Source organism: Homarus americanus, unplaced genomic scaffold (genome assembly GCF_018991925.1).
Source record: "Homarus americanus isolate GMGI-L3 unplaced genomic scaffold, GMGI_Hamer_2.0 scaffold39675, whole genome shotgun sequence".
In the NCBI taxonomy this organism is placed as follows: Eukaryota; Metazoa; Arthropoda; class Malacostraca; order Decapoda; family Nephropidae; genus Homarus; species Homarus americanus.
Genome location: NW_024736071.1, coordinates 13,138,928 through 13,427,285, shown reverse-complemented (window position 1 = coordinate 13,427,285; position 288,358 = coordinate 13,138,928). Strand labels below are relative to the sequence as shown.

The window sequence follows — 288,358 nt, the reverse complement described above, 5'->3', positions numbered from 1 at the left end:
TCAGAACAGCAAAAATGTCAATAAATATCGTCTTGAATGTTCTGAATGCTGTGACCAACAATCACCCAATTTCACCTATTAATGGAACCATTACTAAGACACTAGAATTTCCTACCCAACACAACCTATAATAGTTACACTATAACAGCAAAGGTAGTTCTGATCGCAACACATAGTGGAGAGGGGGGGGGGGTTAAGGTAAAGAATGTTAATACTAAATATAAGAACACAATATGTGCCTTGTGAAACCGTTAAAACGTTAGATTCTGATTCTTTCATGGCTTGAGACTCACTCTCTCTGTGTGTGTGTATATATATATATATATATATATATATATATATATATATATATATATATATATATATATATATATATATATATATATATATATATATATATATATATATATATATATATATATATATATATATATATATATATATATATATATATATATATATATATATATATATATATATATATATATATATATATATATATATATATATATATATATATATATATATGCTGATAACCACATAAGAAAAAACACGAAGTTCCCAAGCGCTTTCGTGTAATTCACATCTTCAGGGGTGAGTACAGACTGAGTAGTTACTAATAAATAATAATTTACAGTAAAGGACTTGATCTACCTCTCCTTTACGGTATATTTTAGCCTTGTTGGTAAATCTGGAGGTTATCCACACCATTTTGCTTTACTGACCTTAACCTCACCTGAAGAATCGTCTCCCCATAGTTAGACAGGGAGATAAATCTTCAGTTGGGACAACCTGGGGTGACGATTCTCCAAGTGAGGTTCAGGTCAGTAAAGCAAAATGGTGTGGATAACCTTCAGGTGAGATCATTTTAAATGGGCAAAAAGGTGTGAATAATCTTCAAGGTTTGTGTAGCTTAGTTTAGCTTATATTCATTATAGAGTGGGATGATGCTTCTTCTGGTGGAGCTGGCTTGGGTGATGATTCTTCCGGTGGGACAACCTGGGGTGACGATTCTTCAGGTGGACACTCGGGGTAGATGATTCTTCAGGTGATATATATATATATATATATATATATATATATATATATATATATATATATATATATATATATATATATATATATATATATATATATATATATATATATATATATATATATATATATATATGTGTGTGTGTGTGTGTGTGTGTGTGTGTGTGTGTGGTTTGTTATCCAAATCGCTTCCAATATTGGACGAACTGATTAATAGGTTGGGATAGGCTTGTAGTGGAATTTTCCACTACAACTGCGTAGCAGCCCACCCCCAAGCGTATCCGCATTCCAATGTGCCGCCTCCCCTAGCAACCAGGCGAGAGCTGTCCCCAGATGTTACCGTATCTTAGCAACGAAACTATTCACCTGCTACTTCTCGGGTTTTCCCACCATGACTCATAGCGGCTGCTGCGGGGTATATAAGCTCTGTCTCTCCCTTGAGATTCATTCTGACCATATTTCTTGAACAAGCAACATCTCCTCCAGCAAGCTCCACGCTGTTAACAATTCATTCAACCAGGAGGCCAGCAACAGGCAACACCTTCTCTAACGAAGCTCCTGCACATCTACCTCCTTCAACACGATACTCCCGAACGTCTTCTACTGAGCTGCTCCCCACCACACGGCATCTCCAGCACCAGACTGTCTATCATATAACTTATATATATATTATACAAGAAAACCACATTAGAGTTTCCTTCCATCCTGAGTGCTAGACAACTTTAATATCTCGATACCCCTACAATGGTGACTCCCGGAGATAAGCACTCACACGGGATGGAGGACGAACGGATCTCTCTGCCGATTTTCAACCACAACGTCGAGGACTGGCTCGACCATGTGGAAGCAGCCCTCGCCGGTTCACGAGCTACCGACGGACAAAAGTATTGCGCCCTGCTTTGTGCCTTACCCACGGAAGTGGCCACGCGGGTCTCACAAACCATTTCCAACCCTCCAGATCACAACAAATTCGCTACCCTGCGGGCTGCCTTGAAGACGTGTTATCAACAGACCAGCCCCAATCTCCTGCAAGATCTATCCTCTACCTCCCTCGGGAACTCAACCCCGGGACGTCTATGGGAGGAGATGTGTCGGCTGAACTCCCGTCACACGGACAGACTCCCCGACTCTATCCTGCGCCAGCTTCACGCACAAAAACTACCCACAGAAGTACGCAACATCCTGTCCGCAGTAGATTACTCTACGACACCGGAACTATATGCAACCGCGGCAGATAGAATTTTTAACGAATGCGCTGCTGCACCCCTTGCCGCCACGGTCACACCAGTACCTACCATCGAACTTGTAAGCCGGGTCAACACCCCTCAGCCGAGCAATACCTCACAAGACATCAAGGACCTGTTGCAAATTTTGAACCGCAGGATGGACACCATTGAGCAGTTCTGCTCCTCCATACCCGCTGCTGCGCCGGTTCCTGACTCACACACTACGCCCTACAAGTTCCGACACACAGCAGCCAACCCCCAGCACAACAAATTTACCCTCTGCTGGTATCACCAGACTTTCGGCCGCTATGCTCGAAACTGTGAGCCCTATTGCACCTATTCGGGAAACGGCAACACCGGAGGCTGGTAGACGCCTCGGCCTCCGTCCCTCCAGGCGTCTCATTACTGCGCGTCACCGACCGCACCTCCGGCAAGACGTTCCTCATTGACACCGGTTCATCTGTCAGCCTCATCCCTCCCTCACTTCGAGACAAGTCAAAGCAACCCTCGTATGACCTGTTCGCTGCCAACGGTACCTCCATCGCCTCCTACGGCGTACGCACCCTCGCCTTAGACCTCAGTCTGCCCAAGGCTCTGCGTTGGTTATTCGTGATAGCAGACGTGTCTCAACCCATCCTTGGTTTCGACTTCCTCACCTTCCACAAGCTCGGCGTCAAACCAAGTCATCTATGCCTCATTCATGAGCCTACAGCACGCAAGATCCAGGGTTCTCGTGCCAGACACATGGACGCTATCACCTGTCTTGCGCCTTCCAACGAGTTCTTCTCCCTGCTCGACGAATTCAAGGAGCTTTTCTCACCCCGAGTCTCCCTACCCCCACCACCTACGTCGGGAATTTTCCACCACATCGAAACCAAAGGACCACCAGTCTTTTCACGCCCTCGCCGCCTGCGCCCTGAGCTCCTGTACACAGCCAAAGCAGAATTCAACAAACTACTGCAAGACGGCATCATTCGCCCTTCAAGGAGTCCCTGGGCATCGCCTCTTCACATGGTTCCTAAGCGAACACCCGGCGAGTGGAGGGTGTGTGGCGACTACAGAGCCCTGAATCTCGTCACCAAACCTGACAGGTACCCTATTCCGCATGTCCAGGACTTTCACCACAAACTTCATGGCAAGACTATCTTCTCGAAGATCGACTTGGAGCGTGCCTTCCACCAGATCCCAGTAGCGCCGGCAGATACCCAGAAGACAGCCATCACCACTCCGTTCGGACTCTTCGAGTACACTTTCATGAGTTTTGGCTTACGCAATGCAGCACAGACTTTCCAGAGGTTCATGGACCATATGCTTCGCGACCTCGATTTTGTCACCGTCTACATTGACGACATCCTCGTCGCATCTTCGACGCCTGCCGAGCACCACCACCACCTACAACTCCTTCTCCAACGCCTGCAGAACAACAACATGAAAGTTCATCCTGCTAAGTGCGTCTTTGGAACCTCGGCTATCGATTTCCTCGGTCACAGAGCCTCGCCCAGTGGCATACAACCCCTACCACAGAAAATAACCGCGATTAGGGAGTTCCCCAAACCTGAAACGGCGAAGAAACTCCGGGAGTTCCTGGGTTTAGTCAACTACTACCACCGCTTCATTGACAAAGCTGCCACCGTCCTAGCCCCCCTACACGACCTTCTCAAGGGACGCCCAAAGAAGTCTCACAAGTCTCTCATGTGGACTCAAGAGGCTACTACGGCATTCACCACTATCAAACAGCACATCACACGCCTCACCCTCCTGGCCCACCCCGCACCTAACGCCCGGACCACTCTCACAACAGACGCTTCTTCTACTGCAGTGGGCGCCGTCTTACAGCAGGAGATCAACGGAACTTTCATGCCCGTTGCTTTCTTCTCACAACGGCTTCAACCACCACACCTCAAGTACAGCGCTTTTGATCGAGAACTCCTGGCCATATACTTGGCTGTCAGACATTTCCAACACTTCCTCGAGGCCCGTCAGTTCACCATCTTCACTGATCACAAGCCCCTCGTCCACGCCTTCGCTTCAGCTTCCCAGTCACATACACCTCGTGTCCTGCGCCACTTGGCTTACATCTCGGAGTTCTCCAGCGACGTCCAACACATTAAAGGCAGCCACAACGAGATCGCCGACGCCCTCTCTCGTTGTATATCCACCATTCTTCCCTCATCTCCACCCATTGATTATGGGCAGCTAGCCGCGGCTCAAGAGAAAGACGAAGACCTGGCAGCATACAAGACATCCCCCTCAGGCCTCATACTCCAAGAACTCCCTGTTCCTGACAATTATCCGGAATGGCAGACATGACACCGTCAGCATAGACAGAGTCAAACCGGCCGCCTTACCCGTCGGGCCCCCAGCCCAGCAGCACCATCAACAAACTACGCCTGCACCAGTCCACCCGCAGTTACCACCGGCAGCAACACCACACCCACGACATTTCTGGGCACCCTCTTTTCACCCTCATGTACAACCTGCTCCTGTCATAGAACCTGAACCTGTAATAAACCTCCCTCCTATCATAGAACCTGCTCCTGTCATAGACCCTCCTCCTGTCATAGAATCTGAACCTGCTCCTGCCATGGACCCTCCTCCTGACGCAGCCCCTGCAGCAGCAGGAGCACAACAACCATTGCTTGTACAACCTCCTCTAATCCCAAACCCTCTTTCTCCTCCTCATTCTCCCACAAGTTTTGTGTCACTGGACGGAGTTGTTACACGTAGCGGTCGAGTCGTACATACACCTGCCCGGTATGTGTTATGTGTGGGACACAACCCTGACAACATCCAGCATCCCGCCGCGCCTGGAGGGGAGGGGGAGTATTGTAGTGGAATTTTCCACTACAACTGCGTAGCAGCCCACCACCAAGCGTATCCGCATTCCAATGTGCCGCCTCCCCTAGCAACCAGGCGAGAGCTGTCCCCAGATGTTACCGTATCTTAGCAACGAAACTATTCACCGGCTACTTCTCGGGTTTTCCCACCATGACTCATAGCGGCTGCTGCGGGGTATATAAGCTCTGTCTCTCCCTTGAGATTCATTCTGACCATATTTCTTGAACAAGCAACATCTCCAGCAAGCTCCACGCTGTTAACAATTCATTCAACCAGGAGGCCAGCAACAGGCAACACCTTCTCTAACGAAGCTCCTGCACATCTACCTCCTTCAACACGATACTCCCGAACGTCTTCTACTGAGCTGCTCCCCACCACACGGCATCTCCAGCACCAGACTGTCTATCATATAACTTATATATATATTATACAAGAAAACCACATTAGAGTTTCCTTCCATCCTGAGTGCTAGACAACTTTAATATCTCGATACCCCTACAGGCTAGTTACAGATTCAAGAATTTTTATGTTACGTTTTTTTGCGAAACCGGTTATTTTGTAAAAATACCAGCATGCATATTGGTAATTTTGCAAAATAACTTATAAACAGACAACCTAACCTGGTTAGGTTAAGTGAGAGGTTAGGTTAGGTTAGCATGGCTCGTGTAGATAGTAAATACACAGTTAAGTGGTCCTGTTCTTTTTTAACTTTGGTTAGCCTGTTTGTAAGTTATTTTGCAAAATTACCAATATGCATGCCGTTAATTTTGCAAAATAACCGATTTCGTAAAAAAATCTAACATCTATAAAATGTGTAATAATAATAATAATAATAATAATAATAAATGACGGTTTATTCAAAAAGTTCTGCAGCCCGAAGGCTGAAAATATACATTGGACATAAATGACTTATTACATACATTGGTGGTTTAACAAAAGCCTTCATTAGAGAAAGGTAAAGGAACATACAGTGAACATACAGATTATTGTAGGTGTTGAACAGCAAACACGTAGTGTAGTAACTCCCTCCCAGATGGTGTTAGGAGGGACCTCACGTGGTGTAGTAATTCCCTCACAGATGGTGTTATGAGGGGCCTCACGTGGTGTAGTAATTCCCTCACAGATGGTGTTATGAGGGGCCTCACGTGGTGTAGTAATTCCCTCACAGATGGTGTTATGAGGGGCCTCACGTGGTGTAGTAGTTCCCTCACAGATGGTGTTATGAGGGGCCTCACGTGGTGTAGTAACTCCTTCACATATGGTGTTATGAGGGACCTGACGTGGTGTAGTAATTCCCTCACAGATGGTGTTATATGAGTGAGGTGTGGTCCCAGGCCTTCCTATCGTAGACGGATTAACACATCGCTTGTTGTGTGTGTGTGCGCGCATTTCACAATTTGTGAAATATCTGTGATAAAATTCTGTCATTAAATGGCATGTAAATGTGGAGTGTAGGAAAAAATGGCACAGAAAAAATGGCAATAGGAAAATATGGCACCGGAAAAAAGGCATAATCATCAGACTAGGAAAAAATGGCATTCATTTTTTTTACATGTTTTCACTAGCGTAGCTGGGGGGGGCGGTCCGCCCCGGGCGGCACTTTTGGGTCTGCTCATCACCCATATCTGCAGCTACTGGAGACGTTAATCCATCCCTTTGTATCGGCGGCAAGTTAATCCTTGTCGTGTCTGACCTAACACCTGACCCACATCATCACGGCCACGTCATGAGCTACACCCTTGCTATGCGCCCCCCCCCGCCACACACACAACCTGTAACCTGTTGAGGATTAAGGAAACAACTTCAAACAAGTACGCCAGTGAGCTCATGTGGTGTGGGTCAGGTGTTAGGTCAGACACGACGAGGATTAACTTGCCGCCGATACAAAGGGAAGGATTAACGTCTCCAGTAGCTGCAAAACCATGCAGTCTCGGGTCATATCAGTTCATGTACAGCCGACCAATCCACCAGTTACAAGCAATTCACTTCAGTTCTGCACAAGTCTCCATCGTGACAAGACGAGGGGAGGCTAGACGACTTTTAAGTTCTCTTGTGTTTTCGATCCAGTTATTTACTTCGTTGGAAGACATAATACTATAAGGTAAGAAATATTAAAGTATTGGTTAAAAAATATTGATGTGACTTTTGCTGCGGTACTGAGATTAAATATTAAGATTTTGTTTCACAGCATTGCGATTTTATACTAAGACACTATCCTCACTGGGGTACAGACAAAAGCCCCCCCGACAAAAGCCACCCAGACAAAAGCCCCCTACTTTGATTGGGGTGGCTTTTGTCTGACAAGAGTAAGGGCTTTCAAAAGTTACGGACATAATTAAATAGTTGAGGGTAAAATATACTGTTCTTCTCTGTGGTTAATTATTGGTTAGGTTAGGGTTAGGTTAAGTTAGGTTAGGTTGGGTTAGGTTAGGTTAGGTTAGGGTTAGAAAGTTGTAGTTTTCATTTCAGAAATAAAGATGGTCCTAATTTTTTACACTTTTTTACTTTTTTCCCTATCCTATATGTCGTTTTTGCTTTTTGTTTAACTGTTACTTATAAAGTTTAAGTATGTTTGGTGTGTATTTAAAGCATACTATATTTGAGTATGTGAAAGTACAGTAATATTATAATGGTACACAAACTATTTAATATATATATATATATATATATATATATATATATATATATATATATATATATATATATATATATATATATAAGAGTGAGTCACTGTGCAATATGTATTTTTTGTGGGGGCACGGGGGGGGGGGCGGCAAACTCAAGGGCCGCCCCGGGCGGCACACATTCTAGCTACGCCACTGCATGTTTTCGCTAAAATTTTAAAACGTTTGTTACTGAAACCTACTTGAGAGTTATATCAACGTCATAACATAAAACATTATTACCTATAACTAAAACATTCTACTTATGAACAATTTATTGCAACAATCCATAATGCTCAAAATAAACATCCCTAAAAGAAAATTCAGATCGATACGGAACCAACCAAAATGGATGAATAATAGACTCTTAGATCTTCTTGGGAAAAAGAAAGGAGTATATAGAAAAGTTAAGAAAGGCGAAAATCATTTACTTGGTTACTATCAGAACCTAACAAGACAGGTAAAAACAGAAATTAGGAAAGCAAAGAGAAATTATGAAATCAAGGTAGCAAACGAATCGAAAAATAACCCCAAAGCTTTTTATCAACTGTATAAATCAAAGGTTAGAGATACAATAGGTCCCCTTAAAACTACGACAGGAGAAATGACTGATGATGAGTTAGAAATGTGTAGTATGTTAAATAGTCATTTTCGCTCCGTATTCACAAATGAAAACCTAGCACAGTTTCCAGAAGTTCATAAGGTATATAGACAGTATAGAAAATATGTTGATGAATATCAATATTACTAGTAACGATGTGCTTAAAGAAATTAACAAACTGAAGCCTCATAAATCGCCTGGTCCAGACGAGGTATATGCTAGAATATTAAAAGAATGTAGAGATGAGTTGAGTAATCCATTAGCAGTTTTATTTAATAAGTCATTAAAATCGGGCCTAGTGCCAGAAGTTTGGAAACTTGCAAATGTAGTTCCGATTTTCAAAAAAGGTGATAAATCAATTGCATCAAATTACCGTCCCATTAGTCTCACGTCAATCATAGGCAAGTTGCTAGAGTCAATTATTGCTACGAAAATCAGAAGCCACCTTGAAACATTCAACTTAATTCATTCTTCTCAGCACGGGTTCACCCAGGGACGTTCTTGTCTCACAAATTTGCTTAGCTTTTTCTCAGAAGTATATGAAGCGGTAGATAATGATAAGTCATATGATATAATTTATTTAGATTTCAGTAAAGCATTCGATAGAGTCCCTCATGAGAGATTGATAAGGAAGGTAGAAGCACATGGAATAGGTGGATCATTATTAAAATGGATTAGGTCATGGTTAACTGGTAGGAAACAAAGAGTCAGCATAAATGGATTTAAGTCAGACGGGTGCGGTCAAAAGCGGAGTTCCCCAGGGATCTGTATTAGGCCCTCTGCTGTTTGTTATATTCATTAATGATCTTGATTTAGGTATAACTAGTAGGATTAGTTAATTTGCAGATGATACCAAAATGGGGAGAGTGATAAATTCAGACAGTGACATTGAACACCTTCAAAGAGATCTAGATACCTTACATGAGTGGTCAGTAGACTGGCAAATGAATTTTAATACTGATAAATGCAAGGTACTACAGATAGGGAAGACGAATACAAACGTTAAGTATAAACTAGGTAACACGGAAATAGAAAACTCAGATTGTGAAAAAGATCTAGGTGTATTTGTTAGCAACGACTTGAAACCTAGAAAACAATGTATTAGCGTTCGCAACAAGGCAAACAGGATTCTTGGGTTCATATCTAGGAGTGTGAGTAACAGAACTGCTGACGTTATCTTGAAACTTTACCAAGCATTAGTGAGGCCACACATGGATTATGCGGTTCAATTCTGGTGTCCTTATTATAGAATGGACATAGATTCTTTGGAGAGAGTACAAAGAAGAATGACAAAAATGATCCATAATATTAGAAACCTTCCATATGAAGAAAGACTGAAAAGCTTAGGCTTGCATTCATTAGAGAGGCGTAGAGTTAGGGGAGATATGATAGAGATGTTCAAGTGGGTAAGTGGGATTAACAAGGGTAAAATGGAAGATGTTCTGAAGCTCAGTAATAACGAAATAACTAGAACAAACGCCTTTAAATTAGATAAATTCCGATTCAGAAAGGATATAGGCAAGCACTGGTTTGGTAATAGAGTTGTGGATATGTGTAATAGGCTACCAAGTGCTATATTAGGATCGGGGACGCTAGGGAGCTTCAAGACGAAGTTGGATAGGCACATGGAAGTGCTGGGATGGGTGTGAAAGGGATCTGCCCTGTATGAGCCAGTCGGCCTCCTGCAGTATCCCACTTTCTTATGCATATTATTGTTTAAGATTTCCAACGAGTGTTGTAGCAAAACTATAGGAAGATCTAAATAATTTTTTCGAATTGTCTAAAAAATGGCAGATGAAATTTAATGTGGACAAATGTAAAGTACTTAGTCTAGGAGATGCAAATAGAGAAACCAGATATCAGATGAACAACGATGTTATAGAGAAATCCGACTGTGAGAAAGATACAGGAGTAATGATAAGTAGGGATCTTAAACCTAATAAACAATGTGTATTTGCTCGAAACAAGGCTAATAAAGTACTTGGGTTCGTACAAAGGAGTGTTAGTTACAAGACTAGAGAGGTCATCTTAAAACTATATCTCGTGCTTGTGAAACCGCACTTGGATTACGCAGTTCAGTTCTGGTCACCGTACTACAGAATGGATATAGAATCCTTGGAAAGAATTCAGAGAAGACAAGACTAATCCCGGGCATTAGGAACCTTGAGTACAAAGACATGTTAAAGCATCTTAATCTGCACTCCCTTGAGAGACGTAGTGTGAGGGGTGATATGATCGAAGTGTTTAAATGGCAGTCAAGGCTAAACAAAGGTGATATAACAAGTTATCAAACATCATCCTTAACTCGAATACGCTGGATAGCTTCAAACATAGGCTCGTTAGCTCATTTGTGGTTCGTGAGCTCGAAGTGTAATTTGTACCATTTTTTCCTGGTATGAAAATTGTGCCATTTTTTCCTGTGCCATTTTTCCCAGTACCGTAAATGTGGTGTTATCCAAATCTCTTCCAAATATCTTCTAATATTAGGCCAACTCATTAATGGATTGGAATAGGATAGTTACAGTTTCAAGATTAATGAAATTTTCCCAGATGTAGCTGAATAATCTAATCAAACGTAACCTATCATACAAATTACCACAACATACTGTACTGTATACATGTGAAATGAAAAAAATATCCCCCAAAGGAATTACATCAAATCACACATTATCCACCTTTTCTCTATATTCCCCCTCACCCATTTACCTTGCGTGACTGTCAGCTGACCTAAATCTGTCTAAGGTTTGGCGCCATAACCTATACCGCTGTGTTTACACTCAGAATGTTCACACTAGGTGTATACTCTTAATTCTAAACATTTCAGAAATTATACGCTATTGTTTGTTATCACTGTACTGTAGTACGTAAAGTTGTAAGTAAGCAGTGTGGTGATGTAGCAGTAGTACACACCACCATGTGTGTGCGAGTACGACTACGTTCTAGCCTCGCACCGTCCACCAATTCACCCTGCCACTCCGTAGTATTCGTTCCAATCATTTGCTTGTCCCAGACTTTGGCTTACATCTTAATGGAGGAACAACGTAATGTTAAAAAGTGTAATTTGCAATGCAAGTATCTTGCGCGATGTTAAGACGATAAAATAATTTGGCGATTGTGAGAGTTTAAGGGAAAACTGTTGTTTGGAAAGTTTGTGCGGCCACACCTGCAGTACGGAAGGTCAACCGTGTGAGTCATAACTGTGCTGCGCTGTACTGTACCACGTGATGCTCTATACTGACGTCACCTCATCAACGTGACGTTACGACATAAATTGTTTACATTTACAATATTTTGATTTTTAGTAGTTAGGCACCATAAGTTCAACAATTTCTTATAAATTATATTTCACTTATTGTATACAGTATTATACTATATATAAATTCAGAACTTCGTAAATATTTTGAGATTTTTTTGCGTGTTCACCTAGAGTTCATTTCCATTAGCAATGTTGAGCATATTATATCTATTGCAACAGTAAGCCGAGAGAGAAGACTCCTATAATACGAGCAGCATTTCAGTTTGCACTTCTTCATGTGCAAACTGGACGTCATGAAAACACCTAAACGATATAACATCCCCGTGTGATCCACAATAGTTGAACCCAAATATAAATAATTATAATTCGCTGACGTCAGCATGAGTTATCACCCGCCGTCATATGGCGAACCACGTTCATCACGTCACAGGTAATATGATGACAAAAGAATAGCATTAATGCAATCCCTTGAACAAGTGGTGAACAACATATGGTGTTACAACTAAACTTAACGTAAATGTCACTACCAGGACACAAAATGTAATGGCATTGCATGACGAGATAGGCTCACAACAACAGGCATCACGTAATATTTGAACATGAAGAAGCATGTGAAAATATTGAGAACATAAGAACATAAGACTGGAGGAAACTGCAGCGGGCCTATTGACCCATACTGGGCAGTCCCGTTTATACCCAACCCCTATTGCTCATATAAGCATCCAACCTATGTTTGAAGCTATTCAGCGTATTCGAGTTAATGATGATATTTGATAACTGTTCCACTCATCCACTACTCTGTTTCCAAACCAGTGTTTACCTATTTCACACCGAAATCTAAATTTGTCTAATTTAAAACCATTCTTACTGGTTCGCTCCTGGTTGGATAGTTTGAATACCTTCGTAATGTCCCCTTTGTTAAACCCTGACTTCCATTTATACACCTCTATCATGTCGCCCCTCACTCTACGTCTCTCGAGGGAGTGCAAATTAAGATGCTTTAACCTGTCTCTGTATTCAAGGTTCCTAATGCCCGGGATTAGTCTTGTCATTCTCCTCTGGATTCTTTCCAATGATTCTATATCCATTCTGTAATACGGTGACCAGAACTGAACTGCGTAATCCAGCTCGTAATCCAGAGCTAGATATAATATTAAGATGACCTCGCTAGTCTTGTAACTAACACTCCTTTGTATGAACCCAAATACTTTATTAGCCTTGTTACGAGCATAAAGGTCCCTTCTGCCGTAGAAGTTGTCCCAGTTATTACTTGAAACATCACGCAATGTTTATATATAAAAGGACGTGTAACACTACTACATCAGGATAGGTTAAAGAAACTTAACTTGCATTCCCTAGAAAGACAAAGAGTGCTGGGAGATATGATAGAAGTATTTAAGTGGGTGAAAGGAATCAATAAAGGGGATATAGATAAAGTTCTTATAATATCCGAGCAGGATAGGTCTCGGAGCAACGGATTTAAGTTGGATATGTTTAGGTTTAGGAGGGAGATAGGAAGAAACTGGTTCACAAATAGGGTGGTGGACGAGTGGAACAAGCTTAGCAACTTTGTAGTAAGTGCGGGAACTCTGGAAAGTTTCAAAAGGAGGCTAGATAGATTCATGGATGATAGAGTGGTAGTAATTCTCGACAGGAGTTGCCATGCAGAGGCCAACCGGCCTATTGCAGACTCCTTATTTTCTTATGTTCTTACATGTAGCAACATATGATACTACTACACGAAGCAATATAATTATGATGTTAATAAATTATACAATATGAGACGCTGCTGTTTCACCCAACGTGTGGTAGATTATGTCAGGATAATACCACATGACCACTTCATGACAACAGTGATGTCACATGACTCAGCACGTTAGATGGGACACGTGATGACTAGATGTGAAGTCATTAAGAGAAATCATGATTGGATGGGGCCGTCTTAGTAATGATGCCTTGTGTGGACGTGTTACCGTTACTTGAATCTGTGTGAATCTGTTTCTCTCACTCAGTTATCCTTTTATTCCTTCCAAATACTTTTACCTTCTTCCTCCCGCAATTGCTTATAATTTTGACTTCCTTGTATAAGTTGTATTCCTTCTAGATGCTTTACCTTCTTCACACATGTTCTCTCTTCCTCCCGTAATCCCTTATACTTTTAACTTCCTTCCACTTACTGTCTTCGTCCCTAAACGAAACTTCCCTTTCCTTGCACATACCACTTACCGTATACCCTTCCCTTAGTTAAAATTCTCCAACATGTTGGATTTTCTTCCCACGTTTCCTTCACCTAGGTGTGGTGGGTTAATGTTTATAAATTTCACCGCTGTACCACCAACCCTGTTACTTGACCGTCATGTTTCAGTAAGAACGAAAATTGTGTGTAGCCTATGTGTGTATGTGTGGGTGAGTGCGTTTGTGCATGTTATCGGTGCTCATGTGCTTTAAGATCCTCTATGTACATGCGTGTGAATGAGTTCTCAATGTGCTTAAATGTACGGAATGTATGTGTGTGAATTATTTGAATGTTATTGACTGGACAGTTAATATATGATATCCATCATTATCTCGAACTCGCTGAGAAGCTTCAAATATAGGTTTGGGTATAGGTGAGTGCACAAAAGAGAGTTGTACGGACAATGACCTACAGTACTTGTAAAAAAAATCACTCAAACAAAAAATTTGCTAAATTGAAAATTTTTAGATTCGAAGATATTAACACCTACTGCTGTGCCCTCTTTGTTTACAAATCTATCAATCACTTGCTTGACAATAATTATTTCCAGTTCCGGAATAATCAGATATACAACTTAGGCACCCAGAGCTACTAAGACCACCCCTTGCGCTCCGCTCAGTCTCAGACTTCCATAAAATATGGTGTGAAGGTGTGAAACAACTTACCCCCACCCATCCGAACAAAGACTACGCTCCCTTCCTTTAAATCATCTCTTAAAAAATATCTATTGTCTAAGTAAGTATTAATAGTTCTTGTAATACCTACTATATATATAATACCTGCTTTTATTGTACCATCAAAGCCGTTTCATTGGAAATTATCATGTAAATAGATAAGAAATTACCATTGCAATAAATATATTTGCCAACTAGACATAATCCTGACAGCTCTGTCCTCTTGTTCAACCTTAATACTGCACAACCCATGTTGTACGGCTTCCTCGTTATATTTATGTTTTTCAATTCCACTGTAATTTATGCATATACTTATAATAGAAAAATAAAATAAATAAATATTGAACTGATAACCGTGGTAACATTATGAGACGTTCTTATTACCACCATGCTATTGTACTATTCCAGACGTTACTAAATATTACATGACTCAGCCATGTTAATATTGTTATTATTATCCACTCTGTATCTGTGTTTTTTGTAAATAAACTGTTTCAAGTCAATTCAATTCAATTCAAAAGGCATTAGGTGTAAACAGGGCTGCTTAGGGCCATAAGGGCTGCTAGTTTCCTTCACTAATATGGTCTTATAGTATTAATTTTGAAACATATATCTACTGGTACACGATGTATCCTGTGTTTGCGAGAACTTCGTGCCGTATTCATATCGTGTTCAAATCTGCAATACCGCCGAATCGTGAACCTAATTTTCTTAAGTCTCAACCGGTGTACTTTATTACTCTTTCATAAATTAATTTGCTCTATTTAAACCTCATTCAGTTAAGATGGTGAATGGGATTAATCATGCAAGTCGCACTTTTATTGGTATTTAACTTTACTACTTGTATAGCCTCCTAGACAGATGACCGAATCGAACAATGGTGACGTCATAATGGGACACACGGTGGGTGCCTGGTGCGAGGCTAGGATGAGTAACTTCCTGACGCACTTCTGGCAATATTCACATCACACTTTAATGCCACTTAATTTTAATAACTAACACTGTAGATCCATTCGTACACTGGTAGATAGACATACTATATATATCTACATACTTGGCATATGCACCAATTAACATAAACATGTATATACGCAGATGACGAAATCCTAGTATTATTTGGAAAACCTCATCAGAGGCAACTCTTTAGCAAGTACGGTCGAAAACTGCTTCTCCGTCACCAAGTCGTCGCCTCTGTGCAGTGAATGAATCCCGAGGTCGCGTCAGGCAACTTTGATCTCTAACGGGACCCAATTCACGGCCACGCGGGATTATGAGCGCATGCGCAGTACTGTCGGCGCTAAAATTCAAACCATCACACCGAGTGCGCTGATTGGTCCAGATCTGTGGCGTGACGTCACAATCCCGAAGGTATATATAAGCCTACTTTCACCGGGGACACGAGACGCAGCCCAGATACACTACTGAGAACAGCATTGAACCAGAGAGCATTCACATAAGACTTTTCGTTTCTCTTGGATTATATATATATATATAGTTCAGTGGTGTTAGTTGGCAGCAAATATGGCTTGTGATTCACGTGCCGGCTTGGAGGCCCAAAAGCTAATCAGCATCTCCCTAGGGAAGATGGCGGCTTCTCGTGTAGGACGGACTGGTGCATCTCTGCACAAGTCGTTGTTGGTGGCTTCAGTGTTGCACCGCGCCCGGCATGTGTTCCTAGAGGAGAGTTACCACGTACACCGCGCTGCTCATCCCGAGGCCTACACCCAGGCACCCACAGACCCAACATCATCACCTGTGGTGACTGTATACGCACCATTAATCCCGCCAGCACCACCAGCGACGCCTTCAACGCCCGCCCTACTCAATGAGGATAACAGCGACGGCGAAGACAAGGAGAATCGTGTGTGTGAGAAACCGCAACATGCAGGGGAAGGAGGAAGAGTTCCACTTAGTGATAACAACAGTAGCAACAGTCGTGTGGCAGCCTTGAAGAGACGACGGTGTGTGAGCCAGCAGGAAACTCAGGAGGCTGTGTGGTCTATTCTGCCAAAGCGGCCCCGGACCACCACCTCCCCAGAGCCACGCTCTTGCCCAACCCCAGACCCCGCCCCGGACCATCACGACAGTGACACTTGTGGCAACAGTATGGAGGTGGAGCATATAACATCACTTGTTTCGATCTTCAGCTTCGGTGGTCAGCGTGTGGACCTGTGCGGGGCCCAAGCGGCCAGGGAGGACCTGGCCCAGTATCAGCCCGTGGCCCTGGCCGTGTGAGGCGTTTATCCTCCCACCCCGTGTTACTTGCTGTACCTGACGAGGCGCTGGCCCACGCCTGCTAGTCAATCTACCCAGGCAATCTAACCTCCTCCCTCCACGCCCCTCATGGATTATACACGCCCGTAATGGAATACTAGCATCTGTCAAGGACAACTTCGCGCCAGCTGTGGACGTCTACTTGGAGGCAAGACCCGCGCAAACTTAAGAAATCAACATTGGCCGTGAAGTTTACATTTTGGTGGAACCAAAGTTGTGACGTAGTGTGGTGAGAAGAGTCCTTAGGAGGCTGGGTATTGTTGGTGTGAAGTGCTAGTGACGGGAGGTGATAAAGGATGGAGTCCTGAAGAGTGAAGTGTTGGTGAAATCCATAAGCGCGGCGAAGTGTTGGAGGGTGTGCTGGTTAAGTGTTGGAGGAGGTGCCAGGGACAATTTTATGCGGTTCACCATGACGGTGGCCGCGTGTGTGTGTGTAATTGTGCGCACCCACACGCCCATGTGATATTGTACATATAGTGTACAAAATAGAAGAATTTATTTATCGCTGGCTTTTTGCGTCAGTGTATATATATTATATATATATATATTTTATATACTCATGTTGAAAACTACAAAAAAATAAAAGTACTAAAGGTTATTTATTTTTTTACTTAACCTGAAAAATTACTCTGAACTAGGATGCAGCCACAGTGATCATTTTGAAGTAATTTTATGAAATAGAAGTGATTATTCATGTACAATTGGGAAGTGGAAGCATCCTAGTTTGGGGAGTCAAACTGATGGCAAGTAGTTTAGTGAGGGTTTTTACCCAAGAACAGGTGTGATGGCAAAGTACTATTAATGACAAGTTGAACTCTCCCAGGCAGTCTACAGGATTACACAAATTGTATGAGTAAGCCAATAATATACAGTACATTATAGCAATACAGTTAATCAAATGAAACAAGCTGATCAATATTGCATGCTAAATCATTAGAACAGTTGGTTCAAATAATAGCAAAACAGTTTTCGTTGGTAATTAAGAGAGCGTGGTCTGAAACAGGATGAAGTTTGGGGTGTCACTTATTTTAACTAGAAAGCGAAGAGACATTTGGAAATACTAGTTACATACAAATTTGGTTGACATTATATTCAGTTCCTTAAACGGTCCAGTGTATTTGTTCTGGATCTAGACATAAAACACATGTACCTTTATAGTCATCGTAATTAGCAACTCCTACACTAGTGAAAACAAAAGGCATTATGTTGACCAAAAAAGAAATTATAGACAAAATTACAATACGTATACACTTATTATATGGGAAGTTTGCTCAAATACAATTTAGGAATGAACCGGGGGGGGGGGGCATTAATAATATGAAGTACGTTTATACAGGGCGATGAACTACATATAAGCAATGATGGAGCTGCAGAAACATATAACTGACGGAGCACAGGAACGCAACCGTGGCGGAGCACATGATTACAACAGTTCGGTATAGTGATTAATATTATTGACAAGAATGTGCCATTAAACACGAAAGTGTAACGGTATATTCATATATAAAAGTACTAACAATGACTCGCACATGTGACTATACACAGTAATACAAGAATATGACTACAGTGACAAATAACTAGTGATACACAACATGGATGGTACAATAATACATAACAATGAAGGGACTATAAAAGTAAAGTGATGTACAAGAGGGCCAGGATACATGGGACAAGTTGTACACGACAAAAGTACAATATTATGCACGGCTGGCAGTACAAAAGAGTAATAGAACGTACGACAGTAGTAACGTAAGAATGAAGGAAAATGCAGCGGGCCTATTGGCCCATACTGGGAAGTCCCATTTACACCCAACCCCTATTGTTCATAATATATCCATCCAACCTATGTTTGAGGCAATCCAGCGTATTCGAGTTAATCATGATGTTTGGTAACTTGTTCCACTCATCCACTATATTTCCAAACCAATGTTTACCTATTTCGCGCCTAAATCAAAATTTTTCTAATCTAAAATCATTGTTACGAGTTCGCTCACAGCACAGCAATTGTGTTGTATGTGACAGTATAAATCAACTGTGAATTTAGTAGAAAGCAACGAAGAACAATGTAGTAAACTGACCATCGCAGAGAAGTTGTTTTAGCTACAAGTTGACACACGGAACGCACTCACGAATTTAATGAGTACAGCTTGTCCATTTTTGTTGTTGTTTACCGATTGACTTGTTGAAACCTCTCCAGACTTTGGAAAGCTGTATAACTCCAAAGGGAATATACTGTACACCCCACCTCAATCTCTAGATACGCCCCTGAACAAACAATCTTTCCGTGTCAGTTGAAGGATTACTGTCTAGTGAACTCAAGGTACTACAGTATATAACGAATTTTTTTTTACTTCTTTATATTAGGGGTAAATATAGACTAAAGGAATGGAGGTTTTACTGTCTTTTAAGAAATAACAGTGAGCTATTTGTGATAGGTAATTCAAATTATTATTATATAATACTGTATTAGTCTGAAGAGCATTACAATGTGTATTAGAAACATGCCTTTGTTTTTTAAATGGTCACAATAAAAATTGGCAGGTGAGGGCGACTCCCTATGCGGGTGTTTATGACCTACAGTAACAGGACTTAAAATGGATTAGGGATAAATGTCTTATTTGGGCTATACATTGAAAGTACTGATATCTTAGTTGAGATTAAATTGAAAGTACCGTTATCTAAGTTGAGATTAATATTGCCATATACATCGTGGTTACTAATAACAAGCTCTAGGAAAGTCCCGTTTTGGCTATTAGTATTTTTTTTAGGTTTTGTTAATATGTATAGTTGTATTAACAGCGTCGAAACTATCGGGTTTTCTTTCTCGGAACTATTATCTAATCAGTGGTAATGAGCGTTCAAAGCCCATCTTTACCTTTTTTCATTATTACATAAATATTTGTTATAATAAGAGGAGTTAAATTGATTCAGAATGGGTTGTGTATAGCAAGAATAGTAATCTAACTTCAGTAATTGGCTTAATACTGTAAAGGTTGCCAGATTGAGCAACAGGAACACCTTGACCACAGCGGTGTAGCAAGTCTGTCCTATCATTTGACGCAATTTTCTTTGTGTTAAATCTGTGGTATGACTACACTTTCATGTGAACGTAAGAATACATCTTCACTTACAAGTAAATATATTAATTCTTACATCAGTTGTGACCTCACTCGATTGGGAACATTCAAGATATAGAAAGGTAGCATTCATTACGCCGCGGTGAAGCAGTTTTCTTATTCAATAACTGCCATCCCCACATTTTCTTACTATAATTGTATATATAAAAGTAACATTACTTAAATGTAGAGTACTGTGTAAATATTTGGTTATTATGTGTGTTTATTGGTTTGATAGTCTTTTATCGTGTACGCACAAATGCAGTATATTTAATGTAGGCTGGTGAGGGAAATAATACTAAATTTAAAACGGCTTTGATATCGTGATTTATTCTTATATGTCTATTAGATACCATTATAGGTCTACGAATAAAATGTGTTAAACTTTGTCATCGATGACGACTAGTTTGTCGAGAAATCTGGGACATCAACAACACGACACCCGAGTCAACCAAACCTTTTCCAGTTTATGTATGACTGACTGTGTGTAGGGTGTTACTCTTATGATCTCAAAAACACCTGTAGCAGGGAATGTTTAAGAACGTTGTGGTTGTAATTATTGTGTTGTTAAACCCGATGCTACACTTGAGGAAGAACAGTTGATATCATTGCCAGGAAGCGCAAAATGAAAAACTGAAATTGGACAACAATTGTGGAGACTGTTGTTTCTCGTCCCCTACATATTAAATTTAAGGTGAGTAATTATTACCATGCTGCATCATAAACAACATTACTATACTTGATCCTTGGATAATGTTTAGAACTCGGGGGAAATTGGTTTGGTTAACGTGTTTAGGGAAGTTCAGGGACTTCATCTTGTTAATGGTGTTCGTTGCTTCCATTTGAAAAATACAAATCAACTCTTCGTCGGTTAAAAGCGACATTTGTTTGTGCTGAAACCACACCTGACATTGGATAGATGTTGTTCAATACAATTTGTTGAAATATTCATTTTCAGTCTCAAGGTATGAAGTAGCTTAACACCTAATTACTTGTAATGAATTTTAGTTTTTTTTCCTTGAAATTTATTTCACTGTAGTTATAAGTACAGTCACGGGTCGTACTGTCTAGTAGATTCTAGCTAATATCCAGTTTTGTCTAATATGAAATTGTGGCTCACTACTTGTTTATGTAAGATGTTTTAATCACGAATGATGAGAACAGTTTAAGACTGGAAATACTTCTATCATGGCAAGTGGTAGGGCCATACACCTATCAGTATATCCGTTTTCCCTGAAACTCACTCAACAACAATTTGCTACATAACTCTTCTCTGATGTGGGCGTAAAGATATAACGAAATTTGTATATACTGTGTAAAATAATTTCCAACAAAAATAAAGTGTCGACACTAGCGCGAGAGATTATTTTTAATTTTGATATGAAATTATTGACAAGCAGTAATTATAGTTAGTTGTAATTTGTCTTCTTAATTAGAAGACAAGTATCAATTTTGGTCCAAAAAGACTACCAGACGTTTATACGGCGTCGAGACCTGATAAACTCAAGGTCAATAATATTGACCTTGGATAAACTATACTCTTTCCACGCTAACCTGGCCCATAAGCTACGCCCCTTCTCTAAAGCTACAAATAGCTGATTGGTTCCCCTGAGCTTTTTACCTCCCCCCGGACTGCACGTATTGATATCGACCTTTTATGATAAATATTTAAAATTTTCTAACATCCTCTCTGAATTATATTGATGTTTATAATTGATAATTTTTGTTTTATTGGCCTTTTTGCGGTCTTTTCTGGCTGTGGTATGTTCACAGTAGTACTTTAAGTCATAACTACGTGAATGTAATACTAAGTTCAAATTTGTATGGAACTAGGTACAAATAACCTGCTTGCTACAGATATTGTGCTGATTTTAGGAATCACTACTGCGTACCGATAATTCCCTCTTTTTTTCGTAAATTCAAGCTGGTGTGTATATGGGAACAATTACGAAGATAACAATAATAAAAACTGTAACTGAATAGCATTGCTATCCTAACTGTGAAAAATTTAGTGTTAAGATATCAAACAAATTCTCATGAAACCACAGTATACAGTATAAGACTTATCAATTTCTAATTATTAGTGACTAGGGAATTTATAAACCTAAAACACGTACTTAAAGACCTTAGATCCTGAGGTACAACATCAATTCTACTACTATAAAATGCAGTTTCCGCGTAATTACAACAATAAAAAGGAAACGAAAAGTTATCCCAACGGTTTTTAGAGTTGCGTTTATACCTTCCAAGTCGGAAGTTGTGTTAATAACTTCCAGGAGGGACTGAGTGTTCATGGTTAGTGCGTGTAAGCATCAGTCTGTGAACTTATGAACTATAAATTGTCCCTTATAAACTTGGATAGTTTTCCTTAGAGGAGTCTATTGTTTTCTTCTTAAACGCTTTATATGGTTTATAAAAAAAAATTGTAGAATCTATTGGTAATGGATGTTTTTCTTCAGGCATGTTATTGTGCAAGAGATTATTCTTATTACAACTAGTAATTATCTCGTAATAATAAAATTGTTCTTGCGCTCCCCTTCTCTTTCACTGTCTTAATAGTGGCCAGTGTTTACATTTAACATCATCAATAATTTCATACTAATCTGTTTTGGGCATATCCCTATTAAAAAACAAATCTTCAAATATATTTGTTTACTATACTTAGCAGTAATATTTCCTTTAGTTATACTAATATTAATTGGTAGTACAATTTGAAGAATAATTTACGCGTTCATATCTAAAGATGCCAAAGATTAACTATTCTAAATAGTATACGCAAAATAAATATAATTGTATCAATCTTGCATTTATTCAGAATTTTTAGTTTGAGTTTGTAGGTTTCTATATTTTAAATATTCGTTAAAAATCCCACCTGCCTTTAAATTTCATGGTTGAATCATTTGAATGTAGTACATAATTGTGTAAAGGAAGAATGAAAAACTTTCTCAACACACCCCACAAAAAATATTGGTCCACATAACAAAGCCTAGCAAATAGCCTACTATTGTGTGATATGAAATCGTAGACAAAATTGCAGCGTCAGAAAATTCAGCATAAAAATTGAAATGACAGACAGGGAAGTGAATTTTCATATAAATCGTCCAGTTTTTTGCCAACAAAATATCACGTGGAGCTTGAGAAACATCGTTGCTTGAACGAAGTTGCAGAAGTTTGGACATCTTTCTCAGTGAGGACCTTATATCAAAACGTGTACGTTTCCGTTTATCAATATTCAGCCTTTTCAATCTTTGTACAAATTAACATACTTTCATGAAATGAGAATGAAATATTTCATCTAAGGATTGACATTCTGTATGTGTATATGGCTCGTCAACCATCCAGAAAAAGTGAACCAGTGATCCCTACACTTGAAGTGACGGATCGTAATGGACACCCCCACCCTGTCTTGTGAGTTTGTAAGATGTCAATATATTATTATCTACTACCTAATTTTCCCGTATTAGCCCGGGTGGAGGGACAGGAGATAGTGAATCACCATCACCGAAGGCACCGCACCACCCTACCAAATTTCAGGGGTCTAATAGTTTTATTTCATAATTTTTAACTGTTGATGGAATAGTGTAAATACTAATATTGTTACGCGCTTAAAGACCTTGGTTGGTGAAGCGCAGTAATAACATTATAATAACAACAGCTGTCTATCATCACATACACATCACAGAATTTAACTGATTTCAAATTCTTCAGATCAGAATACTTTTCAGAGCATTATATATATATATATATATATATATATATATATATATATATATATATATATATATATATATATATATATATATATATATACAGTATATGGTAATTAATCTTACTGCCAGGGTCAGTTGCATCGATGATAAAGGTGTGTGTGCTGTTGTTGAGCAAAAGGTTTCAATTTTATCGTAATATATTACTTTACTTACTTAATTATTCTGTGGAATTTCGTCAATTGTGTTAAAACATTGATTGTGTTTGTTAAATTGGCTATTTATCCTTGTATGTGTGTGTGTGTGTGTGTGTGTGTAATAACAAAAATAATAATTAACGGTTTTATTGAAAAAGTTCTGCAGTCTGAAGGCTGAAAATATACATTGAATGTCACATAAATGTCTTATTACATACATTGACATGGAGGGGAAACAAAACCTTTCATTAGAGAAAGGTAGGGCACGTGTGCTGAGGTGTTGAACAGCAAACACGTAGTGTAGTAACTCCCCCACATACGGTGTTATGAAGGGCCTTACGTGGTGTAGTAATTCCCTCACAGATGGTGATATGAGGGACCTCACGCAGTGTAGTAAATTCCTCACAGATGGTGTTATGAAAGGCCTTACGTGGTGTAGTAATTCCCTAACAGATGGTGTTATGAAGGACCTCACGCGGTGTAGTAATTCCCTCACAGATGGTGTTATGAAGGGCCTCACGTGGTGTAGTGTGTGTGTGTGTGTGTCTATCAGAGTTGACGGTTGTTAAAAGGTTTTGCTTTATACCATGAAATACATTGCTTTTGGTTGTGATTGACTAAATCATACATTTAAAGTTGCACACAGTATGAAAAGTTTTTTCTTTATTCGTCTTGAAAACAAAGTGACCCCACGAACTGAAGTTTATGCCAAAATGTATTTTCTTGTAAAAATTGATAAAGGTCACTGGAGCGACCATTTTCAGGCCTACCGTAACTATTACCTTTAAATTGTTGTACTGAAGAATTTTTAGTAAATGTCGATTTCCTAAAACATTGTCCTTGAAAACCATGTTAGTAATTGTAAGGTGTTTCTTTTTACTTGATACACAAGTTTATTAATGAAACATAATTTTGAACCTGATAACATCAACCTAAGTTGTCTGATATAGGTTACTTCCACCCGCACGATCTCTATTTACATACAGTATTACAGTATTTCGAATTCCAACAATCTATACCGAAACACCCTGTACAGGTGGTGGCTCCCACGAGGACACCACGTCCGAAGGGAAGGTTTTTGATAAAGGCCCATGAGGCATACGGTTATTCACTAATCATATTGTAACGAGCTAATTTTACATTTTTAATGAAATAACTAAATTAGACAAACCATAAAAGGTAGGAAATGTCTCACAATCACGCCTGCCAACCCCAGCGAGACAACACGACTGTTCAGTTCAAAATTTATCTGACCCCTCCTGAAAGATACCTTTTGTTTTACTGAATGTACAGTCTCGTTCAAGATTCTTTGAACACTGATGGAGACAGCTGGCAACTCAAGGCTGTTTGTTTACTATAGTACGTAGTAAAAATTATGAATGAATGTAAAGGTTATCGGTGATTGGTTACTTAGTTCCCCGTTGCTTAATTAATGGTTGGGCTTTGTTGTTTCCTATTATATTACACTACGTACTATAGTAAACAAACGGCCCTGAGTTGCCAGCTGTTTCCCGCAGTGTTCGAAGAATCTTGAACGAGACTACATAGACATTACATGTATGTAAACACTGTGCATATACAGTACAGGTATATAAACAATGTACATGGGTAGTGTAAATATAAAAAAATACATAGATAATTCAGGTCAATGTGACCAATAATATATACAAAATAATTCAAATTTTATTTCATTTTTTGACCAATCTATTTCTGTATGCATGTTTTTGAAGCCATGGGTTCTAGTTCTATGAGTCAACCCTGGATAGCTCGAAACGCCTTCTTCGCCCTTGACCTTGACCTAATCTAACCACAACTTAACATCTAACCTACCTTAACCTAACCATAGCCAACCTAATCATACCATAAGTTAGGTTACATAACTTAACCTAATCTAAGAAGCCTTACCCTGAACATCTCTCACTCTTGCGCTCACATACTCCTGCGTCATGAATCACAATTTTACTCTGCTCAATTTTTCAAAAAGTGTCTCGGTGGTATTAGCAATGGTAGAAGCGAAGTGGTGTTGGTAGTTTTAGTAGCTGTTGTTGTATCTTTTGTAGTAATAGTAGAAGAGGTATTAGTAGCTGCATGATAAGGGTCAATAAAAAAAGTACATTAGTGTTAATATTACGGTATACGTACGCGTAGATTAGTAACGCGATCAGTAGTATTGGTAGTAGATAGTATTAGGATTATTTGTAGAAAAACTGTATTAGTAACAGCAGCTGCTATGTAGTACAAAAATTACTATTAGTAGTTCTGTAGTAGTGGTAGTAGTAGTAGTTATGAAACTAGACAGAAGTGGTTAGTAACGTGTGGAGGTCACTCCCGGTGTGTGTGTGTGTGTGTGTGTGAGGCATGGTGGTAGAGGAGGTAGGGGTTGGAGTGAGATTTCTGAGCTGTTTCACTACCGGGCGTCAAAACCGGTACTCACCAGTTAATGGACTTGAGCACCATCTCCACCCTCACCCCCCTGCCCCCTCACTCCATCACTGGATGTTTGCAGCGGTCGTGGTAGCAGGAATAATAGTGGTGGTGTTGTACGATGTGATGATGGGGAAGTATTTGTAGCTGAAACAGTAGTAGTAGCGAAGGCTGGGGACCATGTTTAAAAAAAGTAGTTGTAGTAGGCGCGAAAACAGTAGTAGCAACAATAGTAGTAATAAAAGTAGTAGTAGATTTGCATTACCAACATTTCTAGTAGTAGCAACTGTTGTAATTATAGTAGCAGTAGTTCAGAAAGTAGGGATCACTGAAAATTGAAACGGTAAAATGAATCTCAATAATAATTATATTAATAATAATAATAATTACATTGTTTCTTATGTAAGCATTGCAACATATCGCAATGGTAATGACAAAGGTTAAACTGATGGTGCCCTGATATCATCTGTCTTGCGTCACTGCCCTCTCCAACAGTTGTATGTTGCAGCGTTACCCTCTGCTGAGGTTGTACCTTGAAGCACTATCCCTTCCAAAAGTTGTATCTTACCTCACAACCCTCTTACACCGTTGTGTCCATACCAAGGTGGAACTGAAAGTGTGCGAATTCTGCGACTATATTTAGGCAATGGCTTGTAAACAATGATGCGTGTGACATTGTGACAGACATATACAATAGATAGAAAGAGAACAAGAGAGAGAAATCGACATAAGATATATCGACCTGTAAAGAGAGACAAGAAAACTGATGTGGAAAGCGAAAGAGAACTCAATATGTAGAGAAAAAGTTCAATATATATAGCGGAGGAAACTCGGCATGGGAGGAGAGGGAGAGAGACTTATACATATATATTGGTGAGTTATAACCTTGAATATTTGTCTGTAAATGCGCGAGTCTACATAGATATGATTGTGAGCGTGTGTTTGTGTATAAAATTATGTGCGTGTGCGTGCAGGCCTGGTGTGGCGGGATGGCCGCACAGGTCGGGTAATTTATCTTCATGAGACGCCCTACATGCCTCGGTGTGCGTTTGTATGTATGAAGTGTGTGTGTGTGTGTGTGCGTTTGTATGTATGAAGTGTATGTGTGTGCGTTTGTATGTATGAAGTGTGTGTGTGTGTTTGCGTATTTACATAAATGGGTGTTTATGGGTTACTGTAGATGCGTGTTGTAAAGTGTATAAGTAACTAAGATAAAAATGACCATACTATACCTGCCCTAAAAATTTCATCTGATTATCAGTTTCATAAACCATTTGAATCACAGATCCTAGTGTGAACTCTTACATCACAACACTCGACACAACACAAGCGGGGGTGGAGGTCCCTGGTGCAGTTAACGGTGGTCAAGTAAAAACTTCAATGGAATAATCACAGTACATGAGAGACGAACACAATGAAGATTAAGTGTGTGTGTGTGCTGGAGGGTAAATGTGTGTGTGTTGGTGGATGTGTAGGTGTTGGTGAATTGATTTGTATCTGAGTTTCATTTCAAGTGCGTTAAGTGTGTTGGTTTGGTATCTTATATGACTGTTTGCTTGTGAATGCATCATGTGTGCATGTGTATGTAACGATTATAAACTTATTTCCCTCAATTTTGGTACATTAAGAAATACATAATTGGTGGGGACAGGCAGGAAGCACAAGGTCAGACACGAGCGGTACAAAATCTGAATGGGAAACCCGACTATGGGCTCAGTCCAACCTTCGCTATTATGTACTGTATATACCAGAGTGTCTATAAACTCCGCATGGAGTTTAAAATGTTACTAACTTCAGCTCTACAGGAGATAAAAACAATCTGTAAAATGTATTAGAGGCAATTTATTAAAGTTTTAACACGACCAAAGAAATTTATTTATTCTATTTTTTTTCTAGATAATCATCCCTACACTATACGAAATGGCTTCAAAATCGTATCATGCTTTGTATTCGTAATGATGGTGGATATGTTGAAAATTAAAATTCTATGATTAAAGTTGTTAAAACTTGAATACATTGCCTCTATTGCATTTTGCAGTTTGTTTTTATCTCCTATAGAACTGAAGTTAGGAACATTTTAAACTGCACACGGACTTTATAGACACCCTATACAGTACATGTCATCAATGTTTCTGTAGACACCGACATATATAAAGTTGGTGATTGCACGATTATGCTCTTCAGTTCTGGTGCCCTTATTATAAAATGGATATCAATACACTGGAGTCGGTGCAGCGAAGAATAACGAAAATGATTCCCCGGACTTAGAAACCTTCATATCAAGATAGATTAAAGAAACTAAACTTGCATTCCCTAGAAAGACGAAGAGTGCCGGGAGATATGATAGAAGTATTTAAGTGGGTGAAAGAAATCAATAAAGGAGATATAGATAAAGTCCTTATATTATCCGAGCAGGATAGGACTCGTAGCAACGGATTTAAGTTGGTTAAGTTTAGGTTTAGGAGGAAGATAGGAAGAAACTGGTTCACAAATAGGATGGTAGACGAGTGGAACAAGCTTATCAACTTTGTAGTAAGTGCTGCGACACTGGGAAGTTTTAAAAGGAGGCTAGATAGATTCATGGACGATAGGGAGTGGTTGTAACTCTCGACAGCTCCTGTCATGCACAGGCCAACCGACCTATTGCAGACTCCTTATTTATTTATGTTCTTATGATTTATACAGATGAAGCCTCAATAAAACTGAAGGGGTATTTAATTACTCTTAATATGGACTAAAAAATAGCAAATGCAATTGACAGAAGAGAAACATATGAAGCCTCAATAAAACTGAAGGGGTAATTAGACTCTTAATATGGACTAAAAATTAACAAATGCAATTGACATCAACGACGTAAAGTATCAGAATGTAAAAGACTTCGAAGTAATAATAAAAAAACAGACCTAAAACTAAGGCGGCACTGCATTCATGTATGTAGAACGCTGTTGGGCTTTATAACAGGCAAAATCGTAACAAGTGAAATTATTTTATTACTCTGAAATATGGTGTTCAATTTTAATCACCACAACGTAAAATTAATAGAAATTATCTTGTAAACATACATCGGAGGTTGACATTAGGAACCTTCCATAAAGATAGATTAAGAAAAATTAGTGCCATTTCTTGAGAGACGAAGAGTGAGGGGCGATATGATCCAAGTGCGTTATATAAACCTAACTCATGACAATGTAGGAAAGGAACAGATGAAATCGGTTTGGAAATTCAGTTGTAGATGCTAAACACACATAAGATATACCCAACTATGATGTAAGTATTCAAAATTAGTCTGAAGAGAGATATGTGGTCATAAATATAAAGCTGCCTGATATGGGCTCACTGCATTTTTCTTTTATTCTTATGTTTACAAAAGTGCGCTCGCGTGCGCTTTTGTATTTATGTGTGTAAGGTGTTTGTGACCATGTGCCCGGGAATGGGTGTTTGAAGTATGTGTACCTCTGTATTTACGAATCTCTTTAATTGTCTGTGCATGTGTATTGGGAGGTATATATATATATATATATATATATATATATATATATATATATATATATATATATATATATATATATATATATATATATATATATATATATATATATATATATATATATATATATATATATAGTAGCAAACCTGGCTGGGGCTCTAGAGGGGGCAGTTCAAAAGATATCGAAGTCTTTAAACTGCTAGGAGAACAAATGAGCACGGGGGTGGAGGAGACTGCAGTGGGAGCGGGTAAACAAAGTGAAAGATTACAGGGAAATAGTGTTAGGAATGATGACAAAACTAAATTAGACAGGGAGTTTAAAACTAAACGCGGTAAGGGGAGGACTCAGAACACGACTAACTTAAATGTATACTACGCGAACAGTCGAAGTATGAGAAACAAAATGGATGATATTAGGGCCTTGGCATGTACCGAAAAAATCGATATAATAGCATTCACTGAAACATGGATGAACCTAGACACACGTGAGTTACCGGTCGAATACCAAATTGCGGGTTACAAACTGTTCCATACTGATAGGCAAACCAGGAAAGGAGGCGGAGTAGCAATCTAGGTTAGGGATAATCTGAAGTGTGAAATAAATAAGGAAATAAAAACTGAGCGTAATACAGAAACAATTTGGATAGAATTAATCGACGGTAGGGAAAAATTAATCACAGGAGTAATATATAGACCTCCCAATCTTGATAGAGTTAATGAACGACTTATCTGGGATGAAATGCGCAGGGCTTCTATACACAACAAAGTCTGTATAGTAGGCGACTTTAACCTTGGCCAAATAGATTGGACTGACCTTACAGGTAACTCAGAATCAGAGGATTTTCTCGAGACGATCCAGGACTGTTTTCTAAGTCAACATATAACCGATCCCACATGGGGTAATAATATACTCGATTTAGTTCTGTCAAACAGAGAAAACCTCATTAGCAATGTCGAGGTAGGGAACGAACTTGCAAACAGCGATCACAAAGAAATTAGATTCCAGTTAGATTTTCAGGGCAGACGTAAGGAAAATTCCACTAAAGTACCAGATTTCAGAAGGGCAAACTTTGACAGTTTAAAGAGGCAGCTGAGAGAGGGGGTGTCGCGCTTGGCCGTGAACCTGACAGATGACACCGACCTGATAACGAGATATGAGATTGCCGAGTTCCACGACAATTTAAATAGTGAGTTACTTAATGCACAAAGGCAGAACATACCATACAAAAAACTCAGATCAGACAACAATGACCCTAAATGGATAATTAATTATTTAAAGAACATCATTGGCCAAAGGAAGGCTATAGGTAGAAGGATAAATTGTGGCGAAATTCACCTCCGGGATTATTATAGGGTATTGGCGAGTAGGGTTAAAACCGAGATAAGGAAAGCCAAGAGGAATAATGAGGTAAGGATAGCAAGGGAGGCGAAGAAAATCCCCAAAGGATTCTACCAAATGTATCAAACTAAAACACGGGAAAAGATTGGACCAACACGGTCAGACACCGGCGAGCTCACTGATAACGACAGAGAAATGAGCAATAATTTGAATAAATATTTTTCATCAGTTTTCACCACCGAAAATTTAAACATGATACCCGGGGCACCGACTTTATTCAGAGATAGTGAAGAAAACAAATTAAGCGAGATAGTAGTGACTAGTAACGATGTTAGTAAGCAAATAGACAAGCTAAAGCCTGATAAGTCACCTGGTCCCGATGAGATATTTGCCAGAGTATTAAAGGAATGTAAGGAAGAGCTTAGTATGCCCTTAGCAAAGTTGTTGAACATGTCCTTAAAAACAGGTGTAGTACCAGAATCCTGGGGGATAGCGAATGTAATACCGATTTTCAAGAAGGGGGATAGATCACTATCCTCTAACTACCGCCCAATCAGTCTAACATCAATAGTAGGCAAATTACTGGAATCAATCATTTCAAACTCTATTCGAAATCACCTGGAGAAACACCGATTGATCAATGATTCCCAGCATGGCTTCACAAGCGGACGTTCATGTCTAACCAATCTATTAACATTATTTTCATCAGTTTTCGAATCGATGGACGAGGGGCACAATTATGATGTGGTATATCTCGACTTTAGCAAAGCCTTCGACAGAGTCCCCCACGAAAGACTAATTAGAAAGGTAGAAGCACATGGCATCAAAGGTAATATCCTTAAATGGATTAGGGCGTGGTTACAGGACAGGAAACAGCGAGTGAGCATTAATGGCACTGAGTCCCAGTGGAGCAACGTCACAAGTGGAGTTCCCCAAGGCTCAGTACTTGGACCATTCTTATTTATTATATACATAAACGACATAGATATCCGCATAGACAGCAACATAAGCAAATTTGCTGATGACACTAAAATAGGACGTGTTATTAAATCTGACGAGGACTCCACAAAACTACAGGAAGATCTAAACAAATTTTTCGAATGGTCTGAAAAATGGCAGATGAAATTCAACGTGGACAAATGTAAAGTACTCAGTATAGGCGATGTAAACAGGGAAACCAGATACCAGATGAACAACGATGCCATAGAGAAATCCGACTGCGAGAGAGATTTAGGAGTAATGATAAGTAGGAACCTTAAGCCAAGTAAACAATGTGTTTTTGCTCGTAACAAGGCTAATAAAGTACTTGGGTTCATACAAAGGAGTGTTAGTTACAAGACTAGCGAGGTCATCCTAAAACTGTATCTTGCTCTTGTAAGACCACACCTGGATTACGCAGTTCAGTTCTGGTCACCGTATTACAGAATGGATATAGAATCCTTGGAAAGAATTCAGAGGAGAATGACAAGACTAATCCCGGGCATTAGGAACCTTGAGTATAGAGACAGGTTAAAGCATCTTAATTTGCACTCCCTCGAGAGACGTAGAGCGAGGGGCGACCTGATAGAGGTGTATAAGTGGAAGGCAGGGCTAAACAAAGGGGACATTATAAAGGTACTCAAATTATTCAACCAGGAGCAAACTCGTAACAATGGTTTTAAATTAGACAAATTTAGATTTAGGCGTGAAATAGGTAAACACTGGTTTGGAAACAGAGTAGTGGATGAATGGAACAAGTTACCAAATATCATCATTAACTCGAATACGCTGAATAGCTTCAAACATAGGTTGGATGCTTATATGAGCAATAGGGGTTGGGTGTAAACGGGACTGCCCAGTAGGGCCAATAGGCCCGCTGCAGTTTCCTCCATTCTTTGTTCTTATATATATATATATATATATATATATATATATATATATATATATATATATATATATATATATATATATATATATATATATATATATATATATATATATATATATATATATATGTGTGTGTGTGCGTGTGTGTAATAATAATAATAGTAATAATAAACGGATTATTAATTGAGTAGCTGCCGGTGGCTGAAAATATACAAACTTACATGTGATTTAGACATAAAGATATGCGTTCAATACATTTACAAGGCTGTGTGTGTGTGTGTGTGTGTTTAAATGTCTACGCGTGTATTGTGTAGAAGTGTGTGTATCGTTTTTGCAAGTACAGTACTCTTTATATATTTATGCGATGTTGTTTATCACTGGGGCCAAGATTTTTTGTGTTACTGTGAATTTGTTTGTGTGTGTATATTTATAATTTTGCATTTTATTTATGTGGCCATGAATGCACATGTTTACAGTATGGGTGTTCTGGTTACCATACCGGTGCAGAGTGAACAACTCAAAGAAGCAAACGTGACGCGTGTTGGGGGACCAGTAGGTGTGACGCTGCGTATGGCAACACTGCCTCCTCCTCCCCCTTCCCCAGCAACCACCACACACCCAGAAGACCCAAATACCCCCGGGGAGACCAGCCTCTCCATCTTACCCCTCCCTCCTCTCTACCTCCCGACTCTCTCTCTCTCTCTCTCTCTCCAGCGCGGCCAACCCATTACCCCCGCTTGCCTCCCTCCTCACCTCGTCCTCGGAGCGGCTAACTTCCCCGCCCCCTCAGTCCCCCCACTGCGTCACGTCAACCCCTGTTCTGCTACTCTCTCCTCCCCCTCTCTTTCTCAGGTCATTCATACATACACACACACGTGTATTGTGTGTATACATGCATGTGCAGCATAGCACAAAGAGTTGAGAGTGGTGTTTCTTTTAGGTGTATAATCTACACATTCTACACATTCTACCAAATGTATCAAACTAAAACACGAGAAAAGATTGGACCAATACGGTCAGACACCGGCGAGCTCACTGATAACGATAGAGAAATGAGCAATAATTTGAATAAATATTTATCAACAGTTTTCACCACCGAAAATTTAAACATGATACCCGGGGCACCGACTTTATTCAGAGATAGTGAAGAAAACAAATTAAGCGAGATAGTAGTGACTAGTAACGATGTTAGTAAGCAAATAGACAAAATAAAGCCTAACAAGTCACCTGGTCCCGATGAGATATTTGCCAGAGTATTAAAGGAATGTAAGGAAGAGCTTAGTATGCTCTTAGCAAAGCTGTTTAACATGTCCTTAAAAACAGGTGTAGTACCAGAATCCTGGAGGATAGCGAATGTAATACCGATTTTCAAGAAGGGAGATAGATCACTATCCTCTAATTACCGTCCAATCAGTCTAACATCAATTGTAGGCAAATTACTGGACGCAATCATTTCAAACTCTTTTCGAAATCACTGGAGAAGCCTAATTAGAAAGGTAGAAGCACATGGCATCAAAGGTAATATCCTTAAATGGATTAGGGCGTGGCTACAGGACAGGAAACAGCGAGTGATCATTAATGGCACTAAGTCCCATTGGAGCAACGTCACAAGTGGTGTTCCCCAAGGCTCAGTACTTGGACCATTATTATTTATTATATACATAAACGACATAGATATCCGCATAGACAGCAACATAAGCAAATTTGCTGATGACACTAAAATAGGAAGTGTTATTAAATCTGACGAGGACTCCACAAAACTACAGGAAGATCTAAACAAATTTTTCGAATGGTCTGAAAAATGGCAGATGAAATTCAACGTGGACAAATGTAAAGTACTCAGTATAGGAGATGTAAACAGGGAAACCAGATACCAGATGAACAACGATGCCATAGAGAAATCCGACTGCGAGAGAGATTTAGGAGTAATGATAAGTAGGAACCTTAAGCCAAGTAAACAATGTGTTTTTGCTCGTAACAAGGCTAATAAAGTACTTGGGTTCATACAAAGGAGTGTTAGTTACAAGACTAGCGAGGTCATCCTAAAACTGTATCTTGCTCTTGTGAGACCACACCTGGATTACGCAGTTCAGTTCTGGTCACCGTATTACAGAATGGATATAGAATCCTTGGAAAGAATTCAGAGGAGAATGACAAGACTAATCCCGGGCATTAGGAACCTTGAGTATAGAGACAGGTTAAAGCATCTTAATTTGCACTCCCTCGAGAGACGTAGAGCGAGGGGCGACCTGATAGAGGTGTATAAGAACATAAGAACATAAGAATGGAGGAAACTGCAGCGGGCCTATTGGCCCATACTGGGCAGTCCCGTTTACACCCAACCCCTATTGCTCATATAAGCATCCAACCTATGTTTGAAGCTATTCAGCGTATTCGAGTGGAAGGCAAGGCTAAACAAAGGGGACAGTACAAAGGTACTCGAACTATCCAACCAGGAGCGAACTCGTAACAATGGTTTTAAATTAGACAAATTTAGATTTAGGCGTGAAATAGGTAAACACTGGTTTGGAAACAGAGTAGTGGATGAATGGAACAAGTTACCAAATATCATCTTTAACTCGAATACGCTGAATTGCTTCAAACATAGGTTGGATGCTTATATGAGCAATAGGGGTTGGGTGTAAACGGGACTGCCCAGTATGGGCCAATAGGCCCGCTGCAGTTTCCTCCATTCTTATGTTCTTACGTTCTCATGTATGGGCCAATAGGCCCGCTGCAGTTTCCTCCATTCTTATGTTCTTACCCTCACACACGTTAAAAACAAACTTGTAGATATGCACACAAACTTATACATGTGCACGCACAATCATTCATTTATATAAATACAAGCAGGTACACAGCTGCATGTATACAAGCACATCTACACATCCCTAGACACACTACAGAGACGCATACATTTCCACGAACTGCTACACATGTACTACATGTAAAAAAAAAACGAACACAGAAACCAAATTCTGTACAACCTCTCTCTCCAAGTCTAACCTAATGCCATACTACACATACATACACATCATTGCCACGCATGCAATTATACAACGCTTCTTGTTCCTCATAAATACACAGCTGTACACAAACTCACCATACACATATACTGTAAATACAAAAATATAGAGTTGCGTACAAAACAAACAGGACACGATCAAACACACTGATATATAGATGCAGTTAAAAACATACACACAAGCAGATAAACAAAGCTCACACTCAAACAAATGAAAAACAATAGCCATTAAAACTATACACATACGCAGACTTGCACAATCGTAAACACGGGCACAAGTTACTGGAATGCAATATGTATTGTCTGAGCGATGATGCGCAGCTTGTGTTCCATATTTGTAATGTTTGTATTATTATTATTGTTGTTCTTTTATTATTAGTATTCGTATTATTTAGTTTAGTAATTGTATTACTATTACTTAAGTAAACACCACCCTCTTTAAAATATTGAATAAGCACCTGTACTATATAATAACAGATGAGGGAGCAAACAGTTGAAGTTGTTTATGTGTCTGGAAATAAGCAAATAGACTAAGGTGCACGTCTGTCATGGCTTAATTATTTCTCTACAAATGTATTTAGTGCTATTTAATTATGTAGTTCACTAAAAAATTATTTTAAATAGGAAAAGTTAATCGGGGCGAGGATAAAGAGAAAGGCGAGTTGGAAAGGAAAAGAGTAATAGTCCCCCCCCCCAAAAAAAAAATGAGAGAAGAGAGCTAGTGAGACAACAAGGCCGACTGACTGGAGAGTAGGGAGGGAGGGTGGAAGATATGCCATGTCACCCCTGATTGAATATAATTGTAACTCTAGATAAAGCCAATTACGCATAAAGGTTACAATACTAACACAAATAAACTTCAAATTTAATTTTCTCAAATGTATAACCAAATTAATACGTGAGAATGTATTACGCGTAAGAGGAATGTGTAATGGAGACTTGGCAACGTGGCACTCACCCCACACCTCATGGCGCCACAATGAGACGACCGACAATATTTTCCCGCTACAGGTTTAAGCCCCGCCCCTCTCTTCTCGTACTCGTGAGTCTTGTACCATATCTTTTTATTCCTTTACTTTATACTTATTTGTTTAAGTTTTCGAACTTAATTGAAACGCTAATAAGTTCAAGCGCGTAGGTTAGGCTACTTTGGTTAGACTATTTTAGACATGTTTAAGGCATGTTTGGTGAGGATATTTTAGGTTACATAAGTTATAGTTAGATTACGTTAGTTTAACCTAAATTTAGGTAGATTGTGGAGAAAAAAGCAAATCCCGCTAGCTTCACCTCTTGATAATCAGGAAAGGACGGGTCTGTCTGAGTCAGCGGTACCTCACTCTTGTCACTTCCCTGACACCAGTTTCAACATGCCTGATTCACTTCATCACTAATGGACTCATGTATTACCTGAATCCATGACTCACTCACTCATCATGCCTGACTCGCTGATTCACCCTCACGGTTACTTGACTCATCTAACACCTGAATCCATCTGCCTCATAAACATAGTGAAACCATCTAACGCATTTCAATCTAACGGTATAATTCCGTTAGATGGAGGTTTCACATCAAACGGATTACCATCTTCCATATATTCCGTTAGAAGGAGGTTTCACTTTATCCAACTCATCTAACTTCTAACACCAACTTCCTCTCACACACACAGACTGACCTGACTCACAGATTCATCCTCACTGCTGACGCATCTCCTAATTCCCTCTGAGTCACCCACTCACTATACTACCAGGGTGACTCACTGTCAAACGCCATATGACTCACTCACTCACTCACTGTGTCTTTGAAACTGACAATATCAGTAGAATATATTTAAAAGTTTCCACTGATGATCATCGTTGTCTATGCCTTAAGTAATATTGAAAACAGGAACTGTACTATGATATCCGAGGATAGAGAGATGAGGGGAAGGGGCTTGCGATCTGCGAGTGGCTAGTTATTACATGAGAGAGAGAGAGTGGCTGGGTTACGTACATATAAGTGGGAGAGGGAGGGAGGGAGAGTGGTGTGTGGGTTTCTGCGGAGTCTTGGAGGGGGTTCCCGGTAGGCGCGTGAGAAGGGGGAGGGACGGTGGGGGTGGGGGGGCAGGGATGGGGAGTGGTGACGGGAGAAGGGGCGGGGAGGGAACCGAGAAGGGAGGGAGGGTGAAATGGGAGGGGGTAGGTAAAGCGGTTCAAGCAGGTAACGGTGCAGTGCGGGAGAGGCCGGCTGCTGCTGCTGCTGTTTGTGTGTGTGTTATGTACGTGTGTTTATCTGTGCTTTTTGTTGTGCGTCGTCTAAGTGTGTGTGTTTATATGTGCTTTTTGTTGTGTTTATGTGTATGCATTTGTGAGTGGATGTATGTACAGTATAAATCAGCATTTATGTAAAGAATTAAGATTTGTTTTAAGAGCAAAAAACTGTCACATCCTTGAATTTAAGTGAAGACAGCGTTGTGTCTGTGCATGTATTTTTGTGTATAACTGTATGGAAATAATGGATGTATAACAATGTGTGTGTGTGTGTGTGTGTGTGTGTGTGTGTGTGTGTGTGTGTGTTTATTTACTTACTTTTGCGCATTTGTATTAAAACCAACACACGTGCGTTTGTGCGCGTACGTGTTCGTGTGTGGGAACAGAGGGTAAGGGGTGAGAGCAGATGGCTCACCACACCGTTACAACATGTACGCGCTTGCTTGCACCATATAACTGTTTACACGGCTTACTGCTGCCCCGAAAACCAATTGAGGACCAATGCAACACAGTCTCCTCCTCTGGCGAAAAATATTCCTCGCCAAAACTTAAATTGTCAAAAATCAGGCGGGAAAACTGAGCGTGACCACCCGTCGCGGGGCCCCTTAGGGAATTTTATTCCTAAGACAATTGTCGGTGTCGCTATTCAGAGCCGACTGAACATCTCCACGGATTGAATATCAGACTATTTAATTAGAATCGAATAATAAAATGTGAGTCTGAAATGCGAAGGTGGTTTTATTGTAGAAATTTGGGATCACCTGAAGAATCGTCACCCCAGAATGTCCACCTGAAGAATCGTCACCCCAGCCCACAGTGAATATAATTTGTATAATTAGGATAACAGAAATATATTCCTTTGTGTTATGCATCTTTATTGTGAAAAAGTTTAAAGGAAACAAAATAAGAATATACACTTAACCTAACCTAACCTAACCATGGAAGGTCCTGACCCCACCTGAAGAATTGTCACCCCAGGTGTTGCCACCTGAAGAATCGTCACCCCAGGATATCCCACCTGAAGAATTCTCACCCTGCCAAACTCTGGGGTGACAATTCTTCAGGTGATCCGAAATTTGTTTTTATGTGTATACGTACATACTATAAAGGTTACCTTTGAAAATTCTTCGTTACAGGCGGCTAAGGTTCACTCATATGAGGAGCCGAGGTTTAATCCTTAGAAAAAAAGATGGGTTGGCTCCTTCATTTCCTGCGAGGGCGTTACTCTGATGTTTTCTACTCGCAGCTTATGAAGGTCACCACACCTTGTTTTGAATCTTGTATTCTGTAACCAGAGAACAAAAATGAAACGTAAAGAGATCTGTACTGTACTGGGAAACGTAGTCGGGAGTTGTATCTACTGTAACCTTGGTCGTGGTAAAGTATTGCAGTGGTTACAGAGCAGAATTCCGCTCCACACACCGTCAAATGATTACATCCATACATGACAAAGACCGGACACCTGTCCTAAAAACTGTGTGTGTGTGTGTGTGTGTGGATTAAAAAAAATATGCAGGGAATTTAGATTGGGATCAAATTAGTGAACAAACTATAAAATTATTCAGTATCACTGAGAATGGCGTTAAGAACAACAATAATATAAACAACAGCAGCACCAGGAGCAGCAACAACAACAGCTATAGCAAGTAGCAAAAACTACAACAACAGTAACAACAGGATCAGTAACTGCAACAGTATTAACAATATCTTTAATAACAACCACAGCAGCAGCAGTAGTAGCAGTAACAAGATCAATGGCAACAACAAGATGGTGGAAACAGCAAGAACAAACACAACAAAAGTGACAACAACGACAAGAAAAACAGCATTAAGATTAATGGCAACAACAATACAAAAAAAAGATGATTGACAACGGCAAGAACAACCATAAGAACAACAAAAACATGATCAGTGGCAACAGCAAGAAAAACAGCAGCAGTAGCAACTACAGTAACAATAGAAACAGCAAAAACAGCAGTGGCAAAGACAGCAGCAGCAGGGAAGGAGGAGCAGAAGCAGCAGGGAGGAGGCGCAGCAGCAGCAACAGCAGAGGAGGGTGTTGACCCCACAAGGCTTTACGTGTTATTAATGTGAAAGTTGGTCCAGGAGTCACGAGCTGCGTACTGTCTCCATCCCTCCCTCAGCCCAACACTCTCTCCCTCAGCTCAACACTCCCGCCTTCCCGTCTTGACAGATATTGCAAGTCAATATCTGTCCCATTCATTGACAACTGGAACAACTTCTACTGCAGAAGGGACCTTTATGCTAGGGATGGGGTGCACCTGTCTCGGATGGGGTGGCAACCCTGGCTGGGTCTCTAGAGGGGGCAGTTCAAAGGATATCGAAGTCTTTAAACTGCTAGGGGAACATATGGGCACGGGGGTGGGGGAAACTGCAGTGGGAGCGGGTAAACAAAGTAAAAGATTACAGGGAAATAGTGTTAGGAATGATGACAAAACTATGTACCGAAAAAATCGATATAATAGCATTCACTGAAACATGGATCAACCTAGACTCACGTGAGTTGCCGGTCGAATACCAAATTGCGGGTTACAAACTGTTCCATACCGATAGGCAGACCAGGAAAGGAGGCGCAGTAGCAATCTATGTTAGGGATAATCTGAAGTGTGAAATAAATAAGGAAATAAAAACTGAGCGTAATACAGAAACAATTTGGATAGAATTAAGCGACGGTAGGGAAAAATTAATCACAGGAGTAATATATAGACCTCCCAATCTTGATAGAGTCAATGAGCGACTTATCTGGGATGAAATGGTCCAAGTACTGAGCCTTGGGGAACTCCACTTGTGACGTTGCTCCAATGGGACTTAGTGCGGTTAATGCTCACTCACTGTTTCCTGTCCTGTAACCACGCCCTAATCCATTTAAGGATGTTACCTTTGATGCCATGAGCTTCTACCTTTCTAATTAGTCTTTCGTGGGGGACTCTGTCGAAGGCTTTGCTAAAGTCGAGATATACCACATCATAATTGTGCCCCTCGTCCACCGATTCGAAAACTGATGAAAAGAATGTTAATAGATTAGTTAGACAAGAACGTCCGCTTGTGAAGCCATGCTGGGAATCATTGATCAATCTGTGCTTCTCCAGGTGATTTCGAGTAGAGTTTGAAATGATTGTTTCCAGTAATTTGCCTACTATTGATGTTAGACTGATTGGGCGGTAGTTAGAGGATAGTGATCTATCCCCCTTCTTGAAAATCGGTATTACATTCGCTATCCTCCAGGATTCTGGTACTACACCTGTTTTTAAGGACATGTTAAACAACTTTGCTAAGGGCATACTATGCTCTTCCTTACGTTCCTTTAATACTCTGGCAAATATCTCATTGGGGCAAGGTGACTTATTAGGCTTTAGTTTGTCTATTTGCTTACTAACATCGTTACTAGTCACTACTATCTCGCTTAATTTGTTTTCTTCACTATCTCTGAATAGAGTCGACGCCTCGGGTATCATGTTTAAATTTTCTGTGGTGAAAACTGTTGAAAAATATTTATTCAAATTATTGCTCATTTCTCTGTCGTTATCAGTGAGCTCGCCCGTGTCTGACCGTGTTGGTCCAATCTTTTCTCGTGTTTTAGTTTGATACATTTGGTAGAATCCTTTGGGGTTTGTCTTTGCCTCCCTTGCTATCCTTACCTCATTATTCCTCTTTGCTTTCCTTATCTCGGTTTTAACCCTACTCGCCAATACCCTATAATAGTCCCGGAGGTAAATTTCGCCACGATTTATCCTTCTACCTATAGCCTTCCTTTGGCCAATGATGTTCTTTAAATAATTATTTATCCATTTAGGGTCATTGTTGTCTGATCTGAGTTTTTTGTATGGTATGTTCTGCCTTTGTGCATCTGTCTGTCTGTTTACCGAACTGTATATTCTTTTGCAACAAATTATCTGATACCGTTATGGGTTCTCATAGTTTGGACATAATAGCCAAACATTTCCACTTGTAATAAAGTTATCTTCTGGTCCCAATAGTGTACAGTACTGACAACTGTTGACATTTTAAGTGATGACGTGTTGTAGATGTTGTAGTACCTGTTCTTGTAAGTTGTAGACCTGGGGTTAATGTCTTATCTTGAGCAACTGTTGTACAGGATGTAAGGGGGTGCCCAATAAACTGACACAAGGGTTAAGGGGTGTGGGAGTTGGGGAGGCTGAAGACGGGGATGGGGGGGAGCCGAGGGACGGAGGAAGGGGAAGGCTGGGTGAGAGGAGGGTTACACAAAGTTTAAGGGAGCAGGTAAGGGAGGGTATCTAAAGAGGATGAAGAGGGAGGGATCGTGGGGAGGGAGAGTCAGGGAGGGGAAGGACGGAACAAGGAGGATGTGAGAGACGGAAGAGGTCATTATGGGAGGAAGATGGGAGGGGGGTATTTGGGGGGTAACAGAAGGAAGAGGACAATAGGTAGGAGGAAACAGGGATAGGGGGAAAGGAAGGGGAATAGAAGATAGAGAAATAAACAAAAAGACTGACAAGACAGATGGAGAGGAGAATGAGAGGGACACAGAAATAAGAAAGAGGGAATGAAGGATGGATCAAGTGTAAATGAAGGGAAGAAGGGAAGGTGAGAGTGGAACCAAAGAGAGAGAGAGAGGCATTTCCACGTGACCTTGTGAGAGGGTAGTGATACGTGTCTCTATAGCATTGATAACATGCCAGCTGCGGCCCCACGACTAACGCCGTGCAGGAGAGAGAGAGAGAGAGAGAGAGAGAGAGAGAGAGAGAGAGAGAGATATCTAAATGTCACAACACACACACACACATAATGTCATCATCACAACCTTTCCTAGTGTCGAGAAGATTGCGACATACAGCTGTAATTTAGTGTCGCGTCAGCAAACAACAACTACAACAATAACAGCAACTGCAACAACAACTACAACAGTATCTAACTTGACAACAACAGCCACCAGTCTCTAGTAACACTGGTGACAACAATAGTAGTAGTAGTAGTAGAGACAGCACCTCCAAAGAGTTCTATAACATCAGTGGCGACCACAATCACACCAACTACCACTATAACTACTATTAATAGTCCTTACACTAGAGCAACAACAGTTACTAGCCCTCATAACTACAGCAGATACTGATATTACTAATAGCATTCATACTGCAATGACAATTACTTGTAGCTGTTACTCCAGTCAACAACTAACGTTCACAAATACTATCATTACTGCAATAGTAACAACTACTACCACTACAATTAGCATTTACACCTCAACAACAATAAATAGCAGCTACTTCAACAATAACACCAACTACGAACACTCACAACTACAACGATAACAACCACTACTAGCATTCACTACAACAAAGACAATAGCTGCAACTACTCTACTGTTGCTATTAACACTATTGCTAAAACAAAAACAAATCACGAATTACTACTATTATTACTAGTAGATCAACCCCAACTACCACTACTAGAAAGAACACCAAAGCTTAGAGTCGTAGATTATCATCACCAATCCGCTGATATTATAACTAAAAACATCATCTTTTCTCGCTTATAGTGATATAGGTAGTGTTATACGGTCACTACAGACAGCGTGTGTACATCCTACCCTCAGGTCGTTCAGTAAACGACAACAACACACACACTCCACTGTTAAATGCGTCCGCCATTTTGTGTGGTAAATATCACGTGCACCGGATGCGGGGAGGAGGGAGGGAGTCGGTGGAGGGTGGAGGAGGAGGAGGAAGGGGGATGAAGGAGGACGGAGGCGAGAGGGAGTGGGAGGGGGAGTAACAGAGGAAGTTAGGGAGGGAAGGGGGAAAATCCTGTGAGTCATATGTGTGTGTTGTGACACACACACACACACACACTTCTGTCCACATGATCACTTGATCACGCACACATGTCTAGCGTCCATGGTCTTATAAACATACAGTGCTTACGCACCTACAAGTTTATGAATGCAATTGTTTACGTACACACATCTGCATACATACATTCTCTTGTACACTATTATTCACGGTACACATGTGTACGTAAATACATTGCTTGCGTACACACATTTTATAGACATTTACGTACACAATGGACAAATGCGTACATGCTAATAGGCACAATTGTGTTGTAGATATGATGCTTACTTACGTACAGTACATGCATGCCTATTTGCTCTCATGTTTACACACACGTACGTACACAAAATGTAAACATATTTTAGTATATACAGATTATTTATACACATCGCCTGAATATATACTATATATGCACACACTTATATACGTATGAAGTTAAATTCCTACACATGCTTGGGTATACATGTGCACATACATGCATTATACAGGACAGCTTTCTGTACAAACATGTTCATATACACTCATTTTGTTTACATATATGATACAATTCATACAAATAAATACTGACAAATAACATAAAATATACGCATGATATGAAATACACCATGCTGTAAAATACGGTGAGTTTTTTTGCATTTGTGACCCTCTGTCTGTCTTTATACGGTATATACTGTGAGAGAGAGAGAGAGAGAGAGAGAGAGAGAGAGAGAGCAGGGGTGGGGGTGTGTGTGTGGCAGGAACGTGTATATTTACGTCACTGTGAGGGGTGAGGTTCGTGGTACTCCGGGAGGGAGGTAGGGAAGACACGAGGGGGGAGGGGGGTGTTGGAATCCGACAATATAGAAAATCTGGCAACTGTTTGACGTAGTCTGGCGTGTGATGACGTCATTCAACTGCTTAGGTACCCGTACTCGCGGATTTAGAACAGCTAACCTCTGCCCTTTCACAGAATGCATATATTATTATTCGCAAAATAAAGTAATTTATTGTACGTAAGTGAGTGTTGCATCAATACGAAAAGAACAATATTGCATAATGAAAAATTCCCAAGTGGCATCTTTCGGGAAACCCGCCATGACCGCCTGTCTGTGAGTCTGGTGTAGACGTTTGTTTTATCACTATTTTTCCCGTAACTCAAGGAACACAATGTTGGATTTCCTGGCTCTGTTTCGCAACCTTGAAACGGTCAGCTATACACAGAGGAAGGGATATTGTTGCGTGTTATATGGGTGGTGATGAGCTGGCGTGGGAGGGTGATGGGTGAGGCTCCACTAATGCCGTCATGGGGAAGTGAGACAAGGAGGGCCTGGCCGACGCCGAACCCCGTACTGCGTCCTCATGCGCTCTGCCTCGCTACTGACGCTGTGCTGCCGTGAGGGCTATAGTGGTGAGGCGAGGGCTGTGGCAGTGTAAAGCCTGTGGTGGTGTAAGGGCTGTGGTTGTGATGGTGTGAGGGCTATGGTGGTGGTGTGAGGGCTGTGGAGGTTATGGTGTTATGATAGTGGTGTGAGGGCTGTGGTGATGGTGGTGGTATGAGGGCCGTGGAGATTATGGTGGTATGGGGGCTATGGTGGTGATAGTGGCGTGAGAACTGTGATGGTGGTTGTATGGGGGCTGTGGTAGTGGTGTTAGAGCTGTGGTGGTGTGAGGGCTGTGGTTGTTACAGTGGCATGAGGGCTGTGGTGGTGATGGTAGAGGTAGTGTCAGGGTTAGGTTAGTGAAGTGACCGCATAGTGAGAGAGATTGATATGATAACTGGGGAAAGGAGAGAATACGTAATATGGTTTAAGTAATTAGCCGTAAGATATATCGTAGCATCAAGACCATCGTATTTGTATCCTACGTTCTCATATCTTTCCTTGGGTCTCCTGAAGATTAGTCACCCTAGCTTATTTAACCGGATGATCATACATCCAAATGCTAACCTGAACTAATCTAATTTAACGCTAACCTAACCCAACCCAACCCAACCTAATTTAACGATAACCTAACTTAAACCTAACACGAACCTACTCTAACTTAACGCTAATCTAAACTAACCTAATCCCCCAGGTAACGATAGGTATTTTATTCATCAGGTGAAATAAGTAGGGGTGTCTAATCTTCAGGTAGATCACAAGATTAATTAATGGTGTACTGCATTTAGGAGCAAGTAAAATTATTTTGCATTTAACTCAACAATGAAACTATTTAAAACATGACATTTTACTGTTTACCATTGTGAACCCATATTATATACTGTCTATGTACAGCACAGTACATTGTATACCTGGACTGTCTATGTACACTGTATACATGTACTACCTATGTACAGTAATATGTTTGTATATCTGCACTGCCTATGTATATTGTTTATACTGTATATCTGTTTATCCATGAATATTATTTATATATTTACACCCTCTAAGTTCAATGTTTGTAAATCTGCATTATGTACATTGTTTGTTTGGTGCGATTGGGATATTCCCACTGTAGTATGCAGTCTACCGAGCAGGAGTTGGTCTACCTGGATATTTACGCTGTAACCTAAGCTAACCTAGGCTACTGGCCGCTAGTGTAAATATCCTGGTAGATCAATCCCAGCTCGGTAGCCCACATACTATAGAAGTACCCTAGTATATCTAAATCAATATCCATAGATCTATAAATAGCCCATCTCGCTGAACGAGCGTCCACACACACACACACCCCGCAAAACCCACGTAAAACCCTGGGTCGTTTTTAATGCTATAATCTAGTTCCTGTTGTGTGCAGGCCGTAATCTAAGGTTATATACAGTACCACTATCCAATTACCAGTCACAACCTAAGACCTAGGCTGTGGTGTCAGGGTAAGGGCTGTGATGTCAGCGTAAGGGTTGTGGTGCCAGACTTAGGGTTGTGGTGGCAGAGTAAGGGTTGTAGTGGCAGAGTAAGGGTTGTGGTGGCTTAGTAAGGGCTGTGGTGGTAGAGTAAGGGTTATGGTGGTAGAGTAAGGAAGGGTTGTGGTGGCAGAATAAGGGCTGTTGTGGTAGAGTAAGGGTTGTGTTGGTAGAATAAGGGTTGTGGTGGTAGAGTAAGGGCTTCCTGTAATGTTCACATGTAGAACAACATCCGCAGCAGTATTTCATGTCCAACGGCTAAACACCAACGCAGGACGAGTGTTTCCGAAGTGTGTGACAGATAAACTTAAATGTTTCAGGATAACTGGAGAGGTCAGGACAAACTCCGATACTACCACACCAATATGGTGGTCAAATTGGGAATAGAATTGGTCAGAGACTCGACCGTAAAAGCTAGGTATAGTCACTTATTTCCAGATAGGAAGAACAAAACAACAACTCTCAATGTACGATCCTTGATAAATCAGCACCACTCATCTCTGGGGTCCTCCCGCCTTATGTCCGGTACCACAGTCACTACAACACCACACTTGATATCCACTTATACAGTTAGCGGTGTGATGCAAGCACGTTATCATTTATGATATCAGAGGATGGGGGGGTCGAGATATTCTACACCCTCATACCCCCCATCCGCTCTCCCCACCCGTTTCCCCTGCTGCAGGCCGGACATAACATCCTGGTGCGAAGGTCCACTCACTCAACCAACGTGTCTTAATGTTTTTCTTTTTCTCGTGCTTGAGAGTTGTGCCTTACGTAACACAGTATTATTAGTGTGTGTGTGTGTGTGTGTGTGTGTGTGTGATCTAAGCTACGATGTGTTACTGTTAAGAACTAAGAACGGGGAAACTGCAACGGGCCTATTGGCCATACTGGGCAGTCCCGCTTACACCCAACTCCTATTGATATTGGCATTGAAACAGTTTATTAAACCAGAAAAACACAGATACAGAGTCGATAATAATAACAATATTAACATGGCTGAGCCAGTTGAGAGTCTGAGTTCTCTTGAAGGCACCTGATATACTGTATAATGTACATTTATCTCAAGGAAGCATTATATAACATTTAGTATTATCTGGAATAGTACACTTAACATGGTTGTAATAAGAACTTAGCAGAATGTTACCACAGTTACCGCTTCGTTATTTATTTGTTTTATTTATTTTATTTATATTTTTTACATTTATATTAGAATATATACATTTTACAGAGGAGTTGATATCAGAGTTGTATTAAGGTGGAACAAGAGGACAGAAGCTGTCAGTATCAGGTCTTGTCGGCAAATATGATAATTGCAACGGTAACTTTTCTCTATCTACATGACAATTTCTGATAGAATGGCTTTGGTGGTACAATAAAGGTAGGGATATAAAGTAGGTATTACAAAAATATTAATACTTAGACAATACATATTTTTTTAGAGATGATTTAAAGGAAATGAGCGTGGACTTTGCTTGGATGATTGGGTAAGTCGTTCCACACCTTCACATCATGGTAATTTATGGAAGTCTAGGATTGAGAGGAGAGCACGGGGATGATCTTAGTAGCTCTGGGTGTCTTAAGTTGTATCTGATTATTCCGGAACTGGAAATAATTATTGTCAATCAAGTGATTGACAGATTTGTAAACTAATCGGGCACAGCAGTAGGTGTTAACATCCTTTAATTTTATATTTTCAATTTAGCAAATTGGTCGTTAGTGTGATCAGTTTATTCAAGTAGGTCATTGTCCGCACAACTCTCTTCTGTGCAGTGATCAGGGGTAGTGTTTTTGTAGAGCCAGAGGCCCCCCATAGTGTGTGAAAGTGTATCAAGTGTTGGTAATCAAGATCTTAATATATTTCTTTCATTGTTGCAAGAGTGAGTGATTGGCGGGTATGATACAGGATACAGCACTGTTTATTGACTTTACTGTGAATGGTTTGCATGTGGTTTCTCATCAACAATAACCCCAAGGAATTTAGTATTTTTCTCACATTTGAGGATTGTATTACCAAGGTACAGGGGGGGGGGGGGCAAATCTGGGGTAGGGTTTTCCTTCTGTGAAAGATTGTGTAGTTTTTTTTTTTTAATTTAAGTTCAGTTTATTACGTGCTACCCAAGTCCTGACTTTAGTCAATTCAGTGTTCATAGTTCTCAACAGGAATGGAGATCTCAATTGCTGACATAGAGATTATTATCGTCTGCAAAAAAGTTGCATTTTATGAATGTGCTGGAGTGGATTATATCATTTATGTACAACAAGAACAGTACAGGACCGAGAATGGAACCTTCAGGAACGCCATGCAAAATTTGGTGAAAAGTCAGATTGATGATTATTATAGCAGACATACTGCTTCCTTTTAGACAAACATGGAGTAAACCAATTGTGGGATAAGCCCCTAACGCCATAATGTTCCAGCTTTGCCAGGAGGATGGTATGGTCGACAGTATCAAAGGCTTTAGAGATGTTCAGGAATATTCCTACTGTGAACTCGCTATCATCAAAGGAGTTTAAGATGTCATCAGTAAAGGATAACAGAGCACTCTCGGTTTACCTTCTAGCTTTAAATCCAAACTGAGAGTCTGTAAGGATGTTATTGACACTGCAGAAGGAATTTAGTCGACTACATGCTAGCTTCTCCAGTATCATACTTAGGTTGGGAGGCGGTAATTCTTGAGACTTTTATCCCCAGATTTTTATATGCTGGGTGAACTTAGGCAATTTTCAATTTATCCGGAAAGACACCACTAGTGAAGGAGTTACAAATGTGTAGGACAACAGGTAGTAACAAGTGGGCTACTTTCTTAATGATGCTCATTGGTATATTGTCTTCGCCTGCTGCTGCATCTGTTGACATTTTTATGATGGTCAGTAATTCATCTGCCTTGATAGGGAATAAAAACAGCTCATTTTGCTGTCTGTTTTGCAGGTAGACTCTAAATTCCCGATGGTGATTATAGATTCTCTCTGCAAGATTTTTGCTAACATTGATAAAATAATCATTGAAGTGGTTGGTAATGAGGGAGGGTTCCGTTACAACTGTATCATTTATCATAAAAGCTGAGTGTGGGCCGTGGGTTGAGTGTTCCTGTTCTGAATAGAATTGATCAGTCTAACCTATATTTGAAGCTACCCAGCGTGTTCCAGTTAATGGTGATGTTTGGTAGCTTGTTTTTACCTCATTTACACACAATTGCAGGTCTCATTTGTCTCTCTTACTATTGACAACACAACATATGCTGTTTCTCACTCTTGATCTTTTTTCTTCATTTTGTCTTTATTATTATTATTATTATTATTATTATTATTATTATTATTATTATTATTATTATTATTATTATTATTATTACTATTATTATTATTATTATTATTATTATTATTATTATTATTATTATTATCATTATTATTATTATTGTTATTATTATTATTATTATTATTATTATTATTATTATTATTAGTAGTAGTAGTAGTAGTAGTATTTTTTTTTTATTGGGCACCCCCCTACATCCTGTGTAAGGTGAAGCGCAGAAGCGTTTACAGCGCCAAACAGGGAAGCATGCTAAGTTCATGCTTGCCTTTATGTCTCGTGAGTTAAGGACGTAGAACCTGAAGGGTCAAGGGCGTAGAAGCCTGAAGAGTCAATCGTTTTTGTAATCAAGTTATTGGAAGCTCCAACAACTTTCCCTCAATTACATTTTCGCCCCCCAGCCCCCGAAGTGGGTCAGTGACCTGTGTCCGGGTGGGCTAATCCCAGTAAAAAAAACCTTGGATAGATTCAAACAAGGCTGGATGCATACATGAGCGATAAGGGTTGTACTGTATGTACGTAAACTGGATTGTTCAGTATGGGCCAAAAGGTCCGCTGCAGTTTCCTCCATTCTTATGTTATGGGTGTTTGCATACCAATTCTGTAAACACTCTTTGCAACATTTTAAAGGAAAAATATCCTAACACCACTGTAAAATCCCAGCAACGCTCTAATAATGCCCTAGTAACGTTGTAAATACCTTAGCAACGATTTAACCCTTTGATGATGATTTAGCCCCTTAACGAAGATAATTTAACCCTTAACGAAGATAATTTAACCCTTTAACGACAATGATTTAACCCTAGTAACGCTCTAAAGATGCTTCTTAAGTTGTCTCTACAGCGACAACTTATTTGTCGTCGAAAGTGGGACGATACAGTGTCTGAAAATCCACGGTACGGTGGGTTGAAATTTGCTTCAGGGAGTCTATTGTATTAATCAAGTTTACACCGTTCTTATTTTTCTTTTTAATTCTAAAATGTACCAAAAATGTATTTCAATAACAAAACACGAGCAAAAATGTTATAGTAAAAAAAAATAATACATCACTACTGGAATTTCATTTAACACTAGAGTACTTGCTTCACTATTGTAAACAAACGTCGCCTGGACGCTACAATCGTTTATTTTTCATCTTGGTCTCTTTTAACAGGACCACACATCTCACTAAAGCTGTTAATGCTGCCATAGAAATATACAGTGAAGCCATCCTGCTCTCCAACTGAGCTCAAACTAGCCGTGCGAGCTGGGCGCCGGCCAACAGTTCGTTTCGCCAGTGTGACCAGTGTCAGGATCGTACCGTTGACTTGCTGCCTGTGGATGAAATGCTATCGTGCATTTATTGCACGGAAAACTCTAGCGTGGCAGTAGCTTAAATGCCCCTGCACCAATGTAAGTAATCGATGTACTACGACTTGGCAACGGTATAGACTGAACTGGCAATGAATAGACTGGCCTAATACCGTTATTGAGTGTTTGTGGCAACGGTATGGAATACTTTTAGATGGATGCAGTTAATATATGTACTGTACTCTTAAAGAAGTTGTAGTCTGTCCTAGGAGGGTTGCAAATCATCCTAGGAGAATTTGAGAGACGTAGAGTGAGGGGCGATATGATCGAAGTGTATAAATGGAAGATGGAGTTAATTAAAGGTACAGTAATTAAACTATCGCCTAGCTACTTAACAATGGTTTTTAAAATTGAAAAATTTAAGGATCACCGGAAGAATCTCTCCCCCCCCCCCCCCACAACCCAGGCAATGCTGTGGGGAGGGTGGATTCAGGCGAGGTCAGGACAAATGGATGTGGGCTGTGTGACCTTGACCTGTATAGCTGACGAACGCACTTCTGGTAAACGTTGGTTGGGGAACAGAGTTGTGGACGAGTGAAACAAATTACTAAACACCATCTCGAACTCGCTGGAAAGCTTAAATATAAGATGGGCAGATAACATGAACGATGAGGTTGGGTGTAAACAGGGCAGCCTATTATGTGTCAATAGGCCTACTGCAGTTTTCTTCATTCTTAGGTCAATAACTGTAGACCAGCCTAGGAAAAACGTTGACTGTCCCTTGAGTATTGTAACTATCCTATGAGAATTGTAGACTATCCTATGAGAATTGTAGACTCGTAGAAGACAGACACAAACATCTCTGGGTACAGTGGTGCCATATAGTTTTTTCTCAATTTAAATTGTTGGTGTAATATTGTAATTACTAACCTCGTTACGTGCTTAAATACCTTAGTTGTTGAAGCGCAGCAATACGTTCTAATAAGTGTTGTCGTCTTGGTGATTACTCTTTAAGTTCTTTATGTTGTTCTAATGTCCTGTGTGTGTGGACAAATACAATTTATTTCCGATGTTTGTGTGGATATTATTGTCAGCACAAACATTCTTTTATTGGATTTATTTATAAGCATATCTGAATGACGGATTATATCAACTGTGCAGTATATCCTTAAATGGATTAGGGCATGGTTACAGGACAGGAAACAGCGAGTGAGCATTAACGGCACTAAGTCCCATTGGAGCAACGTCACTTGTGGAGTTCCCCAGGGCTCAGTACTTGGACCATTATTATTTATTATATACGTAAACGACATAGATATCGGCATAGACAGCAACATAAGTAAATTTGCTGATGACACTAAAATAGGATGTTATTAAATCTGACGAGGACTCCGCAAAACTACAGGAAGATCTAAACAAATTTTTCGAATGGTCTGAAAAATGGCAGATGAAATTCAACGTGGACAAATGTAACGTACTCAGTATAGGAGATTAGGGTTGCCATATCTGAACATTAAAAAAAGAGGACGTTCCCGAAGACATCATGCCCCCCCCGCCTGGCACACACTTTGGCGCTATGTAACCTTGATGCAGCCGTGACCGTTTTATGCTCTGGAAAAGTACAACAAATCGTAAGCACTAGCTGTGGCACCAAGCGACAAACCCACAACAAAGACTAAGATCAAACATTGTCACTGCAGGTTAAAGACTGGCCAACCACCGGTCACCGTCACAGTTGTCGACACACGTAAATAATATTGCGAAAGTGGCTAGATTATGGTTGAAAATTGCTAAACTGCCTTAAATGCAGGACAAGAAAAACAAATGCTACAGTGTAAAAAAAAGCCATAAGAAAAAAATGGTATACTTTCAACATTTCATTTATGGCTGTAATAGCACTAAATAGGAGAAAAAAAATTATAATAATGCGCGCGGCTGAAGAACAAGGAAAAGCAGTACATGGCACTACAGGTTACCCCAAAAACTGCTAGCAGCTAAGTTGACAACACCGTACAGGCGAAAACTGAACAAGATCTCTACTGTTTCCACCTCCTCTCTCTCTCTCTCGTCATTACAGTCTCATGTTTCTTTTCATGGAGAAAACGATGGAAGCTGAAATTCCGGACTTTTGAAGAATTTTAAAAATTTCTTCCGGATGAAGATTTCGAGACCTAAATGGAGGACATGTCCGGGAAAATACGGACGTATGGCAATCCTATAGGAGATGTAAACGGAAACCAGATACCAGATGAACAACGATGCCATAGAGAAATCCGACTGCGAGAGAGATTTAGGAGTAATGATAAGCAGGAACCTTAAGCCAAGTAAACAATGTGTTTTTGCTCGTAACAAGGCTAATAAAGTACTTGGGTTCATACAAAGGAGTGTTAGTTACAAGACTAGCGAGGTCATCCTAAAACTGTATCTTGCGCTTGTGAGACCACACCTGGATTACGCAGTTCAATTCTGGTCACCGTATTACAGAATGGATATAGAATCCTTGGAAAGAATTCAGAGGAGAATGACAAGACTAATCCCGGGCATTAGGAACCTTGAGTACAGAGACAGGTTAAAGCATCTTAATTTGCACTCCCTCGAGAGACGTAGAGCGAGGGGCGACCTGATAGAGGTGTATAAGTGGAAGTCAGGGCTAAACAAAGGGGACATTACAAAGGTACTCAAACTATCCAACCAGGCGCGAACTCGTAACAATGGTTTTAAATTAGACAAATTTAGATTTAGGCGCGAAATAGGTAAACACTGGTTTGGAAACAGAGTAGTGGATGAATGGAACAAGTTACCAAATAACATCATTAACTCGAATACACTGAATAGCTTCAAACATAGGTTGGATGCTTATATGAGCAATAGGGGTTGGGTGTAAACGGGACTGCCCAGTATGGGCCAATAGGCCCGCTGCAGTTTCCTCCATTCTTATGTTCTTATATACCACAAATGAACTTTAGTGGGTACTTAAGTGAATATAATTTGTGTATGAATTCATATATAAACGGCTAATTACCTGTCATAAATACCGCTTACTGTAAGTGTTTGTGTCAAGTTGTACGGGAGATCCAATAGGTGTGTCTATGTTTAATTATATCATGTATAATTATGGAAATTAGCGTATTGTATTTTTGTTGGCAATTGTGAATGTGGAGGCGTTAAATAGTCGCGGGAGGCGAGCGGAGCAGGGAGGGAGGACAGGGTGTTGTCTGTGGACGGGATCGACATGGTGACGGGCCGGCCCTCCTCCGTCACCTGCCCACGCATTCACACAGTCTCTCTAAAAAAATTGAGCTTCTAAATACGCGATATTCAATAGGAAAAAAATCTTATAAAAATGATGGTATTTATTTCTGGAAAATTAAAAAAAATATTTACCAGTTAATGTAATTGCTTAATGGCCCATTTTTCAAGAACTTGGGAATAACCCTAAACAGGAAGATACTTTTTCGAATGCGCCAAGTGAAGGTCGCCCCAGCCCATGAATGTTGCCACATCCGCTTGTATTAGTCACTTTCTCATACTTGTTGCGTCAGATTGTTCCCATGCACGTCATATATTTGTATTCCTATATATATTTTAAATATTCAATATACATGAAGATAGGTAATAGTATAAAATATAAGCAATTGAATCATACAGCATCTGTGTTGAGTTACTACAAACAACATAAATGTGAGAATTGGCATCGCAAGACGTTAAGGACCCCGCCAGAAGTTGCCACCTCGTACAATAATTATTTTTTCTTTATTTTTGTTTTGTTTTAGTAAAGATACAATATTACACACCACTTGGTACTAAATCCCACACCTGATAAAATATTTGTCACTTTTTATAATGTCACTATGCTGCTATTAACAAGTGCGCTGGTAATCTATCACACAAGAGCTATATTTCTTATCGGGGTTTAAAGTGCCCCCATTATCAGTTACCGTGTCGCCCTATCAGTCCACCACTGAGTGAACCACCACAAACACATCAATACTTTAGTGACTCACGCGATGAAATTATGCGAAGTATGGTAACTGAGGAGAGTTCACCTCTGTTACACCCTACGCCTACACCTACGCCACGTACCTATATCACATTTACAACTACAACACCCACCTACTCCTACACCGCACACCTACACCACATCTACACCTACAACACACAACTACTCCTACACCGCACACCAACACCCCGCATCTACTCTTACATCACACACCTGCACCTATAACACACTCCTACCCCACACACATATACCACAGACCTACACTACACACACGTGAAGATTAGGCACCTTAGCTTATTTCTTATGACGATTAAACACCACAGCCTAACCTACCCTCCCCCAGGTAGTGTTAGTGTTTAATTACCAGGTGAAATAAGCAAATCTTAAAAAAAAATTCAGCTGAATAAAACCAACTCATAATTAAGCTTCACCTGAACTAAACCCAATTTTAATTAAGGTTTAGATGAACAAAACCAATTTATAATTAAGCTTCACCTGAACAATGCCCACTGTCGGAAAATTCCGACACATAAGAGCTATGTCGACACTACAAGATTCTCAGTATCTCCTAAATTGGAATTTTCCTCATACAGTATATTGTGACTACATAATACAACAATAGGGCGATGATGACATACATGCCGTCACTCTTGAGCTGTATAGGCTCTCTCACTACCGGTTAGATGTGACAAACTTTAGACATTTTGAGAAATTACTGCTCAAGGAACACATTCGCAATCGCTCTTAGGATGAATTTCTCCCGAAGTAAGATGTAATAATGCAAGTGACTGGTAGATAATTTTATTATAATATTTTTGTCATATAACTGGTGTTACTGAACGTATCTGGTCAATGAAGTCTACAGAAATTTGATGCTATTTTTTCAGGATATTTTTGTTTGAAGTGATCCAGTTAGGTGCATTCTTACTTCTTCAGTTACTAGAATTTATCGCATGGTCAACCCATGAAAACCTGGCCCTACCACAACCATCCTACCTTCTGTGTACCGGGTAACTTACTGTACACTGGCTACACACTCACACTCCAACGCTACGTCTTAGACTGAAAAAAAAACAGAACCTTATATAGATAGATAGATCCAAGCACATTGTGTATGAATGCACAACACTTTATCTCTGATGACAATTGGATTGAATTGAAACAGTTTATTTAGCCAGAAGAACACAGATACAGAGTGGGTAATAATAACAACATTAACATGGCTGAGCCAGTTGAGAACCGGAGCTCTCTTTCAGGCACCTACTATACATTTATCTCAAGGAAGTATTATGTAACATTTAGTATCATCTGGAATAGTACAATAGCATGATAGCAATAAGAACATCCCATAATGTTACCACGGGTATCACTTCAATATTTATTTATTTTATTTATTTATTATTATTCGTATAGACATTATAGATATATACATAAATTACAGTGGAATTGAAAAACATAAGTATAATGGGGAAGCAGTACAACATGGGTTGTACAGTATTAAGGTTGAACAAGAGGACAGAGCTGTCATGATTATGTCTAGTTGGCAAATATGTTTATTGCAATGGTAATTTCTTATCTATTTACATGATAATTTCCGATAAAACGGTTTTGATGGTACAATAATAGCAGGTACTGTAAATATAGTAGGTATAATAAGAAATATTAATACTTAGACAATATATATTTTTTAAGAGATGATGTAAAGGAAGGGAGCGTAGTCTTTGCTTGGATGGCTGGGGGTAAGTTGTTCCACACCTCCACACCATGATAGCTGATATACTAAGGCTGATCAAAATTCTATGTACCGACTTAAACAAACAATGTGCAGGAAATACTCTGTAACATTCATTGCCATAATATCAAAATCACTGGGGTCCGATGAACTCCCTTTGTGGCTTCTACTCTGTAATCCCTTTTGCGCTACCGCTCAGTGTGAGTATGGGGTGCACAATAAAATAGCTGCTGTCCGCGGCAAAATTAATTAATAGTTCAAATTAACGTATGGGCTACTTCGTGTTGTCCACCACACAGCCAAACAGTGTGTGCCTCGTGTTGTCCACCAACAGTAACCACGACCCAGAAGTGAGTCAGTCAACACAGTCCACAGACAACATCCACCACACAAGTTCCCACTGTGCAGTTCACAATCACTGATATAATTTAATCAACGAAATCTAACCCACCTTAAGCTTAAGCACCCACATACTACCCGGGTGCCTAATCTTCATGCGATTCTCTGTCTTAAACGTTGTAAGTGTGTTGGATCACTGTCGGTCAACTTCACGCATTATTTCAATATTTATGTTGAAAAATGCGTTTTTTTCTACTTGTTTTTGAGTTATGAGTTCATATACTTATTTCTTGACAACTTCATCATAAATCATAATTTTTCTACAAGGAGCCTGAATGTTCGGCACCCCCAACTTAACCCACCTAACTTTTATGTACTACCCCAGCGGTACTCGGGGTGCTTAATCTTCACGAATCCGGAAGATGGAGGGTTAGGTAGATAGAATAGCTGGATCACCTGAAGATTATATAGCCCATGTTTAATCATCAGGTGAAATAAGTTGGGGCTAATCTTTAGGTGATTCAAATTACTTAGGTAGACTGGGTGAGAATAGATTGGATAAGGTTAGTTTAGGTTACATTAGTTTCGGTTAACGTCAGTGTTGTGTTACAGTATACAGTATTAGGTTAGATAAAGTGAGTTTACTCTTACACTAGTTGGGTTATTTTGGTAAGGTGAAAGGTTACTTGACAACTACAAGGGCTCAACAGGTCAGGACGTGTAACGACCTGCATGGATCCCTCGATCTGTACGCCCGCACCACCCACACACAAAATGAAAATGTATGTGTGTGTCTGTGTGTAAAGAGTGTGTTTGTAAACTCAGAAATCACTGTTAACATAATGAAACTCTGATCCATTGAACTTGCCCTTAAACATGTGCAAAAATTGAGATGGTCTGAACACACACACACACACACACACGGAGTCCAAATCCCCTTGACATGACAGCTTCTTACACACACACACACACATATATATATATATATATATATATATATATATATATATATATATATATATATATATATAATAGCCTTACTGTGTTAGATGAACTGTGACAGGCGTGCCGAGACGGGCGTGTGTGGCCGCTCGTGTACACCCCACACAAGGTCACGTGGTCATTTCCCAGCTTTCCACGACCTCGCCTACGCCCCCCACTATGCACAGCCTCACCCAAGCCCACCACCATGCACAGCCTCGCTTAAGTCCATCACCATGCACACTTCACTCGAGTCCATCACTATGCACAACGTCACTCAACCCCATCACCATGCACAGCCTCACCCAAGCCCATCACCATGCACAGCCTCACCCAAGCCCACCACCATGCACACTTCACCTAAGCCCACTACCATGCACAACGTCACTGAAGCCCATCACCATGCAGCCTCACTGAAGCCCATTACCATGCACAGCCTCACTGAAGCCCATCATCGTGCACAGCCTCACTGAAGTCCATCACCATGCACACGTCACTGAAGCCCATCACCGTGCACAGCCTCACTGAAGCCCATCACCATGCACAGCCTCACTGAAGCCCATTACCATGTACAGCCTCACTGAAGCCCATCACCATGCACAGCCTCACTGAAGGCCATCACCGTGCACAGCCTCACTGAAGCCCATCACATGCACCATGCACTCACTGAACAACAAGCCCATCACCATGCACAGCCTCACTGAAGTACCATGTACAGCCTCACTGAAGCCCATCACCATGCACAGCCTCACTGAAGGCCATCACCGTGCACAGCCTCACTGAAGCCCATCACCATGCACAGCCTCACTGAAGCCCATTACCATGTACAGCCTCACTGAAGCCCACTACCATGCACAGCCTCACTGAAGCCCATCACCATGCACAGCCTCACTGAAGCCCATCACCATACACAGTCTCACGAATGCTGGACGTTTGGGCCATGGACGCTTGGGCCATATGCCACGACCCTCGGACGCTTGGGCCATGGGCCAAAGTAGTACGTATAAATAACACCATAATAACCTTACCTAACCTAACGTAATTTGAAGGCTCCTGAGTGAAAGGCTTTCAGGGGTATTAAGAAGATTGTAATTAACAATCAGGAAATTTTTGGTCCATGGTCCAAAAGTCGACGCTACATGCAGCTCGTGGTCCAAACGTCCGTCCACCCAGCGGCACTCCGACCCATCACCATGTTTTTGTTACAGTGTCACTCTACCTTTCGACCGTGAATATAATGTAAGCTAACCTAACCCAACCCTCTACATTGACCTTAATCTAACTGAATCTAACTTAACCGAATCTAACCCATCCCAACCCACTCCAACCTAACCTAATCTACCTTAACCTAAAGGAACATAACCTAATATACCTCAACATTACTGATCTTAACCTCAACTGACCTTTCTTAATCTAACATAACTTAGTGTACCTTAACCTAATTTACGTGAATCTAACTTAACTTACCTTAACCCTGATCAACCGAATCCTAACTTATGTGAAGCAAATCATACATACTTAATCGGATCACCTGTAGAGTAACCCCCACAGCTTTAGCACCTCAAGAATAACCTAACCTAACCTAACCTAACCTACATTAGCTGAACCTAATTTAATCCCCGGGTGTTTAATCACTAGGTGAAACAAGATGGAGGGGTTAAGCTTGAGGTGATCCCCATAATGTATCAGAAGTTAAGAGTTATAGGAACTTAAACTGCTTATCAAAGAATAATAAATGACTATACATCACAAGAGAAATATATTTGTTTGAAAGTAGCAGCGGTGGTGGTGGTCAGCTATTTCCTACCCACTACCTCACTGTGCACTACCCTCACCTCCTCTCACCCTCATATTGACATTTCATTGTACCAAATCTTCCCCTTTCTATGTTTAAATTAAGGACACCATTTCAATCAGTCGACTTTTAATTATAAATTAAGGCTGTCTATCAAGTTAGTATCAAAATGTGTACTAAAATAAACAAAGGGACCATTTTGGCTTACTCATTTTCACCCTGTCGATGTCTGCGTCACACCTCCCACACACAGTACGACACCTCCCACACACTGTACGACACCTCCCACACACAGTACGACACCTCCCACACACTGTACATCTCACACACACTGTACGACATCCCTCACACACTACGACACCTCCCACACACTATACGGCACCTCCCACACACTGTACTACACCCCCCACACAATACGGCACCCCCACACACTGTACAAGACTTCCCACACACTGTATGACACCTCCCACAAACTACGGCACCTCCCACAGGTGTTGGTGGAGGAGGAAGGGGAGGTAGGTGGGGGTGTTGGTGGAGGAGAAGGGGGAGGTGGGCGGGGGGTGTTGGTGGAGAAGGAGGGGGAGGTAGGTGCGGGTGCTGGTGGAGGAGGAGGTAGGTGGGGGTGTTGATGGAGGAGGAGGGGAAGGTGGGTAGGGGTGTTGGTGGAGGAGGAGGAGGAGGAGGTGGAGGAGGAAGTGGTGGTGTTGGTGGGGGAGGATGATTTGAGATTGCCGTTTACAGCGGCTAGTTTATTGTGCACCCCACACTCATCCTGTGAGCGGTGGCGCAAAAGGATTACAGAGTAGAGTTTACAACAGGTCATAATAATTAACCCCCGTGGTCAGGATATTATGGCACTGAATGTTACACAGTATTTCAATTACATTATTTGTTTAGTTCTATACATAAAGGGTAACTCATTCACAAATGCGTGAGTACAGACGTGTGAGGTAATATGTCTGGCCGCACACTTTGTTATTGAGATTTGCGTGAGAAGTATTCAAGCACATTGTGTATTTGGTTCTTTTACATAAGAACTGATATAGTTACTAAGTGCAAAAAAAGTGGATACAATCTTAATATCTCTGCTATCTTGCCATTCGAGATGAAGTGTTGTGCCATTTCACACACAGTGTGCTTGGACCTGTCCCTAATAGGTTTTATCTTCACACAGTCGAGGACGAAAAGTGTGTGGCCACATGTCTGGCCACACACTTTACATTTAGTCTTGTTTACATCTGCTTGATGAACATACTGCCAGAGGTATTTATATTCTAACCTTAATCTAGCTGTTACATCATCTTGTAATCTAGTGATCTTGTTACTTGCTCCATATACATGTTTCACTTGATACATCTCATCATGGTAAACTATGGATCGACTAGTGCCTGTTTGCACTTGTCTACTTGCGTCAAATTCACCAATAAGTTCTTTCCTTATTACAGTTTTAAGGGTTCTTTTTGACAGACCCAAATTATATTCAACAGTGTCTTTGTAAGACGCGAGTTTGGCGCTGGCATCAACTCTATCATGTTTTATGAGGCCTATGTGAGAGTTAATCCAGAACAGTTTGACCTTAATACCCCAGTCAACAAGGTACGCATATTTGTGTCTGGCTTCAGAGACAAGCACGTGACAACTTGAGTTGAGGGTGTCAAGGGCAAGTAGTGAGGATAGAAAGTCAGTGATGATGAGACTGTCAGTGACAGTGGTTTCAATGAATTAAATAGCTGTGGGTATGGCAACTAATTCATTTTGTAGAGTGGATGCCCAGTTGTTAATTCTAACTCCTTTCTCAATTATATTACCGTCAGATTGAGTCACAACAAAAGCACTTCCAGCCCTCCCACAGGCGGTGTTAAGAGATCCATCAGTGTAGAACTGTAGATGGTGTGTGTGATATCATCAGTCTGTAGAGTGTGTACTGTATGTGTTCAAGGATTCCATGACTAAAACCCAGTGGACAAAATTCCAGTGGACAAAATCCCAGCGGACAAAATCCCAGCGGACAAAATCCCAGCTTCTTATCCCAAAAGTGGACAAAAACCCAGTCTCATATAAGATTAATTAATAAGATTAGGTGTAAAGACCATTCGCCTGTTATCATATTAATAATATGATATTATATTATATTGTATTAAGGTATCGTATACAATTTTTATGTGTGGCAAAAAAAAAAAAAACACGACACAATAATAACACCTATGATTGTTGTTCCATAACAGCATAAGAACGTAAGTTGCTTAATCCTACTGTTATTTTATTTTATTTATTTTATTTTATTTATGAGACTCGAATTTTGAATGTTAAATTTGTTTTTTTTTAAATATGAAACTTTTATTTACAAGACTGGGTTTTGTCCACTTTTGGGATAAGAGGCTGGGATTTTGTCCGCTGGGATTTTGTCCACTGGGATTTTGTCCACTGGGATTTTGTCCTGTAACCGTGCTGAAGAGCTCTCACTTTGGCAGTGTGTTGGAGATAAATACTTTGTATAATTATTTTTTTGGCGGATATGTTGGTATTGTGATATCGAAGGGAACTGTCCGTCAGGGTGGCAGGAAGCGCTGTTGTGTCTAAACTTTGTACAGATGATCTAGTCTAAACATCTTCATATGTGTAGCTGTAGTTTGGATCCATTTTGATTCACCAGTCCCATGGTTCACACATTCTAGCAATTTTAAGGAAACAATATTATCAGGATCACCACGCAGAAGCTTCAGGGCTATCATGAGGTTGACTTCAATTATTCTATCTTTGACAATGGGTATACCTAGTTCTTTCCTCATATTAAGTACTTTAATGCTCATGGGACATCCTAGGGTAATTCTGGGGGCTTTATTTTGCATTTTCTTGAGCTTGTCAACACCTTTCCTGTCACGAAGGACCAGGGTTGGTGCGTGGTTTTCTATCAGAGATCTCATATAGCCTAGGTACATTGTTTTAACAATTCTTATATTAGCACCATAAGGTGGGCTGTACCCCGCTACACTTCTAAGAGGTTTCAGTCTGTCAGTACATTGGCGGGTTAGCTATTGTATGGCAGGTAAGGTACAAGGGACGGAGACACCAAGATATTTAAAAGAAAAAACATAGTCAATTGTGTTGTTACCTATCTTGAACTTGGCGGGGCCGCGTTTGCGGTTACCAGCTTGTTTGTTGAACACCTTAGTTTTCTGTGGAGATAATAATACCGAGGTTCTCACAGGCTGCGTACACATGGTTCAGGGTGGTTTGCATTTCACGATGAGTTTTAGTATGTATAAGAATATCATCAGCATAGGTGGTGGTGGTGGTGGTGGTGGTGGAGGAGGTGGGTGGTGGTGGCAGGAAAGTGGGAGTTGTGCTTGCCAGATGTCACCTGGAGGGAAGGGGAGGAGCTGACTGAGGCTAGATTTCACCCACATATATCAAGGTCCTTATTGCCTTTCTCTCTGCCACACACACACACACACAGTACAAGAATACTCGCGTGCGAACATACATGCAGGCATACACATCCACAAACACAAATAACACAACCTCGTGATCTGCGAACAAGTGATCTATATTACCAAATTTCTGAGGAGCGTTGTTTATTATTATTATTATTATTATTATTATTATTATTATTATTATTATTATTATTATTATTATTATTATTAAAAAACCTAGATACTGTCAAACGTCGGCACTGCAAACACACTCGCGTGCTAAGTACTATATATAGATACATAAATACGATAAATACGAGTACATACAAACATATATACTGTACATTCATGCCAGCAAGGCCTGCAACCGCACCTGACTGTACACCACTTGAGTGAGCGAGGTCCTGTGACAGTGACAGCAGGCCATGTGGTAAGTCCTCATAACTCTACGACACTACGTAGTGAATGAGTTACTACAGCATCATGTGAGGTCCCTCATAACACCATCTGTGAGGGAATCACTACACCACGTGAGGCCCTTCATAACACCATTTTTTTTATTGGGCAACCCCCTACATCCTTGTGTAAGGTGAAGCGCAGAAGCGTTTACAGCGCCCAAAATGGAAGCATGCTAAGTTCATGCTTGCCTTATGTCTCATGAGTTAAGGGCGTAGAAGCTTGAAGAGTGAAGGGCGTAGAAGCCTGAAGAGTCAAGGGCGTAGAAGCTTGAAGAGTCAATGGTTTATGTCTAAGCTAGGTGAGCAGGGACCAAGGAGACTAGGAAGAGTGTCCAAACAACCAACTTCCGTAAGCCCGGGAATCGAACCCTCCTTGACATATTGCTTGCGTGGCAAGAGCGGTACCGCTCTCCCATTAACACCCCTTATAACACCATCTGTGAGGGAGTTACTAGACGTCACCTTCGCTGTAAACATTAATTTTTCACTGTATGTTTCTTTACCTTTCTCTAATAAAAGCTCTTGTCCCTCCCCCCATTGTCAATGTATGTAATAAGTCATTTATGCGACGTTCAATGCATATTTTCAGTCTTCGGGCTGCAGAACTTTTTCAATAAACCGTTAATTATTATTATTATTATTATTATTATTATTATTATTATTATTATTATTATTATTATTATTATTATTATTATTACGAGTAAAATAAAGAGATCATAAAGTAAAGCGAAAATAATGACGGAGGACGTCACACACACACACACACACACGTGAAAGAGAGCTGGGACGCTGCGGGGAACAACAAACAAACAAACATGGCGGAGCTTGTATTAAAGTATATCACCGACGCAGCCATTAAAGCTGATGTACTGGCGCCACCCAGCCGCCCACCCTGCCGCCCTGCCCACTACTTAGCCTGTTACCTTGCCACCCAACCTGCCACCTACTCTCCTTTCTGTCCTGCCACCCAACCTGTCACCCACCCTGCCACCCGGCCTGTCACCCAACATGCCACCCGGCCTGTCACCCACCATGCCACCCGGCCTGTCACTAGGCTTACCCTTCAATTGCTTAAGTTGCAGTCAAGCTACCCACACCCACCCACTCACATTGTCCCAAGATTATTCTCTCCCCTTCCTACTCCACATATCAAGAAGCGCTCAACACACTGACCCTTTCGACTCTCACTGACCATCACCACGACCTCATCCGCAAATTTGGTAAGAAGCTTCTACACCATCCCCGACACCGGCTCCTACTACCACCTGAGATCCCTTGTCCGAGAATTGCTGTTCGACACCACAACCGCATCCAGCCCATACGTGCACGAACTGATCGCTATAAGAACAGCCCAGTCCCAACCATTGTGAAAATTATCAATAACTTGTAATAAATCAGTGTATTCACTCCCAGTAAACACTGCTCCTTACACTGTCACTATGTTGAAATGTACTGTAGTTTGAGCTTTTCCCCATCTAGTTATTATATGTCTTATTTGTGTCACTTATGTTACTTGTATATTATTTGTAATTCGTAACCCATTCCCCAAATATGTAACTGTATATTTTCAGCCTTCTGGCTGCCAAGCTCTTTCAATAAACCGTTAATTATTATTATTATTATTATTATTATTATAGTCTCCAAGCCACCCACACCCACACAGTCTCTCAGCCATCTACACAGTCTCCCAACCACCCAGACCCACATAGTCTCCCAGTCACACAGACAGTTTCCCAGTCACCCACACAGTCTCCCAGTCACCCAGACAGTCTCCCAGCCACCCACACAGTCTCCCAGTCACCCACACAGTCTTCCAGTCACCCACACAGTCTCCCAGTCACCCACACAGTTTCCCAGTCACCCACACAGTCTTCCAGTCACCCACACAGTCTCCCAGCCACCCACACAGTCTCCCAGTCACACAGTCTCCAGTCACCCACACAGTTTCCCAGTCACCCACACAGTCTCCCAGTCACCCACACAGTCTCCCAGTCACCCACACAGTCTCCCAGTCACCCACACAGTCTCCCAGTCACCCACACAGTCCCAGTCACCCACACAGTTTCACCCACACAGTCTCCCAGTCACCCACACAGTTCCCAGTCACCCACACAGTTTCCCAGTCACCCAGACAGTCTCCCAGTCACCCAGACAGTCTCCCAGTCACCCAGACAGTCTCCCAGCCACCCACACAGTTTCCCAGCCACCCACAGTCTCCCAGTCACCCACACAGTCTCCCAGTTACCCACACAGTCTCCCAGTCACCCACACAGTCTCCCAGTCACCCAGACAGTCTCCCAGCCACCCACACAGTCTCCCAGTCACCCACACAGTCTCCCAGTCACCCAGACAGTCTCCCAGCCACCCACACAGTCTCCCAGTCACCCACACAGTCTCCCAGTCACCCATCTACAAACACAGTCCTTCACCGGCTCACGCACCTGCTAGCCACCGACGCACTCTCCCAACCATCCCCTATCCACTCACACAGTCACCCCACTCACCCACACAGCCACCTCCAACCCACCCACATAGACTCCCAGCTACCCACAGCCATCCAAACACCCACCACCTACACCTACCCACAAGGTCTGCCATCCATCCACACATTTTCTCAGTTATCCATGCAGCTACTGATCGATTCCTACACCCATCTATACTTATATCTAGCTTCCCACCGCCGCCCACACAACCTTCCTACTACCCACACCTACCCACACAGTCTCCCTTCTACGCAAACTCATCCACATATCTTCCCTAACACAAACTCACCCACACAGCCTCCCTACTACTCACACCCAGCAGTGGACTTCCCTCACTGTTGAGAAATTATCCCAGCTGTTAAACATGACTCGGATTGGTGTAATGACCACCGCATGACGTCACTGTCTGCGCGCATTTCAACAGTAAGAGGAAGCAGAAATAAACAGTAACACTCAATACGGCAGTAGGAACTTGACAAGTGCCGAAGAGGGTCAGTAATTACGCGGATAATGAGATAAATGCCACATAACCTAAACAAGAATATATTGGTGGTTTAATTAGTTTTTTGTTCATAAAGACTAAAAGATGGGCTGAGTTTAGTGGTGAAGACCAGCCAAGGTCAAGGTAACAAAGTGTTAAGCTATATACGTCATAAGGTCGACCATGCCAATAGATATAATGGCATTTCAACCTCTAGGATATCATAATTTAACGCCTTTAAAGGTGATGGTGTCTAGACTGGCGAGCTGTTCGCCACAAACCACCCTGGCGTGTTGTACTGTATACACGAGCAATTCCTGACTTAACCCAACCTTCCTCACTTAACCTAGCCTGAATAGTTTAACTTAGTTTAGTTAACCTCTCTGCCTTACCTAATCTAACTAGCTTACTGTAATTTACCAGGGTATTAAACGTAATGTGACCTAACGCAACGTAACCTAACCTGTTACCGTCCTGCACTGGGCGAGCAGTAATTGTGGAATTTGTGATAACATATGTGGGTCTTATGATAACGGTAATATGGAAAAATAGTTTATATGAACACGGAGTTAACTAATTAAGTTGAAGGAGTGATTGATTTTGCCGCTTACAGCGGCTACTTTATTGTGCACCCCACACTCATCCCGTGAGCGGTAGCGCAAAAGGATTACAGAGTAGAGTTTACAACAGGTCATAATAATTAACCCCCGTGGTCAGGATATTATGGCACTGAATGTTACACAGTATTTCAATTACATTATTTGTTTAGTTCTATACATAAAGGGTAACTCATTCACAAATGCGTGAGTACAGGCGTGTGAGGTAGTATGTCTGGCCGCACACTTTGTTATTCACATTTGCGTGAGAAGTATTCAAGCACATTGTGTATTTGGTTCTGTACATGAGAACTGATATAGTTACTAAGTGCAAAAAAGTGGATACAATATTAATATGTCGGCTATCTTGCCATTAGAGATGAAGTGTTGTGCCATTTCACACACAGTGTGCTTGGACCTGTCCCTAAAAGGTTCTATCTTCACACAGTCGAGGACGAAAAGTGTGTGGCCACATGTCTGGCCACACACTTTACATTTAGTCTTGTATACTTCTGCTTGAGGAACATACTGCCAGAGGTACTTATATCCTAAACTTAATCTAGCGGTTACAACATCTTGTAATCTAGTGAGCTTGTTACTCGCTCCATATACATGTTTCACTTGATACGTCTCATCATGGTAAACTATGGATCGACTAGTGCCTGTTTGCACTTGTCTATTTGCGTCAAATTCATCAATAAGTTCTTTCCTAATTACAGTTTTAAGGGTTCTTTTTGACAGACCCAAATTGTATTCAACGGTGTCTTTGATAGACGCGAGTTTGGCGAGGGCATCAACCCTGTCACGTTTCATGAGGCCTATGTGAGAGCGGATCCACAACAGTTTGACCTTGACACCCTGGTCAACAAGGCACGCATATTTGTGTCTGGCTTCAGAGACAAGAGCGTGACAACTTGAGTTGAGGGTGTCAAGGGCAAGTAGTGAGGATAGAGAGTCAGTGATGATGAGACTGTCAGTGACAGTGGTTTCAATGAATTTAATAGCTGTGAGTATGGTAACTAATTCAGTTTGTAGAGTGGATGCCCAGTTGTTAATTCTAATTCCTTTCTCAATTATATTACCGTCAGATTGAGTCACAACAATAGCACTTCCAGCCCTCCCACAGAAGTGAGGGGAGGCTAGCAGTGTTGATGGTGGCAGTTCTCTGAAAGTGGACGATGGCGCCGCGCTTTATTTTTTGTCTGTTTTTTATTTGCCCCCGAGGGGGCTAGTTTATTGGGCACCCCCATACATCCTGTGCAAGGTGAAGCGCAAAAGCGTTTACAGTGCCCAAGGGAGAAGCATGCGTAGTTCATGCTTGCCTTTATGACTCATGTATTAAGGGCGTAAAAGCCTGAAGCGTCATGGGTTTTTTCAGCAAGTTACATAAAGTGACAGAATGACAATTTATCTGTTTATGGCAAAGCGTGGCAGGTCCCTAATAATGTCAAGTGCCAGGCCTGTCTCGAGGAGGAAGGATATCTGGTCAGGGAGGGAAGAGGTGTTGGTAACAGGGTCATCAGTGGTTTGTAGGTAAGAAAGTAAGGAGTTACCCCGGGAGTTTGGGTAGGGCCCCTGGGAGCAGAGACTGGGGTGTCGGGCATTGAGGTCCCCCACAAGGAGGGTGTGGGTGGAGATGATATGTTGTGGTAGGACAGGTACACTAGAGGTGGAGGGAGACACATAGGCATTTACAATATTGAGGGACATCCCTTTTAGTGTGATTGTGATGGCGTGTACGTCGGTAGTGTCAGCTTCAAGGGGGACGTCGAGAGGTTGGTAGGGGACATCCTTCTTGGTGTAGATACGTCGTCCACGTGCGTGTCCTCATGGTGGTCCATTGATGCATCAGTCTGTACTCCATCTGTCCTGGCCGGGTTATGGGGTCATTTCAGGACACACTGTCGAGCTGTGAGCACGGTTACCTACAGACTAGTTACAAGTAAGTCTGTGGTCTACGAGGCCTTATTGTTCTAAGATGTTATGTATCGGGAGATACTAGGTATACGCCTTTGTCATATTCAGATAAGTGTGTAGTAAATGCTGTTGCCATTGTTTACAATACGAAGTTGTAATTGTCACCTAACTTGTAATCCACAAATCATGAGAAATGTCCTAACACTGACATTGTATTGACAGGTTTTCACCATTAAACACCATTGAGTCCAGGTGCACAGGTCTTCTTATCCAGACGTCGCATACTTACCTCTTCAATGGCGATAACATTAACCTAACCTAACCTAACCTAACCTAACCTAACCTAACCTAACCTTACCTAACCTAACTTTTATCACTTACCTAATCCTTCCTAGCTTACTGTAACTTACCAGTGCACTAATCCTAATACAAATAACGAAATATAACATATCTAAGGTAAATTAATCTATTTAAGTCTTAACTAATCTACCTAACTTACCCTGTCTTTAAATGCCTTCCCCTGACCTAATCTGTCTTACCTACTTTCCTTAAATTGTTCAGACCACAGCTAATTTACTCAACCTAACGAAATTACCTAACTTAACCTAACCTAGCCTAACCTAACCTAACCTAACCTAACCTAACCTAACCTACTAAAATTCTTGTTACTATAAAGATTTAGCTGATGGGATTTTGTCAACCTTCTGATTCTGGCATTGAGACACACACACACACACACACACACACACACACACACACACACACACACACACACTCACCAAACAATTAATGCCATCTATAAATATAAATAAATATAATATATTACCTGAAGATTAGATACCTTAGTTTATTTTGCCCTAAGATTAACCACCTGAACGCTAACCTAACTTTACCTAACCTATAACCGAACCCCTACAGGTAACATTATTGTGTTTAATCATCGTAAGAAATAAGCTTTCAAGAGATGTGTACGATTAACCCCATTGACTTCTGGAGGTTCCCTAAGCTGAATAAAATCGTCAGGCGTTAAGCAGAATAAACTCTAAAGTGCGATCATTGGTGAGGAAAGGTTGGATAACAGAGTCATAGACAGTGTGGATGCACGAACAATCTACACAGAGACACGGTAGGTATATAAAAATGAATATAGTGTAGTGTTGTAGTGTATAATATAATTAGAGATTGTAGGCATAGAAACAGAATACATAGAGAGTATAGGCATGCAAACAATGTATTCAAAGATATATTAGTTTTACGCTCATTTCTTATCTCGCAGTGGGCCATCAACAGGCAAAACAACATCAGCTGTACACAATGTAAACATACCGACTGGGGATCGACAAGATGAAGGTAAGATATTCTATATGCGTACTTGATATTTTTGTTGTTATTTTATTTTATAGCAATTTTTTTAATGTGTTCCAGCAGCTATACGTGGCATTCATAGTCTCTGTCTCTCGCTCTCTTACTCAGGCGGTGCAGTATACTGTAACACCTATCTGTTTATTTACACTTAAAAATAAATGGGGAGAAAAACAGAAGAACAGACACTCGAACAGAGAGAGAGAAAGTAATGAGGGAGAACCAGGAGCATGAATCATATCTCCTTCCCCCTCGCTATATCGTGGGGGAAGGTGAGGGGGAGCATGAATCACCCCCTGCGACTTAGCCTGAGGGGGGATTGGGGTAGGGAGGGGGGAAGAGGGAGGGAAGGAGGTAGAGGAAGGAGGTGTAGGAGGGGAGGGAGGAACAGGGAGGGGAAGGGGTAGAGGGAGGGGACGGGATTGGACTCGGTAACACGTACGGTCGTGAAAGTAAACCAGTGAAAGTGTCCGGGGTCATTGTGCTCCACACACATACACACAAATTCACGTACGTACATAGAATTACACTTTCACACAAAATTCTCGTACTCACAGAAACACACACACCTACAGACTTAAACATAGAGAGACATAAACACATACATTGTCCCTTCATTCGCTGTCATGCACTTAGTCTTCCTGCTGTTAAATATGTGTTCAGCTGAGGTACTCCCCCTTCCGCGCCTCTCACCTGGTTTGCTCTTGTCGCTTCACACACATTTCAGCACCACTTTCCCAACTATAAAGTTAGGGAACCATTTACAGTTGGGTGGACTGGGAGTGTAAGTAATGAACGTGATGGAAAAATATTAACAGACACAAATAGATCACATGTGTTGGTTTACACAGTACAATTTGTAAACCAGTCCAGGTGTTTGTAAAGTAAGTTCATTCCTTTAAACAGTGCAGGTAATCCCGGCAGCTGGGATGACCTGTTAAAATTTGTCATCCATCTAAAGATGGAATGTCTTTCTTGAGTGTTGAAGTTGTGTCGTCTGCTGTAGATCCAAGTGTTGGTGATCATAACCTGATATCTCTCGATGGTGAAGGTGTTGGTGGTACTGCGGGAACGTACAGTATGTATCTCTCACCAATATGACAAGGGTTCGAATCCTGCTTGGCCTATGGTTTCCCGGAGTCCGGTTTCTTCCTGTACTACCACTGGATAGACCAAACGACCGAACGGCCGATAAGTGGTGAAAATGTCCAAAAAATAACTTTTGCAGTATATAATTTAGTGAAAAATAATTATATTATTTTCACAAAGAAACTCAGATACAGGTGTTCCACTGATAAAAATGTGTTATTATTTTTTATCAAAGGAAGAACTAAGTGCAGTATGGCTGAGATCAGAAAGTGAATGATATACATGAAACTTTATTTATACTTAAACTGCGCTTGAGTGTTTGATCCACGTGAAGTATTACTAATGTATACAGGTTAATTCAGCAAAGAGTACATTAAATTGGAAAATTCAATCCTTGGATAATTCTAAACCACAATGTCTCTGGTAAAATGTCAGATTCTGCATATTTCCCATGTTACAATACATTTAAGATGTTGTATTAATGAGAGTGAATTTGATGTGAAACCTCATTAGGTTTTTGTAATCATTTATTCACAGATGTCTTATGTACAGCAGTACAACGTGACACAGATGGCTGACACTGGTGCAATGAAACAGGGACAGTGCACGACCGAATGAGATAAAGGCAGTTACAGGGGGAGGGAGTTTCACTTAAAATTCACTCTCATTAGTACAACATCTTAAATGTATTGCTACATGAAATCTATGTTGAATCTGACATTTTACCATGGAGACATTGTGGTTTAGAATTATCCAAGGATATCATCCTTCAATTTAATGTACACTTTGCTGAATCACCCTGTATATACAAGTAGGTGCGACATGTTGTATATATACTGTGCTGTACGTGTCAGATGACTTAAATACAACTTTTAGCAGCAAAGTCAATTTTCCAGCTAAGCCTCCTGTGTTAGCTGGTAAAAAGCCTCTCTTGTTCACTTTTATTCAGTGGATCCTCAGAGCTGCCTTCGTTAACCCAGACATCAGATCTCGAGGTTCTGCCAGGACGCTTCTAGGCAGGTTTCATGGCTACTGTGTGTTGAGTTTTATCCACAATAATTTGCTTAAGGTTTCAATTCTTGCAGTATGATGGTGTTATGTTGCTCTCGTTAAAACACTCCACGTTAAGTTACAACAAAATTACTCACCAGAATTTTTTTTTTCTGTTGATGTGAAATCTCGCTGGGACGGAGAGTTGAATCTTCTGCTCACGGAGATGATGTGTAACTGGAAGACCGTCAGCTAATATACTATGGTAGTTTCACACACACACACACACACACACACACACACACACACACACTCTCCGGTGACTCAAAAAATTATTAATTTATGCTACTTTATGGTGTTTCTCAAGAATGAAGGACCATCAATAGACATTAAAGTTGTTCGTGTAGTGTGTACCGTTTATGGTGGGGAGTATCATGGCGGCCACCAACAACCATAGTGGACCATGTGAGGGTGTACCTGTATCCCAGAGTATACAACTATACATGTTTCCTAGAGTGAACAGCAGCTAAAACAACTATCTGTGCATACTTTGTGGGAAACAATATGAAACCATGGACGATAAATATTGGGCTGTCACTAGTCACATGCAAAATTTCGGAGCATATTGACCCTCACCTGCACAGATAATTGTTTTAGCTACTGTACATGTGCCCGTCGAATGTACCTGTACCCCAGAGTGTACATGTGCCCTAGAGTGTACCTGTACCCCGGAGTGTATATGGATCGTATTGTATATCTGTACTAGGTGTACCTGTACTTCAGATTATTCTTGTACCCTAGGGTGTAAATGTACCCCAGAGTGTATCTGTATCCCAGAATGTACCGGTACCTCAGAAAATATTTGAGCCCCAGGTTGTATCTGTACCATTGGCTGTACACAGTGTCAAAATTAAAAAATAAAATAAAATTACCTCAGTGTACTACCTGTACCCCGGACTATACCTGTACTCCTGGGTGTAGCTGCACCTCAGAGTGTACCTGCTCTCCAGGGTGCACCTGTACCCCAGGGTGTATTTGTACTCCTGGGTATAATTGCACCTAAGGGTGTACCTGTACCCCTGGATGTACATTTATCGCGGAGTGTATCTGTACCCAAGGGTAGTGGTAAACTGGTGCTCCACCGGTATGGTCACAGTAAAGGCCAAATAAGATCTTTGGTGGTAGACTGTTACACCAATCTATTGTGAGGTGCTAAAGGAAAATTGTCCATTAAAAATATAAATTTATTTATAATAATATACACAAACAAAAGTAATATAATAAGTAAGTTTACTAGGGTAATATCATGATCAGGTACAACACAACAGCTCTGCCGACGAGTTGTCAGTAGTGGTGTATGGAAGCGAGAGGTCGACCTGAGTACAGAGGAGTTCCAGCTTTCCCGAACAGCATACTCAAGGGATGGGGTTAGACCGTTAGACCGAAGTCGCCGCTGAACTGGGATCCGGTAAATTTTGGTCTGCTGGCCTCCGTGAGTCCCCCACGACTGGACAAGTCAGGTTATATACTGTATGTCCCCTTGGCCTAGAGGACAGGGACTGTCGAACACGGATGATGACGCTTCTCACGCCCGGCCCTTGACGTGGGTAGAGTCCTCCTAACTGTTAGGACCTAACAACATATCAACATATTCATAATATTTCGCTAAAATTCATACAGTATTAACAACACCCGATATATTGAATATAACACCTCGACAATCAACATAGAAAGGTACCATAAACCAACAAAACATAAGCAAATCACAAAAGAACATAACCTAGACAAATCAATAATGTAAGTGAAGGGTTATCTTACCGATGCGCTCTGGATGAGGGAAGGAAATCCTGTGACCAACCCACTCATCCTTCTAACGCACGTCACTTGTGTTCCGGGTTCATAATACCACGAACGAATCTCAGTGAACGAAGAACCCACTGCTTTGAATAGGCACAAGTAAGCAACCCAAATCACACCATCACCAATTTTCCCCACAGTTTACTACTTTGGAGGGACGACATCGACTCACTGGCCCCTGATTGGCTGAACAATCCCGCTTTGCTCTGCGATTGGCCGACTGACTGACTAGTTTGTGTTTTAGTCAATAGATGAAGTGGTGTATCTATGTCTCGCGAATATTTGACACTATTATTAATTATATTTTGTTTGTTTGTTAATTATTACTATTATTTATTATTATTAATCTTACTATTCTCTCGCAGTCACGTTCACTGTTGTGGCGGAAGACCGGAAGTTGATTGTGCCAATTATGCTGGGTGTTGACCGCAAGTTTAGGGTGAAAGGAAGTTATTGGTGAATGGTAGCTGGTAGTGAACACAAGTTGATGGTGAACGGTAGTTGATGGTTAACGGGAGTTGACGGTTAACGGAAGTGGATGGTTAACGGAAGTTGACGGTTAACGGAAGTTGATGGTAAACAGAAGTTGATGGTGAACGGTAGTTGAAAGTTAACGGGAGTTGATGGGTAACGGAAGTGGATGGTTAACGGAAGTTGATGGGTAACGGAACTTGACGGTGAACAGTAGATGATAGTGAACAGAAGTTGATGGTTAACGGTAGTTGATGGTTAATGGAAGTTGATGGGTAGCGGGAGTTGATGGTAAACGAAAGTTGATGGTTTACGGAAATTGACGGTTAATGGAAGTTGACGGCTAACAGAAGTTGAGGGTGAACGGGAGTTGATGGTAAACGTAAGTTGATGGTTTACGGAAGTTGATGGTGAACAGAACTTGATAATTAACAGAAGTTGATGATTAACGGAAGTTGATAGTGAACGGAAGTCGATGGTAAAAGGAAGTTGATGGTGAATGGTAGATGGTAGTGAACACAAGTTGATGGCGAACGGAAGTTGGTGGTTAATGGAAGTTGATGGTGAACGAAAGTTGATGGTGACCTCTAAACTAGTGAGCGGAAGGTTTCGGCGTCGCGTCAGGATATAAACTAAGAATCTTGCGAACTTGGTCTGTGCTTCATTTGGTGGTGTTCAAGGCAGTTTTTGTGACATGGAGACTTGATCATGTTGCGGTGTTTTTGCAAGTTAAAATAAAAATCGTCTGTTGGTCACGGAGTGTGTGGTGGCATGGTACAGTGTCCATCCAGTTGGGTATTCATCCTTGAGCTTGACTCAAGAAGTGATGGTCCGTGTCATTACAACTTATTCGCTTCTGGAAAAGTTGATCTTCATGACTGAATCTTTACCTTTTGTGTGTGTGTCTATATAAGCTTTGAATGTTTCTGTGGACACAGCTAGTTTATCAGCACCCCATACCCATCCTTTGAGCGGTAGCGTAAAAGGATTATAGAGCAAAAGCCACAAAGGGTCTTTGTAACAATCTGGTGTTTGGGTCATTGTGGCAGTCGATATTTCAAAATATTTTCAAAATAATATAAAGTGTTAAGATCTTCACATCGTGGTTGATTTAACTACTTGGTACAAGATGTACGAGTAGATGCAGTCTCAAGCATCAGCTATTTGACCACCAGCATTAAAATGCTGTGTCATTGCACGCAGGGTATAGTTGGACCTGTCCTTAAAAGGATCTATTTTCTCACAGTCTAAGACGTAATATTCGAGCGTGCGGACACATGTCTAGCCACACACTTCATATTTGGCGTTGTTCATAATCATCTGTCTGAGGGACATACTGCCGGAATACTTATATACAGTCCAAAAAGTAATATCTTGTGGTCTACTGACCTTGTTACTTGTTCCCTACACAAGCTTGACGCGATACATGTGGATAATGGGTCAGCTAGAGCCTGTCTGCACTTGTTTGCAACTTAGAATTCATCTACAAGTTCTCTTCTGGTTCTTCAAGACGTGCAGGAGGAGTACTGATTGTTACTGGTGTTGAGACGAATGTTGGCCAGTGTTGTTTTGTTGTTGGTGTTGATGATAGTGTTGCAGACACTGGTGGTGTTGATGGCAGTTGTAGACACACTGGTGGTGTTGATGGCAGTGTTGTAGACACACTGGTGGTGTTGATGGCAGTGTTGTAGACACATTGGTGGTGTTGATGGCAGTGTTGTAGACACACTGGTGGTGTTGATGGCAGTGTTGTAGACACACTGGTGGTGTTGATGGCAGTGCTGTAGACACTGGTGGTGTTGATGACAGTTGTAGACACAGTGGTGGTGTTGATGATAGTGTTGCAGACACACTGGTGGTGTTGATGACAGTGTTGTTGACACACTGGTGGTGTTGATGGCAGTGCTGTAGACACACTGGTGGTGTTGATGACAGTGTTGTAGACACACTGGTGGTGTTGACAGTGTTGTAGATACACTGGTGGTGTTGACAGTGTTGTAAACACATTGATGGTGTTGACAGTGTTGTAGATACACTGGTGGTGTTGACAATGTTGTAGACACACTGGTGGTGTTGACAGTGTTGCTGACTCACTGGTGGTGTTGACAGTGTTGTAGACACACTGGTGGTGTTGACAGTGTTGCTGACTCACTGGTGGTGTTGACAGTGTTGTAGACACACTGATGGTGTTGACAGTGTTGTAGATACACCACAGGTACAGTGAGGGAGGTTAAACTACTGCGTCCTCTTGGCATCTGCGTTTACACATAAACGAGTGTGTGTCGTCTTGTGGTAGACGCTGTGTGGTCACCAGTATTTGGTTACCCGTACAAGTCTAGTAAGAGGATGTCAATATATAATTCTTACGTAAACTTCCATGCCGGTGCGGCGTGCTGAGATTATACCAAGCTGAAAATGTTCTGGACATGCGCAGTTCGACCAAAGTTCTTTTCTGATTACAGTTTTTAAGGTTCTGTTTGGCAGTCCTAGATTGTACTCAACATTGTCATTGTCGGACGCAAGTTTAGTTAAGGCATTAACTCAATCATGTTCACTAATGCCTACAGTATGTGAGAGGAGGTCCACAGCATCTTGATCCTGATACCCCCGCCAACAAGACACCATATATGCTTGTGTCTGGCTTCAGACACAAGCGAGTGACAATTTGAGTTTAAGGTATCGAGAGCAAGTAGTGAGGATAAGTGATATGAGGCTGTCAGCGTCTTCAATAAGTTTCAGTGCTGTGAGTATGGCAAATAGTTCAGTTTGGAGAGTGGATGCCCAGTTACTAATTTTAACTCCCTTTTCTATTACATTACCGTTAGGCTGGGTCACATTGACAACACTTCAAACCCTCCCACAGACAGTGTTAAGAGAGCCGTCAGTGTAGCTGGTCTGTATGATGTTATTTTCAGTCTGTAGGTTATGTATGTAGTCAAGAGCACAACACTCTCACAAAGAGGAGTACACGGTTGGGATAGTGACAGCAGAAGGTGGTGGTTGTGGAGCACCAAGTCTCCCTCCCACTAGTTTAGAAACTGGTGAATATTAAAATGGCGACGAAGGTGTGGCTATTGGGGGGGGCTGGAGGCCACGTTTATTAAAAAAAATAATAATAAAATAAATAAAATAAAATATATGGCGTGAGGGGTGAGGGCTGGAGGGAGGGGGCAGTGCCACGCCCTCACCCTCATAAAACAGTGTTGCCAACCAGTGGGGCAGTAGGGGTGGTAAAGGGCCACAGGAGGCCCTCACGACCTTTTTGGTGGTAGAGTTGACTTCTGTACTTTGTTGATGATCATCTTCACAGCGGGTCCAGTAAACAGATACCGTCTTCAGGCGTTAATATCTGCCATGGACTCGTTCTGTGAGGAATATTAATAGCTCATCGCTGTAGCGAATTGAATATTGATGTAACTTGGGTTGTTGGTGATACTACTGTGACCAGAGTTCGATACCCGCAAGGGCCTTATAATGATAATAATTAGCAGTTTATTGAAAAAAAATAAGGTAGCTAAAAGGCTGAAAATATACAGTTACATAATTGGGGAATGGGTCACTTGATTGACAAATAATATACAAGTAACATAAGTGGCACAAATATATAATAACAAGGGGGGGGGGGTGAGGTCATACTACTGGGAATTTCAGCATAGTGACTCGTAGTTAACCAGTGCAAAAGTAAGATGGATAGGGAGTGAACACGCTGGTTAACGAAGAGTAGTTGATAATTTTGGCAATGGCTGGGACTGGGCTGTTCTTGTAGCGATCAATACGTGCTAGTATGGACTGGATGCGTTTGTAGTGTCGAACAGTAATTCGCGGACGAGGGATCTCGGGTGGAAGTAAGAGCCGATGTCGAGGATGGTGCAGAAGCTTCTCACGAAATTTGCAGATGAGGTCATGGGGGAGAGAATAATCTTGCTCGCCCTCTTCTGCATTTTACGTAGATATTTCCGTTGTGTGGCATTGAGGGAAGATGACCAAGCAGGGGAAGCATAGGTGAGTTTGGGAAGTATGAATGTTGAGTAAGCACTGAGGAGCTCGGATGCGGGAACTCCGAGGGATTTGAGATGTCGGAGGAGGTGGAGACGAAAACTGGAAGATTTGACAATTGCATTGATGTGTAAGAAGGGTGTTGTCCATTTTAACCCTACTGAATTAGGCAGGTTTTTCTAGATGCTCGGTTTCCTTCTATGTCATCACGGGCCGTCTCTAGGCCTCTGGGGAGGCCAGTTAGTTATAAAATGATAAAGTTCTCCAGTATAAGATATAGATATAGAGATGTTTCTTCAGTAAAATTGTCCTTAAAATTCACATTGATTTGCATGTACTGTACGAGTACATACACAGTGCAGGTATACAAATAATGTACAAAATGCAGGAATACAAACGTTGTACAAAAACAGTGTAGGTCTACAAACATCGGTAAACAGTAAGCCGATTTGACTAAGGATAATCCAAAAGTTATTATAAATTTATTTATCTTATACCCAATGGCCACCTACTAGAGGTGGCCATGCTGAGGGAATTAGGCCAGTGGCCTTCGTAGGATCCCTCCATTGTTCTTGATCATTTTGTCAAGGACTATTTTGGAGCCCAGTACTGTTCTTGATCCCACAGCTTGAGCTGGTAGACCTCACCATAGATCTGCCAGCCTCTTTGTGAAGAAGTATTTTCTTATGTTTGTTCTGCATGTTAACTTGGCGAGTTTGTAGTTATGTTTTCTCGTGTTGGTTGTGCTTGACACCAGAAAGAAATAACCGGGATTCATGTTTTTCATCCCTTTCAGCATTTTGAATGTTTCAGTGAGGTCTACCCTATTGTGTCTTGTCTGAAGGGTTGTGAGTCCTAAGGTCCTCAGTCTACTTCGATAAGTGAGATGGCACAGTTCAGGAATCATCTTAGTTGCTCTTTGCTGTACCTTTTCTGGGGATGTTCGGTCTTTATGGCGGTAGGGTCTTCTGTGGAAACTAATTAGTAATAACAAATATATAAAAATAAACATATAAAATAATGGGTAAGTGTAACAAGAACTACTGTACATTGCACTTAGACTACCCGAGACTATATTTCCACCAACAATGCAGAAAATCACTATTTTCTCTTACTCCAACGTTTTCACTTTTTTTTTTATTGTTTGACACCATTGCTGGATTGAAAATAGTTTGATAAATGATAAGTCAATCGATGTTGCGACATTTTGAGTGAGAAGGTAAGGAGAGATGATGTTACTTATGTTGTATATGTCCATTGCGTGACACAACTGTAGCCATCCCTTGAAGGTCATTACGTTGGACAAGTGATCACCTGCTCCGGTAAGCCGTTCCACATGTACACAATGTTACACAGCTTGATGTGTGGATTCTTTACTCCTGTGATCCCGTGGACTACCGTCACGTAGTGTCACTCTCAGCCATGTTTCTTCATAGTTAATAATACCTTTGAAACAGTTTATTTTGCCAGAATAAAACAGATACAAACTGAGCAACAACAACAACAACAACATTAACATGGCCGATCATTTTGAGCGTTGCAGCTCTCTTGAAGACATCTGATAAATATTGTACATTTATTTGAAGAATATAATTAAATAACATACACTACCATCTCCATTACAAGCTGTTACATGGTGTTCATAAATACTGATTGAACTGTTCCCAAATTTTTGCATATTTTTAGTTTGGGGCCAGAACAATGGTGATGGGAAGTTTTTGGGGGCAGAACAATGGTGATGGGAAGTTTTTGGGGCAGAACAATGGTGATAGGAAGTTTTTTGGGGCAGAACAATGGTGATGGGAAGTTTTTTGGGGCAGAACAATGGTGATGGGAAGTTTTTGGGGCAGAACAATGGTGATAGGAAGTTTTTTGGGGCAGAACAATGGTGATGGGAAGTGGGAAGTGTTTGGGGCCAGAACAATGATGTTGGGAAGTGTTTGGGGCCAGGACAGTGATGATGGGAATTGTTTGGGGCCAGGACAGTGGTGATGGGAAGTGTTTGGGGCCAGAACAATGATGATTGTAAGTGTTTGGGGCCAGGAAAGTGATGATGGGAAGTGTTTGGGGCCAGGACAGTGGTGATGGGAAGTGCTTGGGGCCAGAACAATGATGATTGGAAGTGTTTGGGGCCAGGAAAGTGATGATGGGAAGTGTTTGGGGCCAGGACAGTGGTGATGGGAAGTGCTTGGGGCCAGGACAGTGATGATGGGAAGTGTTTGTGGCCAGGACAGTGGTGATGGGAAGTGCTTGGGGCCAGGACAGTAATGATGAGTAGTGTTTGGGGCCAGGACAGTAATGATGAGTAGTGTTTGGTGCCAGGACAGTAATGATGAGTAATGTTTGGGGCCAGGACAGTAATGTTGAGTAGTGTTTGGGGCCAGGACACTAATGATGAGTAATGTTTGGGGCCAGGACAGTAATGATGAGTAGTGTTTGGGGTCCAGGACAGTAATGATGAGTAGTGTTTGGGGCCAGGACAGTAATGATGAGCAGTGTTTGGGGCCAGGACTGTAATGATGAGTAATGTTTGGGGCCAGGACAGTAATGATGAGTAATGTTTGGGGCCAGAACAGTAATGATGAGTAATGTTTGGGGCCAGGACAGTAATGATGAGAAGTTTGGACTCTGGACAATGTTGGAAAGTGTATGTGTGTGGTAAGGGTAGGATCGGCCAGTCATCAGGAAGTAGTAGTCAGGAGCGGCGCTGCAGGATTGGCCTTACTGACCTAGTTGAGGATTTGCGTGGCGCCGCGAGGTCGTGGATTGAACCTAAAGTGTCACAGAACTGACTGGAGCCCGTATAGTGTAGGTGTGATGTACTGAGAGCCACACTGTGTTAGCTTCGTGGGCGGTTGTACATGGGATCGACGTACAGTAGGTGTAGGTGTATGTGTGTGTGTGTGTGTGTGTGTGTGTGTGTGTGTGCGTCGTAGGAGACACGCTCTGTACTTTCACCCCGCAGCTGTTGTGAAGGTCTGGACTGAAGGTGACCTTATCTTGCTTGGTGGGTGCTGCTGCTGCCCCAAGTTCCTCCTTCTTCTGGAATATCTCTCATCACACGCATCTTTTACTCATTAGTTGTCTTTTACTGTTTAGTCTCGTATCATTCTATAATTTAGATATTAATTTTTATTCAATTAATTTTCACTTTACCTGTAATTTATGGTTTCAGGACATGTATAATAAACTGTTCCGTTCGTGTATTTCCTCTCGTTCACATGGCTGTTCTTGCGGCTACTGACTTTAAGTATCCCTCAAAACTAATTTATTATTATTTATATCTCAACAAAGTTAGCAAATATTGAATCGATAAAATATAGAAAAATCTTAACAAGCTGAAAAACATGAGAAAAAATAAACAAAAACTAATCACTTGGGGATCGACGGTTGTGTGCACAGACTGTTCACTCTTTTAAGTTTCAGGAGAGCAACAGAAATCTGAATTCTCAAAGATTCGTATGCTCAGTTTGAGACTGAACCTGACCAACCTGACTTGTTCAGGACAACAACAGATTCAGATTTCAGATTTGCCCCCGAGGGGGCTAGTTTAATGGGCACCCCCTTACATCCTGTGCAAGGTGAAGAGCAGAAGCGTTTACAGCGCCCAACAGGGAAGTATGAAAAGTTCATACTTGCCTTTATGACTCGTACATTAAGGGCGTAAAAGCCTGAAGGGTCATAGGTTTTGTCAAGTTACATAAAGTGAGAGAATGATGAGTGTGTGGGGGGAAAGTTCCCGGTACATTTTATCTGTTTATGGCAAAGAGTGGCAGGTCCCTAATAATGTCAAATGCCAGGCCTGTGACTAGGAGGAGGGATATCTGGTCTGGGAGGGAAGAGGTGTTGGTAACGGCTGGGGACCTATAGGAGGAGGTCATAGGGCAAGTGAGGATGTAGTGAGAGAGGGTGTGAGAGTCGGGTTGGCCACAAAGTTTACAAACAGTGCGGTGAGGCTCAGGGTTGCCAATGTACTCCCATAGGTACCTGTACCCTAGGCGCAGTCTCATGTATATAAGCTGTTGAGATCGAGTCAGGGATTGATATTCTTTGTAGTGGCGGTTGTCGTCACCGGTTACAGCGTCATAGTGGCATAGTGTGATGCTACCCCGTTGTTTCAGGTGTATCCAATTTTCGTTGAATGCCTCTCGTTGTGTGGCGTGTATGCGAGATTTGAGATGATTCAGGGAGAGGGCGAGAGTGGCTTCAATATCTTCTTCTTGTGTAGCTTCTTTGGCAAGTCGATCAACAGTGTCACAGGCAGTTATTCCTATATGTGACGGGATCCAAAGAAACTTGACACGGATGTCATCAGGGGCAGGACAACAACGATGTAACAAAGGTACTACTGTACTGTAGTGGTCAAAATGCCTCGAAATTGCACCCATACTCTACCTTATTATTAATACTTGTATATTATATGAGTTTTCTCGTCTCTTATTACGGATAAACTTTAATGCAAAGTACAGTCTCGTTCAAGATTCTTCGAACACTGCTGGAGACAGCTGGCAACTTAAGGCCGTTTGTTTACTATAGTACGTAGTATAATAGAATGCAAAACAACAAAGCCCTACCATTAAATTAAGAAACGGGGAACTAAGTAACAAATTGCCGATCACTTTTGCATTTATTCATAATTTTTACTACTTACTATAGGAAACAAACTGCCTAGAGTTTCCAGCTGTCTCCACCATTGCTCGAAGAATCTTGAACGAGACTGTACGTGTTGTTCCGAGTCCAGGTTCTCCCGATTAAGGTTTCTCGTAAATAAAGATATAAGAATGCATCTTACTCTCTGACTTTAGAAAAACACAAAAAAAGGTTAAGTAATAGTATCAAATTTGTATACTGAGACTCTTCCGTAAATATCCTTTCTTAACCCCAGTTAGAAGGCAATTAATAAAATGCAATTTGTTTAACAAACGATTATCTAATTTAAGTTTGTCTGGTGTTAAGAGAAAGTATCTAGTTTAGGAAATATCTCAGTCCCTTATTATTTTGATACTCTTTCTTAACGTCATGTCTTTTATGTTTTATCATAAGACAAACAGCGAGATACATTCTTACAGGTTTATTCACGATTAATATTTGTCTGAAGAACATACGAGAATTTGGACCCATGTAAGTGTCGAAAGTACAGGTAGTAAGTATAAGGTGGTGTTGATGGTCGTATTGTGTGATTGTGGTGGTGTTGATGGTCGTATTGTGTGATGATGGTGGTGTTGATGGTCGTATTGTATGATGGTGGTGGTGTTGATGGTCGTATTGTGTCATGGTGGTGGTGTTGATGGTCGTATTGTATGATGGTGGTGGTGGTGTTTATGGCCATAGACGATGATGATGAATGATGGTGGTGGTGTTGATGGTCGTATTGTGTGATTGTGGTGGTGTTGATGGTCGTATTGTATGATGGTGGTGGTGTTGATGGTCGTATTGTGTGATGGTGGTGGTGTTAATGTCGTATTGTATGATGGTGGTGATGTTAATGTCGTATTGTGTGATGGTGGTGGTGTTGGTGGTCGTATTGTATGATGATGGTAGTGTTTATGGTCGTACACGGTGATGATGATGGTGGTGGTGTTGATGGTCGTACACGGTGATGATGATGGTGATAGTGTTGATGGTCGTCCACGGTAATGATGATGGTGGTGGTGTTGATGGTCGTACACGGTGATGATGATGGTGATAGTGTTGATGGTAGTACACGGTGTTGATGATGGTGGTGGTGTTGCTGGTCGTACACGGTGATGATGATGGTGGTGGTGTTGATGGTAGTACACGGTGTTGATGATGGTGGTGGTGTTGCTGGTCGTACACGGTGATGATGATGATGGTGGTGTGTTCTTTGGTCATGATCCTAAGATGATAATAATTAAGATGCTGTTGCTAATGTTTGTTGTTCTGTAGAAGTTCAGTAGATCGAATTCGGCTTTGATTTTTGAAGAAAAACTGAAAGCTTATTTCGTCAGACTAACTCGTTTTGTTCATTGATAAATTAACGCATCTCTTCAATGTAATAGTGACTTGAGAATATTGACATTTCCATCACACACAAACTAATGAAAGTTTGAATTTAAATGACTTTTTTCATTACTGAAGGCAAGGTAAGAGACATGGGTAACTACTTTACGACGCATGCTCACCTAAATCAGCTCCTTTCGACAAATAATTAATGTACTATAGATAAATTATTTCCCATGTCGAAAAATTGCAAATAATGACGGAGAATTAGAATTGCTTTTTTGTTTCAAAGCACTACATTCGCCCCACTCCATTTTTGACACTTGATTTGGTGTTTACTGTACAAACAAATTCTTCTCAGCGACCGTTCTATATACTTGAACACTTTCAACGACTGTTACATTATTTGAGTATCTGAGTTATAAGAGAAAAAAGATGAGCCAACGTAACATACTTAACCTAACCGGATGATGATGTAATATATTTAATTTAGAATAGGATACGAAAGTTAGGTTGAGTCAACTTATGGCGTATAAATCGTATAATGGGGGGAACATATGAGCACGGGGGTGGAGGAGACTGCAGTGGGAGCGGGTAAACAAAGTGAAAGGTTACAGGGAAATAGTGTTAGGAATGATGACAAAACTAAATTAGACAGGGAGTTAAAACCTAAACGCGACAAAGAGAGGACTCAGAACACGACTAACTTAAATGTCTACTACGCAAACAGCAGAAGTATGAGAAACAAAATGGATGATATTAGGGCCTTGGTATGTACAGAAAAAATCGATATAATAGCATTCACTGAAACATGGATAAACCTAGACTCACGTGAGTTACCTGTCGAATACCAAATTGCAGGTTACAAATTATTCCATACCGATAGCCAGATTAGGAAAGGAGGCCGAGTAGCAATCAATGTCAGGGATAATCTGAAGTGTGAAATAAATAAGGAAATAAAAACTGAGCGGAATACAGAAACAATTTGGATAGAATTAATCGACGGTAGGGAAAAATTAATCACAGGAGTAATATATAGACCTCCCAATCTTGATAGAGTTAATGAGCGACTTATTTGGGATGAAATGCGCAGGGCTTCCATACACAGCAAAGTCTGTATAGTAGGCGACTTTAACTTTAGCCAAACAGATTGGATTGACCTTAGTGGGTATCTCAGAATCAGAGGATTTTCTTGAAACGATCCAGGACTGTTTCCTAAGTCAACAAATAACCGAACCCACCCGGGGTAATAATATACTAGATTTAGTTCTGTCGAACAGAGAAAACCTCATTATTAATGTCGAGGTAGGGAACGAACTTGCAAACAGAGATCACAAAGAAATTAGATTCCAGTCCGATTTTCAGGGCAGCCGTAAGGAAAATTCCACGAAAGGCCCAGATTTCAGAAGGGCAAGCTTTGATAGTTTGAAGAGGCAGTTGAGAGAAGGGGTATCACGCTTGGGGGTGAACTCCATGACCTCACATGATGTGACCTACAATGTACCCACAGCGGGCGACATCACCCTACCCAGAGACCTGACGGTTGAGACTGACCTGATAACGAGATCTGAGGTTGCTGAGTTCCATGACAATTTAAATAATGAGTTACTTAATGCACAAAGGCAGAACATACCATACAAAAAACTCAGATCAAGCAACAATGACCCTAAATGGATAAATAATTCTTTAAAGAACATTATTGGTCAAAGGAAGGCTATAGGTAGGAGGATAAATCGTGGCGAAGTTTACCTCCGAGAATATTATAAGGTATTGGCCGGTAGGGTTAAGACCGAGATAAGAAAAGCAAAGAGGAATAATGAGCTGAGGATAGCAAGGGAGGCGAAGTCAAACCCCAAGGGATTCTATCAAATGTATCAAACTAAAACACGAGAAAAGATTGGACCAATACAGTCGGATACCAGCGAGCTAACTGATAACGGCGGAGAAATGAGGAATAATCTGGATAAAAATTTTTCAACAGTTTTCACCACCGAAAATTTAAACATGATACCCGAGGCACCGACTCTATACAGAGATAGTGAAGAAAACAAATTAAGCGAGATAGTAGTGACTAGTAACGATGTTAGTAAGCAAATAAACAAACCAAAGCCTAATAAGTCACCTGGTTCCGATGAGATATTTGCCAGAGTATTAAAGGAATGTAAGGAAGAGCTTTGTATGCTCTTAGCAAAGCTGTTTAACATGTCCTTAAAAACAGGTGTAGTACCAGAATCCTGGAGGATAGCGAATGTAATACCGATTTTCAAGAAGGGAGATAGATCACTATCCTCTAATTACCGTCCAATCAGTCTAACATCAATTGTAGGCAAATTACTGGACGCAATCATTTCAAACTCTATTCGAAATCACCTGGAGAAGCACCGATTGATCAATGATTCCCAGCATGGCTTCACAAGCGGACGTTCATGTCTAACTAATCTATTAACATTCTATTCACCAGTTTTCAAATGAGTGGACGAGGGGCACAATTATGATGTGGTATATCTCGACTTTAGCAAAGCCTTCGACAGCGTCCCCCACGAAACACTAATAAGAAAAGTAGAGGCGCATGGCATTAAAGGTGATATTCTAAAATGGATTAGGGCATGGTTACAGGACAGGAAACCGTGAGTGAGCATTATCGGCACTAATTCCCTTTGGAGCAACGCCACTAGTGGAGTTCCCCAAGGCTCGGTACTTGGACCATTATTATTTATTATATACATAAACGACATAGATATCGGCATAGACAGCAACATAAGTAAATTTGCTGATGACACTAAAACAGTACGTGTAATTAAACCTGACGAGGACTCTGCAAAACGACAGGAAGATCTAAACAAATTTTTCGAATGGTCTGAAAAATGGCAGATGAAATTCAACGTCGACAAATGTAACGTACTCAGTATAGGAGATGTAAACAGGGAAACCAGATACCAGATGAAAAATGCTGTTATTGAGAAATCTGACTGCGAGAGAGATTTAGGAGTAATGATAAGTAGGAATCTTAAGCCAAGTAAACAATGTATATTTGCTCGAAACTAGGCTAATAAAGTACTTGGGTTCATACAATTGAGTGTTAGTTACAAGACTAGTGAGGTCATCTCAACACTATATCTTGCGCTTGTGAGACCTCACTTGGATTACGCCAGTGGTTCTCAACCTTTTTCACTCCATTCCCCCTTTGAGGAGTTTTCAACATCCTCGTGGCCTCCACTGTTTTCGTGATGGTATCCCAGGCCAGACTGAGATTATTCGGTCCTATCACCACTTGCAAAGGGATGACACACGGACACGTACTGAACAAGTCAGTTCAGCAGGTTGGTCCAGCGCCTGTCACACAGACAGGGACTGGACCTGTGAAATCTTAAATAATCCGTAAAAATATAAAAATAATTAGCACCAGAGTATAAGAACATAAGAACATAAGAACATAAGAATGGAGGAAACTGCAGCGGGCCTATTGGCCCATACTGGGCAGTCCCGTTTACACCCAACCCCTATTGCTCATATAAGCATCCAACCTATGTTTGAAGCAATTCAGCGTATTCGAGTTAATGATGATATTTGGTAACTTATTCCATTCATCCACTACTCTGTTTCCAAACCAGTGTTTACCTATTTCACTCCTAAATCTAAATTTGTCTAATTTAAAACCATTGTTACGAGTTCGCTCCTGGTTGGATAGTTTGAGTACCTTTGTAATGTCCCCTTTGTTTAGCCCTGCCTTCCACTTATACACCTCTATCAGGTCGCCCCTCGCTCTACGTCTCTCAAGGGAGTGCAAATTAAGATGCTTTAACCTGTCTCTATACTCAAGGTTCCTAATGCCCGGGATTAGTCATGTCATTCTCCTCTGAATTCTTTCCAAGGATTCTATATCCATTCTGTAATACTGTGACCAGAACTGAACTGCGAAATCCAGGTGTGGTCTCACAAGAGCAAGATACAGTTTTAGGATGACCTCGCTAGTCTTGTAACTAACACTCCTTTGTATGAACCCAAGTACTTTATTAGCCTTGTTACGAGCAAAAACACATTGTTTACTTGACTTAAGGTTCCTACTTATCATTACTCCTAAATCTCTCTCGCAGTCGGATTTCTCTATGGCATCTTTGTTCATCTGGTATCTGGTTTCCCTGTTTACATCTCCTATACTGAGTACTTTACATTTTTCGACATTGAATTTCATCTGTATTGTCGTTATGATTAAAGAAAATTACAAAAAAGAATGAAAATTCTCTTCTGCCAAGTCAAAATAAGTAATACAAGTTTTGTTTAATTCAGATTCCCAACACTATTTGGAAACGTACAATTCATAACAGCTCGCCGTGGCTCCCTTGGGGGCCATGGCCCCCTGGTTGAGAACCACTGGATTACGCAGTTCAATTCTGGTCACCGTATTACAGAATGGATATAGAATCCTTGGAAAGAATTCCGAGGAGAATGACAAGACTAATCCCGGGCATTAGGAACCTTGAGTACAGAGACAGGTTAAAGCATCTTAATTTGCACTTCCTCGAGAGACGTAGAGCGAGGGGCGACATGATAGAGGTGTATAAATGGAAGTCAGGGCTAAACAAAGGGGTCATTACAAAGGTACTCAAACTATCCAACCAGGAGCGAACTCGTAACAATGGTTTTAAATTAGACAAATTTAGATTTAGGGGCGAAATAGGTAAACATTGGTTTGGAAATGGAGTAGTGGATGAGTGGAACAAGTTACCAAATATCATCATTAACTCGAATACGCTGGATAGCTTCAAACATAGGCTGGATGCTTATATGAGCAATAGGGGTTAGGTGTAAATGGGACTGCCCAGTATGGGCCAATAGGCCCGCTGCAGTTTCCTCCATTCTTATGTTCTTATGTTCTTATGTAGCATTCATTGGAAGCATCCTTGTGTGAAATGGTTGCTGGAAACGTTTTATGTAGACAAGCAAAATGGCGTTGGCCGGATGTTCTGCGTGGAAGTACGGTAGATTAATCTTTAGGACCAACGAACGTTGGAAAAAAAAAACATCAAACTAATTCGTCGTCCTTATTCCCAACAATCTCGAAGTAAGGAATAAGTTGTCTTGAATACAATATTTGTCTCGGGTATTTGGCTTTGGTGCACAAGAGTCATAGAATATTACATACATAGACCCAAATTACCTTTCAGTAGTTTTACTAAAATGAGGAGACGAATGACTGTACAGTATGTGTTCTGACCTCACTAGGGGAAAAGTCGTGGCAGGGTTAGCTCCTGAGGGATAATTATCAGATATGGCCAGTGCTATGTGCGGTCTTGGGTATGAGAGTTTGTTGACCAAACTGGAGTGGTCCATGGAAAAATTGGCCAAGGCCAATGAAGAAATTGAGAGGGCCACGTTGGAGAACCTAAAATTAAAAGAAGAGCTGGCGAAGTTAAAAGGGGAGGCTGGACGAGTAAAGCCAGTGTCTGACGAAAACTCAAGCGAGTGGAAAGTTGTGAGTAGTGGGAGGACCAAGCTGGTGGTGAAGAAGTACACCAAGGATACGTCAACAACGACAACAACAGCTAAGTGTACCAACTCGTTCAGTCCCTTGGTAGACGAATTGGACGTTAGTACAGTCAGGGGCAGGGATGACAAGGAAGGTATAAAAACTTTAATTGTTGGTGACTCACAGGTAAGGTACATGGACAGGGCCTTTTGTGGTAAAAACAAAAATAGGATGAGGGTGTGTTTGCCAGGAGCTGGGGTGGGGGATATAGTTGACAGGATGGACAATATCTTGTCTGGTAATGGGAACAAACCCATTATCTGCCTCAGTGCAGGAGGCAATGATATTGGCCGGTGTAGGAGCGAGGAACTTCTTGATAAGTTCAAGGCAGCCATAGATCGTATTAGGTACTAAGGGAGGGATCCCTATCATATGAGGTGTCCTGCCCAGAAGGAGAGTTGGCAGTGAATGGTTGTCAAGGGCAGTTGGTGTCAACGACCGTCTTGACACATATTGCAAGTCAATATCAGTCCCATTCATTGACAACTGGGACAACTTCTATGGCAGAAAGGACCTTTATGCTAGGGATGGGGTGCACCTGTCTAGGGATGGAGTAGCAACCCTGTCTGGGGCTCTAGAGGGGGCAGTTCAAAAGATATCGAAGTCTTTAAACTGCTAGGAGAACATATGAGCACGGGGGTGGAGGAGACTGCAGTGGGACCGGGTAAACAAAGTGAAAGATTACAGGGAAATAGTGTTAGGAATGATGACAAAACTGAATTAGACAGGGAGTTTAAAACTAAACGCGATAAGGGGAGGACCCAGAACACGACTAACTTAAATGTATACTGCGCAAACAGTAGAAGTATGAGAAACAAAATGGATGATATTAGGGCCTTGGTATGTACCGAAAAAATCGATATAATTGCATTCACTGAAACATGGATCAACCTAGACACACGTGAGTTACCAGTCGAATATCAAATTGCGGGTTACAAACTGTTCCATACCGATAGGCAGACCAGGAAAGGAGGCGGAGTAGCAATCTATGTTAGGGATAATCTGAAGTGTGAAATAAATAAGGAAATAAAAACTGAGCGAATACAGAAACAATTTGGATAGAATTAATCGACGGTAGAGAAAAATTAATCACAGGAGTAATATATAGACCTCCCAATCTTGATAGAGTCAATGAGCGACTTATCTGGGATGAAATGCGCAGGGCTTCCATACACAACAAAGTCTGTATAGTAGGCGACTTTAACCTTGGCCAAATAGATTGGACTGACCTTAGGGTAACTCAGAATCAGAGGATTTTCTCGAGACTATCCAGGACTGTTTTCTAAGTCAACATATAACTGAACCCACACGGGGTAATAATATACTCGATTTAGTTTTGTCAAACAGAGAAAACCTCATTAGCAGGGTCGAGGTAGGGAACGAATTTGCAAACAGCGATCACAAAGAAATTCGATTCCAGTTAGATTTTCAGGGCAGACGTAAGGAAAATTCCACTAACGTACCAGATTTCAGAAGGGCGAACTTTGACAGTTTAAAGAGGCAGCTGAGAGAGGGGGTGTCGCGCTTGGCCGTGAACCTGTCAGATGACACCGACCTGATAACGAGATCTGAGATTGCCGAGTTCCACGACAATTTAAATAGTGAGTTACTTAATGCACAAAGGCAGAACATACCATACAAAAAACTCAGATCAGACAACAATGACCCTAAATGGATTAATAATTATTTAAGGAACATCATTGGCCAAAGGAAGGCTATAGGTAGAAGGATAAATCGTGGCGAAATTCACCTCCGGGACTATTATAGGGTATTGGCGAGTAGGGTTAAAACCGAGATAAGGAAAGCAAAGAGGAATAATGAGGTAAGGATAGCAAGGGAGGCGAAGACAAACCCCAAAGGATTCTACCAAATGTATCAAACTAAAACACGAGAAAAGATTGGACCAATACGGTCAGACACCGGCGAGCTCACTGATAACGACAGAGAAATGAGCAATAATTTGAATAAATATTTTTCAACAGTTTTCACCACCGAAAATTTAAGCATGATACCTGAGGCACCGACTCTATTCAGAGATAGTGAAGAAAACAAATTAAGTGAGATAGTAGTGACTAGTAACGATGTTAGTAAGCAAATAGACAAACTAAAGCCTAATAAGTCACCTGGTCCCGATGAGATATTTGCCAGAGTATTAAAGGAATGTAAGGAAGAGCTTAGTATGCCCTTAGCAAAGTTGTTTAACATGTCCTTAAAAACAGGTGTAGTACCAGAATCCTGGAGGATAGCGAATGTAATACCGATTTTCAAGAAGGGCGATAGATCACTATCCTCTAACTACCGCCCAATCAGTCTAACATCAATAGTAGGCAAATTAATAGAATCAATCATTTCAAACTCTATTCGAAACCACCTAGAGAAGCACAAGTTGATCAATGATTCCCAGCATGGCTTCACAAGAGGACGTTCTTGCCTAACTAATCTATTAACATTCTTTTCATCAGTTTTCGAATCGGTGGACGAGGGGCACAATTATGATGTGGTATATCTCGACTTTAGCAAAGCCTTCGACAGAGTCCCCCACGAAAGACTAATTAGAAAGGTAGAAGCACATGGCATCAAAGGTGACATCCTTAAATGGATTAGGGCGTGGTTACAGGACAGGAAACAGCTAGTGAGCATTAACGGCACTAAGTCCCATTGGAGCAACGTCACAAGTGGAGTTCCCCAAGGCTCAGTACTTGGACCATTATTATTTATTATATACATAAACGACATAGATATCGGCATAGACAGCAACATAAGTAAATTTGCTGATGACACTAAAATATGATGTGTTATTAAATCTGACGAGGACTCGGCAAAACTACAGGAAGATCTAAAAATTTTTTTCGAATGGTCTGAAAAATGGTAGATGAAATTCAACGTCGACAAATGTAAAGTACTCAGTATAGGAGATGTAAACAGGGAAACCAGATACCAGATGAACAACGATGCCATAGAAAATTCCGACTGCGAGAGAGATTTAGGAGTAATGATAAGTAGGAACCTTAAACCAAGTAAACAATGTGTTTTTGCTCGTAACAAGGCTAATAAAGTACTTGAGTTCATACAAAGGAGTGTTAGTTACAAGACTAGCGAGGTCATCCTAAAACTGTATCTTGCTCTTGTGAGACCACACCTGGACTACGCAGTTCAGTTCTGGTCACCATATTACAGAATGGATATAGAATCCTTGGAAAGAATTCAGAGGAGAATGACAAGACTAATCCCGGGCATTAGGAACCTTGAGTATAGAGACAGGCTAAAGCATCTTAATTTGCACTCCCTTGAGAGACGTAGAGGGAGGGGGACCTGATAGAGGTGTATAAGTGGAAGGCAGGGCTAAACAAAGGGGACATTACAAAGGTACTCAAACTATCCAACCAGGAGCGAACTCGTAACAATGGTTTTAAATTAGATAAATTTAGATTTAGGCGTGAAGTCGTTAAACACTGGTTTGGAAACAGAGTAGTGGATGAATGAAACAAGTTACCAAATATCATCATTAACTCGAATATGCTGAATAGCTTCAAACATAGGTTGGATGCTTATATGAGCAATAGGGGTTGGGTGTAAACGGGACTGCCCAGTATGGGCCAATAGGCCCGCTGCAGTTTCCTCCATTCTTATGTTCTTATGTTCTTATTCCACGGACTGGTAGGCCTAGTGACGTCATGAGTGAGGCGGAGTGTGAGGAAATTTAAGGGTGAAGTGTGAGGGACTGTGAGAGTGGAGTGTGAGAGACAGAGTGGAGTGTGAGGGGCTGTGGGGGTGGAGTGTGAGAGACTGAGAGTGGAGTGTGAGCCGTGAGGGGCTGTGAGGGTGGAAAGTGAGGGACTGTGATGGCAGTGTAAAGGGTTAGGAGGGATTAATGGTAGGTGGAAGGGGTGTGAAGGCAGCGGGGGAGGGGTGTGAGAGTGGGGTCTGAGAGAGGGGTGTGGAGGAGGGATATGGGAGACGGGTGTGGGGGAGGGATGTAAAGGGTGTGGCGGAGGGGTGTGGGTGAGTGGAATGAAGGGTGTGGAGGTGGGTGTGGGGAGTGTTGCGAAGGGTGGAGGGTGTAGGGGAGGGTGTGGGGGGAGGGTGGGGGAGGGGTGAGGGTGTGTGGGGAGAGGGTGAAGGGGGAGGAGGGTGTGGGAGAGGGGAATGAAGGGTGTGGGGAGGGTGGGGGAGGGGAGTGGAAGGAGTGTGGAGGTGGGGGGAGGGTGGGGTGGGGGGAGGGTGTGGGGAATGGTGCGAAGGGGTGTGGAGGGTGGTGGGGAAGGGGTCTGGGGAGGGGTGTGAAGGAGGGTGTGGGGGAGGGGTTTGGGGAGGGTCTGGGGAAGGGTGTGGAGGTGTGGGGAGGGCGGGCGAAGTGTGTGGAATAGGGTGTGGAGGAGGGTGTGGGGAATGGGTCTGGGGGAGGTGTGAAGGAGGGTGTGAGGGGAGGGTTTGGGGGTGGGGGTTCTGGGGGAAGGGTGTGGAGGAGGGTGCGGGGTAGGGTGTGAAGGAGGGTGTGGGGGAGGGGTGCGAGAACCAACATCGGGGTCAACTTTCACCTAAGGTCCCTCACCCGAGCCCCTCGTCTCAACCTTCCCAGCGGCTCTGGCTTCACCCACACGAGTCACTGACACCACCTACGCCACTAACACCACCTACATCACTAACACCATCTGCACCACTAATATCACCTGTCCCACTAACACCACCTGTACCACTAACACCACCTGCACCACTAACACCTTATGCACCACTAACACCACCTGTACCACCAACACCACCTGTACCACCTGCACCACTAACACCACCTGTACCACTAACACCACCTACACCACTAACACCACCTGCACCACCTATACCACCAACACCACTAACACCACCCGCACTACTACAACACTAACAACACCTGCACCACTAACACCACTAACACCACACCCACACTGTACCACTAACACCACCTACACCACTAACACCACCTATACCACCAACACCACTAACACCACCCGCACTACTAACACCACCTGCAACACTAACAACACCTGCACCACTAACACCACTAACACCACCTGCACCACTAACACTACCCGCACCACTAACACCACTAACACCACCTGCATGTGATCCTTTAAGTCTTAGAACTGTACGCTGTTGTATGGGACAGGTTTGTTTTGGCTGTGTGTGTGTGTGTGTGTGTGTCATGTTGTTTTTTATCTCGCACAATAACTCTGATACAATATACTGTACCTTTAATACCTCGTTAATTTTAGGCAATTCAGTAAATTAAGGTTGTCACACTAGCGAACACATCACTTAGATATAAACAAAAAAATTATTCAGTGGTGAAAGTTAATATATCATTTACATACTTGAGGACATCCAGGATTTTCAAGGGATCCTCGGCACCCCCTGGACCTCTGGTGAACGGAAATAAAGTCCCACAAAAAAAAGTCATATGACTTGTACACATTGACAACACAATATATATAAATATATATATATATATATATATATATATATATATATATATATATATATATATATATATATATATATATATATATATATATATATATATATATATATATATTAAAGGAATGTAATGAAGAGCTTAGTATGCCCTTAGCAAAGTTGTTTAACATGTCCTTAAAATCGGGTGTAGTACCAGAATCTTGGAGGATAGCGAATGTAATACCGATTTTCAAGAAGGGAGATAGATCACTATCCTCTAACTACCGTCCAATCAGTCTAACATCAATAGTAGGCAAATTACTGGAAGCAATCATTTCAAACTCTATTCGAAATCACCTTGAGAAGCACCAATTGATCAATGATTCCCAGCATGGCTTCACAAGCGGGCGTTCATGTCTAACTAATCTATTAACATTCTTTTCATCAGTTTTCGAAACAGTGGACGAGGGGCACAATTATGATGTGGTATATCTCGACTTTAGCAAAGCCTTCGAGAGAGTCCCCCACGAAAGACTAATTAGAACATAAGAACATAAGAATGGAGGAAACTGCATCGGGCCTATTGGTCCATACTGGGCAGTCCCGTTTACACCCAACCCCTATTGCTCATATAAGCATCCAACTTATGTTTAAAGCTATTCAGCGTATTCGAGTTAATGATGATATTTGGTAACTTGTTCCATTCATCCACTACTCTGTTTCCAAACCAGTGTTTACCTATTTCATGCCTAAATCTAAATTTATCTAATTTAAAACCATTGTTACGAGTTCGCTCCTGGTTGGATAGTTTGAGTACCTTTGTAATGTCCCCTTTGTTTAGTCCTGCCTTCCACTTATACACCTCTATCAGGTCGCCACTCGCTCTACGTCTCTCGAGGGAGTGCAAATTAAGATGCTTTAACTTGTCTCTATACTCAAGGTTCCTAATGCCCGGGATTAGTCTTGTCGTTCTCCTCTGAATTCTTTCCAAGGATTCTATATCCATTCTGTAATACGGTGACCAGAACTGAACTGCGTAGTCCAGGTGTGGTGTCACAAGAGCAAGATACAGTTTTAGGATGACCTCGCTAGTCTTGTAACTAACACTCCTTTGTATGAACCCAAGTACTTTATCAGCCTTGTTACGAGCAAAAACACATTGTTTACTCCTAAATCTCTCTCGCAGTCGGATTTCTCTATGGCATCGTTGTTCATCTGGTATCTGGTTTCCCTGTTTACATCGCCTATACTGAGTACTTTACATTTGCCCACGTTGAATTTCATCTGCCATTTCTCAGACCATTCGAAAAATTTGTTTAGATCTTCCTGTAGTTTTGCCCAGTCCTCGTCAGATTTAATAACACTTCCAATTTTAGTGTCATCAGCAAATTTACTTATGTTGCTGTCTATGCCGATATCTATGTCGTTTATGCATATAATAAATAATAATGGTCCAAGTACTGAGCCTTGGGGAACTCCACTTGTGACGTTGCTCCAATGGGACTTAGTGCCGTTAATGCTCACTCGCTGTTTCCTGTCCTGTAACCACGCCCTAATCCATTTAAGGATGTCTCCTTTGATGTCATGTGCTTCTACCTCTCTAATTAGTCTTTCTTGGGGGACTCTGTCGAAGGCTTTGCTTAAGTCGAGATATACCACATCATAATTGTGCCCCTCGTCCACCTATTGGAAAACTGATGAAAAGAATGTTAATAGATTAGTTAGGCAAGAACGTCCGCTTGTGAAGCCATGCTGGGAATCATTGATCAATCCGTGCTTCTCCAGGTGATTTCGAATAGAGTTTGAGATGATTGCTTCCAGTAATTTGCCTACTATTGATGTTAGACTGATTGGGCGGTAGTTAGAGGATAGTGATCTGTCCCCCTTCTTGAAAATCGGTATTACATTCGCTATCCTCCAGGATTCTGGTACTACACCTGTTTTTAAGGGCATGTTAAACAACTTTGCTAAGGGCAAACTAAGCTCTTCCTTACATTCCTTTAATACTCTGGCAAATATCTCATCGGGACCAGGTGACTTATTAGGCTTTAGTTTGTCTATTTGCTTACTAACATCGTTACTAGTCACTACTATCTCACTTAATTTGTTTTCTTCACTATAATTAGAAAGGTAGAAGCACATGGCATCAAAGGTGATATCCTTAAATGGATTTGGGCGTGGTTACAGGACAGGAAACAGCGAGTGAGCATTAACGGCACTAAATCCCAGTGGAGCAACGTCACTAGTGGAGTTCCCCAAGGCTCAGTACTTGGACCATAAACGACATAGATATCGGCATAGACAGCTACATAAGTAAATTTGCTGATGACACTAAAATAGGACGTGTTATTAAATCTGACGAGGACTCCACAAAACTACAGGAGCATCTAAACAAATTTTTCGAATGGTCTGAAAAATGACAGATGAAATTCAATGCGTACAAATGTAAAGTACTCAGTATAGGAGATGTAAACAGGGAAACCAGTTACCGGATGAACAACGATGCCATTGAGAAATGCGACTGCGAGAGAGATTTAGGAGTAAATAATAAGTAGGAACCTTAAGCCAAGTAAACAATGTGTATTTGCTTGAAACAAGGCTGATAAAGTACTTAGGTTCATACAAAGGAGTGTTAGTTACAAGACTAGCGAGGTCATCTTACGATTATATCTTGAGGTTGTGAGACCTCACCTGGATTACGCAGTTCAATTCTGGTCACCGTATTACAGAATGGATATAGAATCCTTGGAAAGAATTCAGAGGAGAATGACAAGACTAATCCCGGGCATTAGGAACCTTGAGTATAGAGACAAGTTCAAGCATCTTAATTTGCACTCTCTCGAGAGACGTAGAGCGAGAGGCGACCTGATAGAGGTGTATAAGTGGAAATCAGGGCTAAACAAAGGGGATATTACAAAGGTACTCAAACTATCCAACCAGGAGCGAACTCGTAACAATGGTTTTAAATTAGACAAATCTAGATTTAGGCGCGAAATGGGTAAACATTGGTTTGGAAATAGAGTAGTGGATGAGTGGAACAAGTTACCAAATATCATCATTAACTCGAGTACGCTGGATAGCTTCAAACATAGGTTGGATGGATATACGAGCAATAGGGGCTGGGTGTAAATGGGACTGCCCAGTATGGGCCAATAGGCCCGCTGCAGTTTCCTCCATTCTTATGTTCTTATGTTGTTATAATTATACTGTAAGTGTGTAACACTAGGAGAGGGGAGGCTGGTTGTTCAACACGGAGGGAGGAAAAAAGGAGGAGGAGGAGGAAGAGGAAGAGGAAGAAGAGGAAGGGACCCCTCTTAAAATTTGTAGAGTAAGCGCTGGATTTGTTGGGTTAATATAATACACATTCCTGCAGCAACGGGAGAGTCCCGGTGCCATTTCGACGTCATTGTGGTCTCCATTATTGAGTTGTTGCTTAATTGAGCCAAATGGGGTTAAGTCTGGTTCTGGCATCATCAGTTACGAGATGTTAAACACGACCCTCTGAGGACCTTGAGCCTGGCCTAGGAAGGGGGGTGAGGAGGTGGCCAGTGGTTGGTAAATCCCACCTGATAACCCCCGGAAATGTTTGTCAAGTTTGAGCAAGCAATGTAAGACGCCACCAACTCCTAGTTTTCCTGTTGGTAATTTTATGTAGCACACCAAACGTCAGTGTCCGACGGATGTCCGAACTACACGAAGTTGTGTAACCCTCGTTATTTTTTCTTCGTAGAGAAAGAGGTTGTGAAAGAAGATTAGTCGAAGAAGAGGTTAATAGTTCGGAAATTAAAGAAATGTACAGTAGATGGAGGTAGCTTTAGCTAAGCTAATACTGTGGTGAAGTTGTGCACTAGGCTAGCTATTGTGGTTAATTTTAGAGCTGTTTGTTTCGTTAGTTGCCAGTTTTGTCGGCACTGATACTAGACAGCTTGCACTATCCCATATAGTAATGGTTGTCCCTCGTGTAACGAGGATGGCCGGCTCTAGGGCCACCTAGGCGTGAATTTGTTTAGAGTGTAGAAGCTGTCGCCGACACAATAACCACACCCTAAGTTAACGAGCTGCATGACCCAGTGTCCAGGAATGGTCCGAGAAAACTGGACAACTCGCCAACTGCACAACTCGCCAACTACACTGATAACCATTACCCCAGAATACGATCCGCACATCGATTAACATCCAGGTCCCGAATTACTACTGGGTAGACAGAGGCAAATGGCATAAAGAAACTTGCCCATAGTTTCACCCTGCCCGGTGATCGAACCCGGGTCCGCTAGCTTGCGAGGCGAGCATGCTGACCATTATATCACAGGTTCTGAAGGCCGTAAATCATATTCCACCGATCTTACCTGCTGATTTTGGTCTGAGGAGGTTGTCTTGCCTCGCCGTAAAGATCGGGAGTGATGATTGACTCCTTGAGGTAATAAGTAACTTTTTGGGAACCATCAGTGGTTGTTGTCATTGTGTGGTGGAAGTCATTGTAGGAGTTCTTACTCACATCGTTCTTTTTTTGCTAGATCCCTCTTGCAACTGTCGATAAGATATACATATAAGAGATATAGACAAGTATTAGAATACCCTTGTATGATCATCCTGTGAGTGATACGTCGCATCAGGTCCACGAGGCTGACGCCTTGGGTTGAATTCTGAATATATTACTCCTAACCCTTTTATAGGACAAACTCGTTGGTTGTAGCTCTTGACTTTTATGTAAAATGAGTAGGAAAATAAACAAAAAGCGAAGGAAAGTTAACAGGAGATACATGGTAAGAAAAAGCAATAATGAGTGAAGGAATTACGCCGCGGAGACAAAGTAAACAGAGGAGTGAGTATACGAGGCAAGAATATGCAAAAATAATCTGAAAATGGGAGGAACTGAGATAATCAATATGTGTTTACACTGAGATATAAAGTAAAGGGGGAGAGAAAGTGACAAATGAGAAATAATGAAGCGCAAGATAGAATAACGAAATGGTAAAGTACGTGAGAAATAACAGTAGGTGTCTAGTGATGTGCAAGAGACATCAGTGGCGACAATACAAGGCATACGGGAAAACAATGCTAAAAAAACACATCAATCGTACAATGAATAGTAAAGGGTACCGGATATGAAATGATCTCTGCAACACAGGAAAAAGTCCAGTGATTTTGAAACTGCAATTACCATAGAATTTTGACTGGAACAATAGTACGGGAAATGACAGACGTGAGGCTATCATTGACAAGGTATCAATCCTGATCCTTTTATTAAGGAGAGAGACAATATGAAACCAGCCTGATGAAACTGAACCCGGCCGTGTGGTTTCATCTGCGGTCAGGTCTAAAACCCACCTCTGAAGCCCCAAACCCCCTAGGAGAGATAAAAGCGAAGCCATATTTTTTTGGAACAATTAAACTATTTTTCTCGTCGCTTAAGGTTCTGATGTTTTCTCTTTTTAACTATTATGGATCGTCTCAAGATTCGCTCCCCAGCATATTTCATCTGAGGATTAAATACCCTAACGCTTCTTGTGGGGGTTAGGTTAGGTTAAGATAAGTTAGGTTAAGATAGGTTAGGCTAGGTTATGTTAGGTAAGGTACTGTTAGATTAGGTAATGTTAGATTAGGTTATGTTAGGTTAGGTTAGGTTAGGTTAGGTAACAATTATGTATATGTGAATTATTAGCTTTTTTACCTTTTTGTTTATTTACGTAATAACTTATTTACGGTATGTACCTATTTTTGCCACATTTTTTTCTATTCCTGTTTCTGTCCTGTTTCTGTCCTGTTTCTGTCCTGTTTCTGTTTATTTGTGTTGAAATATTTCTCCCTAGTGTTACGTTTTCTCAGGAACAAAAGGAACAATAATTACCCATGTTGAGGAGAGGCTGACCGACCACGCTAACACATGTGTTATTGTTATCTGTTGATGTTAATAATAGCTTAGACCAGGAACCTTTCACCAGGCACCTCATATCAGGTACCTTACACCAAGTACTGTACCTTATGTCAGATACCTTACACCAGGTACTGTACCTTATATCAGATACCTTACAACAGTACTGTACCTTAGATCAGGCACCTTACACCAGGTACTGTACCTTACAACAGACGCCTTACACCGGGTACTATGCCTTATATCAGGCACCTTACATAAGGTGCCTTGTATTAGGTACCTTACATCAGGAATCTCATATCAGGCACGTTTTATCAGAAACCTTACACCACACGCCTTATATCAGGCACCATACACCAGGTACCTTATACCAGGCACCTTACACCATGTACCTTATATCAGGTACTTAACACCAGACACTTTATATCAGGCACCTTACACCAGACACCATATATCAGGTACTTTACACCAGGTACCTTACATCATGCACTACATATCAGGTGCCTTATGTCAGGCACCTTACAACAGGAACCTTGCGCCAGGCACCATATATCAGCAATTTTATATCAGGTACCTTATACCAGGCACCTTACACCAGGTACCTTATACTAGGCACCTTATACCAGGAACCTTATATCAGGTACCTTACACTAGGCACCTTACTTCAGCAACTTTATGTTAGGTACCTTACACCAGGCACCTTATATCAGGCACCTTACACCAGCCACCACACATCAGCAACTTTATATCAGGCACCTTATACCAGGCACCATACACCAGGAACCTAACATCAGGCACCTTATACCAGACACCTTACACCAGTTACCTTATATCAGGAACCGTACACCAGGTACAACCTCATACCAGGTACCTTACACCAGGCACCTTATATCAGGCACCTTACACCAGCCACCTTACACCAGTTACCTTATATCAGGAACCGTACACCAGGTACAACCTCATACCAGGTACCTTACACCAGGCACCTTATATCAGGCACCTTACACCAGCCACCTTATATCAGGCACCTTACACCAGCCACCACACATCAGCAACTTTATATCAGGCACCTTATACCAGGCACCATACACCAGGAACCTAACATCAGGCACCTTATACCAGACACCTTACACCAGGTACCTTATATTAGGCACCTTACTGTATATAGGCACTTTACACCAGGTACCTTATATCAGGTTGTATTAAAGGGAAGCCTACGCACGCCTACTTGTACGCCCACGCACGCCCACGATAGCCAACCGATTTTTTTTTACACTTTGCCCCGGAGGGGGTTAGTTTATTGGGCACCCCCTTACATCCTGTGCAAGGTGAGGCGCAAAAGCGTTTACAGCGCCCAAGACGGAAGCATGCGTAGTACATGCTTGCCTTCACAAGGAAAACTTGAAAGTTAACCTGTGGGGTCCTGTGTGCCTACAGTGCCTGCCAAGCGATAATTACCCAAGTCGTCATCATTCGTTACCCTCTCAAGGGTGACCAGATGCCTATACCAAGTGCCATGAAGACACAGTAGCTCCGCCCATAGAACTGACTCGACTGCGCTCATATTGTGAATTAGCCAATCAGTGAAAAAGTGTCTGAAGAATCTTTGAAAGGAAGAGTTTGATTGGACACTCATACTATACTCCCTAGAGTTAAGATATAAGGTTAGCGACGTACAGTGTACAGTCAGTTTAGCATTGGGTGTGGTGTGGTCGGGTATATAGCGTGAGCCGGCGACGGTTAGACGGATGTTTCTCTGTAATTGTATGGGTGTAAAAGTGAATATCCTCCCACGGTATATCAAGATAGAAATAGAGATAAAACCTATTACTTCAGATGACGGCTTTTGTTTTAATAAATTGATAAGTCAGATATCTCTTTACATTTCCCCTGTCTAATGTAATAACAATAATGAGTCCCCAATAATATATGGCTGAGTACAAGTAAGTAAATAATATTAAGATAATGAAAGACACAAGTGAACCCCTTTTTAATTGAACTAAATTGCCCGGGCAAGAGTAAATAGAGTAAGGTACCAACCACCTTTTATTAGACACCTTACACCAGGCATCTTACACCAGGCACCTTATATTAGGCAGCCCATATCAGGCACCTTAAACCAGGCACCTTACACCAGGCACCTTATATCAGGAACATTACACCAGGAACCTTATACCAGGTACCTTACACCAACCACCTTTTATTAGACACCTTACACCAGGAAACTTATACCAGGTACCTTATATCAGGTACCTTGCACCAAATACGTTACACCAGGCATCTTACACCAGGCACCTTATATTAGGCACCTTATATCAGGCACCTTAAAACAGGCACCTTAGACCAGGCACCTTATATCAGTAATATTACACCAGGAACCTTATACCAGGAACCTTACACTGGACACCTTTCACTAGATTCCATATATTAGGCACCTTACACCAAGGTACCTTACACCAGGCACCTTACATACGGCACCTTATATCAGGTACCTTATACCAGTCATCTTACACCAAGCACCTCATCTCAGGCACCATACACCAACACCTTACCTGAGGCCTCTCATATTAGGCACCTTACACCAACACCTTACCTGAGGCCTCTCATATTAGGCACCTTACACCAACACCTTACACCAGGCACCTCATCTCAGGCACCTTACACCAACACCTTACCTGAGGCCTCTCATATTAGGCACCTTACACCAACACCTTACCTGAGGCCTCTCATATTAGGCACCTTACACCAACACCTTACACCAAGCACCTCATCTCAGGCACCTTACACCAACACCTACACCAGGCACCTCATCTGAGGCACCCACACCAACACCTTACCTGAGGCCTCTCATATTAGGGCACCCACACCACACCTTTGCACCTCATCTCAGGCACCTTACACCAACACCTTACACCAAGCACCTCATCTCAGGCACTTACACCAACACCTTACAACAGGCACCTCATCTCAGGCACCTTACACCAACACCTTACCCACACCCACCTTACATACCTTACACCAACACCTTACACCAGGCACCTCATCTCAGGCACCTTACACCAACACCTTACCTGAGGCCCTCATATTAGGCACCTTACACCAACACACTCAAGGCACCACACCAACACCTTACACCAAGCACCTCATCTCAGGCACCTTACACCAACACCTTACACCAGGCACCTCATCTGAGGCACCTTACACCAACACCTTACCTGAGGCCTCTCATATTAGGCACCTTACACCAACACCTTACACCAGGCACCTCATCTCAGGCACCTTACACCAACACCTTACACCAGGCACCTCATCTCAGGCACCTTACACCAACACCTTACCTGAGGCCTCTCATATTAGGCACCTTACACCAACACCTTACACCAGGCACCTCATCTCAGGCACCTTACTCCAACACCTTACACCAGGCACCTCATCTCAGGCACCTTACTTCAACACCTTACACGAGGCACTTCTTATCAGGCACCATATACCATATACTGTATACATCTATTAAAATGTGTGTTACCATCTTCTTGATATTTATTGTATTATTCGTAGCGTTTTTGCACACACACACACACACACACACATATATGTGTATATATATATATATATATATATATATATATATATATATATATATATATATATATATATATATATATATATATATATATATATATATATATATATATATATATATATATATATATATATATATATATATATATATATATATATATATATATATATATATATATATACCTGTGTATGTGAATGAACCGGAATACACACACACACACACACACACAGGGGTACAGAATTAGGCGTGTACTAAGTCGTAGTCAGACTCTGGATTCGGAAAGCAGAGGGAGGGAGGTCCCACGCAAGTGGTTCGTCCGGGGGTGAGTTGTGCAAGGCCAGCCTCACCCACACCTGCCTCCACCACCTCCCACACCTGCTGTATCTCTTCCACACACCTGCTATAGGTCTCCCCCACCTGCTGTATCTCTCCCACACACGTGCCGTATCTCCCTCACACCTGCTGCATCTCTCCCACACCTATGTCTCTCCCACTCCTGCTGTATCCCTCCCACACCTGCTGTACTTCACCCACACCTATTGTATATCTTCTAAGCCTGGTTTAACTCTTCCACACTTGTTATATGTTTCCCACACTTGCCGTAAGATAGTACTGTACAATTCTCACTTATGATGAAATTCTTTCCTGCAATAGCTGGTGTGTCTCCCGGATGGTGCAGTTCACCGTATTACAAAATGGATATAGAATCATTGGAAAGAATTCAGAGGAGAATGACAAGACTAATCCCGGGCATTAGGAACCTTGAGTATAGAGACAGGTTAAAGCATCTTAATTTGCACTCCCTCGAGAGACGTAGAGCGAGGGGCGACCTGATAGAGGTGTATAAGTGGAAGTCAGGGCTAAACAAAGGGGACATTACAAAGGTACTCAAACTATCCAACCAGGAGCGAACTCGTAACAATGGTTTTAAATTAGATAAATTTAGATTTAGGCGTGAAATAGGTAAACACTGGTTTGGAAATAGAGTAGTGGATGAATGGAACAAGTTACCAAATATCATCATTAACTCGAATACGCTGAATAGCTCCAAACATAGGTTGGATGCTTATATGAGCAACAGGGGTTGGGTGTAAGCGGGACTGCCCAGTATGGGCCAATTGGCCCGCTGTAGTTTCCTCCATCCTTATGTTCTTATGTTCTCTCCTGGATGGCACAGTCCTCCTAGGGTAAATAATCATGTAAGCAGAGCCGTCCCTAGGGTGGGTTCGGGGCCCGGGGCAAGTCATCATTGCGGGGCCCCCTTTAGGCCCCTTGTTTTATATACGTATATATATATATATATATATATATATATATATATATATATATATATATATATATATATATATATATATATATATATATATATATTTATATATATTATATATATATAATATATATATATATATATATATATATATATTTATATTATACGTATCATGATGCATACATACAAAAACAATAGCATGCAGTCGTGAAAGACTTCAAGTGCATTTTTTGTTTCTATGGGAATAAGTTCTTGGAGTACTCGAAGCTCAGAAACAACTCGGTTTGGTCAATATCGTGAAAATTTCCAACACCCAATGACTTGTCCAAAGCAGAGTTGTGCTCAGCTAGTACTGCACAGCTGCTATAATATGTATTACAACTGATCACCAATGTTCCTTTTTTTTTTATTCAAGTCTTGTAACATGCTTGTATTGTATCTATGGCATTCATTGAACACAACCTTCTTTTCTCTTCCATCTATTAGGTTAAGTTGAATAAGTGTTCATTTGATGACTCATGGGATTTTATTCTTTCACTAAAATTCTTCCAATCAACACAGTTTTCTTTTATTAATTTATGTGTTGGGTTTGAACTGTATAATTACTAACCAGGAGAGCGCGAGGCCCCAGCTTATTTCACCTTAGGATTAAGTACCCTAACCCCCCCCAACGCAAACCTAACCAAGCTTAAGGTAACCTAATCTAACGTAAGCTAATCTACCCTGATCAAACCTAACTTAATATAAGCTAACCCAATCAAACCTAAACTAACCTACCTTAGCCTACGTTAATGTATTCTAAAACAACCTAACCGCCCAGGTAACATTTGGGTGGTTAATCATCAGGTGAAATAAACTAGGGGTGAGAGGTAATCCGTTATGGGTGATGAATAACAGCGATCACAAAGAAATTAGATAACTTTAGATTTTCAGGTCAGAAGTAAGGAGAATCCCATTAAAGTCCCAGATTTCAGAAGGGCAAACTTTGATTGTTTAAAGAGGCAGCAGAGAGAGGGGGTGTCGCCCTTGGGTGTGAACCTGACAGATGACACAGACCTGATAACGAGATCTGACATTGCCGAGTTCCACGACAATTTAAATAATGAGTTACTTAATGCACAAAGGCAGAACATACCATACAAAAAACTCAGATCAGACAACAATGACCCTAAATGGATAAATAATTATTTAAAGACCATTATTGGTCAAAGGAAGGCTGTAGGTAGAAGGATAAATCGTGGCGAAATTTACCTCCGGGGTTATTATAAGGTATTGGCCGGTAGGGTTAAGACCGAGATAAGAAAAGCAAAGAGGAATTATGAACTGAAGATAGCAGGGGAGGCGAAGACAAACCCCAAAGGATTCTACCAAATGTATCAAACTAAAACACGAGAGAAGATTGGACCAATTCTTTCAGACACCGGCGAGCTAACTGATAACAACGGAGAAATGAGCAATAATCTGAATAAATATTTTTCAACAGTTTTCACCACCGAAAATTTAAACATGATACCCGAGGCACCGACTCTATTCAGAGATAGTGAAGAAAACAAATTAAGCGATATAGTGGTGACTAGTAGCGATGTTATAAGCAAATAGACAAACTGAAGCCTAATAAGTCACCTGGTCCCGATGAGATATTTGTCAGAGTATTAAAGGAATGTAAGGAAGAGCTTAGTATGCCCTTAGCACAGTTGTTTAACATGTCATTAAAAACAGGTGTAGTACCAGAATCCTGGAGGATAGCGAATGTAATACCGATTTTCAAGAATGGAGATAGATCACTATCCTCTAACTACCGCCCAATCAGTCTAACATCAATAGTAGGCAAATTAATAGAATCAATCATTTCAAACTCTATTCGAAACCACCTGGAGAAGCACAAGTTGATCAATGATTCCCAACATGGCTTCACAAGCTGGCGTTCATGTCTAAGTAATCTATTAACATTCTTTTCATCAGTTTTCGAATCGGTGGACGAGGGGCACAATTATGATGTGGTATATTTCGACTTTAGCAAAGCCTTCGACAGAGTCCCCCACGAAAGACTAATTAGAAAGGTAGAAGCTCATGGCATCAAAGGTAATATCCTTAAATGGATTAGGGCGTGGTTACAGGACAGGAAACAGCCAGTGAGCATAAGCGGCACTAAATCTCATTGGAGCAACGTCACTAGTGGAGTTCCCCAAGGCTCAGTACTTGGACCATTATTATTTATTATATACATAAACGACATAGATATCGGCATAGACAGCAACATAAGTAAATTTGCTGATGACACTAAAATAGGACGTGTAATTAAATCTGACGAGGACTCTGCAAAACTACAGGAAGATCTAAACAAATTTTTCGAATGGTCGGAAAAATGGCATACGAAATTCAATGTGGACAAATATAAAGTACTCAGTATAGGAGATGTAAACAGGGAAACCAGTTCCCAGATGAACAATAATGCCATTGTGGAATCCGACTGCGAGAGAGATTTAGGAGTAATGATAAGTAGGAATCTTAAGCCAAGTAAACAATGTGTTTTTGCTCGTAACAAGGCTAATAAAGTACTTGGGTTCATACAAAGGAGTGTTAGTTACAAGACTAGCGAGGTCATCTTAAAATTATATCTAGCTCTTGCGAGACCTCACCTGGATTGCGCAGTTCATTTCTGGTCACCGTATTACAGAATGGATATAGAATCCTTGGAAAGACTCCAGAGGAGAATGACAAGACTAATCCCGGGCATCAGGAACCTTGAGTACAGAGACAGGTTAAAGCATCTTAATTTGCACTCCCTCGAGAGACGTAGAGTGAGGGGCGACATGATAGAGGTGTATAAATGGAAGTCAGGGTTAAACAAAGGGGACATTACAAAGGTACTTAAACTATCCAACCAGGAGCGAACTCGTAACAATGGTTTTAAATTAGACAAATTTAGATTTCGGCGTGAAATAGGTAAACACTAGTTTGGAAACAGAGTAGTGGATGAATGGAACAAGTTACCAAATATCATCATTTACTCGAATACGCTGGATAGCTTCAAACATAGGTTGGGTGCTTATATGAGCAATAGGGGTTGGGTATAAACGGGACTGTCCAGTATGGGTTAATAGGTCCGCTGCAGTTTCCACCATTCTTATGTTCTTATGTTCTTATGTAACTGAGACAAGCGGCAGTGTATGATGAACTGTGTCACAAGTATCAAAGATTGGAATGTGTTGAGAAATAGTTCACCAGGTATTACTGCATAGTATGAATATGATCATCGGGCTGATTACTAAATAAAAAAGAAATATAAGTGAAGTAAGTGGTGCGTTTGAGAGAAGTATGTGGGGACCGTAAGATACAGGCAATACGAAACGTGGAAATATGGAGAAATAGAGTTGAAAGGAGGATCTGGCACAGAACCGATAAGAGTGTGATGGGATGGTATTAATATAGTGGATGGGAAGTGAAAGACAGAAGTGGATGGTGGGGGGCCAGGAGGAAACCGAGAAGGATGGGACCGTGTGAGGTGCTGGACAGGTAGGAGTGGGGCGGGCGTTGCATCCAGGAAGTAGGTACAGTATAGGTGAGTGTGTTTCGTCGAGTGATTTACAGGGCTGAACACTGCCAGTAGGTGATGGAACTCCCGGGACTGGAGTGTGGAAAGGGAACACTATAGTAGAACACATCTGGTACAGCAGTTACAGAGAATGAATGTCAGTAAATATTTGGAGAGTCCTTTTTGCTCTTAAGTCTGGCAACACTGTGCCATGTGGGAAACGGCTTATAGCAGTAAAAAATAAATAAATAAATAAAATAAAATAGACAGGTGTTTTTTTTAATCATCTATAATTAACAATGTGTGTGTGTGTGTGTGTGTGTGTGTGTGTTAAAAAAACCGTAATTGTTTACACGTGTGGCTGGTTCATCACACCACCGCTTCTCTCATCTTGTTGCTTGGGACTCACTCAACTCCACCCACACACTCATTTTTCTTTGTTTTTAGTGTTGTTTCTTTAGCAGTATTACAAGCCAACTGGAATATGCACACAGCCAATGAAAACAAACACGGAGCCAAAAACAATATATGAGTAGCCAATTAGAACATGAGGATGACCTAACGTGGTGTGTGGAGCGACGATATGACATTTGTTTACCAACACACACACACACACACACACACAGTCGCCTCATGGTATGAATAGTGCTGTGGCTGTTGAGGAGGAGACTAGTGGCTGCTGACCTACTCTGCTGAGCCTTGAAATAAGCTTAAAACGCTTTCTTGAGCTATCCATTAGGTTCTTGCTCACATTACCTTCTGATTAACACTGTGTACTTGCTTTGTCTGTGCCCATTGTTTACTTGTATTATCAATGTACGTTGTATACTGTACCAGCTTGGAAGACGATTTCACCGACAAATTATCGTATATATTAAGTAGTTATTGATGTTACTTAATATATATATTATATTAAGTAGTTATTGATGTTACTTAATATATATATATATATATATATATATATATATATATATATATATATATATATATATATATATTTATTTATTTATTTATTTATACTTACATGAGCCAGAAGAAAAGTAAGTTTCCCTATTATATAAAGTATATTTGTATGTTTATGTCACATTTTTATAAATATAGTGGGCGCGGGTGTGTACTTGCCAGCAGAATAGGAATGCGTCGCGGAAGGTTGACACAGAGCCAAAAGCCACAGTGAACCAGTTTAAGTTTGTGCCGCCAGTGTTAGCCTTGATGACGTCACCCGTTCGTGCCTGACGTCACGCTGTCTGTGTTTACTATTATACGCAGGAATCCATACCAGTTGTAACAGTGGAAACAAGACGTGCGTGCAACTTTAACCTTCCACGTTCTACAAACGACTCGTGGAATATTTTAAATTAAAGATTGCAGTCGAGCAAAATGTCGACTAATGCTACATCCTGTCGTTTTCTAAGCTGTGACCTTGAACTTTGACATGATGGACATGTGTGACAAGTATGAACGCTGCAACCATTTCCGCCCTCAAGAGGAAAACAAGAAAGGGATTAAGCTTTTGCTTACAATAGACTGATAAGAGGGTAATAAGCTTTTGTTTACAATAGACTGATAACAGAGTATTGCATCAAAGATTTGTTTGATTTTAAGTGTTTAGATTATACAGGACATCATACCAGGACAGGTAGTACCAGGACATGTAGTATCAGGACAAGTAGTACCAGGACAAGTAGTACCAGGACAGGTAATACCAAGACAAGTAGTACCAGGACAAGTAGTACCAAGACAGGTAATACCAGGATCAGTGTAGTAGATGATCACTGAAGTGACGGGGGGCTTGGGTGATCTTGGGGTGATGACGTCACACCCATAATCTTAATCTGTTCACGGACGCAGATGTCACACACACACACACACACACACACACACACACACACACACACAAGAACATAAGAATGGAGGAAACTGCAGCGGGAAGCGAGTGGGAGGAGAGAGAAGGAAGGAGACGAGTGGGAAGAGAGGAGTTGGGGGACAGATGGTGATATTGTGGGGAGGAGACAAGGGGGTGAGTGGGAAGCCAGACAACCCTCGCTGAGTCATGGACGTGTTGCCACCACCAGGGCATCTCTTTTACTGAACATTTTACTTGAAATCCCCTAGTTAACCCTACTTAACATAAATCATCCTCTCATCATACTAACCGGATTTCGGTTTTATAGTTAATGCATGTGAGTGTAATTAATGCAATGTGTATTGATAAAACGAAATAAGTTTTTGATAGCTGATTGGCAACTGTTTAGTGTAGGTGACGTCAGATGATGACGTCACACATACAGGGACATAGCTAGACGCCTAATATAGTAACATGATATAGTGCTAATGTATGGTGACGCAATATGATGACGCACAAGTTAACAGGTAGGATAGTAGTAAAGACAAAATGGTAACATGAAGAAGAAGAACAACAACAACGATAACGATAACGATAATATAAATAATGACATTTACAATCATTATATCAAAGTAAATTATAACAAAATTGCTCTTATATTAACTACAATTATATCAGTATAAATGCTCTATAGATCACAGGATGGGGTCAGTAAAGTGGTACAACTAAGAGTATGGTAGAATGATACAATAGTCATATTTTACTACAGTACTACAGTGAAAGCATTATTTATGTTTAGGGGTTTTAGTTTCGCCATTGCTCGGATGATTGATTATGCACATCATCTATATGTACAATAATCGATAACACAACAGATTACAAGTAGACAACTGCCCCACTACCTAACTGGGCGTTAGTGAGAGGTGAACAATGTACACTGCGAGTTTTGTACAGTATGCAAAACACTGACACACTCCCAGAACTGAAGGTGAGATGTCATTAACAGTAACACACAAGGTAAACAGTGTTTTGTACCTTCTCTGTGAATTTTTCCATATTTGGTCACTTTATTATACATATAATCAACGACCTCACCAGCCAGGATTCGAACCATGGCTGGTGAGGTCGTTGATTATATGTTCAAAGTTTGTGTATTATATGGACTAAAAATGAAGTATATATGGTACCTTGTGTTTCATACCAGCTGGATTCGGTAAAATGCTACTGGCATCCACATAAGCGGCAGGGGCAGTCCCCAATGGGAGGTTCACGGCGCCATCAGCTCGATGAACAGGCTTTGTGTGAAATATAACATAGTCTAGAATTGCTTTTAGTGTCCTTGTGGCATGGTCGGTAACGTTCCCTGGTCCCACGCAGTAGGTCGAAGGTTCAAGTCCTGGCTGGTGAGGTCGTTGATTATATGTTCAAAGTCCGCATATTATATGAACTAAAAATGAAGTTTAATATACGTGTTGGAGGTGTATTGTACACTGCACTGGCACAGGGTACTGCCACAGGTAGTTAAAACTCACCTGGCTGTGTAGTGAGACACCTTGGAAAGGGTAGCACAACATCACAGCAGAGTAAAGACCAAATTGAAATTATACAGGACTACCACAGTGCGGTAGGGGGGAGCAGGGTGTGGTAGGAGGGTGCAGGGTGTGGTAGAAGGTTGCACCGTGCTGCAGGAGGGTGCACGGTGCGGTGGAGGGTACGGTAGGAGGATGCAAAGAGTAGCAGAAAGGTGCAGGATGTGGCAGAAGTGTGCAGGGTGCGGTACGTGAGTGCAACAGGAGGATGAAGTGCGTGAGTGCGACAGGAGTGTGTGGGTGCGGCAAGTGAGAGCGACATGAGGATACAGGGTGCGGGATGTGAGTGTGTTAGAAGGATGCAGAGTGCGAAAGAAGAGTGAGGTGAGTGCGACAAGATAGTGCAGTATTTGAGTGAAACAGGAGGGTGCGGTGTGCGGCAGGTGAGTGCAACAGAAGGGGGCAGGGTGTGAGGGGCTTGAGAGGAAGGCAGGAAGGTGTGAGAGGCAGAAAGGAGGGTGCGGCAGGCACTTTGGGGTCCACTAAAGGTGGCAGGTCACGTGGATGCCGTGATGTGGGTCATGGGCGATGACGTCACGCTGCTGCCGTTGCCGTTGCCATGGCGACCAGAGGACGCGGGGGCGGCAACATGGCGTTTACTGTGTTTACTTTACTCGCTTAGTTTGATAGAGGGGTAGGTATGGCAGCACACACTATCACCCAACCAGAACAAAGTCAGATGTTTGTTTCGGAAGATAAGTAAACACGGAAACACAGCAGGGCTACACATTCATACATTCACACACACACACACATACACACGTCAACACGAGGGTGTGAACGAGTCACCTTTACATGCTGGATCACGTCGACACCTGCCACACCTTGTTAAACTGATAATTAATACTTTTATGTAAACCATGTGATTAATTTGTGCAGTAAATCAATCCTCTAGAGTAAACGGGCGATATCTCTCTCTCTCTCTCTCTCTCTCTATATATATATATATATATATATATATATATATATATATATATATATATATATATATATATATATATATATATATATATATATATATATATATATATATATATATATATATATATATATATATATATATATATATATATATATATATACTGTAAATATACGAACATAAGAATGGAGGAAACTGCAGCGGGCCTATTGGCCCATATTGGGCAGTCCCATTTACACCCAACCCCTATTGCTCATATGAGCATCCAACCTATGTTTGAAGCTATTCAGCGTATTCGAGTTAATGATGATATTTGGAAACTTGTTCCATTCATCCACTACTCTGTTTCCAAACCAGTGTTTACCTATTTAGCGCCTATATCTAAATTTGTCTAATTTAAAACCATTGTTACGAGTTCGCTCCTGGTTGGATAGTTTGAGTACCTTTGTAATGTCCCCTTTGTTCAACCCTGACTTCCATTTATACACCTCTATCATATCGCCTATCACTCTACGTCTCGAGGGAGTGCAAATTAAGATGCTTTAACCTGTCTCTGTACTCAAGGTTCCAAATGCCCGGGATTAGCCTTGTCATTCTCCTCTGAATTCTTTCCAGGGAGTCTACAGTATATCCGTTCTGTAATAAGGTGACCAGAATTGAACTGCGTAATCCAATCACAAGCGCAAGATATAGTTTTAGGATGACCTCGCTAGTCTTGTAACTAACACTCCTTTGTATGAACCCAAGTACTTTATTAGCCTTGTTTCGAGCAAATACACATTGTTTACTTGGCTTAAGGTTCCTACTTATCATTACTCCTAGATCTCTCTCGCAGTCGGATTTCTCAATGGCATCGTTGTTCATCCGGTAACTGGTTTCCCTGTTTACATCTCCTATACTGAGTACTTTACATTTGTCCATGTTGAATTTCATCTGCCATTTTCAGACCATTCGAAAAATTTGTTTAGATCTTCCTGTAGTTTTGTGGGGTCCTCGTCAGATTTAATAACACATCCTATTTTGGTGTCATCAGCAAATTTACTTATGTTGCTGTCTATGCCGAAATGTATGTCGTTTATGTATATAATAAATAATAATGGTCCAAGTACTGAGCCTTGGGGAACTCCACTAGTGACGTTGCTCCAATGGGATTTAGTGCTGTTAATGCTCACTTGCTGTTTTCTGTCCTGTAACCACGCCCTAATCCATTTAAGGATATTACCTTTGATGCCATGTGCTTCTACCTTTCTAATTAGTGTTTTGTGGGGGACTCTGTTGAAGGCTTTGCTAAAGTCGAGATATACCACATCATAAATGTGCCCCTCGTCCACCTATTCGAAAACTGATGAAAAGAATGTTAATAGATTAGTTAGAACGCCCTCTTGTGAAGCCATGCTGGGAATCATTGATCAATCCGTGCTTCACCAGGTGTTTCTAATAGAGTTTGAAATGATTGCTTCCAGTAATTTGCCTACTATTGATGTTAGACTGATTGGGTGGTAGTTAGAGGATAGTGATCTATCCCCCTTCTTGAAAGTCGGTATTACATTCGCTATCCTCCAGGATTCTGGTACTACACCTGTTTTTAAGGACATGTTAAACAGCTTTGCTAAGGGCATACAAAGCTCTTCCTTACATTCCTTTAATACTCGGGCAAATATCTCATCGGGACCAGGTGACTTATTAGGCTTTAGTTTGTCTATTTGCTTACTAATATCGTTACTAGTCACTACTATCTCGCTTAATTTGTTTTCTTCACTATCTCTGAATAGAGTCGGTGCCTCGGGTATCATGTTTTAATTTTTGGTGGTGAAAACTGATGAAAAATATTTATTCAGATTATTGCTCATTTCTCCGTCGTTATCAGTTAGCTCACCGGTATCTGACCGTATTGGTCCAATCTTTTCTCGTGCTTTAGTTTGATACATATGGTAGAATCCTTTGGGGTTTGTCTTCGCCTCCCTTGCTATCCTTACCTCATTATTCCTCTTGGCCTTCCTTATCTCGGTTTTAACCCTCCTCGCCAATACCTTATAATAATCCCGGAAGTAAATTTCGCCACGATTCATCCTTCTACCTATAGCCTTCCTTTGGCCAATAATGTTCTTTAAATAATTATTTATCCATTTAGGGTCATTGTTGTCAGATCTGAGTTTTTTGTATGGTATGATCTGTCTTTGTGCGTTAAGTAACTCATTATTTAGATTGTCGTTGAACTCGGCAATCTCAGATCTCGTTATCAGGTCGGTGTCAACCGTCAGGTTCGCTTGTGGGGTGAGGTCGGTGTGAGTCACCCCCTGATACCCCTTCCCTCAACTGCCTCTTCAAACTATCAAAGTTTGCCCTTCTGAAATCTGGGACTTTAGTGGAATTTTCCTTTCGTCTGCCCTGAAAATCTAACTGGAATCTAATTTCTTTGTGATCTCTGTTGCAAGCTCGTTCCCTACCTCGACATTGCTGATGAGGTTTTCTCTGTTCGACAGAACTAAATCGAGTATATTATTACCCGGGGTGGGTTCGGTTATATGTTGACTTAGCAAACAGCCCTGGATCGTTTCGAGAAAATCCTCTGATTCTGAGTTACCCTTAAGGTCAGTCCAATCTATTTGGCCAAGGTCAAAGTCGCCTACTCTACAGACTTTGTTGTGTATGGAAGCCCTGCCCATTTTATCCCAGATAAGTCGCTCATTAACTCCATCAAGATTGGGAGGTCTATATATTACTCCTGTGATTAATTTTTCCCTACCGTCGATTAATTCTATCCAAATTGTTTCTGTATTCCGCTCAGTTTTTATTTCCTTGTTTATTTCACACTTCAGGTTATCCCTGACATAGACTGCTACTCCTCCTTTCCTGGTCTGCCTGTCGGTATGGAACAATTTGTAACCTGCGATTTGGTATTCGACAGGTAACTCACGTGAGTCTAGGTTGATCCATGTTTCAGTGAATGCTGTTATATCGATTTTTTCGGTACATACCAAGGCCCTAATATCATCCATATTGTTTCTCATACTTCTACTGTTCGCTTAGTAGGCATTTAGGTTAGTCGTGTTCTGAGTCCTCCCTTTACCGCGTTTAGGTCTTAACTCTGTTTAATTTAGTTTTGTCGTCATTCCTAACACTATTTCCCTGTAACCTTTTACTGTGTTTACCCACTCCCACTGCAGTCTCCTGCACCGCCGTGTCCATATGTTCCCCTTTGGTTAATTTTTTCAGGTATTGGAAACCTGATGTTTGTTTACCTCTACACTACAGCAGGTGAGGGTGTGTAGGTGGTGGTGGGTCGTGGGAGACTTGTGGTGGGTGTTGGGGATGTGTGGCCAGACAACACATTCCGCGGGGCAAACGAGGGAGGGGCTGGTGAGAAAATTCCCCTCCTCCGCCTCTGGCCTCCCGCCGCCCCAGGGCCAGCTGAGGAGATAGTAAAGGGTGCGCGGGGTGGGGGGAATCTGCGGGTGACATCTTTTCCTAGTCAGTCAACTCTGAAAGAAAACCGGAACGCGCAGAACCGCGTCCGACCGCACAGCCGCTGGCTTAAAGTTTGATACTTCACACTAATCTTCCATTCATACTCATAGTCAAAACTGAATTTGGTTTATATGTTAATTTTATTGATGCTACGAAACGTAAAACAGGTTGCCAGTTTGAATCCCACCCTTGATCGATTAAATATATGTTAAAAATATATTTTCCCAGCGAGGCGCAGAGTCTGGGAGACGAGCCGCAGGCGGGTGAGTGACCGACCACGGTCCACGAAGCTGCCGTTTTCGCGCCGATGCCGCGCCTCCCACACAGTGGTGCCACGTGTTGATAACTGACGCCTTTACAGGTAAAGCATGGCTCATACATGGTACTGTACTTGTATACATGCTCAAATGTCACACATGTAAACATTGCCTCATACATAAATTAGACCACGTGTTATGATGCTACAACGAAATAGTCCAATTGCAAAAAAATCTCCCCAAATAATTCCTCACAACAAAAATAATCACATCAAAGCATTATTATCTATTTTTCTCACGTATAAACCCTTTCATAATGAAGTTAATTTCTGAGTGATAAATCACGTTATTATTGATACAATCACTCACGGCCACTGTGTCCTGTGTAGGTGTTTGTTTAGGTGGGTAGGTGTTTTTGGATTCAGGTGTTTGTTTGGTGAACGGTAATAAAGTCACAGGAAAAAGTCACCAAAAAGTCCAGGAAAAAAGTCACATTTAAGGTAATAAAACTAAAAATATTTTAAAACAGTTATTAACTGACAATGCATGACTTTTACATATTGACAACAATTTATATATGATGCACGTAGGTTAGGTTAGGTTAGATGAGTAGGTATTTGTGTAGATGTGAAAGTGTAGGGGTTTGTGTATATGTGTAGATGTGTGTGTATATGTGTAGATGTTTGTGTATATGTGTAGATGTATGTGTATATGTATAGAAGTTTGTTTAGATGAGTAGGTAATTGTGTAACTGTGTAGGTGCGTGTGTTTGTATACATATATTTGTTTAGATGTACATTAGAACATAGGAATGGAAGAAACTTGAGCGGGCCTATTGGCCCATACTAGGCAGTCCTGTGTACACCCAACTCCTATTGCTCATAAAACCATCCAACCTATGTTTGAAGCTATCCAGCGTATTCGAGTTAATGATGATGTATGGTAACTTGTTTCACTCGTCCACTACTCTATTTCCAAACCAATTTTTACCTATTTCGCGCCTAAATCTAAATTTGATTAATTTAAAACCATTGCTACGAGTTCGCTCCTGGTTGGATAATTTGAGTACCTTTGTTATATCACCTTTGTTTAGCCCTGATTTCCATTTATACACCTCGATCATATCGCCCCTCACTGCGTCTCACGGTTCCTAATGCCCGGGATTAGTCTTGTCATTCTCCTCTGAATTCTTTCAAGGGATTCTACAGTATTTCCATTCTGTAGTACGGTGTGACCAGAACTGAACTGCGTAATCCAAATGAGTAATCTCACAAGTGCAAGATATAGTTTTAGGATAACCTCGCTAGTCTTGTAACTAACACTCGGTTGTATGAACCCAAGTACTTTGATTGCCTTCTTTCGAGCAAATACATATTGTTGACTTGGTTTAACCTTCCTACATATCATTACTTCCAAATCTTTCTCAGTCGGATTTCTCTATAACAATGTTGTTCATCTGGTTTCTCTGATTGCGTAGGTGTATAGGTGTTTGTGTAGATGTACATGTGTTTGTTTAGATGTGTAGGTATTTGTGTAGTTGTGAAGGTGTTTATGTAGATGTACAAGTGTTTGTTTAGGTGAGTAGGTGTTTGACTAGGTGTATAGGTGTTTGTGTAGACGTACACGTGTTTGTCCAGACACACAAGTGTTTGTTTAGATGTGTAGGTGTGTGTGCAGGTGTTTTTGTAGATGTACAGGTGTTTGTGTAGATGTACAAATGTTTGTGTTGATGATGTCTTGGTGTTTGTATAGATGTCTAGTAGGTGTTTGTGTAGATGTGCAAGTATTTGTAGATGTACAGGTATTTGTAGATGTACAGGTATTTGTAGATGTACAGGTATTTGTAGATGTACAGGTATTTGTAGATGTACAGGTGTTTGTGTAGGTTTGCAGGTTTTTGTGTAGATGTACAGGTGTTTGTAGATGTACAGGTGTTTGTGTATATGTACAGGTGTTTGTGTAGGTGTACAGGTGTTTGTGTAGGTGTACAGGTGTTGTGTAGATGTACAGGTGTTTGTGTAGATTTACAGGTGTTTGTAGATGTACTGGTGTTTGTGTATATGTACAAGTGTTTGTAGATGTATAGGTGTTTGTAGGTGTGTAGGTGTTTGTTTAGATATACAGGTGTTTGTGTAAATTTTCAATGTTTGTGTAGATGTACAGGCGTTTGTGTGGATGTACAGGTGTTTGTGTAGATATGCAGGTGTTTGTGTAGGTGTGTAGGTGTTTGTGTAGATATACAGGTGTTTGTGTAGGTGTTGTGTAAATTTTTAGGTGATTGTGTAGATGTACAGTTGTTTGTGTAGATGTACAGGCGTTTGTGTAGATGTACAGATGTTTGTGTAGGCGTGTAGGTGTTTGTGTAGATGTACAGGTGTTCGTGTAGTTGTGCAGGTGTTTGGGTAGATGTACAGTTGTTTGTGTAAATGTACAGGTGTTTGTGTAGATGTACACGTGTGCATGTGTAGATGTACAAAACGATACTCAAATTATTTTGTGTTCTGGAATGTTGAGACTGCCCATAAACGCTGTGACTGTTTTGGAGGAACCGCCAACGCGAATTTCGCTTTTTGGTAATAACATTGTGTCAGAACGCGTTGTGGTCATTTTTTCGCATACTGGGCGAATTCGTTTTTTGAGCCTAAAATAACACGTATCACGCAATCCCGTTTAAACCCAACCCTTATCCCTCATATATCCATCCAATCTATGTTTGAAGCTACCCAGCGTATTCGAGTTAATGATGATGTATGGTAACTTGTTCCATTCATCCACTACCTATCTCGCGCCTAAATCTAAATTTGTCTAATTTAAAACCATTGCTACGAGTTCTCTCCTGGTTGGATAGTTGAGTACCTTTGTTATATCACCTTTGTTTAGCCCTGACTTCTATTTAGAAACCTCGATCATATCGCCCCTCACTCTACGTCTCTCGAGGGAGTGCAAATTAAGATGCTTTAACCTGTCTCTGTACTCAAGGATCCTAATGCCCGGGATTAGTATTGTCATTCTCCTCTGAATTCTTTTTAGGGATTCTATATCCATTCTGTAGTACGGTGACCAGAACTGAAATGCGTAATCCAAGTGAGGTCTCACAAGCGCAAGATATAGTTTTAGGATAACCTCACTAGTCTTATAACTAACACCCCTTTGTATAAACCTAAGTACTTTGTTAGCCTTGTTTCGAGAAAATACATATTGTTGACTTGGTTTAAATACGATTCAGTCCCAGTTGCTTATCTCGATCCGCCACATTTAGCATGTTCAGTGATTGTAGGACCTCATGACCAAAGTGATCATTTGCTTCCGTGTCAAGAATTAACTAACCTCACTGCCTTGTTTTGAATAATTTGTAGTTTGGATTTTAGCTTCCGTTTTAAGGCGGAGCATGTATAGTCCAAATACCATTTTGTGAACGCCAAGCAAAGGGTTCTATTGGGCATCAGCTGAGTGACATTTAGCATCTCTATAGATTTTTTTCCTGGCATTACTTTTATTTACTACGATTAATTTATCTTTTATTAATTCATCACAAACAAGAGTCATGCGTTCGCCCAAGGTTTACAGGTTAGATGGGTTCATTCCCACATGGTACAATGAATTCGTTTACTCTTTTGAGTTTTCTTTTTTATCCAAATAATATTTCTTCAGCCTTTCCAAGACGTAGATTTTGTTGTTTATAAGCCACTGTTTGCATGATTCCAGTTCAGATGATAATGAGTTAGTTGTAATCATATGGATCTTTAATAGACACTGTCGTCAGCATACAATAAAAAATTACATTTAAAACTAATGTGTATGTCATTAACATAACATAAGAAGGTCAATGGTCCGAGGGGGATTCTACAGGTTATCAGCATGTATGTTGACTCGATATTATTTCGTTGCTAGGATACGATTTAAACCAGTTAACAGACCCAATGCCAAGAGCTTGCAGTTTTCACATAGAATAATCATGATCCACTCGTTTTACAATTTTTCAAAGCATCTACAGTGGCTTTCTGGTCCCTACAGTCGGTCTCCTATATCTACAGTACTTCTACGGTGTCTTCAATGGCTTTATAATGTCTACAGTAACTCTCAGTTGTCCACAGAGCCTCTCTGGTATCTACAGTCGCTATCCTGTATCTACAGTAGATTTTAAGTGTCTATGGTGGCTCTACAATTCAACAGTAGCTCTCAGGTGTAAACAGTGCCTCTCAGATGTCAACAGTGCCTCTCCAGTGCCTACAGTAGCTCTGCTCTCTACTGTATCTACAGTGCCTCTCAGGTGTTTACAGTGGCTCTACAGTATCTATAGTAGGTTTTAATGATCTACTGAAATTCTATAAGGTCTACTGTATATCTGGTGCGAAATAATCCGGAAAATTATTTTCACTTATGCAAGTGATTGATACTGCGTTTTGACATATACTGTATATACTCCATCACAACAACACCCCGGTCATTTTCACATCCGAAAACCAAACACCTGTACACTGTAAACTTGTTAAACAGCGTAAACATAAAACGTAAGGTGACATAAACTAGATTTGAGATTCTGAAGGTGATCCGTTTATAGTGTTTATCATATTTAGTTGGTATTTAGATTTCAGGAGGATCTTCAGCAGGCATTGAACATTTTCTTTTTGCGCATTTACATAACGAAGATCCAACACACTGCTGTGTGTGTATAGGCCTAAATACACGATGTGTGGGAGGATTCATTGTAAAGCTAACACGATCATTATAATATCATAATAGACAGGATCCTGCCAGGTGCAAATTATGGTTAATTTTTGTGTTTTTATCTACGATTTAATGTATATCTACCCTTATCTAAAACTGATAACCCCAATCTTCCCTGATGATTTCTGCAAGAGCTTTTATGTAAAAATGGATATAAATATAGTTAACATGACGGAAGCTACGCATATATATATATATATATATATATATATATATATATATATATATATATATATATATATATATATATATATATATATATATATATATATATATATATATATATATATATATATATATATATATATATATATATATATATATATATATATATATATATATATATATATATATATATATATATATATATATATATATATATATATATATATATATATATATATATATATATATATATATATATATATATATCGTATGATGTCAGAGATCGGTATACAGGGGCAAGACACCCTGGTGCTGCCATCTGTTGGACACAAAGTGCACTGTGGTGCCGGTGCCGCCACCCGTTGGACATACAGTACACTGACCCGCTGGTGTCGCCATCTCATGACGCTAGAAGTAACTATAAAGACTGAATGGAATTTTCCCGCCAGTTACATATCCCAGAAGTTGCGACACCTCCAAGAACGTCTGAGGAGTATCACACACTGTGTTCTTTCTTATTGCATGTGAGGTTTATATTTATCAATGAGATCATTATCATTTATAATATTCATGAATATCATGTTGTCAGTACAGTGCGCGGCAGCATGACTGGCGCCGAGAAACCTGGTCCTATAGAAAATCACAACTAAACCGCAAACAGAACGGATAAGTTACAGGCATTGACTTAATATCCTGGTTGTCCAGTAGGTAGCGTTCCCCGGTCACAGTCATGGGCTCGTGGGTTGTGTGGTTCGAATCCTGGCGGGTTGAGGTGTTGATTGTATGTAGAAGTCCGCGTGCTTTATTGGGCTAATGAAATATATATTATATATCATGTAAATCCACCCTGGAAACGTGGACAAGATAAATCATGATAAAACCACCGGAAAAGGGAAACTCTGGAGCACCTTAGGTTTCGTCTTTATTAAAGACATCATCAGACATATTTCTCAAATTGATAGAGTTATGCTTTACTGACAATGTATTTTAGGGTAAATGGAAAGTTTTATCAACAAATATTTGGCATAAACATGGGTAATTTATATGATTTTATTTATTTATTTATTTATTTTAATTTACTACAAAACAAAGGTGATTTTATTCCTCTATGGTATAGATATGTAGATGATATTCTTTGACTATGGGCTAGAAACAGGGACCCACTGGAATTTTTGGACAAGCTTAACGATCTTGTCGCTAGTGTTACGTTCAAAAGTGAAAGATAAATAAATGGATTCCTTCCATTTCTTGATATGCTTATCATGAGAAATGGTCACAACTATAAATTTAAGAAAGGGTACACAGGTAGACAGTTTCACACATTTTCTTATCGAGTCACCATGAGTCAACCAAATTTTCATTTTTTTATGCTGTGTTTTTGAGATGTTTGCGAATTTGTGACTCTGAATCTATTGAAGAAGAACTGCAACACATTCAGTTAATTTCACAAAAACTTGGCTACCCTTCATTATTTGTTGATCGTTGTCTTAAAAGAGTTAAAAAAAATCCTTTATTGTACTCATACTAGACAAGTTCCTACATTTAAAAATATTTTGACTCTACCTTATCGCAATGAATATGCCCCATTAGTTCAATCCCTTAAATTACTAAACATTAGCGTTGTTTTTAAGTATGGCACAACTACTACAACTACTTTTTTATCGTGGCCTCCAGCCTCCCCCAATAGCCACACCTTCGCCGCCATTTTACTACCTTAAAATTAAATATCCTAATACAAAAGTAGCTACCCGAACTGTGTTGAATTAGTTGAACCGCAGATTTCGGCATTCAGGTCCTGTTGCCTCATAGTCAATATCTGCGACCGATGTCGGCTTTGGGGCCGAAGATCTCGTTCCCCTGAGGCAGAGCAATGCAGACCTAAGCAGAGATATGGACAGTCAACATCTCAACCAGGCTGTGACGTAACTTCTGGATTGCTGCTTCCGTTCAAATAACGCCTCCGCGAGTCTGGCATAGAAACATCTTGCACTTGGTCCCATCCCACCAGAGGTTGTGAACACCCATAAGTCCTGATCTTGTCATTCTCGTTCCTCCTGTGTGCAGCATCGAGAGCTAGGTCACGGTGACATGCGGCCATGGGATCGAAAATCCTTTTGTCAAAGAAGATTCACTGTCCCCGTGTCCAGATCCTTGAGCACTGACGTCCACACTGGCTTCGTTGGATGTGTTGGATGTGTTTGAAGTCCTGTGACGGAGGTTCTCGCCGTCCAATGGAAGGAGGGGCGGTTCCACCATGATGTCGTGAGAGATTTCCTTCAGTAAATTTGCTGTGAGGTTCCTTACTTCGTCATGCCTCATGCATACGAAGCCCCCTTTCTTACACACCATGGCGTGGTCGATGTCGTAGGATGAGCCACACACGCATTGGGAGGGCAAACCTTCTACTGGCCTACCGCACCTTAGAGCAATGGCATGTGTGAATTCTTGTTTATTAAGGATGAAGCCTTTTGCCCTTATCGGTAATGTTGTTAGCCAGTTTAAGGCGCTCACTCGTGCGCTATAGCTACTTTTTTTTTAAAGTTCTCTGGCAATTGCCGCAACAGTTGATGCAGTTTATCACTTTGGGTGTGCTGTCGTTCTGTCGTAATGGAACATCGAATCTTGTTTAATTCGTTGGTATCCACCTGACTTCATGCATTCTGAGCTATTATACGCTCAGTGAGGGCTGCCGTGAGCTTGACGGAGTTCTAATGTTCTGTGGCGGCAAGCTCTTCTGGATTAGTCAATCCCATTCCTCCCAGTCTCGATGGTAGTGCAATGAGTGACCTTTCTGCTGGGGTTAAATAAGTTTTTTTCACTTGTGTTGGGATAAAAGCAACCTTGATGACTTCTTCCATAGGGTAGAGGAGGGGTTGTAGTGGATTCCTCCTCTACAACCACCGTTATCGCTGACTAGCCGACCCTCGAATTCCCCAGCCTGCCCTCGTGGTCAAGGTCGGCAACCAGCGCCACCTACATAGCGGAGGTCAACTATCAGGCCACGCCTACCCCCGCTATATAAAGCCTCACGTGGCCGTGACCTCTCTCTTTCTACCTTCAGCCACCAGCAAGCAACACCTCCTCCTCCCTCCTGCCTGGTGGCCCTCGCTCCCACCGGCGGCCATGGCGACCCGCAAGCTGGTCCTCCTCTGAGCACCCTCACCAACCAGCTCTCTCCTACATCACGCTTGGACTCACGCTGCCACCCCCCAGCACCAAGCTGCATTGTACATCCAATACAATATGTATACAGAGAGCACATTGTGAGTTTCCTTTCTCCACCCCACAGGGTACAATATCAGGGATAGTGCGCATCAGGTAATTCCAGCGATGTTTGACTCCATGGGTGAATGCTGCAAAAGCCGCATGTGGCTGTTTTAGCAATATCAGACAGAGCTTGGATTTCCTCCACCCACTCATTAACCTTTCCCGTTATGTACTCAGTCTTAAAGTCATTAGTGCCAATTACCGCACCTAGATGTCTTTGGCCATCCTATGTTATTTTTGCTTCACTTCCGCTACTACTACTTTTCTGTCACTCCGGCACAGGTCACTGACCCACATCAGGGCCTGGGGGGGCGAAAATGTAATAATGATAATAATAATAATAATAATAATAATAATAATAATAATAATAATATTAATAATAATAATAATAATAGTAATAATAATAATAATAATAATAATAATAATAATAATAATAATAATATAATAAAAATAAAATAATAATGATAATAATAATAACAGAACTGTAATAATGATAATAAATAAAAAAATAAAAAAAGATCAAAAGTGAGAAACAATATAATAATAATAATTAACGGTTTATTGAAAAAATTCTGCAGCCCGAAGGCTGAAAATATACATTGGACATAAATGACTTATTACATACATTGGTGGTTTAACAAAAGCCTTCATTAGAGAAAGGTAAAGGAACATACAGTGAACATACAGATTAATGTAGGTGTTGAACAGCAAACTCGTAGTGTAGTAACTCCCTCCCAGATGGTGTTAGGAGGAACTCACGTGGTGTAGTAGTTCCCTCAGATGTTGTTATGAGGGACCTGGCGTGGTGTAGTAATTCCCTCGCAGATGGTGTTATGAGGGGCCTCACGTGGTGTAGTAATTCCCTCACAGATGGTGTTATGAGGGACCTCACGTGGTGTAGTAATTACCTCACAGATGGTGTTATGAGGGACCTCACGTGGTGTAGTAATTACCTCACAGATGATGTGATGAGGGACTTGACGTGGTGTAGTAATTTCCTCACATATGGTGTTATGAGGGACATGTGGTGTAGTAATTCCCTCACAGATGGTGTTATATGAGTGAGGTTTGGTCCTAGGCCTTCCTATCGTAGACGGATTAACACATCGGTGGTTGTTGTTGGGTCTCGCGGGGGCCGTTATCACTGGGTACCTGGGACCTCACTGTGTGAAGGTTAACTTAACTTGGGTACGACTGTTACTGTTGAGTTGTTCTCACTTACTTAAGCACTGTTCACCTCTGTTTAACACTGGTTCCGTTCCTTTCCTAAATGAAATTGTAACTTCTGGCGAGAACTTGTTGATATTCCGGTGGGGAGGAGGGTTCAAGGGAGGGGGTTGGTATGGGCCAACTTAACAGTTGACCTGGCTGCTCCGAGAGGAGCGCCAGGTACGTCTTGACCCCGAAACAACTAAGACCCTGGTAGTCTCGATGCTCCTACACTTGGTGTCAGCAAGAATACTGGTATTTGTTCTCTTGTCTTCCCAGCAAACTCGGAGGATGGAATGTAAACTACGTTGGTGAAAGTTTTCAAGTGCCTTGATGTGCCTCCTGTATGTGACCCCTGTCTCACTGCCATATAGCAGGGTGGGGAGGACCACTGCTCGATATACGTGTAACTTTGTAGATAATTTCAGCTCCCTACAGCTGAAGACACGGTTTTGGGGTCTGCCAAAGGCTTGAGATGCACATCTGATCTGATGCTGAATCTCTTCATCGGTGTCTGTGGTGGTGGAGAGGTGGGAGCCGAGATAACGAAACTGGGTAAAATTAGTGAGGGTAGTACCGTTAAGCTGGATGGATGGTGGAGGTGTGGCTGAACCAGGGGCAGGCTGAAAGAGAATCTGAGTCTTAGGTAATTCACCACAAGGCCAAAGTGTGCATACGCATCTGTGTAGCTGTTCAGGATCTCCAGTAGGTCGCATTCAGTGTGAGCGACAAGGGTGAGGTCGTCTGCATACTGGAGCTCAGTAATGGAAGCTGCCGACACCTTTGTTCCTGCCTGGAGTCGTCTTATGCTGAAAAGACCCTTCATCCGGTACCCAATGTCCACTCGTTGGCACGAGTAAGGAAGGCAGCCAAGGAAATGGAAATAAGAGTTGGTGCCAGTACACACCCTTGTTTAACCTCTGTTTGGATGGGGAAGAACTCAGACTGGGTGTCATTGTGCAGGACACTGCCGTTCATGCCATCGTGCAGTTGCCTCACAATGGCGATGAATTTTGGTGGGCAGCCAAAACGGCTGAGGGTCAACCAGAGGGCTTCCCTGTTGACCGAGTCAAAGGCCTTGGTTAGGTCGATGAAAGCCATGTACAGGTCACGACGCTGTTCTCTGCACTTTTCCTGTATCTGACTGGCAGCAAAGATCATGTCAGTGGTGCCATGTGATGGTCTAAAGCCACATTGAGATTCTAGGAGGAAGTTTTCTGCCTCAGGAAGAAGTATGTTTAGGAGGGCTCAGGCGATAATCTTGCCAGCTACGGACAGCAGAGAGATCCTGAGGTAGTTGCCACAATCTGACCGGTCTCCCTTATTCTTATAAGAGCTTAGGGGATTTCCTCCTTTTCCCATATATTCTCCAGGAGAGAGTGGAGACGGCTGGTAAGCAGAGGTCTTCCTGCTTTATACACCTTGGCTTGGATTCCATCAGGCACTGAGGCTTTGTTATTTTTCATATGTTTGATGGCAGTAGTTACCTCATCCAGGGATGAAGGATAGCTGAGGTGGGTCAGCTCTGGATGCTGAGGGACCTGCTGGGTAGTCAGGACATCCACATCGGTGTTTCGGTTGAGCAGTGAATGGTCGTTATCTTTCCAGCACTGAAGGAGGCCGCCATCGTCTTTAATTATTGAGTTACCATAGGATGAGCGGAGGGGGGCTGCACCACGAATGATTGGCCCATAAAATGTTTTAGTGGAATTGAAAAATTCGTGCATCTTGTGCTGATCTGCCAATTTTTGTGTTTCACATGCATTATTTTTAAACCAGTCATTCTTTAGATTGTGTAGTTCTCGCTGGGCCGGCGCTTTCTTCTTGTGGAAGGTATCAGCTTTGGTCGGAGACTGAGGGTTGTTCTGCCAATCAGTTAAAGCAGCACGTTTATCATCGATGAGTACATTGATTTTCGGGTCATTTTCATCAAACCAGTCCTAGTGTATTCTTTCGATCTGGCCGAGGGTCTCTCTGCCGGTTTTTTGTCATGACAGTGTCGAAGATATCCCATTCTGTACTGGGATTTGCGTTTTTTGTTATTGGGTTGTTTATCAGCCCATGTTCGAGCTGCTCTCTGGAAGCACGTGTTGCCGCTGGATTCTCCAGGCGCTTAGTGTTAAAACCTCATCTGGAGGCCAACCTTGAATGTAAATGGAAGTGTTTACTGCATTACAACTTAGAATAAAACAACGCAAGTATAATATTAGAACAGCATCTGAGAACAGTGCACTTATTGTTTATATAAGGAACAATAATCATACCATGGATTGGGAAAATAGAAAGAATTCTGGATGAAGCAAGTCTGATTAGGGAAATTAACTCCATAAACCTAAGTGATGGTCAGTACAAAACTGATAATATGTTACGTAAATATATTTGTCATTGGTCTAAGGTTAAAAATGCTTTGAAAGCATTTTAGGTGGATGTAGGGTAGATGATTAGTGGGTCTCATGCTTCCCCATCTGGAGTACTGTCACTCCGTCTGGTCCCCGAGATATGCTAGAGACTGTCAGTTGGTTGAAAATGTTCAAAGGAGGGCCACCAGACTGGTGCCTGCACTTCGGCACCTCAATTACTTTGAGAGATTGGAGCGCCTGAACTTGCCTAGCTTATACCTCAGACGGGCAAGGGGCGACCTAATTGAGGTGTATAAGGATCTCAAAAAAAAAATCAAAAAAGAAAAAAGAAGGGCGGTCCGACTAATTACCCAAATGTAGCAAAATGTAGCCGCAATGAAGTCAAATAATGGTCCTACATGAATAAATCGGACTGCTAATCACTTCTCGACTAGTATTTGGTGTCACAAAGTCACAAAAAATTGGAAAACTTACTTTAATCTGAGTTAATAAATCGCGTGCATGTACCGAGGGAGCGAGTAATTACCCAAATGTACCCAAATGTAGCCGCAATGAAGTCAAATGATGGTCCTACAAGCGTAAATCGGGCTGTGAATCACTTCTCGATTATTATTTGGTGTCATAAAGTCACAAAAAATTGGTAAACTTAATTTAATCTGAGTTGTGTTGTGTTAGGTTAGGTTAGGTTAGGTACATGCACTCGATCTATTAACTCAGATTAAATTAAGTTTACCAATATTTTGTGAGTTCGTGACACCAACTACCAGTCGAGAAGTGATTGGCAGTCCGATTTATTCATGTAGGACCATTATTTGACTTCATTGCGGCTACATTTGGGGCTACATTTGGGTAATTAGTCGGACCCATCTACCAGAAAGTGTTGTGGCGGTACCAACACTGGAGCAGGTTCAGGCACATTCAGGAGCCGGTGTATGCCCAGTACTTGCCAACAGTGCGTAACAGAGACGTTACCGATCGCCCAAGCGGCAAACGAGCCGATCAGTGGTGAAGAGGATAAAAAGTAAAGTAAAATACTACTCTCTGGTTGGCCTTTGGATGATCAATCACAGCAATGAACACAACTCATCCCCCAGGATCTATGCTCTTGTGTACACTAATAATTAATGTACTAGAAATAAATCTAAATGAAAATTTTTGGATTATAGAAATATATATCGTGGTTTTCGCTAAATATTCATTTTGTATCATAGTGTACCCTTAAAAGATAAAGAAAATCGTCCTTCGTAGGGACGGCTGGCCAATCTGAGGCTTCAAAGTAAAGAATGGGAGACGCGCTTCCTTCTATATATATTCCTTGCGTTACACTTTTCTGGTAACAGTTATTAACAACAAGAGTGTTAGTGTGTGTGTGTGTGTAGAAGGATCATATAAAAAGACCCCATCGAAAATTCTTGCCCACTGAAATAGTAGAAGAGGACAGGATTTGAGGCAAATATTCAGGTACTTTTATTTACAAGCAATACCAAGATGTGATTATTAAATTGAAACAACCCTGTGGCTCCTGGAGTGACAGCTGATTTAGTTGTCTGACGATAGTCAAAATGAAATATTAAAGTGCGTCAGTCTGCGTGAAAGAGTTAATAAATCATAACTGGGTAGTTATGCATAGGTTAATATTTTGACGTTGTCAGTACCTACTTATAAATTGAGTCATAGGGGGAGAAAGAAAAAACTACCGGTAAGGCTAACATTGATCTACACCACCGACACGTTATATGTTTTGATGTTTACAATCTTACTAGGTAAATTTCTAGTAGCTTACACAAGGGTCCGATTAATTACCCAAATGTAGCCGCAATGAAGTCAAATGATGGTCCTACAAGTGTAAATCGGGCTGTGAATCACTTCTCGATTATTTTTTGGTGTCATAAAGTCACAAAAAATTGGTAAACTTAATTTAATCTGAGTTAATAGATCGAGTGCATGTACCTAACCTAACCTAACCTAACACAACTCAGATTAAATTAAGTTTACCAATTTTTTGTGACTTTATGACACCAAAAAATAATCGAGAAGTGATTCACAGCCCGATTTACACTTGTAGGACCATCATTTGACTTCATTGCGGCTACATTTGGGTAATTACTCGCTCCCTCGGTACATGCACGCGATCTATTAACTCAGATTAAAGTGAGTTTTCCAATTTTTTGTCTGTAACACCAAATACTAGTCGAGAAGTGATTAGCAGTCCGATTTATTCATGTAGGACCATTATTTGACTTCATTGCGACTACATTTTGCAACATTTGGGTAATTAGTCAGACTGTCTTACACAACTCTGTTAGAAAGTCAAAACGGTAAATTTGTATAAGTGCACCCAACTCTGTTAGAAAGTAAAAAATATATTTTTCTATTGTATTTACTCTATGTGTGATTAAATCAGTTATGACCTTCATTTCCGTCGGAAATTGGCCGTTTTTTTTTTATCGAATTTTGGGGTGGGATGTTTTCCGAAAAAAATGGCTAAGCGAATACAAAATACACAAAAAAAAAACCCACTAGAAATACATAAACTTGACCTGACCTAACCTATCTGACTCTCACCATATGATGGAATCAGTTATTTCTTGCCTTATTGGCCTGGTTCTTGTTCGTCATTGGAGTTACCACAATGCCACATATGTTGGTCTTGACGATATTTAACTTCGTTCTTGCACTTAGGACACTACTGAGGTTGGGGGAACACCATGAGATCGAAAAAGTGCTTTAGTTTCTTCGTTTTTCCCCCCCAAAACTCGCAATCGACTCCATATAATTGAAGTGACACCCATCGCAGACTTCCATGGTCGGAAATTAATTTAAAATTCGAAATATGAGAGACCCAAAATAAAAATCGAATTTGATTGGGCCAAAAATACCACGAATTAAACCACAAATAATTTTAATTGGTTGCAAATAAAAAACGCTTTTGATTGGCCGCGTGACGTGTACGGGAACGCGGGGCCTGGACAAAAGCCCCCTAGAACAAAAGTCCCTAGGACAAAAGCCCCTCAGTAAAAGTACAAAATAGGACAGAAGCCCCCTGTTTTTATGTTAAAGAGAGGGTCATTAGAAATATTAAAAAATATATGGATTTAAATATGAAATTATTACAATTTAAATAATTAGAATTTTATAACTCTTTCAATTTTGATATAGAACATTATTAATTAAATAGAAAAGAAAAAAGACGACATATTTTATCTTCATGTTCATTCTGTATTTACTGAGGTGACCCTAGGGCCCAGTGAGGTCACTGAATGTCAGGGGAGTATTTGCCCCAGTAGACAAAACATACATCATTGCAGATTTAATAAAGATTCCTTGTATTCTTCTTTATAACTATAACAGAATTCCCGAAGGTTAGGTTAGGTTAGGTTAGGTTAGAGAAGTGTTCAGAAACTGTAAAAAAATAAAATAATTATTTTAAAAATTCTTATTATTTCTCCTGGGGGACTTTGGTCCTAGGGTTTTTTTGTCCTTGGGGGGGGCTTTTGTCCTACACTCACGGGAACACATTTTCATGATGATTTATGAAGGAGACACGCAGTGTGGGAGGTGAGGTAGGCAATAATGGCGGAAGATTAATGGGAGAAAGAAAATTTTGGATACACTCTCTCCGTTATTATACATTTGCGACGGTAATATAATAGAAGAAAATTATCTTATAATTAAACGTCTTACTCGAATATGATAACAGATTAGGGGCAGGAATGTCGGGTGCGGAAATACAATAATACCGTCAAAACTATGTTTTTCTAGTGTATTTTTGTGTGTTTTAATTAGTTCTGACCTTGATTTCAATTGGAAGTTGCCTGTATATTAGTTATCGCCCCGTTCTACCCCCAACAAGATCGGAGATCCTGTTGGGAACCGGGGTTTTGGGTGGGGCGTTTTCCGACAAAAATCATGGCTAAGTGAATACAAAATACACACACACACAAATAAAAAAACAAAAAACAACTAAGCTTTTTTTGGATGACCTGACCTAACCTGACCTAACCTGACCTAACCTAACTCTCACCATATGAGGGAATCACTGTTATTTCTTACCTTATTCCGAATTAGAATCTTTACTGAGGTCGGGAGAACACCATGAGATCTAAAAAATGCTATTGCATGTTCGTTTTTCCCCAAACCACGCAATTAACTCCATATAATTGAAGTGACACCCATCGTAGACTTCCATGGTCTGAAATGAATTTGAATTTCGAAGCATGAGACCCAAAATCACAATCGAATCTGATTGGGCAAAAAATAACTTGAATTCTAAAAGCAGAAACCACAATTAATTTTTGGCAAAAAATTGGTGGCAAGAAAAAAGAACGCTTTTGATTGGCTGCGTGACGTGTATGGAAATGCATGCGCATGACGATTTATGAAGGGAACACGCTGAGTGGGAGGTCGGGTAGGCAATAATGGCTAAAGATTAATGGAATTAAATAGAAAAAGATTTGGCATGCTCTATATCCGTTATTATACGTTTCCGACGGTAATACTGTATAATGGAAGAAAATTATCTTAAAATTAGATACCTTTTTTGAGTATGATAAAAGAATAGGGGTAGAAATGTTATGTGAACTTACTATATTTTAATATGAGTTCTGATATGATGATAATGATTATTATTCGGTTTAGCACATCTTCAAATTGCATAGAAGCACTTAATTTAGAGGAAATTTCTACCTCATACATTCCTCAACCCTTGAGGTCTCTTGGAAACATGTTTCATTCAGACAAATCACACAAGTGAGGAACGCCTTATAAATTAGATCAATAAATCTCGGTAAATATTCGTCCATTGGCTGACATCAGGTTTTGGTACGAGAATATATATATATTTTTTTACCTTTATCAGCGTGTTTTACTTAAATCTGACATTCATTTCGGTAATATTTTACTTTAGGACATAGTGCGCCCCAAAGTTATAAACTACTGAAACATTTAGATCTCCCTATTCTGAGCATTTTGAACTCCATTTATACTAGTCGGAAATGGAAAATAGTGACACAATTGAATTTAATGGATTTTTCATGCTTTTCAGTCTTCATCGGTGAAGAGGTGTTATCTGCGTAAAACTGAGTAAATTATGCATCACGTATTTGTAATAATTGGTTTAAGCACACCCTCAAACTTTTTCACAAGATGTTAGATTTCTGACGTATTTTGATATGTTTTGTTCAGATCTGACCTCCATTTCCATGGGAAATGCGTTGATTTTGAAAAAAAAAAGATACAAGTTATCCTTGATCAATAAAAGCTATTTTCCATAAAAAATGAAGGTGAGATCTGAACAAAACACCCAAAGACATTAGAAACCAAACATCTAACACCCCTAACTTTCACTAAATTAACCTACCTTAACCTAATCTAACCAAACCTCACCTAACCCCTGCTGGAGGCCCTAATCCTAGCGGGGTAGAAAACGGGTGGAGATTTAGGTTAATATTCGTCCATTGACTTTCCGCAGGTTCCCTCCATGTTTACCTGAGATTATACTCCTCACTTTAGAGTGAGTTGTATCCTCCTTATCTCCTCCTTGTAGGTTAGATTAGGTTAGGTAAGGTAGGTTGGTTGGTTCCTTTAGTATGAGAATAGGTTTTTTCATGTATTTTTGGTGTGTTTTACTCAAATTTGACCTCCATTTTTGTGTAAATTAGCAGTTTCTGTTAAAAATGAAAATGTTCACTTTTTTGCAAAAAACACTAATTTCTTAAAGAAATGAAGGTGGCGTCAGTCAATATTACCCAACAATGCGTGACCTAGCATTGCATCTCACAAGTTTTAAGACATGATTAGTTATGTATTACAGTCAATTGAGTGAAGTGACTGCCTATTCTAGGCTGTAGATGACAGGATCTGCTGGTACCAACATTTCTTACCTCTTTTTTTTTATAAAAGAATGGAATTCCCATCACTATATCATGTAGAAATATTTGTTTAAGGATATCTCATTGGAAATGTTTCATAGTGAATTTATTAAGGATCATTATGGTATCAAATTCATCTCCCTATCACAATTAGCCACGCTTGAGTGAGGAAGAGAGGGGGTGGGGAACTGACCACGCGACCCTACCCCCCAAAAAGGTTCGCTTCCGTCCACACACACACACACACACACACACACACACACACACACTATCCCTCCAAAAACCACCCACACACCTCTACATGACCCACACACCCCCGTCACCCCACATCGCCTCATCCCCGAATTTTCCTGGTAACGGAAAAATGTAATCTGAATTTCCAGAAAATGCACATTACATCATCTCTCGAACCCGGAAAAATATCCCTCATCCCCGGAATTTTCGAGGTAACGCAAAATTTTTCTTGGAATTTCCAGAAAATGCGCCTGATTTTAATCTCTCAAACCAGGAAAAAAACTCCCCCATCCCCGGAATTTTCCGGGTATCGGCTTTGGGAACGATTTTCCACGAAAATTTCAATTCCGGCTGTTGGAGAGTTCCGGGTTTGAGGGATTCTGGCTAACGGAAATATAACTGTACTTTCATCTGTACTTATCGCAGTCTCTCTAAAAATACTTTAGATTTCGTGTTTATTCAAAACATCTTCTGGTCATCAGACCCACTAATCCTCCACCCAAGAAAGGGTGACCTGACATTCCTACAGGTCAGTAATATGAGACCACTAATCCCCCATCCTACCTCCACCTGACATTGCATCAGGTCTGGTCAGTTACAACAAGACCCACTAATCCCCCACAGCTCCGTGGGAGTGGAAAATAACAGTCTTTGCTGTATCACACTGCTTCATTCATGCCTATATCCTATAGATTTTTTATTTCTAAATGCATTTATTTAACCAAACTTTTAGATAACTATGAAGTTTCTAACCTAATTTGAACTGTGTTTATGGATTCCTGTAGTTTAGAGTCAAGGAAACATCTCCAGCACCCAGAAACGTTATAGGGAAGTGGGCTAGTGTCCGTCTGTGCTAGAGGTCCAGTAGACACTTGGAAACTTTTTCCCAGTAACCGGAAAAGGTTCCGGGGATGAGGAATTTTTCCGAGTTTGAGAAAGTCGTCTGGTTACCCAGAAATCTCTCATCCCGGAAGTGTTCTGCACCAATTGTTCCGGCTAATGGGGATATCACTTGTGTGTGTGTGTGTATGTATATATATATATATATATATATATATATATATATATATATATATATATATATATATATATATATATATATATATATATATATATATATATATATCCACAATGAAAACGAAAGCTAGTTCGTTGTTTCCTATATGTGATTTTATCAATATATTGTGTGTATATATATATATATATATATATATATATATATATATATATATATATATATATATATATATATAATTAGGTCTCGCTTTATGCGGGTTTTATTTACGCGTTTGGTCATTTACGCGGCTAATTTCGTCATTTACGTGGGAAGCGGCGCTGGCAGGGTGCGCACAAGGTCGCCCAGTCATCAAAACATTACCGAGTTCTTCACCCGCCACCCACCACAGCCGGTCCAAGACAGTGATAGTGAGGATATGGACTTATATGGACTTTGAGGAGTTTGACAAGGAGGCCCTGCAAGCCTCTGTGGTGGATAGTGATACAATTGATACAAATGATACAGGTGGGGGCCAATAATCTGCCCTCTGCCTCGGAACCAACCCCCCATCCCCGTGTGCCCAGCCATCTTTTCTACTAATGTAAGTGTTCAAAAACCTAATATTATTGATATTTCTCTGAATTATTAATTGTGTGTGAATACCATCATAAAATTAAGATGTTATTTTTACTACAACGTAGGTATTGTGTCTGAAAAAGTGGAGTTTGGGGGTCGGCCGAGTCTCTATTTCAATTAATCCCATATGTTCTGTTATTCCATTTACGCGTTTCTTGTTTTACGTGCTACTCCGCGGGTTCAATTGACTGCGTAAATCGAGGTATTACTGTAATGTGTTGTCTAATGGTAGACCCTGCTGCCATATGGCATCACGAAAATTGTGACCAAGTCCCAGGTTACTGATATGACTTTGTGCCTCATTTACACACAATTGCAGTGTCTCAATTGTTTCTCTTACTTTGACAACACAATTCATATCTATCGTTTCTCACTCCTGATCTTTTTTCTTTTATTTTTGCATTTGTTTATGGTTCTGTATTATTATATTATTATTGTTGTTGTTGTTTTTGTTGTTGTTGTTGTTATTATTATTATTATTATTATTATTATTATTATTATTATTATTATTATTATTATTATTATTATTATTATTATTATTATTATTATTATTATTATTATTAGATATCTTCACCTCTCAGGCCCTGATGTGGGTCATTGACCTGTGCCCGGGTGGGCTATTTCCCTTAAAAAAAAAATTATAATAAAAAAAAAAAATACTCGACTTACGACAACCCGTGGGTGTCTCTTTTTCTTCTCAGCACCACAAAACTCTCACTTTTAAGCTTGCCAGCCATTTTAAAGAGAATTACAAACGAAAATTTAGTCAGTACACAGTGCAATCACTAATGTCGGGACTCGAAAATACGTAATTTGGAAAAATTTTGGTACGACTGGGTCGGTCGTATGTCTGGGTGGTCGTAAGTCGAGGAGTACCTGTACTGTACAGTAATGGGTACAGGTGTAGTAATTTTACAGTATCCTATTGTAATCCAAAATATGGAAAAATTAAAGAAATCTATAATCCCTAGACTGTATGTGATAACTGATCAAAAATTTATGAAATTACATAAAATGAGATTTGCAAGTACACAAGAAAGACGTATATAGTGGCCCCTCGGTTAACGAACGGTTCGATTAACGAATTTTCGGTTAACGAATTACCTCCCATCTGGATCTTCAATTCGGTTAACAAACAAAACTTCAATTAACGAAATCCTTACGACAAACACGTTTTGTTGTGAGCATCAGCTGATCAGCTGATGGGCTAGTTTGCCAATTCAGTAATCTGTTCTATGTTTACATTCGTTTCCAGTGGAGTAAATATCAAGAAAGTTGTGCTCTTTAATATTTTTGTATTTTTTATATTAAAATTATTAGTAATTTTAAAATTTAGTTAACATATTGATCATATATGCAGTACAGGGAACTAGTTTTTTGTGCGCCCATCAGCCGCTTGACTCATCCACCAGGCGTCAGTTTGGCTTTGTTTACAGTGGAGTGAACATCGATTTTGTTGGTGTCTTGAATATTTTTGCATTTTTACATTAAAATTATTGGTCATTCTGAAATTTAGTTAACATATTGATATTATGTAGCACAGTGCAGTGTTGATTTAAATAAAATAATCTTGAATTACACCTAGTGAACTTAAAATTTTATTGGTGAAATTACTGCATCAAGCATGGGTCCCCCTGAAAGGTGATTTCTCCTCCATCCCCACTTCCTTCTCTTCTCCCTTCTCCTCCACCACCACTTCTAATTCCCATCATCATCATCAACCAGGAACCTTCTACATACACACCTCAAAGTAAGTGTACTTTACTGCATTTTTTTTTTACTTTGTATGTACTTTTCTGTGAGCAAAAACCAATTACCCAAAATCCCATTGAAACAATGGATTCTGTTAACAAAATTTTCCATTAATTAACGACTCTGTGGAATGAATTGTGTTCGTTAACCGAGGGACCACTGTACTGTACATTGAAAATAAAACATCATTTTAAATTGAGTTGTAACATAAACAAGACAAATTGCCAAGGCAGTCTGGATGTAATAAAGGATTTCATAATAACATACTTAATAAGTTAAAAACTAATTTAATCCGCTATACTAATATCCTCTTACTTCTCATAAAGCATTTGCAAAGTAGCAGAAACAGCCTACTTTCAAAAATTAACCTTCCTTGCTTTCTTTCCAGCAAATTCTTCTCTGAGTTCATTATTGCACACACTTGTTGCCAGTTCGTTTTTGATGGAGAGCATAGCCAGTTCACTCAGCCTCTCATGAGATATAGTTGTCCTTAGATCGCTCTATATCAATTTGAGTTTGGAAGAACTTTGCTCCTGTGATATCACTGTGACTGTCAACAAAATCCTATGCCTGTACACTATTTCTGCATTAGGGAAAGAACCATTTATAAATTTTAGAAACTGAAAGACTTGAAGTGTATTTTTTGTTTCTATGGGAATGAGTTCTTGGAGTACTCGAAGCTCAGAAAACAACTCGGCTTCCTCAATATTATGAAAATTTCCAACACCCAATGACTTGTCCAAAGCAGAGTTGTGCTCAGCTAGTACTGCACAGCTGCTATAATATGTATTACAACTGATCACCAATGTTCCTTTTCTTTTTTCAAGTCTTGTAACATGCTTGTACTGTATCTATGGCATTCATTGAACACAACTGTCTTTTCACTTCATTTGATGACTCTGGAGATTTTATACTTTCACTAAAATGCTTCCAATCAGCACAGACTTCTGTTACTAGTTTGTGTGTTTCATTTGAACTGTATAATTACTAACCAGGAGAGCACAAGGCCCAGGGTGGCCGCCCTGGCTTGCCCCCCTCGGGACTGCTCTGTTTATAGAAGTCAACATATTTCCTGAAGTCCTCTACATCTTCAGCAGAAAGCTTCAATGTATACTTTGACATTAGTTTTAGTAGAAGGGCAATACAGTACTGTAACTTCATTGGAACTCCAGTGTACAGAACTGGCTGCCATGTTGGAATCCAATTGAATATTTGATGTTTAAAGTTTTCTATAAGAATACTGTATTTAACCTACTCATAAAAATGTCTCTCCTTTGACAATAAGATACAACCTCGTCACCACTTGTTAATAGGAGTTTATATGACCCACTTTGGGACGAGGTGCTGTCCCAATTAAAAAAAAATAAAGAAATGGGAATCCCCATGCATTGAAAGTTCAATACAGCATTGGACTAGGCTAGTGCATAACATTAAAGCCTAGTGTGGGATTAAGGAAAAAAGGTAGCAGTGAAGATTTTAAAAAAATAATAAAAATAAAGCACAGGAAATAAACTGGGGCTCATTTTCTAAACATCTTACCTTTGTTTTGTTTTTTATGTTGATGGTGACTTTTAATTTACTGCCTTTATCCCTTAGCTCGTGCAAGATTTGAAGTTGGAGTGATGTTGTCATCTATGGTGAAGGAACACCAGGGAAGGCAGCAGGCACGTAAGGAGGAACAAGGTGAGCTTTATTTTTAATAAATTGGTATTTGAGGATATTTTTGATTGCAGTAAATTACTGAACTTGGATTTCAAGAAAGTTCAATTATCTAATTCATTTTTTGTGTACAGTATTAGTACTGATTCTATTAACTCTGGAGGTTGTTGGTTAGATGTCCCGTGTATATACTGTTAGTTAATCTTGGATACTTGAGGCTATGTAGCTATCTGCTGCCATTCCATGTCCAAACAAAACCTAAATTGCTGTTGTAAGCACAAGTACTGTACAGTACGATGTACAGTACTGTATAATCAAAATATGGATTAGGCTAATCATAAACATGTCCATTAAATATTAAAAAAATAAATAGCCATATGTTTTTCAATGCTTGGAGTTTAGCTGAAACCTCACCATCAGCATTATACTGTACACTTGTTGGGAGGAAGGTTAGCTAGAGTGTTCAGTCTAGAAAAATCAATGTGTAGACTTCTGTGTACAAATATGTATTGGATATAATTGTGTACAGGCATATCCTGATAACTGATGCATATAGGGACCGGGAAAAGTCTTTGGTTAGCGAATCAATGGTTATCGAAGCAATTAATCCATAAGAAATTCAGGGGTTAGGGACCGGCCACCCTCCAAAAGCTCCCATCTACCCTTCATATATCTCTGTATTACACACTGTCAAGCAAGAAAATAAAGCAGACATAAAGCAAGCATATTAAACCTTCAATAAGCAATGTAAAGCTTAAATTGAGACTATCATGTATCTGAGTTGAGGATGGTAGAGACGGTCTAGGGTAGTAAGTTTGTCTCTACCAATCTTTGGTGGTCTAACACCACTCTTATTATGCCTTATCTCATCACATCAAGCTGCCCCTAAGAAGAACTATCACTGGGGTGTTTAGGCATGATTGCACAACACACTAAGTCAGAAATAATGAAAAAAACATACAAGTAGTCAGAAACACATTTTTAAGTGTAAACAAGAACAAAGATGGCAAAAATGAGTCAGAAGCAGCATGCAGAGCCCTCTGGTGGCAAGAATTCTCACCATGCCAGCTCTGCCGATTGTCGGATCTACTGAGTATCAACGGAACTTGTGGGGTATTTCTCCTATATGTAATCGGCGGTCAACGGGACGTCGGTTATCGGGGTTCACCTGTTTTTATTAACCCCTACACCCTGGTTGACGTTCCGGAACATTCATCTAGGGCGCCCCTGTTGATGTTTCGTAACGTGCGCCTTTTCGTGCCATTGTTTGAATGCCCAGCGCTGGTTATCAGGTTCCAGCATGACTATTTGGCGGTCATGCCACACGCAGGGTAGCGTGGGTGGGCTCAGTGCAGTTAGCACGCATTAGCCTGTTACCATGGAGAGTCGTCCTTCAACCTCTCACTCTTTCTCTACCAATAGTGGTGTCCCACAGGGTTCTGTTCTTTCACCTACTCTCTTCCTTTTTTTTATCAATGATTTACTTCATACTACAACTAATTCTATCCATTCTTAAGCTGATGATTCTACTCTTCACTACTCTTCACATTTTCCCCTTCCTCCTAACTCTCAAACTAGATCTGTTTCTAGCGCTGATATCATTACTTCTATCAATGCCAATCTGTGCAGCATCTCTGAATGGGGAGGTACAAAATTGGTTAAGTTCAATAGTAACAAAACTCAATATTTACCAATTACACTTTGTAAATTAGACGATCTCCCACGAATTACATTTCAAGACGCTATCATCCTGCCAAATTCTGAAATAAATATGTTAGGCCTCACCATTTCCTCCCATATGTCCTGGAAATCACACATCCTTAATATAGCTGAAGCTGCCTCCTGAAAGTTGGGAATGCTGTACAGATGCCGTAGCTACTTCACTCTTGAGCAGTTGCTTCATGTATATAAGGGATTCATTCGTCCTAACATTGAATACTGCTCTCATATCTGGGGTGGCTCTTCTGTCCAACTGTTAGATAAGGTGGAATCAAAGACATTTCATTTTATTAATTCTCCTCCTTTAGTTGACAATCTTTCTTCCCTTTCTCTTCGCTGCAATGTTGCTTCACTCTCTCTCTTTTACAGGTACTTTAACGGGCACAGTTCGGTGTATTTGGCATCCTGTGTACCACCGGCAAGACCGTGGGCTCATAAGACATGTCTTGCCCACGGTACCCACATTTTCTCTGTGGATGTAGGTCACACTAGAATAACCCGTTATAGTACCTCCTTCTTTCCTCACACAGCCAAACTGTGGAATGCTCTGCGTTCTTCTGTGTTTCCACATTCATACAATCAGTCTCACTTTAAAAAGCTGGTTTTCCGGCATCTTCGCAGTGTAGATTACTACAGGTTGACAACCCTTTATCAGAAATTCCGAAAACCGAAAAGCTCTGAAAACCGGAAGTTTTTTTTTTAACGGATTAACCTACCCGGGCATAGATCACTGACCCACATCAGGGCCTGGGGGGCGAAAATGTAATAGTAATAATAATTATAATAATAATAATAATAATAATAATAATAATAATAATAATAATAATAATAATAATAAATATTCATAGTAAATAAAATTTTTAATAAAAATACACCAAAATAAAATATTAATGATAACAATAATAATAATAACAATAACAATAATGCTGTAATAATAAAATAATAATAAAACTAATAATAATAAAGAAATACAAGAATGAAAAAAAGATCAAAAGTGAGAAATACGACCTAGACCAATGAATTATTATTATTATTATAATTTTTATTATATTTTTGCCCATCAGGCCCTGATGTGGGTCAGTGATCTATGCCTGGGTAAGCTAATACACATAAAAAAAAACAACTAGCCATTCTGAAAACCGAAAAATTCTGAAATCCGAAATGCCCCTGGCCCCAAGGATTTCGGATAAGGGATTGTCAACCTGTATTACGTTTTCCTTTTCTATTTTTAATTTCTTTTTATTCTTATTTTTTCACCTCCTAGGCCCCGTTGTGGGTTGATGACCTGTGCCCGGGTGGGTTATTCCCCCCCTCCCCAAAAAAGTAGTGTAGTACAGTGTTACTGGAAAATAATGCAACGATTGGTATAAATGTACACTATTTATTTATTGAATTATTATTCCGGTAATTATTTATATGCATTACTTGCTTTACCAAACGCAAAGACAACCAGACAGCCTGGTGACACTGCTGATGTTAGCGTGTACTTTTTATGAAAAAAAGTGCAAATAAAATAAATTCTAACTGAATTACCTGTATTTATAGGAAATAAGTATTATGATCGGTAAATATATGCATTACTGGCTATCCTGGACACAAAAGCAAGCAGAAAATGGCCGCTAAGTGCGTACGTAACCACAAGTGCTAGCCGTCAAAACAACACTGTCCCCTTATCTCCCTCGCCACTGCTGTCCCAGGGAAGTTTCTAGAGGGTCAATATATAGTTTTTCTTACTTCATTTTGGTTGTTTCATCATTTAAAAAGGTTAAAGATTATTTTTGGAAAAGTTGATTTTTTCTCAATTTACCTCACGTTGGGGGGGAGGTACCCCTACGCCTGGGGCGTAGGGGTTAAAATTGATTTGCATACATTACATACAGTACTGTACAATCGCCACAAAAAATTCTTGAACAGCTGGGAACTACAGATTTCAGAATGAGCACTATCATTCATGTCATCTCAGAATGGTTGGGACGTGTGGTTGCAAAGTGACTTTCAATATTTTGTAATAATATATGTTGCACAACTTTATAGTATTTACTGCTGAAAAGAACTACTACAGTAATTTGATTTGCAATAGAACTTCCTCAGAGAGCAATGTTCAGATTTCTTGTTCGTTTGGTCATATTATATGACCCTTAGTGTGTTTGAGAACTTTTCGTGACTGGTATACACACAGGTGACCAGGCTGCCACTGTCTACAGTCATCTTAGCCTGTAACTCACAACCTTCTGTGTTCACGCTAGTCACTGCTAAGTTTTTAGACACACTACAATATTAAAAAAAGAAGCAAAAATCATGTTTACTGTAAAACTATCATAAAGTACAGTACAGTAATGTATATAAAAACATCTAAACCAGCAACAACTGTATGTGCAGTGCCGGATTTAGACCTATGGAGGCCCATGGGCAGCCTCTTTGTGGAGGCCCCCCCTCATTATAACTACCCAAGAGGGTGGGGTGGCGAGTGAAGCGAGCCTAAACGTCTGGGAGTTCCTGGGGGCGCTGTAAGCCCCCCGGGAATATTTTGAAATTTGAACACTTTTTAGAATTTTGAAGCCATATGCAGTTATATTGAGGAAATTAGAAGATTGAGAAATTTTTAATTAACTGTATATTTATTGATGGTGTACAAATTCCCAACACACACACACAAAAGTGAGACATGACTGGAGTCATTCATGTGGTTTCAAGTCGACCAGCCCTGATATAGCTACTATCGCACATGTCACAAATTTTCAAGAGACTTCACAGAAAAGAATATACTGCATTATTAGTTATTACGGAGAGATTATTCTTTGCATTATTAATCAGATAAACCTCTACTCAAATAATGGTTCTGTCCAAGAATGCATGTATAGGCTTCTTTAAGTCCAAGGTCAGATAGATTCAGAATAAGTATTAACTCAACTATAAATAAAATTGAAGTTTTGCATCCAATAGTAAAACAAATAAACAATTTAATGAATTTGGTAAAATTAAACAAAAGTATGAACATGTTGGAAAAAACAAGAATTTTAATAAAAATAATTGCCATCGACCATGGATAATGGATATATTGAACACAAACATTGATCAATTGCAAAATAGAAAATAAACATTACCTTTATTTACGGACCAGGCACTTTATGTGACCTGGCCACTGCAAAGTTTTTGATCAACTTTTCGAAGTCAATCTCTCTGAGGATGTCATATTCGATACTCATCAAAGCCAGGTGGCTGAGCCTGTCATGACACATTGCAGTACGAAGTCTGTTTTTAATAAACTTCATTTCACTGAAAGAACGTTCTCCAGAACAATTTGTGACCATGAGCACCAAGTACATCCGTAGCATTATTTCAACATTTGGAAATGTATCTACAACTTTCTTGTCTATCAACAGCTTGTAAAGGTAATGTGCCCTTCCTTTCTCATCATCTTCAAGAAATTGAGTGAAGAATGCTGTAAACTGCACAAGTTCAACTCCGAGTGTTTGATCCAATTTTGCTGCAGCTGCTTCAATTTCGTCACAATTCATTGACTCCAGTTTAGACAAGAACCCGAAAAGTGAACAGGTTTCCTCATAGGCCTTTAACCGTTGATCCAGTGAACTCAGGAACTGATCAATTGCTGGAAGGAAATTCTGAACCCAAAATTTTTCTGACTGTGAGAGGGCTGCTTCTTCTGATCGTCCATAATTCAATGGATTGAGTCGTACATTACGTTGACGCTTGCGTGTCTGTGAATAATCCCCAGTTTCTGACATTTCCCTTCCCTTTTTCTCATAAACACGGAAGCAATCTCTCTTTTCTCGTACAAAACATTCCAAGGACTTCAGCATTGCTACTGCTGTGTTCAAATCGAGTTTAGGATCTTGCAATGCATGGCTTGTTGCATCAACTCTGCCAAGAATGTCATGCCAAAACACAGCATAAATAGCAGTCTCTAACTTGCACATCTTATCATGGAGACCAATGGCTTCATAACATGTTTTGCTCGTCTCATTTTCATCTCTAGCTATTTTAGCAAGTGCTTCACGGATTGGGAGATAACCTTGGACAACTGCTTTCACTGCAACTGCTCGACAGGACCATCTTGTTGTGGAAATCCTCTTTGGCACAGATACCGGGCCAGACGCTACAGTTTTCAATAAATCACTAAGAATTGCATAACAATGTGTAGAAGCTGTGAACACATTTAGTAAATTGCCTCAAGAAAATAAAAAAATGAGATTGCTTCTTGACAACATTCAGCTGCAGCTTTTCCAACCAAGTTTAATGAATGACCAGCACAGGGTATCCAAATTGCATGATGATTTTCAGCTACAACTTTGGCTTGCAGACCATTGTACCTCCCACTCATAGATGTTGCATTATCATAAGATTGCTCATGACAATTTTAAATGTCAATGTCATTGTCTGCAAGAAACTTCATCAAACCTTCAAACATTTCTTGAGCCTTGTGTCCTTGATTTGGCAAGAATTTCACAAATCTCTCAACAGGTGTGTCATGCTCCATGTATCTGATTATCAGAGTTAGTTCATCAATATGGCCTTCATCAGGGGTGAAACTTGACTGGAAGGCCCATGTAAATAACACAGTCAAGGCAGCCTCGTACCGTCTCTACATACGTACTACGACGACTTAGGTCACTTGGGACACCCACGCCAGAGCTGAGGACCATCTACAACGCCTTTATTCTCCCCAAACTAACGTATGTGTCACCAGCCTGGTCGTCTTTTCTCAACTCCACCCAACATCAGCTAGAGAAGGTACAGAAAAGGGCCTGCAGAATCATGCTCGGCGTAGAATACTCCGGCTACACCAACGCTCTCTCCACCCTGGAAATGCCATCCTTCAGTGACCTCCACCACCAAGCACTGGAAAGGTTTGGCAGCCAACTAATGCACCACCCTCATCATCGCCACCTCCTGCCACCGGCAGTCCCCCGCCCACCTCGCGCAGTCCGCCACTACAACAAAATTCAGCCCATAAGAGCCCGCACCGATAGATATAAGAATAGCACCATCCCATCTATTGTTAAAATAATAAACAACTCCTAATTTATGTACTGTACAGCCCTGTAAATGTATTCAATGCATATTATATCATTATGTCTAAATCAAATGTAAGTCTGTATATTTTCACCCACCGGCTGCAACTCTATTAATAAACCGTTTATTATTATTATTATTATTATTATTATTATTATTATTATTATTATTATTATTATTATTATTATTATTATTATTATTATTAATCTAGAGAAATTGAGTAATAATTTGAGAGCTTTATACGTGAGATAATTTCGTTCAGTACTTCATTGCCCATTAGTCTGACAATTTCTTCACAGATGGTTGAAGACAAATAGTTTGTATGACCAGTGCCACGATTAGCATGATTCTGGATGTGTTGCCTGAGGAAATCATCATACTCGGCCGAAAGCTCTAGTAATCCCAAGTAATTTCCATTATGAGGAGATCCAATTATTTCATCATCTTCACGAAGAACTAGCCCTCTTTCACATATAAATTTAAGCACGCTGATCAATCGCTTTTGAAGATTACACCAATACTGCTCAATTTGACCCACATTTGTAGTTAGTTTAGAATCTATACCTCCAGCTCCCTTTGCACGACTTGCTGCTGACAAAACTGCTTGAATGTGGTCCTTTGATTGCTTATGGACAGCAAGCCTATTAGCATGCTTCCAGTCGCAGAACCCATCAGATGTGAATTGAGATCTTGAAACACCCATTAGCTTGCAATAGAAACAGTAGACCCACCCATTTACGGGGGAGAAACAAAGCCAAGAACGATTTTCAACTTCCCCATTTCGATTCCTTCGCTCAAACATGGCTGGTGTGCAATTGCGACTGACATTGTTTGCATCTTTTTGTACTGCTGATTTTGCATCCAAAAATTTAGCGTCACTGGTGGAGACTCTAAGAACCGTTCGCAGTCCAATAATCAATAAATTGTTTTGTCAAATGTTCTGACCATAAGCTAATGTCAATGTCATAATTTTGTGTAGTTGCCATTTGCACTTCAGGAGGCACATGCTTTGATTCAATTTCAATCTCCTCGGCAGTCTGGTCATTTCCCCCTGTAGATAGGCTAGAGCTGCCATATAAAGAGGAAGCTGATGCATCACATGCAGGTACTTGGTCTGGTTGCCTTGAAGATGAGCTTGCAGAAGCACTGACTAGATGTTCTGAAGCTGATGGACGAGTGAAGAATTCAGTCAGTCGACGTGTTTTTGTAAATTCTTTAGCTTCTCTCTCAGCACATTCTTTAGATGTCTTTCTCTTTGCAGCACCACTTTCGAAACATCGTACACCTTTGTGTCTGTCCATTCCACTCATTTCTGCAACAATAATTTTCTGTCAACAAAGACGGATACCTAATTTTTCGTAATAAATAAAAACGTAACACAAATTGGCCGTTTGCTTTTTGCTACTTTATGGAGAGGTTAATTGATTAGTTAACTCCCTGGAACATTTGGATGCCAGCATATTTTTAAAATTTGGAATTTTGGCTAAGATTATGACCTCTCCCTCTGACTTCTCCCAGTCCCACCCCTAAAGCTCGCCGTTGGTTTGCCTCCTTTTCACCATTGACTATACTGTATTATACTGTATATACTGATCGTGGAACTGACAGAAACCGCCATTGACATAGTTAATGTACTCAAAATACAAAAAATAACTCAACTTACTTGCAGCCTATCGACCTGTAGTATCTTAAAGCACAATTATAAATGTGAACGTATATTCTAACAACACACCCACCCACACTCAATCACAAGCATCAATCGACTCTCTCTCACTCGCATTCTCACTGTACATTTGCAAGACATGTTCTAGGAAATGACAACTGACAAGATCATTCATCACTGAGTGGCGACTACTTCACTCAACAAGCACACATGAAAATTCTCTCTCTCATTTTACATCTGCAAGACATGTTTATGTCTACTCGTGGGAAGTTCACGAATCATGGGCGACGCAAGTCTCCACTTTAATCGACAGACACAAGACAACCGATGTGCAGATACTACATGACCCAACCCCCTCCGACCGACTGTCAACAAACACAGCGCCCTGATGGCATTCGTAATGGAAGTGATAATGAAAAAATATTTTATGTTTTTTTTTTAATCTCAATTTTGTTATTCCATGTAGTTCATTTTTAAGCAATATATGTTTGTGGAATTCTAAATATATTACAATATTAGCAACACAAACAATAGCATTCATTAAAAATATACGGTTCATAGGAAAACCAGGTATTCATGAATTTCAAGGAGTAGCTAGCCTAATTTCTATCATGCTTCTTGCTGAACATAGTTTTACGTGATGGAATAGATAATCATGAATTTTAAAGAATGAAAATAAAAATAATCCAAATAAATAAACAAATAAATAAAATATTATAATATGTGGAGGCCCCCAGATTGTGGAGCCCCTGGGCAGCTGCCCACTTTGCCCACTCCTGAATCCGGCCCTGTGTATGTGACAAAAAGTGGTGATATTAGTGAATGAGAGAATGGCACTGTAGAAATAACTTAATGTTTTATCTACAGTGTTAAATCAGTGGACCAAACAAAACAATACCAAACCTACAAAATTGAAGAATACTTATGAAAAATTTTGTTTCCTGGAGACATTCCCTTATACTGTACAGTACTGTAATACCTCGCTTTACACGGTCAATTGAACTCACGGAGGCCCGCGTAAAGCGGGAAACGCGTAAAGTGAACAACAGAACATATGGGATTAATTGAAATAGAGACCGGGCCGACCCCCAAACTCCACTTTTTCCCGACACAATACGTACGTTTTAGTAAAAAGTAATATCTTAACTTTATGATGGTATGCACACACACATAATATAGAAGAGAAATATCAATAAGAGAATAATATACTGTACCAGGTAAAAGAAAAATCAAGATTTAACACATATGTCATGGTAGGTTAGGTTAGAAAAAATCAAGGTTTAACACTTACGTAAGGTTAGGTTATGTTATGTTAGGAAAAATCAAGGTTTAACACTTACGTAAGGTTAGGTTATGTTAGGAAAAATCAAGGTTAGGTTTAACACTTACATTAGTAGAAGAGATGGGTCGGCGTACGGGAATGGCGGCTGGTTCCGAGGCAGAGGGCAGGCTACTGGCCCTCAGGTGAGTCACCATCACTGTCATCCACACTTATCAGGGCCTCCCTGACAAATCCCTCAATGTCACCATCACTGTCTCTGTCACTATCACTGGCTTGGGCTGGCTGTGGTGGGTTGCGGGCGAAGAACTCGGTAATGCTTTGTTGACGGCTAGTGTTGATGTTGTCGTGATACACCTTGATGTAGGGGTCCATAATCTGCAACAGCTGGGTAGTGAAGACTTCATACCGGTTATCGTCAGGGTCGTCGGAAAGGAGGAGCTTCAGTTTCTCTACACACTCAGTGGCACCCCTTACATTACCATGCGATAACTTGCGTTCTTCTCGGGATGACGCACCGCCTGTCTCTTCACTGACGTCATCGTCTTCTAACATCTCGTCGGCAGTCACATCAGGATCCCTTATCACCTCTATAATGTCGTCGTTGGTGGTCTCGGAGAAGCCTTTAGCTGTAACACTCTGTGCAGCTTCTCTGGCAAGGTCCACTGCTACTGCAACAGTCTGAACCTCACCAGTCACAGATTGACTCTGCCTCCCACCTGGGATACCTTGCAATACATGTCTCCATGCGTGACGAACCGTTGCTACAGACAGCTGATCCCATGCCTCCACCAAGAAGTCCACAGCTTTCTTGACGTTGAATTTCCTCCAAAAGTGTTTCACAAGAACTTCTTGCTCTGCCAACTGTTGTTCCTCGTCCTCTTCGCTCTTGCTATCGATGTCACCCTGGCTACGCAACTCATCCTTGGTGTTGGTATAGTCGTTCAGGAGCTTAAACTTCTTTACAGAGAATTCAGCTTTCACATTGCAGATTAATTCTTGGTCCATGGGCTGGATTAATGACATAGTGTTGGGAGGAAGGAAGACCACTTTTACATTGGGGTGACGATTTAACAGTAGGGTCGAGTGTCCTGGTGCGTTGTCCAGCAGCAACAAAATCTTGAATGGCACATTCTGTTGCTCACAGAATTTCTTCACATCGGGAACGAAACAGTCATCAAACCAGGAGAGGGACAGTGTAGAGAACATCCACGCCTTACGTGCGGTCAGCCAGTGGACATTTAGCTTGGCCATGTCCATGCTCTTGTAGGCATGCGGCTTGCGTGCTGTGTGGATCACCGATAACTTGAGCTTACAGGTACCGGAGGCATTGGTGGTAAAGAGAACGGTGATGCGCTCCTTCTGCAACTTCCGGCCCCAACACTTGCTGGCAGACTTGACAACAAAGGTCTTGGAAGGTAGCTTTTCCCAAAAGAGACCGGATTCGTCCATGTTGAACACCTGGTCGTCGGTGTACTGTCCTTCCTCCATAATCTCACGTAAAAATGGAGGAAAATCCCTAGCCGCAACACGGTCAGCACTAGCTTCTTCACCACCAATGTTAATGTTGGTGATCTTGTTCCTCTTCTTAAACCTCTGCAACCAACCAGATTCCTCTGGTTGAAGGGTTTGGGCTCTGCAATTCCCATCTTACATGACACTGCTGCGTACAGTTCATGTGCGTACTCCTGAACTGAGCGCTTGTCGACCGCCATGTTCCGTCTAGCCTGACGAATCAAGTAGCTCACAAGTAACTTCTCCGTCTTGAAAAGCACCTTGTTGTGGCAATACTTGATCATAGAAGCACCTGTAGAGTTTGTGATGTTCATGTGTTCTTTTATCTTGGCTGCATCCTTCTTGATTTTCCGGATCGTAGATTCGTTCACACCATGCTGGCGCGCCAAATCAACATGTCTTGTTCCTTTCTCCAACTCTTGGATGATCTTGTACTTCACCTCGTAGCTGAGGGCACGTTGTATCTTCTTTGGCTTAGGGCGGTTGGGTCTAGGTAATGCAAGGTTTATCTGTGGTGGTGGTGGTCCGGTGGCAGCCATTCTTATGGAACAATGGATATCGATATACAGTGGTCCCTCAGTTAACGAGCACAATCCGTTCTAGAAGGTTGCTTGTTAACCGAAAAACTCGTTAACTGAAACCATTGTTTCAATGGGTTTTGGGGTAATTGGTTCCAGCTCACCGAAAATTGCCTAAATTCAACAAAAAAAGTAGAAAAGTAAACTTACTTTGAGGTGTGTATGTAGAAGGCTCCTGGATGATGATGATGATGGGAATTAGAATGGGGATGGAGGAGAAGAGAAGGCATTGGGGTGGAAGAGAAGTTACCCCATGGCGCCATTTCACCCATAAAATTTTAGTTCTCTTGGTGTAATTCAAGATTATGTTCTTTAAATCAACACTGCACTACATTATATATTGTCAATATGTAAAATATATTTCAAAATGACCTATAATTTGCTTGCAAACACAGAAAAAAAGCATTTAGTTGAAGAGAGTCTCAAGCAAGATGTTACCTCCACTGAAAAGACACAAAGACTGACGCCTGTATGGTGTGTTGGCAGGCTGGATGGCATGTTCAATAATTGTTAAAATTACTAAAAAATTTTATATTAAACTTTTAAAATTATTGAATAGTATAAACTTCTTGATATTTACTATAATGGTAAGGAATTTAAACCCTAGAACCGATTACTGTACTGGCGGACTAATACTACAGCTGGTGGACCGCCAAATGCAAGCGAAAACATGTTCAGGTCGGCTAGTAAGAAACTCGTTAATCGAGGGATTGCTCGTTAACCGAAGTTAAGAATCGTATGGAAGGTAACTCGTTAACCGAGGCGCTCGTTAACCGAGGGACCACTGTACACGATGTAGCCGGAAGGGGTGTAATTGACACGGGTAGGTCAACGGGCTTCATCGCTCCCGCGGCAGGGCACGTCATATTACATTAAACCAATCACAGCTAGCGGGGAGGGAGGTAAGGATGCTTGGCCCAATCACAGTCCGATACGTCATATGGTGTCACCAAGAACGCAACAAAGACATACACTGCGCAACCTACTCGCGCTGCTTACCCAACATGGCTGGAGGTTTGAATCCAAAAATGGCGCGGCGCGAGATGAGCGCCAGCCGCTCTCCGCGTAAAAGAGTAGATGCACCGCGTAAAGTGAACATTCTGGTTCTGGCGGGGTACAGCGTAAACGTAGAAATGCGTAAAAAAAAAAAACGCGTAAAGCATATATTACTGTACTAGACTTGACTCAATTTTATGTGTACTGTAGGGGCTAATTTTGAAACTACAGGGCACCAAATTCAAATTTAACTGACCAGTTACTTTCATTCCACAAAACTGGCATTTCTGGTAATAGGGCATGAAGTAAATTAGGAATTATTCTGTATAAACCAGAAGTCCCCAGGTTACAAGCATCTCACTCTGTCTTATGAACGCCCAGATGTTCTTCATATGGTCTTATTGTTTTATTATTAATAAATACAATTTACAGAAGATAGAAATTTACTATCTTTTTGTAAATTTGAAAGAGATAAATTAATCTAGAATGTGAAAATTTTGTATACAGTAAAGGTCCAAAAATCCGGATGCCAGAAATCCGGACCACCTGAGAATCCGGACTTTTCGAAAACTAATTTTTTTTTTTTTTTTAGCGGGCTTTTGTGTGTATGTGCGCATGCATGAGCGCCACAGTTGCACAGCAACAACAAGCGACCACGTGGTCGCCACTTTAAAACGAGCAATCAAACTGTGACAACATACCGTATATACCCGTCTATAACCCCCCCTCGTTTATCGGTCGACCCTGATTTTTTGACCAAGAAATCGTTAATTTATGATATTCCTCGTTTATAGTTCGATCCACGTTTTTGAGGGTAATGGAACAACAAAACCTTCAGTAAAAACGCTCTACGTCCTATAAACTGAGGCTCGCCGTGCCTGAAATACGAGTGCCGAAGGCAAATTGTTTACCATTTATTATTACGACACTTTACACTGAAACGCGGGTACAGTCAGTTCTGCTATAACGCGATAGTTGTGTTCTTGTAAAACATCGTGTTATAGAAATTCGCGTAATAGAAATAACAGGGCTTATGGAGAAAATAGGGTTAGGTGCAGATTACTACTCGAAATCGAAAATAATTTAGTAGTTAGCCTAACACAAAGGATAGCACAGTCTAAATAAATGTTACATTCATATCTAATAATGAAATCATACAGTAAATGTAACACTTTACCTTGAAAAAATATGAATACCCTGTAGTACTTGATGGGGGAGAAGGGTGATTTTGAGGCTGATAACATCGAGCTTCTCTTCAAGGGTTATAGCCTATCTTTTACGATCATCACCGGGAATGCGATCACCAGAACGCTTCTTGGAGATATTCTTCTTTACCATATACACAGTTAATACCACAAAATTGGAGAAATAGTAAGCAAAGATCGCGTTACAAGAAACAAGCGTTCGCGTTATACAAATGTCGTTCCTCTATTCATAAATCACGTTGTCAAAACACGCGTTATAGCAGAACTCACTGTAGTTTCAACAAAAATATTGTATATTTCCATTCAAGTATTCATTCAAGTCAATTTGGAGGGAATATTATTGTAATACAACAGTTTTTAAACTAAACCATTCGAAAAGCGATTACGGTAACATCTTTTGAACGAAAGAAGGCGAAAGTCATTGTTTTCGTCACGATTTTATCCCACTTTCCACTGTAATACGTTTGTAATTTCAGCAAAAATATTACATTTCCGTGAATGTATTATATCAAGGACAGTATGAATAGAATATCATTGTAATATAACAGAATTTTAACCGAAAACTATTAAAAAAACGAATAACATCTCAAGAACATTGAAAGCTTAGGTAAAGTCTTTTGTTTTCGTCATGCATTTTATCCTATTTTACATTGAAATACATCACGTTTCAGCAAAACTACTATTTATTTCCGAGAATATATTCATTCAGGTGCAGTTTAGGTAAAATATACGTGTGATGTAATAGTTTTTAACTGAAAACGATTCGAAAAACACGTACCCTCTAGCCCTGTTCAAGGAGAGGACTGGGAGAAGCTGTTTGGTGCTGCAGACGATGACAAGGAAAATGATTTTGATGGATTTTAATGAAAATATTCAGAAATATGGTATCGTAGTATTTATTCAAGTCAATTAGGATAGAATATTATTGTAATACAACAGTTTTTTAACTGAAAACCATTCGAAAAGCGATTACGGTAACATCTTTTGAATGAAAGAAAGCAAAAGTCATTGTTTTCGTCACGATTTTATCCCAGTTTCCACTGTAATACGTACGTCATTTCAGCAAAAATATTACATTTCTGTCAATGCATTATATCAAGCACAGTATGAATAGAACACCATTGTAATATAACAATATTTTGAGTCCTACTCTTTCCATTTACATAATGGCTCCTAAAGTAGATAAACTTCGTTGTGTGAAGAGAAAGAAGAACACGTTGAAATTGAGTGACAAACTTGAAATAATTAAGAAACTAGAACGTGGTGTGAGCAATACTGTTCTAATGGAAACATACGCCATTGAAAAGCCTACAATTTATGATATAAAAAAGGCAAAGAATAAAATTCTGGAATTCACAGCTTTTTCATTAAAACTGCTCGTTTTGATAAATGAAGCATGCTATATTTGCTGATGAATAAACTATCAAAATGTACCTGTTCATCTCTTCTTTATTCCTCCTTAAATTTTAATTTTAAAACTACTGCCTGAGAATCCGGAAAATCCGAAAATCCCAACCGACCCAATCCCCAAGCAGTCCGGATTTTTGGACTTGTACTGTAAAATGAATATTTTACAGTGCAGTATTTTTCCATTTTGTGATAAAATAAATATTTACATTATAATACAGTGGTCCCTCGACTAACAAACACAATTGGTTCCACAGAGTCGTTCATTAATCAAAAATTTCGTTAACCGAATCTATTATTTCAATGGGGTATTGGGTAATTGGTTCCAACTCACAGAAAAAGTATACAGTGAGTTCTGCTATAACGCGTGTTTTGACAACGCGAATTTGCTCTAACGCGATTTATGAATTGAGGAACGATATTTGTAAAACGCGAACTCGTTTGCTCTAACGCGATTCCACTCGAACGGTTGTTATGGCTTCAGTTCACGTTCGACATCACATGTTCAATTGAGTTGTGTGTTTTGTTTGTGAACAATTGCAGAAATAATGTATGTAATATTTATGTATACAGTATACCTATATATTATAAGTAAATTGTAAAATTTTAAATAAAAGAGAAAATCAAATTACATAGCGTTTTACACTCGCGTTCTCTTTACATCACACACAGTGTTTACAGTTCACGTTCGACATCACATATTCAATTGATTTATGTGTTTTGTTTGTGAAGAATTGCAGAAATAATTTATGTAATATTTATGTATACAGTAAACCACTCACAAGGTCCTACAGTACCACTAATTATTTTAAACTGAAACTTACGTTTGGGAAGCTGGATTAAAATGAAGATTACCGGTATATTAAAATAATAAAAATGTATTATAAACCAGTCTAACATACCGTAAAAGAACAATATACCCCGGTAATAAACACAGCTCCTATCATCACCACCCTCCCCCCATTTGCCAGTGACAAGAAAGGGAAAGTGACCTTGACTGTGACCGCCTGTAGCTATTTTTAGCCGTCCTTGTGTTCGGAGGTGGTCAGTAATGCATATCTGTATATTTACTGATCATAATACTTCTCCTATAAATAATTCATTTGAAATTTATTTTTTTGCAAAGAATATTCAGTAAATGACTGCGTTAATTCTTGAAACTACCTACATTGGTAAATTTAGGATATAAATGATGAACAGAAGTCACGTCATGGATTCGGAGTTTGGTCCTTAACGATCACCATAAATGTACATTACCAGGTATAATGGTAGCCTCCCTTTTTCGAGAAAAAAGTATATAAATTAAAGAAAATACTTGCAGTATATTTAATATATTACAGTATATTATAAATAAATAAATTAACAAATAAATTCAAATTCCCTTATCATCCTGTGTTATATACAGAAATACTTGAGTCCCTGAGCGAGTACACAAAAAGAAAACGGAGGACTAAGACATCCTGGAGTGGATAGAGAACGGACATCTCTACTGGGGGACTCAAACGTTTCTCATGTTTTGTGGGCGCTGTAGCATAATATGAATAATATGTAAATTACAGTTTACTTATATATATATATATGTAAATTGTAAAAATTTAAATAAAAGAAAAACTAAATACGTAGCGCTTAAAGTGTACTGTACAGTGCTGTGGCTTGGCGCGGGGTTATGCAGTGTTTACAGTTCACGTTCGACATCACATATTCAATTGATTTATGTGTTTTATTTGTGAAGAATTGCAGAAATAATTTATGTAATATTTATGTATACAGTATACCTGTACAGTATATGTAAAATGTAAAATTTTAACTAAGAGAGAAAAACAAAATACGTAGCGTTTTAGACCCGCGTTCTCTTTACATCACACACAGTGTTTACAGTTCACGTTCGACATCACATATTCAATTGATTTATGTGTTTTGTTTGTGAAGAATTGCAGAAATAATTTATGTAATATTTATGTGTGTGTGATGTAAACAGAGCGCTTGGCCTCTCTCTCTCTCTCTCTCTCTCTGTATGAATGGAATTCGTGGTTTAGAGTGAGTGAATACTACTACTTAAACACATCAATACTATGTTAATTGATCACTGTATAATAAATTCATTCACTCATAATTTCAAATTCCCTTATCATCCTGTGTTATATACAGAAATACTTGAGTCCCTGAGCGAGTACACAAAAAGAAAACGGAGGACTAGGACATCCTGAAGTGGATAGAGAACGGACATCTCTACTGGGGGACTCAAACGTTTCTCATGTTTTGTGGGCGCTGTAGCATAATATGAATATGTAAATTACTGTACAGTGTTGTGGCTTGGCTCAATGTTTACAGTTCATGTTCGACATCACTTGTTCAATTGATTTATGTGTTTTGTTTGTGAAGAAATACCTGTACAGTATATGTAAATTGTAAAATTTTAAATAAGAGAGAAAAACAAAATAAGTAGCGTTTAAAGTGTACTGTACATTGTGGCTTGGCGCGGGGTTATGCAGTGTTTACAGTTCACGTTCGACATCACATATTCAATTGATTTATGTGTTTTGTTTGTGAAGAATTGCAGAAATAATTTATGTAATATTTATGTATACAGTATACCTGTACAGTATATGTAAAATGTAAAATTTTAAATAAGAGAAAAACAAAATACATAGCGTTTTAGACCCGCGCGCTCTGTTTACTCCACACTTTGTTTGAAACACGTGAAGTTTTTAAGTGTCCTCAGTGAATTCTGATTACTGTTTCTCCAATTTTGTGACTATGGAAAAGAAGAATATCTCTGGGAAGCACTCTGGTGATCGCATTTCCGGTGGTGATCGTAAAAGAAAGGCTATAACACTTGAAGAAAAGCTTGATGTTTCATGACTCCTCAGCCTCAACATCAACCTTCTCCCCCATCAAGTTATATTCATATTTTTTCAAGGTAAAGTGTAACATTTACTGTATGATTTCATTATTAGATATGAATGTAACATTTATTTAGACTGTGCTATCCTTTGTGTTAGGCTAACTACGAATTTTTTTTTCGATTTTGAGTAATCTGCACCTAACCCTATTTTCTCCATAAGCCCTGTTATTTCTATTACACGAATTTCTATAACACGATGTTTTACAAGAACACAACTATCGCGTTATAGCAGAACTACCTGTGCATACCAGTAATAGAATTAACAAAACATTAAATATAAACTAAATACAGTACTGTACTGCACAGTATACTGTACAATAATAAATAAAAAACAATAAAATACTTTATTTTAACTTACTATGAGGTGTGTATGTTGTATTCCTGGCAGCTTTGTTTACATGTCAAACAGCTGATTGTAGAGGCAATCGATGATGATGCCATATTCTTTGTAGAGTGCATTGGTTCTAATGCCTTTTTCATGTTTCATAATAATTTCTGTACTGTATATTATCAATATGTTAACTAAATTTTAGAATGACCAATAATTTTAATGTAAAAATGCAACAATATTCAAGAGACCAAACTCAATGTTCACTCCACTGTAAACAAAGTTAAACTGAGAAGGGTTGGTGGGTGATTCAATCAGCTGATGGGCACACAAAAACTGTTCCCTGTACTGTCTATATTATCAATATGTTATCTAAATTTTAGAATGACTAATAAATTTAATATAAAAAATGCAAAAATATTAAAGAGCACAACTTTCTTGATATTTACTCCACTGGAAACGAATGTAAACATAGAACCGATTACTGTATTGGCGGACTTGTCGATCAGCTGATGCGCATGACAAAACGTGTTTCTCATAAGGCTTTCGTTAATCGAAGTTTTGTTCGTTAATCGAACTGCAAATCCTTATGGGAGCTAATTCGTTAACCAAAATTTTGTTAATCAAACCGTTTATTAACCGAGGGACCACTGTACTGTATAAACATAAATGATCATAAAACGGTGATGATGGCATACAGTACAGTATACAGCAAGTCCCCATTGAACGAAAGGGTGATAGATTAATGTACTGTACATTACTAATGTCTGTGACAAAATAATTACAACACATCATAATACTGAAGGTAAAAACAATAAAACATGTAAAACATAAAGCTACATGAACAGGGTTGTCAGTTGTTATTTATGGGAATGACAGTCATAGTAGAATGAGAGAGAGGCAGAGTGTCGGTGAGATGCAGTGGGTGGGTGGGAGGGAGGGAGGAAGGAAGATGGGAAGTGGTGAGAAGATGATGCATCAGTTGGTTTATTTGGTAACACTGGCTGCAAGACTGCCAGACAATTTAACAGCTTATGTCTACCCACAAAATTGAGTGTAAGTATAAATGAACAACATTGTATTCCTTCTACATTGTTACATAAATTTTAAATTATTGAGTGAGAATAACAAATAAACAATGTACAGCATTGTACAATATTGTACTATCATGAATGACGGTCATGGAATGAGTGAGAGGTAGTGTCGGTGAGACGCAATGGGTGGGAGGGAGGGGAGGAAGGTGAAATTATGATTTAGGTGGTGATAAATGAGGTAGTGGTGGTGAGAAAGCAGAAAGGTGGGGGTTGACTTACCTTTTGTAATAGTAGAACATTCTTTCGTTAATTGGCAAATGGGCAGTAAAAATTTGCTCTCATTATGAGGATTTGTTCAAAGGATTAACATTCAGTGGGGATGTACTGTATAGCATCTCAACCAATGTTTTTTTTTACAGAACGTCGACGGAAAGAAGCCATCCAGGCCAGCAGTAACCTCACACATGCTCTTGTGGATCATCTCAATGTTGGGTAAGCTTTTGTAATTGTATATACGTACAGTACAGTAAGTCCTTGCTTAATGTTGCCCAAGACAACATTGTTTCGTTATAACGTTGCTACTCTTTAGATACCCATGACTCCGACAACGTTGTTTTACGACCCAACCAATTTGTTATAACGTTGTCACCCAACACGGACTACTTTGAATGGCGCATCACCCTCTCTCATCTTTGCGCGCTATGCTCTCTCGCGGAGCGTCACAGCCAAGCATTATCTCCCCAGTCTTTGTTAAGCTTCCACAGTGTATGTGTGTGCTTAAGTGTTTTTGCTATAAATACTGTACTGTAACCATTTGAAATGGCTCCCAAGTGCCCATCAAGTGTTAGTGATGCTAGTGTTGTGAAGAAGCAATGCAATACCATTAGCCTTGCTACGAAAATGGAGGTTTTAAACTGTTTTGAGAAAGGTGGACATTGGTGTAGCATTAGGCTTAACCCCTACAACAGTGCGTACTATCCAGATCAGCACAGACAAGATTAAGGCTAGTGTTGGAAGTGGTATTTCTATGAGTGCAACAAAGACAAGTTTATTTATCTTTTTGGATGTATAATATATACAGTCATGTGCCGGTTAACGTCCGACCGAACAACGTCCGATCGCATATACGCCCAAAAAAAAAAATCCGTGACTCTTGCTGGACCATCACTCCATGACCCCCTGACGGAGACACGATGATCCTCCCCATACTGGTCAGATATTATGTGTTAAAGGAATATGCTTCCTTGATTAGGCTTTTTTTAAACATTTGCCTGCAGGTGTAATGTTAACCTACATCTATTGAGGATAAAATCTTTTACCCACAAATTGACAATAACACATTTGCTGTAATCAGAAATATCTAGTTGCCTCAACAATTGCAACTCCAGTTGCAATTGGGGTTGCAATTTCAAATTCTGTGTCATTACTACGGAATAAAGAAGTATCTGGTGTACTGCACTCTAAGATTAAGAGAAAACGGACGACTCAGGAGTCCTGAAGTGAGAGAAAACGGACTTCTTTGACGGGGCACTCAAATAAAGAGACATGGCTACATGTTTTGTGGACTACCCACTGTACAGTATTGATGGTATATTTTTCATCACTTTGTAATAAACCTAGTCATGCCTATGTGTGTTTCTGATAATTACCATAACATTATATATTTATATATTTAGCGGTTGTACAAACACAAGGCCTCACACATGCCACTCAGACTGTCAGACTTGACAAGTTTTACCAACCATAAAGACAGTTGAAGCTTTAAACATCACTCACAATGGATCTTGAATATTCCAACTGTAATCAGACATATCTAAGTTGCCTCAACAATTGCAACCCCAGTTGCAATTTCAAATTCTGTGTCATTACTAAGGAATAAATAAGTCACTGGTGTACTGCACTTTAAGATTAAGAGAAAACGGACGACTGAGGCGTCCTGAAGTGAGAGAAAACGGACTTCTTTGACGGGGCACTCAAATAAAGAGAGACATAGCTATATGTTTTGTGGACTACCCACTTTACATTAATCCTTTTCATCACTTTGTAATAAACCTAGCCATGCCTATGTGTGTTTATGATATTTACCATAACATTATATATATATATATATTTAGTGGGTCTAAATGGTTGTAAAATGGAAAACTTGGGTTGGGTGCCTGGAACCCCCATTAGAATAAATCCGATAGGTTTATGTAATTTTGGACAACGTCCATTTCGGTTAACATCACGTTTCCAAGAACGTATCTAGGACGTTAATTGGCGCAGGACTGTATTTCCTAAAAAAAATTCATTGAATTTATGTATATGTAATGTATTTTGTGGGGCAAAGGGAGCCTGGGAATGTAATTAGCGTATTTTATCTATTTCTTATGGGAAAAATTGATTCCGTTAACATTGCGTTTTACAAGAACGTAACCACAACGTTAAGCGAGCACTTCCTGTATACAGGGGGTCCCCAGGTTATGAATGAGTTCTGTTCCTGAGGACATGATGTGTGCATACCGTACTTACAGAACAATGTTTAAAATCCCACTATTTTGTAGCCTAAGTCCTTATATTACATCTAAAATTGCTTAATTTGAGACAAAAGAAGAAATAGAATGACAAAATACAATAAATGAAAGTAAAAAATGAGTCATCAGGTAAATAAAATACAGTACTACTGTAAATTTCAAGTTTAACCCTGTGTGTATTGGCAGGTGTTCGTAAGTCGGCAACCCCCTGTATCTCATGAGTTAAAGTCAGTATCAGAGTTAGTGTTTGTCTTATGTAACACTCTTCAGTAACTACAATTACATTTCAAGAAAATATCCTTATACTGTACGGTACTATACTGTAGTATACAGTAAAGCCTCAAATAATGGCGGTAATGTGTCCTCCAATATTGCAGTGTAAGGTGAATAATCGTATCGTGAATCATTAATTACCATTAAAATAAAGCAATAATAATGAGATGCATTCCAAAGTCTGAAATTTTCATATCTTTTGTTTGGCTTTTAAATAATGTTTATGAATGCACCTTCTACAATATAAATCAATAATAATAATAATAATGTGGTGGTCACAAAAAGAGGAAATGTGATGCCATTGTTTTTGTCAGTGTTTACACCCATAATGTCAGTTATCCATCTGAAACTGAAGAAAATAAGACCCTGGTTGTTGCTGCAGTAAAATTAACGTCAGAAAATACCTATGTTTTTAATTAATGTTATTTAATGTGCGCACTCAAGGAAACGGTGTCATTTATCTTATTAAGAATATATACAAAAGATTCATTATTGTTCATTACTGAATATGTATTTGATTGAATTCATGTTTATATATGCAAAATAAACAATACAATTCATTAATAATAAGTAGAATATTAAAACACACAAGAGGAGATGAGACCGCATTGTTTTCGTTCGTGTTTATACCCGTGACGATGGTTCTTCATACAAAACTGAAGAAAAAAAAGACTGGTTGTAGCTATAGCAAAATTAATGTAAAAAATGAATAATGTATGTTTTAAGTACAGTATTGTTATTTAATGTAATCGCTCATAGGAGCAATTGTGGCTGTGCAGGATAATAAGACCCTCATCGTTGACGCGATTAGTATAATCCATCAAAACCTGTTGAATACATTTCACATATAACAACTGCTGATACATCAGGACACACAGTTTGAATAATATGTATGATCAATATATACAGTACATAAATACACTTATTAAAGATATTTAGAGTTCTCAGAGGATTCAACAGTTCACAATCACACTCATGTTTTCGGTTCTAGGGTTAGACCAACGAGACCAAATATAATGTCCTGCAGGAAGATGTTGGCTGACGAGAATCAAGGTGTTGGCTCCACAGTAGAAGGCGATACTCTGCCCCTCAGGCGGTCACACAGCTGCTATCAGCTCTATCTCGCTTAGTAAGCTATTCTGAGTTGTAAACGGTCTCTTCACTTAATATGTGGCCGGAACGCACCGTGGCGATAACACTACCCCTGTTGGGCTTCGCTCGAAATCACGGCCTACCATTAGATTCACTCTCTCCGACCCCTTCCAACAGGCAGAGTCTCGTCGCTGGGCGTATTAACACCGAGTCCTTTGTCTTCACTTTAACACTTCGCACCAGGCCATCTTCACTCGGGAGTGCCTTCAGTACTCTCCCTAGCATCCACTGACTCCTGGGGAGGGGTTTTCCAGAGAAGATCACGATATCCCCAGCGTGGAGATTGCTACGAGTTTTGAAGAACTTTTGTCACTGACGTAGTGTCTGGAGATATTCCTTTACCCACCTCTTCCAAAATTAAATTGTTGGCAACAAGTGCAATAATACCCAAAAATCATGTCAGCAGAGCTGTGATCTTTTCTAAATCCACATTGAGTTTATGGGAGGATGTTTACAGTGATGTGTTTTGCCAGTCAGCGAATTGAATTGGATTGAATTGAAACAGTTTATTTAACCAGAAAAACACAGATACAGAGTGGATAATAATAACAATATTAACATGGCTGAGCCAGTTGAGAACCTGAGCTCTCTTTTAGGCACCTTCAGGTTGTACCTCTGTAGTCCGGCAACCTCGGGACCTGACCGGTGCCAGACCATGGGAATTTCCGGACCATGGAAATTCACCCTTTTCCTGGATAGATAGTGACTTGTGCATACACTTGGAAGCACTAGCACCACTTTCGCTGCTTCGTGGTCTCTTTGAAGACATATTGAAGGGTTAAATGTTGTACAGTAGGTTCTCAAATTTTGCGAGGTTTTAATTTGACTTTTTTTATTTGGACACATACAAAAAAAAAACACGACACAATTTAAAATTTCGACGGCGGAAACTCGAATTTCGACGGGTTTGAGCGGCCCGCCAACGTTGAGACGTGCATAATTGTGTAAACAGCATCATTTCTCTATGTACAAAAAATGTATTATTGTTTATTACTGAATGTCTTTTTGATTGAATTAATGTTTATGTGTGCTAAATGAACAATACAATTCATTAATAATACGTAGAATATTAAAACACGAGGAGACGAGACGGCATTGTTTTCGTTGTTTACAAAACCAGTGACTGACTGGTTCTACATATAAAACTGAAGAAAATAAGACCCTGGTTGTAGCTGTAGTAAAATTAATATGGTTGTTTTGTTATTTAATGTTAATAAATGGAGCAATGGAAGTAGCTAACCATTAATGGTAAAGAAAAAAAGTGAGGTCGCGTATGTAAGTGTGCACATGTGAAAACATATGGTCATTACTCTACATAAGAATAAGAAAGCAACACTTATTTATTGTTCATATATGTTTTTATTAATGTTTCTGAATTTAAAAAAAAATTCCACCCACCAGTGGTGGTAAAGTTGAAAACATAAAGACAGCCAATGTTGTTGTGTGTGTTTTTACTCAGATGACAAAGTTGCCAAGTCATAAGGTTCAACTCTAGCTAAAACTGTAGAACATAAGAACTTTTCTGTGTTGTTTTTAGTTTTTATTTAACTTTATCTGTGTTATTTTCGTTGGTTTATTAGGATGTTGCTTTATTACAGGTAGTAATTCGCCAAAAAAGTAAGGTAAATAAGGCCAAATTTAGCCAAACATCGAAAATACCAGACTCAAATTAATTTTCTCCATGGGCAAACTAAAATCGTTCCGGACCACGGGAGATTCCGGACCACAGAATGCCGGACTAGAGAGGTACAACCTGTATATACTATACATTTATCTCAAGGAAGTATTATGTAACATTTAGTAACATCTGGAATAGTACAATAGTGTGGTGGTAATAAGAACATCTCAATGTTACCACAGTTATCACTTCAATATTTATTTATTATTATTTTTTATTTATTTTTTATTTGTATTATAAGTACAGTGAACCCTCACTTTATTCGGTTAATTCAACCCACGGTGGCCCGCGTAAAGTGAGAAACGCGTAAAGTGAACAACATAACATATGGGATTAATTGAAATAGAGACCGGGCCGACCCCCAAACTCCACTTTTTCAGACACAATACCTACGTTGTAGTAAAAATAACTTCTTAATTTTATGATGGTATGCACACACAATTAATAATTAAGAGAAATATCAATAATATTAGGTTTTTTAACACTTACATTAGTAGAAAAGATGGCTGGGCACACGGGGATGGGGGGTTGGTTCCGAGGCAGAGGGCAGATTATTGGCCCTCACCTGTATCACTTGTATCAATTGTATCACTATCCACCACAGAGGCTTGCAGGGCCTCTTTGTCAAACCCCTCAAAGTCCATATAAGTCCATATCCTCACTATCATTATCACTATCACTGACTTGGGCCGGCTGTGGTGGGTGGCGGGTGAAGAACTCGGTAATGTTTTGATGACTGGGCGACCTTGTGTGCACCCTGCTCGCGCCGCTCTCCGCGTAAAAGGGTACACACACCGCGGAAAGTGAGCATTCCGGTTTCGGCAGGGTACCGCGTAAACGTGGAAACGCGTAAAGTGGGACCCCGTAAAGCGAGGGTTGACTGTATATACATAAATTACAGTGGAATTGAAAAACATAAATATAATGGGGAAGCCGTACAATGTGGGTTGTACAGTATTAAGGTTGAACAAGAGGACAGAGCTGTCAGGATTATGTCTAGTTGGCAAATATATTTATTGCATTGGTAATTTCTTATCTATTTACATGATAATTTCCGATGAAACGGTTTTGATGGTACAATAAAAGCAGGTATTGTATATATAGTAGGTATTACAAGAACTATTAATACTTACTTAGACAATAGATATGTTTTAAGAGATGATTTAAAGGAAGGGAGCGTAGTCTTTGCTCGGATGGGTGGGGGTAAGTTGTTCCACACCTTCACACCGTTATATTTTATGGAGGTTTGGGACTGAGGAGTGCATGGGGGGTGGTCTACTAGCTCTGGGTGCCTCAAGTGCATCATGACTATGGCCAGCACCTTGCCACCGACTACTAAGAAGGATATACCCCTGCTATTACCACAGTCAACTTTGTCTTCCTTCTTCTTGTAGATATATGGTCTCTATAGTAGCAGCTTTCCATTCCTGTGGGATTGCTTCAACTCTCCAGATGGCTTTAATAAATTGGAATAGATGTTGGGAGGTTAAAAAACCCTTGTTATAACGTTCTGCCGGGACCCCATCCAGTTCTACGCTTTTATTGTTTTTGAGCTTGTTAATATGGTGTGGGAGACTGCCCAAACTCAAGTGGAGCATCAATTGGTTAGAATGGTGTCCTGTTTGGCAGGTCGTATAGCACTATATGCCCTGAAATGCTCCGTCCACCAGTCCGAGATTTGCTGATGGTTTTTGAGGAGCGTTTTGCCGTCCACTGACCTAATGGGAGTGATGTTCTTCCTCTGAGGGCTATAGATTTACCTAATAGCATCATAGAAATCATGCTCATTATTCGCTTCTGCAAAACTCTGTATTTCACCAGGCTTTTTGATCTACTAATCATTTTTCATTGTGTAGAGTTCTCAGAGTCTCTGCTCTATTGTTAGAAAGGCAAGATTTCGAAGTGCAATATTTTGAATCCCAGGGGCATTTTCATTAAACCAGTTGATGGCAATGCCTGGTGTAACTGAGTGAATCCTCAGCTTGCCTGGTGGATGATCACCTGGAGCTCAGTGCATTTGACATCAATATCAGCCTCCCTCTTAGCTCTGTACAGGGCCTCCTATCTTTCAGCGTCACATTACACATCCACCTCACATTTCAGCTCGCTCAAGTCTACTTATGTCATCCTCTTTAACTGCCCATGTTTCACTGCCATACAACATTACACTTCTTACACCAGCCGCATGCAGTACATTCTTCCTTTCACTTGGAGGGAAGGTTCTCTTGCTGTTAATAAAGGCAGCAGCTCCCTAAACTTAGTACAGTAATACCCCGCTTTACACGTTTTTTTTTTACGTGTTTCTACATTTACGAAGTACCCTGCCAGAACCGGAATTTCCACTTTACTCGGTGCATCTACTCATATACGCGGGTGAAGTATAATTTTTTTATTTAGCTCATAAAATTCATACAAATTACCCGACCAGAATATAATTTACATTGTTGGAATTCTTACAATTTGATGATCATTTTGAATATAAACATCATAGATTTTGCATTAGACATACAAATTTTAGATCTAATGCAAGTATTTTGTTTACTCAGAGCAAATATGTTATCTTTTGTGCAAAATATATGACGTGTATATTCAAAATATTCCTGGTCTTGCAAGGAATCCAGCAATGTCAATTATATTTTCCTAACTTTAGTCTGAGGTATTATTAATTACTAAAAATGTAAATATATTGTTTAAACCCAAACATTTCTCTGGTAGGGAGGGAAGGTGGGGGTGAGGGGTAGGGAGGGAGGGAGGGACCCAGGGAGCAGGTGGGAAGAGTGGGGGAGCCGGAGGTGGGGTATTTTGATTGACAGATAATGTTTGGGTAAGCATATTTTTTTGATTTATTGAAGATATTTGTTTTAGCTCATAAAATTCATACACATTACCCGGCCAGAATATAATTTACATTGCTGGAATTCTTACAATTTGATGATCATTTTGAATATAAACATCATAGATTTTGCATTAGACATACAAATTTTAGATCTAATGTAAGTATTTTGTTTACTCAGAGCAAATATGTTATCTTTTGTGCAAAATATATGACATGTATATTCAAAATATTCCTGGTCTTGCAAGGAATCCAGCAATGTCAGTTATATTATCCTAACTTTAGTTTGAGGTATTATTTATTACAGGTTGTACCTCTCTAGTCCGGCATTCTGTGGTCCGGAAACTCCCGTGGTCCGGAACGATTTTAGTTTGTCCAATAGGTAGATGGGCATTTTGGTTTTTTTTTTGTTTTTTTTTTACTTATCTGAATTATTTTTATTATTGCAGAAGTATTAAATTTTTGCCCCTCAGGCCCCAATGTGGGTCAGTGACCTATGCCCGGGTAGGCTAATACCCGTAAAAAAACAACAACAAAGACGCGGGAAATTAAGGTTTGTTTACATCCGGCAGTTCGGCTGCTCTCTCTCTCTCTCTCTCTCTCTCTGCTTGTCTATACAGAGTACAACATTTAACCCTTCAATATATATGAGCAGTAAATAAGTGTTGCTTTCATATTCTTATGTAGAGTAATGACGATATATTTTCACATGTGCGCACTTACATACGAGCAGTCTCACTTTTTTTTTTACCATTAATGGTTAGCTACTTGTATTGTTCCATTTATTAACATTAAATAACATTACAGGTACTTCAAGCAACCATATTCATTTTTTACATTAATTTTACTACAGCTAAACTCAGGGTCTTATTTTCTTCAGTTTTATATGTAGAACCAATCAGTCACTGGTTTCGTAAGCTTTAACATAAACAATGCCGGCAGCCGTCTCCTCTAATAAATTGTATTGTTAATTTTGCACACACGTACATTAATTCAATAAAAACAAATTCAGAAACATTAATTAAAATGTATATGAACAGTAAATAAGTGTTGCTTTCATATTCTTATGTAAAGTAATGATGATATGTTTTCACGTGTGCGCATGCGCACTTACATATGCGATCTCTCTTTTTCTTTACCATTATCGTTAGCTACTTTTATTGTTCCATTTATTAACATTAAATAACATTACTTAAAACAACCATATTAATTTTACTACAGCTACATTCAAGGTCTTATTTTCTTCAGTTTTATATGTAGAACCAGTCAGTCACTGGTTTTGTTATTAAAAAAGACAATGCTGTGTCATTTCCTCGTGTGTTTTAATATGCTACGTATTATTAATGAATTGTATTGCTCATTTTGCACACATAAACATTAATTCAATAAAAAAGACATTCAGTAATAAACAATAATGAATCTTTTGTACATAAGAGAAATGACGCTGTTTACACGATTATGCACGTCGTCTGCACGTTGGCGGGCCGTTCAAACCCGTCGAAATTCAAGTTTCCGCCGTCAAAATTTATATTTATTTATTTTTTTGTGTTCCAATAAAATACGTTAAGAATTAAAAACTCGCGAAATTTGAGAAGCTACTATACGACATTTAACCCTTCAATATGTCTTCAAAGAGACCATGACGCAGAGAAAGTGGTGCTAGTGCTTCCAGGCATAAGCACAAGTCACTATCTATCCAGGAAAAGGGTGAATTTCCATGGTCCGGCACCGGTCAGGTCCCGAGGTTGCCGGACTAGAGAGGTACAACCTGTACTATACCTTAAAATGTAGTGTTTTCCCCAAACATTATTTTTCAGAGAGGGAGGAGCCAGTGAGTGTGAGAAGGGGGGGGGAGTTGAGTCCATTATTTGAATGAACATTAACTTGACGACTGTATTTCTCTATTTCTCTTAAATATTAATTGTGTGTGTGTGTACCATCATAAAATTAAGATGTTATTTTTACTAGAGCATAGGTACTGTGTCAGGAAAAAGTGGAGTTTGGGGTTCGGCCCGGTCTCTATTTCAATTAATCCCATATGTTATGTTGTTCATTTTACGCATTTCTCGCTTTACGCGGGCCTCTGTGGGTTCAATTGACTGTGTAAAGTGAGGGTTCACTGTACAGTCACTTCGGACTTCTACAACTTAGTAAGCTTCAGCACCCCCACAGGCAATGATTATGTCGCCCAGCTAACAGAACTCTTTCTGCAATTAGGTTGATTGGGGGTCACATCACTCAGTGCTCGGTTGAGTAGCTTAAACCAGCAATCATTGGTTCAGGAGGTGGATACCACATTTAGCAGCCATGCTTCACCAGTTTTGAATTACTGGGGTGCATTTGGGTATTACTAAATTTAAGAAAAGTGAAAATGTTATTAGAATACTAATACTGTACATCAACTCTCATTAAGTACTGCTTTGCAAATAAGTAATGTGGGCGAGTTGCTCTCATAGTTTTTACATAAAGTTTATTCAGATTTATAGCTTGACTAGTGTGTTTTTCTCACTCTACTGTAGCAAATAAATATTTTTATTTTCATTTTGTTAATTGTAAATTTACCTGCGTATGTAAAATATTGTCAGTTTATCATTACTTAACTGATGCCTCAGAAATGACACTTAGATTATAATGTTATAGGTACACAGTACTGTATCAGGATCGATAACATTTGATATATAATAGCATTTACAGTGATCCCTCGGTTAACGAGCGCCTCGGTTAATGAGATTTCGGTTAACGATTTACCTTCCATAAGATTCTTAACTTCGGTTAACGAGCAATCCCTCGATTAACGAGTTTTTTACAAGCTGACCTCAACATGTTTTTGCTTGCATTTGGCGGTCCACCAGCTGTAGTATAAGTCCGCCAATACAGTAATCGGTTTTAGGGCTTAAATTCCTTACTAATTTAGTAAATATCAAGAAGTTTATACTATTCAATAATTTTTAAAGTTTAATGTTAAATTTTTTTAGTCATTTTAACAATTATTGAACATAATTGTAGGTAAAGAAACTAGTTTCTGGCGCACCATCCAGCATGTTAACACACCAAATAGGCGTTAGTCTCTCTCTTTTCAGTGGAGGTAACATATTGCTTGAGACTCTCTTCAACTAAATGCTTTTTTTCTGTGCTTTCAAGCAAATTATTGGTCATTTTGAAATTTATTTTACATATTGACAATATATAATGCAGTGCAGTGTTGATTTAGAGAAAATAATCTTGAATTACACCAAGAGAATTAAAATTTTATGGGTGAAATAGCACCATGGGGTGACTTCTCTTTCACCCCAATGCCTTCTCTTCTCCCTTCTCCTCCACCCCCATTCTAATTCCCATCATCATCATCATCCAGGAGCCTTCTACATACACACCTCAAAGTAAGTGTACTTTTCTTCCTTTTTTGTTGAATTTAAGCAATTTTCAGTGAGCTGGAACCAATTATTTACCCAAAAACCCATTGAAACAATGGTTTCGGTTAACGAGCAACCTGCTGGAATGGATTGTGCTCGTTAACCGAGGGACCACTGTATTTTAATTTACACAGTAATTAATAAGAATGACTATTTTTTGGCATGAATTTACAGGGTTGCCCAAGCATACCTCAATCAGAAACGGCTGGACAGTGAAGCAAGCCAGCTCGAACAAAATGCCACCAATTTCCAGAGACAGACATCTCAGTGGTTAGGTCTTATTTCATCTTTCACTGACTCATTGAAGGAGGTGGGCCATGTTCAGAACTGGGCAACAACAATTGAGTCAGACATGCAGACTATTGCTACGGCTTTAGAATATGCTTACAAAGGTGAGTTTATTGCAGCTGTATTTATTTATCCTCACAACACAAGACAATTACTACAGGGATTTCTGTAGAGAGGCAGACACTTTCTGTCCACCCCAAAAATGTTTTTGCATTTAATGATCCCTGTTGCTTTGTTCTCTTACAATTGATCCCAAATTAAAAAAAAAATATCTATGCAACTTATAGAAGACTACCCCTTTACCATGTGTAGTTTTTATTTGTATATTTCAAGCTGTTCCTCTTTTGTTGTGTTAACAAACAGACGAACAAACAGATGCAGATAAACGCCCTACTCATGCCTCGACTCTCATTGGCTTAGGTAATTACCCAATCCATACTGGACTGGAAAGGATATTTGTCCCTATTGCATGCCTATAAAGACATTCCCATTTTTATTTATATATGGTGGTGCTTTAGTCACTTTACCAAGAAATTTTACACATTACAATATTTCTCCGTAAAGTAACTTGTATGTACACCACTCTGTATTTAACCTTTACGGCATGTTATAGTCTCAATTGTATTTTGATCTCGGTTGTTTACTAACTCACATAAGTGCTAATTGTACAGTACATTCTCATATTTTTGGACTAACTTAAGGAAAGGCCAGTCTGGAAAATTAATGATTTTGAAATTGGCGAGAGTTGCCTCATGTTTTGTTTGACTTATGCAAGTCACATGCTTAAATAACCAGCCAATTTCCTGTTTCTACACTATTTAAAGACAAGATAATGATACACACAAATTAAAATCAATGCATTGAGACTTTATTTTGTACCCAATGGCTAACATATAAGTATGCTGTGGTTATTACTGATATCCGAGTCTGGGGTTTACTTCACACTCGGGTACCTTCTTTACATTCACCTTTTTTAAGGAGTTTCCTATTTAGGAACGTACCCAGTACTACATCTAAAAAAATAATTGCTAGGGTATTAAAAGTGACACAAAACCACACAAAAAAAGTGAATAGTACAAAATGTGGTTAGCAGAGACTATGTAAGGACCCTGCTTTGACCATCAAACTAGCAGACATAGTGAACTGAGATATGTGGGGACATGGATGCAAGATGATCTGAAGAGCAGTGCACCTGCTTCAAATTGATCAGGTTATCACTTGAGCCATTCAGAGGGTGAGGTAGATAGCACACTGCATCACACATTGGTCACATGAGAAGTTATCATATGGGCCACCATAGTTTGTACCACACATTCAAGATTTCAAACTCTAAATTTATGAATATTTGCCCTATAGCCTTGGTGTCCAAAATGGCCAAATTCCAAAAAGTTTGTCCAAAATTACATGGGCTTACTGCATTTTCATTGTACGGTATATCTATATTTTTTGTAGTGACAGTTGGTGTTACAGTATATTTGTAGTAATATATTCGTATGTATCTAAAGAAAGATGCTAGTTCATCGAAAATTTAGTAAATTTTATATTGTATTAATTGGCTGGTCCAATTCATAATTGCTTAACTGAATGATCTGTTAATTTTGTGATTGCTTAGGTGAGTGATTAGATACATACAGTATTGAAATTGAATGACAAGAACATAAGTGAGAATTATGTTTGGTTCACTTAATGAATAGGTTAATTAGAGTTTGACTTACTTGGATGATCAGTGACCTAGTTGATTGTTAATTACTGTACTTGAATATAAGTTTTTGGTGCAGAGGTGAATATATATATATATATATGCTGGAACTGTAAACCTTTGAAAGATGTTCATGATCCAGCCATTCTTATCTTTTCTTAGTGGGATACCGTTCATCAAACCTTGCAATGAAATAAATTGAAAAAGTGAATATCATGTTCTTATGACTGAAAAATAATAATAAAAAAGAACTTGAAGTAATGTACAGTACAGGGTTACTCTAATTTATTTTTTAATAATATTTTTGTTCTCCAGTTGAACAACAGGGTGGCAGTGGTGGAGGCTCAACAAGTTGAAATTTAATCTTACTGATGAATGGCCAGACAGCATTTACATACCCTTCCAGTTAAATGGGCACATGACATAGTAGAATATAGAGTGGTTTGTAATAGCCCCTGTCTTATAGGCAGAAGTATTATATAAATGGGTTAATTACATTTGATTTATATACTGTATCACCCTCTGTAACTTTCCACTAGCTATGAGATAGCATGTTCAGAGCACGTGATAAGGTGTGCACACGGGAAGCCGCTTCATATTGTGCTGAGCTAAGGCACTAAGTAGCCGGCTCTCTGGTCACCTAATGCGGGCAGTAGTTTGATATCCTTGACTAGAGGAAGACGATATTGAGAGCCATCGTGAATGGTTCCGTCTTCCCTCGAGGGAGGATGACGTACATATTTCCGTTCTCCCTCGATGGGTCACTACTCATAGGCATTGTTCCTCAACCCCTCACACCAACCGGACGTATTTCGCAGGACTATTAACATAGTCTCCGTCCTCCTCTTAACACTCATAGCTACAGTGATAAGTTATGGTGATATACACTTGGAACTGTATCCTAGATAGTTACTGAATAAATGGATAACAGACAATTGGGTTTCGCTACTAAAACCCGATATAATATACATGTTCCAGCCTCATTAATCCAGACGGAATCAGCAGTTAACAGGCCTAGAACAGGTTTATTTTAATAAAATTACTATGTTATTTTGAGAATGGTAATTTTTGCTTGAATATTTGAAAAGATAGTGAGTGGTATGGTTGTGGCATAGGCTATCATGTGATATGAATTTGGTATGAATTAGTCTGGTGTATTCTTTTTGTATTGGTGGTTTGCCTGTGGCATAGGTTTTCTGATATATGTTTGATAGAAATTTTGTAGAACTTATCATGTGTAGAATACATGTGGCACAGGTTGGTATGTGGTATATTTTTTGTGTACTGTATAAAGTTATGTGTGGTATGTTTGTGGGATAGGTTGGATTGAAGTGAATTTGGCATTAAATACTCACTGCTGTAATTACTGCATAAGTTGGCACTGAATGTGTGTTGTGCCTTCATCATTGTTTACGTTTGGTGTGCTTGTAACTTATTTCATTGTCATGTGCTTATAACAGATCACGACATTTGGTATACAGTATTCACAAATTGGAAGGTAGGCATGCCCATCTGACCAAAACATTTGTTTTTCTGATATTGTTTCCATATACGTACAGGTATTTAAGTGTTTTTGTCTTGTGGTTATGTGTAAAAAGGGTTTTTATAATGTGTAAAATATCTTAATGTTCTTGTGTGAATTTCCACTGAATTTTAAATAAGACTATTTATGACAGCTTAAATACCATTTACAGTGTAAATGTAAACTTGTTATAAATTTTTTCATAGCATTTTTTTACCTAATTATTTACTCAGTATGTAAAAAGGCATTAAAAAGAAAAATAAGATTGTTTTTTATTGTAAAACTTTGTTGATCATTGTTAAAAAAGATTAAATTTTTTAAAGGGAATCATTTAGTATAATATATTACACGATGTTGACATTCATAAAGTGCTCTGACCCCAAACCTGAAATGTGGAAGGAAATGGTCAGGGGGCTATGCCACCAAGTCTCCTCTTTACATATCAGTAATGTAGTGTCTTAACCAATCTCAAGAGGTTAAGTACCAAATGATTTGATAATAGTGTTATTGACATTGGATCAAAGTGGACTTATGCAATCTTTATTAAATCCCCAGTAATGCCCTTTTAAACAACAATTATAAGTTTTCTTTATACCAGTAGTACAGTAAACCTTCGCACATTAATGAGGTATGTACACTCGCAACAAAAAGTATCGGTGCATACTGTAGTGTGAACAATTTGAGACCAGTGATGATAGGTATTGGGAAAGGCGAGTTGTTCCAGCCGTATGTTGGCAGCCCTGTAATCCTGCTGAGCAGCTACTATGGCCTGGTCAAGTGAAACAAACCTTTATAAATAAGGTCGGGAAGTGATAAATAGACAGTATAAAATATGAGGAGCTCCCTGTTCACAAAATTATTTGTGATACTTGTGAATATTGCCACATTAATTTATGCTACCAAATAAACCACTCGACCTGGTCGTCCTGAGGGGTGGTGCAGCGTGGACGGCCGCTCCGAGACCTGTCGTCTGTAGCATCAGTTTCTAGGTATCGCCGAATCCATCATGCAGCGGTGGTCCTGTGGACACCAACCCGCCAGCTAATATCTGTGACACCGAACTGGAGCTGCAAAAAAAACGTTTTTTTTATCCATGGTTTTTTTTTTTTTTTGTCATTTTTTTTTTAATATGCTTTTTTTTCTTAAAATCTAAACTTTATATCTTGTATTGTCTACAATATCTTATGGGAATTGTAATTTAAGCTTTAATATTGGTTTAAGGTGTAATAAAATAAAATTAGGGTTTTTTTTCAACTATTTATTTATTTAATTAAGCCTAATACATTACGGTATTTTAAAAATATCAGAAAGGGAAAAAGCCACGGATTATTATTATATTAAGACTAAGAGAGATCAGGCATATCATCTGAATCACATGCATCCATGTTTATGGATACTTCTGAATTTTCTGATTCAGAATCAGATATCCCAATATCTTCTTCTTCTTCTCCTTCATCACAATCACCCGTAAAACTTCCTACGTTTATCCTCTTTACTATTTCTTCAGCATCTAAAGCCAAGTAATGAGAAATAAAGACTAATTTCTCAGCTTTGTCATTTGTTAGCCTGTTTCGTTTTTCATTGTGAATCCATGATTGGCGACTAAACGACCTCTCGACGGCTGCACTAGTTGGTGGAAGATTTAATATATCGCTGGCTATTCTTGATAATTGAGTGGAGCAGCAGATGCCATTCCACCAGCTGGTAGGTGAAGTTTGTTTCACAGACTTCCAGGTAAATGACTTGGCAAATAAATTTTCTTTAGACCTGTAGTCTGCCAGTTCCCCTAAAACTTTAGTTTCATACACATGTGGGTTGGTTGTTGCAATGTTGTGGATGACTTCCATTGCATCTATCTGAAAAAAAAAAAAAAATTGTAATGTAAGATAATTTTACGTTTTTGAATGTTCAAGGTAAATACCATTGCACCTATAGTCAACAGTCCACTGCGGCACTGCATACAATTTATAAAAATTGTTGGGCTATATTGAAGTATGGGACTGGTACAAAATTCAATTAAATAAACAATAATGTTTTGAATTAATGTGAAGCCCTTGCATACAGTACTTTTGACAACAAAATGGTAGATATATTATTGACATTCAAGCACTTTTTTTATGTTCATATATAGTACTTTTGACTTTTTGTGAAAATAAGTAGGTCTTTATTTATAGTTTGATGAATATCAGTATTTGATAATAATTATGAGAATAAAAGCTTACCGATTCTTCTCCAGAGATGTGAGATCCTCTGTAACGAGGATCAAGTAAGTTTGCAGCTAGGTGGATGGGCTGCAGTAAAAATTTCCTTCTTTTTGGGATGATACTCATCAGACATTCTTCCTCACTCTTCAGAACAGGACTCGAGGAAATGTTATCCTTAAATGCTTGTTCTAAGTCACTGAATATTTTGGGTCCAATAGACAGGTGTTTATTGTCCCCCTCAACGGCATTAATGGCATCTGCTATTGGTTTCAGCAATTTTAAAACCCCATCCACTCTATCCCAGAAAATCTCTGAGAGCAATAGATTTCTAACTGCTTGGTCTAGCCCAGCCTTCTTTGCTTCGTCATCAATAGCCAGGCCTTTAAGGTCATTTCTGTTGTTGCTCATACTTTCCATGCAGTGGATTATTGATCCCCATCTGAAAACATTGAAACTTTATGAATGGTGCTGGAGTCTTGGCACTTGTAAAGTTATGTGTATACCTATACTGTATAGCCTAGTTAGGGACATTTATGAATTTATGATAAAGTGACAATAAATCAGAAAATATAAATTTCTCATTAAATTTTATTTGTACATTATTGTTGGATTTATCAATATAGTGATTCATCTACACCAGCTTCCGGACCACCCATGAATAAGCATGTAAAAACCTTACCTTGTTTTAACTGGAAGTTTCAGTGATTCTTGACTGTGGCCAGGTAATGACTTCTGGCATTTTTTTAGAATAGCAGTCAGCTTTTGGGAATTTGTAATAGCCTTCACAACACATGTACAGTCTCGCCGATTGCTATCAATTGACTTAATATTGGCCGTATCTGTGAATATTAAGTTGAGTGTATGGGCAAGTCTTCCTTTATAAGTGCCCAGGCTTTCTTCATGTTTGAAGCATTATCTGTGCAAATGGCAAGCACCTTCATTGCACCAATTTCTTCAACCATTTTTTTATCAGACTTGCCATATATTCTCCTGTATGACTTTCTGCATCTATAGAAATGTAAAAAAATATTTTATGATGGATATTTATAACCCTTGTAGCTGCTAATAGCCTATTATTGTATGTGATATATTATGCATATGCTAAACCTTTTTTCAGTTTGTAATTTATTAATTGTTAACAATATATTCATCCCACTTGAGCCAAAGCCATTCAGTGGTGTGTGGACAAGTTATCAAATGACCAAGATTGAAGAAGTAAATGGAATTAGGAATTAGCTATTGTAAATAAGTAACGCAGTAATTTAACAATAAAAATAGATTTTTAAAATAAAATTGTTTGAGATATAAGACACCAAGCTAAATTTATTGTTTTTCAGTTTTTTTGTAAGGTGACACTGACACCATATGAGTGAGACATGAATGTGAACAAACCTGTTGCAGTGCTGCTCCAAAATATGGGCCTGGGCACTGTAATAACAAAGTTAATGATTCCCTCATTCCTGCAAAACAAATAAAAACAAATATTTAACTTCTTTTATATTAAATACGTAGATACTAATGTTAGATTAGAACAAATGCCAGTAGATATGATGTTTTTATCAAAATGTTATACTGTTTGTAATTTAAATATACAGTCATGCGCCGGTTAACGTCCGACCGAACAACGTCCGATCGCATATACGGCCGTGCCCCCCCCCCCAAAAAAAAAATTAAATAAAATGTGACGTCTGCTGGACCACCACTCCATGACCCCCTGATGGAGACACGATGATCCTCCCCATACTGGTCAGATATTATGTGTTAAAGGAATATGCTTCCTTACTTAGGCTTTTTTTAAGCATTTGCCTACAGCTTAAATGTTAACCTACATCTAATGAGGATAAAATCTTTCACCTACAAATTGACAATAACACATTTGCTGTAATCAGACATATCTAGTTGCCTCAACAATTGCAAGTTGCAATTGGGGTTGCAATTTCAAATTCTGTCATTACTAAAAATAGTAAAGTTTTTGATGCACTCTAAGATTGAGAGAAAACGGAGGACTCAGGCGTCCTGATGTGAGAGAAAACGGACTCGTATGACGGGGGACCAAATAAAAAAAAGCATAGCTACATGTTTTGTGGACTACAGTATTAAGCGTACCCTTTTCATCTCTTTGTAATAAACCTAGCCATGCCTGTGTGTGTTTATGATATTTACCATAACATTATATATATGTTAAAAGGGTCTAAATGGTCGTAAAATGGGAAACTTGGGGTTGGGTCTTGGGTGCCTGAACCATTTAGAATAAATCCCATAGGTTCTGTACTTTCGTTATCGGAGGGGTCCCAATTAGGCATGATAACCAAGGGATGACTGTACTGTACTGTATATACTTGTGACACTGGCCAGTTGCTTCTGGTGTTATGGTACAGGGGTACCAAGTGACAGCACTAGGATCCTGCTTCCTCTATCAAGGAATAAACAATTAAAATTTAAATTGAAAAAAAAAAACATTCAAATAAATTACTATCTTACAAGAATCCCTCCAATGTAAGTTATATTCACCCAGGTCGTTTGGGTGGAAAATTATGAGAAGAGCTTAGTCACTCTTAAATAATGATAAATAAACACGCAGGCAGGCCTTCAGCACCAACTGTCAAATCTTGCCTCAAATAAATAAACAAACAAATGCCAGACATTGTCACCTTGTGGGGTATGGGTTATTGGTTCACACTCAGGATGGGATGGAGAAAGGAAACTCACGATGTGCTCTCTGTATACATGTTGTATTGGATGTACAATGCAGCTTGGTGCTGGGAAGTGGCAGCGTGGTTACAAGCGTGATGTAGAGAGAGCTGGTTGGTGAGGGTGCTCAGAGGAGGACCAGCTTGTGGGTCGCCATGGTTGCCGGCGGGAGCGAGGGCCGCCAGGCAGGAGGAGGAGGAGGTGTTGCTTGCTGGTTGGTGTAGGTAGAAAGAGAGTGGTCACCACTAGGTCAGGTCTTAAATAGCGGAGGTAGGCGTGGCTTAGTAGTTGACCTCCGTCATGTAAGGCGGCGCTGGTTGACCTAGACCACGAGGCATACTGTACACTGGGGAATTCGTGGGGTCGGCTACTCAGCGACAAACAGCGTTTGTAGGGGAGAAATCCACTACAATACTCCCCCCTTCCCTCCAGGCGGTGTAGGAGACTTGTTGTCTGCAGGGTTGCATGGCACATGTGAGGCAGAAAAGGCGGTACATGCCACATGTGAGGCAGAAAGGGCGGTACATGCCACATGTGAGGCAGAACGGCAAGGGTGTGGATGAGCCGGCCGCTAGTGGAGGCAACTGTCTAGACACACAAGATCTGTGGGAGAAGAGAGGGAGAAAGAGGGTTGTGGAGGCGATGAATGTTGTGCTTCACTCGCGACAGGTACAGAATCGTCAGATGCGCCTGCTGGGGTGTGTAGGCCTGGGTCAGGAGCAGGGGCTGCGTCAGCAGAAGCGGATGAGGGCTCGTGACAGCAGCTGGGTCCATTACAGCAGCAGGGTGCAGGACAGTAGCAGGGAGTACCTGAGGGAGAAAAGAGGGGTGTGTGGGTCCGCACTCAGGCGCATTGGCCGCGTCGGGAGCAGGGGCTGCATCAGGAGGAGCGGCAGGGGGTACTGCTGGGCCGGGGGCGGCGTCTGAGGCAGGACGGGTGTGCTGGGGTCGGTAGGACGTGGTGCTTGGGGCAGGAAGAGGAGCTGGTGTCTGCTTAGAGAAGCAGAGCTGCTCTAGGGTGTCTAACCTGCGGTGTTAGGGTGTGTCATAGGAGGGAAGATCAGCTAAAACTAATGGCCTATCACTTTTTTGGTAGATTTTAGTGTATATAAACAGAAAATAATTTCAGTTTCAATATTTTGCAACCTTTTGCTAGGTAAATTTTAGCGTGAAATTTATCGAAAATCTAACGTACAGCTGCATTAGTGCATTACAATTAAATAGTGAACATTGCTTTCTGACTTCATTCTTTAACAACCCAACTAACAATATTTTTTTCTGTTTCAGATTCTGATGCATTTATAAGTTGATAATATTTGCGATGGCTGCTTGTGTCCAGGGCGAGGAACCAAAATCATATCTCGATACTATCTTGGGTCTGGGAGAGAGCTCCTGAAGTCGGAGTTGCCTACATTGAGAGATGCTTTGAGATACGGTGTTTTAATCAGGCAAATCAGTGAAAAGAACCAAAGAACTTACACAAACAAAGACATTGCCAATGATATGACCAAAGCTGTCTTGGCACAGTACACTCTGGCTAACGCTCAGTTCAAGCCTCCAGTCATAACAAGTTAGAAGAAGATTAGTGAGAGACTGCTAGCCAGTTGGGAAAAGGCAAGAGATATCTCTCTTGGGAGAGGAAAACTTGCAGTTAAGGACAGCTTTGCCAAACAACTGGACCAGTTATTTGACATAATTACTTGCAAGTGCCAATTGTTCTCTGTCTGAGTTTGGATCACGATCGTATTTGTAAATCAAGACCCACATCTCCTGTATTACACTGAAAATGAACTGAAATTCCCTGTGATAAAGACTGGCATTTATCAAAGCACAGAGAGAAGACTAGCAGTTTAAGGCTCCTCATGATTTCTAGCCAAAAGATATTCCAGTCCAAGAGACAGGAAGCTGCCACAGAGAGACAGAAGAGAGAGAAAGAGTTGCTGAAAGTAGGACTTGAGAAGGCCAGGGTGAGGTAAAAGGCGATGATTGGAGTCAAGCTGATTCAGAGTTTAATGACTTCCCCACATGGCTGATCAAGTGCTGACCAGGAGAATGGTGACTTGTCCTAACCCAGAAAATATTCATCCCAAACCTTCCAGGCATAAGATTCAAAATAGAGAAGATATCGAGCATAGCTCTGGCCAGCATCACGACACCACACCTGGTCTCAGAGGAAACTGCAGAGATAGCAACAGCTGCCTGGATTGGCCAGTGGTTGATAACACCTGATGATGTTCACCTGGTGATAGATCCTTAACCAAAGTAAGGAGAGCTCAGGAAACTTGTCAGTAACCTAGAGGTTGATAAGGGATAAAAGAAATGGAGATCAATTGTTTGTTCTATGATGGGAGAAGGATGACATTAGAGTGTTCTGAAAGTTGGAGATTCTGACAAGTTGTTCCTGCCATGGTGGAAGGAGGAACACTACTCCTGCTGCAGTGAACCAGGAGGAAATATTTGGCATTTCCTCCAGAAAAGATGACATCAGAAACCAGCTGAGATAGTGGCAGATAACATTGTAAACTGGCTCAGAGAGCGTAGACCAGACCCTACGGAAGCCATTGGAGGACAGCACCAACAATGAACACAGGGTGGCAAGAGAAGTCATACAAATGGATGCGTGGAAGATTGGGAGAAGCTGGTCTGGATTGTTTGTGACCTCCACATAGCAGTTGCCACTCAGACATCTGATCCAGGGCTAGATGCAGACTCTCAAACAACAAATGGTCTGATCCCTTCTTAGCAGATGCTAGACTCTGCCACTGAGTTAAAAGAAATAAATCCGAGCTTTAAAAAATCACAGTTGGCCTCCACTCGTTGAGCTTGCACGTGCTGTCATTGGCGACCTACAATTACTGACCAGTACTAGTTACATGATTTGCAGTGCCATCAAAGGCTGGGGTCATGCCGATAGACTTGCTTGCCTGCAGATGGGTCCAGTCTCATTCTGGAGTGGCTCTACTGGCAACCAGGTTCCTGCAAATTTGGGTGGCTCATCATAAACTGAAAGGAGACCAGCTTCACAGCACAGGACTTATTGTCCAATTCATGGTAGTGTCTACTTGCCAAATTGGTTCAACACCAGGTCAAGTCATCGTTCTCCGAAGGTCGAGGCATGTTCTCTTCCGGCTTGAGCTCCTGAGAGTCAGCCAAGGAAGGTTATTTCAAGTTGTAGAACCCAGACTGTGAGGAGATCTTCTGGTATGCTCATCCCGAGAGAGCAGTTCTGAACCAATGCTCTGCAATGGGGATGAGGGAGGAGAGAAGAGTGTTCTTGATCAAAAGATCTTGGATATGAGAGACTTATGAGAGGATCTGGACATGACGAATCGAACTGGTAGTGATTCCTTTAGAGGTCAGGAAGACTCCTGAAGTCAATCTAGGTGCCAAGACCCTCAACGATCTCATAGATCTGGATAACGTCCCGAGCTGGCAGTGAGCCCCTCTTACCAACAGCCTCACCAATGTTCAAGTCAGGCTTTCCTAAGACAACCCATGCCATGTCTCCTGTAGGCCTCTCCACTTCCCAGAGTATAGGCGTTGTACAGCAAGTGGTGAGGGCTGTGATCACGTGTGCAGCAGCCAGGAGGAGAGAGCTACATCGAGCTCAGAGTGGTCAGCAGGGAGGTGATGAGTAGAAACAGAAGCAAAGAAAGACATATTTCTCTATGGTGTGCAGCAACACCCCGTTAAATAGTAGTAAAACCCGGTTTTGTATTTGATGATTTTTGTTTCCTAAAAGATATTAAATTTAATAAATATGTCAAGATCTCATTACGTTTACTATTCTGGATAATTTTCATCCTATTAAATTAACTAATCCATTTACTACTTTAAATAAGCTATTTAGTGAAAATTGTTGGTAAAGGTGGGAGTCTGTAGATTTTCATAAGATTTCCAGATTAAAATTTACCTGTAAAAATAAAACTTTCAAATATGAAGATATCACATGATTCTGAACATAGAACTACACCATTAATACCATGATACGATTTTCAAACTCAAAAAAAAATAAACTATCCGTACCAGCCCACCCTATGCGCAACCTTCTACGGGCGATTAACGGCGGCAGGGGGCAATAAGAATGAGTGGCGGTATTACCTTACGGGCGATTAACGCGGCAGGGGTCAATAAGAATGAGTGGCGCAATGGCCTTTACGGGCACTAACGGCGGCAGGGGCGATAAGAATGAGAGGCAGCAATCGCCACGGCGATTAACGGCGGCAGGGGTCAATAAGAAAGAGTGGAGCAATCGCGTTACGGGCGATAAACAGCGGCACGGGCGATAAGAATGAGGCGCAAGCGCCTTTACGGCGATTAATGGGGAAGGGGGGCGAAAAACAAAATGGCAATAATTGCCTTACATGTGATTAACGCAGCAGTGTGGCGAAAACATGGAAAATAATTGGCCTCACATGTGATTAACGGCAGCAGTGGTGAAAACGAAAAATGGCAATAATTGCCTGACATGATTAACAGCAGCAGAGGGCGAAATCGAACAATGGCAACAATTGCCTTACATGTGATTAACGGCAGCAGTGTGGCGAAAACGAAAATGGCAAATTGCCTAACATGTGATTAACGGCAGCAGTGTGGCGAAAACGAAAATGGCAACAAATGCCAGCATGATTAACAGCAGCTGTTTGGCGTTAAACGAAAATGGCAACAATTGCCTTACATATGATTAATGGCAGCAGTGAAACGAAAATGGCAATAATTGCCTGACATGTGATTAACAGCAGCAGAGGGGCGAAATCGAACAATGGCAACAATTGCCTTACATGTGATTAACGGCAGCAGTGTGGCGAAAACGAAAAATGGCAATAATTGCCTAACATGTGATTAACGGCAGCAGTGTGGCGAAAACGAAAAATGGCAACAAATGCCAGCATGTGATTAACAGCAGCTGTTTGGCGTTAAACGGAAAATGGCAACAATTGCCTTACACATTATTAATGGCAGCAGTGTGGCAAAAACGAAAAATGGCAAAAATTACCTTACATGTGATTAACGGCTGCAGTGTGGCGAAAACGAAAAATGGCAACAATTGCCTTACATGTGATTAACGGCAGCAGTGGGGCGTCAAAAGAAAAATGGCAATAATTGCCTTACATGTGATTAACGGCAGCAGTGGGGCGAAATCGAAAAATGGCAACAAATGTCAGCATGTGATTAACGGCAGCAGTGTGGCGAAAATGAAAAATGGCAACAATGCCTTACATGTGATTAACGGCAGCAGTGTCGCGAAAACGAAAAATGGCAACAATTGCCTTACTGTACATGTGATTAACGGCAGCAGTGTGGCGAAAACGAAAAGTGACAATTATTGCCATACATGTGATCAACGAAAGCAGAGGGACAAAAACGAAAACTGGCAACATCTGCCTTGTCTGTGATTAACGCCAGCAGTGTGGCGAAAACGAAAAATGGCAACAAATGCCAGCATGTGATTAACGGCAGCAGAAGGGAATAAACGAAAAATGGCAACATTTGCTTTACATGTGATTACCGGCAGCAAAGGGGCAAAAACGAAAAATCGCAACAATTGCCTTACATGTGATTAACGGCAGCAGTGGGGCGTCTAAAGAAAAATGGCAATAATTGCCTTACATGTAATTAACGGCAGCAGTGTGGCGAAATCGAAAAATGGCAACAAATGCCAGCATGTGATTAACGGCAGCAGTGTGGTGAAAACGAAAAATAGCAACAATTGCGCACATATGATTAACGGCAGCTGTTTGGCGTTAAACGAAAAAAATAGCAACAATTGCCTTACATGTGATTAATGGGAGGAGTGGGGCGAAACGAAAAAAATGGCAACAATTGCCTTACACATGTGATTAACGGCGGCAGAGGGCGAAACCGAAAAAATGGCAACATTTGCTACGTTATGATTAACGGCAGCAGAGGGCGAAAACGAAAAAATGGCAACAATTGCCTTAAATGTGATTAATGGCAGCGGTGTGGCGAAAACGAAATAACAAAACGCATACATATGATTAAACAACAGCTGTGGCGTTAAACGAAAAATGGCAACAATTGCCTTACATGTGATTAATGGCAGCAGTGTGGCAAAAACGAAAAATGGCAACAAATGCCAGCATGTGATTAACGGCAGCAGTGTGGCGAAAACGAAAAATAGTAACAATTGCCTTACATATGATTAACAGCAGCTGTTTGGCGTTAAACGAAAAATGGCAACTATTGCCTTACATGTGATTAACGGCAGCTGTGTGGCGAAAACGAAAAATGGCAACAATTACCTTACATGTGATTAACGGCAGCTGTGTGGCGAAAACGACAAATGGCAACAATTGCCTTACATGTGATTAACGGCAGCAGAGGGGCGAAACCGAAAAATGGCAACAATTGCCTGACATGTGATTAACGGCAGCAAAGGGGCGAAACCGAAAATGCAACAATTGCCTTACATGTGATTAACGGCAGCAGAGTGGGGCGAAAACCGAAAATGGCAAACAATTGCCTCATGTGATTAACGGCAGAGGGCGAAACCGAAAATGGCAACAATTGCCTTACATGTGATTAACGGCAGCAGTGTGGCGAAAACGAAAAATGGCAACAATTGCCTTACATGTGATTAACGGCAGCAGAGTGGCGAAAACGAAAAATGGCAACAATTGCCTTACATGTGATTAATGGCAGCTGTGTGGCGAAAACGAAAAGTGGCAACTATTGCCTTACATGTGATTAACGGCAGCTGTGTGGCGAAAACGAAAAATGGCAACAATTGCCTTACTGTACATGTGATTAACGGCAGCAGTGTGGCGAAAACGAAAATTGACAACTATTGCCATACATGTGATCAACGAAAGCAGAGGGGCAAAAACGAAAACTGGCAACATCTGCCTTGTCTGTGATTAATGGCAGCAGTGTGGCGAAAACGAAAAATGGCAACAAATGCCAGCAAGTGATTAACGGCAGCAGTGTGGCGAAAACGAAAAATGGCAACAAATGCCAGCAAGTGATTAACGGCAGCAGAGGGGAAAAAACAAGAAATGGCAACATTTGCTTTACATGTGATTAACGGCAGCAGAGAGGCGAAAACGAAACATGGCAACAATTGCCTTACATGTGATTAATGGCAGCAGTGGGGCGAAAACGAAAAATGGCAACAATTACCTTACATGTGATTAATGGCAGATGCGTGGCAAAAACGATAAATGGCAACAATTGCCTTACATGTGATTAACGGCAGCAGTGTGCCGAAAACGAAAAATGGCAACAATTACCTTACATGTGATTAACGGCAGCAGAGGTGCGAAAACGAAAAATGGCAACAATTACCTTACAGGTGATTAATGGCAGCAGTGTGGCAAAAACGAAAAATGGCAACAATTACCTTACATGTGATTAACGGCAGCAGAGGGGCGAAAATGAAAAATTGCAACAATTGCCTTACATGTGATTAACGGCAGCAGAGGGGCGAAAATGAAAAATGACAATAATTGCCTTACATGTGATTATCGGCAGCAGTGGGGCGAAAAAGAAATATGGCACACATTTGTCTTATATGTGATTAACGGCAGCAAAGGGTCCAAAACGAAAAATGGCAACAATTGCCTTATATGTAATTAACGGCAGTAGTGTGGCGAAAACGATAAATGGCAATAATTGCCTAACATGTGATTAACGGCAGCAGTGTGGCGAAAACGAAAAATGGCAACAATTGCCTTATATGTAAATAACGGCAGCAGTGGGGCAAAAACGAAAAATGGCAACAATTTCCTTACATCACGGAGTGTAAACGTCCGGTATTCGTTTTTAATTGAAGTTACTTTTACTTTTATCCTCTTCGCCACTGATCGGCTTGTTAGCCGCTTGGGCGATCGGTCACGACTCTTTTCCTTTATATTCTTCACCAAAAGGTCGGCTCGCTAGCCGCCCGGGCGATCGGTCACGTCTCTGTCACGCACTGTTGGCAAATACTGGGCATGCACCGGCTCCTGAATGTACCTGAACCCGCTCCAGTGTTGGTCAAGTCTTCTCTTGAAAGAGCTCACACTCGGTGCCGTCACAACACTCTCTGGTAGATTGTTCCAAGAGTTTACAACCCTCACTCCGAAAAAGTTTGCCCTCACGGTTTTCCGGACTTGCGGCTTCTTCAATCTTGAGCTGTGACCCCTTGTGGGGCGAGCGTCCGCCAGCTCCAAGTAAGGACACTCAACTGAGTAGTGCCCCCTGAGATGCTTATAAACCTCAACTAGGTCCCCCCTTGCCCGTCTGTAGTATAAGCTAGGCAAGTTCAGGCGCTCCAATCTCGCAGGGTAGCTGAGATGCCGAAGTGCAGGCACCAGCTTGGTGGCCCTCCTTTGAACATTTTCAACCAACTGACAGTCCCTAGCATATCTCGGGGACCAGATGGGGTGACAGTACTCCAGATGGGGAAGCACTTCACTCCTGAAGATCGTCACGAGGGACGGACCGTCTAGATATCTGAACGACCTTCTTATAAGACCCAATAATTTATTTGCCTGATTTACCTTCTTCTCACAATGGCCCGAGAACTTCAGCTCATTGTCAACATACACACCTAGGTCCTTCTCACACACAGTCTCAACTAGTACATTTTCTTCATCCCGTTGGGACATATGGTACGCCTCCTTACCGTTGGTACGCCCCAGGTGCATCCTCTTACACTTCGTGACATTGAATCTCAGCAGCCATTCCTTCGACCATTCCTGGAGCCCACAGAGGTCCTTCTGCAGCTCTTCACAGTCCGCTTGGTTCTTAATTTCCCGAAATAACTTGGCGTCATCGGCAAACATTTGTATGGAGGAGTGTACAACGTCAGGCATATCATTTATGAAACAAACAAACAACAGCGGGCCCAATACACTACCTGTGGTAACACCCTTTGTACTGATCTCGATAGTACATGTTAGTTAACACACGTCATAGTTACTAAAATATGTAGCTATGCCTTCAATATTGAGTCCCCCATAGCACCAGTTTTCTCACTGCTTCCGTACGCCTGAGTCGTCCGTTTTCTCTCGAGTGGTGCCAAGACTGATATCTCTCTCTGGATTAGCCCACCCTGGCATAGGTCACTGACCCACATCGGGGCCTGAGGGTCGAAAATGTAATAATAATAACAATAATAATAATAATTAGTTCATAGTAAGTATAATTTATAATAAAAAATAAATTAAATAACAATAACACTGATAATAATAATAATATAATAATGATAGTAAAGAACCATAAAGAAATACAAAAATGAAAAAAATATTAATAGTGAGAAACGATATATGTATGTTGTGTTGTGAAAGACAAAACACCAATAAGAAAGATGAAGCGATCTGGTTGAGCCCAGATTCTTTCTACTCCTACTGTATTTCAGTTTCACCACTTTTCCTTCAATCCCTAATAATCTTCTTTCACCTCTTAACTAAAGACTTCGTATCGTATCGTAAAGTAAGAGAAACAATTGAGACCCTGCAATTGTGTGTAAATGAGGCAGAAAGTCAGATCAGCAACCTGGGACTTGGTCACAATTTTTGTGATGCCATATAGCAGCAGGGTCTACCATTAGACAACACATTATGCTTCCAATATATTCCCAGGTGGTATTATCTCCCTGTTTGGTAGCTGCCTACTACCTATTACCTAATGTCATGTGGTGAGATTTGAAATTGAGAGGGAATACCTATGTTGTACCTTAAGTTAGAAATATCTACTTACAGATTACACATTCAAGATTCCTTGGGAGTGATGCTGAAAGCTTCAACTGTATTTACTTTTTGTAGAATTGTCAAATGAATTCAGAATACAGTTTGATAGTTAAGGACGAAGACCTGACATCGTTCTTAGGGACGCCCTTAGTGCCAAATTGCTTCTGAAGTTAGATAAATTTGATTCCCAATCATCAGACAATCTGATGTTTGTATTGAAATTATTGTCAGTTTTGTATTTTAGAAAGTAATTAATATCCTGAAAGAATATGTCAGTCTTCTTATCTCCAAGATCTAATGGCAAACTCAGTAGTTCTAGCATTTGGTCACGAAACAAATATCCTTCCTTATTTGGTAGCTTATCAAGACCTGCTATTAAGCTTTTAAAATTAGATATAAATTCCGTGAACATAGTTTCACTATATGCTGTAAACTTCATGTCCTTAAAAATCCTAGGAACATAAAATGTTTCACACAAATCCTTAACAGAAAGTAACAACTCATAGTTATTTCCCCACTTAAACTGATCCATCACATTATGAATCAGTTTTATAGCATAATTAAGAGCCTCCGTAATTTTATTATACAGGCCATCCATGGCCATCACACTCAAATGGTTTCTTACATAAGGCAAAGTAAACCCCACTGTCTTCAAACAATCTAATATATGACTAGTCATATACTTCCCTGTTCCTTCACCAATAGCCATAAGTCGCAAGTATACATCTTTATTGATATCCCAAATAGGTATTCTGATGGTCATAATGTGTCTCTTTCTGTGAGATGCTGTCATCTTATCTGCTGTCAGACCAAATAGTACGAAAGATTCAGTCACAAATGATAACAACCTCATACATTGGACGTAAGAATAACCCAGGAAACTCATGGGAGTGTTTCTTAACACCAACATTACCATCAGCTGTATATATTTCAGTAATAGGTCCTTCATAAGACCGATATGAATTACCGTTTTTGTATGTAAAATAAGCTGCTGATGCACAGTTTAAACCACATTCTTGTACCTGTTTATCAATAATTTTCTCTTCAGATTGTATTTTACGAGTTTAAACAGTGTTTTTCTCATGAACATCACGAGCAGTTAATGGCATCTCATAGAACATCCTGGGTTAATGGCGTCTCCTAGAACTTCATGAGCGGTTAATCGTTTCTCCAGGACCATCATGAGCGGTTAATGGTATCTCCTAGAACATCATGAGTGGTTAATGGCGTCTCCCAGAACATCATGAGCAGTTAATGACATCTCCTACAACATTAAGGGCGGTTAATGGAGTCTCCTAGAGCATTATGAACTGTTAATGGCCTATCCCAGATCATGATCGGTTAATAGCGTCTCCCAGAATATTATAAGTGGTTAATGGAGTCTCCTAAGATATTATAAGTGGTTAAAAGCGTCTCCTAGAATATTAAAAGAGGATAATGGCGTCTCCCAGAATAATATAAGTGGCTAATGGCGTCTCCTAGGCCATCATGAATGTTTGTGTTAAGGAATTCATGATTAAATAAGGAGATATAAAACGACTATAGTGCCAGGTGAAACAATTAACATATAATCCCACTCGATGTGCTGCAGGGTATGACGCAGGGGTGCCATGTGTCTAAGATACAATCAGCTTTTCCGATATGATATGATCGTGCGCCAGGCAGTGCTCGTGATGTTCTAAGAGTTGCTGCCACTTGTCGTTTCGGGAAGTGACGTACTGTATACCCAAAATATTAATCGTGGTGTCGGGGTCAATATTCATTTGTGTTTAACAAAGTACCACGTTATTCAGCTACACTCGACAATTTTCTATGAATAATGTACTGACGCATAGTATTCATTCAGGACGGAAGAGCCAGATGGAGGACATCACACACACACACACACACACACACACACACACATTTATGTGTCACTCCAAGGAGAGCCAGGAATCCTGGAGCACACCGACTATCAACACTTCCGGTGACGAGTGTGTGTGTGACCTTCATCGTGACCTTGACTATTCTCTTCATTACAACACTACTTGACTTGGATGAAGTTACACAACACACTCTTGGAAGGATGTGGGGAGGATGATGTACACACGCCACACAGCATTCTCACACGATTATGGCGATGACTGACGATCATACACGATGATTGATGATGATAATGAAATTCTCTCTAACTGTCATTAAAGTGTACGTATGGGAAAATGTACGTGATGTTTTTTTTGCTTATTCTGTCTCTTTGAGCTCCTATCTAATGGGTAGCTATAATATTGATGGTACTAAGTTAATAACACTGAAAGTCTCTCTGTGATAATCGCATGAACAACCATATGAGTTGTACCACGTGCCCACCCCCATATCACTGCCTCCATTATACTGTATACTGTCGAGTTAGGTCCCAATGTACCAAGCTAGTGCTTTGTGGTGATTTTAATGACATTGACACAAGTCATCTTCGGCAACAGCTGCTACTATTACAAGCTGAGAACTTCCTACACGCAGTCAAAACACGCTTGACCATTGGCTATAGTACACACCTAACAGTGCTCTGGTTTCCAGCTCCCAAGACCACCCACGAGTGAGAGCCCTTACATCAAGACGATTCCACCTTTTGCATCAGAGTGAACATCACGGCTCCCAACTACAGTATCCTCCAGAATATATTGAACAGTCTCCCAAGATTGGTTCACCACCAACCAGTTCACCATCAACCATATCCCACCTCCCTCCATTACATTAAGCTCCAGCATACTCCAGGTTTTGAATTCTATCGAACTCTCTGGCGTCACTGTAGATAAACTGAAGTGGGAAGTACACCCTCAGTACAACCGTCTGTCAAATCTTCCAGCTATCGTCTCCACATCACCCATCGTTTCAAATGCCTCAGAGTTCCAGCCTTTGAGCTCTTGAATGCTTGCACAACATTTCATACTTCCTAAGCTCATCTAGATTTCCTTTGTCTGGTCTTTTTCCTTAACTACAACACAACGAGGACTCCTAAAGAAATTACAGAAGAGGGCGTGTACCACTCTCTGAAAAATCACCATGACCTCATCTGTCAGTTAGGTACTAAGTTACTACACCACCCTCGCCACCGTCACCTGCTACTACCTGAGATCCCCGTCCGTAAATTGCTTGCTGTTCGACACCACAACCTCCTTGAACAAGCCCTTAGGACCACGTTCTGATGCCCCCAAAACATCCCCTTTCTCACTTATGTAAAAATCATCAACAACTCGAAGATAACTTGTGTGTTCATTCCATGCCAATCTCACTGTTATACTGTCACTGTAATGAAACTTCGCGTTAAATGACCTTCCCCGTGTCATTATATATGTACTGTACCTCTGATGTCATTGGAATTTTTTCAGCCTAATGGCTGCTATATTTAACAATAACCGTTATTATTATTATTATCATCACACACACACACACACACACACTACTACTACTACTACTTTGCTGTCACTCGAAATCGAGTACAGTATGACGATCATCCAGCTATGATACATTTATAGGAGTTATTAAGGAGGTCACGTACGTGAGTGAGTTCTAAGGTGACTAAAGAGGACGATACGGGACTGGCAGTGTCGTTCAAAGATGTTGCACATGTGTGGGGCGGCTACATCTAGTGCGGGAGGGGCGGCGGCAGCATCTTTCCGGTGTTGGAGCTTGTCTGCCTCGGTATGCAGTCGGGTTAACTCGAAAGTATTGCCACCTTGTGTGGTGCTCCTCCATGCGTTACGGTGTGGAATGATCGTCTACCAGGTGAGGGGGACGATTTGGCACTTTTTTCAGGTTTGTCTGTCTTAAGACCATCCTTTTACCTTTTCAGTTTCCTGCCAGCGTTATGTTTACTATTCGTTCGGTGACTGTAAAGTAGCTGCTTTGGCATTCTACTGTCGTTCATGCGGATAACATGGCCAGTCCAACGTAGTTGTTCATGGATAATGGTAGCCTTGATGCTCCTACAGTTGGTGTCAGCGAGAATATTGGCATTTGTTTTCTCGTTTTCCCAGCGAACTCGGAGGATGGAACGCAGAATACGTTAGTGAAAGTTTTCAAGTGCCTTGATGTGCCTCCTGTATGTGACCCATGTCTCGCTGCCATATAGCAGGGTGGGGAGGACCACTGTTCGATGTACGTGGAACTTTGTAGATAATTTCAGCTCCCAACAGCTGAAGACACGGGTACTGAGTCTGCCAAAGGCTTGAGATGCACATCTGATCCGATGTTGAATCTCTTCATCGATGTCCGCAGTGGTGGACAGGTGGGAGCCGAGATACCGAAAGTGGGTAACATTAGAGAGGGTAGTGCCGTTAAGCTGGATGGAGAGAGAGAGAGAGAGAGAAACACACACACACACACACACACACACACACACACACACACACACACACAAAACGTCTGTTAACAGTTATGTCGGATTTGTCTTATGTCGTCATACATCATCATCTGTCTCAGAGGGGAACCTTTCTCGTTCGTGCGTCTGTTTGTGACTCCTCCGCAGCATCCTCTGCATTATAAGCAAGTGCTAGCGTCTGACGTCATTCAGAGTAAATATTATACTAGAAAATAATTTTGACGTGTCGCTTGGCCTTGCGAAAGAGAGAATAAAACAGTTTGATAAAGGGACAGAAGGGAGAGGATGGTGAGAAAGTTAAAGGTGGAAAAGGAAGATAAGAGAGAGAGAGAGAGAGAGAGAGAGAGAGAGAGAGAGAGAGAGAGAGATTATATTCAACTTGATGATTAATTATAATTCCTGGTATCAATAATAACTTGATAGTACTGTACCGTATTTGTTCCTTGGTCGAGTTTTACGTTAAGGTCTTGTGTTACCTTCCATGTTTAGTTGTATGATATATGTTTACTTGTATGATGCATGCTTAGCTGTATGATATTCATTTAGTTGTATGATGTACATTTAGGTTGTATGATATTCATTTAGTTGTATGATGTACGTTTAGTTGTATGATGTATGTTTATTTTCATAATGTATGCTTAGTTGTATGATGTATGCTTAGTTGTATGATGTACGTTGAGTTGCATGATGTACGTTTAGTTGCATGATGTACGTTTAGATGTATGATGTACGTTTAGCTGTATGATGTACGTTTAGTTGTATGATGTACGTTTAGCTGTATGATATATGTTTATTTTCATAATGTATGTTTAGTTTGTTTCGAGTTGGGGATTTAGAATATAGTTAAAGGTCTACCCATATCCCAACAGGCAACAGCAATAAAAAAAACAAAGACAATCGGACTATAAAAGGGTAGACAAAGGATGTGAGTTTTTGTTGTGTATAATAAAGTACCATAAATTCCTTAACAAAATATTCAGCGATCTATAATTTACCCTTAACCATACTTAACCTAAACATTAACAGTATATACATATTTATACAACATACAATAATTTGAAGCAAGTGGACGTGGGGGAGGCAATATAAGATTACAAATACTTAAGTGCGGAGCTGAGATGGCTGACGAGTAAGGCTGAGTATTGTAGAAGACGGTAGGTAGTCACTGTGCCGTAGGTTTCCAGGATAAGTGATCCTGTGGTCACTTCCCAGAGTGAACTGAACTCTCCTCGAACTGGAGCTGACGAAGAAGACTTTGAGGAGGTGACGCAACAACCAGGATATGGAGAAGGGAAACCCCGGAGTGGTAACTAAGAGTAGTCATACTCGGGTTTCGTCCCTAGATGGCGTTGCTCGTGGTGCTGGGTAGGTAGATTAGGACAATAGATGGCGTGGTTCGTAGTGCTGGGTAGGTAGATTAGGACAATAGATGGCGTGGTTCGTAGTGCTGGGTAGGTAGATCATGACAATTGGTGGCGTGGTTCGTAACAAGTTGTTGTATGATGTATGTTTAGCTGTATGATGTATATTCAGTTGTATGATATATGTTTACTTGTATGATGTATATTCAGTTGTATGATATATGTTTACTTGTATGATGTACGTTTAGCTGTATGATGTACGTTTAGCTGTATGATGTACGTTTAGTAGTATGATGTACGTTTAGCTGTATGATGTGCGTTTAGTTGTATGATGTACGTTTAGTTGTATGATGTACGTTTAGTTGTATATTTAGCTGTATGATGAACGTTTAGCTGTATGATGTATGTTTAGTAGTATGATGTACGTTTAGTAGTATGATGTACGTTTAGCTGTATGATGTACGTTTAGTTGTATGATGTACGTTTAGTTGTATGATGTACGTTTAGTTGCATGATGTACGTTTAGTTGTATGATGTACGTTTAGTTGCATGATGTACGTTTAGTTGTATGATGCATGTTTAGTTGTATGATGAATGTTTAGTTGTATGATTTTTTTTTACTTGCATGATGTATGTTTTAGTTGTATGGTGTATGTTTTAGTTGTATGATGTATGTTTTAGTTGTATGATGTATGTTTTAGTTGTATGATGTATGTTTTAGTTGCATGATGTATGTTTTAGTTGTATGATGTATGTTTTAGTTGTATGATGTATGGTTTAGTTGTATGATGTATGTTCTATTTGTATGGTGTATGTTTTAGTTGTATGATGTATGTTTTAGTTGTATGATGTATGTTTTAGTTGTATGATGTATGTTTTAGTTGTATGATGTATGTTTTAGTTGTATGATGTATGTTTTAGTTGCATGATGTATGTTTTAGTTGTATGATGTATGGTTTAGTTGTATGATGTATGTTCTATTTGTATGGTGTATGTTTTAGTTGTATGATGTATGTTTTAGTTATATGAAGTATGTTTTAGTTGTATGATGTACGTTTAGTTTTATGTTTAATTGTATGATGTACAATCAAAGACAAAAGTGTCGCGGTTTTGTCCGAAGATTAAATATCACTCGTGAAACATTATGAGAGCCCCCTACCACTGTAGTGAATCCTCTCTCCTACAACTCCCAACTGAGCTCCGGCCGCACGCCTACCAGCCAATCAGTGTACAGGTTTCCAAGTTTAGAAGCTCCAAAAGTTGTTGGTAGCGAAAGGGAGAGTGGGGAAGATGACATTGATTTTTTATTTTGCCGCTTGCAGCGGCTACTTTATTGTGCACCCCACACTCATCCTGTGAGCAGTAGCACAAAAGGATTACAGAGTAGGGTTTACAACGGGTCATAATAATTAACCCCCGTTGTCAGGATATTATGGCACTGAATGTTACACATTATTTCATTTACATTATTTGTTTAGTTCTATACATAAAGGGTAACTTATTCACAAATGCGTGAGTACAGGCGTGTGAGGCAGTATGTCTGGCCTCACACTTTGTTATTCACATTTACGTGGGAGGTATTCAAGTACATTGCGTATTTGGTTCTGTACATGAGAATTGATATAGTTACTAAGTGCAAAAAAGTGGATACAATCTTAATATGTCGGCTATCTTGCCATTAGAGATGAAGTGTTGTGCCATTTCACACACAGTGTGCTTGGACCTGTCCCTAAAAGGTTCTATCTTCACACAGTCGAGGACGTAGTGTTCAAGTGTGTGGCCATATGTATGGCCACACACTTTACATTTAGTTTTGTTTACATCTGCTTGAGGAACATACTGCCAAAGGTACTTATATCCTAACCTTAATCTAGCGGTTACAACATCTTGTAATGTAGTGATCTTGTTACTTGCTCCATATACATGTTTCACTTGATACATCTCATCATGGTAACCTATGGATCGACTCGTGCCTGTTTGCACTTGTCTACTTGCGTCAAACTCATCAATAAGTTCTTTCCTAATTACAATTTTAAGGGTTCTTTTTGACAGACCCAAATTGTATTGAACGGTGTCTTTGTTAGACGCGAGTTTGGCGAGGGCATCAACTCTGTCATGTTTTATGAGGCCTATGTGAGAGGGGATCCACAACAGTTTGACCTTGACACCCCGGTCAACAAGGCACGCATATTTGTGTCTGGCTTCAGAGACAAGAGCGTGACAACCTGAGTCGAGGGTGCCAAGGGCAAGTAGTGAGGATAGAGAGTCAGTGATGATGAGACTGTCAGTAACAATGGTTTCAATGAATTTAATAGCTGTGAGTATGGCAACTAATTCAGTTTGTAGAGTGGATGCCCAGTTGTTAATTCTAACTCCTTTCTCAATTATATTACCGTCAGGTTGAGTCACAACAATAGCACTTCCAGCCCTCCCACAGGCGGTGTGTAGAGATCCATCAGTGTAGATGGTCTGTGTGATATTATCATCAGTCTGTAGAGTGTGTATGTGTTCAAGACCTCTCAATTTGGCAGTGTGTTGAAGATAAATGCTTTGTATCATTAATTTTTTAGGCGGATACGTCGGTATTGTGATATCGAAGGGAACTGTCCGCCAGGGTGGCATGAAGCGCTGTTGTGTCTCAACTTTGTACAGGTGGTCTAGTCCAAACATCTTCATATGTGTAGCTGTAGTTTGGATCCATTTAGGCTCAGTAGTCCCATGGTTCATACATTCTAGCAATTTTAAGGAAACAATGTTATCAGGATCACCACGCAGAAGCCTCAGGGCTATCATGAGTTTGACTTCAATTATTCTATCTTTAACACTGGGTATACCTAGTTCTTTCAGAGGAAGGAGCATGGAGGTTAGGAAGGGAATTGTAGTGGGAGAGATAGTGCCGTGGCTTTACACGACTGCGTTTATTTGGTTAGCGCATAGCGCACGTATTTTTTTTTTTGTCTGTGTTTGGTGTGTGATCCTCGGGTCACCACTCCTCCGGATTGTGTTAGTTCCAACCACCGCAAGCTCCCGTGTCTGAGCTGTCTCCACCAGGGCTACCTGGACCCGAGGACACCACCCCCGGCTACCTGTACCCCACCGACATATCAAGGAACACACCATCACAATTACACTAAAAGGTGTGTCCCTCAATGTTGTCACTACCTATGTGCCTCCCCCCACCCCTACTGTACCTGCCCCACCACACCATATCACCTCCATCCCCACTGTACTTCACCACGCCTAGTACATTGGCAACCCTGAGCCTGGCCACACTGTTTGTAAACTTTGTGGTCAACAGACTCTCACACCCTCTTTCACCACATCCTCATCTGCCCTATGACCTCCCCCAACAGGGGTGGCACCTCTTCCCTCCCTGACCAGACATCCCTCCTCCTAGTGACAGGCCTGGCACTTGACATTATTAGGGACCTGCTACACTTTGCCATAAACAGATAAATTGTACCGGGAATTTTCCCCCCATACACTCATCATTATCACTTTATGTAACTTGCGGACAAAACCCAGGACCCTTCAGGCCTTTTACGCCCTTAATGCACGAGTCATAAAGGCAAGCACGGACTCCGCATGCTTCCCAGTTGGGCACTGTAAACGCTTCTGCGCTTCACCTTGCACAGGATGTAAGGGGGTGCCCAATAAACTAGCCCCTCGTGGGCAATCTGTAAAAAAATCTGTTCCAAGTTTAGAAGCTCCAACAACTTTCCCTGAATACGAATTCGCAACCTTTCGATGTACAACAGGTACCTACTTACTGCTAGGTGAACGGGGACCAAGGGGGCTAGGAAGAGTGTCCAAACAACTTCCGCCTGCCCGGGAATCGAACTCAAGACATCTTGCTTGCGAGGCAAGAGCGATACCGCTTCTACCACAAGCGCCTCCCCGTACAGCCAGCTACGCCGAGAGACTAGGTCTATGGATTCTTTTTTTTTTTACAGATTACCCCGGAGGGGGCTAGTTTATTGGGCACCCCCTTACATCCTGTGCAAGGTGAAGCGCAAAAGCGTTTACAATGCCCAACTGGGAAGCACGCTAAGTTCATGCTTGCCTTTATGACTCATGCATTAAGGGCGTGGAAGCCTGAAGGGTCATGAGTTTTGTCAGCAAGTTACATAAAGTGACAGAATGATGGCAGTGTGGTGGGGGAATTCCCGGTACATTTCATCTGTTTATAGCAAAGGTGCACGTACAAGGAAATCTGCGCAGTCTGCATGCAGAAGCACGACACACACTCCTGCCTCACCAAGTTGAAAAATGGAGAAAAATTGCCCCCAAGTGTGCCAACTGCGGGGGCAAACACCACGCCTGGAACCCTGGATGCTCCGAGAGGACAAAGAGGGTCCAGGCAAACCGACCAGCAGCAAGACCGGCCCCTACCACCTGCACACCAGCCCCACCAAGTACCTTCGTGTGGGGAACCCAAAGGCCAAAACAACAAGGCCAACCTCCTCAGCCGGTCAACACCCAAAGTGCAGCCCAGTTTCCTGGCCTCACTACGGCCACACCTCAGCCACCCAAGCAGCAGACAACGACAACCACGAGAAAGATAAAAGAACCACACACCAAGGCACCAGAAGGAATGATACACGTATCAGACCTAGCCAAGGTACTGACAACCTTCGCGTCGGGCCTAGCCGGACAACTGGGCCACAAGATCCAACCCACACAGCTCCAAACACTCATGGGGAGCGTCATCGGGCAAGTCGCCACAGCTCCAGCCACCTTAGTGGAGGAAGCCACGCCGGTCCCCACACGAGTGACAGCCGAGGTACACTCTACACCAAAAAAGGCCACCAGAGAACCAAAGATACCGACAGCTCCCAGAAAGAAATTGGACGTTTCAACTCCCCTGAACCGAACCACAGCCCAGAAGGCAAAAACCACAGAACAAGAAGATATGAACCTGATCCAGTCGGAATCGGACCTGAACATTTCCATCAAGGACCACCAGAAGTCCCCGCTGAAAGTGGTGGGAAAACATCAGCACCCTGAACATCCTTACGTGGAATGCTCAGGGCATCAAGAATAAGAACACCTCCTGCAAGAAGCAGCAGCCAAGGACAAGCTTGACATTATACTGCTACAAGAAACACTTCTACAAGAACACCACTGTTTCAAATTCAGTGGTTACTAGACATACAGGAGGCATTTCACGCAGGCGTCAACAAGAGGATGTATGATCTTGGTCAAGTCAAGCATACCCTCCTCCGAGGTCATGCAGCAATTTCCATGTGGGGAAAACATCGAGACACAGGCCGTCAAAGTAACCCTCCAAGAACGGGAATTAACTGTTCACAACATCTACAAGAACCCAAGGGGCTCACTGGAGGCGACTCAATTATTCGCTTCAGCCGCTGACCACGCCACACTCATAGGAGGGGATTTCAACGCACATCATCCCTTCCTAAGCTCGGTAAGCCCCACAAATGAAGACGGCCTACACCTATACACCACCTTTCAAGACACACCCGAGATCTGCCTCCTGAACACCGGAGAGCCCACCCACATTAGGGGAGGAAGGCTAGATCCAACCTTCGTCTCCAGTGCACTACAGCCTTTGGCCTCCTGGCAGCTACACCCCACGCTGACCAGCGACCACTTCGCCACCCTAACAACGCTGAAGGTGAACAAACTCCCCACTCCACCCCCGCCGAGATGGAGATACAATACCCAAAAGCCAGACTGGGGACTCTTCAAGAAACACCTGGCTAAGTGGAGCGAAAAATCACAGCCGGCCGGCGCAGCACCCGTGGACGAGACAACCCTCCACCAACAATTGGTCGAGGCGTTTCACCAAACGGCAGAAGAGGCTATCCCAAAAACAAAACCCACATCAAGACAGTACAATGATTACTGGTACTACTGTCCCAGGGTGAAAGAACTCAACCACAGAGTGAACCTGGCCCGAAGAAACTAAAGGAGACATCCCACGGAAACAAACAGACATCTCCTGCAAGTCATAGTTAAGGATACCAGGGAAGAGAAGGAAGAAATAAAAAACGCAAGCTGGCTCAAGTGGTGCTCCGAACTGAACGAGCACACCTCCCTTGGCAAATTGTGGGCCCAGATCCGAAGGGCATCTGGGAAGGCAACACCACCACCACCAACCCATCCCAACCCAGAAGAGGAAGCCGAGAGACTTGCAAAACTGTTCTCTGACTGAGCAGCAACGAAAAACCTCCCGAGACAGGTGGAGGAGACACAACGGCGTCTGCGACAGGTCAGACTCCAGATGATCGAAGAGGCCTGCAACAGTGAAGATGACACCGACAGACCTTTCAACCAGCACGAACTCCTCCAGAAGTCGCTAAAACGAAGCAAGGACACAGCACCAGGGGCCGACAGGATAACCTACTCCATGCTTTCCCATGCCTGTAAAGCCGGACACGAGGCTTTGCTACAAGTCATCAATGCTTCGTGGACAGCACAAAGACTTCCACCGGAATTGAAGAAGGCAGATATACAGCCCATTCCGAAGCCCAGAGAACCAGACAAACCGAGGCCCATCTCCCTTCTCAGCTGCATAGCGAAGACGGGAGAAAGAATGGCTCTCAACCGACTCAAGTGGAAAGTAGGCAGCCCACACCCTCACATTTTTGCTTACACCGAGAACACCGGCACAGGCAACAACATCGCCGAGATACTCAGCACAGTGGACTACAAACTAGCTCTGGTGGTCTTCCTCGACCTGGAGAAGGCCTTCGAACTAGCAAAACCACTGGCCATTACAACGACGCTCGCTGAAAAAGGCGTCAAAGGAAGGTTGCTGGGGTGGATCCAGAACTACCTCACACAGAGAGAAGCAAGAGTACGCTTTCAGGGAGCAACCTCAAGCTACAGGGTCCATGAAAACGGAACCCCACAAGGAGGCATCCTCAGTCCAATGCTATTCAATGTCCTGATGGAAAATCTTGTCAAACTTCTTTTCAGACAAACAGCCAAGCTCCTATGCTATGCAGACGACTTACAGCTTATAATAAGAGGATCAAACAGACTAGCCAACACGCAACACGCACTCCAACTTATAGAAGAGGAGTGCAACAGACTTGGACTCAAGATAAATCCAGCCAAGTAGAAAGCGATGGCCATCAGCACAGACACACCAGACATGCTCCTCTCCATACAAAACACGCCGGTAGTCTGGACCAACACCCACCAGTGTCTCGGAATCTGGTTTGACCAGAAACTCACTTTCAAGCCGCAACTCGAGTATCTCAGGCACAGGACGAAGAGCAGACACAATATAATGAGGTCGCTCACCAGCACAACCGCAGGAGCAAACTTTCATGTGCTCAAAGCCTACTACACGACCGCCATCAGATCGCTGGTAGATTACAGAGCTCCAGCACTCATTGGACTGAGAGAAGACCAGATAGCTAAGCTAGAAGTTATCCAAAATAATGCTCTCAGGACCATGCTCGGAGCACCCATGTGGACCAGAATTTGCAATTTGCAAATGGAAACTGAACTACCACCCCTGGCAGTACGAGTCAAGCAGGTGACAGCCGGGCTCCTCGCCAAAATCTGTAGATCAGATAAGCCCACAGCTGCCAAAACGCGAATCAGTGCCTCCCTCCACCTCGACCACAGAGAGCGAGGGGCCACCTGGTCGCACGAGGCAAGCGAGGTCATCCGACACCTGCAAGCAGAAACACTCGTCAAGAACAACCAAGACACACGAGACAATGGTTACGTAGTTCCTCCACCATGGAGCCCTCCACCAGCCACATTCAAAATTACCGACCTAGGCGATAGTAAAGCCAACCTCCAGAAGGTCCTCAAAAAAATAACTCTAGAAGCCATAGCCACCGAGACACCGGCTGATGCAGCATCATACTCACAGACGGCTCGGTGGATCCAAAACATCATACATCCGGAGCGGCCTTCTCCACCCAAGGTCAGACCCTCTGATGGAGACTTTCTAACGACTGCTCCACCCTACAAACAGAGCTGGTAGCAATCTCAAAGGCCGTACAACACGCTGCAACACAACAAGTCCATCATAATTCACACGGACTCGAAATCGGCCATGCAGGCGTGCAACAGATCAAGAATCACCTCAGAAAGACTAGCAAGCTCCACATCCAAAAGAGCTTCCTTCACGCATTCAACGCTGGTTCCCAATCAGCCAAATGGTACCTGGCGGCTACAAAAGGGGAACCACTTTTCGCTGACAAGAAAACACCAAGACAAACCCAAGTCAGCCTCCATCGACTACGACTAGGGTACAAGTGCTCCTGGCAGATGATCGGAAATGACGTCATGGAATGCACCTACTGTCAGGAGCCAGCAGCCAACCCACTTGAACACTATCTCCTCGACTGCGAAGTCACACAGTCTCCGAAACAGAACTCAAAACTTCCAAGAAGCACACACAACACCAGCGGCCACTCTAACCCGAAAGGCCCAAACAAACCACATTCACCACCTTCTCCGGGTCATCACACGATACTCACCACCCAGATAGCTTAGAAAGTATCCTCTCCCAGCAAGTGCGGACCCCAGTTCGGGGGGCGCACCACTCAGAAACTGACCACGTCCAAGAGTGGGGGTTGGTGATAAGCGTCCACTGATCGGGGGTCCGCTCACACTTGCAACCTGCAGTATCCTTCCCTATCTGCAGGTAGGACAACCTCCAATTCCAATCCGGTCTGGCTGCTCCAGGAGCTCCAGCCGGAACCACCGAACGGGCCGCCTATCGGCAAAGGCCCGTGTCGGACTACGGTCCGACAATCTCAACAACAACAACAACAAGCCCTAGACTCCCCACCATTGGCTAGGACACAAGACCCGAAAATGTAAGGCATAAAATTGCAATATTTGCTAAACATACAAACACCTGACATAAATATAACACCTAAGACGAAAATTAGCTGAAACACAAATATAAGAAAACAGAAGCACTTGGGTTGAGCCCCAAGACCTAGCATTCTACTACTATTTTCCAATTTCCTCGCTTTCTTCTTGCACTATCCACCAACCCCAAGTCCCTCCAAATTCCACCATTATTCTTCAAGTCCAGTTCCCGCACCACCAATCTATGCACCAGCATCAAGATCTCTTCATACTTTACTTCACCCATCGATCGATCGATCGTTTCTACTCAGTTAACACACCACCTGCAATATCAAGTGATAGACTTTTGCAAGAAATCAAGGAAGGCATAGTCAAATTCACCTATGAAGATGCCAGGGTAGAAGAATCCTACATAGACACGTTGATAAATGCAGGACTAATAAACACCAAATATAACAAAATTGAAAGGGAAGAAGTAAATAAGTTTAAGAAAATTAGAACGGGACTAAAGGAAGAAAGGAATAGACATTCGCCAGGAGATACACGAGCCAGCAAACACCCTGCACCAAGTTCTCGGGATCCACGACTATACAAAACAAATCATTAAAGATAATTCAATACAACGTTCTTGCCTGGACCCTGGTGAGGAAAACAGAACTCATTAACATATACAGCACAATAGACCCAGACATCATCCTTATCAACGCACACGGGCGAAAACACAACGAAAAAATAAAATTATTTAATTATCACGTCTACCAAAGAAATATCTACGAAGAGTTACATGACGGGACAGCAATAGCAATTAAACGAACGATTCAACACAAAATAATTGACAATTTCCAAGGTAACTTCCTGGCAGTAAAAATAAACACCACCAAAGGACCAACAATAATAGGAACATCATACCTACCATTCAGAAGACCAATATTCCCGACAGGAGACCTCCTAAACCTAACCAGGCGAAACAGTCAGGCATACTTCCTAGGCGATCTGATCTCTCGACACCCAACCCTTGGACATCACAACAGAAACCCTGCTGGAGTAGTACTGCACAACCTAATTGAGCAAGACAGCATTACACACCTAGGCCCAGACTTTCAAACCTTCATAACACCGGGAAACTCGGGGAATGCCGACATAATTCTGACAAACAGACACCACCATTTTCACACACACACATATAACCTGGACCCGCCAGCACCAGTGACCACATACCCATAATAGCAACTATTTCCACATCTCCAATACAAATTCCCTCGACACCAAGATATTCATTTAATAGAGCTAACTTTTTTTTAAGTTTCAAAACAGCTCTCAACACAGACGAAACAATAACTCTCCACAACAAAAACACCAACGAGATCGATATTGCCTTAGAAGCCTGATATTCGAAAATCACCATAGCCATGAAAAACAACATCCCCAAAACAACATATCGCACACTACCATATGGACAACTAACACACGAAGAAAAAAAATACCCAAACCAGATTCACCAACCTACATGAATTTATAAAAAACATGCGGCTGGAGCCCACACATCATTGTATTATATAGAAATCTTAAAGAACTACTACTAGAGAGATGCAAAATAAAACATGACGAGAAATGGAACCAGCTAATAACCAACACACAAGCAGACTAAAGAAACCCAAAAGCCTTTTGGACTAAAATAAAAAAGTCTCAAGGAACCAACATTCAGAACATTCTGGAACAGCATCTACCAAATCACGGATGAGGACTGTAAACGCCTTAGTTAAGGACGTTCAAGTTACGGACAAGTCGAAGGGAATGATTGAAACCCGTCTTTTGACGCATTCAATATTTATTGATGTGGTCAAAACCTGCAGAGGAGAAGGCGTTCATAATATTACAAGGTGATCCATCTGATACATAATTAGTTAGTCTCACACAATTTTATCTTAATTACAATTTATTAAACATAGTGACAACACAAAGTTCATAACTCTATTAATCTTAGCTTCGCTTCACTCTGCATTGTCTTATTACTCCAGGTTAGGCAGAAACGAGTAGGCGTAATTAGTCAACAATATTTCGGTTCCGAGAGGTATGTCATCACTTAGGCTGTACTTACAAGTGTGGGTCAATGCAGATCAGTATGGTGTTCCAAGAGAAAACAGTATTGCGGAAATCGTCTCAGCACTAATTCTCGGACAGGAGAAGGCTGGTCTTCACAGGACCACTAGAGAGGACGCTCTGTCTCATGGAGGGGCGGGCAGCCACCGCCACCAGTCTAAGGCAGTCCACTCAGCAGAACCAGGACTTGTCTGTAAACACTTCTACATCTGGCGAGGTCACAGGTCGAAAGATTTAATGGCATCACACGCCAGCACTGTAGCTGAAGCCAGCGGCGATAACAAGGACAACCGAAACTTCTGCAGAGAAACAGAACACTTGGTGGAAACACACTTGAACCAAAACACAGACAAATGGCAACAATCCAGGACAATCAACCTCAACACGTTAGATAATAACGACCCACTAATTGTTCCAATAACCACACATGACATCACAAAAACAATTGCCAGCTTCAGGAATAAATCGCCCGGAATAAGTCAAATAAACAAAACTGTGCTGCAAAACATACCACCAACAATGATTAAACAGCTTGCAGACATATTCAATGCATCAATAGTAAGCGGATTATTCCCATCCAAATTTAAAAAGGCAAAAATAAGACTCATTCCAAAACAGGGAAAGAACCCAACACAGGCAGAAAGCTACAGACCAATTTCACTCCTCGAAACACCTGGCAAAATCCTTGAAAAAATAATAAACCAGAGACTAAGAAACCACCTAGAGTATGAAGATAAATACAACCATAGACAACACGGCTTCAGGAAAAACCGAGGCACCTACACTGCAATAGCCTTGAGACATGAATCCATCGCAAATGCAGCCAGCAACAGAAACCAATGTAACATAGTATTCAGAGATGTAAGCAAAGCCTTCGACAAAGTATGGCATGAAGGGCTCAAATACAAGATCATTCAACTCAACATGCCACCCAACATCACGGCTCTCCTCTGCAATTTCCTTGACAACAGACAATGCAAACTCACCATCGACAACTACATAGGTCAAAACTTCACCCTCTACAGTGGAATACCCCAAGGCAGCAACATATCGCCAACACTATACACCATATATACAGCGGACATACCCAAACCAAGAAACTCAAGAGTACATTGCATACGCAGACGCCGTAACCCAAATTATACAATACCCAGGGAAATCCAAATAAATGATGGCAATCAGAACTAGCCGAGAAATAGAAACCATAAACAATTATCAAAGAAAATGGAAAATTAAAACTAACACACAAAAACTGAAGATAATTCATATAGCTAAAACCAGACCTTACCCAATCATGGTCAACAATCAAAACATTCCAGACGCAGAAAATGGGAAAATCCTCGGCCTCAAAATCACAAGGAACGGCATACTACCACATATCACAGAAAGAATTGCAAAAGCCAAGGTCCAACTAACTAAACTCAGAAGATTCCGCAAATTAAACACCAATATACAACTACACCTTTACAAAACACTAGTCAGACGACACCTGGAATATCCCCCAATTCCACTCAACACTACAACAAAATCAAATAAACTCAAAATACAAGCAGTTCAAAACAGCCCTCAGAAGAGCAGCAAAACTCAGATCACCATATACAAAAAATTCCAGAGAGCTACACACAGAACATAACCTAACCACAATCCACATCAGAACACATAAGCAACCATTAGCAATATGGGAAAAACTACAAGAACTAGAAGACCCCATATTCCAACAATTAATGCAAGAACACATTACCAGAACACACAACTGGTGACCAAAGAGCATAACATATGACAACACAGAACCAGAAACAATATACACGAAATAAAAACGAAGAGACTCAAAAGGACACGGAGGGCCCCCCTCCCCAAACACCACAATCTACCTTCGCTTAGATTATCTTGGCTTCCCTTCCCTTGCTGTAGTGGACATGAACTGCTGGAATGGCAGACTTAACCTCGTCCCCGTAGATACGCCATAATCTCCTGCAAGTAACCAGTGTGAAGGTATCGAACTCTACGGTAAGAAATACGACATATTATTATCTTTATATAATATAATCCACTCATACTACCACCGATATATACCCAAAACCATGACATATGTGTGGAAGAAGAAGATGGTGCGTGAGAGAGGGGAGAGATGTGTGGGAGCAGAAGTAGAGTATGAGAATGTGGAGAGGGTAGTGGAATCAGGAGCTGGGAGAGGCTTATGACAACAATGAGGGGCAAGTGGGTAGGTACTAGGGTGTGTGCGAGCGAAGTGAAGCATCTGGGAGTGGATAATTGGTATTGTACGTAGGAGTGAGGAGAGGGGGCGTGTTAGAGGAGGGAGGAGAGGGAGGGAGGTACACGTGGGTAAACTAACGAGTCTCTTTACTACGTCAATACCACTGTTATCGCCATCATGAAATACCTCAATTAATCAATACAGCTGAGGTAAAGTGGTATCATTTGTCAGACTACCCCCAGTAACCCCGATTGCCACATACTGCACATCACTCGCGTCTATAATACTGATAATGAAAACGGATCTCATGACGCTTAAAGATGATCAAACATCCTAACACCAAATTATGAGGGTTAGTTCAGCTTAGTTTAGTTTGGTTTGGTTACTTATACCTTTATCCCCTTCGCCACTGATCGGCTCGGTAGCCACTTGGGTGGTCGGTATATTACGCACTGTTGGCAGGTACAGGTGATGAACTGGCTTTTGAATACAGTATATCGGAACCCTCACTGTTTTCCGGACTTGTAGCTTCTTCAACCTTGAGCTGTGATCCCTTGTGGGGCGGGCGCCCGCCAGCTCCAGGTGTGTACATTAGACCGAGTAGTGCCCGTCTGTAGAATAAGCTCGACAGTTGCAGGCGTTCCAATCTCTATGGGCAGCCGAGGTTTCGTAGATCAGGCACCAGTCTGGTGGCCCTCCTTTGGATATTTTCAATCAATTCACAGTCTCTAGCATATGTCGGGGACCAGACGGAAAGCACTTCTTATAAGACCTGCTAGTTTCGTTGCTCGATTCACCTTCTCACAATGGCCCGAGAACCTAGGTTCCTTGTCGACATACACACCAAGGTCCTTTTCACAGTCGGTCTCAGTTCACGCAGTTTCTTCACTCTAAATCGTCATGTGACAGCTAAAGGTTCCTAATCTTCATGAGATCTATGAAAACAATGCCAAGATATCGTATGAAACTACACCAACTGGGCTTTCTCGAATAGTAAAATGAATTAAAGTATCACTGGTCTATAAATTTTGATATTTTTTGTGATTCGGTGATATAATGGTTTTCTCTTCATGGATTTTGGGGCGCTGAAACGAATATAACCTGAAAAACAATTGATTGACTACAGTTTTCAATTAAATTTAATTTTCACATTTTGTACATATGCATACAATATATTAGCAACATATAACGGTAACTTATCTTGATTAAACCCTACGCTTTTTTTGCTTGTCTCGTGTATTCAAGTTCTGGGGCATTATGAAGAATGGGGCAAAATCTTTTTGACGGTCACGAAACTTACACACACCAACATTTTCAGCAAGGAGATTCCACTGCTGCAGTCTGGAACCCAACGGGTCTGCCTTACTCTTTGGCAATTCCAGATCTCTGACAAAATCGTTTAGTTCATTCTTAGTTATCTTGTGCGGTCCAGAAGATGTTAAGTTATGAACGAAATCAGGTCTTGTAAAGTTGAAGGCTCACAGGTTTCGCAGGTTCAGTCATCCTGTTCGTCCTCTGACTCCAGGGAGAATGAGTCTGGGGGCTCAGGAATGGGTAGTCCTTCGCCGTGAGGTACCGGGCGTATAGCAGATGGTACTGTATATTCGGATATTGTAAAGTCCATTTTTTCTTCTTGCAAATACCTTTCCTAACTGGAGGCACCATGCAGTAGTAACAATTGCTTATGTGATCTGTTGGTTCCCTCCACACCCTTGGCACTGGCGAAGGTTCGTTGCACAAGTATTGCAGCATATGTGAGGGGCCCAGCTCTTGTCTTTATCTCCAATCTTGCAGCCAAAATAAAGATGATAGGCTTTCCAAATCAAGGCAGTTATAGCACGCTTTTGTGAAGCAAAAGTCAATTCTCCACAAACATAACAAAAGTTATCTGCACTGTTCACGCAATTACGAGGCACCTTTGCTTAAAATTGGCTAAAAAATCATCTATGTCAAAAGCAAACAATGAAAAGAGACTATGAAAGGAGTATGACACGGATGCACTGTATGACTTCTAGGAGTGAATTGATGCAGTCCTGAATTCTGAATGCATCATCCACTTCCTGTCCTCAAGTTTGCCAGAGCGGCAAACAGTGCCAAAATCAATTTGAGTCGCACAATTGGTCCATTCAACACAAGCTTGCCCCCCCCCAAAAAAAATTCACCTCCACCCCACCCCCCCCTCTTCTCTTTTCAAGGATACTTGCTACGGGCCTGATCCCATATCTTCATAAATAGAGCCAATTGACAATTTGAAGCATAATTTTTGTACTCAGCGCCCCCAAATTAGTAAAGATTGATCACTCATTTCCAAAGTATTTTGGCTGTAATCCAGTGTTATATTAAATCAGACCAAGAGGCAAAAATATTTGAAAGAGCGTCGTTTGTTCTCAAACTTTTTTTCTTTGCAATTTCTACTCCGAAGATGCAATGGATATGAATCACGGGTATATTTAAGTTTCATCAATTATGGGAAACGTTTTGTTTCTGGTAGATTGAGGTTTTCTTTGAGGAACTAAGATTCAGACGAGGGTTTCATCGATATTGTGACACCCACAGGAACGTACAGTTCCTGCAGACAGTTTACATAAAGATAGCACAAAGGTGGCACCATGTCTCCGCACCCCTGCAGAGCGTTATTAGAAAAAGGTTTTAAACACTACCTCGGAAAGAACCACACACATACTGTATAATATAACAGCCTCCATTTATATCACCTAAAGTCTTGCAATTGACGGCATCACATTTTTGCCATTAAACACAACAGAGGTACTGACTCGAGCACATGAGTTTGAATGAAATGAACAAGAGTGAGATTTAATGCATGAACTGAATGAAGAAAACAAGAGCGTGATTTTATATAAACTTGACCAAAAAGTGTTCAAAGAGCAGAGGTCAACAACCTACAATTATAGGAAGTCGTAAAACTAATAATATTTAGCAGAACTGGTGTCAGTGAATGAAAATTCAATTTAACAAATTTGAAAAAGAGTCAAATATACACATAAAAACTTACCTTTAGTTTAATGCGTACTGCTAGTGTTGACTCATGAATATAAATCCTGGCAAGTGATTTGAAAAAAAAAAAAAAAAAAAAACAAGATCTCATTCAATTTTAACTTATGCAAGAACACTACTGTATGTCGTTTGTCTTAGATTAAAAAATTATTTATCTTTAACATTAACATAATTATTAAACAATTGCACAATTATATATGACTACTATTTATTTGGTATAAAGTAAAATAGACAAATAACTCCCTTTATCAGAGTTTATCACTCGTGGGATTGTGTCAATATTCATCAGAGATATAAATGCGCTGATAATTAATCTAACTCGCATTACCATCAACTGATGTGCAATGTTGAAGTTGTGGAACTTACCTTAATAACATATGGCACACTGGTGTCCAAATCATTAACTTAGTACCCAAATATTCACATGGGAGAGCTAACCTCTGACAAAAGCAAACACCAAGGAACAATACTTCAGACCTGCAGCTCCGGGACAGACTCTCCATTTTCTACTCGAGACTTTTCTAGTTTTACCAGGTTTGATTGTTTAGTTCGTTAGCTTAGGGGTTTGGCCCCTAGTCTGATTTAGGAACTTCAGAAAGAAAAGCTAAGAATGCATAAGATAGACGAACGATACACCAGTTATTCATGCACAGCGAGAAGGCCAATCTTGAGGATCTCAATAAGGAAGCAACAATTATTTAATGGTTAGGGAAAATAACATCATCTGTAAAACAAAACTTAAATATAATAAAATACCCAAAGCAAATATTTAAGACAAATTATTCTGCACAAACAAAATTTTAATGTAACAAATTTCAAGGCAAATAAATATAAAATTAACGAACATTGATGTAGTAGTAGCGACAGTTGTAGTTAATGTAGCTCCAGACAACATACCTACACGAGATATCAGAGCAGTGGAAACTAGGACTCCCTGAATGAACACTAGACACTTGATTAGGATACAAGATAAGATTAACCAGGGTAGACACTTGACGCGTTAAGAACCTACATAAGACAAAGCATCTGCATTTTACTCGAGACTTTACTTATCACTCAAAGTAAAACTCCACGAAGACAGTATTTACTATTATTTAGACTAACTTCCCAGACAACAGTAGTGGGGTAACACAGAAGCTACAGGCCTCTAATTATACCAGTTAAATGTTGGCAGCAGTAAAGACAACACCACATAATTTCGGCTGTTATTTCCCAAACATTGACTTACGAGCTCATAACTACGACGTTGATTTTCTAGTACAATTTTTATGCTAATTATGGTGATAATTATTTGTTGAGAAAGTCAGGTTTTCATGTATTTTTCCATGTTATGCTTTTTTTTTAGTTATCCTTTTAAACCTCACGAGGTCACGAATGAAGATGGATAGGTTAGGAAGGGTCATAACTCAATAATTATGTCGTCTTGGTTTCTTTCCATCAGGCATAAAGAATGAAAGTCATGCCTTGTAACATTTTTAAGCACAACAGGATCGGATACAGGAAGGTTCCCTTCCTGACTGGAAATTCCTATTTACCCAAACACACATACGTACCTCACGTACAGTACATATTGAGTTCCATTGCTTAGATCACATTAGGAAATTTTCCATTTATTAGATCTACACAAACTTTTGGATGTTTCTTGTCCCCCCCTCCTCCCCAACGGGACAGTTGACCTCGGAATCCCATCTGCCTCCTTTATTTTTTATAACCAAGGATCACTCCTGCCCATGGGCAGGCTAGCCTTATATGGCTGGCTCTCAACTGTGTGTGGGTAATTCCAACACGAATCACCCCACGCAGGCTGAGTCACGCTGTTGTGAAGGTCACTTAATTCTCGCTAAGCATTATTCATATCCTTTTGCGCAGATTAACGCATGTACAGGTCCATGACCTCACACACATACTGTATCCACCTCATTAACAACGACTGTCAATTATTCACTTATCTGATACAGGATGTTACTTAGCGTACACTGAGGTACAAACTGGAACACTCGCTTTCCAAGAGTGGGAGGTATTATGATATCATTATGAGTGAACAATTTTCCTACTCTTCCCCTTCCCCAGGGTGTCAGTCATTCCCGCCAGCCACGTATTGAGGTTGTGACGCAGGTGGTTTCAAGTCTGGAGGTGAAGAAGTCAGTTCTTAGTGTGTTGACTTGCTATGAGAGAGGACATAGGAATGAATACAAGTGGTGGTGGTAGTAGTGGTAGTAGTAGTAGTAGTCACTTAAGCTCACGGCAGCCCTCACGGACCACATAATAGCCCAGAATGCAACAGGGGAAGTGGATACCAGCGAAGTAAATAAGATTCGTAGGTCCATTACGACAGATCGACAGCACTGCCAAAATGATAAGTTGCAGCAACTATTGCTGCAGGTTCCAGAAATTTGAAAAAAAAAGTAGCTATAGCGCAGGAGGTGGGCGCCTCGAACTGGTTAACTACGTTACCGATAAGGGCAAATGGTTTCAGTCTTAATAAACAAGAATTTACAGATGCCATTGCTCTAAGGTACGGTTGGCCAGTAGAAGGTTTGCCCTCCCATTGCGTGTGTGGCTCTTCCTATGATGGCGATCACGCCATGGTGTGCAAGAAGGGGGGCTTCATATGCATGAGGCATGACGAGGTAAGGGATCTCACAGCAAATGTTGAAGGAAATCTGCCGGGACGTCATGGTAGAACCGACACTCCTTCCATTGGATGGCGAGATCTTCCAACACAGGACTTCAAACACATCTAACAAAGCCCGTGTGGACGTCAGTGCTCGAGGATTCTGGACTCGGTGGCACTTGGCCCCATAAGGGCGAGTCTCTCGAAGCCACCCCTGCCAAAGTAGGCCTATCGACACTGGCACCTGCAGTAGCCGACCATCCAAATACTCACAAAATCGCTTGGTGATCGCCGGTGAACACACGGATTATTTGCGATTAATGCCGTAAGGTATGAGAAGAACTTTCGGTGACAATGCTTAGGGTGAGATCCGATATTCACCGATACACTGTGAAATTCCCGCTCCCACGCTCGGAATATGTCCCCTCCAAAAACACTTTAGATAAGGGAGGACACTCCACCACACCCACGCCACGCTGGCTACCACTACCACCCACTACTACCACTACTACATCCACCCATTACTACTACCACCCACTCCCAAACTCGCTCTCTACGTTGATAAAATAAAGAGTAATATAGGACAGACAGACAGACAGACAGATAGATAGATAGATTTATTGAGTAGTACCCTGTATTGGAATACACTTACAGTATACTCTGGTTCAGCAGGTATATAGATAATGCATGTATACTACATACATAGACAGTGCAGGTATACAATATACATAGATAGTGAGGGCATACAACATTATACACATAAAAGAAGTATTAAATAAAAAAGGTGTAAATAAAGATATAATTAGTGGAAGTATTACAAAAGGAAATGTCAAAAAAAAGTACAAACAAAATGCGAAACGAAACAATTGTGATCTGGGGTTGACTCCAGACGTGTTAATCTGGGGTTGACTCCAGACGTGTTAATGGTGCGTCTGGCAGTGGACGTATGTATTAATACGTACTGGAATAAAACTCCCCCACACAAGAAAAACTATGAACCAGCTAGTCAAGAGAGATGGGCATTAGGCTAATTAAAGCAGAAAATACTACTACTACTTTTTTTAACGTGACCTCCAGCCTCCCCCACTAGCCACACCTTCGCCGCCATTTTATTACCTTAAAATTAACTATCCTAATACATACCCTGGCTGTGTTGAGTTAGTTGAGCTGCAAATCTGTGCGGCATTCAGTGACTGTTGCCTCAAAGTCGATATCTGCGACTGTTGTTGGCTGTGGGGCCGATGCTCTCGTTCCCCTGAGGCAAAGTAAAGCAGACCTAAGCATAGAGAAGGACAGTCGATATCTCAACCAGGCTGTAGCATAACTTCTGGGCTGCTGCTTCCGTTCAGATAACACCTTCGCGAGTCTGGCGTAGAAGCATCTTGCACTTAGTCCCACACCACCAGAGGTTGTGAACACCAGACGAGTGAAGCTGCCTTGATCAAAGTTCTGAATTCTCTCCCCATATGCCCTAATCTTGTCGTTTTCGTTCCTCCTGTGTGCAGCATCGAGAGCTAGGTTGCGGTGACATGCGGCCATGGGATACGAAAATCCTTATGTCAAAAGAGGCTCGCTGTCTCCGCGTCCAGAATCCTCGACCACTGACGTCCACACGGGCTTCGTTGGGTGTGTTAAAGTCCTGTGACGGAGGTTCTCACCGTCCAATGGAAGGAGGGGCGGTTCCACCAAGACGTCGTAGCAGATTTTCCTTAGTTTAGATTTGCTGTTAGATCCCTTACTTTATCATGCCTCATGCATACGAAGCCCCCGTTCTTGAACACCATGGCGTGGTCGATGTCATAAGATGAGCCGCACACGCATTGGGAGGGCAAATCTTCTACTGGCCAACCGTACCTTAGAGCAATGGCATTTGTGAATTCTTGTTCATTAAGGATGAAGCCTTTTGCCCTTATCTGTAACGTTGTTAACGAGTTTGAGGCGCCAACCTCCTGAGCTATAGATACTTTTCTTTTCACGTTCTCTGGCACTTGGTGCAACAGTTGTTGCAGTTTATCACTTTAGGTGTGCTGCCGCTCTGTCGTAATGTACCGTCGAATCTTGTTTAATTCGTTGGTATCCACCTGACTTGCTGCATTCTTGATCTATTATGTGCTCAGTGAGAGCTGCCGTGAGCTTGACAGTTCTGATGTTCTGTACGGGCAAGCTCCACTGGAATAGTCAATCCCATTCCCCTAGTCTCGGTGGTAGTACAAGGAGTGACCTTTCTGCTGGGGTTAAGTAAGGGTTTTTCACTAGTGTTGGGATAAAAGCGACATTGATGGCTTCTTCCAGAGGACGAAGGAGGGGTCCGACATCAGGGATAGTGCGCATCAGGTAATTCCAACGATGCTCGACTCCATGGGTGAATGCCGCAAAAGCCGCATGTGGCTCTGTTTTAGCAATATCAGACAGAGCTTGGCTTTCCTTAACCCACTCATTCACCTATCCCGTTACGTACAGTAGTCGGTCTTGAAGTCCTTCGTGCCAATTACCGCACCTAGATGTCAGTGGCCATCCTTTGTTATTTTGACGTCACTTCCACCGAACACCTTCATTGCCCATTCATAGTATTCTGGCTTCACAATGAGGAAGGACTTGCTGGTGTTTGGATGGTACCCTATTTGTGGACCTCGTGATGTTACCAGGTCCCACCACTTTTTGATGTCCTCCACTTTTCCTGCTCCTGTTAGGTCATCAGCGTATGCCACTTGCTTGACCTCGGTTGTTTCATATTTCATTGTTGGAGCACAGACAGGCCTAGTGCGTACATTGCCATGGCGACAGGGTCCCCCTGCGCTGTTCCCTCAGTTGACTGTACGGTGGTATCTCCTCTTAGGGCCTTGAAGCTTGTTATAAAGAGGTCTGATGGGTTCCTCTAGGTGTTTTCAACATATATTGCAAAGCTTGGACACTTGATCTTTATGTTGTGCAGTGCAGCCTTGCGGTTGAGTATGTTGAATGCGTTGGAAGCGTCGACCAGAAGTACTGCCTCACAATCACGCTGCTCAAATACCTTTCTCATGACGTGAATGGCTACTACTATTTTTTTTTAAATGTGGCATCCAGCCTCCCCCAATAGCCACACCTTCGCCGCCATTTTATTACCTTAAAATTAAATATCCTAATACATAAGTAGCTACCCTAGCTGTTTTGAGTTAGTTGAGCCGCAGAGCTATGCGGCTTTCAGTGACTGTTGCCTCAATCAATATCTGCAACTGTTGTCGGCTTTGGGGCCCATGCTCTCGTTCCCTGAGACAGAGCAAGGCCGACCTAAGCTCGTAACAACATAACAAAATAACAGACAGACGTCCATTGTTGACATACCTAGCAGACAGGATATTATGGTCAGTCACGCTTACCCGGCTACCCCCTTCTTCCCTCCTCCATAACCAGTCTTCCACTCCCTCCTCCCTAACCAATCTACACTTCTCTACTCCCTAACCAAGCCACACCTCTCTCCTCCTCACCTCCCTCCCTGGGGCACCACCGTCCACCAGAGTAACCAGTCACCAACTCACCCGCTTGCCTTCCACCACTGGCTGGCTACGGGTGCTCGTCACTGGCTCAGACACTCAGTGCAGCCCGTGCCTTCCGAGTGAACGGTAGTGTCGACGCCTCTCCTCCCACACCCTCTACTGGACACTTGACCTGTTTATCATCTCCACATAAAATATCATTTGTGAGTATTTATATTAATTCTGTTACATCGTACTCGAGTATGCTTTGAGCTAGCTTGCGTTTTAACCATTTTATATTACTTTGGTGTGTGTGTATATATATATATATATATATATATATATATATATATATATATATATATATATATATATATATATATATATATATATATATATATATATATATATATTTCATGTAGATCCACAATGAAAACGTGGATAAGATAAATCTTGATAAAATCACACGGGAAAAGGGAAACAGCCCTGACTTCCATTTATACACCTCTATCAGGTCGCCCCTCGCTCTACGTCTCTCGAGGGAGTGCAAATTAAGATGCTTTAACCTGTCTCTATACTCAAGGCTCCTAATGCCCGGGATTAGTCTTGTCATTCTCCTCTGAATTCTTTCCAATGATTCTATATCCATTCTGTAATACGGTGACCAGAACTGAACTTCGTAATCCAGGTGTGGTCTCACAAGCGCAAGATACAGTTTTAGGATGACCTCACTAGTCTTGTAACTAACACTCCTTTGTATGAACCTAAGTACTTTATTAGCCTTGTTACGAGCAAAAACACATTGTTTACTTGGCTTAACGTTCCTACTTATCATTACTCCCAAATCTCTCTCGCAGTCGGATTTCTCTATGGCATCGTTGTTCATCTGGTATCTGGTTTCCCTGTTTACATCACGCCTATCACATGGCCACACTAACATATGCTAAGTAATTCAGGAATTGTGGCCTTATACGTGAACGAAATATTCATGTAGTAGAACACCTGCGAGTATATAAGTAGAAACGATACGGCCATTTATATTCTGGAGTGACATACATCGTAATCATCATTAATAATATAATTATCTTACGCATGGTGAAGAATAACACCTCAACACACCATACGTTAGGGAAGCAGCAGCAGCATGGTGACCGACACACCTCCCCGACCTTGGCCAAGACAGTGTGAATGCACATCAGGGACGCTATCTACTGTACACCTAACATAATTAGCTCACAATTTGGTGCTTAGGTTAACTGACGACACTCCGACTAAGAAATGTCTTTGAATAATGAGTTTGCGAAAGGCTTCGAAAATTTCCTCGTTGCTAAAAGTTCTGAACAGCTGTTTGTCGAGTGAGCAGATAACACGTCACTTTTACTTTTAATTATGCTTGTACTGTGAAATGTAAGAAGGATGCAGGTCAGACAGGCCCCTGTTCTAACAGGCTCTATGCTAATTTAACCATTAGTATTGAAGTTCATTAGAACTAGGCCCCGAATCATAATGATCAATCCGACCATTCACCTCTGTAAGAATGCGTGATGATTATCTGAAGAAGTGACAGACGGTGAACTCTGTATTAAGTCAGTTCCTGGACGAGATCTTGTTTGTCCAGCCATCTGTCTTATGAGTTTAAAACGTCTGTCAGTGTAATTAATTATTCGACAGAGGTTTTAAAGTAATCATCGTCTATCAGGAGTGACCTCGATACTACAGTACATAATCTCCGGTTAGTGTTCGATAAAGTCTAATCAGTAAACACACCGATAACGTGCAATAATGTGTACATGTATCGGTATAAACAAAACAATACATCTCTGGCCGATAGCAGGTTCATCCTCTACTACTGTGAGGTAATAAGAACCACTTACTGGAAGAAGGAATGTGATAAGTACCTAAGATTATTCATATACCGTACCTGGTAACGGTGAGGTTTGTTTTGACTTAAGATGTTTGTTCTGAGTGCATTAATGTTTCTTGCACAAGACAATGTTTAAGTTTATGCTGACTACATCACTCAACACTGACAAGTGTATAGTATACAATCTACGCGAATGTGTGCTTTTAATTGTGGCTGTTACGTAATAATGTCCGTGTGTATGTTGATGTTTTAATCAAAATACGGTCACGCTTAAAGAGGACAAAGTTTGCTGAATATATGATCATCCTTGTGATGAATTCAGAACACGTGTACGATAAAAAAAAAATACGGTGTGTACGATAGCATTCCACGGATTTACGATATCTCGCATACACCCAAGCCAGGCAATTCTTCGTACTCGTGCATTATAATTTGTTTGTTATGCTAACTAGAAGAACCCAGTGATAGATTTTTTTTTTTTAGCGGTCATATCACACGCGCGCCTCACACTGCAAACAGATGATTAAACTCGAAGCCCCAGAGCAAGACTGAGAACCAGAGGCGATGCAGGTATGACTACAGTGTAACTTTGTCTTTTGTCCAGTTATAACAAAAAACTTATTCATGATCGTGCTGAGTTTGATTGAAATTGGGGTCATCATTCTTGAGATATGTTCATGACAGTCATTCGAAAATTAGTTCATAAAAATACAGTCATCACAAAAGCTTTGACCTTCGGTGTTGCTAACTTATGCCGAAAACAGAAGAAACGTACGAGAAGCGATCACAGACTCAGTGGAGTTTGGCAAAGGAGAGAGAGGCGGGGTTGGCACGAACTATGGGAGTGAACGCGGCTTCACTGGCTGCCTCACTGATGTTTGTGTGTGTTCAGTGTTCACGTCTATAGCACTACCCCCAACACACACACACCTTATGGAGGATGGATGATACATGTCAAGTTTCAAAAGAATGAAGAGTGATGATTAGTATTTACGTTAATAAGCGTTATTATCTGCATGAAAAAAAATAATAAAAGTTGGCAGGGGCAGAGCTGAGTGCCTGTTGCACTTGGTCACGGTGTGTTGTTTGCTAAGAACTGCTCACCTATACGGGCAGAGGCAGGGCAAACACAAAAACGCACACCTGCAGATAATTATATAAACACACAAACACACGCACACTGAAACACATTTATGATATACTTCAGCGTACGGGTAAGCATTTTTCCTCGGTAACTATGCCATACTTCATACACCAAACACTTATATTTCCTTATAAATGAACTTTAGTACCACAGACACTCATTTATTAGTGGAGAGGACGAACCGAAACAACACTTAACTCTAGCGTGCTATAATGAACTGCAATCACTGAATAAGCAACTACTAACTCCACTACTGTAAAACTCGCTCCAAGAATTATCTTTACAGAGGGGTCCGATGGATGTCAAAATGAACACCACGACTCCTGTTGTCTCGGTATGGTTGTCAAAATCCTTCGTCCGTTATGTCATATTGTCTAAAACAAAGTCGTCAAGATGCTTTTTGGAGCGAGGGTACATGTACACAAACACCTTAGCTATGCTCCCACCATCCATTCAGGCGAGCTATTACTAGATGGAACCAAAAAAACTACTACACTTCACAAATACCAGCTTTAATAGTGACTCACCAACTCGTAACTATAGGAATTCTCATTCACTCTGTCCTTAACCCTTTCACTACCGCCACCACCATCTGCCTTGCTATAAACACCACCCCTGGCACAAGTGGTCAGATGACTTGCGAAAATTGACCCGGACTCTGAAGGTATTCATACACCAACACCAACTGACCTAAAGGGTCTTAAATAAACAATGCCACAAAGCTGGTGGCTGAAAATGGCGTCGGAATTGCACCAAGACTATTTACTCTAATTCGATATACGTTCTCTCATTCTCAGTTCAGGGAGGATAATTAACTCAAAGGGGCCTCGCCATGGCCTCCTAGTGATCGGGGGCACCAAGCTGAAGAGGCCACTCGACACAGGCAGATAAAGCTTTGGTCATGAGAAGTTGATATAACACATGACACTCCCTTTCAGTCTCGTTTAAGATAAATTATTGCAGTGTATTAAGCTACATAGAAATAATAGTTATAATACAAATAGCAATAAAATAACAGTAAAACGATATATATATAATAATTCACCACTTAATGATAATGTTTTAATAATAATAATAACAATGATAATAAATAATAATAATAACGATAATGATAAAAATAAAATACTACTAATAACGATACTGTAATAATGACAGCAACACCCTATAGTAGTAAATAACAACAAACTAACACCATCATTAATTGGTCACATAATCTCTATAAACTGCGACTGATAAACAAATGCAAATGAAAAAGCTACATACGTGACCAACTTAATAATCGACTCCACTCCACCCCCTCCTTCCCCCTTTAGGCACTACGCACACAGCCTCAAGTGGACAGAGATACCGAAATGCAGGCACGACCACCCACTCATACAACTGGCCTCTGCAAGTTACGCTAATGAACGAGTCTGTTCAGCTCCCTATATCCTACTTCTGCCCCTCCGCACGGTAGAGGCGTCTGAGATTTTAGATAGAACAGAGGAAGATGAGGGGTAGAGGCTGTGTTTAAGGAGACGACTGAACAACCACTGGGCAGACTGGAATATAATCACGGTAGGAATGAACATTATCCTAAAATAACAATAATAATTAATAAAACAATGATAATAATAGAAACTTAATAAACAAAAACAATGATAATGTAAATGATAATAAAATAATATTAATAAAATGATAATAAACAATAAAAAATGAGGAAGGAAAAGATAAGATGCAGGCAGGAAGCTCTGTCGCGCGAGTTGTTTGACTTTGTTTGTGTGACAGTCTCAACTTTATGTATACAGGAAATGAATCACCGAGTTACTCAAATGTGTAAATAACTTCAAGAAACTGACCCCTAAAAAGGATTAGTACATCATTGTTGTTTTCATCGTCTTGCTTTCCTGTTTGATGGACCAGGAAAGGTATACATGACTGTGTGTGGGGCCAGGGAAGGTATACATGACTGTGTGAGGGACCAGAGAAGGTATACATGACTGTGTGTGGGGCCAGGGAAGGTATACATGACTGTGTGAGGGACCAGAGAAGGTATACATGACTGTGTGGGGGGCCAGGGAAGGTATACATGGCTGTGAGAGACATGAGAAGTATACATAACTTTGTAATTGGGATGCCCGCCTTTACATGATCTTGTCAGCAAATTTGTCCGGGATGTGTAGGATGACAGGAATTACCTTGTTGACATCCTGCTATTTCACGCCCTGAAAATAGTCTTCCTGCCACGAGTCCCACTGGTAAATAACATGTCAGGGAATTCAACGCAAGTAGATAATGGTGGCATAGTGGCCGTCATGTGTGCTTTAAAAACTATAATTACTCGGTCAGATTCGTCACGTAAAGTGATGTAGAAGTCGAGGAACGCTGACATTCCTGTACATGAAGTGTACACCAAGAAAACTATTATAAATGAGTTACATATATATTTTTTTTTAGTCAAGTTTCGTGTGAGAGGGCATTCGTTGGCGGTGGAGACGGGCAGGTGGAATAGGCGGGGTCGAGGTCGCCTTTTCTGGTGAGGGAGCGGGTATTACTACGCGGGGCGAGGCAAACGGACAGTGTGTGGTGGAGTCCTGCCCTGCCCTGCCCTTTTGACTCGGTGTGTGGACCATCTACTATTTTACGTCGATGGAACACCTACTGTTCACTCCTGAGAGCTCAAATTCTGTATAAAAAGTTATTCATTTGATTTTTTGTAATTAAATGTGTTTCTGGTTGTATAAAATTTTATTCTTCCAATATAAACATATCCAAGAACGCACATTGTTTGACATTTTATTTTTCGTTTGAATGGTCTATTGTTTTTTTAAGGGGAGGGGGCAAAGCTTACAGTTTTTATTTCATCTCTTGTATGTCTGATGTATGTAATATGCATTTTTGGGGGGGGGGGTTATTAAAGTTATCTATCTGTCTATCTATCTAGTCATATCTATCTATCCATCGCTCAACTCGGCTCACAGAAAGGATACCATAAGCAACAGGTAGACAGGTAACAATGGGGTAATCACGGAACACCAGGTAGAGGAATTAGGCAACTCTCCCAAGGATTTATTCAATCGTAGAAGCTTCATTAGTGATTTGATTTTGTCTGACCACACACTTTACATTTAGTCTTGTTTACATCTGCTTGAGGAACATACTGCCAGAGGTACTTATATCCTAACCGTAATCTAGCGGTTACCACATCTCGTAATCTAGTGATCTTGTTACTTGCTCCGTATACATGTTTCACTTGATACATCTCATCATGGCAAACTATGGATCGACTAGTGCCTGTTTGCACTAGTCTACTTGCGTCAAACTCATCAATAAGTTCTTTCCTAATTACAGTTTTAAGGGTTCTTTTTGACAGACCCAAATTGTATACAACGGTGTCTTTGTTAGACGCGAGTTTGGCGAGGGCATCAACTCTGTCATGTTTTATGAGGCCTATGTGAGAGGGGATCCACAACAGTTTGACCTTGACACCCGGGTCAACAAGGCACGCATATTTGTGTCTGGCTTCAGAGACAAGAGCGTGACAACTTGAGTCAAGGGTACCAAGGGCAAGTAGTGAGGATAGAGAGTCAGTGATGATGAGACTGTCAGTGACAGTGGTTTCAATGAATTTAATAGCTGTGAGTATGGCAACTAATTCAGTTTGTAGAGTGGATGCCCAGTTGTTAATTCTAACTCCTTTCTCAATTATATTACCGTCAGGTTGAGTCACAACAATAGCACTTCCAGCCCTCCCACAGGCGGTGTTAAGAGATCCATCAGTGTAGATGGTCTGTGTGATATTATCATCAGTCTGTAGAGTGTGTAAGTGTTCAAGAGCTCTCAGTTTGGTAGTGTGTTGGAGATAAATGCTTTGTATAAATATTTTTTAGGCAGATATGTCGGTATTGTGATATCGAAGGGAACTGTCCGCCAGGGTGGCAGAAAGCGCTGTTGTGTCTCAACTTTGTACAGGTGGTCTAGTCCAAACATCTTCATATGTGTACCTGTAGTTTGGATCCATTTAGACTCACCAGTCCCATGGTTCATACATTCTAGCAATTTTAAGGAAACAATGTCATCAGGATCACCACGCAGAAGCCTCAGGGTTATCATGAGGTTGACTTCAATTATTCTATCTTTTGTGGCTGGTTGTGTGTGTGTGTCCAATGGGGGGGGGGGCAAACATTATGTATGTGTGAGTGTAAGTATGAAACGAAACTAACATACAACCCACGCTACGCTACCCTCTTCTGTATGCATATATATATATATATATATATATATATATATATATATATATATATATATATATATATATATATATATATATATATATATATATATATATATATGTGTGTGTGTGTGTGTGTGTGTGTGTGTGTGTGTGAGAAAAATGGAAACACAGCGGGAAAGCAACATTGAGATATAACATGTGGGCATGTTGGTCTATATCTGGCCCACAACAAGAGGCATTGGGTTACTGTTCATCAAATTGTATTTTAGAAGAAACAGTTGGTTGGGTAGGGAAAAAAGTGTAGGAATTTGTTGAAGGTTTTAATCACACCAGTTCAATTGTCATTATTAATAAATCACCGGATACGTTCCACATCAAACTAATTTAACCGGCATGTAGTAATTTGTGGTAACCATTGTGTTTCTATTGAGATATATGTCTGCTGCAGGAAGGTAATACAATGACCACCACGACTATCACCAACACCCTCACCACCATCAGCAGCATCACGCTTACCAGGAACTTTAACGCTGCCCTTCACTTCCTATTTCCACATGTCTCATTGATGTTCACTGCACCCAGCGCTTCTCTCCCGCACGCTCCTCCTCCTCCTCCTCTCCCGCACCCTCCTCCTCTCTCCCGCACCCTCCTCCTCCTCCTCCTCTCTCCCGCACCCTCCTCCTCCTCCTCCTCCTCCTCCTCCTCCTCCTCCTCCTCCTCTCTCCCGCACCCTCCTCCTCTCTCCCGCACCCTCCTCCTTTCCACTAATCCGTATTGTTCTCACCATCACCCTTTCCTGTCTCCCACGCATCCATGACCTCCTCCCACTTTTTTTATTATTCATTGAAACTAAAGTTTTCTTAAGTAATTTACTCGGCGCTGTACAGAATATATTTCATTCCCTTGAAGACTGAAAAAGACAACCGGTAATAAAATAGGATTCACAATATTCAGGTTAAACCCAAACAGTAAAAGATTAAAAAGACAAAATCGATTTAGATCCTTAGCAAAATGAGGTATGGATACGTTTTTGTGTATATGCGTATTTAATGTGTGTGTGTGTGTGTGTGTGTGTGTGTGTGTGTGTGTGTGTGTGTGTGTGTACGTACGTCCAAGTACAGTACGTGCAGTTGTGAGTATTCTTGTCATTCACAGAAAGTTTCGACATTCAATTTACGTCATGTACACAGCACAGTGAGCTGTGTCATGCCCCGTGACGTGTGGTGATGGAGGAGGAGCCGGGCGGTGTTTTCTTACCGGCTAACTTGTGATGGATCCTAAATACTGGATGTTATTGGTCGAGTGTGCGTCATGTTACTGATAACCTCACCTAACGTGGTGGGTACGAGCATCCTGTTGTCACTCTCCTATTAGACTTTGTTTGCGTGTATGGGTATAACCACCCCACCTTTCGGGAGCTTTGAATATGGTACAGGAAAACATGCGCGCGCCTGGCGATACCCCCATCCCCCAAATCGGCTACAGCCTGGCTAAAAGTCATGTGTAGCTGAAGGAAACATTCACTACTGCAGAAGAGGTCTGATTAAAAGTTTTCCACAAAGCTAAAAAGGTCCGAGGTCACATTCTATATAGACTGCACCAGAATGTATATATTACTCTCCTTCCTGCCATCATACCTGAGTTTTTCAGGATGTCCCAGAAAACTGGACTCAAAGGGACATATTAGTCTAATTTCGTTTATACACATTTAAGGAAAGAGATTACCCTCATGGCTTAGTCAGTACACCAGCCGAGTGAATGTGTTGATACAGGATTCCGAAGAAAAAAAAGGAAGTCAGGTCATTTGTTTCCTGTAAAACATCCTGAACTTAGGGTAAACCGAGCCATGAGTGTGTTCTATTTCCTTAAATCTATAAAACCGACATAAAATACTTCAGGGACACCAGCTGTGTATCAAGTGTAGGGAGATATTTCTGGAACCTTGCATCAATTTCATGGATTTCAACCAAACTTGGCTTAGTCATTGAATTCCACAAAACACTGAGTACGCCTAAATATTTCGGTCTTGGGTACACTTGCTTCTGGCGGTACAGTTTACTCTTGAGACAATAGTTCCGTGAGTCGGGTCGTCGTTAGACCAGAAGAGTGATTAATGTCAAGATAAAGTACTTTGTATGAGGAGTATTATAATTTCTCTGGACAAAATCTTGACGTTTATAATATTTCAGATTTACATGGTTGTCCTCGATACATAACCGCCCAACAATGTTCAAGATCAACAGACTAGTCAGACAGTAAGGTCATTATAAAGGAAGGCGCAGAATAGGTCTTGAGTCAACGACAGGTTCTCAAGGAGCACCCAGAAGAAGGAGCTCTCTTATGGTTTGTGTCGTCGTAGGAGGTGTATAGGTCGCTCTATCTAAGTCCCCTGTTACCAGGTCGTGGGGGGGGGGGTTACGGGGGGCGGTGCCTCTAGTGTTTCACCTCAAATGGTGACCTTTCTAAGTGTCATGACCTGAAATAATACTACGACGGTTAGAGTTCAAGCTAAAGAAAACTTTGTAACTTACACCTTATAGGGAAAAATCCCCGTAATAAAAAATATACCTTCGTTTTAGGTCCTAAATCTACGATGACTAAAGCCTGAGTCATGACCCGGTGAACCTGTCATGACTCTTATACACAGTTTCTCAAGGTCTTATCTCCAGCACCACGAGTCCCGAGACAACAATCATTGGATGGAGTCAACAACCCTGGGAAACCTTGGACGTGTGACTATCACTTGTAATCTCCCCCCCCCCCAAGACCTGACCTCGTTTTCTCCCCATCTGTAACTTCCCCCCACACTTGTCATGACCCAGTGCTCTCCCCACTTATGACCACCTGCAGGTTCCCATTAGTACAGCTACTCGACTTGACTCGATGATCCACATCCTGGCGGTGAGGAACTATAGGGGTGAGGGGGCGGGGGAGAAGCAGCTGCTCGGGAAAAGCCACCCTGGTGTTGTTCTCAGTAGCTAGACACCTCCACTTCCCATACCTCACTGACGATGACACGGCAAGCTGATATGTGTATATATTCGTGGTTTGAGTGTCAGAACTCTCTTAAGGTCACAAAAACAGAGGCAGCCGCATACACTCGGACACACAGACAGACAGACACTTTAAATAACAGAAAGGTTTATTAAGTGTGTTGTTGAGAATGATGCTCAGTCATTTTTAATTAAGTGAGGATTTTCACACCCGCACTCCTGACTGATGACAAGTTCAGCAAAACAGATCAACGAATTAGCCAAAACAGAGAGCACAAAACTCCAACACTGTGCTAGGCATCTGAAGAAGACTTCATCAAGTCCTTGAAAGTAATCAAGCTGATGAGAAACGTGTTATGTGTGCAGCATAGACTGAGCTACAGTAAAGGGGTCGGTCAGGTGTACACTGTTGACTATCACTAGGCAGGCCAAGCCTCAAGAGGTTGTTACTTGATAGATAGGTAGATTTTTATCCAAAAGGTATACAAACAAGGTCATTAGACAGTGCGGGTATACAAACAATGACAACTGCAAGTCGATTCGTCCAAAGACAGCAACCGAGTCACCAGATCTTTTTCCAGTAGTATTGGTACAGATCACTGTAGACATGCGCACATTGCTTTCTAATGAAGACAACATTAACACATAACAAATTTTAAATAGACTTGCTTCATTTTCTAATTCTTTTAATGACTTCGATGATAACCCCTCGTACAAATATCATCCTACACGTAGCACCTGGTAAAACACACGTACTGTACTGTGCATAATGACGTGATTGTGTAGCTCATGTTAGGTTATCATAAGAAATAAATGGATCCTCTCGTAATTGATCCGTCTTAAATTAATAAAGTGACGGCTGTAACAGGAGAAGAAATATATAAAACCTTCCCGGACCTTTTGTCTTGTAACTCTAGTTGTGTTCAGCCGCTTTATGTGATTCTTTGTATTCAGTATTTGTCTTGTTCATTGTATGTCGTTGAGGATAATACGCATTGCTATTATTTTTGGATAATCATAATTTCATATCAAAACGGTCTAACCTAACTTAATCAAACCTAACCAAACCAAACCTAGCTTAACTAAAGCAAACCTAATCCCCCCAGGTAACGCTAGGGTGGTTAATCTTCATGTGAAATAAGCTAAGAGGCTGTCTCTTCTTCACGGTGCTCCGATATATCAAAGAATAATAAGATCTAAATAATGCCAACCATCACTAATAACAATAACTTACAGTAAAAGCATGTGGTGTTCATGTTATGGTGCAGTCTGAATACCGAAGACTCGCATCCCATGATACATAAGGAGAGGTTTGAGGGTGGAGAGGTGTACAGAAGGATGAAGTGAATGGGTGAGGAGATGTGAGGGTGGAGAGGTGTGAGGGTGGAGAGGTGTGAGGTGGAGAGGTGTGCGAGTGGATAGGTGTATAGAAGGATGAGGCGCGTGAATTCTTCAATTACGCTAGAACAATATATGGCCCAACTACTTATGGCATGCCCCCTCCGCTCATCCGACGGCAACTCCCTAATCAAAGACAAAGAAGGTATCCGTCAGCCCTGGAAAAGGCACGACCATTCGCTGTTCAACCGAAACACCGATGTGGATGTCCTGACTACCCAGCAGGTTTCTCAGCATCCAGAGCTGACCCACCACAGCTATCCTCCATCCCTGGATGAGGTAGCTACTGCAATCAAACAGATGAAAAATAACAAACCCTCAGGGCGTGATGGAATCCCAGCCGAGGTGTATAAAGCAGAAGGACCTCTGCTTACCAGCCATCTCCACTCACTCCTGGAGAATATTTATAAGAATAAGGGAGACGGTCAGACTTTGGTAACTACTGTGGGATCTCACTGCTGTCTATAGCTGGCAAGATTACCACTCGAGTCCTCCTAAACAGACTTCTTCCTGAGGCGGAAAACTTCCTCTCAGCATCTCAATGTGGCTTTAACCATCATGTGACACCACAGACATGATCTTTGCTGCCCGCCAGATACAGGAAAAGTGCGGGGAACAACGTCGTGACCTGTACAAGGCTTTCATTGACCATACTATGGCCTTCGACTCAGTCAATAGGGAAGCCCTCTGGCAGACCCTCAGCCGTTTTGGCTGCCCACCAAAATTCATTGCCATTAAAAGGCAACTCCACGCTGGCATGAACGGCAGTGTCCTACACAATGGCATCCAGTCTGAGTTGTTCCCCATCCAAACGGGGACAAAACAAGGATGTGTACTGGCACCAACTCTCTTTCCATTTTCTTGGCTGCCTTCCTTACTCATTCCAGTGCTAATTTAGCCGGTGGGATGGGCATCCAGTACCGGATGAATGGATTTTTCAATATAAGACGACTCCAGGCAGGAACAAAGGTGTCGGCCGCTTCCATCATTGAACTTCATATTCAGACAACCTCACACTCGTCGCTCACACTGAACGCGACCTACAGGAGATCCTGAACACCTACGTAGATGTGTATGCTCACTTCGGCCTTGAGATGAATGTATGTAAGATTCAGATTCTTTTTCAGCCTGTCCCTGGTTCATCCACTTCTCCACCATCCATCCAGCTTAATGGCACTACTCTCTCTAATGTTACCCACTTTCAGTACCTTGGCCCCCACCTGCCCACCACAGCGGACATCGATGAAGAGATCAGATGTGCATCTCAAGCCTTTGACAGACTCCGTCCCAGTGTCTTCAGCTGTAGGGAGCTGAAATTTTCTACAAAGCTGCACGTTTATCGAGCAGTGGTCCTCCCCACCCTGCTGTATGGCAGCGAGACATGGGTCACATACAGGAGGCACCTCAAGGCACTTGAAAACTTTCATCAACATTCCATCCTCCGAGTTCGTTGGGAAGACAAGAGAACAAATGCCAGTATTCTCGCTGACACCAACTGTAGGAGCATCGAGGCTACCATTATCCATGAACAACTACGTTGGACTCGTCATGTTATCCGCATGGACGACAGAAGACTGCCAATGCAGCTACTTTACGGGCACCTCACAAATAGTAAACGTAGCGCTGGCAGACAATGGAAAGGTATAAGGACAAACCTGAAAAGTGCCAAATCGACCCCCTCACACCACACCGTAACGCTTGGAGGAGCACCACACGAGGGGGTGTCAATACTGTCGAGTTAGCCCGACTGCATACTGAGGCAGACAAGCGCCAGCGCTGGAAAGAAGCTGCTGCCGCCCCTCCCGCACTAGATGTACCCCTCCACACGTGCAACTTCTGGGGACGACCCTGCCGATCCTGTATCGGCATCTCGAATCACCTCAGAGCTCACCAACGAAAGTGACATCCTTATTAACTCATATCACAGTATCATAGCTGGATGATCGTCATTCTCGATCCAAAGTGACAGCAAAATAGTAGTAGTACTGGTAGTAGTGTGTGTGTGTGTGTGTGTGTGTGTGTGTGTGTGTGTGTGTGGACTTGTTTGCATTTGTTTCTGTGTATGCCACATGTATAGTATCCCAAATGTTTTACTGATTATATGGCATTAACTGACGGGCACAAGTATAACAGAGAAGAGAGAGAAAGAGCAAGATAAACACCCCCCCGATCTCGAGTACCACCGCATCCCCGCCCCCAACAACCATTTGGTACGCCACACCCACAACCAGCTGTCGCACAATAACAAACAACATGGACGCGTCAAGGTTGGATTTAAAACATGGCACCTCAGAGCTTAGGCACCACTGTTAGGGAGTAAAATTCAATCAATCAAGTCTCTAAACATCACACACAAATTTACATCATATTCTGTTGCTTCAGAACAATGTTACACCACCAACGGCGCACAGAAAAATACTTGTAGTATGTTCAACAGGTTCAAAATTGTGTAAGAAGTACATGAAGATTATGTGGTCATATAAAGACTTAAAGATACATCTATAAACCAAGGTGAATCCAAAGAACGTCTCCACAACCTGAGCAAGTGTTCTCGTCTCATAACAGTGCTCACAAGCGGGATATATAAAGCCAAGCATAAGGTAGATCAGGAAGTTACGTACAATTGCTGTATCCCAGAAAATGTGTGACGCAAATCCAGTAACCCAATCCCTTTCGTATCGATTTCGAAGATCTGGATACACACTCCTGACATCTTCGTGCAGAGTGAAGTTACTGTACTGTACCAAGAGTAAATCTCAGTTCTTTGAGGTTTCGTGGTGAGGGTCAGCGTTCTCTCTCTTTTGTAAACATCCAAATCAATAGAGGGAGCTAAATGGCGTCAGTCTGGTGCTGCAGTCATAGGGAGCCAACCAGACGGCCGCACTCACATTAGTTTTATCGTACATCACAAATATTTCCTTTAACAACCTTATCCTTATGAACAGCAAAAATAAAATACATTTTCTCTCTGTGTAAGACGTCGGGAGAAATTTTTTTGAAAACCTAGTGAAACTGCATCTACGAGTGGTGAACATTTAATGGACAACACTGCTGTTGTACTTTCGTAAGGCATATTTTATGTGACCTCCCCCCACCCCCCCCCCGGCCACTGTGGGAGACCTACATGGGTGTTTCTTCACGGTGGTATGAGTGAGAGGAAAATAATATCAGCTTCCGGAAAGAGATGATATATAAAAATTAAAGCGGAACCAATCAATCTCTCTCTCTCTCTCTCTCTCTCTCTCTCTCTCTCTCTCTCTCTCTCTCTCTCTCTCCCAAGCGACAGGTCAAAATTATTTCTTCAAATAATATTTACTCTATCAATGACGTCAGATTCTAACCTTTCCGGACAGAGGCAGGGAGGAAAATTGTTGACATTTGACGAAATATTAATAGGGTTATGACTTTTCAGGCGTAATGTGTGTGTGTGTGTGTGTGTGTGTGTGTGTGTGTGTGTTTAATATCATCGGAAATGTCACACCAACGAAAGATAAATCGTCAAAGGAAAATATTATCACGAACTAAAAAAAACCAACAAACTTAATGTGTGGCGGGAGTTTGGCGTGCATTTATCTGTATGTCCGAGCCACTTCTGGTTAAGCTATGAATAAACGTGTGTAAGTCTATCCGGCCGAGTACTGTGTGGTTTTTATGTTTGTGTGTTAGTCTCTCTGTGTTTGAGTTCTATGTTGCATGTTTACGATCCGTTTGGTTATGTGTATGTATGTGTGTGTGGTTGTGTCTATATTGGTGTATGCTGTTAATAGCGAATGTGCTTATACAAATTTTTCATGTTTCATACAGTTGTATATGTTGAGTATAGTTGTATATATTGTAGGCATGCTTGTATGTTGCTGTACTCATAATTGTGTATCATGTACCTGTATGCATTGCTGTATATGTTGTATATATTTCATTGTATTTTGTATGCTTAGGTTTATGTATTATGTGTATATGCATACACTTCAGTTGTGTATAATTTGATAATATTGTCCTATGTATATTTTAAAATTGAATTTCTTAAAGACGATAATTTAATTATAATAATTTAACCCATTACGAGCGATAATTCCCCACGCATAACAATTTAACATCCTTACGCATGAGAATTTAATCCCTAACGTACGATAATTTAACTTCATGAGGACGATAATTTCACCTTCACAAGCACACATTGGCTTCCCAGAACATAATAATTCAGTTCGTTAAGGATGACAATATTATCTCTTATAATCCCACAGCTTGAAGGACTGAATCCCTTATGATGAGGAATTCACCACACGTTGAAATATGACGAATTAACCCGGCAAGATGGATAGTTTCATCATCTTAAACACGTCAGGTACACAAAGAAGACGGCAGTGTCATGCTCTTCCGCCTTCCTCATTTGTTAGGTATTTGGAGCACTATAACTATACTTTCTGAGTACTTTAACTATATATTTGGAGCACTATAACTATACTTTCTGAGTACTGTAGCTATATATACCGAGTACTGCTATAACTATGCTTTCTGTGTACTATAGATATACTTTGAGTACTATACCTACATATACTGAGTACTGTTATAACTATACTTTCTGTGTACTATAGATATACTTTGAGCACTACAGCTATAAATACTGAGCACTACTATAACTTCTGTACATATTCTGAGTACCATTGCTATACCTGTTGAGTACAGTATCATACTTAGACGTATATATTCTGATTAATATAGCTATACATTCTGAGTACTAAAGCCATACACACCGAGTACTATAACTATACTGTCTGAACACTATAACTATACATTCTGAGTATTACAGCTATATATTCTGAGTACTACTATAACTACCGCATTATCATCTGAGTAATATAGCATTCTGAGTACTATACATAACTCATCCTGTGGCAAAAAATAATAATTATACATAGAGCTTTATTGTCGCTTAAAATGCCTTCCAAAGTAGTGATTATAATTACGATACTTAGAAAATATCGATGTTATAACGCGCCCCATTAACTAAGGTCTTTGAGCGAGTTCGTTTTTTAAGTTAATAAACAGATCACCGAGTATGTAAACACTCAGTAAGGATGGTCTCGTTAGTTTTTTTGTAGGTTGATAAATATTAATGTGTTAAAATGCCCCCACAAAAAAGTTAATCATTATTACCGAGATGTTATAAAAATAAACATTTTCTTTACGAACCAAATTGTTTATAATTACTACACTACATTGAGTTATTTATCTGAATCTTAATACTGTAGTGTGAGTTTCTTTTTGTGGTTACATAAAAAAAATATTACAGGGATAAAATATAGTTTTAATACCGTGTTTGTTAAGAGAACCTTGGAGGAGATCACCGTATGTAAATATATTTCACAAACAGGAACTGGTCAATATTTTTCACAATTTTTTTTATGCGTAGAAAAATATAACAAAAAGGGTCAGACAAAAGGCCCAGTGTGACGTATGTGTCCTCAGTGACCTGATGATTAAACACCTTAACACTAACTAGAGGAGGTTAGGTTATCTTATAGGTTATATTAGATTATGTTAGGTTATGTTATCTCACATTAGATTAGATTTGGTTAGATTATGTTGTTAGGTTAGTTAGGTTAGATTAGGTTAGGTTAGGTTAGGTTAGGGTGTCACGTTAGGTTAGATTATGTTGTTAGGTTAGGTTACGTTAGCGTTAGGTAATTAATCATAAGGTGAAGTAAATTAAGGGCTAATCTTCAGGTGATCCGCTCTTACCTGTACTTATTTTTCCTCATGTTTACCTGGCAAAGTAAACAACCAGGTGTGATGAGCCATCCTTGGCGCGCTCCACAACCTGGGGGAGATAACATGAATATTGAAAATGAAGAAGATGTATTGAATATATTCTTACGATAGATATGTACTTCATCTCTCGGTCTCGAATATTCGTTCCTTATGACAAAAAAATCACCTGAAGAATCTCAACCCCAGTTAAATTTCACTTAAATATTAACTACCCTAACGCTACTCTAACCCAAAAATATTCAGTTTGTTTTTAATAAGTACTCAATTAAAAGTTATTTTCTGTTTATAAATTTGTTTGTTATTTTGCGCAATATCTGCTTACAGGTGATAGCTCAAGAAATAGCAGCTCAAATACCATTAATATATATTCTAAGTCACTGAACAGAACTTTCAATACAGTCAAAAATTTATTGAATACATATTTAACTCAGTTCATATTGTCTTTCCCTAAGTGAACCTTCATTTCTCCGTCTCAGGTGCCGCCAACTCTCACATCCCTACCAAGAAATTAAAAGGCTCCTTCTCTTTCAGATTTGGGTTATGTGGTAATTTTTAAGTGAGCCAGCAGCTCTATACACCGCTTTGAACTAACCTCACTGACACTGTTTATTTACCTGCGAGAAAGTGCTCTAACCTGCCAGATCCACTTAATTTGACCTTCACAAGACTAAATTAACTAATTTCGATTAAATGGCGTCAGTTTCATATATCACTTTGTTACTGACTTAATAACGGATAAAAAACATACTTAGCTAACCATTAACAGCAGTGGTCGAGCACAGCCCAAACCCTTCGTGGAAACTTCAACATATTAAATTCCAGTGAAAATGATTCAGCATATAACCCGCACCTTACACACTGACCTTCGTAACCTCACTGGCCGTCTGCTGTATTGACCGCTGTGTCCTCCTCTAGTGTCATGTACACTGATGAGAAGCAAGGTTTTATACACACCCCCTCCCTCTCCCTCCTATGGTTCCTCATGCTGGCGTTTTATCTCAGATGGGTAGCTGTCTCGGGTCTTGTGGCAAGGAGGAGCCGCCCCACAACCAAAGGCAAGTTGTTGTTGTTTACTATGTGGCTTGACGTTGGTGAGTAATCTCTCAACTTTGATTCTTAATACCGGCAACAGTGTTTCCTGAGCTTTATAACTGACAACTTTTGCACTTATTCACGCTCTGGCATGATGAATAATAACGGTGCAGGTGAGTTCTACCTCCCAGTCAATGCATAATAATACAGTTATTCATACTCTAGCATGAAGAGTAAATTGGTCACAGGATCTCTCTTATGGCTAATGAATAACAAAATCGGTGTGTAACTTATACTGCACTCTGGCATAACGCGATAACAACAGTGGCCAGACACCTATTATTGTCTGGGCTCCAGCAGCGCCAATAATAACAAGGGTGAGGTCTCGCTCACTCGCCCCTGTTGTCGCTACACTCTTATTTAATAACAGTACTGTTACCGCAAGCAGCAATGAGTAGGATGACACATAAACAAACATTATGTTAGGCGGTAAGTCATGTCATGTTTATTGGGTGTGGCTGCCAGTATACAGTATGTAGAGTACGGAGATGGTGGAGATGAGAGGATATGAATTAGATGGAACATTCATCGCCTACACACACTTTCTATATATAAACATGTGAGTCACTTAAGTTGTAAATGTTTCGTGAGTTTTTTTTGACAATGGTGGTCAGCATGTCATGATTGGTTGTATTTTAAAAAAGTGTAAACAAATTCACGCCCAGGTGGCCCTTGGGCCCGCTATCCTCGTTACACAGGGTCAACCATTATTTTATTATAACTGTATTAGCTGACTGACTCTCGGCTCCCGATAGCATACACATGTCATCACTCTCTCTCTCTCTCTCTCTCTTTTTTCTTTCTTTCTTTTTGGGTCCCTCTCAAACTTTTCTTTTCTCTCTTGCTTGTGCCAAGGTACAGTACACAAGGTCAGGTCCCGCGCCACTCCTGTTGCCTCAGGCTTTACACTTCTGTACATAAATAACCGTAAAAGGTTAGTGGGTAGTGGCGAAACGGGAAATATCTCTCTTCTTGTCTGACATAAACAAAGCTGCAGTCATAAACTTACACGAAAGACTCGCGTTCAGATGACACTGGACAAATTAACATGCACACACAAGTTACTACATGTTGTGGATGTACAATATACAATACAGTAGTAAAAAGGATTGGGGTACACTTTGTACAACAGTGCTGATGGATCAGCAACTCGCTTTCTGTTGAGTGCTAAGAATCAGATCAGCGCCTGTGCGACCACCCTGCATCATAGTAAAACGGCCTATACTGTATGTACAAAAATCTATCTATATTAATGCAAAAGGCTGATGTGGAGCCCTTCAGAGGTCCACTTCATGAATGGTCTCAAGGATGTGTGGTGCCAGATGACAGATAATCTAAAAGTGCGTCCCTGCCACCATGACACAACGTTGATACATTTAATTATATAACAGTAAAATCCACACGTTGATTCTCAGTGCACCATTGGATATTAAATAATGAAAATATTCGACAACAGATTATAGTCCTGTTCATAATGATAAAAAAAAACGATATAATTGGCATTTGTATAGTAATAGTTATTCTGTTCAGTGTTATAACTTGTCTAGCGATACTCGAACTTCGTACTGTACTGGCTTTACATTGTTAGATGAACTGTTCAGTAATACTGTAGCTATAGTCCTCGCAGATAAGTCACATGTCCTTAAATAATCCCTATCATATCCTTGATTGGCTACCAATGATGGGTGGGAGCGCCGTACAACTGTACAGTATAGTGTTCAAACAAGAAACACTGGAGCAGCGCCCCCAGGTAGTGGCCGCATCTCTGAAGGTCATCTTGGGATGGTGAAAGTGGGTTCCCTAGACCTGGAGCAGTGAGGATACAGGAAAATGAGTACTGAGGCTTCTGTAAATAAGAATGCAGTTTGGCCAGTACTGCACTCGCCGTCTCCAGTTCCCCAATTGTTTAGTTAGTTATCCGCTCACAGTTGGTTATACAGGAAGCGAGTGCATGCTGCATTCATTCGGCTCCCGCACCCCATGAAGTGGAAAAGATAGGCGGGGTTAAATAACCTTGGGTTAAATGAGAAGTCTATACAATCCTTATTCATATATACAGCCTGTTTAATAATAGATAGATGCAGAGAAATATTTACAACAAATACAGCGACTGGATCACTTTATCTTGCGACAAAACCAATCTGTTGAACTAAAGGATCGATGTGTTGTATTAGAAGACAGCTCTTCTGTCCAGAGAAAGTTACGGCCTCTCTAGTGACAACATAGTAACAGGTAGTTATAACCTGTCAAATAAGTGGTTACAATACATCTGGTGGCAATTATGATCCACTGAGCAATAATTAATCAGGAATGCCGAATGTGGTTACCTAACACGACTAGGCTGAAGGCTAACAACAACAACAATAACAACGGCAAACACAACATCAACAACAATAAGAACAGCGAAAATAACAACAATAACAACCATAATCACAAATCGACAATTGTCTGCCGACTTCCGGTAATTTTATACAAGTCTGGGTAATAAGACCTGTTAAACAACAACGAAGCATATAAATACCACCCCCCTCCCCCCGACCACGATATAGTGTTTGAAGAGAAAGAAAACACGTTATTGCCGAATTATATGACCCCAACATGACACATACACTCACGACAGGAAAGAAGACAGACACTTAAAACCGGAAAATACTGAAGGAACACACTGTGCATACCAGACTAGACAGGAAGGCGACTAGTCATACGAAGAAGCGTTGTTTACCAGGAGGTGACATCACGCATTATTATACAGTTTGTTAAAGCTGTATGGGGTCGGTAATTCGATTCCTGGACTCCCCCAGTACACCCAGCAGAAAATAAGTAGACCACCTAAGTGAATGCGGTCGAGTGCAGTACTTGTGTTGCGCAAAATATCCACCGTTAAGAAATAGGTAACAGGTGCCACAGTTTGCTCAATAAGTCACAACACAAAATATTAACCCAGGTGTGCTTTAATGGTTATAATAAAGCTGTTCTTTAATATCTTGACCTGAGAATATCCTGCGAGTTGCTCATTAATATAGGGATAATATGCCCCTTATGTGTGGTTTCTACATACTGTAGGTATAGTGTGGCTTTTCTTGGTCAGCTTTCAGAGGCGGCTTCTGCTAATTGGCAAGCCTAAGTCTAGGATAGACCTTATGGGAGATCTGTGCAATAATTAAAATCACCTACCACCACTTGTAATATTAGAGCAAAGAGTTGGAAGATATTCTACAATCTGGGTAATTATTTCACAAGACTAAAGCGGGTTTGTTTACATGCGCAGAACAGATTTTTTTTGTTCCGCGCATGACCGCGCTGCGCGCTGGCGTAGTTTAGTAAAAAGGTAAATATTTTGCATGACAAGTTTCGCATAAAACCGGCTATGCCTTAACGGGCAGTCATGCCTATGAGACCCACTTTCACAACACTAAGTAACGCTAAGCAACATGCGTAGTACATAGTTTGTTACTACACTCTGTAACACTAAGCAACATACGTATACACAGTTTGTTACTACACTATGTAACACTAAGCAACATGCATAATACATAGTTTGTTACTATACTAAGTAACAATAAGCAACATGCATAATACATAGTTTGTTACTACACTATGAAAAACTACGTAACGCGCGTGATATATTTAACTACCTTGTAATGCCGTTTACCAGTAACACCCATTACTACTATGTAACACATCGTACAAATTGCTGTACCATGTAACACCATTTATTACTGTCAACAGGGAGACTGGGGGCGGTATGCAGATCCAGGGCAGCGTAGTGCTCATCACAGGGGCCGCCAGAGGCTTGGGCCGCTCCTTCACCGAAGCCCTCTTAGCTAGGGGCGCCAAGGTGAGTGCTGGGGACTGAGAGGGGAAGGTGCTGGGGAACTGGCAGGGGGAGGGGGCTACTAGGAGCGGTTGTGGGGGGCTAGGGGAAGGAATGAGTGATAAGGGGCTGATGGATGATGAATTTCATGCAAATCTTTATGTGTTGCACCAACACCCTCATACTAACACACATACACCGCCACCCTCATACTAACACACTAACATACACAACCACCCTCATACTCACACATACTATCATACACCACCACCACCCTCATACTAATACACATACACAACCACCCTCATACTCACACACACTATCATACACCACCACCACCCTCATACTAACACATACACCACCACCCTCATACTAACACACATACACCGCCACCCTCATACTACACACATACACCGCCACCCTCATACTCACACACACTATCATACACCACCACCCTCATACTAACACACATACACCGCCACCCCATACTCACACACACCATCATATACCACCACCACCCTCATACTAACACACATACACCGCCACCCTCATACTAACACACCATCATACACCACCACCACCCCTCATACTAACATACACCGCCACCCTCATACTCACACACACCATCATATACCACCACCACCCTCATACTAACACACATACACCGCCACCCCATACCACACACACACCATCATACACCACCACCCCCATACTAACACACATACACCGCACACACACCATCATACACCACCACCCCACATACACTATCATACACCACCACCCTCATACTCACACACACTATCATACACCACCACCACCCTCATACTAACACACACTATCATACACCACCACCCTCATACTCACACACACTATCATACACCACCACCACCCTCATACTAACACACTTACACCACCACCCTCATACTAACACACTTACACCACCACCCTCATACTAACACAATCATACACCACCATCCTCATACTGACACACACTAATATACACCGATATTTAGATATATTTTATTAGTTGTCTGATGTGTGGTGGTGGTGGAGGGCTACAGGCCGAGTTTATAAAGATTGTGTTTTGAAGACCATGAACATTGACGCATCTGAGTAAATAACATAAAATAATAAGCCAATATACTCGTGTTGTCCAAGTTAATTGTGTCTACTGCATCTCTCAACTGTTTCGCCGTTTATCCAATCTTATTCTTTTATGTCTCACCGTTTATCCAGTCCTCCTATCTTTATGTGTCACCGTTTACCCAATCCTCCTCTCTTATCTGTCTCACCGTTTATCCAATCCATTTGTTCTTATCTGTCTCCACGTTTATCCAATCCTCCTCTCTTATCTGGCTCACCGTTTATCCAATCATTTTTTCTTATCTGTCTCCACGTTTATCCAATCTTCCTCTTTTATGTGTTTAACCGTTTATCCAATCCTCTTGTCTTATCTGTCTCGCCCTTTATCCAATCCTCCTTTCTTATCTGTTTCGCCCTTTATCCAATCCTCCTTTCATATCTGCCGTTCCGTTTATCCAACCTTCTGCTGCTTCCCATCTTCTTAAACTGATGATACTAAATAAGATTATATATACAGACGGGGAAACTTAATACGAGGGAGAGAGACAGTTGAGTTACTCTTTCCTTGTGTGCAATAATGACTGGGCGTGTGTTTGGCGACCATTCTCGTGGTTTAACACACACACACATACAGTGACTCAGTGGTCCTAACCCTCGACACACCAATGAGAGCTCGTACACCCTCAAGTTATCTCACTATTTACATAAACACATTCATCTGACAGTCACTGAAAGACTGTATGTATTCCTTCCATCGTTCTTGTTTGGTCGTAGTTTCAAGTATTAACAAGTGTACGTATTTGTTGACGAATAAAGAAAAAAAAGGAGTCTTGTTTTCACTTTCTAATTGACTGGGATAGGACGCCGGGTGTTTGCTTAATTCTTTTCACTTTTTTTTTTACGAGTTCGTCGTTCATGGGTTGATTATTAGTACTGGAGGAAACTCAGAGAAAACCTGTCATGTTACGGTAGTGTCACATTGGATAATAAACACCCTTCTCAAGTCCGACCCATGAAGGACTGAACCCGGGACGTAGCTTGAGAGGCAATAGCGCTATCGTTTTATTATTAAGTGGGCGTCAGGTGTGGGATGAGATATGTTTATAATTCTGACACACACACACACACACACACACACACACACACACACACACACACACACACACACACACACACACACACACACACACACGAGATAAGAGAGAGTCTTGAAAAAATATTTATCTTAAGTTTTGAAGTAGATCAAATGGACATGCTGAGCCACTAGTCAACAATTTCGAGGGCGCCTGACGTAGTGTAATTATGTCAAGTGGAGGGGCGGAGGAAGGAGTAGGGTAAGGGAGGGTCAAAAGAGGACAGGAAGGAAAAGGAGGGAAGGGGAGTGACGAACGAAACGTAAATAACACTGGGAATGGGAAGGATAAGACGTGTCAGATGGACCAATGAGAGATAAGGTGGAGGGAAGGAAGGGGCAGGGGAGGGAAATGGTAGGGGGAAGGAGGGACTGAGTAGAGAAGAGGTGGGGGGAAGTAGGGGCCGAAGGAGGGAAGGTGGGAGGGACGGGAGAGACAAGAGGAGGGAAGGGAAACTCAAGAGGAGGAGTGAAGGAGGGAACCGGAGAACGGACAAGGTGGAGGGAAGGGAGGAGGAGAAGGAGGAGGGAAGGGAGGGGCCGGGGAAGGGACAAGGTGGAGGGAAAGGGGCAGTGGAAGTGAAGGAAGAAAAGGAGGAGGAGGGAGTGGCATGATGGAGATGTTCAGATTGTTCTTAAGAGGGCGTGTAGAAAAAATAAAAATAAAGTATGCATCTCGACCAAGCACTTGATACAACCAACCTGCCTCTCGACCCGTTGTTGATGTTAACTGGGCCAACGTGCCTCACTACTAAAAAGGACTCTCTCTCTCTCTCTTTTTTTTTTCTCTCTCATCAAGGAGTCTATTTCTTTTATATGAAGGGCTGCCCCCCCCCCCTCTCTCTCTCTATTTCTGATATTAAGGAGTCTCTCTATCTCTTTATCCTGTATGAAGGACTCACACGCACTTTAACTAAACATATCTCAGGTTCTCTCATTCGTCTTCCCACTTGCACCCGGCACTTATTATGCCAGTTTAACCAAACAATTCGCACAGTTACGAATATAAATTGATGCTGGTATGATTAAAGAGTAATGTGAGAGTGTGGAGGTCCCTGTGGCCGAGCGTGAGGGAGTGGGCTGGCAGGCAGTGTGTCGAGTAAATCAAACTAGTCGGTGGCTCATTGGCAAGAGGGTGGGTGGTGAAGTGGGTGGTGCGGGTGAAGTGGGTGGTGCGGGAGAAGTGGGTGGTGGTGGGATGAAGTGGTGGTGTGGGGAAGGGTGGTGTGGGGGATGGGTGAAGTGGGGGTGGGGAAGTGGTGTGGGGAAGTGGGTGGTGTGGGGAAGTGGTGGTGGGGAACTGTGGGTCATTGGTAAGGGTGGGTGGGGAAATGGATGGGTCATTGGTAAGTGGGTGGGGAATGTGTGGGTCATTGATAAGTCGGCGGTTGGGAAGTGGTGGTCATTGGTAAGGGTGGGTGGGGGGCAGGGTCAGTAAGGTGGTGGGTGTAAGGTGGGGCAGTGGGCGAGTGTAGGGTGAGAGAGTGGGTGGAGAAGTGGATGGGTGTAAGGGAAGGGGATGGCTGGGGCAGTGGGTGGAAGAGGTGAAGAGGATGAGAGGGACAATGAGTGGTGCAAGGTGACAAGGTGAGAAGTGGGTGGTGAAGGGTAAGGATATGGGTGTGGCAGTGGGTGGAAGAGGGTGGGGCGGACAGTGGGTGGTGCAGGGTAACAGGGTGGGTGGGTGAGAGGGTAGGTGTAGGGTGAGAGGGTGGGTGGGGAAGTGGGTGGTGCAGGGTAAAGTGATGGGTAGGGTAGTGGGTGGAGGAGGGTAAGAGGGTGGGAGGGACAGTGGGTGGTGCAGGGTACGAGGGTAAGTGGGGAGGGTAAGAGAGTGGGTGGAGGTGAACACTGGCATGTGTGTTCAACTGTTGCAACATCCATCGGCCAATAATGCTTGCCGGCTCGTGTGTGTGTGTACCATCACTAGCGAGGGAGTGTAGACAGAGAATGTATGCGTGAGTCAGGCACAACATCCACTCTTTCCCCTTCGGGACTCTCCCTCACACAAACTGAATCACGAACACTTTTAGCCAACTGTTAAATTAAATCTCCTGTCAGAGTGACTGAGAATAACTTACTGTATTTAATGAATTCTACACCAGGCAGAGGGCAGGGCCAGACGCTGCTCCTAATAAATCCCTCAACAGCGAGCTGATATACAGAACCTGATATGAAGTTGAGTACAGTTGTGTCCAGCCACACCTATACACGTGTCTTACCACAGCTACACACGTGTCCAGTCACACCTATACACGCGTCCTGCCACCTCCTATTACGTGTTCTGCTACATTTGGTTACATGGGTCACATATACTTGGTTTACAAAACAATGAAGCCTCGAGAAGGGCGTTGTTTACAAAATGGGCTGATACTCAGTTTTAAATTTCAGACACACCGTGCTAAACCAGACAGTCTTAGAATGGACTAAACAACTCTTTCTTCTACAAAAAAAAAGGGATCACCTAAGGATCAGCCACTCTAATTTATTTCAGCTAAGATTAACCACCATGGCGCTCACCTAACACTCCAACCCCCACATGGTAACGTTAGGGTGTTTAATTATCAGGTGAAATAAGCTGGGACTAATCTTCAGGTGATCCGAAAAAGTCGTATTTGAATGAATGAATGAACAGTTAATTAGTTTCCTTAACTCTTACCCGGTTGGTGAACTAGATGATCTAGCGAAAAAGTTAGACGTTAGTTACACTGATGCTATTAATCTATAGTTTGTAATGTATTATGGTTATCTACATGGTTGTTCCTCTACACAGAATTACGAGAAAAAATTGAGGAATCACGAGAAGATTTGACACCTCAGATTATTTCACCTTGGCTGCTTAGTAGGTAGCTACCAAACTGGGAGATACTACCGCCTAGGATGATATTGGAAGCATAATGTACTGTCTAATGGTAGACCCTGCTGCCATATGGCATCACGAAAACTGTAACCAAGTCCCAGGTTGCTGATCTGTCTTTCTGCCTCATTTACACACAATTGCAGGGTCTCAATTGTCTTTCTTACTATTGGCAACACAGCATATATAACCTTTCTCACTCTTGATCTGTTCTATTCTTCTTTCTTTTCGCTTATTCTCCTATGATATCAGTTGACAATAATATTAAAGCGGGGCCTTTTCGGATGGGTCCCACTGGTCGGGAAGGTTGTGGACCCCAGGGCCGACCTGATCATCATCAAACTACTGGGGCCTCAACTGACGCCACTATGTTGCTGGAGGATCGGCTTTTTTCACACTTCATTTTTCCAACATTCGCGGCCTGAGATCCAATTTTTCTTCTGTGGAGCACCATCTATTAACCTCTTCCCCGACCTCTTACTACTATCTGAACTTCAACTGACTAGAGCAGCTTCACTCAAACCTTTTCAAGTCTCCAACTACAACCTTTATACCTCTTTCCGTTCTAAGGGAAGTGTATGCGCCTACTGCAACACACGTACACCTATAGCTCGAATCACGGATCATGAATCTTCTCTTTATGATGTAATTTGGCTCAGAATATCTCTACCAATTATGACTATTTTCCTTTGTTTCCTATACTGTTCTCCCAACTCTACCAACTATTTAGAACTCTTTGACTATCTCACTTCTTACCATGAGTCATTGCTATCCACACACCCCAACACCGAGATCCTCTAACTAGGATATTTCAATGTACGTACATCACAGAGAATAGCTTGGCTCTGCAAGGGATGACCCAGGTGGAGCTGAGGCACTCTCTTTTTCTTTGCTTAATGATCTGGAACAAATAATTAAACACCCTACAAGCTTTCCTAATCGACACGATCAACTTACTAACATTCTTGATCTTTGTTTTACCTCTAACCCCTCACACTATTCATACTCAATTTCTGCCCCCTCAGGGTCTTCTGATCACAATCTTATTTCTATTAAATCAAACTGGGCACGACCAACTCCCCCCCCCCCCTCTAAACTCCAACTATGGCACTATCGGAGGGCAAACTGGCAATCCTTGCGAGAATTCGGAAGAGGGCAAACTGGCAATCCTTGCGAGAATTCCTTTCCGACTTTCCTTGGGATGAATGTTGCTTTTCCACTCGGGACGCCTCGGTATGCGCTAACAGCATTGCTGGGGTTATTCAGGGTGGTACGAGTGCATTTATCCCATTTTCTACCAAGACTTTCACTTTACAATCATGGTTTGATCGCTCTTCATCTGTTGCAAGTACGGAAGAGAGAGATAGGGCATATTAAGTTATGAAACTATCTCCCTATTACTCACTCCTCTTTCATTACTTCTTGCAATCTTTGTAAGGCTATTCTTCGTAGGGACAAGCGGAATTTTATCAAAGAAAGACCGCTGTCCTGACTAGCTCTTCTTCTAGTAAATCCTTCTTGTCCTTAACCAAAAACATCTGTAATAACTGCACTCCCTCGTTTCCTCCTCTCTTCCGAATCTGATAACTCTAGAGCCAACTCTTCCCCTGATAAAGCCAATCTCTTTGGCACCTTACGCTCCTCTAACTCCACCTAAAACGATTCCAACTCTATTTCTCCTACTCCTGCTCCTCCCACTGAACCTATGCACTTTCCTATAATCTCCAATCGTAGGGTTGCTGGTGTGTTATCCAGGGTGGATGTGAGTAAGGCGCATGGACCGAACAGAATACCCCTTCGTGTTCTCAGGGAGTGTGCTAAAGTTTGGCCCCTGTGCTTGTTCGCTTCTTTCGCCTTTGCCTCAAAACCCAAAATTTCCTTCTTCTTGGAAACATGCCTTGGTTCAGCCCCCTCCCGAAGAAGGGTGACCATTCCAATCCCTCTAACTATCGCCGCATTGCCCTAACTTCATTCCTCTCTAAGATTTTCGAAACTATATTAAACTCATTTTCCCCGTCTCTTTGAACGGCAGATCACCAGTATGGCTTCCGCCAGACGAGATCTACTGGCGATCTGCTCTCCTACTGCACCCATCTTTGGTCATCCTCTCTTAGGGATAATGGGGAAACTTTCTTCGTGGCCCTCGACATCTCCAAAGCATTTGAAAGGGTATGGCACAAGTCTTTGCTTTCTAAACTTCCCTCTTATGGTTTCTCTCACTCACTTTGTTCTTTAATTTCTAGCTTCCTTGAGAACCGATCCATGGCAGTTGTTGTCGAGGAATCGATCTCTCGCTATTTCTCTACCAATAGTGGCGTCCCACAGGGTTCTGTTCTTTCACCTACTCTTCCTTCTTTTTATCAATGATTTACTTCACACTACCACTAATTCTATCCATTCTTACGCTGATGATTCTACTCTTCACTCTTCTTCACATTTTTCCCTTCCCTCTAATTCTCAAACTAGATCTGTTTCTAGAGCTGAAATCATTACATCTCTCATTGCGGATCTGTGCAACATCTCCGAATGGGGAGGTAGAAACTTGGTTAAATTCAATAGTGATAAAACTCGGTAATTACCAATTACACTTTCTAAATTAGATGATCTCCCACCAATCACATTTCAGGACGCAATCATTCTGCCAAATTCTAAAATAGATATGCTAGGCCGCACCATTTCCTCTAATATGTCATGGAAACCACACATCCACAACATTGCTAAATCTGCCTCCCGAAAGCTGGGAATGCTGTACAGATGCCATAGCTACTTCATTCCTGACCAGTTGCTTCATGTACAGTATATCGTATAAGGGATTGATTTGTCCTAACTTGGAGTACTGCTCTCATATCTGGGGTGGTTCTTCTTCTGCCCAACTGTTAGATAGGGTGGAATCAAAGACATTTCGTCTTATTAACTCTCCTCCTTTAGTTGATAATCTTTCTTCTCATTCTCTTCGCCGCAATGTTGCTTCACTCTCTCTCCCTTACAGGTACTTCAACGGACAATGTTCGGTGGATTTGGCATCCTGTGTACCGCCATCAAGGCCGTGGGCTCGTAACACTCGTCTTGCCCACGGTGCCCACCGTTTCTCTGTGGATGTCAGTCACACTAGAATAACCCGTTATAGTACATCCTTCTTTCCATACACAGCCAAACTGTGGCATGCTCTGCCTTCTTCTGTGTTTCCATACTCATACCATCTGTCTCAATTCAAAAAGCTAGTTTTCCAGCATCTTCGTGGTGTAGATTAATAAAATCCTTTTGTTTTTCTTTTTAATTTCCTTTTACTCTTATTTTTTCGCCCCCTAGGGGGCCCCCGTTATGGGTCGATGACCTGTGCCTGGGTGGGCTATTACCCTTCAAAAAAAAATAAAAAAAATTGGGTGCTAAGTACGCTATGGGAATTCGTAGGGCGTTATGGTGCAAACTGTTCGAGGTTAATATTTAGTAGTTGCCACCACCTAACTGAATACGGAGTCAGATATGGGGAGACAAAAAATAAATAAAAATAATTTATTCAATAACGTTTCAGTCGGAAATTTATAGTTTTCAAGTTATATTAACTTTTATTTTATAATATTTTGCCAATCAAGTGTGTTGATGTGACGTCATAGTCGTGTGGGCCAATCAGCGTGAATGCCGATGTGACGTAATACCCGAGCGCCAATCAGCGTAAGAGTCGATTCGCGGGAAATTGGAAGATTACGTCTATGTGTGAAGGAAGGATGTATATTGGCTGACTGGCGCGTTATTCGCCGCGTTTTGGGCAATGAAGCAGCAGCCGTTGACATTTTTAAGACATACGGTGTTCTTGTTTCATCTGAAAAGTGACCGAGATGTAATTCAGTGTCAGCACCATGTACCTGCATGGTAAGAGACGGACACTGACAAAGACACCACTTCCTCATTCAAGTTGCCTCACTATTCTCCTGTATCTCTTATTCAAGGTAAGTTTCTTACACACTAGGAGTTAGGTTAGGTTTTTTAGCTTTTTTAGGTTTTTTACATTGTTTGACCTTCCACTTTTTTCAATATCTCAACTACTGTTCATTTCCGACGGCAATGAAGGACATATTTGTATTTAATACGATGATTTACATTATAAAAACCCATTTTCAAAAGTATATTAGGTGTTGGCAACTACTAAATATTTACCCTGATTGTCATGTGCACTATTTAAACAAACCTGGGTGTTTACTAGGTTACGCTTCTCGCGGCCTTGGGGAGGCGGTGTCTAAAATCAATCCCTAAGAATTCCCCCAGACTTTCAATAGCACCACTGTATGAATAACTCCATTACAAAAAGCTATTCAGGCCCAAGTCGTCAGCAAGTGTTTTGTTTTTTGCAATGACGTAGTCATGTATAAGTTTTTGTAATACTGCAGCTCTATGTTGTACGTGAGCGCATATTTCTTGGGGGTCTGTAAATACAAAACCACAAACACTTCAACGATATGCATCTCCAGTCGCCATCTGTCTTGTTTATAAATAACTCAGAGCTACCCACCTCCTCGGGCGCTACCCTCCTCCTCGGGCGTTACCAGAACTACGAATCGCCGACTACGCCGCCGTTCAGTTGTAAAGGTAGAACTGTTGATTAAACACGCTAATGCTGCCTGGGAAGGGGGAGGGGTTAGGTTAGGGTGTTTAAACATCAAGTGAGATAAGCTGGGGTGTCTAATCTTCACGAGATCCAAATTAAGATGCATCGAAATTATAAAAAAAAAAAAAAATCTTAGTAAGTGAGCGTCGTGTGCCAGTTTGGTGGAGGCGGACGACCACAAATTAATTCATTTTCAGAAACGTAAACAAACCGCTCCCTGCCCACCAGACGCCTGTAGTCATATGTATGTCTAGAACAACAAAAGAAAACCCCAAGCAATAATTTAAGAGACATTTGTTACGGTGATGACATATTATTTGCCGTTTCTTACATCAGCTACACCACTTAACATTACTTTAACAGTTTTGAGAAGTGTCTCTGAACAATCATTCAAAAGACACCACCGAATAATTTACTACTTCTGTAACACTTGTAGAAATTCTCATATTAACGTAGAATTACTACCAGAGTCGGGAAAGATAAAGGGATAGATGAATAAGGAAAGGGGAGCAGGAAAAGAGAGGAGAGTAGAGAGCGGGGATAATAAAGGAGAGCAGGAAGAGAGGGGAGGGTAGAGAGGGGAGAATAAAAGGGAGCAGGAAGAGAGTAGAGAACGGGGAGAATAAAGGAGAGTAGAAAGAGGGGAGAATAAAAGGGAGCAGAAAGAGAGGGGGGAGTAGAGAGCGGGGAGAATAAATGGTGGAAAGAGTAGAGAAAGTGTTCGAACTGGCGAGAGAGAAAGAGTATTTGCGTTAGAATGTGTATGGATCTTATAGGCTTTGACAAGCATTTAGTTGTGCCGCCAACCACTACACTAACACCGTAACCCTGACATGGATCACGTGGCGATTGGACAACCCCAGCTAACGCTAACCCAACTTAACCTCACATAGCTTAACCTACTCTAATCTAATTTAATCTAATCTAAACTAACCTAGGTAGCTTTAGGGTGTTTAATTTTCAGATGAAATATGCTGGGGTACATAATCTTTACGTGATCCACACAAACACACACACACACACAAACACACACACACACACACACAGAGTAAGCGATTTTGTATTAACCAAGACTCCATTCATAAATTTAACACACACAGTTAAAAAAAAATATAATTATACAACAGGAGACACTAAAAAGATAATAAAGCAGTGTTGCCACCTCACACATAAAGCAGTTTGCCACCTCACACATAAAAACATACAAAAAATCATCCCCACAGACAGTATACAAAACATGCAGATCCAGAAACCAGTTTTTCAGTCAAGTGAAACTAACCCACATGACGTAAACCCGTAATTCAACAAGTCAGTAGATCATCCTTGGCAGAACTTTGTACACGATCTATCAGCCAGAGTTACTGAAGGTATAATTATGATATATTACAAAACGTATCGTTCACCTACCAACCAGCAACACGTTTTTCCTGACTCCTAAGCCAAAAGACTTCTGCGTTCTCCAGGCAACACACACACACACACACACACACACACACACACACACACACACACACACACACACACACACACACACACACACACACACACACACACACACACACACACAATAAAGGCTGGTTCAGGAGACATGTGTCAGATTTAAGAATTGTCAAGCAGAAGCTAAAATGTTGACAGGTAAACAGAATTGCGGATTAAAGGTGCTATATTGCCATGATGAGCTCCGCAATTTGAGTGCAAAATAATTATATCAGTAATAAAAACAAAAACACTTAATAACACAGTAAATATACTACTGCTACAACTACTACTACTGCTACTTCTATAACTACTACTACTTCTACTTCTACTAATGATGATAATAATAATAATAATAATAATAATAATAATAATAATAATAATAATAATAAATAATAATAATAATAATAATAAATTCGCGGATATAATATAACAAATTCCCTACGGAAGATATTTACTAGAGAAAATATATACATATTATGAATACTTGTCAACAACCCGGTAGCCCTCCCCTATACATCATCATATCACATACAACAAAGGAGGTGAAGATATAGACACAACCTTGAGTCTTCGTGTACAATGCCTCTCTGGAAGGTTTAGCAACAGGAGTTTCCAACTCTCATCTCCCTCTCATCCGGGTTGGGGCTAGCACAGGGATGTAACGGGATACACAGCCGCCACCTCACATTAAACCAAGGGGCGCTAAAAAACACACATACACATACACATACACACACACACACACACACACACACACACACACACACACACACACACACACACACACACACACACACACACACACACACACACACACACACACACACACACACACACACACACACACACACACACACACACACACACACACACACACACACACTAGTGACGTGATATATACAGACAGTAATGAAGCATAAGCACTAATAATGAGACATAACTGCTGATGATACATCAACACTAATGACTCATTCTTATCATTACAAAACAACAACACTGTCAGTAACAAATATTAACACTCACACATCTATCTTTTGACAACTGACCAACATCTGCCTGGAGGAATACCCAGTACTGTACTATAAAGCAGCTATACAATACAAGAGTGTCAAGTGCGCTGAGTGACTGAATATCTATCAACCATGAAAAAGTTCAATATAAAATCCAGCAAAAGCAAATGACTTAAGAGCCAACGCAATCAAGGAAAATTCCAACCACCAACTAATAGCGAGATTTTTTATGCTATTTCTTACGAAATTAAATACAACAGCTCGAAGGCTCAGATTCTCAAAGATTGTACGTAGATGTGTGGGATAGCATGCAAATGACTATCTTACGCTACGTCACTAAAAAAAAAGAAGCTAAATTGATGTCAAAATTGCAATATAACGACCGTACCTACACGAGCTCTCAGGCCTAATTAGGGAGAAAGGAGGGGATGTAACATAGGAACCTTTCTCAATTGTAACCCAGATATATATTCAGGTAATCGCCAATGCGACCACAAGGAGAATTTGACCTTCTGTCCTTAAGTGTGCATATCGTGCATACATCCCACCTCCCCATCATGGGTGGGAGTTGTACAGGCGTGGAGGAACGCTCAGGAACAAGTCCTCACTATGTTTCAGGGTCAACCGCCTAAAAAACTCAATCCTCTTAATGATGCTTGGACCTCCTACCCCCTTCTCTTCCTCTTGCTTCAGTCTCTTGTGAAAATATCTACTGGATTTGTATAAGACACCGATTTGTTATAGGATACAACAAAAAATGACATTAAAGCTATTTTCCAGTTTCTTGATCCTTTTCAACTGTTGGTGCATATGTTGATTACTTGGGTCACACATTGTGCACTCTCGGTCATTTACAGTGAACGATAGTCTGAGAGAGGGGTGGGTGTGGCAGTGACTGTGTCAGACAAGCATCACTTGTCACAATCCCAGCTCCGTGGAGACGAGTGGGAGTGCCTCAATGTACCTGATGATAGCTCAGCCCTTGTCATGGTATGGGAGTGTAAGAATATAAGGGGATGTGTAAATTCACATAAGCGTGACACGAATGTACGAATTAAAGTATAAATATGGACTAAACAGAACTAGCAGTTAAGGCACTTAAAAAAATTATGTTAGCAGGTCATGGTGACAATTCAAGCAAATTTCTACATAGAACCGATGCTACATATTGCTTACAACGAACATCACTTCTATTGGGAAATTATCACTGTCCTCTGCCTGTTGGGGTACACAGTGCAGCAGTCGTGTTGGACGTGTGCGTGTCTGTCTGACTATGGACAGGTTAGGTACTAGACAGTTATGCGTCATGAAATGGTCTCGTTCACCAAGCAAAGGCTTAAGAATGGTCTCGTTCACCAAGCAAAGGCTTAAGAACTATCAGAATAGCTAGCAGTACGGTACGTTACTAGCCAAAAGCCAGAAGTGTAACCAGCAATAATATAATCACGTGAACAAACATTAATATATATTTAAAAATAATAATTAATAGTGAAGATGGACCCACCACTATCCACATACTCTCACACACAACATCTAAGACAATATAAAGGATAAAAGTCTTTGTACACGAGAGAAACGACCGACTCCACCCTAGACAAGAGAGTTTAATATGGAGACTCGGAGAACAAACATTCACGGAAAAATTAATTCCATACAGCGACGTTAGAGAGACTGGATATATATATACCTTTCCTTATAATGTAAACAAGAACACGCCAAGCGGATGCAAACGCCTGGTGTATGACTGAACTTATACTTGTCAGAAAATTCTTACCCGACAAACGATAATAACGTCAAGTAACAGAATGGGGTCATGGCTAAACACAAACCAAGAAGCAACAATATTTCTTAATACCTGGCTTGTGTTTAATGCCAAATTTGTATAAAACTCCTCCCTCCGCCCAGGAGCACAATTTTGACCTTGACCTGTGTCCTACAACACCGACATACTTTCTCAAGAATTTAATCAATCTTTTCTTGGCCAACAGCTAACAAGTTTTATCATAAAAGTCAACTTATTACCTCTATTTTGTACAGTCACAGTTACTGATAAAATGTACGAATCAATCAATCAAGGCTGCTTCCTCAGGTATTAGGTTTGGCGACCACGATCCACCTCTCATTCTTAAGTGTTTGGATTGTTGTTAAGTGTTCAAGAGTTTGCCACTTATCGGTGTCCGGCAAGCACGGGAAGCAGGGTGGCTGGTTTAAGTGACGATGATACGACAGTAACGCTCCAAAATTTTATATAGTGTTTATTAGTAGTTGTTTTGGAGTATAAATTGGATTACTTTGAAGTGGGAAGAGTATGCTAAAATATAATCTTTTAAGAATGAATTACTAAGGAAATAGGTCGCTTATACGTCACTCTGGTATAACACACACACACACCAGAAATAATAAATGATTTGCCCTAGAATCAAGGGTTTAGTGAGAACTAAGCTTCTGCAGATAAAAGAAGAAAATAAACGTTAAAATTTCTTACATACAATACCGAGAGAAAAACTAAACCTAACCACGTCTCGTTCCCATATATCAAAACTCAACATTTTATCTGTAATCATAGTAAAACACAGAGCTAGATGGAGTCGTTTCCTACACTAAGGACAAAGAGAGAGAGAGAGACTTGTGTATTACTGGAGGCAGAACAGGTTGGGGCGACAAGACGGCTGGAACACACCTGCCACCCACCACCACTACATTCCTCGCCCTCACTACTACCACACTCCTCGCCCTCGCCACTACCACCACCACTACTACCATCATTACATTCCTCACCCTCACCATCACCACTACCATCACCACACTCCTCACCTCCACCACCATCACCACATTCCTCGCCTTCGCCACTACCACCATTTCATTCCTCACCACCACCACCACCTCACCCCTCTACTTCACCACAACCACCACATTCCTCGCTCTCACCACTACCACAATACATTCCTCGCCCTCACCACTACCACCGCATTCCTCGCCCTTACCACCACCACCACTCCTCTCCCCCACCACTACCACCACCACATTCCTCGCCCTCACCACTACCACCACATTCCTCGCCCTCACCACTCACCACCACCACATTCTCCCTCACCACTACCACCTCCAACATACTCCTCGCCTTCACCACTACCACCACCACATTCCTCACCCTCACCACTACCACCACCACATTCCTCTCCCTCACCACTACCACCACCACACTCCTCACCATTACATTTCCCACCACCACAAGCCCTAACCACTACCACCACCACATTCCTCTCCCTCACCACTACCACCACCACATTCCTCTCCCTCACTACTACCACCACCACACTCCTCACCATTACATTTCCCACCACCACTAGCCCTAACCACTACCACCACCACACTTCTCGCCACAAACACCACGGGAGATGGACACTAAGCCGACCGACTAAATCATATCTTTAATGACAACGAAAAGTTAGAAAAAACAGACAATTTTTACAGGTGTCAGTACAGTAACTAATTTAGAATGCTCAATAATTTACTAATTAAAAAAAAAGACTTGAAGATTAAAGACACTAGCTTAATTCAATTGAAGTTAAACACCCTAACGCTCCTTGGGGGGTGAGGTTAGGTTAGCGTGGTTAGGTTAGCATGGAATAAGATGTGGCGTCTAAATCTACCTGAATTATTAAAAAACATATCTCTAAATTACAGGTAATACCATTACGATATTTTCAATTTACTTTATTCAGAGTGTCTCGCACTGTTCGTACACGCTTCATCTTATTCATTCGTCTGGAAGTTATGCGGCAACGCTGTTTAGCCTTGGAGAAAATTGGATGCTTGTAACACTGCTTTTATATTATCAAATTGTACATAAGTACGGATCAACTTGTGTGTGTGTGTTTTTTAGTTTAACATATTATTAAACCTTTGTATTTTTTATCAAGTGTTTTTGCAGTTGTTTGTGAAGAACGCCCATAAATTATTTCTTAAAGCAGTAACATTGATAGGCCCATAAAACTGCGTGTGGAAGGTGAGAAGTAGAGTCAAATCGGATGAGAGAGAGAAAGAGTATATGTGGGTGTGGTGGAGCAAGACGAGAGGAGGTTACCATCACTTGTGAATTGTTACAAGACGCCGTACATAACCATTGCCTCCCCTCTACTCCTGTTACCGAGTGTCACCGCAGACATTCACACACCCACGTGAACAATGCCTAGTAACGGTAAACCGGCATCGTTTTTAATGAGTCGGATTATAATGTGAAACTAGTGGCGTGTCAAGGTAATGAAAACCCACTATTGATTGTGGGAAGGTTAAGCCAGATGTCTGAGTAGGGTTTTGCCAACACAAGATATAAATATAAGAGACAAAAAGTCATTAATGTATTCAGTACAGTCTTGTAAAATAATGAATAAATACAGTGCAAGAGAAAATTTGTGAGGTTCATATCACGCAGGTTTCGGGTTAGTACAGTCACCCCCCATTGCGATACCGGGAGACCCCAGTGACGTACGCTAGCTAAGTGGCGGAAATGAAAGCTGAATAGCAATAATGACGTAAAAGCAGATTGGTGCTTCTGTGTGTACAGTAGCCAACACCAGCCGTAATGGTGGACGATAAATGGACTCTCCAGCTTCACAACCGTGGGTGTGAGAGGAGAGAAGCTCTAGATAAGACCTCATTGGTTCATGAAGCAGCCATCTCTGTACAATAACTATTCCAGAAATAAACACCTTTCTTCTAATACTCTGCCCGTAAAGAAAGGTTGACTGTACTACCGTGATATTTTGGATGTCGGCGGTGAGGTCCTCAAATTGAAGAGAATAATTTTTTGCTTCATTTGACACCAATTAGGTGAAAATTGGTGATAGTGAGATGGCGAATTCTTTAATAAACCAACCCTTTCACACTGTCAGCTGTAAGAGCATTAGCTATCAAGGCCAACTTATCAGGCATATCCCACACAAGGTTGTACCCACAGTACCAGCTTACAATTTTTTTTTTCTCCTGAATATATAAGCCAACCTTGGACTTAATATTTTTGGCCCGTATCTATACTCCTACTTCAAAACTCCAATTCCTCATAAAATCGGAAGAGAACGTTAAAAAAGTACAGGTACTACTTTATTCTACAATATACCTTCCGATATTTCCCGGTGACTTACGTTTCAGTAAGCTCTTCAGAACCATCTTTAGTTATGGATTTAAACCAAATAATCGGTTATATTATCTAAACTAATAATAATTATCTTGAATTTCAGTCGCCATAATAAAGTTTTCTTTTGTAGGAGGAAGCGCATACAAAGATACATACACTCAAGACAGGTTACACTAATGACAAAATATCCAAGAAATTGTAATATACTAACGACATATTGTAATTTTGCTAATAATAACATTCACGTCTGCCGAGGCAAGGAATTGTAGGAGGTAATTTGGGTGATGTTGGCAGACTGTTAATAGAGTGAAGATTAGGATATGAAGAAGGATGGGTCATAGTGGAAAGGCGTGGAGACAATAGTTTGAGGAAAAGTGGCGTTATTACCGGTAGTGTGGCCTAGGAGTTACGACAGATCACCACACACGGATCAAGTGAAAGTTTACGTAATATAAGTGACCTTAAGCCCCTGGTATGACTCCATCACCTACAGACGGTGCCTAAAACGAACACAGTTTGGTTTACACGTTCTTATCAACAAAATGTTAACTCTCATACAGTTCCATAACATTATCAGTCGTGTAAATCAACTAAACCATTTTAAAGTATTTATTTATACACTTAAAAGCAATAGCCATTATTATCCTAACTGACGGAGTAGATTCCAACATCGTTCGGCTCCTCCAAATATTTACTCCCAGCTCACGAAATAATGGACAAGTATACAAACATGGTGTCGCTGGTGGCAGGGCTCAGGGCTACATGTTTACTCTCGTGACCATTTGCCGCCCACATTACTGCCAAGACCGCCCACATTTTGTACACAACGGGGGCAAAATGACTCGAGTCATAATATTAGGAGTAATAGTAACGGGATGTTTGTTGTCATGGTAGTGATAATGTTGTTTGATGGTACAGTCGCGGAAATGTATTCCTACACCCTTCGTGGTAACCCGTTTCTCTAAACGGCACCATCACAGTAGTAGTACTATTAGTATCACTATTTATGAATGATTAGGTATTAGTCTTGTAACGACGGACGTTTATATACCCCTGAGTTGCCAGACGTGGCTATCTCACGCAATGACAAAAATTACATACAACCCAACTGCTGCTCATTCAGAGATGACCCTCAGTTGACGAAGGTCTGGCGAATTACTAAAGTTGATTTACATAGACTAATTCAAGATTGAGCTTGCCAGTAGAAAGTGGAATATACACGTATTGACAACTGTCTTCACAAAGGCGGGACTTAGAGAGGGATCCTTGGTGTAAAATGCGTTTCTTCCTAGGGGTAACTAACCAGTTACCCATTCATGTTTTGCGGGCGTGGAGTATAATAAGAATCATCAGTTTTACAACAGACTAGCATTCAATGTGACCATGACACGTGACCTAATTTTTACATACCGTGATATTTCTAGCCTACACTTGTCATTTGTAATAAATGTATCATTATGGCGAGATAATAATCAACTAGATATATAATAAAGTTATATCAGGTTGGAGGTAAAACTTATAAGTTATCATTAACAAAGCCTTTCAAATTAATAACATATTAACTTTAAATAATAGACGTTTCTTATGTTGGCATTATATGCATGTATACAATACGTTAACCCACTATAATATAAAAATATACAGACTTAATTATATTTTTCAATAAATTGTTTAAAGTACATAACTGTAACCAGAAGTTAAAATACTGGAGTAGATTTTCTTAAAAACACCAGAAATTATTTTAATACTGCTACCTGATGCGGGAGTTATATCATGGAGGGAACTATTTCACATAAGCTTGACAAAAATAAGCTCCAATCTTGTGCATACGTAAAAATGCCTCTCGGGAATTATGGTATATCACAGAGGAAAATGTCCCTTGACAGTGGCATCACCACTAGCGAGCTGACTGTGTAAACATATTCTGTTTATATGAGCTTATACGAGCAATAGCGATTCTTATATGAGCAATAGAGGTTGGGTGTAAATGGGACTACCCAGTATGGGCCAATAGGCCCGCTGCAGTTTCCTCCACTCTTATGTTCTCTTGTGTTCTCTTGTGTTTAATTAATGAAGAAAAAAAATTGAAAGCAGAGATACGCCTATAAAGACGCAAGTTTCTGTTCAACATTAGCTGCACAACCCAATATAATATTCAGTGCTGACCTTGGGAGGCCGATGCATTCCTTCAACCCTTCTCTCTCACACATACTGTACTGTTATGGTTGCTCCTTGCATTCGAGGATGAGACATGCTGTACAAAATATCTACCGATACGAAATACGTCACACATGACATTTCGCATAATAGCGTCACACCACAAAATATTTACCCAGGTGTGGTTTCATATATGGTTTCAATAAGACTATTGTTCTTTAATATCTGAGCATATATTGTGAGTTGTTTATGGGAGTACTGATATATTAGTATAGCGATAATATGCCCCTATGTGCGGTTTCTACATAGATATAGTGTGACTTCTTCTACTGGTGTGAGAGGGGGAGTGTTCCTTTTTCCAACGTAAAATGCAAGCGACAGCGAGCAATATCCTTCTTGTTTTAAGCCACATATTATAATAATCAACCAGCAATAATTAAAATCATCTACCACCACTTGTAATCCGATATTTCGAGTAAAGAGTTGGAGAATATTCCACAATCTAGGTATTTATTTCGCAGGCTTTCAGTGGGTTTCATGACATGCGCAGAACGAATGTTGCTTTTTGGTTCCTTGCATGGCCACGCATGAATTTGCGTGAATTTGCTAAAGGTGTAGAAGCTAGGGTAATTATTGACGATATATGGTGTAGTTTTACGTTTTTTTTTTTTTTTTTGAACGCGAGATAAGCCGATCTGACCGAGAGGCTCGTAAACAGAAACTGAGCGGAGGACAAATCGAGCAGTTTACCGCTAGGAAGGACGAAGTTGAACCACTAGTGCGAGCCTAGCCTAAATATCTATCAAACGAAGTATTTGCCCAAGAAATTAAGATCATATCCGAACTCTGATGAAAGTATAGCTAGAAAAGATCCATCAAAACAAATTAGGCTGGGATGGGTATCTCTTCAATATTAACCAAAGCGACTTAGATTTGATTAGTTTAAATTATGTACTGGGTGTCCCAAGTAGTTAATATTCCGTTATTGTAAAGTTATACTGCCATGTAACATTTTAACGTTACGTTACATGAACGTTATGGGGTTGGGTTAAAATAAGTTATCTAACAAGAGAATTTTGCCTCCAGCTCCAAATTCGTTAATATGACGATATACAGTAGTGTAGTAACGTTATCTTCTACCTAAAATAATAGGAGGGAGGTAAGACATTTCAGCCTATAGTTTGTCTTAATAATTAAATGATACAAGATGAATGTGACCGTCATCGACACGGAGAAGACATCAGCACATTTAACTAGTAGCCTGGTATATCAATCACATGATCTGTGACGTAATGCAGGCGGCGGGTGGTCTCACAGTGCCGCCTCCCACACACAACGTGACTACAGGGACCACCAGGGACGCGGTGCCACAGTCAAGCGCTGAAGTAAACTAACGCCACCGTGGCATTAGATTGCATATTAAAAGAGAACGCGATTTAGAGAGGCTTACTGAACATTTATACTTGTGTTTGTTGATTTTCATCCTGGCATGAAGCCAGACCTTGAAAACATTCACATAGACAGGCGACGAACTAGATTCATAGTTTTCACTATTTTTTTTTCTTCTAATGTTCATACACTAATCACGGTTATTACTGTTACTTGTATGTGTCCCGAGCAAAAAAAATTAAAAAATAAATAAATAGTGTTGGTTCAACGATGGGTGATACTCGTCACTCGCGTCAGCTGTGTACTCCATGTAACACACTAGTCTACTGGCAGCTCTACTCGACAATTAATGTACAAAGCACAGATCTCTTGGGTGTCGGTAGATCACAATAATTATAGTAAAATAAAAAAACAATTGACATACAGATATCAAAGCGATGAGAAAAGGGTAATTAAATATACAAAACGACACTCTTCCCCAGCCTTCAGGAACAAAACACATTGCGGGGTGTTAGGCGACGGGCGTGCGGGAGTTAAGTGTCGCATTGTGTCCTCTTTCATGTTGAATCTCTCACATTACCAGTGCGAGTCACACACATACGGCCATGAGGTTTCAGAATCCGTTTTGTTGAATGGCCTCCATCTACAGTATAATGCATAGTTTCAAGGATGACCAAACCTGATTTATATTCACCAGTTCTCGAGCATTGGGATTGGTTTGTAATATTACAGTGGGAATTTGTTTTTGTTGCTGCCTGTCGGAACTTTTATTTTGAATAATTTTTTGTTCTCAGTATTGTTTCAGCCCAAACTGGCAAAATAAACTGGTTATATTAAATAAACACACTCTAATTCTAAGACATGACTCAGACCGCTAAGTAAGATCTTCCACTACGCCACACAAGAATAATGGTCGTTTATTTCATGCAACAGCAGCAACAACACCACCCAGAGGAATCAAGTTACCAAATATTCAGTTGACAGGCGAGGCAAGGAGACAGGCACGCCTGCCAGGACAAGTCATATTACTACTTTATGCATTGTGTATTAGCACCATCCTCAAGAATTTTGTTTATACAACATGTTTGCCCTCATAAATTACAATAGGTTTCGAAATTATTAAAACCCTGCCCCTTCAAAAGTTTTTCCAAGTTTCAGAATCTTTCATGGAAATAGACCAGAGGAATTGATTTGACAGAATAAATAGTTTCTGTTGGAATAGTCACAGCATTTTATTTTCCACGGGCAAGGGTTTGCCCGATATCTTTTAATAAACTCTGTCCACACCACCTTGTACAGTAGAAGGAGCGCGTCAGACTATTTCCCACCGTGCCAGTCAGGCCACAACTGCAATGGAAGCAGAAACAACAAACAAGGCCTGTACTGTCAGTTTTTAGGTAGGCCATGCCTTCAGTTCAGTTCGCGAGCTATGCCTTCAGTTCAAACTGGCCCCACACATACACAAACTGGACTGCGCAAACCAGTTTGTGCAGTCGGGCAGACAGGCCGAATTGAGCGCGTATGGAGGCTATTTTTTAGAATCTTTCATAGAGAGAACTGAAGTTAATTTCTCGAAATAAGTAGCCTTCCCCAAAGTCGGACGGACGGATAGAAAGACGGACTGACAAGACAAACATCCCCCCCCTAATGCCTAGCCTATAACACCTGAATTAAAATCTAGTTGACTGGCAACTCAGGGTAGAGGAGTGAGAGGAGGACCCTGCACGCAGTAACCGTCCTTGGTAGTAATATCGTATAATTTCAGCATATTATGCGTGCCATAAATCATAATGCCTTGGTTAGTTTTTCTTACCTAAATCCATCAATTTGGCGGCTAGCACAGCGTTTGTACCCGGATTTGACGCATGCAGTATCTACATCAAATCACAGCAAAGAATTTTCGGATATTTGGTGTGTGTGTGTGTGTGTGTGTGGTTCTTCACATCCTGCAGAACAAACACGTCTACAAATTTGGTTTATATAAAAAATTATAAAAGTTAAAGCTACGAAAATTTTTATACAATTACGATCGACAATTTTCCTAGTTCTTGAGATTTATATATACTGTTTATTATTACATTATAATTATAGTAAGTGTTCAGGTAGTCTGTCTATCCTGCATACCGGGTAAGTAACTACAGAAATGCGAAGAACTCAAAATAGATTGCAGAGACCATGTTACTCGTCCTGAAGACACAGGTGTACATAAATCAATATATTTACACTGACAGCGACGAGAATGACGCCACATGTCCATCTAAAGTTGGCAGGGGAACTAATAAAGGCATATCACATTAAGTATAATTTGTTGAGGTTTCATAGTACTATGAAATCCACAGATGTTGACCATTACGTAACACCAGGTGCCGAAGTTCACTTCTCGCTGCATACCTTCCTTCAAGAGGTTCGGTACAGTACAACCACTCTTGTATCCCACCTCACCCAAATCACCCGCGCTATTAAGTCCCCCAAATAACCATTAGTCTCCATGCTGCGGTAATAATATTATCTCTAAACAATTTAAATTTTATTATTTTCTGTTATTTTTCAAGGTTAGAAATAAGGAGCTTTTGTTGACGTTATAAACTTATGGTTTCGGACATTATTAGACCAAATACAGGCCGTGTGTTCTTTTTTCTTATCAATAATCTTACATCTGCATCGATCAGGACGAAGGCTATTGTCAACACCTGTGAACCTGAAACTAATCACTTATAATCTGCAACTTCCATGTAAGTGTACTAAATACTGTACCACTTTCTCTCGTAATTTTCATGGGTTGTTTATAAAAAGGAACACTACATGGATATAGCCTCCCCCCTCAAAAAAAAAATAGAACTTAGTAGAACGAATATCCGGATGACCATGGGGATTGGGAAGATTATTATAAATTAACTAATATCAGACCTAATCTAATCTAACATAGCATAACCTTGCCTAATTCACCCTGTCTTTACCTTAGTCTAACGGTCTAACCTAACAATGTATCTTAACCTGAATTAATTTAAGTGACTATACTTACATTGCTCTAGTTAAAGAAAAAATAACAGGAAATCAACCATCTTATTTTTAGTACGTCCTACAGTCTGTGTGTGTCGTGTATGTGTGAATGGGTGGGCGTTTGCGCTTACAACTATAATAAACAGGCTGGGAGAATAGGGTGTAGAAGAGTAAGAGATAACAAAGGACAAAATAAAAACCAAGTCTCTATCATTCCCAAGATCCAGTTTATGTATCAAAAGGTACCATTAGACATCAATGCCACTCTGTCAAACTTTAGAATTCCGATAAGAATTTAGTGAACGGGACTCGCATAGAATTTTGCAACAGGAGAATGAGAATGCTAAGCAAATGTAAAATTACATAGCAGTTTGCGATTCGTTTGTCATAGCATAGCATAACATAACGGAAACACTCATGTCATGAATGTAAAATTTAAGGTAGAACCCACACGAGTAGCGTTGTAACCCACACTACTGCATTTACATTCACGAATATTGGACGCTGAAAAACAAGCTTAGTGACATTGTTGAAAAGCGTGCAGACCGGTAACAAGATAAACACTCTTAAACCTGAGTCAAGTCATACACATTATAGCTAAGGTGCTAATTTAGTCCTCAGATTTCGGCGAGGAGGGTCAGGTACCCTGGTTACTAGATGAGAGCCTCTGTTGAGAGGGGCGGCCAACCTGTCCTCTTTCTTCATAATTATTAACAGGGACTACTGCAGCCACCTCTCATTCTAACGTCAACTCTCTGGGACGCCTGATATTGCGGTGATGTGATACAATACTGTACTGTCCATCCCGAGTGATGTTGTGACGCAACACATCGATGTACCGTCCATTTTCTGTGATGTGGTAACGTGATACAACACTACCGTACATTATTAAATGCCTCGAAAAACAGAGACAAATTAATTTTTGTAGTCGTAATAAACAACACTGAAAACACATCAACTTTACTCGCATAGTGTCTTAGTGATTTTGCACTTGCTCTCGACGTCAAGGGCTTTCCTATACACTCCACCGCATCTTTGCCATTTACAGCATCACGTCATCTCCCACAACAGCAGTCACTTGAACGTACGTCTGCCACAGTCCTGTTGCATTTGCAAGGTCTTTTAAGTGTCTACCACGAGTAAACTCCGCTCCTGGTAATAAACCTTTCTGTCACGTTTATCTTTGTATCTGATGAACTCCCATTAATAAACTTACTCTCACCCAGTACGTATAACACTTTCAAACACATAATAATGTTTCTTCTACAGTTTACACTTAGCCCATACCTGACAAAATGAGCTAGACAGTCCCCATGCGGCTCACACATGAAACTACTTTTCAGTGGGTTACTGCAGTAGATAATACACTCAATACTTGCCAACAGATAAGCCGTGTGAGGATTGAAAACTTTATTTCGCTCAACCGGCCCACTCTCCATGGATGTCTTGACACTTTAATGACTCGGGCTAATCTACGTCATAGGGCACCACAGTAAATTATTAGGATGCTGGTGGTGTTGTCGTGCGTAGAGTACATAAAAACTTGTTTTCTGATGAATAGTAACACGAGACACGTTTGGCGGCTCGTGTGGACGTGCTAGCTTTACAACGAATACTTAGAAAATGCAGATCATAAATGGGTATTATTCTTGGGGTTAAAATATTATTCCCTCAGCAGTTCATGACAGGACAACAATCAAGGGGTTTCTCTGCCGACACAAATTGATTATCCACGTGGTGTGATGGACAACCTTTTACTTGCGCGTACTGTACTAGGATACTGAAACTGATTACGATCTTTCCTGGTTCATTTTTATTAGTTTATTTTCTCCTTGTTTCTTCATTATCCGTCTATATTACTTCTTGAATTAATCACACTGTCTAGAGAGGATAACTTTACGCCATTTTAACTTTTTATAAGTCTTATCTTTCAGACAAAAACAAAACTGAATTACTATATAACCAACTTTAAATACTGCTTTACGTTCGTCTTACCCCTTTCAATCACACAAAAAAGAGGACAAGGTAAAATAAAGACATAAATAAGAGAGCCCGCAGATTTTAGATTTCTTAGATTGCCCACGAGGGGGCTAGTTTATTGGACACCCCCTTACACCCTGTGCAAGGTGAAGCGCAGAAGCGTTTACAGCGCCCAACAGGGAAGCATGCTAAGTTCATGCTTGCCTTTATGCCTTTATATCTCATGAGTTAAGGGAGTAGAAGCCTGAAGAGTCAAGGGCGTAGAAGCCTGAAGCGTCAATGGTGCATGTTGTGCACTGTTCTCAAAGTGACTGGTCATAAAAGTCAACTCTATCCGTCATGACCTGCCTTTCCCACTAAGACCACCACCAATGCTACCACCCCCCCTCCTCCTCCTCCTACCCCCTCTCCCCTGCGGCCATCACCAACATCCTTCCTAACCCCCAGGCAACCACCTACACACACTCCTCCTCCTTCCTAACACCCGGCCAACCACCCACACCCTCCTCCTTCCTAACACCCGGCCAACCACCCACACCCTCCTCCTTCCTAACCACCAGGCAACCACCCACACCCTCGCCTCCATAACACCGCCCGCAGCCACCACACAGATCCCAATGACAACAAATACGTTACGTCGGAGGTACTCGGATCTTCCTTCCTGAACTATTTCCTAAGACAAACACGTAATCAAGACGGTGCTCCCGACAGTTATTCTTACGGGTGATGTTTTCGTGAGGTTTTTCAAATATCATATAATAAAAAAATATATCTCGCTATTTCATCCCTTTTTTCCCCTTCATCTCCCAGCGTCGTCTTCCTCTTTCCATCGTCCTCTATTATATCCCATCTTCTATATTTTACCTTTTCTTTCACATCTATTGCCCTCTTCCCTCTGTGACTGACCCTGGGGTTTTGTTGCAGGTGTGCGTGGCTGACGTGGACACAGCAACAGGGTCGGCCACGGTTCAGGAGCTCCAGGATCAACACGGAGCTGACAACGTCATTTTCGCACACTGTGATGTGACCAAAGATGAGGACTTTAAGGGTAAGACAACTAATTCCGGCTCCACTTTCGACTGTATGTTTTATTTCCCTACAGGTGGAAACTTAACACATTGTTTTCCGTTTGTTTGTCTGCACGTCTGTCCTCAATTTTCCACAAAAATGTTAAAAAACGAGACCACTTTAGATTTTTAACGAAGACAATTCTGCAAAGCTATTAATAAAATATAGACGATTGACGGAATATTTGTAACTGGTTCCTGTTACCGTACCTCTCGGTAAACAAAAAATCAATGTTTTTTTTTCCCATCAGATTTGGCAGGTGTTAGAAGGATAACAATTATAGAGTAATGCCAGGGTTGATATAATTCTGAACACAATTTAAATCGATTTAAACGAGTGAAAAATAATCACGATTTAAAGCAAAATAATTTTCTTTGCAAATAATTGAAATTTATTGTTTTTATCCCGAGATTCTTTGTAGTAACATAGCTACAATGGATATTATACACCTATTTAAGATGTAGTACAGGGGTCCTTGTGATATGTTGTCCTGATATACGTCATTTCTCGTATACATCGTTAACAAATGTAGGAAAAAATTCATTATACGTCATTTGTTTCACATATACGTCGTCAGCAGAGACAATTTTAACCATATTTTTTTCACTTGTTCGGCTGGAAACAAGTGGTTTAATTTATCAGTTATACGAGTATGTCGTTACATGGATGCCTGTATCCTAAAAAGCTTTGATACCTAAATTTTCTTTCATTTAACCTTCAATAAGACTTAGATGGAGAAAATATTTTATTTTTATGTACCGATAAATGATGAAAAAAATCGATTTAAATAAAAAATAGATTTAATATTTTCTTTTTTTTTTCTTCTTCCAATACTGAGTAATGTGCATTACCACCTTATCACGTTGCCGACTATTTGAGTATACTGAATTAGATCGCCGAGTGAGATTTGTTAACCTCTTGCATGCGTTGACTCGACCCCCTCTTAAGGAGAATAGTCAACATGTTTCTGCTTTATTAAGACATAGGCCATAATATATGAATATATATCATATCCCTACACTTAGTTAATGCCGTGAGAAGGACGATACACACACACACACACATTACCGAGGATTTAATACTTAAATACGAACGCCATGCTCTCCTATACCGCCACGACACCACGACTGTTTTGTTCCTCACACACCATACCTCAAGGCTCGGAGTCAGTTTATGCTTGAGGCCCCAAGCATAAACGGACTTACTCGGCCTTGTCATTCAGATTTATTTATTTAACCAATCAATATGCATTTTTCAAATTCTATGGACATTCTTTCTACATTGTGAATGGTCACATTAAATTATGGGGTGAAGTTAGTGCCATGGCATGACTAACTGTTAAGCTATTATGTCTGGCATCAGTTATGAACACAAGTGTCAGCCTGTAGGATCGTGTGTGTTATGGGCGTGGGCGGTTATAGGTTTGCGGCGGTCCTGATATTACAGGATATCCTTAGTCAAACCAGCTGTGAATGAGTAAAGTCGGCCAAGTGCAGTTCCTGGCACACTGCCTCGTTGTTTGCCGAAAAAAGCCGTAGTTTACTGTGTGTTGTATTCGTAGTGTCCCTAACTGGTCTTCGGGTATAAGAGACCCACTGTCGCTACGTATAGTATTATTTTTCTCTGTTTTGTAATGAGTGAGGGGCCTGGAATAAACTATAAGTGTGGAGCAATTAAGTCAGGTCCGTCCCTCACCCTGCAGGAGCGTGGGAGACCACAGAGGAGAAGTTTGGCAAGGTCAACCTCCTCATCAACAACGCGGGTATCGGCAACGAGCAGAACTGGCAGAAGACTATCAATGTCAATCTGGTAAGTTATACCCTACGACACCGAGACGCTTGACTACGCACTCCCAACTCTAGTGGTGTACGCTCACCTTAAAACACAGACATGTGACGTCCTTTTGTAAGTTCACAGAACCTGCCTTTCTCCCCGCAAGAGTTTATACGCCTCCATCCTGTAATTAGCTCTTAAAACCTCCCTTTTACCTCCTCAAGAACTTCAATCCACATCCTAAGCCAGTATATCCACCCCAGTCACCTATAGTCATACACCAAAATGACCCACGGCCCCAGCCTCTGCCTTAATAGTTATCTACAAAAGTAGGTAGTAGGTAATAGGCAGCTATCAAACAGGGAGGTACTACCGCCTGGGAAGATATTGGAAGCATAATGTGTTGTCTAATGGTAGACCCTGCTGCCATATGGCATCACGAGAATTTTGACCAAGTCCCAGGCTGTTGATCTGACCTTTTTGCCTCATTTGCACACAATTGCAGGGTCTCAATTGTTTCTCTTACTATTGACAACACAACATACATATATTGTTTCTCACTTTTGATCTTTTTCTTGTTTTATTTCTTTATTATCATTATTATTGGTTTTATTATTTTAAATTGTATTTTTATTATAAATTTTACATACTATGAATTCTGCAATGCCAGTAACCATAGGGTCGGGATCGCTCTTCAAGGAGATCATCATTTATGTTTTTTCTCCTCTTTCTAACCAGAGTTGTAAAAAAAAACGAGTGTTTTTATTAAGTCCAACCCACCTGTTTTCTGTTTGTTTTCTTTTTCAACCCGGTTTTTTGGGGAACATTAAATCGTGTTATACAGGTATATAAAAAACACCAATGTACTGGAGTTACCAAACATAATGATTAATTATTCTATTATTTGTAGTAATAACATTAAAATTAAAGCTGTCATAAAAAGATTTGAGTGGTTATTGACCATAGGCCATGTACAGCATACTTGTTGTAACATGCTGGTGCTGTAGTCTTCAGACACTGTTGAGTGTTGACATAGTCTTTAAGTTCTTATTGCTTTCATGTACAGTCTCGTTCAAGATTCTTCGAACACTGCTGGAGACAGCTGGCAACTCGAGGCTATTTGTTTACTATACTACGTAGTAAAAATTATGAATGAATGTAACAGTGATAGGTTACTTAGTTCCCCGTTGCTTAATTAATGGTTGGGCTTTGTTGTTTCGTATTATATTATACCTTTCTGCTGGTGTATACTGTTAATTTGATTTTAAAATGGATAGAACAATGGGCCAACCTATATGAATTTATGCTTACAGTTAAACAGAAGTAAAAATCGGTAAGTATGTTAAAGAACATCATGCATCGGGCACAGCTGTGTGCAGGCTGTTTATGAGGTTGACTGTTTATCATTAATTTATACTAATATCTTCAAACGTTTAATCCCTTTCGGGTGATTAATCCAGTTGTATGTAACCGATGGAAAACAGACTTCTTTCTAAAGACGCTGATTTCAAGCAACACAAACTGCTGTTTTAATTCGCTGTGGGATTAAGCAGACTCATCGGTTCGCTGCTACCTGTAGTGTGTGTGTGTGTGTGTGCGTGTGCCTGTGTGTGTCAATGCTTGTCTGTAAATGCAGTTGTATAAGTGACAGTATTATTAAGTTTACTTAATGAAATTATTCATTTTACATTTCCTGTGAGGCACTGGAAATAGAAATCTATATAAAATGTTTTATTTATTCATTTCTATGAAATGAAAGACTTTCCAATGCGATCCTGTGGTGAACCAGTTAAAAAACAAGGTTTTTTTTTGCGGGCAAACAATCAATAATCGAAAGAAACGTCATTTGAAATATATAATAAGCTAAGTCTACTCAGATGACAATCGTAATGGCAGTTGAAAGGTCTACAGCGATCCAATACACATGCTACCGCATTAGCTATACCTTCAGTATGAGATTTCACAAATTGATGTAATATTTTTTATAATTAATAAAAACGGCAAGGGACCCCGTTGAAATCGACTTTCTTCACGAGCGCGTGCGTATGTTTCCATGCAAGTGTGCGTGAGTGTTGGAGCATCATTTTAAGTTAGGAAATAATTGTGAGGTAACGTTGGAACAGTTTGGTATTTTGGCAAGGATTTTTTCCCATTGCTTATAAATAAATGGAGAAAAATTTATACAAATACAATTATTACAATAAGCGCTTTCCAAGAATACATAAATATATTATGAACGGCATGACATGAACTTATTAAATATGAGATTGAAATATGATATCAATTTCCTCGCCACAAGTGTCTTGAAGAGCCGGATCGGACAGCTGTGATCGAACCATTACATACTTTATTGTATAAGTTGTGTCGTTATACAGTTGTTTATTTGTCTCCGTCTCCCTTTCTAATTTTTTCCGAGGTATATATGGGAATTATTTCACATGCAATATATTTAACATATATTATACTGTACTCTTTCATAATAATTACAAGTATAATGTTTTGATTTGTTTGACTTAAATCATCCAGAATACATAATGCAGAAGTGAGAATATTAGAAGATTGTTTTATTTACATTTATTATACAATTTGACATATATTCATGAAAATTACATTTATTTCAGTTTAACATGGAAAAAAATTAATATCGATGTGCATTCATTATGTGAAACTTTACCGTATAATTTATTATCAAATTATTTTCCATAATTTTTTATTGTCCTTGTGGATGATGCAATATATTTTAATTTACTGTGCTTAAATTTTATTTCTAAACAGGCAACTTTACCGTAAATATCAATAATCATGCATCAGTAGAACTGTCTTGTAATTCTTACAGGTACCAAAAGGGTAAAAAAAAAGTGTACACATAAAAATGAAAATATACTAATAAAAACCCCAGCCCGGATGGGTAAATGGATTGCTACCCGGGTATGCTCTCACTACAATCCTGTTTCCAACACTTCCTCTCACATATGGCTGCACATATGTCGACAAATGTATAACAATTCGAAATCCTCGAGATACTAACCCACGCTCTTCACGGTACAGGGCGGGTGCATGCGGGGGACGCTGCTGGGTCTGGAGAAATTAGGCGTGAACAAGGGTGGCGAGGGAGGTGTGGTAGTCAACATCTCCAGCATCACGGGTCTCAAGGCGGCGCCCTTTGGACCCATCTATGGTGCCACCAAGCATGCCATTGTCGGCCTCACCAGGAATTTAGGGGTAAGTCTAGCCTTAAGGTTTTTATTCTTAATCTAATCAAAAACATATGCTTGAAATTTATTATTGTAGAAAGTATTTCAACTCGGTTTACTAGTAATCTAATTATTATGCTCAAATATCCCCCAATTATGGCGCCCGCTTAACACATCCATGTATAGTCTACAAAACGGATCTTTTGTGTTCCCACAGTCGGACTTTCACCTCAAGGTCAGTGGTGTCAAAGTTCAGGCGCTGTGTCCTAGTCTGGTGAAGACCGACCTTCTCGTCAACTCCATCAAGTCTGCTTTTTCCACCGAAGTAGCCCAAGCCTTAAGCAAGTTCGCCGGCACACTCAAGGACATGTCGTGAGTATCTGGAATTTCTAGCTCCGCAAGTTAACTAACGTAACCAGCCAACTGTCTCGCCCAATTGAGATTTGTTTGCAGTCAATCATACAATAACTGCAGCAATAACAAAAGTATAACATTTCAAGCTTTAGTTGTAATTTTTAGCCGTCCTAATAATTAATAATTATATACATAATTTTAGTAATTTTATTCTAATTTTCATATAACTTCGTTTTATTAGCTATCACTAGAGTTTTACGGTACCACCGGCATTTATAATAGCTTCCTGACAGTTTGGATGTTGCCTGATATGATGACAAATCGCACACTAACGCAGCCAATGATCATTTCTTGATCAACCTTGCCATTTTCAATTTCGTCCGTCAGCTCACTAAAGATAGTTTAACAAAGGAACTCCATGGCACAACCTTACTTCTCCGTCATTTATTCTCTAGAAATTAAAAATAATTTACAGGTAATAGGAACTGTTATACTGTGCAGGAAATATTTTTGCTTCAATTATTTATAGGAGACAAAGTTCCATCTAGATTCTAGAACTATATGGATATATCCATAAGGGCGAGAAATTCCAATAAATTGACCAGGTTTGTGACTTTACAGAGCGGAGACGGTGGCGAATGCCTTGATGAAGCTGCTAGAAGAGGGACGGAATGGCGGGTGTATGGTGGTCGAGGCTGAAAAAGACCCCTACTATGTGGACGCTCCTCTTTCATAAGTCTCAGCCCACTCCATCCTTATATCCAATAGCTGAATCATAGATTGCCTGGTCTGACTGGATGTTGGTCTTGTGGACCAACTAATTAAGCCGACTTGATTTTATTCTGTGTTGAAGTTGTGGATCTGCAGCTATGGTGCAACTCAACCTAGTCACAAGGTGGAGCCTATGGTAGTCCGGCGGAGCTGTTCACAAGGATCTGATGGTGCTGTCCTGGTGTGTTTGTCAGGTGTACGGTCTCTCAATTGGCTCAGCCAGGTTAATATTGTTATTATTGTCCACTGTGTTTTTACTTTTCTGGCTAAATAAACCGTTTCAATATCAATATAGATTTCTCTCTCGGTAAATAAATCTGGAGATTTACCAGACGAAAATTGTCAAAAATCGCCAACCTACAGAACGACAACTTTGTACGTTTCAAAATACTGTACATATGTTGACGATATGTTATTTATAGTTACACATATATCTTTTGCAATAATATCAATTTACATATTGCTTAATATATTTTGAGCTCACCAAAACAAAATTGTATCATATTTATCATTGTACGCGACAGATTGTACATTTCCAGGCCAGACTATAATGCAACAGTGATCATACTGCGCCAAGAATGAAATATTACATTACTTTTTATGCTAATTAGATTCCTTGATAGCTCACATCACGTGACTGTCTGTACCAGATATATGAGGCAGCTTTTTGTTAGATGGTAACGTGTGTGTATTTAGTTTAATGTAAAAACTATTTTTGTATTTGCCAAAATACTGTATAAGAACTAACTCATAAGTTTTACCTTTATTATTCTTACAAGCAGTAGTTATTGTACCTTTATTACGATTTTGTTAGCAAAAGAGTTATTTTAGATACCGTACATGTTTATACACTACCCAGTTTTACGACTTCGAGAGTTGCACATATACAAGCTCGTTTTTATTAAGTCTCGTATATAATGTACAAACATTAAGTAGGGCAATCTGTGTCAAAATTATCTGTACAATATTGCTATTAGACTGACATAGTTTTACATTTTAATTTCGAAAATATCTATTTTTCGGAGAAACACCAAACAAATAATTGAAAACTTCACCTAATGTTTCTAACCGAGGAAAAGGTTACGAATAGCTTTCGAAAACACCACAACATACTGAACACCGAAAACACCAAAGCGGCTAGCCTCTTATGGCCTTACCTCTATTCAAAGCCCTAAATCTTTTTACCATTGTCAGTAATTTTCGGAAATCGAATATAAAACTACGCCATATTAATGTGTTTTCATTAAAAAAACATTGTTCATCAAACAAGAAAAGACCAAACTGAATTAATAAATAATACCTTTCTATATGATTGTATAATTTTCCTTCTGTTAAATACACCATAGAGCACAGCACAGGCTCGAGAAATTTCCTCACATAAGCAAAGGCTTATCATCCAGCAGATTATATCCGCGGCAAGATTATAACTTGTGAGTAACGACAGAAAAATCCCAGGAAACCGGAAAAAAGTCAAAGAAAAAGTCAGATAACCGGAAATAATGGATAACACTAAAGTACACGGGGTTAAGTTGATGTTATATATTTTTTATCATAACTATTTCATTAACTTGAATATTCTTTGTATATACTGAAAGTAAATTAATAAGCAGCAAAGCTGAGAAAAATATGTCAGAGGGAAAGTAGATTTCATGGGTCAGGATGAGTGGCAAGCTTGTCGCATCTCCTAACGTTTTTCGATCAGGGGCGAGGCGCCTCGACTCTGGGAATGCTCTCCAAGCAGTTTCCAACCCTACCCTGAACATATGGGTAATATGCCCGAGACCTGATTCCAGGAAGTCTTGCTCAAGAGCTTAAGAGTATGAAGAACACTATTCATTCCACCATTAACTTGAAAGGGTCTTGAGTAGTGCTTAACTCTGGGTGATGAAGGGGAAAAAATCATACGACTTCCTCTTTTGAGATATAATTTCTTCGTTGTTTCCTTAAGGCACCAGGATCAAGTGCATCACCCCCCCAAAAAAGTCCGCAAAACCTGTAGGTTATGTATCTAAGCTACTGTGCCGAGTAGCATTATACTGTATATGTAATCACGTGGCAACACTGCACTGACTCTGTGGGCTGTGCATGGCACACGCACGTCACCACTTGCATTTCTCCTATCCGTTAATAAATGGACTTCAGTGTTACCCGGTGTTTCCCTACCCATCACTGCCTTCTTCAGGGAACACTTGGAACCTTCAAAACCTGCATCGGCTAAGGTTGGTGTACGTGAGGCAAGAGAGAAGGGCCAACATGTACAGTACACAGGAGTAAACATACACAGTACGGTATATCATGGGTATATGGGCACACTTCTTATAGAGCTTATCTGTTTCAGGAGAGGTCTGACTGTAATATTATTAGTCTTAAAATGCTGTGGTGTATCCCTCCCCCGTCAGAGGCCTATACGAGTCAGTTAGTGGAGAAATGAAACCACGCCAAATGACCTTAATAACCCGCTACTCTTTTTGCAGAAACTCAGACAATTTTTTATTCCAACATGTTAAAGATCCGACTCACTACAGAGGGGAGCGAACACCCAAACCACTGGACCACTCAAACTGGGAATCACCCTCAACAATACCAGTCATTTTAATTCTGTTGGTTGTAGCACTTGTGAGCACGTTACCCACCACTATTATAACTTTCGCTGATCTTTTTTCACACCCAAGTGATCTCGAGTTTTAACTGTTCCTTTAATCAGTACCAATATCCCTACACTGACGGTGTTGATGTCGTTCCCTCAGATGTACTAGACCGTATGTGTTACACCCCCTTCACCCATGGTGTCGGCACAATACTTCCTCATGGACCCTGATGCCTTTCTACACAACTCACTGGGTTACACCAACCCCAATTGTACCTTTTACTTTCCCGACTTTCCCGAGTTTAGTTCTAGTCTTCTTCTCCCTCCTTCCTTCTCCTTAATTAGCCATAACATCAGCAGTATTCCTCTTCACTTAGATACCCTTTTAGATCAGTGTATATCTTTTATTGCCCACAAATTTGATATGCTTGGGTTCTGCAGGACCAAACTCACTAAAGATATTGAACATTTGCATAACATTCCTAATTATAATATACACTGCGTTAACACGTCACGACACGGAGGTGGTGTCACACTATATGTTGATATCAAGTATAGCACTTCTGTAAGCGATGATTTAAAGGGTTAATGGCAGCAGTGAGGCGAAAACGGGAAAAATCGGTTTACGTTCGGTTAACGGCAGTGGAGGGGCAAAAACGGGAAGAATCGGCTTACGTTCGGTAAACGGCAGCGGTGGGGCGAAAACGGAAAATGGCAACAATCGCCTTACGTGTGATTAACGGCAGCAGTGGCATGAAAACGAAAAACGGCAATAATCGGCTTTCGTGTGATTAACAGCAGTAGTGAAGCGAAAACAAAAAAATAGTAGCGATCGCCTTAAGTGTGATTAACGGTAGCAGTGGGGCGAAAATGAAAAATTGCCGCAATCACGCTACATGTGATTAATGGCAGCAGTGAGGCGCAAACGAAAAATGGCAACAATTGCCTTACATGTGATTAACGGCAGCAGAGGGGCGAAAACAAAAAATGGCAACAATTGCCTTACATGTGGTTAACGGCAGCAGTGGGGCGAAAACAAAAAATGGCAACAATTGCCATACGTGTGATTAATGGCAGGAGTGTGGCGAAAACGAAAAATTGCAATAATCGCTTTATGAATGATTAACCGCACTCGCAGGTTATTTTTAATACGTAATGTAAACACTGCTGGCTGGTGGTCGGCTTGACATTCCACGGAGGTGACAACTTTCTGCTTGGAGAACCTTCGAGAAGCTTGACTCATGGATCACTCTAATGGCGAGTGTAGGAATTACTCTCTCTAGGCGTGGCAACGCCGGGCCCCTTAGTCTTGAGATGGACCCCATAGAGTAGACATCTACCACTGAACCCCTTGAGTACGAGCTCGCCTAACAAGGAGCCTGCCTCAGTTCTAGCACGACTCACACTGGATCTCTTCAGTACTAGATCACGGGGCCAGCCTATTTATTTTTACAGCTGTAAATCAAATGTAAATACACAACTGTACATAAGCACCAGTGTTTATGATTTTCCCACTTCTATGGAAGACCCGATACTGTATTATAATATTAATAAAAAAGACCTGACTTTATGACATGATACCCCACTGCAGCAGTACTCAAGCTGGCGCTAATCTTAATGGGGGTAATTATTTACAGTGATTGTAGCAGAGATAAGGGCGAGGCACAGTGATTGTAGCAGAGATAAGGGTGAGGTAGGGATGATACAGTACTTCCACCTCTGTACTGTACGCTATACACAGGTGTACACACACATACATACATTTTGCAACACAAACTCAGCATCAGTTTCAGTTCTGTTAGATATTTTATTACCCTAAATAACTCAAGTATCACCAACAAACATCTATATGGAAGAGTAAATTGGATGTTATATCATTTACAAAACAGAAACATCATCAGTCCTAGACAATGCCTTGCAACACACCACTTGTCATTAGTGACAGACTTCTGCAGGAGTTCAGGGAAGGCTCAGTCAAATTCACTTACGAAGTTGCCAGGGTAGAAGAAGCCTACATAGAAACGTTGATAAGAGCAGGTCTAATAAACACCAAATATAGCAAAATTGAAAGGGTAGAGGTAACTAAATTTAAGAAAATCAGAACGGGACTAAAGGAAAAAAAGACACTCGCCAGGAGATGCACGAGCCAGCAAACAACCTGCACCAAGTTCTCAGGATCCACAACTTTACAAAACAAATCATTAAAGATGAGCCAACACATCGTTCTTGCCTGGACCCTGGCGAGGAAAACAGAACTCAAGCATATACAACACAATAAAGCCAAACATCATTCTCATCAGCGCACACGGACGAAAAGACAAAGAAAATAAAAATATTTAACTATCACGTCTACCAGAGAAACATCAACGAAGAACTACATGACGGGACAGCAATAGCAATTAAACGAACGATTCAACGCAAAATAATTGACAACTTCCAAAGGAACTTCCTGGAGGTAAAACAAACACCACCAAAGAACCAATAACAGTAGGAACATCATACCTACCATTCAGAAGACCAATATTCCCTACAGAAGACCTAAAACTAATCAGACGAAACAGCCCAGCATACTTCCTCGGCGATTTGATCGATCGACACACAACCCTTGGACATCACAACAGAAACCCTGCTGGAGTAATACTGCACAACATAACCGAGCAAGGCAGCATTACACACCTAGGCCCAGACTTTCAAACATTCATAACACCGGGAAACTCGGGGAATCCCCACATAATTCTAACCAACAGACACCACCATTTTCACATACACATAAAACCTGGACCTACCAGGACCAGTGACCACATACCCATAATAACAACTTCCGCCACTTCTCTAATACAAATTCCCTCGACACCAAGATACTCATTTAATATAGCTAACTGGGAAAGTTTCAAAACAACCCTCGACACCGACGGAGCAATATTACTCCACAACAAAATCGAGATCAATAATGCCCTAGAAACCTGGTATACAAAAATAACAACAGCCATGAAAAACAACATCCCACAAACAACATATCGCACACTACCATCTGTACAACTAACACACGAAAAAAAGTCATCCAAACCAGATTCACCAACCTACACGAATTTATAAAAACACACGGCTGGAGCCCACACATCACTGTATTGCATAGAAACCTCAAAAACGAATTACTAGAAAGATGCAAAATAAAACACAATGAGAAATGGAATCAACTAATAACCAACACCCGGGCGGCACTTTTGGGGGGCGGCACTTTTGGGTCTGCTCATCACCCATATCTGCAGCTACTGGAGACGTTAATCCATCCCTTTGTATCGGCAGCAAGTTAATCCTTGTCGTGTCTGACCTAACACCTGACCCACATCTGTCTCCTACTATTCAGAACGAGTTTATAGAAATTTTGGGAGAAAACGTAAGAAGCAAAGTCATCAAGCAAGTAAAAGAAGCAAAGTACTTTTCCATGATATTCGACAGCACTCCTGATATTTCACATAAGGATCAAACGAGCCAAGTTTTACGCTATGTTGTGATCGATGGAGATAAGGTGAAGGTTGTGGAATCATTTGTCGATTTCATTGAAACAAAAGGTAAAACCGCCGAGAATATTTCAATGATAATTTTGGAAAAATTAGAGAAAGACGGAATTGATATTCAAAACTGTAGAGGGCAAGCATATGATAATGCTGCGGTGATGGCTGGTGTTCATACTGGTGTTCAGAAACGTATCAAGGAAATTAATAAAAAAGCAGAATTTGTTGCTTGTACAAATCACTCGCTGAATTTGGCGGGTGTTCATGCAGCTTCTGTTGCTGTGAATTCTGTTACCTTTTTTGGATGTGTGGAGCGTTTGTTTGTATTTTTTTCTTCATCAACCCATTGCTGGGATGTTCTAACTTCAGTCACTGGTCAAAGTGTCAAGCACATAATAGAAACTCGGTGGAGTGCAAGGGGAGAAGCTGTAAGTGTTGTAAAGAAACATTTATCAAAAATCTTAAGTGCCCTAGAAAAGTTAACTGGTGAAGAAGAAAATACAGCTACCAGGGCAGATGCTGGTGTTCTACTTGGTGCGTTGCAATCATTTTCCTTTTTGTGCTTTCTTGGCCTGTGGGGACCCGTCCTTCTAGAAATTAACGACACACAGACTTACCTCCAAACCAAGGGCTTGAACATACAACAATGTGATATAAAACTCAGGGCATTAGAAACATTTCTAGTTGAAAACAGGGACAAGCTAGTGAGTAATGGAGTTAACTATGCCAAAGAAATTTGCAATGATCTGGGGATAGTCATGGAGCGTCAGCGTCGACCCAAAAAGAAGAAACAAATGTTTGGTGAAGGATCACGAGATGCTGAATTGCCATACGACATTGAATTGAGGAGAGAAATGTTTTCTTCGCTGGACAGAGTGATCCAAGAAATAACTTTGAGATTTCAACAGCTTCATGAACTCGGTTCCAAATATAGTAATAATGCTGAGGATTTTCCTCACAATTGCTGTTAGTGTTGCTACCTGTGAGAGGAGTTTTTCGAAACTAAAACTGATCAAGAATTACTTAAGATCTACTATGAGCACCTTGCGGTTGAGAAATCTTGCCATACTGTCTATAGAGCGACAATTGACAGATGAAATAGTTTTTGACAATGTCATTGAAGAATTTGCCAACAAAAAAACAAGAAAAGTTACTTTGTAGAAAGTTGTAGTTTTCATTTCAGAAATAAAGATGGTCCTAATTTTTTACACTTTTTTACTTTTTTCCCTATCCTATATGTCGTTTTTGCTTTTTGTTTAACTGTTACTTATAAAGTTTAAGTATGTTTGGTGTGTATTTAAAGCATACTATATTTGAGTATGTGAAAGTACAGTAATATTATAATGGTACACAAACTATATATATATATATATATATATATATATATATATATATATATATATATATATATATATATATATATATATATATATATATAAGTAGTCACTGTGCAATATGTGTATTTTTGTGGGGCACGGGGGGGGGGGGCGGCAAACTCAAGGGCCGCCCCGGGCGGCACACACTCTAGCTACGCCACTGCACAGAACCCATAATCAAGCATTAGCAATATGGGAAAAGCTACAAGAACTAGAAGACCCCATATTACAACAACTAATGCAAGAAGACATTAACAGAACACACAACTGGTGGCCAAAGAGAATAACATACAACGACACAGAACCAGAACCAAAAAATACACAATGAAAACTGAGATGCACAAAGGGCACGGAGGGCCCCCCTCCCCAAACACCACAAACTACCTTAGCTTAGCTTGTCTTCCCTTGCCGTAGTGAACCTGCGGAAATGCTGACATGACAGACTTAACCCCGCCCTCGCAAGGTGGATAGCCCACCTGCTACCACTCTCCCTCTTTGTTTCCAACTTCCTAACTTTTACCTACCCCCTCCACCGTCTTCCACCTTCCTGAGCAAATGGCTCTCTTCTCTTCATCCCATCATCATTATTAGTACAGATGATGATCGCATGGCACTGAACACCACACATTGTTTAAAACTGTAAAAAAAAATCACTAATCTACAATAGTACCTTTCTCTGTATTTCATATCCTGTACTTTACTTTTACTTTTTATTCTGCCTTTCATGAAATGCACTGTCAAATGCATTGAAAAAATCACCTGATTCTACAATGTATGACCAGACATCCCATAGGCCATCTCCAGCAGCTGTGTCAAGCAAGAGCATATAACGATTCATATTACGCTAAATAGCCCATAAAACATGTAGCTGTAACTTCTTTATTGAGTCCCCCAGCTGAGGCATTCGTTTTCTTATCGCTTCAGGAAGTCTGAGCCCTCCGTTTTCTCTCAATTTCATGTATCTCCGAGACTAAGTCAAATTTTCAGAGCTCATACCATAATCGTAGATTTACAATTAAGAGAGAACACAGTAATATGGTTGTATATTAGATATGTCTGATTACAGGTGAAACATTCAAGATCCTGTGTAAGTGATGTTGAACGCTTCAACTGCATTTATTATTAGTAAAACTTGTCAAATCTCCTGCTGTTGTACTGTATTTTCCTCTATCTCACTATATATGACTCAATATTCAGTTAGTGGCATCTTCTAAGTATTAACCCAATGCTGTTCTGTAGATGAGTATGTAAAACACTCACATGTTTTTATATTGAAGGTAACTTGTGGGTAACATCCAGGTGAGCAATATTATTATGTAGTGTCTCAAATTACACATCAGTTAGTCGTGTTTACAGCTTCTCATGAGAATTAACATGTCATGCATCATGTATGTTCAGTTAAACTTAAGTACAGGTATTGTAGTGGATTTCTCCCCTACAAACGCTGTTTGTCGCTGAGAAGCCGACCCCGCGAATTCCCCAGTGTATGCCTCGTGGTCTAGGTCAACCAGCGCCGCCATACATCACGGAGGTCAACTATTAAGCCACGCCTACCTCCGCTATATAAGACCTGACCTCGTGGTGACCTAGCTCTCCCTTCTTCTAGCTACAGCCGCAGCAAGCTACACCACCTCCTCCGCCGCTGCCTGGCGGCCCTCGCTCCCGCCGGCGACCCACAAGCTGTCCTCCTCTGAGCATCCTCACCAACCAGCTCTCTCTACATCACGCTTGTAACCACGCTGCCACTTCCCAGCACCAAGCTGCATTGTACATCCAATACAACATGTATACAGAGAGCACATTGTGAGTTTCCTTTCTCCATCTCATCCTGAGTGTGAACCCAAACAACTCGCACCCCACAGTATCCCTGGCTGTCCGGATGGGTTAGGTTCCTTGAAAACCATTCAGTTATCAAATTTTGGGATAATTACATAATAAAAAGGAAAATATGGTTTGGTTCTCAAAATACAAAATCAAACCCCATTATTTCACCTAAAAAAAGGAAGTCTGTTCATAAACAATAAAAACCCACAGTATTATACCTAAATTTTTTTTTATTGTTAATGAACAACAAAAAAGCCACAATATTGTATTACAGCATACTACTGCCAGGGGCTATGAAGTTAGGTAAGTTTGGGTTGGTGTCATGGGTTGGTTCCTCCCTCCCTCCCCAGCTGCTGTTTGTGATTAGTTCCTCCCTCCCTCCCCAGCAGCTGTTTGTGGTTGGTTCCTCCCTCCCTCCCAGCAACTGTTTGTGGTTGGTTCCTCTCTCCCTAGCAGTTGTTTGTAGTTAGTTCCTCTCTCCTTTCCCAGCAGCTGTTTGTGGTTGGTTCCTCCCTCCCTCCCCAGCAGCTGTTTGTGGTTAGTTCCTCCCTCCCTTGCTGTTTGTGGTTGGCTCCTCCCTCCCCAGCAGTTGTTAATGGTTGCCTCCTCCCTCCCCAGCAGTTGCTAGTGGTTGGTTCCTCCCTCCCTCCCCAGCAGTTGTTTGTGATTGGCTCCTTCCTCCCTCCCCAGCAGTGTCATTGTTTGCTATTCCAAAAATGGATAACAAGAGAATTATCATGGGCTAGAGCTATTAGACTTAACATATGTTGAATTAAAGGGAGGCATAAAGGCTTAGGGGAGAAGAGGGCCTGGAGGGCAGACTGAGAATCACATACGATCACACCGTTTAATCTCCTCTGAAGGAGGAGATCAACTGCTTCTAAGAGTCCTTGCAAGTCACTGTAAGTAGAGATTGACCAGTTCGGAAGTTTACAGCCAACCCAACCTTCTGCTGGCGGGTCCACATCCGGTGAGAAGAGAGTACACCCCGCGCTCCCGTCTGCTTGTGGGAAACCGTCGGTGTATAGATGGTGTACAGCAGGGACTGAGGAAGAAAATGTGGCTATGGTCTCCAGAGCTAATTGTTTCTGAAGGAGAGGTAGGTCCTTCTTTGAGGTGTGAGTAAAAGTGACTGCTGGACAGGGAGTCATCCAGGGTAGAGGACCGTGATCAACCTCTGCTATGGGCACATCAATATCGAGGTTCTGAAGTATAGAACAGACTATTCAACCTAGAGAAGTCGACTTGTGAAAGAGACCTAGGGGTACTTGTAAGCACGGTCCTACGGCCTAGAAAACAGTGCGTTAATGTTCGAAATAAGGCAAACAGAGTATTGGGTTTTATATCTAGAAGTGTAAGTAACAAGAGTGCAGAGGTCTTATTGCAACTATATCTTGCGCTAGTCAGGCCACACCTCGATTATGCGGTTCAGTTCTGGTGCCCCTATTACAGAATGGATATAAATTCACTAGAGTCGGTGCAGCGAAGAATAACAAAAATGATTCCGGGACTTAGAAACCTTCCATATCAGGATTGGCTAAGAAACTTAACTTGCATTCCCTAGAAAGACGAAGAGTGCGGGGAGATATGATAGAAGTATTTAAGTGGGTGAAAGGAATCAATAAAGGGGATATAGATAAAGTTCTTATAATATCCGAGCAGGATAGGACTCGGAGCAACGGATTCAAGTTGGATAAGTTTAGGTTTAGGAGGGAGATTGGAAGAAACTGGTTCACAAATAGGGTGGTGGACGAGTGGAACAAGCTTAGCAACTTTGTAGTAAGTGCGGGAACTCTGGAAAGTTTCAAAAGGAGGCTAGATAGTTTCATGGATGATAGAGAGTGGTAGTAACTCTCGACAGGAGCTGCCATGCACAGGCCAACCGGCCTATTGCAGACTCCTTATTTTCTTATGTTCTTATGTTCTTTAATAAGGGTGAGACCACCCGGCCGAAGTAGAGGCCGGGGTGAATTTGGATCAAGGGAGGTTCTAATGACATGAGAATAATGGGGGGCAAGGTAGGGAGAGTGAAGACATTTGACACTGAAGTAGGAGACATTAGCGTATATTCTCTCAACAAAGGAAGGAAGATTGAGTTCAGTTTGCATGTTAACTATCCTGGTGGAGGTCGGACAACCCAGACTAAATCTCATGACTTTGTTTCGAAACTTTTCAAGGGGATCTAGGGATATTTGGGGGAGTTGACATAAAGCAGGGGAAATGTAGTCGACAACGGAACCGATAAACATAATGTAAACAGTTCTGGCTACAGTGATAGAAATCCCGGCACCATTGTTTTTAAGCCACATGAGAGGTGTTAGACGCTGTTGCAGTCGATCCATGAGGTCCCGGACGATGGGATGGACACGTCGTACAGGTATGGCTGGAGTAATCCGCACAGGTGCACCCAGGTAGACGTACTGCATACACGGAGGGATAACACAATCTCCCACACTGAATTCTGGGAGCGTCCCCAGGTTGCGAGGAGAGAAGATTCTACTCTTGTCTGATGAGAGGAAGAGACCAGAAGCAGAAGACGACGCTGAGAATGAGCTGAGGAGGCGTTGAAGATCTTCCGGCGACTCAGAGTGAATGCAGATATCATCTGCGTAACAGGTAACTGTGGTACCAGGAATGTCAGGGAGAAGAGAAAGTAGGCGATGCATAAGGCTGTTAAAAAGAAAGGGGCTAAGAACACCACCCAGTGGAGTGCCAAGATTGAAGTCCTTGGTGGGGCTACATGTTCCCCTAAAGAGGACGCGGGAGGTTCTGTTTCGGAAGTATCCCCGAATCCATCTTAAGAGATTACCTTTGACACCGAAGTCTACTAGCTGATCAAGGATAATATCTCTATTTGCAACATCAAAGGCACCTTAAAGGTCGATGAAGGCTACGACACTCGTAGGGGAAAGACGGGTATAGAGTTCCATGAGAAGGGATGCGTACCCTGTTGTGGTCAAAAACCATATAAGCTGAGTGAGAGTTTCTACTCCAGCCGAAACATGAGACGGGTAAGGAGAAAACGCTCCACCACCTTGCTAAAGCAAGAGGTGAGGGAGATGGGTCTGAATTTGGCAGTGCCGCATTTTGGAATGGGTACTATTGTGCTGGAGGTCCAGGCATTGGGTACATACCCCGTGCAGAGACAGAGATTGTAAAGCAGGAGGAGGGGGTTGCCGGGGACTTTCAGGAGCAAGCGGAGAACTGAGTAGGTGACACTGTCATCACCGGGGGCTGTTGCCTTACCACGAATGAGAGCACGCCGCAGTTCCCCCTCGGTTATCACCACCGTATCCTCTTCATCGACCTTCAGCCTCTTGAAAGTGCTCCGAGAGATTACGGGATTGGGGTTGTGCAGACCATGTTTCCACAAGATCTTGAGCGTACTCTCCTGGGCTGTGGTGAAGAGCACTAGAGGACTTTTTCTTGATCACCACGTTGACGAGGTGCCACATGGCTCCCACGCTCGTCTGGTGGTTAATGCTATCTGTGAAGTTACGCCAGGATTCAGTCCGAACACATTGTTGGAGGGCAATTAGATTATCCCTGGACGACCGGTACTGATGGAGACGGTCAAGGGTCGGTTCCTCTTGGAACGAAATACCATCCTCCACTGCCTTCTTTTCCGCCTGGAGGATACGTTCATCAAGTGTCCAGGCATAGGCTTCAGGGCGACTTTTAATGTGTGGACGAGAAACGCAGTGACTGTGGAAGTTATGAGTGTAGTTCACCAGGGAGGAGTATAACTTCTCCGGTGACTTTACATCGAATGTGGGGAGAAGGTTGGACATAAGAAAATGAGGAGTCTGCAATAGGCCGGTTGGCCTGTGCATGAGAGTTACTACCACTCCCTATGATCAATTAATCTATCTAGCCTCCTTTTAAAACTTTCCAGAGTTCCAGCACTTACTACAAAGTTGCTAAGCTTGTTCCACTCGTCTACCACCCTATTTTTGAACCAGTTCCTTCCTATCTCCCTCTTAAACCTAACTTATCTAACTTAAATCCGTTGCGACGAGTCCTATCCTGCTCGGATATTACAAGAACTTTATCTATATCCCCTTTATTGATTCCTTTCACCCACTTAAATACTTCTATCATATCTCCCCGCACTCTTCGTCTGTCTAGGACTCTAGGGAATGCAAGTTAGTTTCTTTAATCCATCTTGATATGGAAGGTTTCTAAGTCCCGGAATCATTTTCGTCATTCTTTGCTGCACCGACTCCAGTGAATTGATATCCATCCTATCATAAGGGCACCAGAACTGAACAGCATAATCGAGGTGCGGCCTGACTAGCGCAAGATACAGTTGCAATATGACCTCCGTACTCTTATTACTTACACTTCTAGATATAAAACCCAATACTCTGTTTGCCTTATTTCGAACATTAACACACTGTTTTCTAGGCCGTAGGTCCGGGCTTACAAGTACCCCTAAGTCTCTTTCACAAGTCGACTTCTCTAGGTTGATGTTAAGACTGTATACATTGTCAGTATTTGTCCTTTCAGTCGTGACCAATGAGGTATCGATATCATCATGCGTATTTTTTTCGACCAATCACATTTTTTTTTCAAAGGAAGCAGCCTGGGTATGATTTTAATATCATTGACCAGTTTCACAATGGCCATGGTGGAGGT

General features: G+C 40.9%; 4 protein-coding genes across 11 annotated transcripts; 3 read left to right on the top strand and 1 right to left on the bottom strand.

The window, feature by feature from the left end:
- Window positions 1-15,918: 15,918 nt before the first annotated feature.
- Window positions 15,919-17,401, top strand: LOC121871800 (immediate early response gene 5 protein-like). Its single transcript, XM_042374299.1, has one exon. It carries the CDS (start codon window positions 16,051-16,053, stop codon window positions 16,762-16,764), a length of 714 nt encoding a protein of 237 aa, XP_042230233.1. The 5' UTR covers window positions 15,919-16,050; the 3' UTR covers window positions 16,765-17,401.
- Window positions 17,402-69,593: 52,192 nt separating this feature from the next.
- On the top strand, window positions 69,594-176,892 carry LOC121871799 (biogenesis of lysosome-related organelles complex 1 subunit 1-like). Of its 3 annotated transcripts, XM_042374296.1 has the most exons (7): window positions 69,594-69,727; window positions 70,979-71,052; window positions 141,533-141,619; window positions 161,678-161,750; window positions 173,295-173,512; window positions 173,772-173,828; window positions 175,423-176,892. In XM_042374296.1, exons 1-7 carry the CDS (start codon window positions 69,666-69,668, stop codon window positions 175,461-175,463), a joined length of 612 nt encoding a protein of 203 aa, XP_042230230.1. In that variant the 5' UTR covers window positions 69,594-69,665; the 3' UTR covers window positions 175,464-176,892. The 3 variants fall into 3 exon arrangements, with proteins under 3 accessions (XP_042230230.1, XP_042230231.1, XP_042230232.1); XM_042374297.1 differs by lacking the exon at window positions 173,772-173,828 and having other exon boundaries at window positions 69,647-69,727; XM_042374298.1 differs by lacking the exons at window positions 69,594-69,727; window positions 70,979-71,052 and adding an exon at window positions 118,803-118,822.
- A 1,031-nt stretch (window positions 176,893-177,923) lies between these two features.
- LOC121871798 lies at window positions 177,924-179,813 on the bottom strand. Its single transcript, XM_042374295.1, has 3 exons — window positions 179,513-179,813; window positions 178,852-179,272; window positions 177,924-178,485 (listed from the first exon to the last, which is right to left on the bottom strand). The coding sequence occupies exons 2-3, from the start codon at window positions 179,248-179,250 to the stop codon at window positions 177,973-177,975; spliced, it is 912 nt and encodes a 303-aa protein (XP_042230229.1). The 5' UTR covers window positions 179,251-179,272; window positions 179,513-179,813; the 3' UTR covers window positions 177,924-177,972.
- A 39,392-nt stretch (window positions 179,814-219,205) lies between these two features.
- On the top strand, window positions 219,206-275,725 carry LOC121871797 (15-hydroxyprostaglandin dehydrogenase [NAD(+)]-like). Of its 6 annotated transcripts, XM_042374289.1 has the most exons (9): window positions 219,215-219,368; window positions 223,466-223,709; window positions 237,528-237,580; window positions 241,347-241,455; window positions 268,183-268,306; window positions 270,029-270,135; window positions 273,148-273,321; window positions 273,511-273,665; window positions 274,269-275,725. In XM_042374289.1, the coding sequence occupies exons 3-9, from the start codon at window positions 237,528-237,530 to the stop codon at window positions 274,381-274,383; spliced, it is 837 nt and encodes a 278-aa protein (XP_042230223.1). In that variant the 5' UTR covers window positions 219,215-219,368; window positions 223,466-223,709; the 3' UTR covers window positions 274,384-275,725. The 6 variants fall into 6 exon arrangements, with proteins under 6 accessions (XP_042230228.1, XP_042230223.1, XP_042230222.1 ...); XM_042374294.1 differs by lacking the exon at window positions 223,466-223,709 and having other exon boundaries at window positions 219,206-219,368; XM_042374288.1 differs by lacking the exons at window positions 223,466-223,709; window positions 237,528-237,580 and adding an exon at window positions 234,998-235,150.
- Window positions 275,726-288,358: the final 12,633 nt, after the last annotated feature.

Coding starts and splice junctions, on each gene's coding strand:
- LOC121871800 (XM_042374299.1), top strand. CDS start 16,051: ATGGCTTGTGATTCACGTGCCGGCTTGGAGGCCCAAAAGCTAATCAGC.
- LOC121871799 (XM_042374296.1), top strand. CDS start 69,666: ATGGGGTCATTTCAGGACACACTGTCGAGCTGTGAGCACGGTTACCTA. Junction 71,053..141,532: donor TGGGGATCGACAAGATGAAG/GTAAGATATTCT, acceptor TTTATCCCTTAG/CTCGTGCAAGATTTGAAGTT. Junction 161,751..173,294: donor GTGGATCATCTCAATGTTGG/GTAAGCTTTTGT, acceptor ATGAATTTACAG/GGTTGCCCAAGCATACCTCA.
- LOC121871798 (XM_042374295.1), bottom strand. CDS start 179,250: ATGGAAAGTATGAGCAACAACAGAAATGACCTTAAAGGCCTGGCTATT. Junction 178,486..178,851: donor ACATCTCTGGAGAAGAATCG/GTAAGCTTTTAT, acceptor TTTTTTTTTCAG/ATAGATGCAATGGAAGTCAT.
- LOC121871797 (XM_042374288.1), top strand. CDS start 235,068: ATGGATAGTTTCATCATCTTAAACACGTCAGGTACACAAAGAAGACGG. Junction 268,307..270,028: donor CAAAGATGAGGACTTTAAGG/GTAAGACAACTA, acceptor CTCACCCTGCAG/GAGCGTGGGAGACCACAGAG. Junction 273,666..274,268: donor GGCACACTCAAGGACATGTC/GTGAGTATCTGG, acceptor GTGACTTTACAG/AGCGGAGACGGTGGCGAATG.